This window comes from Lichenostomus cassidix, chromosome 18 (genome assembly GCF_008360975.1).
Source record: "Lichenostomus cassidix isolate B80296 chromosome 18, HeHo_3.0, whole genome shotgun sequence".
Lineage (NCBI taxonomy): Eukaryota > Metazoa > Chordata > Aves > Passeriformes > Meliphagidae > Lichenostomus > Lichenostomus cassidix.
Window position 1 is genome coordinate 6,935,745 of NC_139498.1, and position 276,781 is coordinate 7,212,525.

A 276,781-nucleotide genomic window follows, 5' to 3' on the forward strand; every position below is an offset into this window, starting at 1 on the left:
CCCTCACATCAAGCACCCAGCCCTAGGTTCCCAGGGAGGAATTTGGGAGCTGTTGAGCTCACAGGAGACGTGGCCAGCCCAGAGCAGGGAGCAGTGGGATGGCCAGCTCCAAACCCATCTCTGGCAGGACCCACACTGAGGCCACAGAGCAAGCAGCTACCACGGCCCTGGCTGTGAGCCAGGCAGAGAAAACACCCCCAGCCCCCAAAAGGGCTTCATCCCTCTTCTTTAGGAGCCACAGCCATCATCAGCACAGCCCATGCTCTGCTGTGGAGATGGGCAATGGGGACCTGCTTGCCACACACACCCCTCCAGGGATGTTGCTTTCACTGGATGAACATCTCTGTGCTAAAGTGGCTCTGAAACAGCTGCCTCCTGCCAAGAGGAGGTGGCCTTTGTTACCACACCTCGGGGACAAAACCAGGTGGGGAAAAGGGAGGCTCAGCTTCCCACCCTGGGCTGCCCCAAACAGCTCCAGAGCGCTGTAGGTTGGGATGCTGGGTCTGATGCTCCTCAAAGTGGTTTCTGGCTGTCCCTGATGCTCTCTGGAGTGGAGCCTGGCCTCTGCCAATAGCCCCACCAGGACCCCAAGGTCTGTGGCTTTATCCCTACTCCTTTACTATCCCTGTGTGTCTGCCCCTGGAACAAAACCCACTTATGCTGTCAACCCAGTGCTGGCCAGAGGGATGGGGATGGAGATGGGAGCAGCTCCCACCCCCTCAGCCATCCCTTGCTACAAAGTGTGATAGGGAGGGCAGGATGGGTGGGACAGGGGTGACACTTTTGGCACTTGTTCCAGAGAGAGGGCGCAGCCCGGAGCCCTGAGCTCACAGCAGGGCGGAAGACAGAGAGGGTAAATTAGCAATATCCCAGGGGCTGGGGACCGGGCTGGGGGCAATACCAGGTCTCCTGCCCACCCCTGCCACCCTACTCCCTACCCTGGGGAAAAGCAGCCCCAGGGCCAGGAGCCCACGTGCTGCTCAGGAGGAGAGCAGAGGGAGAGGGAGCTATGAGGGCACCATCACTGCCAGTGCATTAATGGGGACATCCCATGGCATGGGGACAGCCCACGGCAGGGCAGGGCCATGGGCCAGCAAACTTGGGGGGGGGCCGGCCCCCCGTGAAGGTCACCAGCTCATGCACTGAGGATGCCAATCCCACACTCATCCTGTGACCCACACCCCTGAACGCCATCCTCCCGTTGCCCTCACCCACCCACATCCCAGAACCCCCTTGGTGGGGCGACCCTGTCCCATATGCTCCACACACTGCAGGAGAGCAGCCTGGGGGTGTGAGATGAGCGGGGAGGGGGCAGGAAGGGACCCCAGCCCGTCCCTGTTAGGGCTGGAGAAGGGGAAGGTGCTGATGGGGGGCTCCAAAGTGACATGGCTTTCAGCCCCCAAAGAAAAGTCGAGGTTACCGTCTTTTCTTTTGAAAATCAGTCCCGGTACAGCCGAGGGGTGGAGGTGGTGCTGCCCACGATGCCCAGACACCAGGGTCCCTCCGGGTGGGCAGGGGAGTCTGTGTCCCCACCGAGGCTGAGCCCCCACCCGGGCAGGGTGGCCACTGCCTGCTCCAGGTCCCGGGGGCTGGGGGGTGGCAGGGCCAGGTCTGCTACAGCCCCACGTTGTTGTTGGCTGCCTCTGGGCCTGGGGGGAGAAAACAGGGGTTAGGGGCTCCCAAAGCCTGCAGGAGCACTCGGCTCGTTTTTCTGTGGGGGATGCGATTTATTCTCCCAAAATAACGCCCACCTCCCCAGCCCCCCGCTGGGTTTTGGGGGGTGCCTGCACTTACCTCTCCGGGCTGGGGGAGCCCCTTAAAGCCCCGATTTCTCAGGAATGCTGAGGACTAAACGGGAAGCACGGCGCGACCATCGCTGGGTTTAAATCACCCGAATGAAGGGGGCTGCCTGTGCCCCCCTGCCCAGCTAGAGTCCACATGCAGATGCCCAGTGGGGCTGCAGGTCAGGCACGATGTCCCCCTGGGCTGGGCAGTGAGGTGGCTGCCAGCAATGCCACAGCAAGGGGTGACAACCCAGCGCCGACCCCCGGGGGATGAGGCACGAGGTGGGCACAGCTCTGGGGGTCTCATGGTCTCACCTATTCCTCAATGTTAATGGGGCAGGAGTCCGGCACGGCGGCTGCGTGGCAGGAGAGACCAGAAGGCACATGGTGAAGGCGGGAGGCGGCGTGGGGACGTGGGGACATGCACACGAGCAAGCAAACGGGGGGCCTCGGGGGTCTCACCGCCTGCAGACAGGTCTGGGAGGGGCTGGGGAGCTGCTGGGCACGGGCTGAGGGTCCCCATGCATGGAGCCTCCCGGGGTTTCGTGCCAAGGGGGACCGAGGGGTGAACATGCTCGTGGTGCATTAGAAGCTGGGTCCCTGCATGCCTCCTCTGCAGCTGCAGGCTCCCAGTTGAGGCAGCACCCTCCAGCTGGGGCAGGGTGATGGCAGAGCTCGGCCCGTGGCTTGTGTCCCACCACCAAACCCATCAGAGGCTGCCTGGTGCCCTTAGGAAGGGGTGCACCCCTCGGGCAGCTTGGCTGCACCCTCCAGCGAGGTTCAGCCCTGTGCCCAGGGCAGCTCTGAGCCAGAGGGACTGCATGAGAGCATGCCAAGGCCAAGGGCTGAGGTTTTCTCAGAGGGGGAGCAACAAAATCCTGCTGCCTGCTGATTTATGGGAGGTGACAGCTGCCATTTCGACTGGCTTTTCATGGCGAGCTCAGGCTGGAGAGCGAGGCATGTTAAGTCTGCAGATCCCGGAGGGAATGGATAATTAAACAGGACCACATGTACATGCACACGGCAATCCCATTAAGAGCTTGATATTGCCTAAGTCACTGCAGTGCTCCAGAGCAGAGACCCAGCTCTGCTCAGTGCACCCTTGCCAGGCTGCCAAGGAGCAGGGCTGGGGCAGCAGGACATGGTCTGGCCCTGAAGCAGGGTATCAGCCCTGTGCCCACCCACCTCAGCTCCCCCTGGGCGGCTGGAGATGTCTCCCCTGCTGTCAGCAGCTGGCAGACCTGCCCTGGGCAGAGCAGCTCCCAAATCCCACCCTGGTGAAACCCACCCGCCTTGCCCAGCCCACTGCTCACAGCTCGGAGCATCTGCGGCATTAAGCCAGCAAGAGCCCTCGGGGGATTTCAGGTTTTCTCAGCAGCTGCCCAGCCCTCCCACCTTAGTGCCAGCCTTTCTGGCAGATGCCTTTCCCCAGTTTCTCTTTTCAAAGCTGTTTTTGTCACCCCGTCCCTGGCAGAGGCTGTGGCTGGAGGATGCTCTGAGCCCTGGGGACAGACCCTGCAACCCGTGCTCTGCAGGATCCACGGAAGAACACAGATCTATAGGTTTTAATTAAACCTCGTGTCCTAAAATCCCTGGGATGTGGCCTTTTGCCTCCTCCCAAAGCTCTTTCCCACCAGATTGAAATCTGCAGAGATTTCAAAAGAAGCTTTGAGGAACCACATCCTGCGCCTTCGTCCTTTAAGAGAAGGCAAAAATACCATTATCAAATCACAGCATCATGCCACCAGCTTGGAGATTGTCCTAGATGTGGACTCTTGAACACCACAGATCCCAAGGGCCAGTGTACAACTGCCTTCCCTACAAGCAGTGAATGGGGTTGTCACGCGCTGGGTACAAACCCTCAGAAATTTATGAACCAAACAGCCAAAACAAAACCACAAAGTACAGAACACCCCCAGTCTATCTCACCACGAGCCTAAAGGACTGTAAATTGAAAGACACAAAATTGGTTTTAACTCCTTATGATACAGAAGATGACTGTGCCCTAGATGGTTTAAGGGTGCCTGGCATATCCCTCCACAACTGCACCAAAAACCTATAAAATCAACCCTGAACTGGTCAGACTATGAGGTCAAATTGGTTGAAAACCAACAAATATTGCTTAATCCTAGTCCTTAAAGAGATGCAGACCAGTGTTTCTACTATCAGACCAAGATGTTCACCTTCACACACATGCATGGCAAACCACTGATGCAGATGGTTGTGTGGTGAGAGAATGATAGGGGTTTACACGTGAAAGTAATACTTTGAAAGCCCAAGCTGTCTGTTTGGACACAGAACTGTGTCTATTATTTTGAAATGCCTCCTGATAACGACCCTGAATCCATCCCTGTATCCACAGGATAAGGGTGTGTATGTCTAAGAACCTGTTGTGACATCTTAACAGTGGATGACACAAAGATACAGCTTTGTAGTCGCTCCAATCTATTTATTTGTAACTTCACCTATGGAGCAGAGAGTGACTTCAAGCACTCTCTACCAAAAACTGTGCACCAGAACATATGTTAGATGTGTTATATGATGTGTTGTCTCCAATCCTGATTGGAATGAACATTACCCTGGGTAAAAACTGCTGGAACATCCTGATCTACACAAACTGGTACAACAACTCCAAAGAAAACTCAGAAAACAGTGAGCACTGTCCATTACGACAGGGGAAAAACACCTTGTGTCCTACAGTGAGTGAAGAGGGATGGAGAACATCATGTCTGCCATTCCCAGGGGATCACAGAAAGCCCTAAAGCCCCCACTCTGCACCTCCTCTGCCCCCAGTTCCAGCAGGAGGGGCAGCCCCTGCTTTTCCCCACAAATGCTGAGGCTGGATCGCCCCTCTCATGCAGCACAGCTTGTGCTGAGGGCTGCAGCTGCTGGACACATGGACAGGCATGATGGCCAAAGGATGGAGAGGGCAGCCTTAGCTGGGCTCAGCCCTGGGGCCAGATCCTGCACCCCACCCAGGCAGGGGACAAGGGCAGTGCACTCCTCACAGCAGAGCAAGAATTCGACCCTGTGCCAGAGCCATTTGGGCTGCAAAGCTCCCCCTTCCTCATCCTCCCCCTGGCACAACCAAGAGCGATGTGGTCAAGGCTGGCTTTGGCTGGTGCCACAGACAAGGGATGCTTTGCCAGGCCCTCCAGCAAAGCAGAGGTGCTGCTGGGACACCCCCAGCTCCCTCCCCAGCCCCCCCAGGCCGGCAGGGCTCAGCCAGCTGCTGACAGAGGGTGATGGAGGGGACATGGGGCTTTTGTGGCAGGCGCCTGTTCCTCCCCACGAGCCTCAGCCGTGTTTCTCCAGCACAGAAACCAGCAGGAACAGGCGAGGCAGCAGGAGAGGAGGCTTTCCCAAAGGAGCGGGGGGAAGAAAGGATTTCCCCTCCCTCCAGAGGGTTTCACCCACCCTCTTGGCTCTCCAGCACCTGCTGCAGGTCTGAGACCTGCCACAAAGTCAGCTGAAGGGGCAAGGCAGGGGCAGAGTTGCTTTCAGCTTGCCCACAAATGTATTGATGGAGACCCCTTGGAGAGCACTGCCTTGGCTTTTTGGCTTGTTCCTCACTGCAGGGCTGGGCAGGGTCCCCAGCCCACTGCCCCCTGCCACACAGGGGCAAGGGGTCTCCAATACATTTGTCACCTTTGGGCAACTCTGGGCGGGGAAGGGGCACAAGCGTGGGTGAAGAAAACCGTGTTGGCACAGAGCGAACATGAACTTTCACGCAGACGGAGGAGCCTGGGGGGAAGGAAGAAAAAAAAGGGATGGAGAGAGGCTGGGAGGAAATAGAAGTGGAAGGAGGGTGGGGGAGAAAGCATGAAGAAATGGGGGAGATGGATGAATGTTGTGGCTCTGGAGAAAGATGACCTGACCTGACACACCCCATCTCCCTAGCCTTGGAGGAAGAGGAGGATGAGGCAGGCAGCTCCTGCTGTACAGCTGGACTGCCTGAGGATCACATCCCAGTGCAAAATACTCCTGTGCCCACCACAAGTCAGACCAGGCTACAGTTGTGCCACACAATCACCTTTGTGCCACACAACCACCTTCCTGAGGAGAACCTCCTGGGATGCCAGCAGCCCCCTGGCCAAGGGACAGAGCATCCCAGCAAGTCTGCATCTCCCTGGGGACATCCCAGTCTGGACAGGCCACCCTGACCTATGGGTGGTGACATGCCTGGTGCTCAGCCCCACAGAGGGACGGGTGGAAGGGTGCACTGAGGACAACCTGGCAGGGATGGTAGTGGGAATGATGGTGATGGGAGAGGAGGGATGGATGCAAAGGGCTGGGGGGATGCAGGGAAGAGTGGAACTGTCCCCCCCACCCCAAGTTCATGTTCAGCAGACGGCCACTCACCAGGTAAGCAGGCCTCAGAGCACAGTTTATTGTCCAGCGCTTTCACGTGTGCGATGCCCATGTCATTGTTATTGTCACACCTCAGACCGAGGAAAGCGCCTGTCCTCGGGCCTGGAAGGGAGTTAAGGCAGTTAACGCCGCGGCCGGGCTGGGGCTCGACGTCGCCTTTTTAGCACTGGGGGGGTGGGATTTCTGGGGCTTTTCCTCTCCCCTCCCCAGCCTCTTTCAAAGAAAAGAAATGAGATAAAAACGATGCATCTGGGTGGGAGTGGGTGAAGAGTGGACAATAACGCCTGGGCACTCGTTATTGGGCACAGCCCGAGCTGCTCCTTCCCTGGCAGCGGCCGCATCGCAGGGCAGCGGAACAGCTACGATGCGGCGATGGGCACACGCATGAACCCTCCCAGGGTTCAGCCAAACCTTCCCTCTGGCACAGCCAGGCTCTGGTGGCACCCATCACCTCCTGCAGGAGCCTCTCCAGCACCAGTGGTGCAGTGAGAGCTGCGCAGATGCCGGGAGGAGGCAGTAGCTGGATGCGTGGGGCAAAAGAAGCCGTAGCCAAGCTTTTGCAGGGGGGATGGAGGCTTTTGGGGATGAGGGAGGTAATTCTGCTTCTCAGCATCACTTCTACGAGAGATCAGCTCCCAGGTTCTTCCCTGCATCCATCAGATGCAGGTGACTAAACCCCAGGAGGGATGTTCCCAAATAAGCCAGCAGCCCTGCTGAGAACAGGCGCAGGACTGTGTCTGAAGGAGAAAGGCCATCCTGCTCCCAGAGTTGTTGGGATGCCCATGGATGTCCACCACAGCCCCTGGTTGTTCCTATTTGTCATACTTAAATCACCCCACCAGCAAGAGCCTCTCTGCAGGTCAGAGGCCACAATTTGGGTATGGGTGTTCCATGGGTGTTCCTGCTTTCCAGCTTGGCTGAGCATCCAGGTCAGATTGGGAAAGTTTTGGCAAGTTTTTGCTAAAAAGAGACTTGGAAATGTGGGACGGGGCACACTGTGAGCCTCCCTATTGCCCAAAAGCAATCCAGGGTGGTTGGTGGCCAATGGCATGGGGGTGACCACCTCTTTCCTTGGCTACCTGAGCTCAAGGGAGGAGGCAAGAGGAGCCCTCGATGTGCATGTGTTGACTTGCAAAAGCACATTGAGGACTGGCCACAGAAAGTGAGGAAAGCATCCCAACGGGAACAGCTTTGCAGCCCCTTCCTATGGGAATCAGCCCAGACCCTGATTTCTACAGGGGAGAGTTTCAGAGATTTGAGAAAAGACCTCAGTGAGGGAAAACACAGAGAGAGAAGCCTCTTTCCCACTTGGCTCGTTGGAAAAATCAGTGGATCCTGCACACCACCCATCGCCTGCTCCATGTCCCACACTGAGCTCTCTGGGTTCCCCATGGCCAGCTGGTTCCCCCACCCACTGGTGTTCAGCCCACCCGTGGGTGGCCCCACTGTGACAGAGCTTTCCCTGTCTCCAGTGCCCACAGAGTCACCCAGGGCTGTCCCTGATGGCAGCAGGGGAGCTGGGGACAGCCCAGCACCTGCCACTCGTGGTGACAGCGAGCTGAAAGTGAGGGGACAACAATGACCCGGAGCCTTTTACCGTCTTCCTGTGTGGGAGAGGCGTCCTGGTCCTCCAGCACGTCATTGCCCTGTGGCACAGGCAAGAGGCAGCGAGAGTTAGCTGGGGGCTGTACCAGGGGCTGTTCCCAGCTCCCTTTGTCCCTTTGGGGGAACATCCCTGGCCCTGGGGGTTCTGTGGATCAGGACTGTCAGCACAGCCCCACTGCCCCATCCATCCCCAGGGCAGCCCGCAGGGACATGGATGCATGGGCAGCCCCTTCCCCAGGCCAGCCCAAGGGAATGTGGTGCCAGCTGCTCATCTTCCCCTCCATGGGCACAGCTGGGATCCCCCTCTGTGCCAGGTGACACCACAGCTCCCACAGGTGACACTCACAGCTGCTCAGGGTGGTTATGGTTACCTCGGCATCGCGCTCCTCGGCAGAGATGCTGACAAAGTTTAGATCTGGGGACTCCACAGGTGTTGACTGTAGGAGGAGGGTGGGAAAGATGGGAAAAAAACCAAAAAAATAGTCTGTTGCCAGTGGGTTTGGAGGAGGAGTTACATCCCATGGGAAGCTCTCCAACCTGGGCACCATCAACAACCCCCAGTCCCTACCTCTCCATCAGAGGCTGTGACGCTTGCAGCTGCAGGAGAGGGGAGCATATCTCCCTCCTCCTCCTCCTCCTCTTCCTCCTCCGTGCCAGGGGCGATGTAGGAGCCAGACATGGAGGACACGGTGTCAGTGCTGAGCTGGGAGTGCTGGCTCTGGGAGGAGGCCATGGACATGACGGACTGAGCCAGGCTGCTGCTCACGGGCTCTGGGGGAGAGCAGAGGCTCAGGGGGCTGCTGGACCCCCCCACCCACGGGTGGGAGTCACAGCACAGCACTGCTAACTGGGGAGGGGCTAATGAGGAGGAGTGGGGTGCAGAGGAAGGACTGGCAGCTGCCATGGAGATGGGATGGGTGCAAAGCTGCCAGCAGCAGGTCCCCAGGGTTCACAGCCCCCCATTTCTGGGTCTACAGCGCGGCAGAGCAGGCATGATTAGTGTCCCAGCCACCCCCATCTCCCGGTCTGTGGGTGACAAAGCAGAAGTGATGCCCTGGGGCTCCATCCAAAGTCCATGGCAGGGTGAGAAGGGGCCATGCCACCCCTCCTTGCATCCCCCCACAGTGTGACAGCCCTGAGACCACCATGCCACTCCTCTGTCCTGCCAGTGCCTGTGAGCCCCACCGTGCTGTACCTTCTGGGGACGAGATGGTGGAGGACAGGGGTGTCCCAGTGCAGGAGGACTGGTCGATGGCTCCTGATGATGACAGGGTGAGGTTTTCACTCTCCGGCGTCGCACCACATTCCTGGAAGAGGAGCCCAAGGGGAGGATGGGATTGGGGATGTTCAGCATGAATGGACCATCTCCCCCCAGGCATCCTTATGGATGGAGGAAGAGCCAGGAGGGGCAAACCCCAGCCAGTCTCTCTGGTCCCATGCCTCCCCCAAAGCTGCTGCCCCAATCCAGTGCCTCAACTCATCACCAGCATGTTTTGGACAGTGCTCACCTCCTCACGCCGGCCTGGGGATCTCCTCCTGGTGACCCTCAGCTCTGACTCAGTGCATGACTTCTCATCCTCTTCTTCAGGCAGGATGGAGGAGTTCTGCGAGATGGACCTGGCCAAAGGGGCAAAGCAGAGCATTTCACCCCTGCCCACAGCCCCCAGACCCCCTGAGCCCCCCAGACCCCTGTGCCCACCCCAGTACTCACTTGGAGATGCTCTTCTTCAGCTTGAGCCCCGGGGGGCCGCAGTCGGGCAGGCGCTCGAGGGGTGACAGGGCCCTCAGGGGGGGCAGGGGGCCCTCACTGCCGTAGGAGGGCAGGGTCCCCACGCCCGGGGGATCCCCCAGTGCTCGCAGGGGCAGCGCGGCTGGCGACGGGGTCAGTGGCCCATTGAGGGCCTCCAGCAGTGACACCACCTCGTATCCCGGGGGGATGTTCTCTGAGGACTGGGGAGAGGGGGAGATGGCGTGAGGATGCTCCCTGGGCCGTTTTGCTGATCCCCTCACTCCCAGGGGGATCAAGATGCCCAGGGAGAATCCCAAACCCAAAGAATGGACACCTGCAGACACCCACCCAAAAGCCTTTCCTTGGGTTCTTTTTTTTTTTTTTTCCTGCAATACCAACCCTTTGTTTGTCACAGAATCAATTTGCATTAAATAAACAAACCTTGTCCCTCGGAAACACACGGACCCCCAAACCTCCCCACCCAGCTGGAAGAGGCTGGGGTCCCACACTCAGCCAGGCACTGACCGAGTGCTCCTCAGAGTCAGAGGTCTGCGAGGCGATGATGGGGTTGAAGCTGGTGGGCGAGAGGGGGCCCAGCTTCTTCCTCATGGCTCGGATTTGAAGCAAGGCTCGGAAAGCTGCAGCAGCAGGGGAAAAAGGGAGAGGTGAAAACCAGGCACTGAAAGGAGATGCGTCAAAAACAAAAAAAAAGCCACCCCAGTTCCCAAGAGGGACATCCCCACTCTGCCCAGCGGTGCTGCAGGGACTGCAGAACTCAAGGGTGGGAGGTGGCAGCCCGTTCCCAGAGATGGCAAGCAGCCCACCCAAGCTGGCCCGGGCCTTACGCAGCCTGCAGATGGGGCAGTTGTTGGCCTGGTAGCGCAGCGTGTCGGCGCAGGTGTTGCAGAGGCAGAGGTGGCGGCAGGGCAGGATCAGGGTGTCCCTGACGTCCGACAGGCAAACCACACACTCGGCGCTGTTGTCACTCACCTCATCCTCGGCCACCTGCTCAGGGAGGGAACTGCTCAGCCTCAGGGTCCCCAGCCCATGTGGCACAAGGGTGGGTGCTCTAAAATAATGGCTGGGTGCTCCAAGAGGGTCCTGCCTGTGTCCATGGGGTGGCTGCTCTTGAAAAACCCCACTGGGACCTCATTCCTCCCCTCCAGGAGGGTGGGAGGTGAGGCCAGAGGAGACAGAAACCCCAGCTTTTACATTCAGAGAGCAGACTATGAGGCACATCCCATGCCTTGAGCTCCCCATCTAAGCCATCACCCTCCCCAAAGGGACCACAAAGGACAGGAGCAAAAGCTTAATCCTTCATCTTTCTGCCTCCAGCAGCTTCGATTCCAACACAAAGTCTCCCCAGGCATCACCAGCTCTGAGCTGTGCTGCAAACTCTTGCCCTGATCATGTTTTAGTGGCCAGACCTGTGCTAGGGGATGGGCAGAGGGGATGAGGGAAGATCCCCAGGATGCAGGCTGGGGAAGGCAGGCACAGACCTTGGAGTCCTGCGTGTTGTACTTGTTCTCGATGCCGTAGATCTCCTGCAGGAGGTAGCTCACACCATCCACCTGCAATCCCATGGGCAGGGGCTGAGGAGCAGAGACACCTTCCCCAGAACCACTGCAGCTCCCAGCCCCCTCCTTGGGCCAGCCCTTCTCCCCCCAGCATCCAGGGCTTCTCTTTGCATTGATAACCTTGAATTTGCACTCCTTGGGAGGCAGGGGCAAGGCTGGGACATGCCTGGGGCTTTTGGGGCTCCCCAAAACCCCTCAATGCCGTCCCTGCAGGGCGTGCAGGGTGGCTGCCATCACCTCAGGGACATCCCAACACTCACCACTTGTTTCTGCTTGAGGGGCTTCACGCAGAAGGTGCCATCGCTGTGCTGGAGGGAGGAGAGAATGCATGGGTGGGCACCCATGGGTGGCTGTGCTGGAGCACCCACCCACCCTGTGGCTGGCACTGCTCCCTCCTCGCTCCCAACAAGCCCATTTTGCAGGAATTCTGGTTTTTCCCAACAGCCCAGCACCAGGTAATTGTGGGATGTCACACACATTGCAAAGCTGGAGACTTCTTGGAGGAAGGAAGGTGGAGTTGAGCCCAAATACCTCAAAAGTGGGTGCTAAAAATGAGGGAATAGTCCCAAAATTTGAGAAGCAGCCCCAGCCCAGCAGCACCTTCCCGATTCCCAGGAATTCTTGCACCCAGTGGGGTGAAGGGGTAGCAGGGAAGGGTGGCCCAGTTTGGCACTCACCTTCTCAAAGGTGGCCAGCAGCACATGGCAGTGCCCGCTGTGCTCTGCAAGACACAAAGGGACACGTAGGGCTCAGGGGACAATCATGGGGACAGACAGAGCCACGGCAGCAGCAAGGAAAAGCAGGAGGCTCTGCCCAGCTGGCATCACAACGCCAGCAAACTGGGAAAACCCACCCAGCAAGGAATCCCCTCCTCACCCTCTCCTTCATCCACCACTGCCTGCACCACCATGGGATAAACCTCGCGGTCCAGGTCGAAGCCCAGCTGGAGGGAGACAGGAGAGGCTTGGTGAGATGGAGCAGCGACTGAGGCTTCATCCCACCTCCATCCCATGGGATGATGGCAGGGGCGGGGCAGACCCACCTCCTCCTCGCTCCACTCGGAGGGGTCGATGGTGTGGGAGGGCACACAGAACTGCTGGCACACCCCCCGCTTGTAGTGCACCGTCTCGGACTGCAGGCTGTTGTCCCTGGGGATGTAGCTGTCCCATGGAGAGAGGACAGGGTCAGGACACCACAGGTGTCCCCACACTCCTCTTGCTCCCCCCAGATCACAAATGCCAGGTAAATGGGGTGGTCACTCCTCCCCTCCCAGATGCCTCTTGGGGCTGAGGGAAGAAGTGCTGAAAAGGGCTAAAATAATCCACAGGGTAAAATAAACACAGGGCAGCCAACAAAGCACAGAGGGGACAGGGACAACTCCACAGCCAACCTGGAGGTGACTGTGAGGGACAATGATTTCCCCTGGTCTCTGTTCTGACCTGAAGGTAAAAAGAGGGAGCAGGATGGGACAGGGAAGGAGTGAGCAGGGGCTGGCAAGGACCTCATGGTGGCACCTGGATGGAGCTCCCCTCCATCAGCACTGCGTGCAGCTTCCCTGAAGAGGAGAGATGCTCCAGGAGGGAAAATCTCCCTGTCCATCAGCCAGGGACACACACTGGGCTTGGGGGGACACAGGCCAGGCTGGGGGGTGGCACAGGCCAGGCTGGGGGGTGGCACAGGCCAGGCTGGGGTCCCTCACCTTGCCACCCCGTTGTGAAACTCCTCCGTTGCCTGGTAGTAGATGGTTATGGCCACACGGGCGTCCGTGTCGAAGGTGAACTCCACGTTGTAGTGCACCTTGGCTTTGCTCACTTCTTCCCCGGGGGTCTTCACCTCCTCCGAGCACCTGGGGAGCACAGAGGGTCCAGGAGACAGCCCTTGGGGTGCACCAAAAGGGGCTGCTGCCCTCCATCAGGGGACACTGAGGCACACCAGCAGCGCCCGGCATGCCCAAGGTCAGGCCTGCAGGCTGGGAAGTGCCGCAGACAGATTTCAGCCCTAATCGCGAATCTCACGGCCCTGCCGCAATCCCCAGCCTCCCTCCAGCAAAGCCTTCGGAAGGTGGGGGAGGAAGAAGAAGCAAAGCACTTCAAAGGCAGCGCTAAGCTGCTTTAATCCTGCGGCAGTGCCTGTGCTGGCATGCGGGAACCGGGAAGGGAAGGCAGGGCACGTTTGGAGAGCAGTGCCTCATCCCCTCCATCCACCCGTGCTGGAACGGGAGCAGCCAGGAGCTGAGAGCATCCAGGAGCTGGGAGCATCCAGCAGGACCCTCCCTGCCCGGGGCTCAGGGCTGGGCTGCCCAGACTCACTTGACGAGGCGCAGGGTGTCCTTGCGGATATTGATTAAGCTCCTGAGGGTCTTCACGGGTTCCTGAGGAGGTGGAGCAGCGTAAGGGAACTAGGATGAGAGAGACAGCGGTGAAGGCAGACGCACACGGGGGGTTATGGTGGCTGTGGACCCCGCAGTGACCCAGGCCCTGCACCCTGTGGAGGGAATTCGGGTGGTCTGGGCAGCCTGGTGGGTGCTGAGCACCCGCAGCTCCTGCTGGCATTTGGGGAACAGGCAGAGCGATGACAGGGACATCCCTCCACAAACAGCCAGCCCAGGACAGCAGGGACAGTTTCACTGGGGAGGGAGCACACAGAGAGGGGCTGTTCCTTGTCCCTTTGGCTAGAGAGTGAGAGGGACGTGGGGCACAGAGCAGGCAGCTGCTGAGCCATTTTTAAGCTGCTGGATGAGGCTGGGCAGAGGGAGGCTGAAGCTCCCTCCCTGACACAGCCATTCTTCCTGTGCTGGGTGGGATTTGGGTGGTGGGATCCCTGCCAGCCTCATGCCCAGAACAGAGAGCCAACAGGGTGTCTGGGCAGGAGCAGGCAGGTAGCAGCATCCCTCCTCCAAGGTGATATTGTCCTTCCCAGTCCTTCCTGTCCACTTGATAGGGGCTACAGGGGACAGGTGACACAGTGGCACCCAGGGGACATCCTCTCCTTGGCACCACAGCCACCAAAGGAGAATGAGGGCAGTGGGGAAGGGATGCAGGACCCACCTCCCCCCTTCCATCTCCATCTCCAGGTAGGTTGAGCCCCAGGAGGGATCAGCCCTGATTAAGGGCAAGCTGCCACTGCGTGCCAGGGGACAGCCAGAGCCAGGAGGGTGTCAGGTGCCATCAGGGATGGCAGACAGTCAAAGAGCCTCAACTTCTGCCTCTGGAGATGGAATTGTGTCCCATTGTCCCTCAGTGAGGCACCCACTGCACCCCAATACCAAGGGGACAAAACCAAACTGCAGGTGGCACTTGGGGATGTCCTGCAGGGAGCCAGGTACCTGTTTCCCATGTCCCTGGTGCTCTCACATATGGAACAGCCATCATCACCTAACCTGTCCCCAGAGCCATTGTCACCTTCCCTGTCCCCAGAGCCCTGCAGAGCAGGAAGGATGGGACTGGGGGACCCGTGCTGGGCTCAGAGGGACAGGGTGGGACAGGCACTAAAGGCAGATTAAAGCCTAGGCTGGACACAGAGTGGCTGATGGCACCAGAGGCTTTGCAGAAGAATTCCCAGCACACAGTCCCACTGCTCTCATCCCCTCCATGAGGGGAAAAGGGCAGCAGAGTCATTAAACTGCTGTTAACGAACTTTTTAATGAGTCACTAAACGTGCACCTGCAGATCTGAGCACCTGCAGAGTCACCCACTGCAGCTGGAAGGGAGAAAGTGAGAACAGCCTCCAGGCTGGAGCTGAGCCATGTCACGACACGTTGTGCCATGTTGTGATACATCCCCTGCTATTCAAACTAACGCAATCATCCCAAATTGCTCGTTTGCACCTTGCCCAGCCAAAAATACCCAAACCAAGCCTGGCAGGGAGAACACCCATGGGTGCAACCCCCCTCCTGCTGCAGCCCCGGGGGTGGGTGACAGAGGAGGGGAGGAGCAGCCAGGTCCCCTGGTGCCACCCACGGGGTCCGTTGGGCTGGGCAGGATGGGGAAGTGCCGCAGGCAAATCTTGTGCTGCAGAAACCACTTTGGGTTCTTTCACTCCCACGTGTGAAAAGCACTTTTTGGGGGTGGTTGAAATTTTTTTTTTTTTCTTTTTAACTACATTTGACAAGCCAAGTTTTGCATTTCAGAAAGGGGCCATTCAGAGGACTTTTTGCATCTCGTCACTTTAAATCAAGCTGAAACACAACAGAAAAAAAAGGGTAACGGTTGCAGTGAAGTTAAGAATGTCATCCACGTGCCTTTAGCAACATTTGGTTCAGGCCAGCTTCTGTTAGAGTGAAATTAAAACCACCCTCAAAAGTCTGTTCTGGGGTTTTTCTACAAGCAGACCCCAGCAGGTTTGTGTGGGCAGGGAAACCCAGTGGCACATTTCAACAGTACCTGCCTTCCCCTGCGTTCTCTGGGTGCCTCCAGCAGCTTCTCTGCTCCTCAGCCCCTGCATGGTGGCAGCTACTTCAACATGCAACGCCCTTCCCAGCCCCTTGGGAACCTGTTCCCAGCTGGAAAATCCAGATTGTCATGTATCCATGGAGGGGAGAACCTGCACAGCCTCTAGCTGCTCTGCACATCCCTGTGGCAGCAGCACTGCTCATAGCTCAGGTAAAGTGCTCTGCTCACAGAGCACTTGGGACACAGTTTTTCCATGATCTCCTGGCCCTTGATGCTCAAGAAACCCCAAATAAATCCCCCACCAAAAAGAAGAGGCCATCTCCAATGCTTCCAGCCCAACCAGGGCTCTCACAGAAGGCCAGAAGGCAGAAGCATCATGGCCAAGAAGCACCAGGACAGGACTTGGAGGCAGCATTAGAGAGGCCCACGTGTTGCCAGACTTGGACCAGAACCAACACAGGTCCTCCCCAGCTCCTCCCTGAGCCCCCAAAACTGGCCTGACCCAAAAGTCCAACCCCAGAACAACCCCTGGCTCCCCAGGGAGACAGGAGCCTGGTCTCAGCTCTGCAGCCCAGGGCCATCAGTAATTAAACCAGAGCAAGACAATTTAGCTCATGATGCTGCATTAATTCTCTCTGCTGTTTCCAAGCTGTTCCTTTGCCTTCCCTGCTGCTCTGCTGTCGGGGCTGCTGACATGGGAACTGCTCACTGGGCAGTTTAGAGGCTTTTACTGTAATCAAGAGGATTTCTCAACACTCGCTGCTGGAAGAGACCCTGAGTGCTGACTTCTCATTTTCCAGGGAAGCACAGAGGATGGAGAGAAAGGCACTGCTTTTGCCCACCCAGTGTTTATGGGTTTTGGGGGAGTTCCTGGCCTTGACTCTGCTGGGATCCCTGCTCTGGCACAGCCCAGGGCTGGACACTTCCCTGCTGAAGGACTGCACAATGCTGCCAAAATGTTTCTGAAGCCAATTCCAAGGAGGAAACCAGAACCTTGCTGGCAGCAGGCAATGCTCAAGAGCTGGGCCAAAGAACCAGGCAAGTTTATCTCGAATCAACAGAAAGGTTTTGGTGCTAATTGAGTTCTCAACCCGAATTTTTTTAATACTTGACCCCTCCAAGCTCCTCCAGCCAGTGCTGGTGAGCTGTCCCACTGCTGAGAGGCACCTGGACGAGAGGGGGACATCACTCCCATGGCTGAATCCTGCTTCCATTTCCTCCCTTTCCAGAGGCAGCAGGCACAAAAACCATCTCCAGGAGCCTGGGGTGTAGGGACCCCTCTCCAGCCAGCTTCCCTGAGAGCAGCTGGAGCTGGCAGCACCCAGCCCTGCAAAACCCAGCTGTGCTACCAATCTACCCCCTCCTTTTTATTTTTATTTTTTATTTCTTCCCTCTTTTTGCTAGAGCCCAGAGAGTAATTTCATCTGCTCCTGTCCAAGATACTCTATTACCCTGCACCACACCAATGCCTCTGTGCCATACTCCTGTCTGAGATGTGGCTCCTGGATGAGATGGGGAAGGCAAGAGGAAAAGCAGCTCTTGGAGAGGGAATGAGAAAGAATTTGGATTAAATCAGCCCATTCCCCCTCACCATCAGGAGTTAGTCCCCAGTGGAGGACAGGCTGCAGCAGGTCCCCAACCCTTGTATCAGCCACCAGGGAACCCACTCAGCCCACCCCAGGCTGCTTGGCTGGCTCTGCTGTGGAGGGGACAGCCAGCAGCCTTGTCCCACTCACCCCATCACACACACAGCCATTTGGTTGGGAAGGCTGTGCCTGTACCCAGATCCCCCCCAGCCCCCTGTCCCCCAGTACCCACCACCACGGGCCGGTTCCCCAGGAAGTTGAGGTCGCTGTTCTCGCCGAAGAGGTACCCCTCGGGGTGCGTGGAGTCGAACTTCTCTCCGCCCATGATGAAGTGGTTGGCAAAGTAACTCCCTGCGATGAAAACACAGCGAGAGGCTGAGCAGAGGGGGAGGAGGGAGCTCCAGCCGGGCGATGGAGCGGCACGAAGCCACCGGATCGATGGCTCGGAGGTGACTTTGTCGCCAGGGTCACCTTGCTGGGAGCCTTTCTGGTTGAGCTCACTCGCTGAGAGCCCCCGGGCAGGCAGAGGCTGCCAAGAAGCCACACTCCCTGCATCACACCCACTTCAGCATCACAGTCCAAACCTGGGCACACACAGGGGCAAGGCTGGTGCAGGGTGCAGCTATGGCAGCACTGGCCTTGGGGCTGCTCCATCCTGTGGGATTTAACTGTGCCTGCTCCCCTTTCCCTTCCTGTGAGCCCCAGAACACCCTGAGCCACCCAAGGTCACCCTGACCTTCAGCCATCCCCACACTGGCAGGAGCGGCTGGATTGTGGTCTGTGAGGAGGAAGAGGAAGACTGCTCTCCTGGGGCAGCAGAGCAGTGCTAATCCTGGCCATAAACACCAGCCTGTGTCCCGAGGAGGCAGGAGGGGCAGGGGCACAGCCTGACCTGCCAGAGAGCCCTGGAGGAACCAGGCTGGCTCTCACACCCCCAGGGATGCTGCTGGGAAGGGCAGCATGGACCAGACAAAGCCCTCAAAACAAGCAGAGCTGCTCCTGCCCAGAACCTGATGTCACAGACCTCATGTGCCCCCAAGGCAGCGTGTCCACAGCCAGACACTGCCCAGGTTTGCTGCAGCTGCCACCAGGAACGTGGGCAAGGCACAACTGAACTGAGTTTGGTCAGTTCTCAGCCTGCAGCCTTCCCCAGGAAGGCCTCACCTGCAGGAGGGAGGATTTTGGGGCTCATAGACCCTCCAGGTCAGCACCTCCCCCTGCAGAGTGCTCCCCATTGCCCTGATGAACGCTGGGCAATGACCAGTTTCCCTTTTCCCCTGCCAGGGTAAAGCACGAGCCAAAACACCGAAATGTCCCAGCCCTCAGCTGGGAGCAGCCCCCAGGTCAGGCATTTCTCCACCAGAGGAGATTTTCCTCCCAGCCCAGCCAGGAGTCAACTGGTGCCTGGTCCTTGTCCATGAGATCTGGGCTGTGTGGGAAAAGCACATTGTGGCCCAGGAGCTGGCCAGGCAGGAGGGTTGGAACTTAAGATGGGAAAAAAGGGAAAGGGGAAGGTGGACAGGGATGGAGCACCAGTGAGGGGAGAGCAGAAGCATTGGGAGTCAGTTAGACATGGACACAGTGTGCTGCATCCTGACAGCCACAGGAATAGGGCTTATAAAAACCCCAAACCCACCAGCACAGATCCATCTGCACCCACCCCACCCCGGGGACACCTCAAAACCAAACCTTTGGGACCACACATAAAAGAATTCAAGCCTGGGCTGCAGCTCTGCTTGTGGGGACTGAGATCAGAGCTTGCAATCAGCTTCCAGCAGAGGCAGGGACTGGCCAGGGCTGGAGGAGGCTTTAATACTGCACTTAAAAACCAAAACTGAGCCCAAAGCCCAAGGGGAAGAGCAGGGGGGATCTAGGGGGGGCAGGAGGGATGAGTGGGGTCCCACAGCTCTGCCCCAAGGCCCCGTGGCACAGGGATGCCCGGATGCAGTGAGCCCGTTAGCAAACGTCGACCATCAATTATTGATGCCTGCTGCTTTCAGGTCCCATTTTCCATGTACATAATTTATAGGCAGCTCGCCTGGAAGGACTCGGCCACGTGGAAAAAAAAGCCCCAAGAGCAAAGTGCCTTCAGAGCTGCCTGCAACAGCACAGCCAGGGGAGAATGGAGCCATCCAGAGCTTTTCCTGACACTGACTTGGAGGAAGAGCGGGAGATGGCAAAAAAATTATATTTAAGCATGGAGAAAAGCCACCCCAGCACTGGGAAAAACCTGGAAAATGGAACACAGGCTCTCTGTGATTGGCCCAGCCACAGTTTGGTGGGTGCTGGGGGCTCCTGAAGGATGGGCAGAGCAGGTGAGGACCATGCTGCCATCACTGAGTCTCCCTGCCACAGCTTGAGAGCATCCCTGGGTGCTGCAGGCTCCCAGCACATCCCCCAAAGGCTTCAACTCCCTCTTGACAGCAGACAGAACCAGCTCTGTGCTCCCTCCCTGGAAAGGTCCTCCTTGCTGTTAAACAAGAGGCTTGAGTCGTGCCAGGCTTCTCCAGGGAAGCAGCAGCACAGGAAGCCCAGGGCATCGGCAGGAGCTTGTCAGTGACTCCCTGGACAGAGCCAGGTGGCAGAGGAGGGAAGCACCTTCCCAGCCCCAGCCTCCTCATTCTGGGATAATTGCAAATCCAACTACTACTCCGGGAGAAGGGGAGCCTGTCAAGGACAGCCACATCTCGGGAAGGCTGTGCAGAGCGGCTGCTAAAAAGGAGCAACAAACCCAAATTGCCTGAGTTTCCTGGCAAAAAAAAGTGTTTATGTCCAGCACATCTGCTGGCACCAGCTGTGAGCTCCTTTTCCCCATGGGTGCCACCTTGTGCAGGTGAAGAAGGGAGAGGACCCTCGGTGTGCTGTGCCCCTGGCATGCAGTGACACACATCCTGCACTGTCCCTAAAGCCATCTCTGCCCTCCTGGTGCCTGGTACTGCAGCCTCTGGCTCTCCAGCGTTACAGCCTCACTCTCCAAAGCTGCTGAAACAGAAAAGCTCATTCCCAGCTCACCCACACACTCCTGGCGAGGGAAGCACCAGGTCTGCACAGCCTGCGGTCAGCCCGGGTGGCCATGGCAAGGCGCCGGCACAGGGACACCCTGCGGCAGCGGGTGCCAGCACAGGGTGCTGTGGTGAGCTGGTGAAAGGCTCCGGGTGCTCCTGCCCTGGGCAGCCCGTTATTTAATCCCGTGCTCTAAAGCGGGCAGCCAGAGCCAGCCCAGCCGGAGCTGACGCCAAAGCCTGTCCACAGCACTGCTGCGTCAGCCCTCGCCCGCCCTGGCTGTGCCACCACCTGGGGTTGTGCCCCCACGACTGGCAGTGTCGCTGCTGGGTGAATCCCTGTGCTCCTGCCCCCAGCCAGGGTCCTGCTCACAGCCCCACGTGCCCCAGGGGAGTGGTGCCAACCTCAGCCGGGCACAGGGGCTGAAAGCTGGAGACTTGCCCCAAAAGCCATCCCAGCTCCATCTACAGCCCCGGCTAGCTCTCTGTCCCAGTTGCAGCCACTGAAGTAAATCCCAGCCTTTGTTTCAAAAATTATGGCTTAACTCCTCCCATTGACATCCTGCCTGGAGGGGATGGGACCCCCAGGATGGGGACATGCTTAACTGGGACAAGACACAGCTGTCCTGTTCCCGCGGGCTGAGCTGCCTATCCTGAGTGAGCCCACAGCCTAACAGCCAGAGCCACATCCACAGAGAGAGGGAAATGCCCACTGGTCCCATGATATTCCCCTCCAGGAGCACATTTCCAAAGCCAAGGGCTGTTTCCAGGTGGCATTTGAGGCGATTGAAGCGCTGCCGCCACGGAGGAATCGGCTCCGCTGCCCAGCACGTCCTCCCTGGGCTGCCGGCAGCGCTGAAGGCAAATCCCACTCGGATTAAAGACAAACCAGCCATAATCTCCCAGGGCCACCAGCCTGCCCTTGTCCCAGTGCAGATGGCTGTGTCACCTGGGCACCTCCTGCCCCACTCCCCGCGGACCCTGGGCAGCACCAGGACCATCCCAACTCTGACCATACCCCAGAGGTGGGACCAGCCCAGCTGAGCACACCCAGGAGCCCCGGGCTCTCCCTGAAAACCGGAGTTAAGCATCAGCCTGGTGATCCCTGCCAGCTGAGATGAGTTTGGAGGTGCTCAGCTGGGTGTACTTGCACCCTCCACCCCTGAGCACCCAGATATTTCAAAAGCTCCTAAGTAAGACGGGGTCCCGAGGGAAAAACCCGTAATGCATGGAGACACGGTCCCTGCAAAGAGCAATCCCAGGAATGGGGTGGTCCAGCCTGACCTGGCATCAAGGTGACAGAGGCTTTGAAACCACGTAAAAAGGGGAGCTGAGGGAGCCCTGCGGGAGGCCAGGCTGTCAAGGATCAGCCATCTCCAGCCAGCTGTGCAACCTATTTTAGATTAAAGTTGTTTTTTTTTTAAAGGCAACCACAGCTTTTCAGGACACGCGCAGGGTTTGTGTTGGCTGTAATTCTTCCTAAGGAGGTCTTTAGTTGTAATTAGCGAGCAATTTATCACGGCGCTAACGATCCGAGCGTTTACCTTATCCTATTAACTACCAAAATAGTTACCTATTAATAATATTTAGTGCTGCAAGGATCCTGTGCCATCTCCTCACATGCACGCACGGCTCTCCGGGGCATCACCCACCGGTGGTGGGATTTTTGGGGCTCTGAAGCGCTGCCCACCCAAGGACTGGACCCCATCACCCTCCCCAGCGTGCCCCCCTCGGACACCAGCTCGGCGCGGCCCTTGCAGGGAAAAGTGAGGCACAGAGGGGAGGGACGGATTTTCCAAGGTCACGCACAAGGTTTGAGACAGGGCCGGCTTGGGGAGCGGGAGATGCATCACCAGCAAGCCTGGAGGCAGGGAGAGGAGCCGGGAAGGAGAAAGCTCCCCACGGCAGAGGCTGGGGTGCTATGATGGGGCAGAGCCCTGGGAAGGAGGGATCCCCTCCAATCCCTCCCACCCCAGCCTCCCTCATCCTCCCGGGAATTTAAACCCAGGATTTTCCCGAGCAGCCAGCACCGGAGCAACCGGCTATAAAAAGCGCCTCCGGAGCCCGGTGCCGCAGACCACGGCTACAGAAATAATCAGAACAATAATGTCATTAAAGTCGCGTCAACTCAGCCAAGTTTGGGAGCGGGGCTGGGCTGGCAAAGGGGCGCCCGGAGAGGGGTGACCCCCATCCCTCCCGCGCCGCACTCCCCCAGGGTGCCCCGCACCAGACCCAGAATTTAGGGTGCCCCTCTGTGCGTCAGCGTTTGCCTTGGGGTGCGCAGGGTCACCCCCGCCCGGAGCAAGGTCGTGCCCGGTGCCCGCCCGACTCGCTCCCCTCTTCCCTTCCCTTTTGGCAGCACCGGGACGCGGGACTCCCCGGGGGCTCACCGGATTTCGGGGGGTATCTGTAGACGGAATTAGCGGGGATATCCACTTCCTCCACCCCTGCGTTCTGCCGGCTGGTCAGAGCCCCCATGGCCGGGCCGGGGCTCAGCGGGCGGGGGGCGGCGGGGTGTCCTCCCGCCCGGGACCGGGACGGGGGCCGGTACCGGAGCTGGCGGTGGCCCCCGCCCGCAGCATCCTCCGCTCCGCTCTGCGCCGCGCCCGGCGCCGCCTCCGCGGCACCGCGGGGCTGCGACACTCGGGGCGGGGCTGGCATCGGCCGGCACGCCCCGGCCCGCCCCGGCTCGGTCCGGCTCGGCGGTGGCGTGACGGGACGAGATGCTGCCGCTGCCTTCCCGGATCACCCCGCCCCGGTGTCCCCAACCCACCCAGCCAGCGGGGTCCCCGCTCAGGTGCCACTTACCTGTCGCCCTAGGTGGCACACGCGTGGCCACAGTGCCACCCACCCGCCATACCCTGTGTCGCCCAGTTGCCTCCAGTACTGCTCTGTGGTCCTCCTCGCCATCATCTGCCACCCCCAGTCACCCCCAGGGACCTCTGTCCACCCCGGCCCACTCTCCTCCCTTTGACCCCAACCGAGCACGGTCCCTCTTGTCCCTGCACCCCCTGCCACCATCGTGTCCCCTGGGAGAAGGACAAGCCCCCCAAGCCATAGGGGGAAGGAGTCGGTGTAGCTGTTGGGACAAGGGCTGGTTCCCTCCAGCAGCACCCCAGGGCTGCACAGCGCTGCAGAGGGTGCAGGTTAAAGCTCCCTCCATCCTCCCCAGCCTGCCTTCCCAGCTCCGCTCCACACCACCAGCAGCTCCATCCGCTGGCCGCAGCCTCTGGAGAGCTGCCTGTCCGCTCCAGTGCACCCCAACAGATCCCCCAGCTCTCCCAGTGTTAAATTATCGGGAAGCACTGGTCACCTACTCATTTTCCACTTGGAGCTGAAGAGGAAGGATGGACCCTTTGACCGCTCACTCAAACCCGCCGGTGATTAATTAGTCCGGCAGCGCCAGTTAGTGGAGCATCACATGATTTTGATTTGAGTTGATAACACGAGTGCTATAAATATCGAACGGGAGATGTGCAGGGAGGCGGATCAGCTGCCCTGATGTCCTCGGCTACTCAGCGGTGACGAGCAAAGGCCGTCCCTGGGGCTCCCCCCTTTATCCCCTCCCTGCAGAGGGACACATGAATCCTCCTCCCCAACTGCTTCCTACCCACACGGCCCCAAAGGCAGCTGAGAAAAGCCAAAGCAAAGAGCAGCCAGCGGTGGCTTTGTACCGTTTGTCAGCCTGTCACTGTCACACCGGGACCCGTATTGCCAGCAGTGACACCATGCCCATGCTGCTGGATGTCACACCTGGGCTGGGCGCCAGCGGGAGCACCGGCTGAAGGGGAGGATTTAGACTCCATGATCTTAAAGGTCTTTTCCAACCTAAATGGTTCCAGCAGGAGCTGAGGGCAACATCCACACCAAGAGCCTGCTCCAACTCTTAGTGCTGGTGCCCAGCTGGGAGCCCCGAGACCCCAGGGACTGATCCCTGCTCACCCCAACACACATTTTTGTGGCTCCTGTTCTGCACATGGATCATTTAAAAATCCAGCCCAGCCCAGCATTGCTGAGCTGCCAGCCCCGCTGCCCTGCCTCGCTCCAGCCAGCACCGGCAGCGGGAAACGGGGAGAGGGAGCCAGCACGTTTCATTACCGGCACACAGCACACTGCAGGGCTTTAGTGCAGACAATAATTCAAAGTTATCCCCGTGCAGATCCATAACCCGGCAGTCATTACAGGCAGAGCTGCTGCCTGCATGCACGGCTCGTGGTTTTTTTCCCAGCGATTACTGCAGCAGAGGGTTTTGTAGGACAGTGCCGCAGTGGAGCGCGGGAGAGCTGGCAGGAGCTGGGCGACAATACGGCTTCGAGGGCAGGGTCCCTCCCAGCTCTGCCCGCGCATCCCAGCGCACATAAAGCCGGGAGAAACCCCAGGAGGGCTGACCCGGAGGGAGAATCCAGGGAAAACGCAATGTTTAACCCCAAAATGCACGTGCTGCTGGGCAAGATGCAAGTCTGAAGCTCGTGCTGCCCGGCTGTGGGATTTGGGATGTGTGATTGACACGGAGAGTGGATCCTGCTCCTGCCTCCTCGTGCTGAGAGGGAAACTGAGTCACGGGGGAGCACAGCAGTTAAGGTTAAGCAGGAGGGCAAGCAGCTCACCCCTGGCAGAAAATGTCTGTCCATTCCCAGTCCACTCCCAGTTCCCCCAGCAGTCACTGGCACAAACTGGAGCCTCCAGCTCCCCTCCCCATGGGCTGCTCTGCTCCCACAGTGGCAATGGCTGCGGAGGGGGTGACAATTCATTAGTGGCTGCTGAGGGCTGCCATGTCCTTGGCCCCCCAGCTCCTGGCTGGGAAGGTGCTGGGAGCCCACCCTCTGCCCACAGGGGTGACCCAGACCCCCAGGGTCCCAGTAGGAGAGCATCTCAGCATGGAGAGGTGACAGCAAATCCTGCCCCCGCTGCAAATCCTGCCCCAAAAGGGGGTTCATTTTGACGATCTCACTGTCCTGCTCACTTTTTCAAATGTCACCAACACCAATTTGTCACGGCTTTGGGTGCCAAGGGCCCATGAACAGCATTCCCATGGGTTTGCCAGGCAGGCACTACCTGAGGCCAGCTGCTCTCAGCTCAAAGCCACGCTGTGCACACCACTGGGTGGCTTTGGCAAGACATTCTGAGAGCTCTCCAGGGCTGTGTGCATGAGGCAGGTGGGTCCAGGATCCCTGCATCTGGAATTGCTCCTTTCAACACCTCCGCCTGTCTCAGGGCTGGTTTTGCCCCAGGAGGAAAGAGCTACCAAAATCTTACTGAGCAAGCAGGACACTCCATACCCATTGCTGTATTCCAGTGATGGGATCCCACTGAATGTCCCAGGAGGATATCCAGCCTGGGGAAGCACACATTGGCATTGCTTCTCCATTGCATCCCTGCCTGCTGGACCTCACCTCCACGGGACCACCAGGCCCTTGCAGAAGCCTAGTCCTCACTGCTGGGGGCAACCAGCTGGGGACAACTTGCTGCTGCAAGTTTCCATCCCTCTGCCCTGGAGAGCTGGTCACCACTGCCACATCCAAACCTCCAAAGGCTCTTTCCAGATCAACCTCTTTTCACTCTTTGCAAAGTCCATTGTTTATTTGTTTGGGGTTTAAATGCCAATTTTCCCTTTTTAATCAAAACACTTCAAGGCATGAATCACAGCAGTTCCACTTCGTCCCCAAACCTGGTGTGGGGGGAACATGCCAGGGGGAGTTCACCCTTGCAGGCTGAAACTGGAGCTCAGAGTCAGCAGGATTTTAACCATTAACAAAGAATCCCAACTCCACCTCAAACTGGGAGCTGCCCTGAACCCTGTACTCTTTATACGGGAGGGGTATGGGGGTGAACAGAGGTTGGGTCCCTCCTCCTGCCCCCCGACATCTGGTTGGGGTTCCATCTCCGGGGGCAGCAGGGTTCCCAGGAGGGAGGGCAGCACTGGGAGAGCCTTGCTGGGGGAGCCAAGGCACGGGGTTACGGTGGAGCCCCGGTGGGAGTGACCCCCTTTACCAGGGGTGTCCAGAGAGGAGCAGAGTCCCCCCTCTCTATGACCCCCCAACAACGAACCCTTCCTATGGCCCTTCTCACAATGAACCTCCTTAGCTGACCCCCCTCAATGAACCCTCTCAATGAATCCCCTAGCAGCCCCTCTCAGTGAATCCCCCCAGCCCAACCCTCTCAATGAACCCACTCAATGAATCCCCTACCAGCCCCTCTCCATGCAGCCCCCATCCGAACCCCTCCCGCGCCTCCTCAATGAACCTCCTCAATGGACGTGACGTCACCAACGCCTCGCGACAAAACCCTGACGCAGCCAATCAGCGGCCGGTCCGCCCCTTGTCCCTTCCGCCTGGCCCCGCCTCCTCGCTCCCCAGCCAATCGCGGCGCCGCCTGCAGCCAAAACACAGGCGCCGGCCAATGGGGAGGCGCCGGGGCAGCTGGAAGGTTCGAAGCGGGCGGTGGGCGGGGCGCGCGGCGCGGCGGCGGCCAATCAGCGGTCGGGGGCGGGGCCGGCGGCGCCCCCCGGTCCCCCCGGTGAAGCGCGGCGGGCGCGGCGGGCGCGGGGCGCTCCGGGCGGTGCGGGCCGGGCCGGGCCGCCCCGCCATGTCCGTGAACATGGAAGAGCTGCGGCACCAGGTGATGATCAACCAGTTCGTGCTGGCGGCCGGCTGCGCCGCCGACCAGGCCAAGCAGCTGCTGCAGGCGGCACACTGGCAGTTCGAGGTACGGGACGGGCCGCCGCCGGCACGGATCGGGATAACCGCACGCGAACCGGGACGCGCCAGATCGCGATCCGCCGCCCGCCTGCCCGCAGAGCCGCGGGGCGGAAGGCGGTGGGGGTGGGGGCAGGCCGGGCAGCCGCGGCCCACCGGCACGCGTGGCTGGTTTGGGGGTCCTGCCGCCCCCGGCACCCCCCGGGACGGGGGGGCAATCGGCCCCGCGCTCCGCCGGGCTATTTATACCCGGGCCGTAACCCGAGCTGCGGCCCAGCGGCCCGGCCCCTCCCTCCCGCTCCGGGCTGGGGATGGGGTGCCGCTGGGGGGGCAGGGGGGTGCACACGGGGATTGGGGTGTCCCCCCGGCGTGGGGAGCCCCTGTGCGAGTGGGGGACACGATCTGCGCTGGGCAGGGCGGAGGACAGCCCCTGGGCCTGGCGGGGTTGGGGACACCGCTGGATGTCCCCCGGGCGGTGCCCTGGGGATGGGGGCGAGCGGGGGGCTGCGGGGTGAGCCTTGGGGCTCCGTGCTTTCCCTCCCCCTTTGTCTCGAGTGGGCTGCAGCTGACAGCTTGTCCCCACAGACAGCCCTGAGCGCCTTCTTCCAGGAGACCAACATTCCCAGCAGCCACCACCCCCCCCAGATGGTAAGTGGGACCCCCGGCCCCTCCCTCACCCCTGCACCACCCCATCTCCTCCCCAACGCCCCCAGCCCCAAAAACACCTTCATCCCCTTCCCAGCACCGATCAGCCCCCCCTACCCCCCCACCCCTACCAGCACCACCCACCCCAGGACCCCCCCCGGACAAACACCCCCATTTCAGGCCCCCAAGCCCCCCGAGGGGGTGCAGCCCCCAGCCCTCGGAGCTGTCAGCTCCCTGCCAGCCATATTGCTGGGCGCCCGCAGGAACACGCAGCCGGAGAATGTAAACACGAGCTAAAATGTCTGCCAGGAAATAGTTTGTCTCGGCGAGCATCGCGCTGCAACTTGGGCTCTCCGGGCCGGGGGACCGCGGCTGGCTGCCCCTGTCCCCCTCGCCACTTGACCTTGGCCGAGGGCACATCCCCTTGGCCAAAGGGAGGAAGTTGTTCCCCCCCGGCTGTTTTGTTTTGTGTTTCATGAGGTGGTTTTCTTTTTTTTCTTCTCCCTGCCCCCTCCCCGTGTTAAGGGAACTAAGCGGTGCCACGCCTGGGGGAAGGAGAGGATCTGGGTTAAAGCGAATTCTCCCCCTTTTCTCATCCCGTCGGGAATCTCCAGCTCGCCCGGCACTGCCGGCAGCAAGCTCTCTCCTTTCCTCGGAGAAAGTCGTTTTGTCAGCCAGCTCCCACTAAAACCCCTTTTTATTTCAATTCCTCCCCACCCCGCGCGTTTTCCTGCCGCCTCGGGGGGTTTGCAGAGGGTCTGCTGATGGAAAAGCCCCGTTCCGGTGGGAGCAGGGCTGGGAGCAGGCAGGAGCTGCCGGCAGATCCAGGCCCTGCTGGGTTTTCACACCAAAAGCCTTGCCGGGGTAATTCCTGTCGGGCGGCTGCCGGAAGCAGGATGCAAAGCAGGGCTGGTGAAAGCCATCCCAGCCCCATCCCTGTGCCCTCCGGGGCTTAGTGGGACCCACCAGCCATCCCAACCATGACAGGCACCCCATTCCCCCCATCAGCCCAGCACGGAGGGTCTGGAGCTGCTCAGTTCTCCCCTCCCCATCAGCGTTTTCATAACACCGTGTGCTCCACGTGGTGTCAAAATACCTTTTACCTTCTCCCCAGATACTCCTGTTTTGGGGAATTTTTTTTACTGTTTCCTTCCCGTCCCCCCCCTTGCCCCCAGCATCCTGATTTGTGAGTTTGAAATGCCCCACACGGCTCAGGGCAGGGGTGAGATGAGGTACTTGCAGTTTCTATTTCTTTTTCAAGCGTCAGGGAACAAAGCTGTGGGTGCAGCAGTGGTTTGATGTGGGGAGGGCTCTTCCCTGTCACCCCCATCGAGGGGATCCTCCCCACATTCCCCAAATCCCTGCAAATTCCAGACTGTGGGGCCAGGACTCACCAGAGCCGTTTGGGGTGTTGGTGACCGACCCTCTGACAGCTGAGAGCTCACCAAAAGATGTGTTGGAGGAGGATGGCAATTCTTTTTTTCTTTTTTTTTTTTTTTTTAATATTTCAAATTAATCTGGCAAACATCACCCCAAAAGCTCAGGGCTGTGTCCAGCATCATTCCAGGGCTGGCAATTGGGGGGTGTGTGTGTGTGTATGGCCATGGTAGTGGTGGGATTTTTTTCAAAACAGAGCAAATTTAAGGCTTTTGGGGTTTGGGTTTTTTTTTTTCCTTTCAACAAGTATCTTTTCAGATACTGCCAAATTTATACATCAATTTAAAAAGCAAAAGCTGGATTAGCATCACTTCAAGCTGAGCTCTGAAATGAGTTCTGTGGGGGAACATCCCCCATTAACTACGAACCTGTTTGGTGCCAGCCAGGCCATGATTACATTTTTGGGGTGCTCCAGCTCCACAGGCTGATGGGAGCCAGCTGCTGCTTCCCCCAGGCTGGGGGAACACCCCAACTTCAGGGGTCTGGGCCTCCCAGCCAGGGTTTGGCCACTGCTCCTCTGATCCCAAGCATCACTTAGGGTGGCTGGGAGGAGGAATCTGTAAGAGGGGTTTGGGTTTTGTCCTTGCACACACCCCAATCCCCTTTTTAGCACCCCCCCAATACTCAGTTCAGCGAGTTCTTTGCCCCTGAGCCTCAGTGCAGGGCTGGGTCCTCGCTGGTTTATTTTTCCTCTGCTGGGGAGAGTGGCTGGAAAAAGGGCCGAATCCATCACTGTCCGGGTGCTAAATTTAGCCAGGTACCGAGAAGGCAGGGGCTGTACCAGGAACTGGGGGGGCCCTGCTTGCCTTCTGCTCTCTCTGCCATAATGGGGTGTGAAGGGGAAGGGGGTCAGGAAACTGGGTGAAAAGGGGTCCAGGTGGAACCCCACAACCCTGCCCACCTACCATACTGGCTGTGCTGCTCCCCAAACCTGCCTCATCCCACGGGCTTTGAGCCTCCTGGATGGTCCAAAATCTCCTTCCCAAATTCTCTGCAGCCTCTCCCCAGGCAGCCCCCACACCTCTGGGGGAGCCACATAGACCCTTGTGATCCATGAGGGTGATGGGTGTGGGATGTAAGCGATGGGTCTGGCTGTTGTGGGTGGGTTGGCACCCCCAAAATCTGCCATGGCCTAGCTGACAGCCCCATTTCTCCTGTGCCCTGCAGATGTGCACCCCCAGCAACACGCCGGCCACGCCGCCCAACTTCCCGGACGCGCTGGCCATGTTCTCCAAGCTGCGCACCTCGGAGAGCCTGCAGAGCAGCAACAGCCCCATCACCTCCATGGCCTGCTCCCCCCCGGGCAGCTTCAGCCCCTTCTGGGCCTCCTCGCCCCCCAGCCACCAGCCAGCCTGGCTGCCCCCCTCCTCGCCCACCACCCACGGCCTGCACCACCACCTGCACCACCCGCAGCCCTCCTGGCCCCCCACCCCGCCGCCCGCTGCCCCCCCACAGAAAGCCGTGGCCACCATGGATGGGCAGAGATAAGGCTGGGGCTGGCAGGGGGTTGGGGGGGTCCGGGCCGGGGCGTTGGGAGCAGGGGCTCGCCGAGAGACGCACTGGAATGATTTTCTAGGTTTTATTATTATTTTTAAGGTGGGGGGAGCACGTGCTGCCAGGGAGGGCACTGATCTGTGAGAGCCTCTGGCTGCTTTTTACTCTCCCCCCGCCTTTTTTTTTAAATATATAACTATAATATATAAATATATCTAATGTATATAAATCCAGAGAGAAGGAGCAGCAGCGTGGAGGCAGCTGTTGGGTGTCCAGGGGGGTTTCCCTATGGCTCTACCCCCACCCAGCATTCCTACATAAGGGGAGGACAGGAACAACAAAAATCAATGGCTGGAGGTGGCTGTTGGCACCCCAACACGGCCATGGGGACATGGAGCCACTGGACACCCTCCCCAGCTCTGGCTTCCCTGGACACTTGCTGCAGTGCCCAGAGCCAATGCAGCTCTCTGACTCCCGAAATTCAGCCCGGCTTCTTGCACAGACCCCCCTGGACTTGCCCCCAACCCCATCCTCCCTCCCTCGGCACCCCCAGAGCCTGGGGGTTTATCAAGGTGATGTCCCCCTGTCCCTGTGACTGCCCTACGTGGCACTTCCCCAGGCAAAGGGGGGCTGGGGGTTTTTTAGTTTTCAAATCAATGTTGCTTAAAAAAAAAAAAAAAAACAGACAGAAAAACAAACCAAAAAAAAAAGAGAGAAAAAAAGACCCAGCAAAAAAAAAAAAAACAGGTTGAAGGTTTTTTATTAATTTAAAAATAATAAAAATGAAAAAAAAAAATCACTTTTTTAACACCAGCTGTCCCTGCCTTTTCTCTCTGCTGGGAGAGATGTCCCTAGCAGGGCACTGAGAATGGGGTGACCCCACAGTGTCACCGATGGGGACTGGCCCCCCCTGGAGCTGCCCTGAGCCTGTGCTCTGCCTCCACAAACCACCACTGCTGTCCCCAAAGCAGGGGGATCAGTGTGGCCACTGCACTCACACTACAAACAGCTGGGGTAAAACCCCAAAAATGGGAACACAGCAGCTCTGGACATGCCAGGAGGGACAGGGACTTTCAAGGCACAATGGCAAAGCATCCCCCAGGGGTGGGAAGGTCCATGGGATGGCACTAACTCCAAGATAAAAAGCAAAAAAATCCCCCATCAGGGGCTACTCACCCTTTGCAGCAGCACAGAGAGCCCTTGTGGAGGGATGAGGGGCTGGGGGTGTGTTCAGGGGGGCTGGGGGTGTTTATAGGGTGCCTCTGGGTCCTGGGGTCAGCAAATAGGGCAGGGGGATAATGAGCACCAAAGGGGTCAGCCCTGCTGGGCCATATCCTGCAAATGCAATTAGTTCCAAAGGTGTTTGTTTTTAAGCTCCTCAACCCCACCCAGGGGTGCTGGATGGTCCTTTGTTGGCTCTGCTTTGGTGCCTGGTGGTTTGCTCAGTGTTCCCAGTTATTCTACTGGAGGTGGCACTGGGGGGATCCCAGATCCTGCTGTGTCCACCTCAGCACCCTCAAAGCAGGTTTTGAGCCTCTGGTTTTCCCCTGAAAAACCAAACCCACCAGGGAAAACATTCCAGAGGGAAGTCCCTGGGAACTAAGGTGCCTGTGGGGTACAGTAGGGCAGACAGGGATGGAGTCTGTCCCTGTGGAGGGAAGGTTTGGGGACATCCACCAGGAGAGCAGGGTTTTCCCGGGCCAGCCCCCAGGGGAAGTCCCCCATGAGCTCTGGATCCCCCCAGGTGCCTCTGGGGTTCCCCTCAGGGTTTCTCACCCTCCCACTCACCCGAGAGGTGCCACCAGCTTTGTGTCCCCCTGACGTGTGTCATTGCCTGTGTGCAAAGGGACATCCCGGCTCCCTGTGCACACTTCCACAGTTGTGACACCCCAGCTGTGGCACGCGGGGGCTGGGGAAAAGCAACCCCGAGCCTTTGGGGTGGTACAAGGGAAAGGAGGGGACATGTCCCTCTCATGGAGAAAGCGTGGGTTGTGGTGTGTTGGTCAGAGGTGGGAAGCAGAGGGGCTTATTCCTTCCTCTTTCCATCAATGGCAGTGCTGCAAGAGGGACAAGGGGGTGACAGAGGGGATTTCAGCTCACTGATGCTTATCCTGTGGGATGACTCCAAACCAGTAGCTTGGGGTGGGATTTGCTTTTGGCATCAAACTGTGTTCTGCTGCCACCCTTCCCACTGAGGTCCCCATTTCCCCCCTTCTCCAGCAGCAAATGAGCATCCTCCTCCTCCTGCTGCCACCCCAGCCCCCCTTTGGGGCCACAGGCTCCCCTGGCAGGGCACAAGTGATGCTCATGAGGACCAGAGGGCTGACACAGACCCCGGGAGGGGGTTGGACATGAGCTGTTTCAGGATGAGGGATGCTGCCTGCCCCTCCTTGTGCACGAAGGGAAGAACCTGCTCCAAGGCCACTCCACTCAGGAAGCACTCGGGAAGCTGGGCTGCTCATCACCCTTTATTTCTGCAGGCTGGAGTGTCTAGCTCAGTCCGTCTGCGAGCGGCCCCGGTACACAAGCCCGTCACTGCCCACCAGGTCGAAGGCGCCGGGCTGGCAAGGAGGGGATGGCTTGGCTGCCACACTGGGCTGCATGCAGCACCCCCAAGCCAGCCTCCCCACCCAGCTCCTCCTGGGGAAACTGAGGCACAGTTTCCCCACTCGATGCTCAGCATTGCCCTCTCAGCCTGGGTGCTCCCAGCCTGTATCCCCTCCTTCCCCATCCCTACCTTGTTGGGGCTTGGGAGGAGGGACTCCATGGGCTGTATTGGCCACAAGCTGGTGTGTTTGCCACCGCAGTACTTCGGTGAGCCTCGGATATTCATCTCGGATGCAGGGTCCCTGTGGGACAGGGCACAGGGATGCTCAGTGCCCTGCTATGCCTGGGAGGGCTTCAGGGGGTGCTCCTCCTCCTCCAGCTGCTGCAGGAGACCCCTGCCCACCCAGCCCTGCAAGATTTGTCCTTCCCCACAGCCCTAAGAGCTGCCTGTGGCCATGACAGGTCCTGATGCCCTTTGCAGGAGCAGGATTGGCACAGCTGCAGGGCTTGATTTTGGGAACTCCTTTCACAAGAGGAACCAAGTCCCCACCAAGCCTGAGCTCAGGCTGACACCAGACACAGCTCATCACCTGTGCCTTTAGCACCGTTGAGAGAGACCTGGGCTAGATGGGGCAGCACAGGGGGCTTGTCAAACCCCTCTGACCCCAGCTGACCCTCTGCAGCTCCTCTCTGCCCAGACACCTCTGGCCTCCTCCTTCCCCATCCAGGGAAGAGCTCTCCTTGCTGGGACAGGGCTCCTCCACACCCCGGGGAGCAGGGATGGCTCCCCACATCCCTACCTCTGCTCCTGTGTTTGGTGCTTCTTGAGAGCAGCAGGCAGGCGCCCAGAGAGGCCAGGGGATGCCGGTGGCGTGGTCAGGATCTCCAGTTGTCTGAGGAGGGTGACAGGGGCCTCAGGTGGGTGACAGGGGCCAGAGGAGGCAGCCCTGACACTGCAGGGCACTGCCAGCACCCATCTGCCCCTGTCCCACCCCCAATGCACCGGTGCTGGTGCCACTCACCTGCCAAACACCCCTGCAATTGGGGCACAAGATGAGTACTCGGGAGAAGGCAGCTTTAGGACCCTCCTAAAACAAGGAGAAAAGCGCTGGGTGAGCTCCTGGGGGACGCAGCCCTGCCTGTGCAGGCAGAGCATGGTGCTGCAGGGAGTTCCAGCATTTGCAGGGGAATCGTGGGGTCCTGAACCTGGTTTCTCCCCCACCACTCCAGCACAGTCCAACCCACCGGCTGGTTACAAACTAAAGGGGTGTGATGGGGGAATTGGGTTATTTGTAGGGTCCCACCTGGGAAAAATCTCCAGCTCATATTAGACAATGGTGAATCCTCAGAGGGAAGTTCCCAAAACCTGCTCTGTGGGAGTTTCTCCCAGGGGCAGCCCAGTCCCATGGGAATTGGGGCTGGTGGAAAGGTCAAAGTGGGGGGTACCCTGTATCCCTTGCTGGGGTGGGATGCTCTCAGCCAGGGACACAGTGCTGCTGGCACCTCCAAAATGTGGTGGCTGCTCGTGGCTGCCCAGGACATACAGGGATGGGAGGGGGAGGGCACAGGCTCCCACACCCCCATCCCAACTGGACATTGCAGCTGTGTCCTCACTTGGTCAGCACTCAGGACCCCCCTGTGCCCTGTCACAACCTGGCTCTAGCACCGTGTGTCCCAGCCCTGCCCAGGGGATGAGCTGCCATCCCCTGCATTTGTCACCAAAGCCTTTGCACCTACAGTCCTTCTTCTGCTGGGAAAGACTCTATCCTGGGGCTGCCTCCTCCTCGTGCCTCCTTGGGTGTCGATAGCCTGGTGCCAGTGGGAGGAAATCATCATCAGCATCCTCAGGGTTCCATCACTGGATAAATGGATCCAATGCCAGGGCACCACACGGGTCCAGTCGGAGGGAATGGAGCCACAAAGCCATTGCTGTTCCTGTGGAACTCACCTGCTAGTCCCAGCCACGCTCTCAGATGGGATCCAGAGGTTCTGGGATCCTGGTTGGCCTCTTGCTGACTGCATGTGTTGGCAGGGGAGGTGGGTGCCAGGGGCTCCTGGATGCATTCCTGAGGTGGTGAAACTGCCATCTGAACTCTGTTGCTGAGCGTGGGAAGGAACCTGAGCAAGCAGAGCACTGTTTCAGCCCCAGCTTTTGCTCCCAAAACTCCATCCCTTTCCCTCAGGGAAGCTCCCTGTGCCACTGTGAGCTTGGTCTTAAACCAGACCTTGGTCTAAGGGCAGCAAGACAAGGATGCAGACCCCAAAGGAGGGGGTGTCTTGGGGGGAACACTCAGGGGGCTGGGAAGAGCCTCCACCTTGGAGATGGCCGTCTTGGTCTCTTCATCCTTGATCTGTCCCTCAGCAGGTGCATCCGGGTGGCTGGAAAGAGCCTCTGCCTTGGAGATGCCTGTCTTGGTGTCTTCATCCTTGACCTGTCCCACGCCACCCTGTCCCATGTCATTCTGTCCCATGTCACTCCACTGCACATTTCGTCCCGCGTCCTTCCGCCCCGCATTCCATCCCGTGCCCTTCCGTCCCACGCCATTTTTCCCGAGGGAAGCTGGCGGGTTGCTCGCGTCGGCCTGCAGCAAATCCTTCCCTCTGCCCTGCATTTTGCCCTTGGGGTGCAGAGGGCTGCCAGGGCGGCTTCCTGAGTCCCCCTGCGTGCGCCTTTCCGCGAGGGTAACTGGAAGAAGAGATCAGAGGGAGCTCCCCAGGGTCAGGGGAGCCTGGGGAAGCATGGATGGGGGAAAACCCAGCCTGCAGGCCCCCTGCCCAGCCTGCTGTGCCCTCACACCCTCCAGGTCCCTCCCCAGCTGTGCCCAGAGGTACTTTCGTTGCCGATGACAATCAGCCCGGGGTCATCCCACAGGTTTGGGTCTCTGACGCCACCACTCTGCTGCTGCTCTTCTTCAGCCATCATGTCCTTCATAGAGAAGGGAAGGAGGAAGGTGGGCTAGCTGCAACACTGGACTGCATTCAGCATCCCCAAGCCAACCTCTCAACCCAGCTTTTCCTGGGGAAACTGAGGCACAGATAGCCCCCCCCCCCGCAGATGCTCGGCATTGCCCTCCCAGCCTCAGTTCCCTCTCAGCTCCTCTTGAGGCTGAACAGCCCCAGCTCTGTCAGCCTTTCTCCAGGACAGAGATGCTCCAGTCCCCAGACCATCTTTGTGGCTCTCCACAGGACCTGCTCCATGAGCTCCGTGTCTCTCTCATCCCGAGGAGCCCAGAACTGAACACTGCTCCAGGGAAGGCCTCACCAGGGCTGAGCAGAGGGGCAGGATCACCCCCTGACCTGCTGGCAATGCTCTTCCTAACACACCCTGGGACACCAGTGCCCTTCTTGTCCCTCCCTGGGCACAGTGCTGGTCACAGACAGCTCACTGTCCACCAGGACCCCCTGCTCCTTCCCGCAGAGCTGCTTTTCCAGCTGGTGATTCCCAGGCTGTGCTGGTGCCTGGGGTTGTTCCTCCCCAGGTGAAGGACCCTTCACTTGTCTTTGTTGAACTTCAAAATGTTTCTCCCCAGCCCATTCAGCCCTTTGGTCACCTCCATGTCCACGGTTTTAGCCGCTAACCCAGGGGACAGCAAAAACCCAACTGACACCATCTAACACAACAGTGAGGCATTCTTCCCCCTAGCAACGGGATTCAATATTCCAAACCTGCCCCATAACATCCCTCTGCTGTCCCGCAGTCCCAGCCACCACTCCAGAGAGACCTGGAGGGCAGGGAGCCACGGTCCTGCCTGATGCTGAGCAAGGAGGGGCTGTGGTGGGATGTCAATGTACTCTGGCCCCAGGGAGGTACCAGCTCCTGCTGTTTCTCCCACCACCACGAACATGGCGCTTTTCTGAGCAGAAAACATGCTGGGAGCACACGTTAGGCCAGCCAAGGAGCTGCCCTGGCTCTGCCTATGCCAGGTCCTGCTCTCAGTGGGATGCACAGGCAAGAGGAGTCCTGAATAACCTCGGCAGAGGTGCTGGGGTGCTCAGCGGCTGGAGGCTGCAATCCTGCTCCACTGGCAGACCTCAGCCTCCTCCCCTTCCTCCTCCTCCTGGTTTCCTGCCCACCAGGAACTCCTCCAGCACATCCCAGCACACCATATTGCTCACCTCCTCTGGGGCTGGGGAGGGCATCAGCCTCTTTTCCAGCCCTTCTTTTTGGAAGGAAGGCATCAGAACCATCTGAGTAACTGGGGCAGGATGGGATCCAGAGGTCCCATGCCCTGGTGTGTGGGGAGCAGGTACATCCCCTGGGGTGCAGCCACATCCTGCCCTGGAGTAGGCCCTGGGCATGCTCAAGGACTTACCGCCAGGTGGTTATGGAGGTAATCCAGCATATCCTGGAGTGGGGAGAAGACAGGGGCAAGAGTCAGAACACAGGAGCAGGATTTAGAAGGAACACCTGCACGTTAACTCAGCCACAAGACAGAGGGATTCTGGACAGGGCTGTGCCATGTGGCTGTGGCTGTATAGCACAGGTGGATCTTTGTCTCCCTTCCTTCCCAGGACCAGGTTACTTTTTTGATGGCTGTTTAGTTCATAAATGCCTCAGCAGCCCTGGCTGAGGCAGGCAGTGACCTCTACCACCAGCCTGAGCTGCACTCAGTGGTGCCCTTCTGCCCTCCCCAGGGCAGTGCTGGCAGAAGGACAGTGGGGGGCTCCAGGTGGGTTAGCATGAGTGCCCACATTGCACTCTTGGGACATCCCTCCTGCTTATACCTCCTGGTGCCTTTCACACTGGGAGCCTCCAAGGGCTGCAGGGCAGCACAGAGGGGCAGCTCACCGGGTCAAGGGCTTCCTGGAACTTCTGCAAGTCCTCTGTTAGGCGGCACTGCTCTATCTTCATCTCATTGACCTCCTCACGGAGCTCCTGGCAAATAGCTTTGACCTAGGAGAGGGGGATGGTGGGGTGAGCCCCAGGGCAGAGTCTCTGGGGACCAGGTCCTTTGCCCCACTGTGGTTTGCACAGAGCTGGGGGCAGTGCAGGGCCTCGCCAGGCCAGGCTGGCACAGAGTTTGGTCTTCAGCACATCCTCAGCAGCAGCTCCCCAGCAGCACCAGGAGGTGCAGAACCCCAGAGGAGGAGGAAGCTCGGGGGGAGAACCCAGGGCCGGGAAGAGCCTCTACCTCAATGATTTCTTTTTCATTGGTTTCCACTTTCTGCTTTAACTCCTCAAGGAAAGAGGCAGAGAAAGGGCTTTCCTTAGCCCCCTCCAGTGGTTCCCCAGTCTCCTGGACAGACAGATCCCTCAGGCCCAGGTGCAGAAGCATCCCATTCAGGAGGTTGCGCAGTTGCTCGAAGTCGATGGGTTCAGTTTTTGGTGACCCGAGGGCAGCATCCAGCATCTGGCCCAGGGTGTGTGTTTCCATTGCTGCTGACCTGTCCAAAAGCACAGAACTGCCATGAAAAGGAGCCTCTTGTGCTATGGCTCCAGAGAGGAGCAGTAGGATGGGGGGTGGTGGGAGGTGGCAAGAGGTGGTAGAAGGAGGTGGAGGAAGAGGTGCGCAGTTGACAGGCTCCTTCCTCTTCCTCCTTGTTCTGAAGCCTGTGCCACTTGTGTCCCTCTTTACAGTGTGCCCCTGCCCTGGCAAAGAGTGCCCATTGTTACACAGCAGTGGCCCAGCCCTATGTGGAATGTCCCCATTGTCCCCCACTGCTGGCAGTGTCCTAGTTCCAGCAACCAACAGGACGTGCAGAGACCACATGCCACAACACCTCCAGCCTTTACTGCTTTCAGCCCCAGAATTCCTCCAAGAATGGCTCACATTGGGCAGGTGCTGCCCTGGGAGCCCTCACAAGGTGAGCTGAACCTGCCCAGGAGGGCTGTGCCCTGTGGAGAAAGGTGATCCATGTTCTCACACAGCCTGGGGCATTCTGGAACATTACAGGAGACCAACCCCACAGAGGAAGCACCACCAGTTACTCACTTTTTTGAGGTGTCAAAAGCACAACAGTTTTCACTCTCCCTTAGGTGAGGGAATGGTGGAAAGCTGCTGCTGACCCCATTAATACATAGATTTTCAGCACCTCGCTCCAAAGCAAAGAGCCATACCAGCAGGGAAAAGCAGACAAACACAAGTGCTGGGACCTGCAGTCCTGCTCCACTGGCAGACCTCAGCCTCCTCCTCCAGCTTTGCTGCCCACCAGGAAATTCTGCAGCACAGCCCGGCACACCATGCTGCTCACCTCAGGGACTGGAGAGAGGCTGGCAGAAGGAGAATGGGGGGCTGCAGGTGGGTTGGGTTGAGCTCCCACATTCCACTTGGGACACCCTTCCCACTCTTCTCTCCTGGTGCCTTTCACTCTGGGAGCCTCCAAGGGCTGCAGGGCAGGAGCAGCAGGGCAGCACAGAGGGGCAGCTCCCAGGGCACTGGTGGCATCTCACCAAGTCAAGGGACTCCTGGATGGTCCAGATGTCCTCTGCCATGCAGGACTGCTCCACCTTCACGTTGTTGATCTCCTTGTGGAGCTCCTGGCAAAGAGCCCTGACCTAGGAGGGGGGATGGCAGGGTGAGCCTGAGGGCAGGGTCCCTGGGGACCAGGTTCTTTGCCCCACTGTGGTCTGCACAGAGCCAGGGGCAGTGCAGAGCCTGCCCAGGCTGGCACAGGGCATGGCAGGCAGGGCTTCAGTACATCCTCAGCAGCCAAGAAGGGGCAGCAGCTCCCCAGCAGTACGAGGGGGTACAGACCCCAGAGGAGGGGGTGCCTCAGGGGGAGCACCCAGAGGGGCTGGGAAAAGCCTCTACCTCAGCAACGTCTCTTTCACTGGCTTTCACTTTCTTCCATACCTTCTCCATGCCTGATGGGGTGGGAACCACGGGGGCCTCTCACAATTTCCTGCAGTGGTTTGCTGCTCTCCTGAGCAGGGAGATCCCACAAGCCCAGCTGTCCAAGCATCCCACCTGGGAGGTGGTGGCAGGAGGTAGAGCAAGCACAGCCAGCAGGCTCCTTCCTCTTCCATCTCCTCCTCCATCCAGAGCCTGCATGTCTCCCTGTTTACAGCTGCATCCAAGCTCAGTAGTGGAGATGATTTACTGCAGCAGCAACTATAAGGGAAAGCTATGGGGGTACACTGACCACTGCAATTTGAAAGGTAATTTGGAATTAGGCAAACAGATTTTAATGAGAATTTCAACCTTGGTGGCAGCATCTACTTCACTTCTGACCCTACCAACAGTAAAGCCACAGCTTTTGCTTTAACAATACACAGTGCTTTGGTAAACCCCATATACCCAACCCTTGCACTGGGGTTAAATCACCATGGAGTTATATTCAATACAAAACAGAGTATGGGACCAAGAAAATGGGAACAAATGGCAAGCTGTCAATGTTGATGTGTGTGTTGTACAGGAACAACAGGGATTTATTTGCGAAATAACACTACTAATGCCCAAGACATTTGTCTTGGCACTGAACAAAATATTTGTCATTTTTATATCAATCCTGCTGAAATCCTTGAAACTGTGCTTATACACATTGAGGAAGAGCTGTGTGTGTATAAGAACTATATGTGATTCCATACAGACCACACTGCAACAGAAAAAAGCCATCATTCAAACATTTGTGTTTGTAGTTTTTTCCAAAATTAGGGGATTCAACTTCAACTATTCAGTTCTGTCACAACCCATGAATTGCTACAGTCTACCCACACATCCCAGCAAGATTTCCTGCTTACCCCCACTGGAACGAACCTTGCACTGGTGGAAAAATTACTGCAGCACAACAAGCTGTGTTGACTGCTGGAAGGTGTCTGAAGCAATGCACACAGAGCTCTAATCACTGTTGATCACAATACAGAAGAGATACACCATGTCTTGAAAAGAGTGATGAGAAATGGAGAACATCACTGGTGGGATTTTGTTTGGGTGGTCACCTACTGCAACAGGAATTCCAGATCTAACATTGCATCCTGTTGTAATTTTGCTGATTTCTGTCATTTTATGCTTAATGTACTGTAGTGTTCTGGACGTTGGAGTGTTTATATTAGCTAGACTGTCCCACAGACATCCCTGCATACGTAACATTGTTCCATCACATTCAACAGTCTTAAAAATCACAGTATTTAGCTAACCTGATCAAAATTTTCCTTCAGTTTACAACTGGAACATAAAAAATCCCTGTTTATAGGCACAGAGGCAAGAGGTGACCACATGGCCACTCTGGAGCAAGAGAAGTTGTCTTTAGTCACAACTACAGTGGATTCTGGTTGTACATCCCTGCTGCTCTTGAGCTGCACTATGATCTGAGAAATGCTTGTTAGGCCTTGGCCTTGAGAGCAGCACCTGGGCTGAGCAACTCTCAGTCTTATCAGAAACACTGTCTGCTCCCAGGAACTTCTGTGCTGTCTAACAAGCTCCTGTTTTTTAACAAACAGCCTTGGAAACTTATTTTTCTTGCCTGAATAACAACCCAAGTGGAACAACATTTTTGTTATCGAACTTTCAAAGAAAGCTGCTGACCTGAATTTTGGCCAGGATGGAAAAGAATTATGACCACTCCTCAAGGCTCAACCCTTTGCCTGCTGAGAAGATGCAAAGGCATCCAATTTGAGTATTTCTTGGACGTCAAGGGGAATTTTTCCTTGTACAGACTCCTTCAGGTCTGTGTGCAAGTGGGAATACACTATAGCAAATATACTATGAACATTGCTCTCCAAGATTAAGTACATTAGATTCGTAAGTAAATACTTTATGAAATTGTTAAATTGTTTAACTTAAGCAATCAATAGCTTAACAGCTTATGCTGTTAAGTGCTGTTAAACCTTTGGGCCTAAACTGTTGGTCAAGTCTGGGGCTCAGTTTAGCAAGGGGGTCTACTCTGAACCTCGTGACTTACCTTGTGATTCCTTTCTATCCTCGCCCTTTCCCACCCTTACCCTTCCCCCCTCCCCAGCCTCGATGTAGACAATTTGTGGATTGATTTTGGGTTTAGATTGATTTTGAGATCTTAGTTTGCTTTAACCACCAAGTAAATAGTAGAGTGAACCTTGCCAACAGCTTTGTGGAACTTTCATTTCTGTACTAAGCCTGCTTTTGCCAATACCTTTGCTGGTGATTCTTTAAGCAACCTTAAAACATTAATCAGCACAATGGCCCAGGGGACACAGGCACAACCCTCTGCTCAGTGGTTTTGTGATTCCACGGTTTCCACCCAAATACAGCCCAGCAAAAGCAAACCTGAATGGGGCAACAACCCTCAATGAGCCCCAGCCTTACTCCTGGCAGGTCTGACAAGCACTCTGAAAGGGAGAAAACAGCAATACTGCTCACACTTTTAACATTGGTTCCCAGAATGAAGAGCATTGTCCAGAAGTGGCTCAGAAGTGGCTCAGAACAAAGGAGGCACAGACATCTGCAAGGACTCCACAGCTTCAGCTGATCCATTCAATACTTGCAGTATGGAATCATGTTACCCCTCCAGGCCGAGGAGCCAGGCTGTGGTCAGAGTACAGCTGGAATTTGTTCATGGTACTCTGAAAATGCAGGAAAACCCACCAACAGCTTTGAGACCTCATCCAATCCTGCACATCCATCATGGAATTCAGCTTGGATGTTTAATCCATACTGGATACTGAAGGTGGTCCAAGCACTCCATGCTGTGGTCCAGTTGTTTGCCTGGTCTTCAAGGTTTGTCCCGTTCAGGCACTGCTGGCCCCTTGGCACATTTTAGATGTTGGAGTGGAAGACGAGGGTGTAGAATAAGGACAAACAAAACTAAACAATTAAACAATTCCTGTGCTGTTGAAGCAATTGCTTCCAGCAGCTTTTATTTGCCCCTCACATCAGCAGACTAGAAAGCAGTGTAGGTTTTACTGGAGTGTTTGTCTCAAGTGGAAAGATCACAGTTTGGGAGTTTATCCTTGTATCATCCTGCAGACAAAGCCCGCCACATGCATCTTGTGCTGCTTCCTCAAGTGTCCCCTCCACCCAAAAATTAGTATCACTCAAGAAGGGAGTGACCAGCAAGTCCTACTTCCCTGTGGAAGAAGGCTGAAAGCTGCCAAGTGAGCCTTGTTACAGCAACAGCCCCACTGAACAGACACAGCAGCACTTCAGAGGGCACAGGATCCACAGGAAGCACCAAAGCTGAAAAATCTTACACTTTTTATTGCAGGTTCAGTGTTAGTGTTTTGGAGTGCACAGCTGCATTAGAAGCAGATATTGTTCCAACTTCCCTTCCCCAGGAGACTCTGCCACAAACTCATCAGCCCCAGGCAACTCCAAAAATCATGCCTGGTTTTGCAGTGCAGACAAGTGTCCCAGTGAGGACCAAGACCCTCACGTGACTCGTCACTGAAGAGCAACAATGATCCAAAGCTCGCAAAATGAAAAGGCCAACACATTAACTAGCATTGCCTGCTCTGCTGGGACACACACGTGAGCCTGTTCCCAGCTCCCTGACCCAGGGATGGGAGTAGCCCTGCCAATGGGTTGCCCTAAGCTGTCCTTTTGGGATGTTCCGCTAACTTAGTTTTGATGAAAGTCCCTGCTCTGCTGTGCAGGAGAGGAGAGGCCACTGAGCTGGCACAGAGCTGCTGTTGGCTCAGCTCTGCCAGCAGCACAGCCTGAACATTCCCTTCCGTGCTCTGGGGCATGAGACACAGGCAGAAACAACCCCAAAGGCTGCTCTTGCTGCCCACACAGCAATGAGCAGTCTCTGTTCCCTTCTCACAAGCTGACAGCTACTTCTGTTTAGCTTTTCCTTCTGCCCCTACAGGGCAAGAGATAACACACTAAAAAAAAAAAAAAAAATCATTAAAGGAACTTAAAAATTCAACATCACCTCATTTCTCCATCTCTCTTAATTAAGGTGTAATCCTCCCCATTGCCAGTGGCCCTTTCTATTCACTTGTAAAGTGCTGGTCAGGTTGATTTCTTTTCTATTAGATCTCATGGCTCAAGACCCTGAAAACCTCCACACTCCTACAAAAATAAACAGCTGTGTTATGCCTATGTTTTATGGTATTGCCTTTCCATGCAGATTTCCTTCTCTTGTGGAATCCAGGATGGGGACAGGCTCAGCTCTAGTCATCGACAGTGATGTTGCGGAAGAGATAAGCCATGGACTCGCCGTTGTGGATTCGCCGGATGGCTTCTGAGAGGATCAAACTGATATCCACAGTCTTTATCTTGGGGCACTGCAGCTTCTGCACCTCGTGGGGAACAGTGTTGGTCACTACCACCTATGGAGGGCCAGAAAGGACAGGAAGTTGTGCTGCTGAAACATTTGCCCTCCCTGAGCAGGCACCCTGGATTGACTCCAGGAGGGGTGTGTAGCTGCTGTTTCACAGTTCAGGGGGAGAAATCCTTGAGTATTGGGAAAACAGATTAAAATAAATGGTCTCCCCCCCGTGACAGTCTGTTGAGGGGACCAGCATAACTAGCACTCTCCAACAGGCTGCTGGGTCCATGCAGATTACAGGATCTGACAGCTGTTACTAAGGTTTGAAATCCTGTCCTCTTCATGTACCAACAGTCCCTCACCAGCTGGGGGAGAGGGGCTGCACAGTGAGATGGCAGCCACACACCCCCAGCTGCAGGAAGGGAAGTGTCCAGGCAGGATGACTAATACTTGCATTAAGGAGAAAACACACTCAGGGAACCAGATCTGATCCCAGCAAGTATTAATCACACACAGGGTTTTTTTTTTTTTGTTCCAGTGAAGAACCAGCTAACTGAAAGCACCTGATTAAATGAGTAATTCCAGAGATGAGTTACATGCCAAGGGAAGGACATCAATTCAAGAGTTTTGGTGCCTCCAGAGCCAGCCTGTCCTCTGCAGTCCAGAAAGCAGACTCACCTCATCAATGGAGGATTCCTCTATGAGACGGGGGGCATCTGCTGACAGGAGCCCATGAGTAGCCATCACAAAAATCTTGTAGGCTCCACGCTCTTTCAGGATCTCTGCAGCAGCTACAAAGCTTTCCACGTCATCGATGATGTCATCCTGAGAAGAAACAGAAATAACATCAAAACCAGAAGTTTTCAGAGCCTGCAGGGCACGAGTGGATCTGCAAGGTACTGCAGCTTTGGCTGTGCACACAGATGAAAAATAGAATCCCTGTCTACTTCAGCTGCTGGTGAGGACAGCCACGTGCATGACTAATCTGTGAATGCTATTTCCCTAGTTTAATGACCCTTTTGCTAGCATGGAGAACAAATGTTGTGTCTTGGAAACAAATTAGTCCCTGCACATGCACCCACACACAGTTTATCATCAGCAAGGTGTATGTTTTCCTGGGGTAGGAGCTGCATGTTGATTACTCACACTGCAGCACAGCATAGCAAGTGTGAGAAGCTCAAGTGTGAGAAGCTCAGCAAGTTTTTTGTTTGTTTGGGTTTTTTAATACTTCAGGAGGTTTCTCTGCATGTCCTGGATTATTTCATTACTTGCAGATATCTGACACGTGTAGAATCAAGGGAGCAAGGAAATTTTAGGGCTTAAAGAGCTGAAGTGCAAAGGGTTTTCAACAGAAAGTTGAAATAGCCAAAGCCAGCAGCACTACTGGAGAGAAAAGAGTGTCTAACAAACATGTTCCCCCTCCTGTAGCAGCCATCCCTTTGACACTCAGGGGAAGCAAAGATGCTGTGAGAAAGCCACCCCCCCACCTGCTCCCCTCACACTCGTACCACAATGATGGCAATTCTTCCTCCAACATCTCCAACCACAGTTATTGGTGGTTTCTCCTTGGCCATCATCACTATGGAAGAAGGAAAAAAAAAGAGTCCAGGTGAGTCAGGCTTGAGTCAAACCCCAACAGTTCCATCACACCACAGGCTGAACCTTTAAACATCTTATACTGATGCACAGACAGGCTTTACATGATCCTGACACCCACCTGAGTGAGAAACCCTTGTTTAACCATCATTTTCCTCCTCAAATGAGCAACACTGCTGCATAAAGAGGAAATTCTCTGTTTCTGCGGGGATTTTTGTACTGACCTCAGAAACAATTCCAACTCTCTAACAGCCCCCTCTGCAAGGAGAGCTACAAAGCTGCACCTCGTTTACAGGAAAGGTCAGTGACTTTCTTTGTGCTGCAGCACAGGACTTGAAAAAGGGTCCATTCCATGATTGGGAACAACAAATAGGCTTTTCCAAGCAGCACGTCTCAAAGGGCAGGTGCTTTACAAGGTGCAGCTTTTCACCTCTTGAACTCAGTAAATCATCTGCAGGATCAGAGACTTGCATTGTAGCTCACTTGCTTTCTCACATCACCAAACACAGAAGGGTCTTTGAGAGGGTGTAAGAACCTTAACACCATCTGCTCCAGCAAAGAAAGCTTAAGGAAGTTTGCAGAAGCAAATTTGCTGATTATTTTTTAAGTGGATTAATGGAAAAAGCAGGACAAAATCCAGCTGAAACTCAGTTCTACAAGCTCAGTGCAATCAGCAACTAGATCAAAGGATACACTGACAAGCTGTGCTACCTGACACAAAAGTGAAGAGATGTACTGGGGAATAATATCCATTCCCTCCTGATGCTACTTTTGCACTGACTGGGTTCATGCAAAACCACATCCTGCCAAAATTCCAGCAGCATCATAAAAATACCAGAGATCTGAAGCAGGATGCACTGAGAGTGCCCAGATGCAGCACAGCCTTCAGACTCACACCAAACAGCAATCAGTGTCCAGTACAGGCCAGGGACTTGCTGTCCATCTGCCAAACCCCTCATTTGCCACAGGGTGCTGGTAAATCACAGAAACTTCCAGCATGGAAAGGACACTCTGGTGGGCACACACATGTCAATAGGTGACAATCTGGGCTGACCTAACCACTGAAGCCAAGAGGCACAGCCAGCATTTTGAAACACTTACCTGGCCCACCTTCCCACCTCACCCCCCTATTTTATGCTCTCCACAGTGAGTGCAAAGTGTCCTACCAAGGCACTTGGTGCCTCTCCTTTTGTAAGCTGAGGACGTGCCAGAATTCCAGCCACAGAGGCTTCTCAAGAGCCTCAAGGAGTTCAGACACAGCAAGACTTTTCTCCTTTAGGATAATCCACTTCACTGTAATACCTGAGCAGCAGCAGAACACAAGCCATTGCCCACCAGAAAGCCTGTCTGGATATTGACCTCTGCCCTCCTGGGCCAAAAAAGTCTAGCACTGAACTCCCCATCCTGCAGAGCAGGATGATCCAGTACTATTCCCACATCTCATCAGTGCCTCAGAATACTTAGAGTGCAAGCACAGCTGGGTGAATGAGTCACACTGAGGGATATGATGAAAGCAATTATGAGGACCACAGCTTCGAAGATTCCCGTGTAGAGCTGTTCTTCACACACATGACCTACTCCACAGGCTGGTTTTCCATAAACCTACCAAAACTTATAAAAGGTGCCCAGTAATTCTGTTTTGACCAAAGTTGCATCAGTTATTGCCAGGTTTTACAGTTAAACTCGCAGCTATCTTGGACTGAAGAGTTAATAGACAGCTCTTCATGGCACAGATTCCCCAGCCTCCCTTGCATGGTTATTTCTGAGTCTCCTATAAAATGCAAAGTCATGTCTAAATCCTGAAGGAAAAATATTCTTATGAGAAGGAAGATTATTTGTAGTAAACGAAGATTAAGCACCACGAGAGATAAGCAGATCATAAATTTCAATTACAGGCACTACTGACCTGCTTGGATTAGTTATGAGTTTACTATCTAGTCTGGACACTAATAGAGCTCCTGGTGGGAGCTGTGAAGTATCAAAAGGATTCCACCTGGCTGCCATCCCATGCTCCATGTGTATCCACAGATGAGTGCCATCTCTGTTTACAACAGCCAGGTTAGGGGAAATTTTTCTACACAAATGGTGAACAGACCTAGGGAGCTGAAATTCAGCACTATTTTACTCACAGAGACAGGGAGTTTCAGCAAATCGGTATCCTTCTACCCCATGAAGGAAGCAGACACATTCCTTGCTATGCTTAAAGGCTAACATGGCAACCAGCAACATTAGCAGTGCTTTGCATCTCTGTCTGTTTTTTAAAAGCTGTATTTCAATTTTGGTTTATTTTTAAAGAATGGTAGGCAACGTGTCGACCTACCCGGATCTTAAAGAGATGTTCTCCCTTTTCCTTGTTCAATTTTCTCTGCAAAAAAAAGAAAAAAATATTGCAAGCCAAAGATCTACCCACAACCACATCAAATCTCAAGAGAACTGCTCCAAGGTGATGAGAGTCTACACAGGGGTTAGTGCAGCCAGTTTCTTCTTCAAAATCTTTGGACATATCAAGATGTGCAAGTCGGAACTGCTATGGGGAGGTGCCTTGAAAAATGATTCAAATAATAAGGAATATTGTCTTCCCAGACACAAAACCTCTATTTTTGTAGACAGAAGAGGGTAACAGAAATAAGCCACAGTGATACTTTTGCCTGGTGTAACTCCTTGGATCACATACAAGTTTACGTTAAAGAGTTGCTGACGTTTTCTGGAGAGTAAGAAAAGATGCTTGTGGTATCTGTAGCTTCTGGGGAGGGAGGGAATAAAAGAGAAAAAACTAGACCAACCACCATCTTTTATAAAACAAGGATATCAAAGAACACTTTCATTCAGATGTGCATAATACACACCAAAGTACCACATGTTAAAGGCAAGATCATCACTGCCACTAAGAGACAGCAATCCCAGGTGCATAAACATGTTGCTTTAATTAAGTGGTCAAAAACAGGTCAAGAAATACTAAAATAAATTCTGTTTGGAGTTGACAGTGTGCATTAAAGTGACAATAACTGACAAATATAATGCTGCATTTACAACGGAGCCTGTGAGCAAAAGGCTGCTCAAGAATGAACTGTTTTGTGTAGAGACAGCCTTGGAAGGACAGAAAACATCCCTGTGCCCAGCCTAAACACAGGCAAGATGGGGGTAGGGAAGTAGGAACAGGCCTATTGTCCCTCCAGTTTTTCCCCCAAACTCCCTTTGTGGCAGTTTGCTGGGCTCTGGGACTCAAGCAGACCATTAGCTCTCTGCATAAAGTACTGAATTCCAAAGCCACTGAAACGATTTAACAGATGGTGCTCCACTCTTTTTCTCGAGGAAACATGCAAAGAGTCCACATGCATTTGTTAAGGCACAGCCCCGAGCCAGCTGCAAGCTCAGAGACACAAAAGCACACAATCAAAGGGAATAACCTTGGAGTGACGTCCTGTCTCCAAGGCTCTGATTTCAGGGGTTGGAGTGACATGGGCTCTCAGTGCAGCATTTTAAGTGCAATTAGAAGCACCTCTGGCATTTTTCTCTTGTGGCTCCCTACGAATCAGAATATCTCATCAGGCCACACTCACAGGACAATAAATAAGCCATTACACTGCCTAGCACCCATTAATTAGAGGCACATGATCCCTGCTAGAACAGGGAGAGAAGGTGCATGCCAGGACGCAGGAGCCCAGCCAATTCACCAGGAAGCCCATGGAGAATGGCACAAAGCATGAGCCATTGCTCTGGGGCTGCTCCCAGACACAAGTTTCACCTCTCTCCTGACTCTAACATAACTGACTGCAGCCTCAATTGCCGAGTCTGGGATGTTCCACACTGATATGGCTGTAGCTCAGAGTGGGATGCTCCACAAAGAGTCTCAGCCACTCCCCAGGAAGAGCCCCAATCTTCCACCTGCCAGGCTTAGGTTTGGTCTCTGACCCACAGACCGGTTCTGTTTTGGCAATCAGATGATTTTGGGCCAGTTTTGGGGTAAGGAAGCATCTAGTTCTGAGCAGCAGCACGTGTCTGACCTTTCATAAACAACCACACAGCTGAACCCTGCTTCACTCTGCCCTCAGAGCTTTCACCACCAGGAAGGGAGAGTTGAATAAGGGTTTGGAATGATGTGACATTTGAGGTGGGAAGATGCTTTTCAAATGACTGAATTGGATGAGAAAGGAGGCACAGCAGAGAGACAACTACAGACAGTCACAGCATTGCCATCCCAGCTGCACTTTCACCTCTGTCTGGCAAAGACTGTGACACAACCAAGATGCTTTTAGACAGGCATCACCTCAGAATTCTGCACCTCCAGAACCCAGCTCACTCAAAACCAGGTATCTCTCAGGTTAGAAAACTGTAGAGAAAAGCAACTTCTGAGAGTTTTGGACAAGTTTGCCCTACAATCCAGCCCATGACAGAGAGCTGCCAAGCCACAGCTTCACTGTTTTACATTGTGCCTTAGGCATGCAGGCATCTAAGGTCATTGGTCAAGTGCTGAGTTTGTGCAGGAGATAAAATAAGAAAGTGGTGATACACAGCAAATTAGTTTGTGTTTGTTTAGCTGATGACTGAAAATAATTTTTCCATTGGAATCATAACTCAACTGGACAAGGGCACATTTCTGTATGAGCAACCATTTACAGGGTTCTCCAGCAGCACAAGCTCCCACAGCTGAGCTTCTTTGAAGTGACATGGCTGGAAATAAAAACACACTCACATCAATTCCTCTGTAGCAGACAAATGTCAGCTACTGATATTCTGGAGGACACCATCCTTTTCAGAATAGGAGGGGAAGGAGAATGTGAAGAATAACCATGCAAATTCCTGCTTTCTTGGAAGGGCATGAAAAAAACCCCTCATCAGAAGGAGAACCATAAAGTCCCAAACTTCACTGCCAAACCCCACCTGCCCCCTAAGGCCCAAGAGGAGTTTCACCAGCAACAAAAGCATTATTTAACTGATTGTACTCTAGTGAGACACAGCTGGGGTGACGTAAAATGCCTGCAGTCTTACTTGCCTTCCCCTCCATAAGCTACCCACAAACTGGTTGGATGTTCTCCCTAAATTTCCAAAAACGAGATGATTATCAGCAGCCCCAACCACTGCTGGTGTTGCCACACACTGCAGCACACAGCTTTTCCCACAGGCACTTCTCAGCCACCTTCCTGCTCCCAATTCTCTCCTAAAACCACATGCCCAGAAAGTTAAAATCCTCCCAAAAGGGAGCTGGATTTTGATTGTACTGTTATTATTTGACTGCTGCAGGAATACAAGCAATCCTGAGGATGGCATTTCCCAGAACACAAGTTTCCTCTTTTAACTTTGCTCTCTGCTCCCAATCAGCAGCAAGAGCACAGGAAGCAGGTCAACAATGCTCTTGGAGAACCTATTCACCCCAGCCACACAAACCTCAACATCTTGTCAAAACAGACGTTGGAGCATGATCACCTGGGTGCCAAGATTAAGAAAATTTCCAGCAGTAAAAATAGCTGCAGCAGAAGGGAAGACAATAGAGCAGCCTTGCCCTCCCCAGTGGAGCCAGCAGCCTGTCTCAGTGGTTGCTCTCTCCTTACTTGCACTTTTGCATCTCTTTTGTTTCATCAGCTCAATACATTCTGTTGTTGAATACTGTAAAAGCACCAGCTTTATCAATGATTTGTCAGTCTAACACTGGAGCAGGCATAGCCAAGGAGAACAATACTGATGGCTCTTTATGGCCAGAAGGAGTCAAATAAAAACCTTCCCCTGTGACTTCTCCTACTCGCTGAGATCAACCTTTCCATGAAAAAGATTCCACTGGCACAACTGCCTTTAGGTTGGTTACACCTACACAGATAAACCAACTGAAATTTCCCACCAAACCCTTCTCTTTTTTTCCCCCAAAGGTAAGCAGAGAAGCTTGATCTTACATGGCAGCTCCAGGCCAGGATGCACAGTTGCATTTTTGAGCATTGGAGGGGAGTGCCGCCCGTCGTCCATGTCCTGCTCCGTGCACTGAGCCTCTCCATGGATCACTGCCAGCCCCAGCCGCAGCCTCTCAGCGTAAGACTGAGCCCTGCAAGACAACAACAGCCTCTCAGGAAGCTGCTGGGCTGATGCAGCTTCACAGCCCACTACAGCAATTCTCTCCCAGGCCAACAGCAAGCAAAGGCTGCACCTCTGTGGCTGTTTCTCTGCAAGGAACTTCACTGGAAGTGACTCCTCATTCCTCGCTAATATCCCAAAGCCCACTCTAGCCCTTGGCTCCACACAGGGTCTCCTGTGTTCCTCCACAGGCTAAATGCTTTCTGAGATCATCAAGCACTGCTGAAACTCAAGCAGCAAGTCTGACCCCAGGTGAACATTTCACTGAGACCTCCAGAGTTTACTCCCATGGGAGTGGGAATACAAAGTTCAGCTGCCCATCTGCACCACATCCATCCCATTTCCAACCACAAAGGAATTATGACCAGATTGTCAATCCATCGGCCACCCTCCCATAACTTTCCCTTCTATATTTTCCAGGAGGTTAGGTATTTTCCAAGTTACTTTTAATCAGCTAGCAAAGCATCCATTTACCTTTTAGCAGCACCAGGAGATTTGGCTACAATGACTGCATTTCTGTAATCTGGAATCTGGATGTGATAAAAAGTTAGTTAATTAAAGAAAGACCTTCTTGCTGGGCAGTAACTGGTTTGATACATGGCTGAATAATTACACCCACCCTCCTCCTCAGAACCAAATCTTCATTCTGTGACAAGAAACTAGAGAGGCAATGGCACTTGCTTTCAACACCAGAAATTGTGTATTCTGCAAAGGTGGGAATGTTCACTATGTTTAACCCTCCCCATATGGAGAAGCCTTGCTCTCACCATGTGGGAATAAATCATCATCTTTTGCACATGGAGAATAAAGCCTCTGTGCCCTCCTCCCAGCCCTGCTGTGCTCAGCATTCCTACACTCAGCCCAAGACAAAGTCTATCAATAATTCAGAGCAGTCAGAAATCCAGCACAGCACAAAGGGAGAGGGGAGGCAGTTTAACAGGATTTCAGAGGTGATTACAGCAGGAGCATAAGTAGCATCTCTCAAATGGCACTAACTCCACAGAGAGCAAGCTCCTCTACTTGTGCTGAGTTCAATTTCTATCCAGCTACAGTCATCCAGTGTAACATCTTCCCATGAAACACGCAATAGGTATCCCCTAAGAAGTTATTAGCATAAGGATTGACCTAGGCTGACACCACTACCTCACTTAAGTGGAGGTCAAGTGCTGCCTTCATACTAATATGAATTCAGACAAGTCAATATATATATAGAACTAGAGTAACCTCACTTCTTCCTGTATATACTGAAGCAAGAAAGGGGATGCTCTCAGGTTGTCTACTGGAAAGCTGAAGAAGCCTTGGATTTCCTTTTGATGAAGATCCATAGTGATAATGTGTGTTAAACCTAAAGGGGAAAAAAGACAACTTATTGAAAATATTCCCACATGGCTGCAGCTCCTTCAATATCTCCATTTTCCAGCCTGTTTTAGCTATTCCTCAGACTATTATGCCATGCCATAAAATAATCATAAACAGATTAACACAGAAAGTTCCACGGACATAATGAGAAGCAGGCACATAATGCCACAGCACTGGGCTGACACTGTATTTCACTATAACATTTCTAGGCCACTTCCCCAGGCGCAGGTTACAAAGAAACACAAGAAAGCTGAGGAAAATGAATTCTCCCAAGGTGGCTTAAGAGCTCAGCAGCACATGCCCACATCAAACAGGAGAATGGAGGGACAAATGACCTTTGGAATGCCCAGCAGCACCAAGCCTGCTATGCTGCTGCTCCCTGGGACACTCACCTGCCTTGGCAAGCATTGAAGCCAGCAGCTTGCAGACTATGGAGCCCCTCTTCCTCATTTTGCTCTGTTTGCTGTAGGGAAAGTAGGGGATGACCCCAATGATGTTCCTGGCACAGGAAGTCTTCAGTGCATAGGCCATGATCAGCAGCTCCATGACAGCAGTATTCACATCTCTAGGAGATTTGAACACAATTCCAAATATTAGCAGGTGTTTTTCCCATGCATTTCCTTTGCCATTTATACCCAGATCTCCCCCTACTAAAATTCCAAGCAAATAATGCTACATCTTAGGCTAATGTATGCCAGACCCAGACTGCAGCCACACAGCTCCATCCATCATGCCACAACAAATTACAATCAGCTCTTACACATACAGGACATGACGCCAGCACTCAAGAGCTGTGGACTGGAATTTGATTTTATGTTCTAACATAAGGTGTATGATGATTTCCCTCCATCATCAGACAAAAAAAGAGCTTTTTATAAAATTTTCTTTGGAACAAATGTCACTTGATACAATGTATTTTAAAATAAAATAGTGTTTTAAAGAAGCAGCACACATGTGGCTAACACAACTTCATCCACATTGGATTTCTTAGGGTATTTTTCTCTTTAATAGTAAGGCAGGTTATTTTTCCTGCCTTAAGAAATACTGCATTTGGAGCAGCATAAACTCCAGATATGGCACTTTGGTGGACATCAGCATCCCTTTAGTTCCTTAAAACCAACACCAAGAGACACTGTCTGCATCACCACAGACTGACTCAAGAACTTTTGGGAAGTGAAGAACACGTGCTTCAGATGGCAGAGCAGACACTGCTGCAACACAGACCCCCTTGCCTGGGGGGTTTCCAGCACGGACAGCTTCCAGTGACACACCATGTCCCCAGCCTGGTCAGCAGGACAGTGCTGTAGTGGCTCAGCTGTGCAGCCCATGGTGACAGGGCAGGGGCTGACTGGGCCAACTTTCCACACAGCAGCAGAGGAATAAACAGCACAGAGCAGCCTAAAGCTCTGCAGAGCTTTCTGGACATTACCCAGACATTGCTCAGGCCCTGTTTTCCTCCTGAAACAGCCGCCACAGACAGCCTCTCCAACTGCTCAGAGACATGACCCGTGACAAACCTCTGACCATTTCCATTTCCCCATTGCTCTCCCTTCCTTTGGAAATTAACCTCCACTTGTGCCTCTCCTTTTGTGAAACTCTGGGTCTCTGTTGTCCTGCTGGCCCCACCAGCCTGCGCACACAATGCCATTTACACACAAGAAAGCTTTGTTGGCTCTGGAGCACCCAGCCAAGAATTACATAAAACACAGCCCCCTGCCACACGGGACAACGAGCAAACAAAGAACTGTTTCTTCCCTTTGGTGATTTAGCTGTGCCAGTGGGGCTGTGAGAGAAGAAAAAGATGCTACTATCAGTGTCATACAAAAACAAAGTGGTCAAACTGAAGCCTATTTAAAGTTCATCTGAGAAATCCAGTATTTTTCATCATTATTTTTCAACTTAATCTTTGAAAATACTTATCTATTCACATGGAAAGCAGGTAGAAAACAAGACTGAGACTTCAAAAGGCACCAGCAGTCCTGCTGCTGCTGCAGGACACCAGTAGCCATATTGATGAAGTTATTCAAGGAGGAGCCTTCTCCCAGTATTCAAGCAGGATCCCATGCTGGGCTCTGGGAAGCTCCTGCAGACCAGCTGGCACAGGCACTAGGCAGAGGTGGATGTGTCTGTCCCTCCTGCAGGGTTCAGGATGGGTGGGCTGGGGTGGCTTCATGCTGAACCATCACCCTGATCTGTTCCTCTGCAAGGGACACTGACTCCAACCAAGGGCACCAGCTGGGGGAAATTACATTGGTGGGGGAAGCTCAGCCCCAGCATCTCCAAAACACTTACCCAGGGGAGCATCCCAGTCTCCTTGCTGCCCTCCCCACCGCCTGCCTTAAAGCCATGCTCAGTTAGTTACTGCTCGGAGAGCTGAGCCAAGACCTCACACAGGGGCTGGCAGCTCATTACCAGGACACTCAGAGACAGCTCAGCTATCCCCACATCCTCCTTACCACCCCAGAGCCTCCCTTGCTGCTCCTAACCCCTGCCTGGGCCATCCCTGGACAGTCCTGCTCTGGAGGCAGAGCAAACACTTTATGTGACACTGTCCATGATGGACTTTGCAACAATCAGCACCAACACTTAGCATAAAAAGGCTCCTTTTGCCTTTAGGGTATCATCACAAAACCACTAACTCGTTCATTTTTCTAAGCATGAGCTTTTTGATTTTGCCTCACACAAATGCCAGTCCACACAGCAGTCTTGGATGGCACATGTCTTTGTCAGCTTTTTTTTGGTTGTGCTACAGCTTTTAGGACAGAGAGCATGTAAATACTCAGGTCTTTCTGTTCTCTCTGTGCATTCAAGATGCAGACTGTGAATTCACATTGCAGCGTAACAAGGTTGTTTCCTTCTCTACTCCTTTTCTACCAATTCCTAATATTTTCTTTTTAAACCACTACTGGGTGTGCAAGTCCTATTCTTAGATTATTCCACACAGTTGCTGTTTTGAGTCTCCTGAAAAGCTCCCTGAAACCCACAGCAAAATTGAGATGTCCTTGAAGCTGTCCTCTCTAGCAATGCAGCAAGGCACAGCTGCAGTTTAGGAATGAAAGATGACTTGGCTGCACAACACTGGCTCCTCACCTGGAGGGCCTTGAACATTTTGGCTAACAAATACCCATTTCTTGGCCCAAAACACTGAATTCAGTTAATGGAAAAACAAGGGGATCAACAAGTTAGAAGCAAGGGGAGGTTTTCCCCTCCCAAAACCTTTCCTGTCCCTAATGCTGAGTTACCTCTCTCTGAACATTTGATTTGTTTCATGCTTACACAGCTCTCAGTTACAAGTTATTTCAGAGAACTCCCTCAGAAGGGACAACAGAATGGCACCATTCACCCAAAACATAATCCTACAGCAGGGGATTTTCATCTTGCAGAGATTTAGCTGCTCCCTGAGGGAGGAAACACTTGGGGCATCTCTGGAGACAGATGAACCTTAGGAAAATGTTTCTGCCTGCGAGAGGAATTCCAGAACTGAGTAAGCTGTTCTAGTAGTCCTACTGATTTCTTTACAACAGGCCAAGCACTTCACAGAGCAAATGAACTTGAATTCTCAGCGGGGTCTATTTCTTTGGCAAGCAAGGAAAAATCCTGTTTCCAGGGAATCCTGCCACCTGCTTGAGCTCTGCTACTTATTACTTCTTGTGATCTCCAAAATCTGAGCAAAATTTGGTAACTATCAGAGTAGGAATAGCCTTGTTTTTCTAAAAATACAATAGGCATCCTATCAATACCTCATCTCTGAAAACAGCACTTCCCCTACTCACAGCAGGTCAATTTGCAGTTATCATTTATATGTAGGCTCCCTTCCCATCACCCTAGTGTTATCCCATCACTCTTCCTGAGCCAGCAAGGAGCAAGGTTCCTGGGGTTACAGGTGGTTTTCTAGCCCCCTGGTTACTTGCAGCACTTCTTTTACTCCAAGCCTAGAACAGCCCAAATTAAAATCCAAAAAGGCCCACCATCATCAAGAACTGTACAAGCACAGGAGGGAAAACTATGGGCTTCCACCTGAGCTCAGTTTCACATCACTACAGCAAAAGGGAAGAGTAATCCAGCCCGTAATGAAAGCAGCAGCTGCTGTTTGATGCTGCTTGGTAGTTGGAAGGCAGAAGAAATCACCCATCCTGGGATGGAAATGCCAGTCAGAAATCACCAAAAAGCTGAGCCTGAAAGGTCACCAACACACAGACCAGGGAAATTTCACTGGAAGCCATCAGCCACTCCTGTTCTTGCCTCAAATTACACACTCCAGCTATTTGATGGGAAGCATTTCAGTGTTGCAATCAATCCCCTGGGAATGTGAACAGCCTAACACTACATGGGGGCCTTAGATCTAAAAGCAATGACAACACTGCAAGAGTTCCACTGGTTATTGTGCTGGTTAACAGTGAGCAAACCACTGAACAGTCTGTTGATCCAGGTATTCAAAGCACATCCTAGGTGTAAAACCAAGACACAAATGCCTCACCTGGGGATTGTCTGTATGATGAAGATATCCTGTCCCCGGACAGACTCTTTTATTTCAACTCTTGTTTCTGAAAAAGATTGAAAACAGAGTGAGTTTTCTTTCCAAACATCAGGTTGACAGTGACAACACATCATGTTTTAGCAGCAACCTTGGCCCCTGGTCAGGACAGATGAGGACTCGCTCCTTTGCCCTTTGTGCACAGAAATACAGGGATGAGCCAAATGGGTTTTCCAAAGGCTGGTCCTGGATAGAGCTGGCATGACATACCAGTGAGTTAGCTGTATTTACAAAGCAAAAGCAGGCTGAATAGCTGTTTATTTTTCTTAGAATTTAGAATTTTAGAATTTAGAAATTTTTCTTAGAATTTAGAAGACAATTTACCTAACTCTCAATGAGAGATCCTTTTCATGCCTCCATGGAGTGCTGAAAGCTGTCAACAGCACATTCATTAGTGAGCAATTAACCACCCAAGGCAGAACAACCTTCAGTTCTTCCCAGAAGGTAACTCAGCTCTTTTGCACTTTGCTCTTGCACAGCTTACCATGGGATCAGTTCCATGCAGGCTGGAGAGCTCAAGGCAACACCAGCAGCATCCAGTTCAGAACAAGAACTCCCCAGTTTCACTATCAAGGTCAAGACATTTCAACACTGACACAAGCTGGAGGTCTGGGTTTCTGCTGAGCACCACTCCTACAGTCCCTGACTCAAACACAAAAGCTGAGCCCCAAGCAGCTCTGCAAAGCCAAAGCAATGACTTTAGGTTTCCCAGGGTGCCTGCCTTAGCCACTCATTTCCCACACAGTCATGAATCAGAGGGCAGGGATAAGCAAAAGGAGAGAAACAGCTCCTCAGCTATAGAATTCCAAGTCTAATTGCCTGGGCCCTGGCAGTAACCTTCCAGGACTCTGCTGAGAGCAGACTGATTTGCTGTGCAGTGATGAAGAACGACTTCAGACCTCGTAGCAAACAACCTGATTTTAAAACCAACCCCAAAGGGCAGCGAGCTCTCCCTGGCAGGAATGCACCAGCCAGCTCAGCCATAACCACAGCAGCTCACCCACTGTGAGGCCCATTCAGGCTGCAAGGGAAGCAGCACTACCACAATCTTCCACCCCTTCCTCTAGCCTGTAGCAGTTCTCTGGCTCTACTCTTTGTTGCAAACAAGGTAACAGAGGTCTTGAAGCAATAAATGACTCTTGGCCACAGAACTCTGTTGCCCAATATCTTTGTGTTTTAGCCAAGCATTTGAAAATGGACACTTGCAGAGTGTTAACCTGTTTAAAAACAAAAGCAAGCTCCAAGAGGCATTTTCCCCAGCACAGCCCTGAATTTGCACTTTTAAAAGCAAAGGCAGTTGTAAATTCTGTGTGGCAGGGAAGGGCTTAAAGATAGGGATAATTTAAAAGTTCACAAGGCAGACACTGAAAAAGCAGGGCATTGCTTTTAAACCTGGAGATGTTTTGCTCAGCACAGGAGCATAAAAGATTTGGCAGCAGCTAAAACCCAAGGCAGGACTCTAGAGGAAAGTTTGCAGATGGGCAAGCAAACAAGATAACAAGGGAAAACACAGAACACGTTCAATTGCTTTGTCCAAGGTCAGCCATGGAGGTTTAGCACTGCCAGGAGCCACAGTAACATCCCAGCTGAATCACTGTACTTCTTAGACAGGTCTGGTCAATGGAGTTACCCAGCATTTCTAAGATTACCTCAAAACAGTTGCAAAGAGTAGAGATTTCTCTTACCTCCATTGGTTTCCTGGTACACAACAGACTTCCCAAGCTCAGCACCGAGACGCCTGGAGAGAAAGAAAGGATGTTAAAAATGGAGGAATGCAGCAGTTTGTGCTGCAAAGCAGGGACTGGACCACGTTACACACCCCCAAAACACAGCACTGCCCAAGAGGGAGCTGAGTGAGAGAGCCAGGCTGCAGAACTACATGTCCTCCCCTTTTTTGGGGATCTCCTTTCTTCTGTTGTCCCTGAGAGGGCCCTGGGACACACCACTCTGCAGCAGGTGACTGCTGTACCCAAAGAGCCAGTCCCTGTGCAACTGACCGCAGGCTGTGACTCCTGATGGCAAAGGACACCTTGCCAGACTGTGTAATGCCCCCTTGGGTAAGTCTGATGTGCAACTAGAGTTGAATGATTTACTCAGACTCAATTAATGGCACCTGAGTCACTTTTTTTGACTCCCACATCTTTTCCCTTTTTTTCCTCCTTAAACCTTCTTTCTGAAATAACTGATTGAGATTTTAACTTTTTTTTAAAATTTTTTTCAAATTACTCCTTGCTCTTCTCAAATATCAAATCTACAACATTAATCACTACGCAGATTAGTCACCCCCTTTCTAATTTCTTTCTTACAAAACAAAGACTGACTTTGAAGCGCATTTTAAAAGGCTCCAGAATGCAGACTTTTCCCTCAGGTGACAATTCAGTATTTAATTGTACTGACAAGTAATCCATTAGTAAGTACTTAAAGGCATTTGTGCTTTAACCCAGAGCCTCAGCTGTGAGACCCTGCAGCAGTGAGATGCTTGGGTCAAGTGGGATGGAGCAGGGGCAATTCCCTCCTCTCCCAAGATCTGCTCAGTGGTCATGGCCACACAACAGATTAGGAAACAGTTTGTGCCTGAAAAATACCTTTGTCCACCATGCTGATTATGGCAGCAGTTTCCTGTCTGCACTTGTACTGTATTTACCTGGATATGTGCCAAAATTCTGCAGGTCAGGACTAACCCTAAATAAAAAGAGTCCACATCTGCTGCTGGGTTTTTTTTTTTTTTGCTGGTCTACAGCCTTCAGCAGTCAGTCTCTCTCCATCTCCTTACCCACTGGCTCGGCCTTGCACTTCAATTGTCACAAAGATTTGTGTTTTCAGAAGTGAAAGAGCAACACAGGCTGACCCTGGCACGCTTCTGTCCTATCAGCAACTGCTGGGTTCAGCTGTGAGCCAAAGCTGGAGGTCCCAGCTACAAGCTGGCCTGGGGAGTGTGCCTGGGACAGCTGAGATAACAGACACTCGGATGCCACGGGATATGTTTGCTTAGCTAATTCCAAAACACATCTCTGGCACACACACCCTCCCCACCATGTGTCTGGCAGCATGTTTTGCAATGGCTGGGCTGGTGACTAAACTGCCACCTCGAGAGCTGTACGTGCCAGACTGTCACCAGCCCAGCTCGGGTACCAACTGCAGCATCAGCCTGCAGCTGAGTCCAGACAAGTCTCCCAAATCCCTAACTGAGCTCTTCTCAGCCCAGCTGGGTTGGAACTTGCAGCTGCAATGCAAAGGCAACCTCAGTACCTTTGGTATCTTCAAAAAGAGCTGGCAGCTGGTCAAGTAAAGGCAATCCTGGGCACCTCAGGATAGACTCACAGGAGAGGTGAGATTTGCAGGTGGGATCCTGCTGTCCTGATGATGATTGTCTGGCATTTGCAACCACCAAGCTTAGTCCTAATCACTGCTAAGGCATCCAAGTCCAAACAAGCTCAGAGAAACACACACACATACACACACCCCCAAGCAGTGTGGTGGGAAATGTTGAATGACTCACACTTGTTCCTCCACAACTGCACAGCAAGCCTTGCAAGCTCCCTTTGGAGGCACGTGGGCCCTGACTTCACTGCAGACAGCACGTTCCTACCTCAATACTGGGAAAAAAAAAATCTGTTGGACACACTGTGCAAATGCTCTTAGTCAGCCCTGAATCTCATGGCAGGAAGGAAAGCTTCAAAACAAGTCCAGCCAGACTCATCTCAACAAAATACCCCTTTGAAGGTGGCACTTTCAGTGCTAAGTGGTGGCAACAAAACCAGGTTTGTGGTGCCCAAGGGGAAGTGGTCCCACGTTGCACTGGGGGAGATTTAGATTGGATATTAGGAAACATTTCTTCCCTGAAAGAGCTGTCAAGCCTGGAACAGGCTGCCTAGGGAAGTGGTGGAGTCACCATCCTTGGAGGGATTTAAAAGACATGCAGATGAGGCACTTGGGGATGTGGTTTAGTGGTGGCTTTGGCAGAGCTGGGTTAACGGCTGGACTCAAAGATCTCCAGCTCTGATTCCATGATGTAGCCAGCAAGAAGAAACCAGAGTCCAGTGCTCTCCTATTCAGACTGTACAGCAGCAATGCAGTTTCTGCGCTGCTGAAACAAGAAATCAGAAAGGCAAGTTTGCTCCCCCATGGCAAGAGGGACAGACACTGAAACAGTTTGGCTTGGGGCACTAAAAGAGCTCAGCTGTCAAACCTGGGTGCAGGGAGCAGAAAGACAGGACACAGATGCCAGCTTAGAGGAATGAGCAGCTCTGGTCAGACAATAAATCCCAGCTCTGCTCCAACTGTTGACTGCAAGTACACAAGAGCACTGGATATGAGATAAACCTGCCCATGAAAGTCCCAGATCAGCCCTGCCTGCAGTGCTCCAGAGTCCCAGGAGCCTCAGGCACAGCAGGATGCACAGGAAGCTCCCCCAGAGCAGCTGAGGTATGTGCACCCCAGGGGCACACCTTGCACCAAATCCCTTCCTGAAGGCTTCGGTTAGCCAAAGTATCAGCCAGGGAAGGAGTTTGATAAACCTTGACTGAGTCAAGCATAATAAAGAGTGGACTGTTGATGCAACTCCTGCTGTAAAGCACCAAATTCCAGAGGACTTTTATCAAAAGGGATATTTGCATGGAAGTCAAGGGCAGGGCACAGCCTTATCGACCACACAGCCTGGCAGCAGCCACAGAGTTCAAAGATAAATTTCCCCTTCCTATTACCTCTCCCTTGTTTTCTCTTCCATCCCAACTCTTTTCTCTCTAAATCCCCTCCATCCTGAAGCTCCCAATTGGCTGTTGTTGCTTTAGGGGACAGAGGAATTGAACTGACAGCAAGAGCTGTTTTCATCCAGCTTCAGGACTAACAGCATAATCACATGAACCCGGGCTACCACAGTCACTGATCACTCGTCTGCAGACACAGGCAGATCTGCACTGGGACAAAGAAGGTAACCCAGACCACACACCCAGCAGAGATAAAGCTGCTTCTGGGAAAAATAACATTTTAGGTCCTGCAATAAATCACCTCTCCAAGCAAAATGAGCTGCTATCCTTGCACCAGCTCCATCACTAACTCATATCAACTCCTCTGGGGCATGACAGCATTGAAGAGGAAAAAAAACCTCTTTATGGCTTTAAAAATCCTACTCAGAGGAGCTGGCCAGTAAAAATTCCTATTGATCTGGAATCTGTCTGTAAACACTGCCCAGGAAGGATGATCTAACTTTCCGCAGTCTCAAAACATGCCAAGAGGATATTAGGTTGTGAATACAAAAATGTTTATAAAACCTGTCTCCAATTCACATCTAAATGCAAACAGCTCAGGAGTCACCTATAGTTTAATGAGGAAGTGACACACTGCAGTATTTTAGGAAACATTGTGAGGCTGTATCAGATTGTACTTTAAAATGCTCCACTGAAGACTGTCAAAAATCACAAAGGATAGCCAAAGAGACTCCATGTTCAGCTGAATCAAATTTCAAGGGGCAAATGTATTCGCAGTATTTTCTGCCATCAGAGCCTGTTTCAGTGCCACTGAGAAGAGCCTCAGCCCAGGCTGCCTCCTTCTCCTCCTCTGTGACCAGAATTCAAAACATTTGTCAGGTTATCTCCAAAGGGAGCTTCTGGCCAGTTCACAGTACAAACATTCAATTTTAAGAGAAATCTGCATACAAAGCCCTTAATTATGATTATGATTTTATTTTGGCAATATCCTCTTCATTATAAACACTTTCCTTCGTCTCAGCTCTGCAAACTTCCAACTCTCCCAACACCTACAGACTCCAGGAACTTGCACAGGCTCAGAAGGAGCTGGAGCTGAGGGTAGAGGGTCTGTGCTGTGCCTGACCATGGCCAAACCAAGCCACAGCCTGACTTTGAATTGCTTTTCAAACTTTAGCAAACCTTTAAATAAAGATCAGTCATGGTCCAGCCAGCACAATGGCAGCTCTGCAGTGCACTTCCTAATCCCCCAGCACAAGAACAGCCAGGAAAGGGAAAGGGAATGGCAGCTTCCTGAATACAATCTGTTCAGATACCCTCAAAACTATCTGAGCTCTCCTTTACCTCTCTCCATCCACCCAGCATGACTTGATATTTGAAGAACAGTCCCTGCTGCTCATCTGCCACTGGGATCACTTGTTCCAGCCATGCCAGAGCCATGCAAGCCCAACTACTGGCAAATACCAGGCAGATTTTCCTCTACTCATACCAGCCCATTCCTCATGAAGGAATTTCCCCACAAGCCATGCTGGCCAGCACAGAAAGCTCCACACGAACCCATCATGTTCAACCATGTTCTGTGCTCTACCTAAACTGCACAGAGGTGCTCTGACTTCCCTCTGCCACCCTCTCCTGTGCTGGCAAGATGACCTAAAGAGTGTATTTCCTACCAGAAATCCTCCTGCAGCTGAGGGAGGCTGCTGCAAGTCCTCTGAATGTATTGTTTCACCCAAAAGCAGGGCTCACCTCCCACCCAGTCACAGAAAACAGCACCCTGGGTTTAGCATTGTGACCCAGCTTCCTGCAGCCAGGGATCAGAGCACAAATCCCCATGTATTCCCCCCTATTCCACGTTGTTTAGGCTCATGGCAATGCTTTATCTTCAGATCACCAGCATTTTCCACGCTGCAAACTGAGTAAATGTCTGGAATACTCACATCCACAGTTGGCAGTGAGACAGTATCACATCCCACATCACGGAGTTACAGGAGCACTGGGGAGGCATTAGCAAGATTCAAGCACCAATCCCCTCCAACCCAAACACATAAGCAGTGAGTAGAATGTGATATTTGTAGTTTCTGAGCCAAGCACTGCAGTCAGAGGGAGACCTAAATGCATCTCTTGGACTAAAGATCAAAAAGATCTGCTAGACCTCCCTCCCCCCCAGCAGCACACAGGCCCATTAGGGATCAGCACTGGTCACAGAAATTATCTTTCTCCCCTCCAAATGCAGCTTGCAATCAGGTGCCAAGTGTCCTAATTACAGCAGCAGTTTTCTTTCCATCAGGGAAAGAATTTAAAATAAAATAATCATCCCTCTTAATTTATAAGTGAAAAGTAAATACATGGGTTTATTTATGTTTCAGTGGTGCTGAATCTAAAGAGCATCTTCCTTATTTCAGTTTTCACAAGGTATTTGGTTTTCACAGTCCAGCACCATCTCCTCTCCCTTGCAGATACTACCATCAACTTAAGTTCTGAAAACCTAAAGTGAAAGTATGACTGACCATTACTTTCCCAGAACCAGAGAATGCTCAAGGGGAAATGTAAAGATCAGAACTGTGCCAGAACATGATGCTCAGAGCCTGAATCGAAAGCAGCTCTGGAAGTTTTGCAATAAACAAAGTGAGGAGGTAAATCAGGTGCCTGAAAGCTGACACTGTTCCTCTCCAGGTCTGAGATGTTAAAAACTTTGAGCCAGGACTACTGAGGTAGAGATTTTAAATTCATACCTACAGGTAAAGAACACAGCCCAGATAAACAGGTATCTCAAGGGGCCCTACTCCTAATATTGCGTGTTGTTTTAAAGTTCTTTTACTACTTTTACTCAAGGTCATAAAAAAACTTTAAAAAGAACGCACAATATTAGAGGACAGACTCACCCTTGTAAGATTGCTCCAACTCTATTTAAAGGTGCAACTGACCTCCCCAGCAAAGAACAGGCTAGGATGTGAGGCAGGGGGAAAGGCAGCAGCCACGCATCTTTTGCAACCTGAAAGAACAAGGGATGTGTTACACATCAGCTGAAACAGCCCTCGAGCTCCTAAGGGAAGGCAGTGCAAAAGCACTGCACTAGATGCTGAAAATACCTTTAATTTTGGGAGGCTTTTTACTGTGAGCAAATCTGCACTGTGAATGGTTCCAGATTTTGCCCCCACAACAAAGATAAATGTCCTTAAGCCTCAGTTAAGCATCAGCTGTGTATCACAGGGCTGTGCTTGTGCCACCACCAGAGCACCCAACACTGATGGCAGAGCCAAGGGAAAAACCCCACATCACCCCTATTAGAAATTTACTTGGTGAGAGACCAAGGAGGGAGCCAGGAGGTCACTTTGGATCTGGATCTTGTTTCTTTTCCCCCCAGAGCATCCCTGGGATAACAGCAGCACGTCATCCCAGCCAGCGCCGTGGCCTGGGGAAGCCTCTCTGTGTCTCTTCTCATTTCATCTTTAAAAAGAAGGGAGTTATTTTTAAGACAGAGAGCAAGGAATAAGGATTGCCCGTTTGCTCTTTCAGTCCTGAGAACTCGGAGCTTGTCCCCAGGGGAATTCTGCTGTGCAATGTTGATGCAACAGGACAAGCCCTGTAAAACCCTGTCCCATCTGTTGCAGCAAAACTTACTTTTTTATACAGAGAGACGTTAGTTTCAGAGTTCAGTGAAGGGAAAGCGATAAAGAACTGACCAAATATAGCAAGAATACGTGAGACAAAAAACCAAAGTTTTCCACTCGCAAACACAAGGGTCTTCCTCTTAGCCTCACACTCAGAGTCCATCACTATTATCCAACACATACCCCAGCCAAAGAGCCAAGTCAGCTCCGTGAAGATAATCTGTGCTAAGGATTGAACACAGTGTTTATTAAGTGAGCAGGACGAACAGCAAAGTGTTCTTGCAGTTTAAGGTGGCAGCACACCTGTACTTAAGTCATGTTTCCAATTTAAGCACGCCCTTGGAGATGAGAATGGGACAGCAGCTGCCTAGCAAAGATAACAGGGATGCTGTCAGCTGCAGCAGCAAACAGGCAGTGAGACCTTTCAATTTTGGGAGCAGCTGCCTATGAACTGGAGCTGAGAAAGAGCAGAAAGAAAATCCAAATCCTGTTCTAAGGTAACAGCCCGATACACAAACGACCATCCCAGAACAGCCCCTTCAGCTGGGACTGCCCTAATTCGAACAAACTAATTCGACCCAAAAGTTAACTGCTGGGGGAAACTCAGCGCTCTGTGCACCAAGAGCCCCATTTCGGAGGCAGCTGTCACATCCCTCACTCAGCAGGACCCAGCACATCCATCCCGGACAAGACAAGGTCAAACTCTGCCCAAATTGATGGGCTGAAGAAAAAAGGGGCAGACTTTTATCCTGAACTAAACAGCACATGCTGCCCAGCTTTCCTACTCCCCAAAATCCAGGCTGCTCAGAGCAAGGTGCTGTGCCGAGGTGCACACGGACACTCCCTGTGCCCCAGGCACCGAAGCTGCTGGGAAAAACAAGGTCAGGAGCCGGAGAAAGTTTTGAGCATCTCCCAAACACGCTTAAAACGCTTTTCTGAGGTTTGTCCAACCAAGTTTCACCTCCTCCCTCCCCAAAAGCGACAGCCCGTGCAGCACCCCAGCCTTTCCAGCAGTGAAATGGATGTCAGAAGAAGCAGAAAGCGGCGGGTCCTTTCCATCGCTGGCTCAGGCAGAGCTGCCGAAGATCCCCAGGGCAAAACCTCCACAAAGGTGCTCGCAGCAGCCGCCTTGGGAAGGCGAGGGGATGCCAGAAGCTTCTCCAGCCGCTCGGCAGGGCTCCTGGAGCCGGGGAGCGATGGGGGAGAAAGAAACTTAGCAGGGAACTTACTCCGTGATCTTCTTCGCCAGCTCGGTGGAGGCTGCGGTGGAGTTGGCCGAGAAGACCCGGTAGCCACTTCTGGCCGCGTTCATCGCCAAAGAGTCATGCAAGCCCCGTGGAGCTCGAAAGTGAGAAAAAACAGATTTATAAGGCAACAACAGCTTCCGTGGCATCCTTTTCTTTCCTCCCGGCCGCGATCGCCGCCCCTTAAGGGGTGGGGAGGAGGAGGAGGGAAAGGAGGGTGGGGAGCTCTCCGCTACCTATGGACTCGCTGGTCCATTCCTGCGGCAAAGTATGAAAGGGAGGGTGGAAATTATGATCTTTAAAATAAAATGGAGCGGCAGGTGCCTTGGGGAGTGGAGGGGGTGGGCAGGCAGCGGGTAATCCCCACACTCCCCACACCTCCCTCATGCAAGAAGGGAGGGATGACCCCAAAGGGAGTGAGGGTGGCAAGGTGGAGAGGGGCTGCCCTGGCTGAGGGAGGAAGGTTAGGGGGGTTCCTTGTGATGCAGCAGGGCTGGGCCGGGTCTCCGTAGCGGGGCACACTGCCCCTGTGATTGAAGGGTCCCTGAAGGGAACGCTGCCCTCCCGCTCCCCTCACCCAGCCGAGCGAGTTCCGCCGCCCGGCCAGAGCGCCGCTCGCTCCGCCGCCATCTTCTCGGCGGGAAGAACCCACCCCCGCCGCCATCTTAGGTGAGGGCACCGCAGCCCCGCTCACCCCTCACGGCGTCCCCTCCCCGCCTGCCCGAATAGCGCCGGTACCTCGGGAAGAGAGCGGCGGAACTTCCCTCCTCGGGGGATAAACGCGCTTCCCGCTGCCCGAGGGTTACTCACAGCTCGGCCGCCTCCCGCTGCTACCCGGCGGTGCGAGGCACGGGTTGAACGCTGTGGCTGCAGTGCCCGTGCCTAAGATGGCGGCGGGGGAAACGGAAGCGCGGCGGCGGCGCTCTGGCCCCGCTCTGTAGCGGGCGCGCCGGGAGGACCAACCCAGTCCGGCCCAGCCCAGCCCGGCCCGGCCCGGCCCGCAGCTCCCGCGCCTTTCCCGAGGGAACGATCGCTGCCCGGCGCTCCGGTGTCCCTCTGCAATGGGGACAGAGTTCTCGCGGGTACAGCCACTGCATGGCTTAGTTAAACAGGCAAGTTCAGCTCCAACCCATCTGGCAGAGCGCTGGGCTGACCTTTCCGTGCACTGAGTGTGCTTATAGATAACATCTGTAACACCTATAAATTACATCTATTAATGCGTACATTTATTGTTATATAAACAATATGCACATTTTATATGAAAAATACTATACAAAATATTGAATACTGAATACATAATGTACGGTATACATACCGCATAAGATGCATGTCATAAAATGTGTATAGTAATCATATATAATATATGTATTATATGCTATATATTTTATCTGCATGGAATATATATATATATATATCAAGAAATATATAAGGAGGAGGGGAGGGGAAACTTGGCTGAACGTATATATATATATGTATTTACTTTAAAAAAAAATCTATATACAGTATAAATCTCAGCCTTGGCAGCTGGGAAAATGAAGGGAGGTGACAACACTGCTGGGATCCATCCCCTGTGGTCAGGATGGCTCAGAGCACCCCACAAGGCAGCAGAAATGAGGATATATGGCAGAAATTAGATGTCACAGGGAAGGCAAATGGCATTAATTTAATCACCAGCATCACCCCACATCACTCGGTTCACCCTGGAGGAAGAGGTTTCTCCTGGCAGTGCTCTAAGTTGCTGTGCAATATCATTGTCCCTTGGTCTTTGTCCTCCCAGCTGGGAAGCCTGGTGAGCTTCATGCAGGACATGGAGGAGGTTCCCTTCCATGATCCAGTGGCTCTCTGGCTGCTCCAGCTGTGGTGCCTCCAGCAGTGAGTCCCTGTCACAGACATTTGGTGCTCAGCTGGGAGCTGCAGCACTGCCTTCAGCTCCCTTGCACTGACACTTCATTAAAGGTTGTCTCTCTCCAACATCCTCGATGAAAACGAGACAATTGTCATGTCCTCTCTGGACGCCCAAGCACCAGCATGGAGAGTTTTGTCTCCCTCAATCATGCCTGGTGGTGCCTTACCTGTCCCTGCAGTTCCAGCCCCACATCTCCCTCCTGACATGCCTCTTGCAGGTCCTCCTGTGCCTGGTCAGAGCAGGGGCTATTCCAGCTCTGCTCTAGGGGCTGTTCCAGCTCAACTCCCACATTCTGGTTCATTCCCCTCAAGGCGAGGCAAGAGCTGACAGCATCAGCTGCCCGAGTTCACTCTGAGGAGGCAGCACAGCCAGGGGTTGGATTTGGATCAGGCCTCCAGGCTGGCATCATCCTGGGATGAATCCACAGCATCCATGTGCCAGGCAGCCCAGACACCCATCCTGGGCACCCTGACCCCTTCCTGGGCACCCTGACCCCAGGCTGAGGGCAGTCACAGCACCCACGGTACGGCCAGTCACTCCTCACAGCTTGCTGGCTTTGTCCTTCAAAAAATCTGGGGGGAACCAGATTGTTTTTGTGATGTAGGGAGCTGGCTGCTTCCTGAAGTCCCTCCTGCACCCACCAGAGAAATGGCAGTTCCCAGGCAAGCAGGGACATCCTGCTGCAGGGACACCCAAGCAGGGGGGACATACCCCAAGGGTGGGAAGGGAACCCTGGCACTGCAGGAGCCATGGCACATCCCTCTGCAGAGCACTCAGCTTGCCACCAACTCCGTCCCAGAGACCTGCTGCTGCCCTCCTCTATAAAGCCCTTCCCTGCCTGGAATCAGGCCTGCAGAGAAGGAAGAGCTGTTTATCCCCTTCAGCACAGCTGCCCAGGGATGATGCTGTGGCCTCTGAATGCCCTCAGCCTCTGCTTTGCCCTCTGGGTTCCCCAGCACCCTCCTCCTGTCACCATTCCTGCTGTCCCGTGGGGTGCTCCGAGCCACAGGGAATGGATCCCACCTCCCTGCCCTTTTCCCAGCTGCTGATGCTGAGATGCCACAAGTCTGTATGTTCTGCTGCAGGGCAGCCCCCAGCACAGCACAAGGTGTGCACACCTTGGAGGGGCTGGGTGTCCCAAAACCACCCATTCTGTGCTCCTGAAGCTCCCCCTCGGTTGAATCATCAGCTTCATCCCTGCGGGGAGAGGCCAAAGCCTCGCAGGGGTGGCCCTGTGAGTCCCACCGGGATTGCTGTCGAAGCTGCAGGGTTGGGATCAGCCCCGGGAAGGGTGGCGGGCAGAGATCACGGTGTTATCACTGCCACAACCAGCCTTTCTCCTGGAAAGGGGAGCCACTCTGATTTCTCTGTGGGCTGAAGGTCACGCTCGGTTTTACAGCCAGGCAAAGGAGAAGAAAGGAGCAATTCTGTTTACTTAGGGAGTCATTAATATCCAGCTCCTGGCATGTACAGAGGCAGCAGGAACCTCCCCCACAGCGCAGCAGAGATCGAGGCTGTGCAGCCCTTTATTATTCCATTATCAGGCAGGCAGGATTAGGAGGGCGGGTCAGGGAACAGTGCCGGCTTTGAGCAGGTTTAGCTCCTTTCCTAAGGCTTTTCCCGGCTCAGCCTCACTCTCTGGACTCGACTCACTTATTCTCTGCGTGAAGGGGTTTGAGCAATGCTGGGGGGAAGGTGGGCAGGGGGTCATGGAGCTTTAATAGCCCAGCAGGCAAAACCTGGGAGGTTTCTTTAGCAGGAACTCGTTTCCTAAGTTGAATTTCAGTGACCAGGGAGGGCAGTTCCTCAGCTCCGCCAAGTCCTGCATTGCTCCCCAGGGAAAACCAGGCCTCAGCACTGCTTTGGGGCAGTTCTGTGCTCAGGACAACCCGGTGCTGGGGCGGGACAGCCATTCCAGGCAGCTTCCTGCAGAGCTGGACGAGGTTTTGCTCTTTATTCTTACCCAAGTTTCTCCCTGGAGCCCGGGTGGGGTGGCCGGATCCCAGCCCGGCAAGGAAGGAGGAGTCGTGGGAACTAAGGCAGCAAATCCTCCTTCTTCTTTCCCAGGCCAGGGATGGGGTCTGCGATGGGATGCTGTGTCCCCCGTAAGTAATTCCACTCTGGGAATGCTGCCCGCAGGCATCGAGCATCGCAGCAGGGATTACCCCCGGGTCGGGATGGAGCCTCCCAGCCCAGCCCCAGCCAGGTGGTTCTCATTGCAGCCTCTGACTCACCTCCCAAAAATTCCTGCGCTCACATCATGGCAGGAAACCGCTACCGGGAAGTGGTGAAAACCCTGGACGGCCTGAAATTCGGCTTCCCCCAGCGAGGGGGAGACCAAACGGCAGACTTTGGTCTCAGTCCCTCTGACGCCAGGGCTTGTCATCGGGGGGACGTCTCGGCAAGCGAGTGGTGTGTGTGTGTGGCTCCTCCAGACTCAGCAGCTTTTTGTCTGGCGTTTGGGAGTGTTTTCCCTGAGGAGGCCTGAGCTCAGAAATATTTTTAAGCAAATCATCAGCTGGGAGGAATGAGCTCAGCTCGTCGGCATTTTTCAGGGCTTCCCGGTGAGCCCTGTGCTCCTGGGCTGTGCCGGCAGCTGCTGACATCTCAGCGGAGGGTTAGCTCTGGGGAGCAGCCCCCAACTAGTTGCAGAGTGTGGCTGTGATTTAGGACCTGCCACAAAAAACCCCAGCTCCTTGGAGGCTGAGAATCCTCCCTGGGCCTCGAGAGAAGCTGGATTTTGGGGGAAAACCTTCAACCCCCGGGGTCATGGAGGCAGGGAGATGGTGCAGCCACTTTCCCCAGTTCTGCAGCAAATCGGTGGCAGCCTGATGTCCTAGCTGTGTCCTGTGTCCTAGCTTAGGTGGGATGTGATCCCACTCTGCTCCAGGAGATCTCTGTTAGCTCTGTCCCCTCCTGGCCTGTGCTGGTCCCCTGTGTCAGCACCAACCCCCCGGCTGAGAGGGGCTGGGTCTGCATGGAAACAGCTCCATCCCCGCACCGGCCGCTCCCGCAGGAGCTGCCTGGAAAGTTCCCACTGCTGCAGTCGGTGCCTGTCCCCCTGCCAAGCCTGCAGCCCTGCCAGCCCCGATGCAGCGCCAGCCGCGCTATTTCTGGCTCCACCTTGAGACATGTACCTTCAGCAGTGGGAACGATGCTAAAAGAGATGGATCCGGGAGGAGTGCATCCCCCGCCCGCTCCCGTCCCCGGGTGGCTGCCGGCGGGCGCGGCAGAGCAGGCAGGGATGTGGAGGAGCTGTGTGTCTCGGAGGGGAACGCTGCAGCTCATTTTGCAGCAGAGCCACGTCCTCTGCACGCCTCCTCCAGGGCTGTGATGTGGCAGTGGGACCCTGAAATCCGGGCCTGCTCTGGCACTGAGAGCCCCAGGTCTCTGCTGCAGCCCCCGGGGGCACGGAGGGTTATGGAAGGGTTGGGAATGCCCCAGGCTGTGTGCTTTCTTCCCCCAGGATGACTCCCTGTGGGGATCAGCTCCTGGAGCAGCTGGGGGCAGGAGCAGGAGGAGCCCAGGCCAGAGGGAGCTGAGGGAGGCTATTGCCACATTTAACCCTTGGCTTCTTGCACAACTCAAGACAAACCTTATCTGCTGCTTCTACCTCAGTTTCCCCAAACTCAGGGCACACGCCACCTTCCCCAGAGATGCCAGGACACGGTGCTTCACATGTACAAACCTTCACCCCCAAATGATGTCTTCAGAGTCTGGGATACCCTGGGATCCTCCCAGGACAGAAGCTGGAGGGATGTTTCTCTTGAAGGGAGACTGGTGGTCATTGCTGGACCAGACAACTGCTCCACAGTAGTCCACTTCCTCCTTTGCAATGAGGAAGGAGGTGCGGGGACTCTCCTCGGGCTGTCCCCCTGGCACGCCAGCTCCGTGCCACATCCCCACGTCCCATCCCGGCACTTCCCTCCCACACACACGGCCGAGCAGCGCCGCGCGGGCGGGAATGGAGCTGATCAGGACAAACCCGACCGGCAGACGCCTGCCCACAGCCCGGGAGCTGCTGAGCGCCCTTTGGGCCGCTGGTGGGGTCCTTGTTAAGGCTCTCATAATTAAGATAGCCCCAAACGACTGGTTATCAGCACGGGGAAGGAAGTGATCCCACTTCCACGTTAGACATCACATCTGGAGGCAAAGAAGTGGTGTCCGTGTGGGACTGGGTTCAATCAGCCTGTGGCTGTGGAGAGCAAAGGGACCTGCCTGGGGCTGGTGGTGGCCACCTGGCTGGCCACGGCAGAGAGTGGGCATCCAAAGGTGGCACAGCATCAGGCCAGGCTTGTGTGAAGATCAGCACTGAGATGGAGAAGTCCTGGCTGTGTGTCCCCTGCCATCACAGAAGCCAAGCTTGCACCAGTACCATTCCCCATCTGAGAAAAACCTGGCTGCAGCCCCATCATTTCCCTGCCCTTGGCATCCCCGCCATGGGCAGCCCTTCCCTAACCCTTCCTGCTCCCACTGCTGGCCTTGACACCTTGCAATGAAGCTGCTCTTAACCCCACTCTCAGCCCCTTTCCCGACAGCACGAGCATGGCCAGCAGAGCCTGGACAGGCATTCCACTCCTATTTAAAGCACAGGCTGGCAGGACGAAGGGGCATCCCTGTGGCACAGGCCTGCAGACGGATGTAGCATGGTGAGGACAGAGCCCAAAGCAGCCTCATCGTCCCATGGCACCTGCCGGCAGCAATGGGACAGCTGCTCTCACATCCTCCCAGCACGACTCATGCCTTCCTGAGCGGAAATTGGGAGCGGGTTAGTCATCGAGAAGGGTGAGGGGCAGGTCAGGACGCTGCACTCCCCGGCATCCAGCTATTTCCTCCCATGACACCTTGCTGAGGAACCTCGGGGCTGTTTACAAACGCTGGACTGTGTCATGGCAGCGGCCGGGGAAGCGACTGAGCCCCAGTCTCACCCAGAATCAGCTGCGAGTGCTGCAGTTCCCAAGCCAAAAGCATCAGGGCACGGAGTAGGTTTTGCCCCTCTGAGCATCCCTTTGTACCCACGGCGCCCAGGGAAGTCTTTTCCATTGCGATGCTCCAAATCACAGCACCTCACTTCTCCCCTTAGGTCACCTCTGGGAAAACAAGACTCAAACATGTTATCTGCCCAGCTGGTCATCCCAGGCCTTTCCTGCAATTTCTTGGCCAGTTCCAGAAGGTTTAAGCAGGGACAGCTAATTAAACTGCCCTAAGTGTGAGGAGTGGTGCCTCCCTGAGGTGCAAGCTCAAGGTTAGGGCAGAGCTACATCCATGGGGAATTGGCTGGCAAAAAAAATCCTTGTCGGGCTGGGCCAGACCCCTTGGAGCCCAGTGGTCCCTTGGGAGGGTGAGGTCAGTCCCGTTGCCAGCAAAAACTGCTGTCAATGATTTTTACCAGCTGCCGTGAACACAGAGCAGCTCCCAGCCTTGCTGGCACCCTCCAGGCAGGTCCCCTGGGCTCTGTCCCCAGAGCTCTGTGCCCCATGGTGGCGTTCACAGCACAGCCCACCTCCCTCCACGGGGCTCCATGCCCATGGCACCCTCCAATCCTCAGGGATACCTGATGGCGAGCCACTAGTAATGGGTAGGACATCATCCCTCTCCATCCTCCCCCCTGGAAGTGTCCCCCGCCGGCTGCCCACTGTCCTCAGCCCTCACCATGCCTCGACTTCTCCAGGCCCCCGCTCCGCTTCTCTCGTGCTTGGAGAGACGCAGAAATGGTGTTAAAATGCTGTTCAGTCCAACGTGGGGGCTCCAGGGACCCCTGCCAGCGCCTATCCGTGCCTGGATGGAAATGATGTCCAGGAACTGGGGCGGGGGTGGCTGCCCGGTGCTCCGCCGCCCTTCTCCCGGCGTGACCGTGGGTCTGTTCCCTGCCATCCCCAGCACCGTGGGAGCACCCACGCCAGACACCCACCCCGGCAGCGCAGAACCACCCGCGGCAAACCCACGGCGTCGCTTTCCCCCGCCCGTCTGCAGAGCCGGTTCCCCCCGGAGCGCTGCCCGGAGCGCGGGGCGGCGCTTAGGGAAACTGAGGCAGCTGCCGGGGGGTGTGGGGGTGCCGGAGCAGCCCCGGGACCGGCCCCCCTCGGCGAGGGAAGAGGTGGCCGGGGGGGTGGGTGGGTTAAATTTTTATGAATGGGGCCGCCCCGCCTGCCATCGCCGGGCGTCAGCAGCGAGCGGCGGCGGGCGGCGCTCCCCGGTGCCTCCCGCTCCGCTCCGCGCCCGCTTCGCCGATGGCCGCCGGCCGCCGCGCTCCCCCGGAGCCCGGCGGGGGCCCGGTGCTTCTTCAAGGCATCTTCGGCGCGGGGCCGGCCCCCGGTGCCGCCGCCTGCTCGCTGTCCCTGACGGCCCGGGAGCTGCAGGTGCGGCGTGCCGGCGGCTGCTCGGGCGGCTCGGCCGGTCCCGACGCCGCGCTCCGCCTGGCCGACTGCGTGGGCTCGGCCGCCTTCCCCGCGGCCGCGGCCGCCGCCTGCTTCTCGCTGGTGTGTTACCCGCTGCGGGGGCCGCGCTGGGGGCCGCCCGCCCGGCAGCGCCTGGAGCGGACCTTCCGCGTCTCCCGGGGTCCCGACGCCGAGGGCAACCTGCGCATCGCCCAGGCCTGGAGCCGCCGCATCCGCGAGCTCGCCGTGCCCGCCGTGCCCGCGCAGGACGGTGAGTGCCGAGCGCCCCCCGCGCCCGCCCGGGATCGCTGCCCGCGGGGCTCGCTCCGCCGGGGCCGGGCGGGGGTCGGGGTCGCGGTCGGGGTCGCTCCGCCGCCCGGCCCCACGCGGGACGGCTGTGCCCGAGCGGCGCGCGCTGAGCGGTGTGGCGTTCCGCGGGCACCGGGGGGACGCAGACGGAAGGTGACACTCGGCCCCGGGGGGTCACTCGGACCCCCGCACCCCCACCCCCCCCACCGCCGAGTCTGAATGGGACAGGGACATCCCCACGCACAGCCCCGAGCCGGGATTGGTGGTTTCTCCCCCTTTGTTTGAAGGGGCAGCAGGGACGTGGTCACACCGTGGGGGCCCTTTGCACCCCCCGCATCGCTGCCGTTCGATAACTCCAAAGCTCCAAAGGGCAGCATGATCCAAGGAAAAAAAAGTAATCATTGCTGACGCAGGCAGGACGGGAGCCAGGCACTGTCCCCAGCAGGTCCCATCCATCACTTGGGATTTGGGGACAGGCAAATCCCCCCAGGACCCCCGGGTCTAGCAGGATCTCAGAGCCGCCTGGAGGGGTTTGTGTTTCTGATCCCTCTCCCCTCGGGAGCTGTCAGTGTCTGGAACGGGAGGGTCTGGCTCGGGGGCTATGTCCCCCAGCTCCCGCAGGCAGGGCAGGGCATGCTGGCAGATAGTTGAACATCTGAGCAGAGATTCAATTATATGCACTACTTCATTTATTTGGCTGTCCAGTCGCTCTGATCAGACTTGGAAATTAAGAGGCATGCGGTTAGAGGGATCCTGTCAAATCGCATTTAGCCCAGCTCTTCCTTGCTTGGATTTTAAAATGCAGCTCTTTTTTTTACATGACCCGCAGCTACAAAACAACTTTCTGTTTGTCTTCCTAAAGAATTACAGAAAAACCCAGTGGAATGGGGTGAGGGTAGAACCAGTTCCCCAGCTCTATTTCCAGCCTGAACTCTGCAGCTGGAAGTCTCCAAGTGCTTTTCCACCCTCGCCCTGTGAGCAGGCGGTGCGAGGGTGCCGGGGCAGGAGCAGCTCATTGCCCTGGGGGAGCCGGGGGAAGGAGGATGGGAGAAGGCAGCACAGAATTTTGCAGTCACTTTTCTCGCTGAGGGCCAAGCAGGATTTGCAAACCTCCTCCCTCAGTTTGGGACAGAGCTAAAAATGCTCCTTGTCACACCCTGGGCTCGCACGTGCCGGCAGAGAGGCCTGTGCAGGACTGATAAGGCCATGCTGGGAAGCTGGGGGGGAGTCCCTGCAGAGAGTCCTGCCACCCTGTCCCACGTGGGACATGGGGAGCCACCAGCGATCCCATTCTGGTATCATCTCAGCTCCAGCCAGCATCCTCTGGGATGAAAGCCCTGCAGAATGCTGCAGCAGGGATGAAACTTCCCCCTCCTCGTTTCACCCCAAGGGATAAGCAGAAAGTCCCCAGCAGCTGAGAACCCCAAAGCTGGGGCTGCCTGTGGTGGGCAGGGACATGTCCCACACTGTATCCAGGAGGGAACAAACTGCCCCCAGGGCTTGTGTCCCGACAGGAAAATCCAACCCCAGGAAGCTCAGGCCCAGCCTTGTGCCAGCCTGGCACGCTTGCTCCTTGTGCCCAGAGAGTTTCCAGAAGGATGCAGGGATGCAGTGGAGTGGCTTAGGCTGCAGACAGCAGAGCTGTGGCACTGTGGTCCCAGCCTGATCATGGCCAGGACATGTCACATGGGGGGGATGTGGGCAGAGGGAGTGGAGCAGAGTTTGTGGACTGGCAGCAGCTGGAGCCCCTTCCTCCTGCTGACTCAGATTCTGCTCTACTCAGCATTTGAGGCTGAGAGTGACCACACTGTGCTGGGAAGTGGAATCTTGCTGGGATGCCAGGGGCTGGCCGGTGTTGTGCAACAGGAAGGGTTGGATGGGTCAGGATGCTGCTGAAATCTGTCTCCCTGTGCATCACCACTGCTGGGCTCCAGCTCTGATCCAGCACCCTCCAGTTCCACCACAGGGCTGAGCCTGGTGCTGCTGGTGTCACCAGTCCCACACTGGGATCACTCCTGTCACTGCTCACAGCCTGGTACCAGCAATCTGTCCCTTGTGAGGGAGTCATGGCATCCCTCTGTGCCCTGAGCAGGGTTTACCTTCCTCCTTCAGCCAAGGAGCTGATCCTTGGGGTCCCAGCCTTTCCCTGCTGCCCAGGGGAGGCCATGGGCAGCACCCACAGGTCTGGGCAGGGTTTTTAGGCAAGACTCAGCTGCAGCCCTGTGTGTGTGAGAAACGATGTGCCTGGTTAACATTACGGGGTTAAAAACTGCATTTAGGCTTTTTGCTCTTGCCTTTCAATCTCCAGGGCTAGAGAGGGGAAGAAGAGAGAAAAGCCCCCCATTATTTACCACCAGCAGCTGAGGCCTAAACCCAAACCCTGTGTATGGGCTTGTCTGCATTTGCTTGCAGGGGATTTAGTGCCTGTGGGGACCAGGGAAACTCTGAAGGGCTGGGATTAGGGTCAGCCCAACCCGGGGGTTGCTTTGTTATCCTTGACCCGAGCTGGAGTGGCCTCTGCTCAGCGTGCTTCACTGCTGTCCCCGAGGGCAGCTGGTCCCCTCATGTCTGCAGCCCACTGATAAGGGGCCAGGAGGGTGGGGGGCAGCCAGTGGCTCCCCCCTGGCCCTGAGCAGCAGTGGGGACAACCAGCTTGGAGCCAGCCTGAAGCCAGTGCCCAGAGCCAGGCACAGCCCTGGGGCTCTCACAGGCACATCTTTATTGTGGACTTGGTGGCAGGTCCCAAGCAAGTGGCAAGGGGACAAGGAGGTGTCCTGGAGGGTGACAGCCCCACTGGGTCATCCATGGGACCAGGAAATAGTCGTGGTGGGGATGAAATCAGCAGGGCTCTGTGTGCTCCCAGGGCTGGCATATGGGCATGGAGATGGGATGCTCCAGTCCTACCTCCCCACAGGCAGCCTGTGGAGCTTGTGGCCATGGCTGGTGTGATGCCGGGTGTCACCCAGGGGAGGTGACACCCGTGGTGACCTCCATGGCCCCAGACTCACCTCTTCCCACTGCTGTCCCCACTGCAGGAGGGGTTTAGCTGTAAAACCCCAGCTGGTGTTCAAACAGCTCAAATCACCCCATGTCTACAGATGAGGGGAGGCCGTGTGGACACCCCCAGCCCCACCAGGGCTGAGAGGGGATTCCCAGCCCAGGACAATGCTGGGAAAGGCCTCTGCTGTCCTGACTCAGCAGCTCTTCCTGCTGAGTCAGCGGATGCAGCCTCACACTGGGCCCAAATTCTGCATTGGACATCCCCCAACCCCCTGGGCCCAGGTCACAGCTCAGGGGGCCCAGAGCTGGTGGGGACACCCTCAGCCACCCCAAAACTGGCTTCACCCTGCAGGGCCAGGGATCTCCAGAGGCACTGCAGGAGCCTGGGGCTGCTGCCCTCCCTCCCTTCAGGGACTGGGGTGCCCAGCAGCACCCGGGGGTCCTGCCCTCCTCCTCCTCTCTGTGCCTCCCTCGCAGGGCAGCTCAGTGGGCTCTCCCTGTCCCCCTGCATGGGGACCACTGGGCTTGGGGAAGGAGAGGTTGGAAGCAACTGGGGAGGCAGAGGGTTGGGACCCCTGCCAGGCTTGTAATTACAGCCCGGCCGAGGCCCCTGCAGGCGAAACCTGAGCCCCGTGGGGAGCAGGGGAAGCAGGAGCGTCAGTCTGCCGGCACAACTGCGTGTCCTGGCCCCGCTCCAGCTGGGGGGATGTGGGGAATTGGGACCTGCAGTTCTCATCCCCCACTCTGGTCTGGCTGCACTGTGGGGTGCTGTGAGGCTCCATCCTGGATGTGAAACATCTCTGCTGATTGCGAGGGAGCTCAAGATGAGTCCCTGCAGGCCCCCATGTGCTGTCTGTGCCACCTCCTCAGCATTCCCAGCAGGGACCCTCCATCCCTGCTCATCCCCCTGCAGCCTCTGGGATGCAGCTCAGGGATCTTGTGGGGATGGGGGAGGGCCAGTTCCCTTTTCGGCTTTGGAAAATGCTGCCCTGGCTAGCAAAGCCCTCGCAGGGCAGGGCCATGATGCAGAGCCCTGAGCCCCCTGTCCCTCCCCCCAGGTGACAGCTATGGGGTGCTGCCCAGGCCCTGCCATGCCCTGGTGCTGCTGAACCCTCAGAGTGGCTCTGGCCGTGCCCTCGATGACTTCCAGGCAGTGGTGCAGCCCATGCTGGCCGAGGCTGACATCGCCACCACCGTCTTCGTCACTGGTGAGTCCATAAGTCCTCCTCGTCCCTTCCCTGGGATCCATCCTGGGCACTGCCATGTGGGGACAGGCTCCTCCAAGGGCCTGTGACTCTCTGCATCATCTCAGCTCCAGGTCCTGCAGGATTGTTGCACTCAAGGAGTGACTGCCTCACCTCCTGCATCCCTGGCTGGTGTCACCATCTGGGGCTGGGGTCACTGTCTGGGGGTGGCAGCAGGCAGGGCAGAGGGATGGAGGGTAATGCTCAAATCTCTCCACTTTCCTTGGCAGAGAGACCCAACCATGCTCACGAGAAGGTGCGAGATGAGGACCTGTCGCAGTGGGACACGTTGGTGGTCATGTCTGGGGATGGGCTGCTCTTCGAGGTGAGGGGCACCATGGGGCTGGGCAGAGCTGGGAGAAGGGGGTGCCTGGGGCAGGAGCCAGGCTCTGAGTCACAAAATCAGGCAGGGAATGGCAAAGGAGAGGTGGCACCAAGCTTGGGGCAAAGCAGCCATGGCCTCTGTCCTGCCCTGGGCAGGGTCACTGTGGGCTCTGCTCCCCCAGGCTGGGCAGGGGCTGCTGGGTTCCTTGGGTACCAGAGGCTCGTTCATCCCTGCAGGTGGTGAATGGGCTCATGGAGCGTCCAGACTGGAAGGAAGCCATGAAGAAGCCGCTGTGCATCCTGCCGGGAGGCTCTGGGAACGCCCTGGCTGCCTCCATCAACTACTATGCAGGGTGAGTCCCAGCCCTGTGGGACACCCGCTGCCCCCTGCAATGGCCAGCACCTGGGGCTGCACTGGAACCAGGTGGAGCAGGAGGAAAGAGAAAGGCTGTGTGGAGCTCTACCTAAGGGAAGGGTGCTGGGATGCCCAGGGGTGCCTGCCAGGCTCCTCACTCCCCACAGGCTGGTGCAGCACAGCCCCAGTTTGGGAGCAAGGGATGTCATCCCTACTTCTCCAGCTCCCTTTTTCCTCTTTGGGCTCAGAGACTAGTAAAGCTCTAACCCAAAGGATCCACCCCAGGCACAGCCAATCCTGCTCTATGGGGGCACCAGGATTGCCCCACCTCGGTTCCCTCTGTCAGGAACTGGTTTATCCTTCCCACCCCCAGCAAAAACATTCCCAGCAGCTGTTTCTCAGGGACACTGTCACCCAGCTGGGACATGTCCCAACCCTGACACAAGGCTGAGGTTTGCAGGTGGATGCTGGGACAGCAGGAAGGGTCCTGAGCTCCAAACTCACCCTCTGCACCCCTCACAGCTACGACCACGTCGCCAAGAAGAAGCTGCTGACGAACTGCACCTTCATCCTGTGCAAGGGGCTGTACACGCAGATGGACCTGGTGTCGCTGAGCACGGCCTCGGGCAAGCGCTTCTTCTCCTTCCTGGGCTTCGGCTGGGGCTTCATCTCAGACGTGGACATCGACAGCGAGAAGTACCGCTGGCTGGGCAGCGCCCGCTTCACCCTGGGCACCCTGCAGTGCCTGGCCAAGCTCAGGGTGTACCAGGGCCGCCTGTCCTACCTGCCCGTGGCCCCCGAGCAGGGCACCGCCCCGGCAGCCCGGGACCCCCACGCTGTCACCAACGGCCACATCCCGCAGCCAGCAGGGACAGAAGCGCCCGGCTCTCTGCCCCCCGACTCGCTGCTGGCGCCGCTGGGCCAGCCCGTGCCGGCAAACTGGACCGTAGTCCCCGAGGAGGAGTTTGTCCTGGTCTATGCCATCTACCAGTCCCACCTGGGCACCAACCTGCTGATGGCACCGGCGGCCCGGCTGCACGACGGCTGCATCCACCTCTTCTACATGAAGGCTGGCATCAGCCGCGTGACGCTGCTGAAGCTCTTCCTGGCCATGTCCAGGGGGACCCACCTGGACTTGAACTGTCCCCACCTGTGCTACGTCCCCGTCCGGGCTTTCCGCCTGGAGCCGCGGGTGGCCGCGGGCATCATGACAGTGGATGGGGAGGCGCTGGCCTGCGAGCCCGTGCAGGGCCAGGTGCATGGCCGCCTCTGCCGCGTCCTCAGCGGCTCCTGAGCTCCACCATACCCTCCCTGCGGCGCTGAGCTGCCGGCACGGCCCGGCGCGAGGGTGGCAGAGCCTTCCTCCCACTCAGGAACCCCTTCCTTCCATAGCAATAGGTGTCTTGGGGGGCGTGGGGCTCATCCCCTCGCTTGTCCCCACGCTTAGCTTTACCCCCCCCTTGGAGCAGCCACCGGTGCTGTCCCAAAAATGAGCCACAAGCCCCGTCAGGTACTCGGTGCCGGCGAAATGCCAGCGTGTTTTATCCTGGTACGAGGTCCCGGCCCCAGGCGGCTGCGCCGGCACAGCCCCGTCCCCTCCCCGGCTCGGACGCACACGGTGGCATTGCTGTGTCCCCGCCCCGGAGCCAGTGCCACCCCCCCAGGGAGGGTCAGGACCAATAGATCTAATACAATAAACCGACTTTTTTAAGAATGTTTCTACCCAAAGCTTCCTGTAGAAGCGGAGTTCATTCTTGTGAGAAATGCGAAATAAATATCTAGCATTTGCAAAAAAATCCCCCCCCGGGTTTTGACTCCGAGCTCACGGCTGCTGCCAGGGGCAGAGCTCACCCACGGCTGGCCACACGGACAGCAGAGCCCTTTGCTCCCTAACATCCTGGGGCCAGGAGCAGCACGGAGCAAGGGGAGATGCTCCCAGGGGAGATGCTGAGGACAAAGGACATGCTGAGGATGAAGGACATGGGGCACTGCTGCCACCACCCATCTCCATTTTTGGGGTGCAGCAATGCCTCCCTGCTCAGCCTCATGCTAGGACTGATCGAATTCAGGGAGCACAGCCCTGCAGACACTTGGGGACATCTTGGGGGAAGTTCAGTGCCTCTGAGGGACAGCAGGGAAGGGCTCATGGAAGAGGTTCAAGGAGGGGGTCGTTGGAGCTGAGGGGTTTGGCTTTCTGCCGGCAGCAGGGGCCCTTTGGGGGGCACATCCATCCCTTTTCTCGGGCAGTGCAGGGCCAGCTGGAGCCCTCCTACAGGTCCCTGCCCTGGGGCTTGCCTGGGGGGGATTACTCAGCCTCTTTGGTATAAAATCGCAGTAATTAAACCTCATTTTCAGCGCTCAAGTACAAAGCAGAAGAGTAAACAGTGGTGGCTGTTTGCATTTATTCAACTGCAAACTATGCAATTAGGATAGCAGATCCGGGAAAGAAGAGCACGATTGTCCTTCCCCCATGGCCTCACTTGCTCATGGAGAGCAGCCCAGTTCCCGAGCCAGCAGGGCAGGCAGCAGCTGGGAACCACCTCCCAAAATAAAGTTATTTCCCCCGTGGCGTCGGGCCAGGTGTAAAAACAGGCTGAGCAATAACTCTCTAACCCTGCTGAGCTGCTGCAGGGAGAGCCCAGGGCAGGGGATGCGTGGGGATGTCTGTCAAGGGACGCGGCTCAGCAGAGCGGAGCCGTTCAGGCTCACAGCGCCTGAAAGGCTCCCTGCAGGCTCCTCCCGGCATGGCTGTGTGGCTCTCAGCAGCAGGTTGGCCGGGATCGCCCTTGCCCTCCCTTTGCCGGGTTGTGCTGCGCATCTCTGCCATCACCCATCTGCTCCCAAACCTGTGGGACGGCAGCACAGGGCTCTTCCCGGGGAGCCCCTCGGGCCCGGGGGCTGTGAACAGCTCCAGCACGGTCCTGAGTCCCAGCACAGCGAGACACTGCCCGTGTGGTGCCCCTCGAGCTGCTCCTGAGGCTGAGGAGGGCCAGGGAGGGCCTGCAGGGGGACAAAACAGGAGTCAGGACTCCAGACTCCACCAGCACCGCAGCAGCTCGGGCACGGCTGGGTCCAACCTCCTCCATCACACACTTACCTGCATGCTGAGGTGAGGGGCTGTGCAGGGCAGTTCCAGGGGTCTGCCTAACCTGACAGGCTGGGGAGCTGCAAAGGGTTTGTTTTCTTTGCCCCAAGTCTGACCCATGATCGCTGGGGCCACCCGCAGCAGTGCTGGGGCACACTGAGCCACACGTGAGCACCAGGCCCCAGCAAGGACCACAGAAAACTGAAAAACCCAGCCTGACAGATGCCCTCTGTAAATCAGGGGCTTGGGGAGCTGATTATAGGGAGCCACAGGGGCAGCACTCTCCCTGCCAGACCTGCCTGGATCCCTCTGGACTCACCGACCTTGGCTTCAGCCAGCAGGACCCTATCCAGCCCCGAGGCTGGCACAGGGATGAGCCGGAGAGGGGCAAGTGCCAGAAGCATGGCAGGGGGTGGTAGGGGAAAAGAAAGAGACAACTCACAGGACTACTCACAGAGGCAAAATTTAATGGCAAGTCATCTTCCCTCCTTTATTACACCTTGGTTAGCCAAACAAAAAAAAAAAAATCTGCAGGTAAAAAAAGTTTTAATGGTCACACAGCACTTTATACATATATCGTAAGCAACCAAGCATCCACATCTGCACGTGAACAACACACCTCTAAGCATGGCCTCAATAGTCAGGTTTTTTTTTTTTAATTCATTAAATACTGTACAGAATCAAGGCTACAAACTGATTTTGTAATGCTTCTTCCCCATCCCCAGCACTTAAAACAGTTACAGGCTGCTCTCATTTGTACATCACACAGTCGTGTAGCCAGTTTTAAGGCTAACAATATGCATCATGCTTTGGCTTTTTTTGTGTGTTTTTAATTTTTTTTTTTAAGGTTTTAGCCTTTTAAATTTTGTTACCCTTAAATATTACATACATACACAAAAAATTACATAGCTGCAGTGTGCTCACCACCAACCTCATCACCCAGGAGCTTCACATTATCAAAAGCTTTAGAAAATTTGTAAACCTCTGTGCACGCTTGGGTTTGGGACAGCTGCAGAGAGCGAGCAGCGCCGGGGAGAGCAGTGTCCCCTTCCAGAAGGCCAACAGACACCTCCTCGGAGGGAGCCCAGCCTGTGCAAAAGCTCTTGACTCGGATCTGAGACTTTTTGGGCAAAGGGGAGGACGTGGTGCCTGCCTGACCCCTGCCCTGTGAGATGAGAGCTGCAGAGTGGAGGGGAAAGGGGGAACCCTACAGCTCCTCCATCCCCAGACGGTTTCTCCCTCCCTCCCTGTCCTGTGGGGCTAAGGGCAGCCACAGCCTGGCTCTGGGGACAGAGGGTGTCTGTCTGTGGATCACCAGCCGTGGTTTTGCCTGCAATCAGCCTCTCTGCCTGTTGTTCCCCTGCCCTGGAGCAGTGGCCTCACCCTTGCCCCTGCTTGCCCCCAGCCCTCCAAGACACTCCCGTGCTCTGCTCAAAGGGATCCATTCACTCCCGACACAGCCATGGTTACAGCTGCAGCTCACACTGCCTTTCCCGGGGCTCCCAGCACCTCTGCACCCCAAACTGGGATCTGCTGGACAGGGGGGGCTCCTGGAGCAGGGCTGGAGCTGCTGCACAGATGATCCACCCACAGAGCAGCGTCTGGAGAGCTCTGCAGCTCAGGTCTTCATCACAGCCAAGCCCTGCATCCTCCGCAGCACCAGCAGGACGTGTTTTCCATGGGGACACGAGAAGGGCTTTGTGCAGCATCACAGGGGCAGCAGGACAGCACAGGGAGCTGGAGGGGGCAGATTGGGGCTGGTGGGTGCAGCCCCTGGGGTTTCTGGGAGCAAAAAGCACCGCGCCAACGTGCTGGGATTCTCCCGCTGCTCTCCATCACTAACCGCAGCTGTACTGAGCAAGAGCAAAAGCTAGAGAGCTTTGGCTCCATCCTTACCTCTGGCAGAGCCATCTGCTCAGCTCGACTCCTCCCGGGGAAGCCTGGCACCACTGTCTCCTGTGCAGCTGGAAGGGCTGACGGACTCTCCCTGACAGACTGTGCTCCCCATGGATGCTACATGGGTGCCTCTCCCATGCCTGAGCAGTGGGCAAAGGCAGCAGGGCTGGAGTGTGACCACCCAGCTCCACAAGTGAAGGTAAAGTGTGTGCAGACAGGACCAGAGGCCTTGGGAAGGGGTCTTGACCAAGGGACTCTGGCAGGTCACTCTCTTCAAAGTGCTCACGGTCACCAGCTCAGGCTGTGGAACTGCCCTGCCAGGTGTTTCCCAGAGCACCCAGCAGCACCGTGGTTGGGATTAGGGACTGGAGGTGCTGTGCCCACAGAGCTGCTGGCCACAGCCAAGCCACCATGGGAAACAGCTGGAAGGGAAGGAGCTGATAACAAACAGCCCAAAGCAGCGCTGCTGTGACAGCGCAGAACAGGCACAAGCTGTTGCTGCTATACAACAGGGCCTCGCCATGACATGACTTCCCTGGGGTGACCCTGGCTCCAACGGCTCTGGAACACCCGTGTACAGCTGGGTGAGGGAGCAGCAGCCATGCCAGATTCATCCAGATCTACAACAGGCCCCAGGATCACTCACTGCTCCCTGCCCGGGTGAGGCCGGGATCCAGGGTGGGTGTAGTGCTGTGTGACAGCCGGGATGGCTGGGAACAAAAGACACGGATACCTAAGCAAGTAACGAGGGCAGAACCCCAAATCCCATGTATTTCTAGAAGACAGGCATGCATGGTGGGGAAAGGGAAATTTGCCTCACTCTGGAGAAAAAGAAGTGGGGATTGCTAGACTTGCCTCCAGGAGAGCGACCTGGAAGTTGCAGAACTGGATGGAAAGTCTGCAGCGCTCCCAGGGCAGCACAAGTGCCAGAGCAAAGCTCTGACTCTGCCTACCAATCCCAACTGGAAGAACCTTGTAGCTATGGGTGAACAACTAAGACTAGAGCAACTCTGTATGGTGTAGACAACTCCAATGCAAACACAATCCAATGTCTAAGTACAGATAAGCTGGGGTAGACTTCATAGAACCCATGGGAACGCCGAGAAAAATAAAAGACTGGGAGGGCATTGCCCTTCATTTCCAGAAACTACAGTAATCCCTTCTCCTGGCTGGAACCCCACCAGAACAAACTGCTGGGTGTAGCGCTGGGTGGGAAGAGTCCTTGTGTGGAAAGGTGCCCCAAGATGAAAGTGCAGAGGGAACGTGGCTGCAAGACTGCTTCTGTGCAGGTCTCAAATCTTACCATTGCAGGGTCAAACTTGCAAGAAGAGCACGTACATGGGACAGGGGGAAGAAAGAGGGGTTGGGGGTAAAGAGTTATTCATGCTTAAACAACCTTTCCTCAGAGGAGCAATCAGGCCTACCACCTTCTTTGGAACAAACCAAGCTGAGGAAGAAAAGCTGGAAGGAGAAGTAAGTCAGTTGATTGGTAACAGCATTTGCCAATTTACTTTCTGCTGCTTTCCCTTCTCCCCTGCACCTGCCTGTCCCTGACCTGATGGTTTATTTGTCCTCTGTCCACTCTGGGATGTTGGCCCCTGCTAAGGCAGCCCGGTACTGCTGCAAGACACCGCGGATGCTTTTAATGAACCCCTTGGACAAAGGGAAGAGGGGAAACCCAATATCAGGGTAACCGCTCTTCTCCGGCAGGAAACTCCTGTAGCTCTTTCTCCTTTTCTTTGGTTTCACACTGGGCTGCGAGGCAGAGTCCTGGGCAGCCTTCCCCTCGTCCGTTCGGTCTCTGGCCAGGTCCCCCCTGGCTTGGCCTGTGCTCTCCGAGTCTGAGTACTGTTGGAGATCGCCGGCGTTGGGCGTCGTGCTCGGGAACTCCGACTCGTCCAGCTCCTCCTTGCCGTCCAGCGCCGAGTCGGACAGTTCGGCGGCCGCCCCCTGCTCCGGGCCGTACTCCGCCAGCGCCGCCGCCGTGTCCCCGGGGCTCTCGGCCAGGCTGCCGCCGGCGCCCAGCAGGGAGCCAGAATCGGCCCCGTTGGCCTGTTCGTGGCTGCGCTCCACCAGCTCGTTGGTCTCCAGCCAGGACTCGATGCGGGACACCAGGCGCCAGCCGTTGCAGCGGAAATGCTCCCGGATCTCGTGCTCGAAGACCTCCACGGGCCGGCGCAGCAGCTGCATCATGGACTGCACCACGCGGATCAGCGTCATCTCGTTGTAGCAGCGGCTGTTCTCGTAGCCCTCCTGCAGCCCCCGGTCGCTGTCAAAGCCTGCCTCGTTGTAGTAGGGCTCGTTCACCAGGATGAGACCTGCCGGGAGAACGGGACACCGAGGGGTTAAGGGAGGAATGCCAGTAATCGCCATGCCCTGCCAACTGATTCCTGCCAAGGTGGTCAAGATCAAGGGGCAAGAACAGGCCAGGCTGAACACCCAGAACCTGCAGGATGTGAAGGACTGGTGTTGCAAGGGGAGCAATGTGTGACGTGGTGGGGACCTCAGACACTACAGGGAGTGGCATCCAAGTTCCTTGGCTGGCAGGGACAGCCCTCTGCCAGCACAATGCACAGGGCACAAAACAGTAGAGGAGGTCAAAAGGGCAGGAAGGGAGAGGTTTCACAGCTCCTTTCACTTCCCTCCTGCAAAAAACCCCACAAACAAAACCAAAGCTTTTATTTTCCTCCTCCTGTTAATCAGAACAAAGGCCAGACTATAGCAACAGGCTTTGAGCTGGCCATGTTCTGCCCTATCCAGCAAAGCCCTATCAGACAGTGCAGTTCTGGGACACAGAAGACTAAGAAGTCTTTACACCAAGATTTCTCCTGCTTGCTTCTAGTCTAATGAAATTACAGGTATGTAGCAATAGCCCCAGCACTGCCAGGCTGCTGGCATTCTGCCACAAGCTGCATTAGAGCTGGGGAGATCATGAGTCTCTCAAAACCCAGGCAGCAGGAGAGGAGATTTTCCCCTAACACCAAGTTGCTCCAGTAAAACATTCAGTATTTCATTTTCTAAATTTGGATCCCTGGCTTTGTGAATGAGAAAAGGCTTTTATTGTAGTGTCCTTCCCCCACAGGAGGATACAGGTGGACTGTGGGAGTTCAGAGGAGCAGGAGTTGCAGGAACCCTTGCCCTTTGTCAAAGGTTTCTCATCACATGCCTGGGCTCCCTGCACAGAAAGCTGTCCATTAGGAAGTTATGTGATTTTGTCTGTCTGCTCCCAAACTGGATAGGGCAGAGTAAAACCCCATGGCAGGAAGCCCTGGGGCTCGTCTAGGCACACCCCTGATTATTCTCTGCTTTGGTAGGAGCATAAACACCAGCATCACGTGCAAAACATGCCCCATGTAGGATGGGCGGGTGACTCAGTAGGGATAAAAAAAAATCCTGCAAACGAGGCCCAGTTTAGCAACTTCAACTAACTTTGGTAACTGGCTGAGGACAGGGTGGTTCACCTTTGTCAGCTCAGAGTAACAAGCAGACAACTCTGTGCTTGGCTGCTGCAGTGAGAAGAAGGGAAAGCATTGTGTCAGAGCCCTGGGATGCAGCCAGAACTCTGGGCACGAGGAGAAAAGCTGGCACCTGCTTCCACTGCTCAAGTGGAGAGATAAGGACACTGCTGTGTCCAGCAAGGTGAGAGCAAAAGGCAGCACTAACACAACTGGGGTGGCAGATCCCAACTGCGTGGCCCCCATAAGTCAACACCCCTTCCTCCCTCTGCCTTTTCCTGTCCCACTGGCTTGGCAGGTGCATTTACCTTGGATGGAGATGAGTACTTGAAGGAGACTGGATTTACTGGTCCACCTTTCTGTCCCCTGAAATGCACACACAAATGTGTTAAAGGGCCGAAGCACCATCAGTTTGCCCTGTGACAACTGTCAGATGAAGTGAAGCCCCAGTTTCTCTGCATTCCTGTTGCTGACATCCTGTGGCTCACAGCAGGAACAAGGAACTGACTCCACAAGCACATGACGTGCTGCTGTCCCATCCCAACAACACATCTCTCCGTTATTTTTTTACTAGCACCACACCCCCTCAGGCCAGTTCTGTCTGGAACAGTGTAACCCAACACACCAGCCGTGGGTTCCAACCCCTCCCCAGCTGCCCTGTCCTGCTTAAAAGATATTTTCCTGGCTCTGCTTATTCCAAGTCTCCAGTTGGACTTTGTACCATGCTACATGATTTGTCCACAGTGTGGAAGACAGGAACCTAAACCATGGGATACACCCCATGCTGGTGTTGGCCTCTCTGCTATGGCTGGTCTGACTAGGGGCTTCTCATTAAGGAAATACATTTGAGCCAAATACAGACCCAGGAAAAATCAAACTACAGCAGTTATCTGCTCCAGACACCTAAAACTGAGCCCAAAGCCCAAGCCACCCCCAGCTCAAGCACCACCTGAGAGCAGAAGTCACCCAGGTCTGGTAGGAAGTGACTTGCTCCAAAAGCAGCCCAGCACAACCCCTGACCCCACAGGCAGGTGGATGATGGCATTACCTTGCCTATCCAGGTCCCCAGGAGGCTGACACACACTTTGCCATTGTCGTACAGGTTGGGATTCAGTCTCCCACTGCACTGGGAGAGGTAGCGGAAGAGAGGAGGGACAGCAGGGTAGATGTTGGGGAGCTGGATGTCGAAGAGGAAGAGGCCATCTTCGTAGGGTGTGCGTGTGGGCCCTTTGATAAGTGCTGAGAAGAGATCCTGTGGGGAGAGGCAGGAGGTCAGGCACTGGGAAACACCCTCTTACCCTGGCAGGGCTGCGCTGACACAGAGGAAGAGCAGGGATGTGATTGACTCAGCCCTCGCAAGTGTCAGCTCAACCAGCACATCTCAGGGCACCTTCCTCTGCCACAAGTCACACCCTGGGAGCAGAGTGACCCTTTGGATCTGAAGCAGGGCTTCAAGAATGGCCAAATATCCCAAATTTGCTCCCTGCTGGCACAGCCCCTTGCTGGCCGCCCAGCTGTCTTCCCTCTCAGCAGCCAGAACAGGCTCCCTGCAATCAGCAGCTCCTTGTCTGCCACCCTGACTCAGGGAATGCAAAAGCAGCAAAAGCAGCCATTTTGGGTAATTACAGCCCTGTTTCACATGCTGCACACATTCCTGCAGCTCTAATGCAAAGGATTAGGGCTAAGCAGGGAATTCCAGAGACAGGGATCCGGATGCTGAGTCCAGCACTACCACAGAGGCATCTGAGAGCAGGCACTTGCCATTCGATCCTCGAAGGTTTTCACCATGATGCCATCGGGCAGGGAGGTGGCCAGCAGAGCCATCTCTTTCCTCACGGTGCTAAAGAACTTCTTGGCTTCTGGGGGCTGGAACTCCATTTTCTTGAAGGCATGAGAATCTGTGGAGCATGGAAGAGAATGGGTTTAACAGCCTGCCTTTGGAAACTGCCACAAGTTCCTCATGAAGGCAAATCTACCCATGTGTAATATGCATCATGTGGAAGAGAGGAGTTAACTTGCTTTGGGGCTGAGCCAGGAAGCAGGAGAGATTATTTCCCACACAGTACAGCAGCCACAACCTGCATCTCCTGTTCTCACTGTGCCACACAACACTGTCCCTGTGCCCCAGCAAGGAGCTTTGTCCCACAGCTGGGACAATCCCACAGGGCAACGGCTGTTTCTCTGCCAAACCTAAGCACAGCTCCCCATTTTCCCTTGCCACACCTGCAGCTTCACAACAGTTTGGCCACCTTTCCCTCCCAGGTCTGGCCTGGCTGGTTTGTGAGCACCTTGAGCTCCACTGTCACCAGTGTTCTACATAGCCAGATGCTCATTTTTATTTCTGGCCATTAACAGTGGTGCCAGTGAATAAGGACATTCATTCACCAAGGACACCTGGCAACAGAACACCAGCTGTTCCTGCTCTGCTTCTCAACCAGTTCAGCCCTGAAAAAAATGCCTGAACAAACCCTGCAACTTGCAAGGAAGTGTCTGCAGTGGAAAGCAGCTGATCTCCACACTAGTTACCACCCTGGGAAAGAGGGAAGCACACTTCTGAGGCTTGGGAAGGTACAGGAGTGCCCTAGAGATGCCATCTAAAAGCCATGCTTAGGTCCCAGAATACACTGTGCTACAGAAGTTGGCTTAATTTCTCCTCTCCAGTTAATGAGCTGTGAAAAGGTCTAACAAGAGAGAATACAGAATCCAAAAGGTCTGAGGCAAAGGTTTTGGATAAAGAAACACTACAGCACAGCAGCAAAGGACAGAGTACTGACACTCACCTGGAGCATACTCCAACACAGAGAACACTTCTCCCTTGGCACTGGTGAAAGTGACTCCAGGCTTGCCTCCACTCTGCTGGCAGAGCACTGGTGTCTCACTGGGCCACTCTGACCTCACTGGTGTCTGTGCCTCTGATTTTTCTTCCTTCTTCTCGATCTCTACCATGGCTTCCATTTTTTCCTCCTCAGCAATAGCTACATTATCCAAGGTCTTCTTTAGATTTTCCTGCAGCTTTTTAATATCATCCAAGAACTTCTTCTCCCGAGTGGGTTTTTCCAGTTCCACAGTTGGGGAGGTGGGAGAGCCAGTCAGCAGCTGCTCCACAGTCATATTTTTCAGGCTTTCCAAGATCTTGATGGCCTCCTTCAGTTCCCGGAAGCTCTTCGGGGCTCCATCCTTGCCAGCTTTCTCTGTAGCAAGATCTGCAACAGCCATAGCCACAGCTCCCTGGACTTGTTCTTCTACTTTTTTCACCTCCTCTGCTGCTGGTTCCTCAGGCTCAAAGTCCTCAATTTTTGGGTGGTCATCCTCCATGAGGCCATTGTCTGTCTCCCAGCTGTCACTTTCATCCTCCCACTCCGAGGATGCCCCGCTGGTGCTGCCGTCGACAGAATCGTAGTCAGACTCTTCAATTTCTGATTCAATATTGTACAAGTGCTAAAGGAGAGGAGAGTTACAAGAGACTTAGGCTGAAGCACAATTTTAGTTGTTTTTCAAAGCAAGTAATGAAAAAGGAGTTTCCATCTGGGATTGGTTGGGCTGTTTCAACCCATTCCATCTATACTGGCACAGATTATGAAACCACACAGCCCCATACTCCATTTTTTTTCAACTATGGCATTGGGGGTAAAACTAGGGCAAGTTCTAGGTGTCTGGGATCCAGCCCTGGAGAGCAGGCAGGTGCCCCACAGTTACCTGGATGCCCCAGGGTTTCAGAACACAGAGCTCAGAAGGTATTTGGTATGATGTGAGGAGTTGGTATTTCTGGTCCTGCTTCTACACCAGCAACTGTGTTGGCACAGAGCCCTGGTTTGGCTGCCTCCACACTCCGTCCTTCCACAGAGACAATGCTGGAACCAGGAACACATTCCCACAGCAGCTTTCCTCTCCTGTGGCACACAAAACTTGCCAACAGAGCCTTGCTAGGCTGCTTTAGCTGTTATATGTGGCTACTGCTTAAAATTCAGCTGGGACAATGAAGCCTCACCCAAGTTGCTGAATAAGCTCTTACATAAAATGTTCTCTTCCCTCTCACTACTGGAAGCTGAACACATCCCCACTCCATCCAGCCTCACCTCCTACAACCTACTTCTGCACATGCTACATCTCAGGAGGTCTCTCTGCAGAGATTTACAGACCTCCTCCAGCTATGAGCACCAACACAACCAGGGGAGCAAGAACATCTTTACAGGACTGTGTTTGCAGTTACAAGATGGGAGCATCTTATCCACAAGCTTCTGACACTTGAGTGACAGCCCAAGAATCCTCTTAATCTTGCAAGATATGACCCCAGAGGCTAAAACCCATGGACACTCAGTCATCTTGTCAAAGCCTTCAACTGAACCAGCATTGTTGAGCCAGTCCTGTGCCACAGGAAACAGGCAGGCAACAGAGGTTAGTTGGGTTTAACACAAGTGACTGCAGGCAGGAAAAGCCATCAAAACTGACTGCCCTCAAAGCTAATCCAAATCTGAGTTGGAAAGTTAATTAGCCAGTTATGCCATTTTTATTTTTAGAGCTGTGAAAAAGCACCCAGACAGCTCGTCTCTGGGCACATGGTCAGGCATTGATAAATCATAGTTTTACCAACTGATAATTCATGCTCCTGACATTTCCCCAACTCCCATAATTACGCAGACGAGCAGAATCGAAGGGACTGGCGTGACACAGCAGGAGCTGCTGCAGAGCCCTGGCACCGCAGTGTGAGAACAGCCCTTTGTGGAGCACGCATCAGACCTCTGATTGTGCCTCTGATCCAAGCACATGTGACAACAGGGGGAAGGGAGACAGCAGCCTGCTTTGTACGCCCCAGTCCACTGCCATAGTGCAGGCATTGACTATTCTACTGTAATTAATGCAGAGCTGCTTGGTTTAAAAAGGAATCTTGCTCAAGTACTTTGTACTCGCAAAGGCATCTCTGCAGTGGAGGCAGTGGTTGCTCTGCCAGTGACAGAATGGGACCCTACAGATGCAGGTTGTCTTGTATCTTCAGGCTGTCTGCCTTCATTCCAGGCAACAAGGAGAGAAGACATGGGATGAAACTGTATGGGGAATAGCTAGTATGAGTACAAGACAGTACAACAAAAGCCTTAAAAGAATCCAAGACAAATCAGCAGGGTGCAGTGGATTAACAGTGTGGCTGTACCTGTATTTTTCAGCTTGCACTCAACCCTTTTCCCTCCCTACCCTGGGATAAGATTTGAGTCTGATCCCTAGGTTAGTCAAGGTGACAATTTGTGGCTTTGGCTCAACTTCTGAGGAGTTTCTTTAGCCAAAAACCCCACTATGGTGCCGTTTCACAAGAGAGACAGAACACGCAATCGTCTTTTGTGCCATGGTTGGGCAATGCACTAACCCAGGCTCCACTCAGAACAGATCATCCCTGAGCTCTGCAAAGCACCAGGTGCTGCAGGCCAGGAGCAGGGCTGGGGGCAGAGCTGGGAGCATGCAGTGTACTTGTGAAGGCAAAAGAGTCTGCCCAGGTTTTCCTAATCACTGGAGCAAGTGATTTCCTAATCACTGGCGAGCAGTTGTGACCAACTAGTTGCCCAGACCTCCTGACAAAAGGATTTTTCTGTGCTAACAGAATGGGAAGCAACCCTATCACATGGGAATGCACCAATCAACAGAGCAAGATTGCCTTACCCAGTGCATCTCCCTACATACAGGATTTAAATCAAAGTCTTGTTACTCTGCTAAGAATTGTGGAGATATTGGGAACTGGAAAAGGACCTCACCTGAGGCAGAATGATAGTCTTGGAATTGTCAGCCCACACCACTTCCACCTTACTGCTGACATCCACTCGAGCCACCTGTCCAACCGAAGGCTGTGGAGACAAGAGTGCTTGGTCAGTCCCTTTTCTTCCTCAGGCACTTCAGTGCAGAGCAGGAATGATTTGAGAAACACAATCCCCAGCTGCAGAACCACCTAGAGCAACGCTCGCATCCTACATACAGAGACCACACAACTCTGCCATGGAGGTGGGGAAAACTTCCCTCCACAAGGAGCAGGAGGGCTGGTCTGGCAGGAGATGCTGATCTCTGACAGAACCAGTGGCCTTTCAGTGCCAGCAAGAGACAGGCCCTTCATGGAATGGGGGTGCCCTCTAGTGGGGTGCCCTCAGCCCCCCCAGCACCCAGCACCAGGGGCTCCCCAGAGAGCACAGGCATGAACAGACAAGTCACAGTCATGCAGGGTGTGCAGGCAAGGAGCACCTTGCCCTGCAGCAGGTTATTTAGGTCAGCTGAGCAGGCTGGAATGTGTTTCATGCTGTAAGAGCCACAGTACACCTTCTAACACTTTTTTTAGGGCAGCAGGCTGAAAAAGCTGGAGGTCTCCCTAGGGGTGTTTCCTAGCAAAGGGTGTATCCTCTACAATACAAATTGGTCCTTCTTCCCCCTCCAGGAGATCCATCAGCTCAACAAAATTAACATGTACATAGCTCAGATGAAAACAAGAACCCCAGTCTTCTGTTGCCAAGCGAAACCAAGTGGTTTAATGACAAATCCACCTTCACAGTTGCCCACAGAATATCCTTTTATTACAAGTTGCTCTGAAATCCTAAGCAAGAGTTTTATGAAAAGCCCTCAGGCATATGTTCAGTTCTTGTCTCAGCTTTACTCTTGCTCTGCTGCAGACTGTCATCAAGGTCAAAGGATTTCAAGGTTACATCTCCACCAGACAGAGATCTGATGTGTTACTCACGACAGCAGGGGACGCTGATACAAAATCAGGAAGCTAGGGAGCTTAGGATGCCTGTGTGAGGCTTAAGGCCCTCCTATCAACTTTTCAACTTTTGTCTCCACCAATACTCGGTGACAATGTGGTCACTCAGTGTGCCCAGGACCCACCTCGTCCTCCTTGGCCGTGGCTCCGTCGGAATTGCCGATGCGGATGACGATGTCGGTGGTGCGGAAGCGAAAGTCGGGGTGATCGGCGATGTCGTACACACTCACATCCTCCTCCTCCCCGATCAGCTGCACCAAGACACAGCGCAACACATCAGCCCCAGGAGGCTGCACTGACCTCCAAGCACACCTGCAGCACTTCAAACCACTTTGTGTTTTATTTTGTCTCTTTTCGGCTGCTCCAACAGCCTGCAAGAGGCTGCTGCTGGCCCTTTTTGTAACCTCATCCTGTAGCATGCCAGTCAAGGTACACCAGCGAAAGGAAGCAGATATTCTGGCTCATCTGCTCACCCTCACCTTTAGCTCAGGTTCCACATCACCATGACAAGGAGACGTGCAAGCACAGTGTTTTATTCCCTTCTCAACACCCAGATTTCTCAAAGCAGTTCACTGGGGCCCAAAGGGTGAGAGTTTACTTTTGAAACAGCCAAAGGCAACAGGAAGTATATGACAAAAAACTTGTCATTTAATGGCAAACATCTTTCCTTTGATTTCTCCTGGAGAAAGAGAGCTAGAAGCTCACAAATTCTGAGAAATAAGTGGAACACAACCCCAGGCCAGACTCATGTTCTGCTTCTGGATGTGAAAGGCCCTGCTCAGTTATGACAATGTGATCTGGCAGCCTAAGACAGAAAGCAATGTCGAGTCTCCCTCATCTCCAACTAGGCTGCAGTCTATCAAGACTCTGGAAAATACAGCATCCCTACAACCCTACAAATACAAAAAAAAAGGCACTAGGCTGACTATGGGCAATAATATCTGACAGAGGCAAGCACAACAATGTACAATAGATTGATCTTCTATGAAGTAGGCAAAGACATGGGAAGGAAAAATTCTTATAGTGAACTCAAAAAATCAATTGTCTGTGACAACTTCAGCAAAAATCTTCACCCACACCAGAACCTGGTGTTACCATGGGATGTAAATTATCTGCCTGGTCTTTGCTGCCTCACAGGCATCTACAAATATGAAGCAACATCACCTTTAGTCAAGTCTCCCAAGCCCAAAAGCATATTGCTGTTCCCTCAAGGACACACAATCAATGCAGAGCTGATTCACAGGCTTATCTGTGTTTATTTGTGAGGCTTGTGTTATTTTGTGGCTGCTTTCTCTTAGCTGGTTGCAGCAGGCATTGGCTCCTGCACTTACCTCCACATCATCTCCACTAGGTTTCAGCTTGAACCACTTCACCACGCAGGTACGGCCGATGTGGTCCCCAGACTGCACCACTCCATACAACCCAGGATCCTGGGAGCTCTGAGCTTTAGGTCACAATGATAGGGGAGAAAACAGACAAATTAGGCAAAGGAGCACAGATTTTGCTCAGTGACTGAGGCTGTCAGCTCCCAGGCTCTCATGGCTGAAGCCTTCCATTTGTGAATGGCATGAGGAAAAACAGTTCTTCCTACACATCGAGAATTGTTGCCAGACTAGAATGGTAGAGCTGGAGCTGATGGGTAACTTTAGTTTCCACAGACTGTGTGTAACCCAGAAGACCAGTCAGGCTATTACTCATTGGAAATGGCCAGGCTAAACAGCCTCTGTTTATGCTAAGCCAGCTTTCCTGCTTCCCAACCTGAGTGTCTTCTGCTTCCCCACTGCTGAGGGTCTATCCCTGCTAGAAAAGGAGCTGAGAGCCAGATGGCAGCATCTGTATTTCATATTCAAAAGCTGTAAGTCTCCTTGAACTTGTCCCATGACCCTCACTAGTATCACCAACTGGTTTGGTGAAGAAAAGGGATTCAAGAGGATGCCTCTGGATCCCAAAGCTGTCCACGAAAAAATGGGAGGGTCATGATAGACATAACACAGAGAAAGCAGCCTGAGGTGAGCTGTTTGTTTCTCCCCTTACTCTGTGAGAGAGTTCAGAGCTGTTGGCCCTTTCAAGTTTGGCCACCCCTGCTGGGCAGAAATACTGAAAATCTTGGTTTGCCTCTTTGGCATTTATTCCTTCCACATCCTTCCTGTTACATACTTTGGTATGTAAATAATGCTTCTCTGCTGCCATTCCTGCCAAGTCAGCTGAACCACTGCTGTCCCCGTCAGGTGCCCACCTCAACTGAGCACCAACAGCTACAGAGCACATTAGGGCATCCAGACTGAACAATACTTTGCAATTAACAACATTGTTTGGACACCCAATACCTCTTTTGTCCACCACAAAATCGCCGGGGCAGAACTCGTTGTTGTCCAGATGATGGACAGGGATGAGCTCGTTGGAGCGGATGTTTGTCTCCACGGTGCCATCCTGCCACATCACGTCAGCTGAAGTCATCGTGGTCACCACTTCCACAGCAACCCTGCCAACACAAAGGCAACCAGTTACCAAAGGGAACATCAGGGATCAAGATGGATCTCAGCAACACAAAGGCAGATGGATCAGCAGGCTGGAAAGCAAGTCAGGAAACCCCATGTGGACCTCATGGAAGCAGCTACAGAGCAGGCTTTGTTTGGATGGGTTCTCCATCCCTGCAGATGTTACACTGCTGAAGGAGGACTGGCTTTCCAGGGAGCTCCTGCTGAGCTCACTTTTATTCCTAGTGAGGCAAATTAACATTTACCAGCACCCACTTTCTGACCCTGAAAGAAGCATGACAGAAGCTTCAAATAGTTTGAAATTTGAGATCTTCTCCATTGGAGAACCTTACAGCCTGACAGCTCTGAGGAGTCTTTGAAACTAGAAGAACACAGGACTGGAAAGATAAATCATCACAGCCCTTCCAAAGAGAAAAAAAACCAAAACAGAACAAAAAGAGGAAACACGTTGAATGTGAGTAAAGTAAAAGGATTTTGTTTAAAAGAGAAAAGTGTCCTTCCCAGCTGTTCAAACACATCCATGTGTCTCTACAGCTCGGGAATTAAACCCAAACATGCCACAATGGACCACATGCTGGTTCTCTGCTGTGGGGCTTGACAGAGATGCTTGAGGAGGCAAAGTGCTTGGGGCATGAGGGACAGCCTGGCTGGACACTCCTCTATGAGCCCTCCACTAATTTCATCTCTCCTACAGCACACAACAAACAAATCCCATGCTGACTTTAAATCTTCCCTTTACTTTGCTGGCCAGGCCTTCCTGAATACCACAAGTGCTGGATTTATGTTGGTTTCAAGTCAAATCAGAAAGAAGATACAATCGGCAAATACAGCTGTTTGCCCCCAGCCCTGTTTCTGTGTCAGAGAAATATTTTTAAGTGGAAACAAGATGAAGTTTTTAGTAGGGCCAGCACTCAACAGCAGAAATTATCAGAGGTCTATCACAGGCCAAGTGTGTGTGTGTGTGACACACCAACAAGATGGTTTCTGGGGGACACAGGACATGTGCAGCTGAGGATGGGACTGGAAGGGCTGAGCAAGGAAATGAGGCAGTCTTGTCAGCAGCAGTGTACATGGCTTCAAACAAAAACCAAGACTTGATGTTAAAAATCCCTGTACACCCTCTCTAAAAGATATCCAGCAGTCTGTGTGCTGCTCAGAGAGCTGCAGCAGGTCACTCACTGATGGCAAAGCCACATGCCCAGCTGGCCCCTGCAGCCAGAGCTGCCCTGGAGCTGACACATCACATGTGGTGACCAAGTGCAGGCAGCCCAAGCACTCGGCACTTCTCAGCAATGCCTGGCAGAACATCTCTGATGGCCTCAGCACCTCAGAGGAATATTCAACAGCACTGACCCCTCACACTGAGCTGTACCCAGCTGCCACAGGCACCCATCACAGCATCAGCTGGGGGCTCTCAGTCTGTGCTGAAAAAGCCTCTATTTCCTATTATTTGTGGCATGGTCATCACTGCATCTCCTTGTACAGAGCTGCCCAGATCCGGCACTGGAATTTCCTGGGGCTGCCACATGGATTTCTCCCAAATGCCTGTATGGTGCAGGGAGCCACCAGGTGCTCAGGCTAAGCTCTCCTTAGCAAAACCTTCAGTAAAACAGAGACACTCAACGGGGGAGTGAGACATGAAATGAGAATCTGTTCCCAGAACTCTATCACACACTCCCATTTTTTTCTCTCACTGGGATACTGCTCTGCTGGGCTTTGTGACCTTCAAATCTAGTTTCTCCAGAACCCACAAGGACTACAGGAACCACTCCCCTTGCACACAGGTAAAGCTAAATACCTACACAAAATGGGAATGAAGTTCATGACATTCTCAAACTGACAGATCCCTTGAATATGGATAATGTCACTTCCCTGGGGGAATTCTCACATGTCCTCTTGCACCAGTTAATGCAGGATCCATACACAACTAAGTAGCCCAGGGAAGCCAGCAGATGGGCAGATCAGCTGTCAGATGTCCTTGCATCCCATGAAAATAGTTTAAACATTCCTAAGTTAAAGGCAAAAGCTGCTGAGATCTAGTTTTATCTAGAAACGGGCAGATACAGTGCTCCCTCCACCAAGCTACTGAAATAAATTTCTCCAAGGCTCTCAAGGAGAGAGTGCAATTTGTGCATTAAAAAACCCTAATATTAAAAAGTATACTGCTGGCCAAAGTTGCAGATCTCTGCAGAGCAGGATAAGGATAACAGAGACCACAGCAGAGTTACCTCCTGCTAGCCCAGAGCTCCATGCTGCTCTGGAGACAGCTCTCTAGGATAAGCTGTCCATTCCTAGCATGATCTCTGCTCAGCCTCTCTGCAGAAGCTGCCAATAAGGTAAACCAATTAGTGTCATGTTTAAGCTGTGTGATCTTTATTCACCTCTTTCCCTGCACACAGAGTCTAGCACAGCACAGATATGCTGTTGATGCCCTGAGGCACAGCTGAAATGGAATAGCATCAGTGTCATGTCACGTGGCCCCAGTTTCACCAGAAGCTGGACTCAGACCAAGCTGATTCCACACAGGCCACTGCACAGTCATCACAAGATAATCACTGTCATATACTACCAAGTGGTGTCCAAACTCACCATCACCTTGCACCAGAGCTCAGGTGCTGCTTGACACCTGAGCACTTGGGTAAGGGAGATTTTGGCAATTACATGTGGGTGTGGAAGTCCAGCTCACCTGTCTCCTGGCTTAAACTCTCGGGAAACCTTAGTCTTCTTCTTCTTGTGCTTCCGCTTCAAGTTTTTGATGGAAAGAGGGATGCTCTTCTTGCGGCAGGTGCCGCTGCCACTCTGGGACGAGGCAGTGGAGCTAGCAGAGGAGGTGACAGAACTGGTGTCATCAGTGTCATCAGCTGCTTCATCATCAGCATCCTGCTCCATGGACTGAAGCCGATAGTCAGGCAGCGCTTCATCTTTCAGGAGAAAGGGAGGTTGCTGCTGCTGCTGCTGCCGTGCTGCTGCTCCTTTCTCCTTCCCTGTTTCTTCAGGCTGCTCCTCCTTTCTCTCCCCAGGACTTGGTGCACCGTTGGAAGAGTCCTCCAGCTCACACTTGGATTCAGGCTTAACTTCTTCTGATTTTTGGTCAGCAGCTGCAGCAGACTCTTTGTCAGGGGTTTCACCAGCACCCTGAGACTCTGGGGAGCATGACATGATCTTCACAATCTGCTTCTTCAGCAGCCGCCTCACCTGTGGAGAGCAGACAGGTGGGTCAGACCTGTGCCTAGACACTCAGCAGGCTGCCAGCCAGCCTGGGGAATGCTCAGCTTTGTGCAGGGACAAACAGCACCCATGGGGCTCTGCACATTTCACCTGCACCAGAGTACTCTGCACACCAGCATCTCACACTGCTCTGCTCAGCAGCAGCACTGCATTGGCCCAAGCAAAGCGAGCCTTGCTCCTTTAGGTTATTTTAAGCATGTTTTGAACTTTTTTCATTATGAAAGGTCACAAGAAGTTGCACAAATTAATCTCTGTAACAGACACAGCTATGCAGGGAGGTCACCATCCACACTGATGACATCCTGTTATTCTAGGAACACCGTGGCTCTCCAGCCAGCAGGTACAGATCATAGCATGACTCACTTGGCCTAGGAAGCAAAAACAACTTCCTTGTCTCACTGTAGCAAGGATTTCACTGAACATTTCAGGTCCAGGAGATTGCTAATGAAAATAACATGTTTTTAAGTCCCAGCTATCAGAGCACACTTGACTCCTGCAAGGTGACACCTCTGAGCTGAGGCCCTGTTCATGCTCTCTCAAGGTGTTAGCTGCATGCTTCACCCAGGGCAGTCAGACTGCTCCACAAGGTGACTTCCCTGCTGGCAACAACATGCCATTACTCTTCACAACCACTTCAGGAGTCACATTTCAGACCACATGACTACCAGGAAGATCTCTGCTTTAAAAGCCACAGTGACCAGAAGTGCTTAGAGAAGTCAACACCTCCCTCGACCCCTCAACTCACCTTTTTGGCAACTGATCCTTCACCCAGGACACAGTTCCTCTCGGGGCATTCACAGGTGATTTTTGCAGGTTCCACTTTGTCTGGGAACACGTAGAGGCACCTTTCCCCAAGCTGCCTTTGGGCATGGTCAAAGCACCCCAGACGCTTTACCCTGGCAGAACAGGAGAGCCATGAGCACAGTACAGAGCAGGAACAGAAGCCAGCAGTGCCCAGGGCCTTCAGAAGGCTGGCATGGCCTCACACCAACAGCACTGCTCAGGGATGGCAGAACAGGACACCAAATCATTTCCAAGCACATAGTTCTAAAGGAGAAGCAGGCATCTCACCAGGGACTGGGTGGGGATACAAACGGTTTGGGTGGGATACAAGTCACTCTCTCTGTAGCTCCCCCCTTCCCCCCAGAGAGAGCTCCCAAGAGACATTTGGGGTTTTTTGCTGTCACTTGAGAGCTGCTCCCCTCCTGCACATGAGCTCCAGGCAGACTGACAGTGCTGTTGTTCATCTGACTCGTCTTTTGAGCTTTCCCAGCCCATTCTGGCAGCTGCAGCCTGCAGAGGGCACCAGTTACTGCTTCAGCACCAGCCTGGGCTGCAGCCACACCCCTGATCCCCACCCAACCCCACCCCTGACACACACGGAGATGCAGCCTGCTCCGGACAGGAGAGAAAGAACAAGGGAAGAAGGTGTGTGCCATCACTTGTCAGCTGGAAGGAACTCGGAGAGCATTAGTGGGATGATTGCCCTCATGTTGGTAATTCAAGTGTCTGCTAAATTAATTTGGAATTTGTTCTCTCACATTTTTGAAGCTCTGGGATACACAGGCATGCAACATGGGGAAAAAACCCACTAAACCAGCAGCAGATTGTGTGTAATCCCTTGGTAGGAATGTCACCTACAGTTTGTGCAGGGCCTGGGTGCTGGGAGTGAAAAGGGAGTTTCAAGGAATCTCACCTGGACAGCTTGTCTTGGCTGATTATCGAGGGAGGAGGGCTCACACTGTCAGTACCTCCAGGACAGAAGCTTTTAGTGATCCAGGTAACCTTTAGTTCCACCACTTGTACCTACAATGTAATGATAGAAAAGGCAATTTTATTGTTTCAGAGATTTTCCCACACCAGTGTCTCAGACCCAAAAGTTTACGCACAGGAAAGTGGCAAACCTATTTTTATCATTTAATATGGGCAAGTGCAGTTCCACCACATCCAAGACAACTACAGTGCTCCCATAGCCTGACTCTTGACAACACAGAGATTCTACAGCTTTTAACTTCAAGAGAAGACAAGTGGCTTGGGAAGGAAGCTGTCGTACATACAAATCAGCAGTCCAAAGTCACAAAGAGATATGCTAATGGCCTTGGAGCTGCTCCTTCTTTAAGCAAAGACTCAGCAATATTTCTCCCTTTTTGGACAGCATGCAACATTAAGTTTCAATAGAAGATGTGCTCCTATTGCCCTAATGATCAGCAGCACTGCCCTCTAAGTGTACTGACACGTGGTCACTTCACAGGGTGCCAGCAAGGACCCTTGCTAGGATGCTCCAAAGTCCTGTCAGTCCTCAAGGAGAAATTTGTCACCTCAGAACACCACAGCCTCAGTGCATTTGCTCTTGGGAGGTTACCATGGCAAGCTGACTCTGCTCCAAAGAGCCAGCCAGGGACCACGCTGGGCAGAAGGTGGCCATGTGTCAGGGTGTCAGTCCTTACCTCTTCCACCACCACTCTGAACTTGCTCTTTGTGCTCAGAACAGGCTTCACACCCGAGAGCCACTGCACACTGGAGAAGACTTTAGATGGCCCAATGAGGACTTGTCCAGGATAAAAGCCATACGAATCATCAAAGAAGAGACCCTGTGGGGGAAAGGGAGGAGGTAAAAACAGCATAAAGGACTCTTAAGATTTAATATTCCAGCATTTCGCTTCTGTCTTTTGCGATCTGTAAAATTAACTATAAAGGTAAAGTCTGCAAGATGCCCATCTCCTGTAGCTCATCCTCTCATGAAGGCAACCCAGCAGTTCCTATAGCAACCTGCTCTGTCACACATCCAAACAGGACCAGGACTCTGTGCAAGAGAAGCAAAGGTACTTGCAAGAAACAAAAGATGCATATTTCCACACAGAAGATCTCAGTAACAAGGTAGCCAAGGTCAGCCGGGCAAGGACATTATCTCTCTTCCATGCTCTAATTCAAGCCCCTGCAGCTTTCAGAGCCAGAGGATGTGTCCCATCACTCCTCTGCTTGTCAAATTAAGTGTGTAAGTTTTATTCATGTCTTAGGTGGATTAGTTAATATGACAGTTCTTTGAAAACAAAAACAGGACAGTAAACACAACAATTGCTTTCCTGGAGCTCTTTCCCACTGATACTGAGATTCAGAGTGTGGGGGCGGACAGAGCAGTTTAGGGTAGATAAAATACTGAGCACAAAACTGCATCGAGTCTTGTAATTTGTCAGAAGGGATAAGAGCAGTGTGACACGATCAGGTAAACATCTAACACACAGCAATTCTGAGCACAGGATGAAGAGTAACACTGGAGGCAGCCTGTGATTCAGACCAAACTGTGACTCCCCCGAGGATTACGTACATTTTAAAGGCAGTCTGACTCAAAACAAGCCATTTCAAAATTGGGTAACCAGAACCTGAATGTTGCTACAACATCTATTTAGCAAGCAGAAAACATACTGCACAACCCAAAATAGCAGAGACTGAGGTATTGGAGAATATCAAGCTACAGACCACTTCTTTTCTGTACAGAACCAGAAAACCACAACAGCAACTCCTATTGAACCGATATTCCATTTACTCTTCAACAAGCTGGCATCAAGTTTTAGCAGAAGTGCAGTTTTAGATCAAAGGGACCTTTGCTTTGAAGGCTGGGAAGGATAAGAGCTCAATGCTTTGCTAGCTCCTAAGACTCACACGTCATCCTCTGTCATCTCCCAACACTGCTGCCAGGAGTGCAGCAAGGCCCGTTGGAAAAACAAGCAAGCTGTCAACAGCCTTTGAAGGTGAGAGAGGTTAGATCACATCATACAGCAAACTGTTTCAGCCAAAAGCCAGCAAAACCTTCCCTGCCACGTGATTTGGAAAATGCCAGTATGGTGGCAGGTCTCCATTCAAAGAACACCATGGACTACAGTAACAAGAGACATTATTTTACATGACCTGGGAACCTGCTTCTAGCAGAACACCTGTTAAATAAAATGCTTTTTTCCAGAAGAGGAACAGTTTTTGAAAGCAGTAAATGGAGTAAAAACCTTTTGAAGCATGTGCAGATAGAAGGAGCAGTGAGTGAACTGCCTTGACACCAGCCATCTGACAGCATGTTACAGTAGTTGTTTACAAAGAAACCAGCTGGATGTATTAATTGTAATACCTCCTCAAAACCTGCTCATTGCTAACATTACTTCTGCACTGTTACTGTTAAGTCAAGTGAGAGTAGGATTTATTAATTTTTAGGATTAAAAAATGCCTATGAATTTTGCCTTCTCCCTCCCTCCTGCACAAAAGGTTTCCAAGAAAAAGCTGATCAAAAGGACACTCAGGAGAGGCAGCAGCTCACCGAGTCACTGACGTGGGGACAAACGTCATACAGCTTGGCTCCATCTTCCGTGCTCATGGAACACCTGGAAGGCAGACAGGAGACACAGGGTCACATTTCCAGAGCCACCCACCCCAAAAACAAACAGCACCCAAGGAACTGACACTGCCTGAGGACATCTGGCTGTACATCCCAGGGGTGTATCACTGAGCTTTCATTGTCCAGAGAAAAACTGGTTATGGACAAGCTGTAAAAGCATTAAAGGTATCTAAAGGTCCCATTCAGCATGTAAAAAACAAGCTAAGTAACAGGCTGGGTGCTGGACAACATCTGTCTACTGCAAAGGTCCCATTTGTTATTCACACCATGATGGGACCTAAAGGCAATTTGGGCATATTTTCTTCAGTAATAGCTTCATTTCCAGAGTGAGCTCTGGTGGGATTTCAAATGATTCATTAGGGAAGAGGTTTTGCAGTTACCCCATTTTACACAGCTGTAGGAGCTGGTACAAGATTCTAAGCAAGGTTTTAAATTGCACCAGTAAGTGCAGGCATTACAGATAGTCATGTCAGGCTATTTTTCACTCCCAGTTTAACATACACCTAAGAACCTTGCAGCCTGGGTTAATTGCACACTAACACAGTCAAACTCTCAGATGCATCCACCAATCATCTGCTGCAGCTATTGCATTACTCACTTCTCTTCGACAGACTCAGAGCTGGCTGCAGGACTGTGGATTTGATTGTTGTGTTTCAAACATCAATGTCAACACTCAATTTACAAGACAGATGGGTTTTTCCCCAGCTGCCAGGCCCATACGCCTCTTGGCCCTCCACTGGTTCCTTCCTTCCCTTGCATCAATAAAAGAGTTTGTTGGATAAGCCAGGCCTCAGTAACAGAGTGAATATAGTGAATTCGTAAGGGTTAGCACACAAATCACTGTCTCATGCAAGAGGATCAGAATTCAGATCCTTCTGCTGGCTTTGAAGAAATTTCACTGGATATTTCTCTCAATATCTCTGGTTAAATCTTCCTCTAGACCTTACATTGTGTTTTAATTTGTAAAAAAAAAAAAAAAAAAAAATCAGTGAAAAAGTAAAGCTGTTCAATCTTGGGCTGTTTTTTCATCTTTGATAAAAACCACTAGCCTGCAAGTTTCCACAATTTCACAGACCCTTTTTTAAGGTAAGAATTCTCCCTGTGGCTATGTGAAGTTATGCTCTCTCACTGAGACATAGTCTGGAACAACCACCCATCTCAAACCTGCATTTACAGAGGAGAAGCACAGTTTAAAGACCAATGTGCTTTAGTTCTGGAGCACTGATCTGCTGGGATTGAAAAAAAATTGTCACCTTTAAGACTACAGCTTTTCCAGAAGGTTGTCAATGAATCTCAAATGTTTTCAGAGAAAGATGTATTTTCTTGCTCTACATCTAAAGATTATGCAAGCAGATAACTTATCACTATGTAAATGAAGCCCAAACTGTTTCTTTTTCTCATAAAACAGATCAGGATTGTGGAAGCCAGGGGGGACAGTCTTCCACTGGAAAGAGAGAAGTACCTGGCTCCATTGGACAGCTTAAGGATGACCTGGTTCTTCAAATCATAGACCTTGCCCAGCCAGCAGTCATAGGCTATGTAGTCACCATACATGAAAGGCTGTGATGAAAACAGGAAACAAAACCTTATAAATATCAATTGTTGTAGCTGGAGCCAATTTTTATCACTAAGCCTAATTTTTCATCCCAGAGGAGCTCGTGTCCTACTGTCTTCCTGCAGGTTGTGACTTGGGATGAATTACGACATTCCTGCTCTTCACCCCAAAATAATCTTTATCTCAGAGGAAAAAGAACGATGACATCCTGCCCCACCTGGTCTCTGGAAATCACCTACCCACTCAAGAGAGAACCAAATGTGTTTGAGGCTGCTCCAGCTCAACAGAAATATGCTTGACTCATCTCAGCATTTCTGTAGTCTGCTTAAACCGCAGTGGTGCAGCTCAGCAGCTCTGGGCCACAGCCACAGGCTGCCCCAGTCAAGCTGCCACACCATCCTTCCACACTCAGTGCAGGAGTTCTCACACAATTTAATGTCAGTCTGGCCCTTCAAGACAATTTGGTCTCAGCAATGTGATCAGAAACACAGAACAGATGGGGAGATGAGGAGATGCTGCATCATCTCCCAGGGAGGTTGCTTGCAGCAAGTCTAAAATAAAACCAAACTGCAGATGCATCCTGCACAACATGGATGCTTTGCCTTCTAGAGTGACTTGAAGTGCAGCAGCATCCCTCCAAAGCACCAAGCCCTGGCTCCCATGTGTATTTTGGCTGTGTTCTCACCCAGATATGCTGCAGGTCTTTGCTGTTGACAGGGTAGAGGATGCAGTTGGTTCCCACCAGCTTCACAGCACACTCAATGTTGACGTCAATTACAGTTCCACACTGACTGTCCTGAAAACACAAGAGGGAAAAAGGGTTTGTTACCTGAGGAAGGTCCTATATACAAATGTATGTGTTTTGTGTGCAAGCTCTAAGTGCAGAGACAAACTTTAAGACTAAACCCCCTCTTACCCTTTGGGCCCTTGCTCTGCAGGGACATTTCACATGACACTATGAGAGCTCAGAAGGTGAGATCTCTATTACAGACCTGTAGTCTTTTCTTCTCAGTTAGAATCTGAAATGGCTGCTAAGACAGAGACTCCTGCACCTGGTCAAATAAAATCATGCTGTATCAGGTGATTAGTATTTACTTGCTTTAAAATCTGCCTGGCTCCCTGGTCTGTTCAACTGAGTGAATCCCTGCAGCTCCACAGGACCATCCTGTAGCTAATGCCCTGAATCAGCAAAGGCAGGGGTAGATCAGCAACAAAACAGAAAATTTTTAAAGCTGTTGTGACCTTATCTCACATAATTTTGCAGGCCAATATAAATGGTCTTTATTTTCTGCCATACTGAAAAAAAATCTGGCACCTTTGGTCAAATGTCAAGGTTTGCAGCCAGATAATTTATAATTAGTATAATTATAAGATGGTTTGTCATTATCTCCCTCACTTTTAAACAAAGTTTTAATCTTTTTTGTCCCCAAGAATAGCAGGCATGCTGTTAGGAGCCTTCTGGGGGCAGCTTGGCAGGGAGCACACAATGTGCACGTTGCTCACACATATGGTGGAGGTCTGCAAGGAAGGACTGCTAACCCAAACACTGTCAGAGGCAGCAGCTGCCCTGGCCTCCTGACAGCTGGGACAATCGATATTCTTACTTATTAAAGACCACAAGTCCATTACCAAAGCTGACTGAGGGCCAGCATGACAAATGCCCTGGTATGAGCTGCCCTTATCTCAAACATCAAGGTCTCTGCTCCAGCAGGACTTGAGCACAACACTCAAAGGGCTTACATCCTGCAAGAAGTGGATTTGTTTGCTCAGTTCTTTTCTTTCAACCACGGGAAATGTTTAGTCAAGGCTTTCACTCAGAGCCCCAGGCAGCCCTTGTGGGAGTTCAGGAGTTTGCTGGTGCTCAACTCAGTCTCATCTTGAGGACTGCCAGTTGGAGCAGACAGTCCAGGGTAATTCCTGGACAGATTGCTCAGCCCTTTTGGCTGGCTTGCTTTCCACTTGCCTGCTGCAAGTCCTCTCCTCACTCCACACCAGCCCAGTACTCCACAGCCCCAAGGCAGTGGGATCAGGAGAGTGGGACCTGCCACAGGCAGAGCTGTGCCAGGAGAGCCAGGCTGGCAGACCCCAAAGCAGCAGGGGCTCATTCCCTCCAGCTGCTCCACATATCACTCCCATTCCTTTCCAGAAGGGCAAAGGGAGCTTTTCCCAGCTTCAGCTCCCTCACAACAGACTGCAGCCAAGCTTGTTGCCTGCACAGGCTGCCAGGAAAGAGCCCAGCAGAGCTGTACCATAACTCTCACCTGAAAAGGGTTGGCCAGAACTACACTGGCTTCACAACAGCTGCTGCCAGCACAATTTGAGCTGTGGGATGAGTGAGGCCTGCTCAGAAGTGACACCTGCTCAACCAACCCACAGCTTCTGCAGGCTACAGCACAGCCACCTGCCCTGCTTTTCCTCCAGAGTAAACTAAAATAAGTATACCCACACCATCCTCTGGCTGTGCTTTGCAGTTCAGGCACTGTGCTTTAGACTGTTTGTTAGTAAGAACTGAAAAACCCTCAAGAAAAATTCCTTGCCCTACACTGTGCATTTCAGAATTATTTTTTCCTTTATCAGCAGCCAACGTGACAGCAGCTCTGAGACATGATACAATCCAACACCTGTGATTTCTGTGGATCATATTATCTAAACCCCTTTAATGGATAGTGAAAGAATAGCAAGCAATAAAACCAGGACTGGAGCAACTGATGTACTCCAACACCCTCTGCCTGTTCTCTGAGTTTCCCCATGGAGAAGGTACCTGCACCACCCCTGAAGGTGCCTCCCACCTAACACAGTTGGGTGCTATTACTCATAGGCAAGAGCCCCAGGTTTAGCTCAGCTTGCTTCTCCTTCCAGTTGTAAAATGCTCAAGCAAGTACAGAGCCCAGTCTGGGGTTAAGAAAGCAGAGATCAATGTTGTGAGCAGCCCCAGGACCTACAGGGCTGTTGAGTCACAGCTCTCCTCCCTCACCTGCCACTGAACCTCCCCCTTAATTATGAGTTTATTTATTTCACTGTCACATGAAACATTAGCCTGCGACAAGGGAGGCAGATTTGCAGGCTGAGGGGTTCTGCTGAATCACTCTGAGGTTACAGCAGTGCTCAGCAGTGCAGTCCCACAGAGAGACATCGCCAACTTGCCTCATCTTCCAGGGCAGGTCCACAGGCAGGCACAGCTCAAACACACCCATCCTTTCATTAGCTGATCCCATTAGAGGAAGGGCCAAAGAAGAGGGGCTGACATTTCACAGCTCTGTTATGAAAATCAATTTCCATCAACCCCAACAGCAGAAGTGGAAAAGGGAGGTGACTTAGCTGCCTTAGGAGAGCTGATGGGTTCAAGCCCCACTCACTGCACAATTAAGTGCACTCCCTGGACCTTCTTCCTGCTTTTTTCTGGTACCCTAACATCATGCACCACACTGGAGTTGCTGAATATTTAAGCAGTGAATGGATTCCTCCCCCACCAGAGACAAAGCTTTAAGGCAGACCAGCAAACTCCACTCCATAAAACACAGCCTTCACTCCTGTAACTTCTACCTCCCATCCTTCTACTCTTTCCCTTAGCACTCTCTTTTCTAATCAGAGGATCTTTACACCACCCTTCTTCCTTTGTTTAAAAGGGACAGCATAGCCCAGCATCCTTTGAAGCTACAAGATCCAGCTGTCTGACAGATTACAGACCTACTTCTTATCTTTTCCTCAAATTAGCATATCACCTGCAAATGTGAACTCTGCCTCTTTTCCTGCTTCTCATCCAGCTGGATTAGACTTTCAGGCCCAACTGCATTCAGTGGAAATGATCTTATTTTATGCATTTCCCCCTGAAGCAGTCTTTCCCCACACTCAGTGCTCGATGAGAAGCACATGGATTTGAGTCAGCTCTCCTCTCTTGAGGAACAGAGGATTTCGAGTCCTTCCCGCTCAAGGTTAAAACAAGCCCTAAGAGAGTGTGCTGAATACAGAGTAAGTTCCACATTCTCCATTTGCCAGGCCAACTGGCGCAGGGCAACCATCCCACATCCTGGGATTTGGCAGGCTGACACTTGCAGGTTTTCTATTTTAAATGCTCCTGTAATTTTTGGAATACCTCTGGTTAGCAAGTGAAGGTTTTCTTTGGGATAAAAGGGATTTATTGTTTAATTTACCACTAACATTTAAAACTTTTGAGCCATAAGTCATCCTCAGATTTGTTATGCTTTTTAATAGAGAGAAGAAATTGAGTTATAATCTCACCATTCCATCAATTAAAAAAAAAAGAAAAAGTTATTGGCCACTACTACAAAGGGTCAAGCAAATGCCATGATTTAAACATGCAAACAGACAAAAATGAATGTGTAAGACATCTGCAGGGTACATACCTACCAAAACATGTGCAGCAAGCCAGGGGAGCTAATTTCTGCTCAAATGAGTATGGAAATTGCAAACAAAAGCAGCACATCCATGTTTGCCAAGAGGAGAACAACCTGCTGTCCTGAAAGCTTAAAATGACTTTAAGAAGCTCTGGATAACAAACAGTTGAGAGATAGGACTCAAAGCATCCCCCTGAGTGAGAAGAATATACTGAAGGCTCCAGCTGTGCCAGGTACAGCACTGTGAACAGCTGATAATTCCATTTTCTACCTGTTCATTGTTTCCAATTGGAACTCTTTCATAAAGCAGCCGTTTTAGAAAAATATGTTGACTTCAAATTTCTATTTCAAACAACCATTACATTTCTTAAGGAGGTATTTTGTTTCAGCAATTTTCAAATTATCATTTAAGCCTTTTCATTCCTTTCTTTCGTTGGAATATTTTGTGAAAAAGGGGCAGGCTTACTTTTATTAATTGACAAAAAAGGCTCTTTTTAAAAAAAACCAAAACCCAAACAGGCCACCCAAGTCAGAGAATAGCCTTCTCTATCTCTGCACCAGGCTGCACACCATGTGGTGTAACTGCAGCAGTTAGTGGCCAGCTGCTTCCTTCATCACAGCCTTGGTAGCCACACTGCTGGAAGCAAGTCAAGAGAAGATAGAGGCAAGCACATGGCAGGGCCATATGGCTCAGGGTTAGAGGTTAGCTCTGAGCCACAGCAAGAAACTGCCAGCCTTGCTGAGCTCCTAAAGAGAGCACATCCCATCTGATCATCGATACTCAACAAGCTCCCCAGTATTCCTCACATAAAAACCAAATCCACACATCTCTGATAGGCACAAATGCCATACAACTAGAAGGGTGGCTGGGACATAGAATAGTACCCAGAATGAGCAAAGAGAACAATTATCAGCTGCTGTTTAAGAACTAGCTTGCTTTCTGTCAACCTAGCTGTGTTGGATGCTCCAGCAGTGCTGGGGTTTGCTCTGTTTCTGGGAGAAGTTGGAAAAGATGCTGCTTACTGTAGACTGAAAAGTCTCCCTGAAAATATTCCCTCCAAATTTTCTACCAGAGCACACAGAGAAGCAAAGGCAAGCAGCAGAAATAGGATCTGCCTCCACGCCAACCTCCCTGTTAGGTCTGGGAGAGCAAGTTCACAGTCCCCATATCTCAGAATAGATTAATTTAAAACTTTAAGAATGGCAGGGTGAACAGCCTTCTTGTCTCATTCCCACATTACCAGGCCTGCTTGCCCAGACCTTTGCAGATACTCAACGGTAGAGAGGCAGCCTTAGCAAAGTTCCATTTTCACTGGATGCAGCTAAGTCTATCCAACACACTAAAAATAGAACATGCTCAAAGCATTACTGTCCAGTTCCATTCAGGCAATTTGGCAAGTCCTAGAAATCCATGCAGCAGTATCACAATCAGAAAGGGACAAAGAAAAAAAAAAAGAGCACTTACACTGGAGCTCATATGTCTGACCACATCTCGAGGGACTACTGAGCGATCTTCAAGCTTCAGCTAAGGAGAGAAAGAGAGATTGGCTTTAGTGACCCCAGATGATACTCAGTCAGAAAGAACATGACAAATACAAATGCACAACATCCCAACCCTCCAGACTGAGGAGGATTTCAGCGGAGGATGCTGAGGCACTTCCATACACAGAGTTAATCCCCTTGGCACATTTGCAAAATCCAGTTGACAGGTCTGAAATCAGCAACCAGGGGATCCATCCACGACTGTGCTCTAAGTCAGCAGACACATCAAAAAGGGTGCAGGCATTGACTCATGCATCCCCTCAAGTCTCCCTCTCCTCTTCCTCTGCCTGCACCACGCATCATTTCCTACCCACATCCAGTCTATGTAGTAGAGAAGACGGAAGACACATGAAGTAGCACATCACACCACAGTTCTGTGTCTCATCCTGCATACTTCTCACCCAAGATAGCCCCAAGTATCTGTGGAAAGCCTGTTTGGCCTGAGACACATAAAGTAAGGTCCTGTAGAGTAAGAAGTCTTGGTTGGCAGGGGAATAGGTGACAAATCCACTGCAGCAAGCATTTGTCTTGAAAAAAAAGGAAAAGAAATGGCTGTTTCTGCATTAAGAAGCTCTCAGGTCCATGCAGGTAACAAAACATCAATAAGATCATGGATAAAGTCAAAGCACTGCTCATTCCAGCTCCTGCTAAAGCACTTGCTGGCAAGAGCTTGTTCTGGCAACAAAGGACGTGGCTGGACCATCCTTACATACCCTACAGCAGCTCACATAGACCTGTGGGCACCAGGAGTGGAAAGAGACTGTATCACTTGATGAGTCTCCAGTGATTAACCAAGTGATGCCCTTCCAAAAGTGTCCCTTCATCCAGCTGTTTCAGTGACCTCAAGACTACCTGCAGGCTATTTCATTAAGTGTTTTCAACAAGCTTAAAATTACAAAATGCAGCTGCCATCAAATACACTAAAACACTGCATGTGGGATAATGTCCTAAGGGAGGCCACAAGGCTGAACTCCAATTTCAGGCTTGCTCAGCCTCCCAGTAACTCAGCTAAAGTCTCCCTCTGCTGAACAGGAAGAAGCCTCATCTGCATTTCAGTGGTCCAGAAGTTATCTGCATTGGTACATCCCTCTGAGCCCTGCAAAAAGACTAATTACACACCCCCTGCTCTGGGATGTGCCACATGAATGCACCATGAGGGACAGAGCCTCTTTCACATCTCACTTTCAGATGTCACTGCTGCTGCATTCCTTGCTTTTCCTTGTTCATCCCCAGCCTGAAATCCACTGTGCTTTGTCAGCATTTCACCCTAACTTGCTCCCTGGCTTAGAGCCTGCCTTACTAAATTAGACAAATCTATAATCCAAGAGCAGGATCCGGAATCAAACCAAAGGACCTGAGTGTTTATCATCTTCTTGATTGCATGCTTCAGTAAGAGAGGAAGAGACCCAGCCAGCCAGGCTTTTAGACCCAACTTCTAGAGTCAGAACCACACCACAGTGGGAAACCTGAAGCCCACAGCCCATTTCCAGATTGTAGAAGTGTTTTCATTGCCTCCCACATCCCACTGGGATATATAAATAGACAATTTTTATGCTGCTTTCTAAAATTATTTGTTGAAGTAAGTATAGGCAGCCTTTTCACATCCAGAATCAGGCTGCAACATTCACATTCCAGTAAGTACTCAAGCGTGAGCAGCAGTCTGGGTATTGTAACTGAAGTTCTCTCACAGCAGAGCTCCAAGTGTATGATCATACTTTCATTTCAACATGCATTAGGGCTTAAATTGATGCATTATGTTTCAACACATCACTCAGCCATACTTCTCTGTTCCCTATGATGCAGCCTCTGAAGAACACAGACCAACAAGATGATTCGATGTTACCTGGCAGCAGCAATATCTCTGGATTAGTCAATGCTGGTAAATCACAGAAGCTGTAAATCAGCAGCATTCCCATTTTGTGATCCTTCCTCAAGAATATAATGATACAAATTCTTCCCTAAGCAAAGCATAAAACCTTCTCGGCAGGGGGACTATATCTAACCTATTTTCAGGTGTCTTGGTTTTTAAAGGCAAGACAACTATTTTCAGCTTTGTGTGCCAGACCCACCTGTCTCAGTTGCAAGGAAAAGCAAGCCAAGGAGTAGGCAGAATGCCAGCATCATCAACAAATACTTCACAGGTCTGTCAAGTAAAAAAATACTGTCTAAACCCACAAGATACCTGACCAGAGGAAGCTGGAATGGCTGCTGATGAACACAATAGTTCAGTCACAGTAATTCCTCCTGTCCTCTGTTACACCCAGAGTGATGTGATCATCAACTGATGGACAGCCCCTTCCCTCAGCACTGAGGGAATTCTGTTGCAGAAGCACTTTTAAAATAGATCCTCACAGCTCAGTTGCTATATTTACCTCTATGAAAGTCAGTATTAACATGGCTGGGTTTATGTTCTAGCCACGTGCCTTGGTTAAAGCCCCAAGAATGAGAAATAGCACTTTCCCAGAGATGCTGTGTGGAGTCCTGTGCTTCTGTATGCCAAGCTAAGCTCCCTCCTCAAATGCAAGATGTGTTTTGTGCTGTCTTTTTAAAAAATAAATTCACTATTATGAATGTTAAATAAAAATATCAAGACACTCATCACTGCACACACATTTTACCCTGATGAAAAAGGATGACACAGCCAGCCTGGGGTCAGTGATGTCCATTAGGGCCTTGACTGCAAAAAGAAGTGGCAGAATAGCTCTGGCACCTATTTATTTCCTTTGCTATTCAGATCTTCTCTTGGTGCTCAGCACTGAATCAGTGCCTGAGCTCCACAGCAAATTTACTCATCAAAAGGCAGCAACTGCAATCTGGAGAACACCTGATAATTCACCAGGGCTGATGATGCTCTCAAACCACACACAGCAGGAGGGATACACAAATTCTGATTTTCTGCATAGAGAACAAGCACCAACAGGATCATGTTCCCCTCCTCATCTAAGTCATCTCACCTCAAATGAAATAAGGGAGCCATCAGGGCTCACACCTGGAACTGGCCAGACATTTCCACTCATTAAGCCATGGGAGCTTACTGCTTTCAAACATTTGCCTAATTTCTTATTACAAACTTGTCATTTGAAACAAGATCTTTGTGGTTTGGGTTTTGTTTGTCTAAATTAACAGCAGAGGTTGAGAGAGATGTGTGTGACAGAAAACTGGATCCTCACTGTAGCATACCATTTGGCAGTGAGGTGTAAACATCCCTGGGCAGGGGTGGGCTAAACTCCCACTGTAACTCTCTGGGTTTAACCTCTCAGCTCCACTGAACAAATGCAAGATGTGGTGCCAATTTTCCTCTCCAACAACTCCCTCCTGACAAGGGCTCAAAACCAGAGCAATTACTCTGATGATCTGGACTAGCCACTGATGCCAAGTATTGACAGGTAAACAGGCAACAATCACTTCTGAAGTTTAGTTGCAAATAATATAGGAGTTGCTGAGACTGATATATGGACAATTAGCCCTCATTAGTGTGTATAAAAACAAACTGAGTACTGGAGATACTCAGCAGTGGCATAAATCCCTGGTCACTCTCTGCATACCTAAAGCAGAGCTTTTGCCACATCCTCTACCTCCAACACAATCACTGTGGTGACAACATCACTTTCTATTCCAGACACATTCCAAGTTTTATCCTCCAAAACAAGAGCTCTGGAAATAAGCTCATACGGATGGAGGAGAAAAAGCAGCACACACACACTGCTAACTGCTTATAAAAATCAGAACACAAGGCACCACTAAAAAAAAAATAAAAATAAATGGAGGAAAGCACAATGCTGGAGATGAAACTGTACATTGACCTGAACTGCTGTATGATGGCTGAGATGTTTATCTAACTGAGTGAGAAGTGAATTACCTATCATGGAAACTACTTCTGCCTCTTGAGTTAAACAAGGACTTGGCCAGCAGTGGCCACTGCCACAAGGGCAGTGAAGCCACCCTGTGACCTGCACAGACCTGTCACTGCTGCTCAGTCTGGACTACTTGTCCTCACTGGTCCCAGCATGCCTCTCACAGATTTTGTGTAACTGATCTCACTTAAAGCACTGTTCCCAGGCTCTGCCCTACAACTGTAAACAAAAAAAAGAGTAAAAAATTAGAAATTACTTGCAATATTGTGAAGCCTGCTTTGAGTTTTCTCAATGGGACTAAGAAAGAAAGAGTGAAGGGAAAAAATAACAATGCCTTTTGAATGTATTACCATTCTAAGGCCTCCTTTTTAGTCAAGCCAAGGTTTTATTCACAGAAAATATGTCACACTTGTCTTTTTGGGGCAATGGATAAACATTGTGATGGAGGAGAGATGAACTAGGACAATGAGTTCTGTCCAACAACAACAGTTAGAACTTTAGACTCACGTGTATCAAAGTTTTTTTAAGCTGCACTAGAGGCTTCTCCTGGCAAATCAATATCTGAATCTCTTCTGGAGTTAAAAATTAATCCCTTCGCTGGGACATCCCTTCAGGTCACCAACTCTGACTGCCAGTGTCCTACAATCCCCACATTAGCATTTTGATTACGAAAAGAAAACACCTACTCGAGAGCTTGGAAGTTGCTATGGAAACTTGTAACATCAGTGCTCAGGAGATGAAGAAAACCCACAGAGTAAGAGCAAAGCACAGGGAAAGGAACTACTGCAGCAACAGGTTATAAGGTACCACAGAGTTCTCCAAAGCCTAGTACAGAGCCAGTTAATCACCAGTTAAAGCTAAATCCAAGTGCCTGGTTCTAGGAAAAGTTAAAACCTTGCTTCACTGAGCTGAAAGAAAGGCTCCTTGGAGGTATTTTAAAAGACCTGGATGGCCTCTCAGCACCTGAAATAGGACAGGATGTACCACATTTCCCATGCCTGGTTCCTAAACCTGAAAGCAAATCCTCTTCTCCAGTCCTGAAGCTGTGACTTGGAAACCTGCACCAGATGCATTGGTTTGTGACTGGGACCACTGCAGGGCTCTAATTGAGGTTAAAAGGAAAATTCATTACTACATGAAGCAACTCCTGGCCATCAGCAGCTCCAAACCCAGGCACCAGGAGAAAATAAAACAGCTGCAGAGCTGCCTTGGTGCTGGAATGGCTGTGGGGTGGTTGCTCATGTAAGTGTGCAGGAGGAAGCACAGCAGGCAGAAGCCAACCCAACTCAGCATCCCTCAATTTTAATTTTTTTTTTTTAACTCTAAGGTCTGATTACACACGAAATTCACTTCAGCTAAAACAGCAGTGTAGCAATCAACTCAACACAAGCTGTTTTTATTTTAAATCTAGATGAGGTGTCTAAAAAAGCAAGTCAGCTGCCAAATATAGCACAGATACACCAAGTTAGATGACAAAGGTTCAAAAATTCAGTGACCCAGAAGATCTGAAGCCAAGATATTTTAATATCATTCCAGTATCAACACATTACCAGTGGCATCACATATTCCTCTTGGAAAAATATGTTCCCCATCCAAAGTTCACTTCCTGTGAAACACTTCTGTTACATTGATCAGATTGCGTTGCACATGAGCAGTTGTAAAAAGCAGGAGGAGAGATGACAAAGCAAGAGCAGAGAATCCCCTGGAAGCTCAGATTTAATTCACACAGTGACATTTGAAGTGGCACATGTTGCTTCAGTTCTAACTGGAGGTTTCCAACCATGCTGGGCTTTTATGGCAAAGAAAGATGGGAGAATGGGACAGAGGACAGGCTACTAGAAACTTAAGACTCCTGAGAACTAAAATTCCACTACCCAGAAGAGCTGAACAATGAGCTACACAATACAGAGGGTTTTAAAAACAACCCTTGAGGGATGCAGCTGCAAAACTATGGAAACAAATCTTCTGCACTGATTGGTACAAAATTTCTGCCCATGACATCTCCTAGCTACTCCTACATGGCAGGCATAAGTAGTCTGTGGCTCTTCCAGACAAAAAATTCAAAATCTGTTTGAGACAGGAGGTTGTGGAGACTTCTGGGCTTCTTACAGAAGAACTACACCCTTCAGGGGGCAAGGTTTAAGCTTCTGCCAGCTCAAGTATTCAATGTTAGAGTGGTAGGTGGCTTCCAAGACCACCACAGAACAGAGCTGGCCACTGCTCTGCCACATAAAATAATGCCTTTAGATCATAGAATCACCATCACAGAATGGGTTGGGCTGGAAGGGACCTCAAAGACTATCTCATTACAACCTCCTGCCATGGGCAGGGACAACTTCCACTATCCCAGCTGCTCCTAGCACTGTCCAACCTGGCCTTGAACACACCCAGGGATGGGACAGCCACAGCTTCTCTGAGCAACCTAGAGATATATGGAGATTTTTAGCCATTTTACTTTAGCATCACTCGGCATTTTCGTAGTATCATGATACTGCTTGTCATCTGAAAGCACTCAAAGAATCACAAAAGGAGAAAATATTTGAGAGTTACTCAGGAATTGCATCAGGAGATTAAAAGAATTGTTCAAGGTGACTAATATGACTTGGATTGAGCTAACTCTCAAAAACCTTGAGTGACTCAGGAATACAGAATTTCTATTGGTTTGGAAGGACAGTGAGCAAGATCTTTGTTTCCTCTATTCTGTGCAAGAGTCCAAAAGCTTGTTCGTGAGGCTGCTTTGGGCAGCAAAACACCCTTCTGTGAAAGGTCAGGTTGATGATTAACTTCAGGTGCTGGAAGGAGAGATCAGGGGTAGGCAGGAGGGGTGCTAAAATGCTCCCCTGATCTGAAAGAAATGCTTTAAAACACTTCACAGAGGCTAAGATGAAACCAAGACAGCTTTGCATCGCAGCAGCTCTACCTGCAGGCAGTCACCTGATCACACATTACAATTCTTTTGTTCATGCAACCAGCAGCTCTGAATCTGTCAATCATCCAACATTCAGCATATCCACAGCTGCACAAACTGAGAGTCAACACTAAGCCAACCCCAAGCACTGCCTGTTACCTGCAAACTACTGTGGATTAATTGTACAGTTTGGGCATAATATTATTTTCAGAAAACAAGAAAAAGGCATGGCCTAAAGCAGAATTTTCTAATTAGCTCACAAAGATCCCATCAGTGGTAGGGATGAACACAGCAATTTCCAGCCCCAGGCCAGCACACACTGCTCTAAAACACACTTGCCTCCCAGCAGCTGAATGTCTACAAAACTCTAAACCCCCCATACTAAGGGAACATGATTTTTTATCTAATTACACACAAATTGTATCTGCAGCTATCAGAGCCAGGCAGCACTTGCCATCATGCAAAGAGTCACTGAGCAAACCCCAGGCACGTGAGTTTGTGGAAGGCAGCAGAGAAGAGAAGCCTCTGCAACACCCACAGGAGACCAGGCAACCTGAAAAATGAGAACTGGCTCCACATCACTATTCACTTTTGACACTGCTAGAGTGCAGGGAAGGTTTGTAACACAGGCAGCTTAAAAATCCAGCTGTGTCATTAGTTCTGATAATCTCCCAATGCTGCGAAGCTTCCCTGGGGACCTGCAGCTCTCGTAAGACAAAGTGACAGCTCTGTAATTTGTCTTTATGACATATTATGGAGACACAGAAACCTGAAGTCACTCAGTTGAGTCCCTTCCAGCTTCAGCCTGAAGCTTCCTGAGTCTCCCCTATTTTCACATCTACCTGCAATGTACTTGTAGCTACTTTTGTTCCTGTCTACATTTCTGACCATCCAACCTATTGTTTTTTATTTTTATTCTCCACGTTATTTTTGGGTAATGAAGTTTTTTTGGTGGCAGTACAAAACTCCTTCCACAGCAAAGTTCTGGTCCTTCAGTCACAGCCAAACAATGCAGGATCTTCCCCTCATCCCAGCAAACATCACCTTTGAGCCTCCTGGCAGAAAGACACTGAAAGTTTCTACTTTTTCAAGAGGTGGAAATTTGGTTAAAAATTCTGAACAAATCACTGGATGAAACAGAAGTTCAGTTTAATTAAAATGTGGGTAAATGCTGTGCTTTGTAGCAGAGGAACCCAGCTTTAAGAAATCTTCTGCTAAGCAAAAGTAAATCTTTTACTTGGATTTCCCTTGTCCAAGAAGTATTATTTATTTTACTGGCAACAAATCACTTCTGTGGCTCTGCATGTTTACATGACATTTTGGAAAAGACTACAACACAGATTCCCTGGCCCAGTGAACACACCACTGTGAAAACAAAGTACAAGGCAGTAATTCAAGGGAAGGAAGATAAAACAACAGGAAGGTTACTGGGTTATTATTTAAAGGAAAAGAAGCAGCTCTGGGAGCATTTCCCAGAAGAGAGAATGTGGCTGGGAGAGAGGAAGATTATGGAAGTAGACAAGTAAAGCTGCATAACCAACAGCCACTCTCAGCTCTTCAGTATCCTCAGCCTCACTTTTCTGTCTGGTGTGTAAATGCTGAACACCACCTCAATCCCACATGTGCCAGCCTGGGTTAGAGGCCTGAAAATGGCATAAAGCAGCAAAGACAATCTGGTACCCAAAGAAAAACATTACAGAAAACTTTGACTTTATCCAACCTTGTCATCAAGTGCTATTTGTTCAAATAGTACATTCCATATACTCACTCCCATCAACCAATAACCAGGACTTTCATCTAGGAACACAATCAAATTTTGTGTGTAAAAGGGTTTAGAAAACCTTAGAGGAAATAAAAATATGAAGAAAAATAATTCAGAAAGCATGAACATAATGATGCTCAGCATAAAGATATGGAAGGGAAAAATTTAAAAGTGTATGGTTATGACTAGGAAATATGTAAAGATCTTTCAAGAGAAGATTTAGTGACTAGGAAGTCATTTAGAGTCCTAAGGGGAAATCTTTCAAAGATGTCCCCAGTTACAGGATTTAATTTAAATGTTGGATTTTAGTTCTTAGCAGCAGTTCATAGTAAAAAAATTATCTCCCTTCTCAGTGTTTACAGCTCTTGCCTCATGTACTCAGTCTTCTGGGTACAGCAGTTCTGGGAGCATCAATTATTAAACAGAAAAGACAAAAGGATCATCTCCAGGTGCAATGTCCCAAGAGCATGGATTATTACAGGACACCCCCTCCTATCTTCTTACAGTAAAATGGCTGATTGAAAGCAATACTCTCCTGCCACCTCTGCTTAAGAATTTGAGGAAAGCCTGACCAAGAGCAGTGCTCCAGCACCAGATGGCACTGTTACCTGAGGAAAACCACGGGAGACTGGAGTTACAGGCACAGGAGAAGCTGCTCGGGAGCAGTAAGCAGCAAAGTGGACAGCATTTTGCCTACACATCAGCCAACACTTCTTGCAGACAGGCTGCCTCAGCAAAGCCTCACCCAAAGTACAGATCAGAGTCAGCAATCTCCAGGAAGAAAACTGCTGTCAGGAGTCCAGCAGCTCCACAGACACCCAAGCCCAGCGGGTCAAGAGATGTCCAGTTCCAACAGGAGCTGAAGAATGGCTGCAGAGGCCCTGCTGAACAGCTGACCAGGCAGGTGAAAGCAATGCCTGTACTGCTCTTTTGGCTGCATCTGCTAAAGTCCAGGGGAGATGCATTTGACTGCTAGAGGAGATTCCCCTGAGGAACAGCTCACCCGGATGCTGACACCATCCAGTGTGACAGGACTAAGAGAAGCTCATTTCAGCCACCAGCCTGGATTCCCAGGATTCCCAACAGCCCAGTGTTTTAACTTGCCAATTAAGCTGTGATCCTCCTTGTGTGCAAAAATATTCTGTTCAGTAGCTCTTTTATTTACCTGAAGCAAAAGAATTCATCAAATTGTTGCCTTGGGAGGGAGATGACAGTTATTATGCAACAGGTTTTCCAGGTTCTTGCTGGATGTGGATGGATGGGGATGCCATCTGGACAGCATCAGTGGCACAGAAATTAGTCACTGGCCACTCTGAGCTGCATTTGGGGCACACTGCCAGGTCTGGAGGGAAGAGTGGGGCTGCTCAGATGTCCATCTGCCTTTCCAGAGGATAAAAAGGATGCTGTGAGGAAATCTGTGTGACTGTTGCTGGCCAATTCATTCCCAAGGCACAACAGGCATACCTCAACCTTTCTACATCTTTGGGAATAGGAGTAAAGAGAGTATCCATAAAAAATATTCCTTTGCTCCATTCCTGGAGCAAACCAGGGTGGGCTCTTTTGTTGAGCCAAACTGGACTCTGCTGGGTTGGTGGTAACTCTGTGCTAGGGCACAAAGCATCCTCCCTCCCCTTGCAATCAGGTCAGCAGAGCGCAGTAGAAACTCCCTATTAGCCCAGAGCAAAATATCCACCTTGCAAAAACTGCCAGGGAAAAACAAGAGGGACACATATCAACAGAAAATCACCGTGTCTGCTTTCCAGCTGGTTAGCTCATTTGCTGCTGCTGTGAATACAAACCAGCCATTTAAATTAGCTTCTAATTGTTCACAATTATTCAGACACAGCATAACCTGCAAGCACGAAGACGTCAGGCAAGTAGGAGAGAAAGAATGGTTTCAGATGCCTTAACAAGATTCACATATTCATGCCTTGCAAGTCTCACAGCCTGCCATCTCCAGCAACGCTGTCTCTCTCACAGACCCCCCAGATGTACATGGCATTGCAGAGGAAGGAGATAATCCATGGGTGTTTCTACGCTTCAGGTTTCTACTCTTACTCCCATTTTTGGACTGGTTCAAAAATTAAACCAATAATATTTTGGTCTACCCCAGTCGTTCACAGTCTCTGCACACACAGGCAGTTTGAGCAACACTATTTATAAAGCTGCTTAAAATTCTGGACACAGCCGGAGCTCTTTGATAGGATGTCAGCCATGCGACACCCGAACGTAGGAGGTTGACACAGGATGGTTAGTGTAATACAGCCCACTCTCCTTTCCCTTTCTTTCACCCAGAGCCTCCACTACCACCCTCACAGGAGTCCCTTCCCCCACAGACAGCAATGTTTCACAATTGCTGTAATTTTCTCTCCTAGGAAAGAGGGAAGATATTAGCGTGTTATCCTTAAATCCCTAGTGTGCCTGTTTTAGTTTTCATATGAGACCCAATGCAAGTCCAGCCTGCAGGTCAAATTACTTCAGGGGACTGAATCCAGATATATCTTAAAGAAAAAATTCTGCCACATTCAGCCCTGTTTGGACCCAGAGGCTGAGCACTGCCACAGAGCCAAAATACTCTTCTAGGTCTAGGAACTTCAGCAGATTTAATAAACTTGAGTAAGATTATTTTATCAAGTACAGAATCTCCTAGAGGAGACAAAATAACCCTGAAAAGCAATGTATAAATAGCTGTAGCTGAAAGCACAGCAAATGCTGTGTCATGCCACATTCCCAAGTCAATCCCAGGCAGCGGGTGCATGGAGCTGCCCAGCCTCCCTTGTACCTTCTGTGAGTTTCATGCCTGCTCTGGAATCAGAGCATCCCCCTGGAGAAATATTCCTGGTTGATCTCACATGCAGAACACACTCCCCAAACACACTGCAGTGCCTCAGTGCTCTGTTACATAGGAGGAATGCTGCACGGACAGACAGGCTGCCTGGAGCCCGAGGAGAAGAGGGAGGGCAGTGGATTCCAGAGGCAGACCAGGATCTGGCTAGCTTAGCTGAGAACTACAGGATGCTAGGGCTGGCCTTGGGGGCAGTTTCCACAGCCAGGGATTAAGAGCAGTCTGGGGACACTCAGATTTATCTGACAAGGAAAGCAATGGTGCTGTCTCCTTGTGGGGACACAGCCAGGGCAGAGGTCTGGGGTCACCTCGCTCCCTCCTGGCACAGAGCGAAGGCAAACACTGCTTTAAGAGGTACAATGGCCAATGCTTGCTCCAAGGCAGAGCAAGCATTCTGCAAAGGCTTCCTGTTAAATAACACGCCTTCTGAGCCAGCTGTATCCACAGCTTAAATCAAACATTGCTTAAAAAAAACAATCAAAGCCCTTATATTCAGTTGAAGTAACCTCTGGAAGGCTAGAGAGAATCCACCTAAATTCAGGGGCAGTGTGGGTACCCCGTGCATGCATTTATTTCTGATAAACAGCAAAGCCACTCCCCCAGCTCACACTGCAGAAGAGTGTGTGAATGCTACTGGGACAATGCAGCACAATTGCATCATTGCCCAAAAACCTCAGCTGCATTTTCTATTCACTGAAAGAGTTTCAATTATCCCCCCCATACATAAATGCTGTATTGGCCCCTACTGAATCCATACACCAAGCTACAGAAGCCCAGTTATTTCACGACTGGATTTCTGCAACCCCTGCACTGTGACATCCCTTTTTGTGAGGGGTGGATCCACCACCTGTGGAATGGCTGGGGGAAGACTAAAACATCTCCCAGCCACAGCAGGTTTAATTCACTGCCTCCTGTTTATGCACCCTAAAATACCAAAGCAAGCAACCTTCAATTCCTTTCAATAAATCTGAGAAAATCTCAACAAGAACTGCTGACAGTTATGATACAATAGGGACAGAAATATGGAAGTCCTGCCAAGTCTGACTTAATACCCCTGGAGCAAAGCCTTGTTTCTCCTCCCTTGCACAGGTAAGTCTACTGGACTGACTTTTTCTTCCTTCCCAACTCAGCCAGGGCAGAAAGCTTTCAATACTGTTTTTAAAACTCATCAATATCATCATACATGTATCATTTTGCCTTCGGGTGTTTTCCTGGCTGACTTCTAAACAATTTACTGTAACTCTCCAGATTTCTGCCAGCAGCCTGAGACTACCCAGCATTTAGTTGCCCAGCAGAACATCCAACATCTGCATGGGAACACCACTCTCCTCTCCACATTACTCTGCAGGTTCTGTTATTCAGCAGCATATTTGATGTGACAATAATTCAAGGTTATGGCTCGGGGAATCTTCTTTTCTCCCCATCTCCTCCTTGGGAACTAAGCAACCAAACAGCAGATCTAGAGATGGCTCACAGAACTCACTGAGCCCGTGGTGTAGATAAACACCTACAGCAATGGCACAGGAACCACAGGAGCAATCAAGCCAGATGTTCGCTGTTTTTGTACAATGTACGCACAGTTCCCATTCTAAACCTGCTTGAAGGTAAATTATTAAGTTCTCCTTTGCACAGCTTTTAAGGGCAAAATCCTTTCTACCTGCATTAATCCTTGCCAGCATGTTTTTCCCCCTGACATAACATACAGACAACTCCTGCAGGAATACATCTTTATGCTCCTCTGCTCCTCACAGGCTCTACAGCCCAACAGCTATAGAGCAATCACAAATTACTGGGAAAAAATATTTCCCAGGATACTCAAATCCAGTTTTCAAGGAAGGCTCATGTGTTTAGGAGACCCAGCATCTGAAGAGTCCCCAGGGGAGTAACATACTTCTAGACCAACCAGGAAGCTGTAAAATATTCCATTTTTAACGAGACAAGTGTTTCTGAGAGACCTGGAACTGCCCCTTGACTAAAAACATTTCTGAAAGGTCACCTCTTACAGGCAAGCAAGGGGAGATTGACTGTTGGCAAAACATACCTCAGAGCTGACTATTTCCTCATAAATGTCAAAGACTAAAGCCTCAGAGTTTTCCAAACTGGGGTTTAAAACTGTTTTAAGTGACGCTTTGCTGCATCCTTCACTTTGCATATAGATCAGGAAGCTGCTCTTAGCAGGAAAACCTCTTCAGTCTCTTCTTGGCCCAATGTGAGAAATACCACATAGTAACATCACCTGTGAGGTATTCCAATGCAGAGCTGGTTAGAAAAGATACACTGAGTGATGTCATGTTTGAACTGGAAACTTTATAAAATGTTTCACACTTAAAAAGTGCATTTGCTCCCCTCTAGTCTGTCCCACCCCTCTTTCACACGTGCTGGCTCAGCCTAAGGTCTGAGATGAGCCAAGGTGTTTCATCTAAAGCACCTTCACTGCCTCTGTGGACTCTCTCAGGTGTAATCTGACTGGATGTAAGCAGTTCTGCTGAGGATGCCCTTAGAGGCATAAGTGCTCACTCCAGATAGCACGAGCAAAAAGCAGTAAAAGCCTGTTTGCCCAAAGTCAGCAGTTCTGCCTCCAAATGGACACATGGCCAGGCAGTGAGAGGCTGTTTTTTCCCCTCTAAAAAACCCATCCAGAGCACCTTTCAGAGCAGAAAGGCACCAGATCCTACCAGATGTGTTATGGAGTCTTGCACTGTACCTGTGCTAACAGCAAGTCTCTTAACCAAGAAGAAAAAACACTAAGGACAAATGATAAAGCTAATTGATTACAAAGCCACTGATCCCCATCCCTGTGGTGGCTTGACTCCAAGTGCACGCTTTGTACATTTGGATGCCTTTGCATATACACATTGAACAATAAAAACAGTCTGGTGAACAACTAATCAATAGTCTCCTCTGCAAAATAAATTTTACCTTAAACTAAGTCAGTTATCCTTGACAGGGAGCTCTATATTTCCTGGAACTGTAATTCACTTGATGCCTACTTCCTAAAATTACTTTTTTGGAGGATATATTGCCATGCACATATACAGAGATAAGTGGGTATTTTGCTTTAACACCAGACTCTGTTATGTGCCATATACATAACACGTTCTTTGCTTTAATGACTTCAGCTATAAGAGGGATTTCAGCTCATCACAACCCCAGTGAAACACTGAGCCATAAACACAGGTAGAGCAGATTTGCAAAGACTATGAAAACACTCTTGGAAGATGACAGAGGGCTCTGCTCCCCTGACAGCTGGAGCAGTGCTCGGTTCTCTTCTTCTTCCCAAAAAACAGAGGCTAACAGAATTCTGCCTTTACCCTGCACTACCAAAATGCCACAGTGAGGACTGTCCTGAAAACCCTTGAAACAGGGACAAAGCTGCAGGCCTGTGACTGAGGAAAGGAATGACTGGACAGCAGATTTCAGAGTTGCTGAAAAGTCACATGGCATCAACTGAACAGCATTAGCACAACCGTAAGCAGAACTGCTCCGAGGTGCTGAGCCCCAGCCACGTTCTGGGAAGGATCCATGGGTTGATAAGCCTTAGGCTGCATTATATGGCCTGTCATTCCTAATTAAAGACACAAACTAAGTTCCTCCTTAAAACTGCCCCTGCTCATTAATTGCCACTGTACACTACTCAGATGTGGCAGGCTCCTGAGCAGGACATGTAACCTCCAGCAGCAACTTGAACCAAGTCACACGAGGCACTGCCAGGACACTCCTATGCTTACAACAGTGATTTTTACTTGAAAAGGGTTGCTCAGCTTTGCAGGCATATGCAAGGTACTGTGCCATGAGGCACTGAAATGCAGCAGCACTGGGGTTGAACATGGTACCTATAAAAAACCAGGTGCACTGTTAAACTGGGGACAATAATACACCAAGAAAATGGCACTTCTCCATGCAAAGGTGAACACCTGCATATACTCAAGTATCTACTCATGTACTCAAGATATTGTCAAGATTAAAAAGTATGTTGAGCATACAGAAAAAGCCACAAAAGGCACACTTTTGCTAGTAATATGAAATGACCCACTGTGATCTTAGCACAAAATCCAGAAAGAACTTGATGCAATAGAATCCTTAGTGAAAAGTACTCAACAATGAACATCTGCATAACAACCACCAGGCTGAGGCTTGCTGCTGCCAGGCATTAATCTTCCTGTTAGAATTTCTTGGGGGATACAGCCCTTCCCTTATCAGGTGGGCATTAGGTGGTCCTCTGCATGTTGCAACACACACCTTTGCAACAGAGTCAAGCAGTGACCTCCTTCTCCACACACAGCCAGCTTCCATTCCACTTAATTCCTCCATTTGGATTCATTTCTCATTACCCTGGAGCTCTGTGCCTGGCTCAGACTGCCACGGATGCAATGTTACCTTTATCCTATCAGGTACTTAATGGGGCCTCAAACCTCACTGCTCTCCTTTACCCTGGCCTTGGGCACTGACACCTGAGAATTATGATTTGGACAGGGAAAACATGGCACACAGGAGGATGAACTGGTCAGGATGCCAACACTAAAGCTTTAAGGATTGTATGCTTCATGGCATTTAGTATGGCTGAAGCTGCTGTTTAATTAGTGTTGTTTAATGAGTCATATTAAATAGCACATATATAAGAACAGGTTTTTTATTAGTGCAAGGACCTTACTGGATTATTGTGGTGAAATGCTGCCACTACAATGGAGTCTTTTTTCATTTTATATACTTAACCATGACCTACATTCCTATGCTCAAAGGAGCCCCATCTCCAGAGGGAATGTGCCTCTTTAATCAGCTCCAGCATTTTTTCAGGGTTCAGCAGGGATGGATGGAGTGGCCTCATGTCTCTTCAGATAACACAGCTCACAGAAGCTCCAGGAGAGAGTGGTAAAAAAGCCATCAGATTCAAACAACAGCAGGCAGTACCTGCAGCCTGATTTATGGGCACTCTCTGCTCCAGAGAGCACTGGGATTGATGAACACCAAAGCCTCCTCATGCCCCCAGTGAGCCTGGCCAGCTGCTTTACCTTCTTGGACAAGGGCTTGGACAAGGAGAAACTGCAGTCAAGATCAGATGTGAGTAGGAAGACAAATTCAGGAGGAAGCTTTGGGGCACTCAGCAACCTCAACTCTTGTGTCCACAGGAAAGGAGCCTGTGAGGCATGAGTGAAGAGAACAGAGAAAAGCAGACTCAAGGACTACATTAAAATACAAAAGACCTCACATGTAAGGATTACACTCAACCCTTGTTTCCCACAAGGTTTGGAAAATTCAGACTGGTTCCAAGCTACAGCCTCTACCCTCTACTAATGCAGAGCTAGCAAAAACCACAACTCCCGAAAAACACACTCCCAACCCACCCTAAGAAAGTCCCCAAGAAACCAAAAATGAACCACAGAAAGTTCAAAAGAGAAGGAATTTCTGTAAAGCTGCTCTGGGGCAGTGTATCCAGGGAGCCAGGCCCATCCCTCAGGGCTGCAGCCTGAGCTGCTCAGAGCTTCTCCACAGCACACCAGGGACATGGACACAGTCTGTCAGCAGGGCATCAGGGACAACAGCTCACACTGAGGTCATCAGGAATGCATCATCAGGAATGTCATCAGGAACTGAGAAAAGGTGCAAAAAGCATTGACAGAGTAACACACCTCACTGCCACAGCCTTTGGAAAACATGTTTGAGCAGTGCACTCTCTTCATCAGGATGTGCTTTGGATCTAATGTTTTTCAATCCCCTATCAATTTTAGACATTTAAAAACCCAACAGTTTTTACAGGCTGAACCTCATCATTTTTCTGCCCTCTCCATCACCAGCAGCAGTACAGGTCCCTGATCCCTCTGAAGGCTGCTTGCTTCATGGATGCAGAACAGGATACGCCCAGTGCTGCAAAGCACAACACCACTGACAGCAGTAAAAATAACTCCTGCCTTGGTACACACTAAGCAGTTAAGAGCAGGAGATGTACAGAGAATGTGCATACAATAAGCTGTCACAAAACAAGGATTATGTTGCACAGAAATAGGTCTCAGATTTAAACAGATATGAGATCACCAGGGGTGGGGTAAGAAAACCACAGATGAAGAAAATCCCACGATTTTTCCTTTTGTTCGTATCACTCCAAACAGAACAAACTAAGGAGAGATCAGGCTTAAAGTTCCTTGTAATTGGAAGGAAACAAGTACATCCCTCTCCCTTTTTATGCTACCAACTCCTTCCTTTTTCCAGGCAGCTCTTCTGAGACTGGGAAGTGTCAGTGAAAAGTACTTTGCACTAAGGCAGTGGCTGGGCAGGTCTGGCAGCCAGATCACATCCAAAACCAGGCTCCCTACGGCAGGACAGACCTGAGTCTCTCTCTGCAGCAGGACCCAGCACCACAGGCACCATTTCTACTCCATCCACCCCCTCACTGCAGCACCAGCACTTCTCAGGTTCCTGGTGCTGTTCAGCATTGCACCTTCTCTCAAACTACTCCATCCTGTGTGCCAAGCTAGGGGAAATTAAACAAAGCTCCCAAACCCAGCTGTGGGCAAGCAGGCACCCTCACTATGTACCACATACACCATGTTCCAGCCCCAAATTCAGAGCTATTCCTAGCTTTCAGTCTGGTCAGCAACCCAGGCTGAGGTAGACGGTAACACAAAAATGTAAATTACTAAAAATAATTCACACAGAGGTTTGGTACACACTTGTCCATCAGTGCTTGAGTCTGCCACCACAGCCAAGCTCCAGATCCTCTTCAGAATTACACTGCCACCACAATGCCATCACCCACAGGCACCTGCACTAAAATCCTCCTTGACTGTCAGAAGCAGGGCAACACAGGGATAACTTCCACGGGCTTTGGGTGCCAAAGCTCTCCAGCCAGGTGCTCAGAAGCCTCTAAGCACTTCAGTGTTAAAGCATGAAAGTGTCATGCACTTTTTGAACAGGAACAGCCCAAAGATTGGAGGTCTGCCTGAAATCAAAGCCTGTAGTACAAAAGTCCCAAATCTATTTCAAAGACATTAGCAAAGACATTTTTGATGTAGTAGCTTTAAAAAAAATGAAAACAAAGTTTAAAAAGAAGCTGCATCTCACATATTAAGTATAAGTCATGACTGGTAGAGCTCATCTCGGAAAGTGATTGTAATAATGGCAACGTGCAATTGAATCCTGCTTTTCTTCTACCACGTACCCATCTAAGACCCTTCCATAAAGTTCAAGAAACACTCCAGGGCTGAATGGATGGATCAAGATATAGTGTAATTTTCCTCTTGCAGGAACCCTCAGTGTCAGAAGTGTAGTCCCACAACAACACTGCAGAGACAGCATGTGATGGATAAATATTCCAGTGGGGAAGTCACCATGGCTCACTCTTTCAGAGGACAATTATAAAAAGAGAATTGTGGAGATACTTAACACCCTGCCAAAAAGCAGACTGCCAGATGTTACCAACTGTCTGGGCACTCAGACAACACTTCTGTTCATAATAATAGAGAAAAAATAACCCCTTGTGATGTGCACAAAAGTAGGGAACTGAAAAAGTATAGAGTTTCCTGGAAAAAAAAAATCACTTATGGTGGAGGAATAGGGTGGGATAAAAACAATACATACCTATCAGTGTGACACTTTAACAACAGCAGCTTTTGTGAATGGAGCACTGAGATGATTCAAGGAAATATTAGAGTTTCAAAACACTTCAAGAGCAGCTCTGATCGATATCTATCTCACCATTACAACATCTCTTGGCAGAGACACACACGTTTCAATACATCCGACAAAGACAATGCCTCTCTCTGCTCTGAGACACACACTCAACACATCACTCAGATTTCACCCAAGTGACATTTCAGTAGCACCTGCCCCCAGTGAAAACAGCTATTTATAGCAAGGTGGGTGTTGAGAAGGGTGATTTCACCCATCATTTGAGGCCTAGGTGTAAATCACAGACTGCATGTTGTCATTTCTGATTAAAAGCTCTTCCGGGTCTCTAATGAAGATTTGCCACTTTGCTAAATCACGCTGTGGCTGAGTGTGGCAGGCACCTTGTTTGCCTGAAAACACAAGATAAAGGCACTGTTTGGATGAGACTAAGCTTAAGCAGCAGCACTAGGTATGCACACAGTACATACTAACCTTGCAATGTTTCTCCCAGAGCCTCATTTCCATACGAGAACAGAAGAAACATCCTTTGTTTTACTCTTCTTCAGAACACAGACAATCCTGCTTCGTTTTATACACCCTAAAGCAATTTAGTGGGGAGGGGAAAAAACCCGCCCTTTTAGCTCAGCCGCCAGCGTTGTTCACTAGCAGGAAAACCTAAAAGCTCAGCTCAACATCACTCCTCAGTTCAGATACAACACTCCCAGGCTAGAAGGTCATAATTAACCAATTAAGCGTTTTTAGAATATCTAGGGATCTTTTTCTGATGAAACTGGAAAATTGAGAGGGCTAATGGATGCCTTGCTAGCCATCCAGAGCAGAGTAGGGACCATTCTCAAGAGCAATGAACATGCTATTACCCTGAATAACTTAATTCCCAGAGAACAATGAAAATAGCAAAGATAAGGGGTGTGAAGAGAAAGGGTCTTTGAGTCTCTCCAGGTGTGGGGAGAAAACTAAACCTAATCAAAGGGCATGAACACCTCGGGGCCTCTGAAGCAGCCAAATGACATCAAAACCAAAGAGAGCTATGGAAAAACAACCTGCTGTAACAACAAACTTTTGTGTACAGTAGCATTACCTGATCCTCTTACAGCACTGCAGGAACCAGCTGAGCCAAGAGCCCAGCTAGCAAATACTTAAGAACTGCAATTTGGTGTCTTTTCTACCATGCTCAGTAGCATACACAGGTTGGACAACGATGCTCTGAATGTCATTTTGCCTCTAATCCTTGATCTTTTGTTTTAAGGCTTTATTCAAGTGTTGCCAGCACTGCAGGTCAGAGGCAGGCAACCTGAACTGTGCTAAAGCTGGGCTAAGTTAGCAGCACTAACAAGAACAACTGGCATTTCATAAAGGTTCCTTAGGCTGCTTTCCAAAACAAGTATCATGGACTCCCCAGCTCCTGGGGTGTTCAGTTCACTGCCACTATCACCAATTCTTCCAGCACCAAAAGAAATGGAAAGGAGTCACACAGAAGAGCTCTAAGATAGCTCATAAATGCTTTTACAGAATGATCCAAACAATACTAAGCAGTCAAAGATCCCAGTTCTGGAAAAGAAGAACTCTCCACCCTGAGTTTACTGCCCCCTCAGCAGTACAAGAGCAAAACAGACATTCGGAGAACAGGTACAGGAGCACAGAGATGGGAATCTACCCTCCAAACACCACCTTTAAAGCTGATTTTTCAGTCCCTTCATTTCTCATCACAGCTCTTCTGACAGCAAGCACTTATCACTGCCAGATTAGAAGAGATTATCACAAGAGAAAGTTAAGGTTCTTGTCAGTCACCAGAACAGTAAAGTGCACTCAGCAGTTACTATCAGAGGTAAGATGGGTGATGAGACCTCTCTACCCAACTGACCACGGCCAAGGTCAAACACAGTTTGTCAGGTTGGGTTTCCAATAATCTTCACAACCACTAAAGGAAAAAAAATAGCTTTTGTAGCTCCCTGTTTGCAGTGCTCAGCCTAGAGCGAGTATGGCAGCTTTGGGAGCTCTCAGATAAGAGCATTTCCTCCGCAGAGCTGCCCTGCACTGCACGGCTGTACATATGCTAATCAGAGACTGCTGGAGCTCAGGAGAAAGCAACTGCGTGGGGCACAAACAAAAGAAACCAAAGCATCCCTGTGAGGGAGACATTAGGTGTGAATACATGTGGTGTGTTTGCACTCAATGCCGATTAAACAGCAGAATACACAGAATTAGTGCAGCACACACTCGGGCTGCGTTCACCACAGTAACATAAGATGAAATTCAAATCACAATTATTTTAACCTTTGTGCACAAGCAGATATATTTCAAATATCTATGGAGGACAATTTGGTACTAAATTACGTTACTGAGAATAGAAAAAAAATATAGACAGCACAATTAAGAGGAAGTCAGGAATTTAGCTTGGATTTCTTCCAAAGTTCAAAGTGTCAACACTGAAAAAAACCAGAAAGGCTCCTCTGACTAAAGAGTTTACACATGCACTGCAGTGACCAGAGCAATTACCATATTGGTGATATTTATTTCCCATAAATTAATTTTTCTTTAAGCTCCTCCACAGAACAAGAAATACAAGAGTAGATCACATAATACTCCTGTGAAATACAAAGAATGCTTGATATGGGAATTGCAGAGTTTTCATCTAACACTTGGGCTCAGGAAAGAATCATTACCAGCATTCAACAAGGTACTCGAAGCTGATCAGGGCAGCCAGAGCCAACTCTAATAAAGGTGTGGACAAGGACTGCAGGAATAGTGGGAAAAGTGTCTCTGGGAAGGAAGTTAGTGATATACAGTCTGAGGGTGAAAAGGGAAAAAAATAATTGTGCTTCACCACATAACAGAACATTTACAAAGACAAGCAGCTATTTTGGAGCCAAATTTGCTTTTTACTAGAAGAGATGGGTGTAAACTGTTTGCATGTTTATGCTAGAAATTACAACTTTTCTCATCCAGACTGGGACAGGTTCTTAATTCAAGGAATCAAAGCAAAGAGTTAACTCTTTAACAGAACTTCTCAGAGACACAGAGCAGGCTGCTCCTGCAGTGATGCCCTCAGCAGCACCAGCCTGGAGCTGCTCACAGGGAGTTCATGCCCAGCACACATTTTGTTACAATAAAGTCACCCCACACTTTGCTTTATCATTACAGGGCAGATTTCATTTGTGAACCAAATGACAATTTTCTCTGTCATGTACCAGCACAATCCCCACCACAACACAAACAGAGGAAGTTTCTGGCCCCAGAGTCAAAAGCACCAATAAGCCGAATCAGCTATGGAGATCAGATGTTGTGGGTGAAAAAGTAGTTACAGAGCCAATGACACACTCTGGATCTGCTTGTCCAATTTTAACACAAAGTGAGATCCCACAACATTGATGTTAGAATGATAAAAATATTTGTTAATGAACTAAAAACACCATCCTGAGGTTTTTTCCTAATCTAAGCAGCCAGGAATGCTGGTGTTTCCTGTACAGTGTCACCTTCCCTGCTGTGGCATTCCACAGGGTGCTCTCGTCTTTCTTGTATTTCAGGAATGTACAGAGATGCACAGTCGAGGAAGTTCTGTGATTATGTGCTGCTGCAACTAGGAAGAGCTTCCCAAGCTCTTTGGAACACACTTGAAACGTTGGCCAGACTACCCCATACAGGAAGCAAATGAATCATCCACATCTGCAGGCTTTAAGCAGCAAAAAGCACAAAAAGCAAGTTTTAAAGGAAGAATGGAAATTCCTCCTTCTTCCTTACTCCCAACTTCTGTTTTAAACTGAACCCATGAACAATTCACTAAGACAAGGCTGTACCACAGCATGGGAAACCAGAGCAACTTCAATAACCTATAGCACAGGGACAGAGGAAAGACTTCTGACAGAAGTCCCATGTGCTGAGGACGAAACAAATCTGAAGAGGCGGTTCATGATGTATCATTTCCAGCCAGTTATCCAACTGTGTAGTAACTCTAAATTTAGAAAATGTGGCTATTTTGTCTCAAGACTAATGTTGTTTCAAGGAACTTGGACTCTGAGGCTGAACAGAAGCATAAATGTTACTTGCAATAGTCATGAGAATTATTCATTTGGATTAGATACATGACCCACCTTCCAAGAGGAAAAAAACCAACTTTTATCTTCAAAAGCAGACAGAAGGGCAAAACCAATGGACAAGAAGGGCCTTGCTGGAAATCCCATCAACTCTCAAGGAATATATTAAGCAATATATGCTTAATGCTGCAAATGCTGAAAAGCATGTATAAAAATATATGCTCCAAATGCTGAAAAGCAAAGACATGAAGGCATAGAACAGAAGCAGCACTGAACACTTGGGATGGGCAGCAGCCCCTTGAGCTGCTGAGACCTCTGACCCCTCACCAGCAGCAAGTAAAGCAGAATGGCCATTTCAGTGCAAACGGGATGAAGAAAAATGCAAAGGCTTCTTGGTGATCAGTGCTACTCAAGCTCCAACTGTTTCAGCATAGCTGCTGCCAACAATTTCACTGAGGACTGAGATCTAGGACCAGTTCTTTAACAACAGCTCTTGAGCCAAGAGGTTTGAAACACCCACTTGATTCTAGAAACAACACTATGAACTAAGTCCAATTAATCCAGGCTGCTGTTCACTGACCACACTTCTGACCCAGCCTTGCAAAACCCCCCAGCTCTTTAGATTTACACCTAAACTACTAAAATGCTGGGTTACTCAGTTTAGCTCCTCACACAAATAAAACCAAACAAAACTTGAGTTACTCAATACGAAGTGGTGAGTTCCCAAGCATCCCATTTCACACATATGCCAAATAACCCATGTATCGTGGCTCTGCCTGAGAGTAATTTTCCCAGACAAATCTCTACCTGTAACTTCAACGAAGAATGTCAAAAAGTTTTTCACTGAGCAGACAGCTCATGCTCTCCAGCTCTGGAAATGGTCAAATAGAGAAGGTACTGAGCACACACCAGGAAAACACCACCTGGCAGCCCTAATGATGTCTGTCTTACCCAGAGTCACCTGAGGGGAGAGTTTTTGTCACCTTTCCAACACCCACTGCCACATCAGAGCCCAGGAAATGCTTTGAAGATGAAAAGTGCTACTTATTTGCTAAGTATCCTTTATCAGCAGAAAAGCAGCACCGTTTCTTACAACCAAATGATTCAGACGCAAAGTTCTTTTATACTCAAAGAAGTTCTATCCTGTCAAAAGTAGGTAAAAAATAAATCAGTCATGATGGAACTAATTCCAGCTCATAGTATTAGTGTATTTTACTAAGCAGAAGATTCATCATCCACTGACAAATGACAACTGTACCCAGTCACTTCCACAGGAATGAGGTACCAGAACTCCCAGCTCTGGGCTAAGAAAAATAGTTAAAAGCCTTAAGCTCCTCATCTTTTGAGCTGGTGATTAAATAGCCCTCTTCACTTGTCTGTCTCCAAACCCCTCCCTCACAAGCAGAAAAGCTAAAGGCTTTACAGGCAGCAGCAAGAAGAAACCACTGAGACTGTGTCTGATGTGTGCTGAATACAGAACCACACGGTACCACTGCTGCAGTTTTATTGTACAAAACCAATCCTGCTTAATGGACCAAGGGCATGGCTGTGCAGTTTCTCTTCAACTCAAGAGGCTGTAACCAGAGGCTGTGAAGTGATACCACTGCAAATGCAAGCTGAGTGTGGTTTCCTTGTTCCTAATGTACTCCTGTGAATTTAATTTTTCCTGGCCTGGAAGCTACAGTAAAATACCAAGTGCTCCTGTCCTCTCCTGGCCTGCTCTGCTGCCAGTCCTTGGTCTCACCTCCTGCCAACAGCCTTCACACTGCCCATTCTCTCACACAGACACCAGCAGCACCAGCTGTTAAGCAAAGAAACAAAGGTCGTGATTTTACAGACAATGGCAAAAACATGGAAAAAACCCACCTTTGCAATCCCAAAGATGCTACCTACCTAGAGCATCCAACACACATGAGCAGGAAACTGGTTGTTCAAGCCCTTTGAAAAACTGGACAGATTATTTATGGTGTAGCTTGATGTGTCCCACTTTCAAGATCTCAGCATATGTGTATAAAAAGCATTTTGTATCTTGGTTTCCACCTTGTATATCCCAGCAACCTTATAGCCCATGCCAGCAGCTAACACAGCAAGCAAATCCAAAAACCCACCAAAACTAGAGGCCCATTAAGACACTGGTCTAAGATACCACTTCCACACATTAACTATTCATTTCTTAAATTTTACACCAGCAGGTCAGCAGGTGCATGGCACACACTCTAATCTCACAGCATAGAGGCATTAATGCTATTTACCTTAAGTCTTCCCAGTAACCTGAACTGAACTTCAACTCCCTGCAGTCAGAGCTTCTCTGGTACAATCTACTGACGGAGAAAACTGAACAAAGCATAAAAGTGATGTCATTTCTTTAAAAAGGAATCCAAAACATGTACAGAGGTACAGATTTCTTAGTCTTCAAATCTGACCACTCTCAACCCATGGTTTTTGCCTTGATCTACAGGTCGTTCTGAGAGAGGAAGAAATTCCATCTGCAGGTGCTTATTGGATCTATTTTGCCTTTAAGTTGCTCTAAACCCTAATACAATTAAGGGCAGAAAACAAAGATAACATCACCTGTACTTCCCCTTACCTCTCCTACACATGCACACATCCAACACACTGTTATCAATCCACATCCACCACCACTATGTTTGTTTATATCAGCACCCCATGCTGAAGATTTAAGCCCAGTAAATGTTCATTTCCTCTTGTGTCTCTTCCACGGGTCCAAGTGCTCCCAAAGGCTGGGGAAGAAAGCACAGCAGACACACGACTCCATACCTTTCCTTTGGCCAGATGTGCAGTCATACACAAAAAAGAGGTAAGAATAACCCTGAAATGCACAGTAAGATATTTTCTATCCAGAAATGCATCCAAGTCTATAAGACACCAACTGCACCAAGCTGTTGTGTGCTCTGTACCATCCTCTGAAATTCAGTCAGCACAGACCAGAAACAGGCTAAAAAGACACCTGCCAGCTTGAAACTCAGGCAACTCTGAAAGTGCTGCAGCTATTACAGTGACCAGCAATCCCTACTACCTTTACTGTCAAAACCACAACGCTGCTCATAGTATTTGATGGTTTTAATCAGCCCTTACAATCATTACCACTGTAACCCCTCAAAAGTCTCCTGCCCTTCACAGAAACATTTAACATGCAGAGAGAAAAAATCTCATCCATTAAAGGGAAACCCCCAAGTCCCACGACATTGTCATTAAGAAAAACTCACTTTTGTTCAACTTCACAAATTCAAGTTAGAATGTTTTTGATTCAGACATAAACATGCACACTTCTATTTAGCAGCCTAAAACCAAGTGGAAAAAAACCCAAACACTACCATGGAGCCTCCCTTTCCTAGGAGTTAGCACTCTCATACCTTGTCACAGGTCTAAAGGTCTCAGGAGTGGGACACACCAGCTACACAACATAGAGCCTGAGCTGAGTCACAGATCAAGTACTACAGAGCACCACACAAAATGCAGAAGCCAAGCCATCATCTCATCTCCCAGTTCCAGGAAAGTCAGGACTGCCAACCCCAAAAGCAAGTGCAAAGATTTCAGCTCTAATTATCAGCTGTGCTTTAGGACAACCTAAACACAGGTCCCTTTGGGCAAAGACCCTGCACGTGGTGGGAAGTAACAGCAGAATGGAAAAAATGAGCCAGGGTTTCCCTAAGTAGCATTTTGTAAGGTGTCATCACCTTCTGAGCCTTTGAAATCCCCCAAGTAATTAAACAGTCAAAGGAGAAGAGGCTTTTAGCTTTCCAAACACCAATTATTTCCCACACCAACACAGATGTTGAACATTAAAAATAATGTCTTCCCTCTGAAGAGAGCAGAGTAGCTCAGGTCAGCTGCCATAGGCAAGTAAGACCTTGTCCCAAAAAGCATCTGTCAAAGCTGCTGCTATTTAACTTCAATAAAGAATCTTCAGCCAAGAAAGAAACTTTATAAAATTGCCTGAAGTCCCTTTTTTGCAAAAGTCTTCACTGGAGTTGCATTGCATCAGCAAATAAAATCTTGTATGAGAAAGCTGCAGCAAAATGTCTCACCCACACAGGTATTTCAGAGCCTGTCAAGGGCACTGATTGATTGATTCCTTCTAAAGCTTTTAGTGCACATTAGTTTGTTTACTAATCCTAAAAGCATTACTAATTTAGTTTGGGGTTTTTTTAAGCTATAGTAGCACACTGGAAGGGAGCACACCTTGAAAGAGAGCGCATCACAAACACTGCTTGCTTGAGGACAGGCTTCATCCATTTTAAAAATAACACTCCTGTCTACATTTGGAATAATTATAATAAATGGCTTAGCCCAGATGGCCACTTTCAACTCCTGAATTACCAATTCACTCTGCACACAGTACACAAAGCAGTAACAGTGTACAATATTTAGTACTCCTGAGACTTCCACACTGTGAATTGTGCCGGATTCCACTTTTGCAGTAAAATATTAATGACGATCCCCAAGTCTATATCACAAGAGCCAAACAAATCAAAGTAAAACGGGGAATTGACCCAAGGGTACCTAACCTTGCAATGGATACTAACAGGATGGAAAGGTCACACAGTAATTGGTTCCATTTTATGCAGAACTGCAAAAATTCCAGTAAGCCTTTTCTCTTCTGTAACAGCTACAAACATCAGGTGGTTTCAGAGAACCCCCCTGGGAGACGAACTGAAATGTCAGATGCAAGAAGAGGGTTAGATACAGCTTCCTCATGCAGTAAAACCCACTATTAATAGTTTATGGGCATGGAATTTGTGTGCTGCAACAGAACCAGAGCCTGGCACTGTGGCCAGCATTTCCTCACAGCTCCTGAACAGGATCCTGCTATGCCTCTTCACCTGCCCCAATGTACCCACACTGCATCACTGCACTTCCTGATGGCCAACATCTTGCCAGGTTTGAAGATGGAACATTTTTAAGGCTGTTTTCATCCCTCAGCTGTAAACAGGTTCCAGAAAGGCACATGCTGGTGGGCTGGGATCCCAGCAGTGAGGCTCAGAGTGGCTGTGAAGGCAGGAAAACACAGACCTTGAGCATCTTCAGAAACTTCTCCTGTGACCTTGTATCAGATCCATGACCCAATATCTGAGGTCAAGAAATTATAGCAGCAAAGGGTGGAAAAGAACAGAAGGTCTGTGTGGGATGAAGTAGAGCTGAATTCATATAGAGCCTTTTAGAGATAACATCAGATAATTTCCAGGTAATGAGTTTGTCAACCACTGGATTAAGCCTGAGGAATCCTGATAGTTTGTATCTATTTCCAAAGTGAAATCAGGTAAAAGTCATCCAAACTAAGTCCTATTCTGGACCTTATGAAAAAGGTTGCTACAAACTTCTTAAAAGTTGCACCTTGACTCTTAGGGCAAACCTGGGGTGCTGCAGTGGTCCCTATACACACATCAATCTGCCAGTGTATCACAGCATCACAAAACCCTTGCTCCCAGAGGCAAGCACAAGGAACTCAAGAGGCCTGGCTGGCTGAAGGCCTTCAGATAAGGTGCTGAAACACAACACCCGCACTTTCCATTTCCCCCAGCTGCACTAGAGGCCTAGCTGCCTTGCCCAGGCTTTGTGAAAATGAAAGGTGGCACAGAGCTCTGAGGCTTTCAGGGGTGAGGCAGGAGGAAGGGAAGCAGCATTTTAAAATACCCAGAGCCTGACTAATACCTAATATGTTCAAGCATTTCCATAAAGTTCCCAAAGGCAGCTCAAGTGTGCAGCAGGAATGCTGAACTACAGATGAGAAATCCTGAAATTAAAATTCAGCTGGATCCCAAGTGCTCCTGATAATTTGCTAGAAAAAGCATCAGGTGTTCACACCAGTTCACAGTACTGCCAAACCTGCCTTCCAAATTACATCCAGAGATATGGCTTTAGCCAGCCAGAGGAACTGTTCTGCAGATATGGTGGGTCAGCCAAGACATGGATGGCAAATACATTTGGAAAGGGAAGCTTTCTCCTTCCTGGTCTGCTTGGGTTTTACAATACTCAACAACAGTGCTTTCCCAGTGTTTTAAATGGATGATATGGCCAGGGAGGGCAGGAATGGAGCACTTGAAGCCAGAGGGTAAGAAATCCTGGCTCTTCTTTTATTCACATCGTTGTTGTCATACTGCTAACGGCCATCAACAGGGGAACCAAAGACAGGAATGTGCTCAGATATACAATTACTGAAGGAGCTCGTGGGGCTTTGCACCAACTGCTAAGCTCTCTTTCAAGAGAAAATTTCTATCACTGATTAAAATTAGTAATTGTGTGCCTGGGTTTAAGTAGTCTTCTGCCTACCATTCCCAACAGGAAGTGCTGAACTTCTAGAAGCAACAGCAAAAATGATCAGACAACCTACAGGAAAAAAAAACCCAAACTGTCCAAGAAAAGATGGGAAAGCTCAAGGATTATAACTGGGTACAGAAAGTTGCTTTTGACCTTTGCACTGGAAGCCAAAGGCGCTGTTTCACTGGACTCAAGATTCCCAACTTTATTTCTCCCTCTGTTACACCACTTGCTCTATCCAATACACACACCAGGATTCTTAGATCCTGTAGCACCTGAGAAACAGGAGGCAGACAGGCACCCAGCCTTCCACATGGAAGCAGTATCTGATACACAAAATAGGCACACAAAAGCCCTGGCCTCAAGAGCACCTTTACCTTCTGCCCATTTCAGAGTTAAGGGAAATAAAAGGAAATAAAAGAGTGCAACAAGCACCCTCTGGATTCCATGGCTTAGCTGTGACCAGAACAGGTTAATGTTTTAAGGACATCAAACAAGAACCTCACAGCCAAAGATGCTAGAGAGTCAGTCACAGCCAAAACATGTACCTGTTAGTAACAGCACCAAAAAGCCAACAAACTTCAGATGCAGGATAACCATGTAATGGCTATGGTTTGTACCCCTCCCTGCATGGAAAAGCATGTCAGGCTTACCTGGCTGGTTCTCACACCTCAGTGGAACCCAAAAGGGGCAGGGTCAGTAGATAGCTAAAAAGCCTAGTTAAAACCACAAAACTGTGATCAGTCCCACTGGGTGTTTCCCGTGGTGTCAGGTTTGTTTTCAGCAATCCCGAGCTGCACTGCAGACTGTACACAATGCCTCTCAATTTGGTTAGTGGGCAGCTTTTCAAACGAAAAAAAAACCAAAATCAATAGAAGTACACCTAAATTTCTCAAGCACTCAGGAAACCTCTCCCCAGGGTCCATTACCCGAGTGGTAAAGGCACCTACACCAGAGCAGCACCACCAAAAGGAAAGACAGATGGACTGTTTATTTACATAACTGTCTGATTTCTGATCCTCCCCAGTCCAGCTTTTTCTAACACTGCAATGGGTGCAGTTACCAAGTGACTGAAGTCAGAGCTAACATTTCTGGGTTTGGGAACCCAAAAGCAACAACTAAATCCATGTTTACTCACCCAAATGGAGGTGGGCTTTGTTTAGATGCTGAAAACCAAACTCAACTTGGGACAAATTTTTGCTGCAACAACACACAGATTTTACTGGAAGGCTGCAGTGACTGAATCATAGAGTTTTTTCAGAGAAAAGAGGCTTGTTTTTTTTTAAGGTAGAAATACATCACGTGGCAATATTTTTTCAGAATACCTGTTTTCATTTTCCTTATCTCCAAGCAGTCACGTGGGCTAATGACACTACCACCTAAATTTAGCTCATTCTGTAGCACTGGCAATCCTAGCGATGCCTTTAGGACTGCAACACACCTTTCTTCCTCTCAGTCTCCCCTCTCTCCTGCAGTGTGCGGGGCCATTTCTGAAACAGCAAAGCAGACGGCTCTCCAGAAGCCTCCTGCTTCCCACTGCCAGCCCAGAGGAGCAGGGGGACCCTGCAGGGACAGTGCAGGCGCCCGTTCTGCTCGGTGCAACGCCCATCCCTGGCAGCCCCTTTGTGCTCTATTACAGTACCCCCCTCGCCCGCTTTTGTCTCTGAACTGTCAGTCAGCCTGGGCTAAAACCCCAGCCAGACCAACTTTGGGAAGTGGGAATATTCCACCGCAGACCTACACCTCGTGCCTCGTCAAATGTAATTAGGAGGCCCCAGATTTACGTGTGCTTCATTAGCAAGGGGTAAACGCTCACGTAAACAAGGGCAGATCCAAACCGTGGTTGTTTCCTGCTGAAATCCTTATCCATGGGAGGTTTCCCTGCTCGGCTGCTGACTCCCCTAGAACAGGCGATGACGACACTGTGCAATAAAGGCTGAGACACTGGCCCTCAACTCCAGCAAGTAAGAGATGCCTGGAAGTTCGCTCAAATCACCTTCACAGGCACTCTTCTCATGCCATCAAGCCCCAGCGCCTCAGCAGAGCAGCCTTACTCTGCCACCAGCGCAAGGCAGCAGCAGCATCCATGCTGGGCTGCCAGAAGGAGCGTGATGAAGGGAAGGAACGGGCTTTCACCCTCTGGAGGACACCGTCCCCCTTCCCTCGCTGCACGGGCGGGCAAGGACGGGCGCCACGGGGGACAAGGGGCAGCGACCTCCTGCTCGAGAGCCTCCAGCGCACCCGAGCCCGCAGCCCCGCAGGCCGAGCAGGCCCTGCCCCGGGAGGCCTCCGAGGCGGCGCCCCGAGCTCGCAACCGGCGCCAGCCCCCCGGGAGGGACCCGAGCCCGTGCGGGCCGCGGGCAGCCCCCCGCCCCGGTTACCTTGGTCTCCTTGACGTGCTGCTTGATGCCCTCGGGGTACCACTGCACCCGCACGTAGCCCCGCCGCAGCGGGCTGGCGCGGCCCTCCTCCCCGCCGCCGCCGCCGGGGCCTCCCGACTCGGAGCCGCCCGAGCTGGCGGCGCCGCCGGCCGCGGCCCCGCGCCCGCCCTCCTCAGAGTCCTCCTCCGAGTCCTCGCCGTGGATGAGGCGCACCAGGCCGAAGCGCACCGAGCCGCGGTAGCGGCCCGACACCAGGTCGTGCGAGAAGAGGAGGCGCTGGGAGCCGCCCGGCGGGGCGGAGAGGGGCAGCGCGGCGGGGGGAGCCGGGGGTGCCGGTGCCGGCGGTGCCGGTGCCCCCTCCTCGGGCTGTTCCGCCATGGCGCCGGTGAGCGGGAGCGCGCGGCCGGCAGGAGGGGGAGGGCAGGGGAGGGGCGGCAAGTAACGGCCCGGGGGCGGGGCCAGGGGGACACGCCCACCGCGGGGATAGGCCACGCCCATAGCGGCGGGGAGGGCGGGGCCGGGGCGGGGCCGGGGGGCGCTGCGTCACCGGCCGGGGCGGGGTGGGGGATTGCATCGTCCTCTGGTCCCCGGGAGCGGGGGGATTGCATCAGCGTCCCCAGGGATGGGGGGATTGTATCCTCTTCCCCAGGGATGGGGGGCTGCATCGTCTTTTCATCCCCAGGGATGGGGGGATGCATCGTCCTCTGATCCCCAGGGATGCGAGACTTGCATCGTCGTCCCCAGGGACGGGGTGGCTTCAGCGTCCTTTCATCCCCAGGGATGGGGGCTGCATCCTCCTCTGATCCTCAGGGACGGGAGGGGCTAGACTGCATCCTCCTCTGAACCCCAGGGATGGGGTGGATACACTGCATCCCCCTCTGATCCTCAGGGATGGGGTCTGCACTGCATCATCCCCAGGTTGGGGGGGGAGGCTGTATCATCATCCCCAAGGATGGGGGGGCTGCACTGCATCCTCCTCTGATCCTCAGGGATGGGGGGCTCTGCTGCATCATCCCATGGACCCCAGGAATGGGGGGGGGGGAGACTGCATTGCATCGTCCCCAGGGATGGATGAGCCTGCACTGCACCATCCCCTTATCCCCAGGGATGGGAGGGTTGCACTGCATCATCTCTGAGCCCCAGTGATGAAGGGGACACTACACTGCATCATCCCCCAGTTCTCAGTCACTGGGGGCTGCACTGCATCATCTCCCACTGCAGGTGATGAGGGCTGTGCTGTTTACACATCCCTCTCCTGGGCTCAGGTGGGGCTCCATCCAGGCACTGGGCACTGCTCGATGCTGGGAGCTGCTCTCCAGCTGACATCAAAGCCTGGTCTTGCTTTTCATGGCTCCTAGAAGCCCTCATTAGGCTGTGCAAATGAGCCAAATATTTGGCTTCATTGACTCTAAAGATTTTTTCCATCTGTCTGCAGAGATTTTGTAAATAGCGAAGTTTTTCTGAGCAGGTCCTGCTGCTCTGGCAGGCAAAGGACTAAAGGAATCCAAAATAGCCTTCACTGCCTGTCTTTTACCACAACATATCCTGCCTCTTCTCTCCCTAGATCTCCCTGCCTGTGCAGCATTGGCTTGAATATCAAGAAAATGCCTGAAATCCTCACCCTAATTTGTTCTTTTGCAGAAAAGACCCCAGGAGCAGCAGAGCAGTGTTTTCCCTCTTGCCCTCTCCCTCCCAGACTGCTCTGCCTTGGCTGGATCAACCAGCTGGCTATCAGTCCACCTTCCAAGGGTTCTCCTTTCAGGAAAACAGCCAGGATAAAGGTCTGCCCCATGCTCACCTCCTAAATTCTGGAACCCTGCTGGGATTGTCCAGTCTTGCAAATGGCTCTAAAGCCCTGGGGAGCTGCAGAGAAGAGGCTAGGGCAGGCAGTGTGTAGGTGATGGGTGCACTGGGAGCTCTACCCAGCTCCTCACTAGCCCCAGGTGTGGGATAATGGGGCAGCAGGATGCTCCAAGTGATGGAAAAGTAAAAACTATCCCTGTCCTGCCCCCAAATTAGGGAGCTCCAGGCAGTGAAGCATCCCAGTCCCTGTCTTCTCCCAGGCCAACCCAGCCTCCACTCCAGCATTTAATCACTCCCTGCAGCATCATTTTAATCAGAAAGGCAGCATGCTGATGTGATTCCTTGCTGGAGCATTTCTTGGCTTCAACCCCAGGGATAAGAAACAGAGCAGAGCTAAAAGGGACCATTGGGTGGCTGAATAGCTGCAATACCCCTAGGGAAAGGCAGTTTAAATATCCAGTCAGTGCCATGTGGGTTTACAGCTGTTTCTAGGGATGTGTTCCTAGGAATACAGACCCACATGCCCTGACCTCTGGAAAGTGGATGGGTGTAGGGTTGAAGGGCAGCATTCAGAGCTTCTAGAGCACAGGAGTGCCTCTGGCATGAGGATTTCACCCTCTGACCATTGCTGTGCTGGAGGAGGGAGCATGACACATCTCCCCAAGGCATTCATCCAGCACACCTGGAGCTGTGGACGAGGTACCAACCCCTCTCCCTCCCTAGCCAGGAAGAACTGTGCCTTTGAGAGGGCAGAATCAGGCCTTTGAGTAGGATAGAAGGTGCCCTTTGACTTCATTTAAACTGATGCCATGTTCTTCTTGAGGTTTCAAAGCAGGGCTGTATCCGGCACAGTGATGCTCCTCATCATCCCCTTAATGTACATTGCAGCAGCCACTAATAAAATATAGATACAGTAATGGGCACAACTGTGTGTGGAGATGGAAATGGTCCCTCTTCAGGGCAATTACGTGCTGAAGAGCAGTGGTGGGGTTTCAGGTAGCCACAAATAGCCATGAAAACAATCATATTATACTCCTGGCTGGGCTCACGGCAGGGGGATTATAATGGGGACAAGTCAGGGCTGTTTGCTCGTTAGCAGGAGCTGAGCTGGGTGTGTTTTTGCACTCTGATCCCAGCTGGAGGTCTGATGTGCTTCCATCAGGAAGTGGCACTGAAGGAGGACTGATTGCTTTTTCAGGACACAACGGCCCAAGGGCCAGGCTGCCACAATACTGAGGTTTTACAGTACCTGGGTGTCAAAATGAGCATCTCCTGTTCAACATCACCATTCATTTCTCCACTGAGAGACCTCTGCAATTCACACCACCCTGTAAAACACTCAAGACTTCTGCAAAGTGACACATGTCAAGCAGCTTCCCTGCCCAGTTTAGGGACAATTCTTGCTGGTAAGGCTGCTTTGGGAAGCGATGGCCTTTACTCTGCAGGAGAACATCCTCCCTGCATGCAAGCTGTCCGTGTGATCTAACCACCTTATGGCACTTCGGTTAGATCACCAGCATCTCCCTGCTGAGACACTGCTGCCCAGAGGGCATGTCAGAGTGCCTGGAGGGTGCCAGAATACCCAGAGGGTGCCAAGATGCCCAGCAGGTGCTGGGATACCCACGATACCCTTTATCTCCCAGTAGAAAAGCAAGCCCTGTCCTTGCTCTTTGGTTGTCTCACAGGGCATCTTTGCACAGGTCTTGCAGGGTTTCAAGGGCAGGAGCTGGGATGCCCACAGCGTGCTGGGGTGCTGCCAAGTGCTGGGGATACCCACAGGCTACCAGGAGGCACGGCAGTTGCCAAGGATGCCAGCAGGGTACCAGCATGTCTGCTGGGCGTTGGGAATCTCTGCCAGGCTCTGCCATGTCCACAGGGTACTGGAATGACCGCTGGGTGCCGGGATGTCCGCTGGGGATTCCCGCAGAGTGCCCAAGGGCACCGCGATGCCCGGAGGATGGTAGGCGCTCCCAGGGTACCGCGATGCCCTCCCGGTGCCGGTGCCGGGCTGCGGCGGGGCTCTGGTGCCACCTCGTGGGCTGTCGCCTCCCGGCGGCTCCGCTCTGGCGGGAGGAGCGGGTGACACCGGCCTGTGGCTCCCCCGGGGCTGCCGCTGGGCTCTGTCCGCCGGGCTGGGGGCTCCGCGCTCAGGTGAGCTTTCCACTCCGCTCCGCTCCTCTCTACAACCCCTCCTTGCCCAGCCCTCCCGGTATTTCCCTCTTTTGCTGCTTCGCAGAGGCACAGTCCCTGTCCCTTCCCTGCTGGGAAAAGCTGGTGTCTTCAGCAAAGATCTTTCAGAGCAGCTCGTGTCACAGGGAATGCCTCCAGACCCTCCCGCGGGGATGGCTGGGGGTTTATCTTCATAATCACGCAGACAAACAGCTCAGCAGGAATCCCTGTGTCCCGATTAACATCAGGGAACAGAAATATGAGCAAGTGATGCAGCATATGGCAATCCTTAATGCCATCTCTGTGAGCCCAGAAAGCCTCCAGGGGCTGGGTGGGCAGGGAATGAGATGGTCTTTGAGATCCCTTCCAACACCAGCCGTTCTATGATCCTGTAGGAATCGTGATTACCCAGCCCTTCCCTCTTTGCTTGCTGCCCTGACTAAACACTGCTGGGTCTCTTACAAATCGCACAGAGCAGCATCACCTTGACCATGAACAACTCGATGTGAGCACAATCCTCCTTTGCTCCCTCCTCTTACCCTCCTTGCTGAGACCAAGACCTCACAACTCCTCTGATGGGGTTGGTCCAGGCTCAGCGTTGCCCTCCAGGATTTTTTTTTCCCCGTGGGTGGCATCTGGTCCCCAGCCATCTCCAGGGGTCCCCCTGGCTCCCAGCAGCAATGTGCCAAGGTTGGGAATGGACCAAAGGCAGGAGAGCTCTTGTAAGCAGCAGGATGTCCCAACAACAATTGCCAGACTGCTGGAATCTCCTCTTCCCGAAGCCAAACTGGCTCCAAACTGCCTGGAGGTCTAGGACTGGAGGACAGGGCTGCCTCTGCTAACCCCCTTCCCACCTGTCCAGCCCTCTCCTCCCAGAGAAGCTCCTGCAGTCCCCATGACCCCCTTCCTCCCAGGGACTGTGTCACGAGTGGCTGTGACCTAGTTACAAACCCCAGATGACAAAAGGAAGGAGAGGAGGTTAATCACCAGCAGTGCTGTGCTCCAGGCAGGGCACAGAAGAGGTCCTGGCACCCCATCTCCTGCTTTTGGCTGAGGTTGCCATGGCCAAGCACACGTGGGTGAAAGTGTCTCCCAAACTTGTTTGTTTTCTTTTCTCAAAGGCAGAGGAATAGCAAGATGCACCAGCCTTGCAAAGGCACATGTTTATCTACTGCAGGTCAAAGCCAGAGTTCAAAATCTGTTTGCCCTAACCATGGCTGAGAACCCAAATAAGCTGGAAAGTAGCATCCTTTCATCCTTTCTGCCCTCCCCAAGCTCCCTGAGAGTGTCTGAGGAGAGAATCAGTCCTGCCACTGATGAGCCAAAGGAAATATGCCAGAGGAAAGTAATATACATGTATATTTGCAAGTTATTAATTTTATATTTATATATACATACACATTTCAGGGAACAGAGCAGAACCAACCCCTCCAGGGCCTGTTTAGAGCCTGGGGTTGAGGGGTGGCCACCCTCCATAGGAGCCCTGAACTGCTTTTTAGAAAGAGCAACAAGCCGGCAGGTTCCTAAAACCACAATGTCCTGCTCCAGAGGAGAGGCTGGAAGCACACTGGCTTTCAGGAGCTGCTGGTGAATTAAAACCCCTCCTGGCAGCATGAGAGGGAGCACTGGGGGATAGAAGCAGCAGGTAGGCAGCCTGGCAAGTGCTGAGAATACTGAGTATATCCAAAGAGCCACATCCTGCTGGGAAGTTACTGCAACACCAGCACGAGTGAGGAAAAGGGAGGAGATGAGGGAGAAGGAAATCAGAGCACATCGCTGACCTTGCAGCGATGCCAAACTGCAGAGCCCTGCTGTCAGGTCATTGCCAGGAGAAAATCATCACCCTCTTGGAAATGTGGGTCCCCACGGCTAAGGTGCTAAACAGGGATGAAAGCAGCGTCCAGCTTGGGAATTATGTAATTACGTGAGTCTGAGAGAGAAAGCTCTGCCATGGCGTCACACAGGGAAGGATCCCGATGCCATCCGAATCCCGTGATGGCAGACCCTGCCCCAAAGCCGGGGCTGCAGACACCACCAGCAGCTTAATCCGCAGAGCGCCGGGATAATGGGGCACGGCAGGGCTGGAGACACAGCTCGGAGCAGCTGAGGAGCCCCTGAGCTGCGTGTGCAAGGCTTCATTCCCAAGCCCTGGCAGAGAGGGGGCCGAATCGTGATTCATCTGCCTCCCACATGTCGCCCCTCGCTGCAAATCCTACCCGGAGATAATTGCTGTCTTCCTGAGTGGTACTCCAACAGAGGGACCAGCCCGGCTGCGGGGCCGCAGCGACAGCTCGGGGCTCTTTGAAGATGCTGAGAGAGCTGCTAAATATGCAAATCTCGGCACACTGCTGTGGCTCTCATTTAATGGAGTTGTTGACCCTCTGCAGCTGTGTGGGAGCAGTAAGAGACAGACCCAGCTAAAACTGTGGAATGCAGCATCCCTGCTTGACTATTCCAGCCACGGGCCAACCTCTGCTCTGCGGGCTGTTTTAATGGCTTCGAGTTGCTCTGAAATGCCATTTCTGAAGAGCAGAAAGCAGCTGGGTCATATTTCTGTTTTGATTCCATGAAGAAACTTAAAAGAGAGAGATGAGGGTGTAGCTCCAGGTCACTTTGCCCACGGCTGGAAGCTACAGCAAATGTCTCCAGTGGAGCAAAGCCAGCTCTACCTCCTGCTCCAGGTTTCTTTCAGGGCTGCATCTGGTTCCCAATGATAATGATGATGCCAACATCATGCTCACACCTGGGATAATCTCCCTTTTATTACACGTGTCCTGATGGGAACAAACATTGCCGGTTCTGCCTGTCCAGTTTCTTATGTAACAGCTCCCAGAGACCAAGGGCTGTGTGGGGCAGAGATGATTGGTTTTTGGAATGAGCTCCTTGGGGAAGAAACCTTAGGTCTGACCCTGCATCTTCCAGTGAAGCAGATGATTACCCTAAGAAACTCCCCACTGCTAGAGCCCAAGCAATGACCGTGCCTGGCACAACCAGCATCCTCCCCATCGTTCCCCAAAGAAAGCTCATCCACTCTGGGCAGGGCTACCTTCAGCTTCCTAGGGGCTCCTGATGCTGATGGAGAGGTCTGGATCATGCTCAGGACAGTGCTCCCCTTCCTGGATAAGTCCCCTACTCTCCCTGCCCAGCCAGCAGAGCAGACTAGAGCAATCAGCTAAATGCTTTATCCCTCAGCAGCCAGTCACACCAGGGAAAAAAAAAAAAAAAAAAAAAAAAAAAAAAAAAGCCTGAAGTGATCCTTTTGCTGGCCTGTCACCTTAAAGCCTCTCACCTCTCCCTGTCTTTCATCAGAGATCTAAACTCCTTAGGATGTCATCACGTGCTCCATAAATAACAAATATATATAAGCAGGGGCTGTGGAGGATGCAGCAGACAGAGAAAGGGAGGCAAAACACCAGATCCTCCTCTCCTGCCAGCGCTGAGACAGCACCCCCGGAGCCAGGTGGGCAGGGAGCAGCACGGGGTCCTTGGCTGGTAAGCACCCACATTCCTGTCACATCCCGGGGGTACTGACAGCCTTGGGGACACATGGTGGCCTCCTGACCCCTGTGACTTGCCTCGGTATCCCAGGATGGGGGAATTCCCCAGCGGTGGGGGGAGGTTGGGGCATGGAGCTTGGCTTGCTGGAAAGTGGTTTTGGTGCAGGGAAGGATGTGAGTCTCATCCCAGCCCACAACTCACCCCTACACCTCCAACATGTGCCACCAAAACCCAGCTGTAGGGACTCTTCCCACTGAAACCCTCCAAGTTCTGGGTGTGGGAAGAACTTGAGCTCTTTTGCATGGAGTATTTAACTTTAAAACTGGGTGAATAACTCCTTACTATCTACTGACTTAAAAAATCCAGCTCCAAAACCCAGGCAGACAATTAATAACTTAGTAAAAGGTGCTGCCAGAGGGGTGCTGTGCACTTGCCTGTTTATTTACATGTGAGCATCTCTCTGGACCACAGGGATGATCTGATTTCTGGTGCACAAACACAGGGCAGGGAAAATTTACAGAGCAAGCTCTTGGTTCACTGCTGCAACCCACAAACATAGTGGGCTCATCTCAGACAGGTCTGGCAAGGAGTCACAGCACAAAATTCAGCCTGGGGTATAAGTTACTTGACCAAATACAGGGGGCTTGGTTGGAGCATCAGAAGACAGATAGAGAATTTTCCTCATCACTGTTTCTCACTTACTCTGGGACTTGGGCAGAGTTTCCTTCACCTCTGCAGGCTGGATGCTTCCCATGGTACCCCCATGGTTGTCTCCAGGAATAGGGAGCACTGCTGGTTCCTCTGTGCTCTGTGGGCTCTATGCATTCCCTCCCCCTCCCCAGAAGACCTTCGACTCTGCAGGGAGCAGAGAAGAAAAGCAAGAAGTTCATTTTCAGAAAACAAACACAAATATATCAGCCCTCCAGCTGTATAATCTGGGTTGCTAGGAATAACATGCTGGAGGGGAAAAATACAAGGAAAACAAGCAGACAGCAACCCTTCCCCATCACTGACTACTGCTGCAGGGTGTTGCTGGTTGGGGTCTCAGGAAATTACTGAAAACAGCTAGAGGGACCTGATTGCCCTTTCCCAGTTATCTCTAATGGGAATGAGGCAGCCACTTAAACAAGAGGTTTTGAACCCCTGAGCTCTGTGGATGTCCTTGTGGAGACTTCCTATGACTCAGTTGTTTCCAGCCTTCATATGCTGTGGGATAAAGCCTTGTGAGCACTGAATGGTGGCTGCTGGAGAGCAAACACCCCCGAGGAGCCTGGGCTGGTGGGAAGTGTCCCCTCTCACTGCAGGGGGCTGAACTAGGTGACCATTAACAGTCCCTTCCAACCCAAACCATTCTACGATTCCACAATCCAACCCTGTAATTCCCATGGCAGCTGAAATGTTGGCCCTGCCTGAGGCCATATTCAGCTGACCTCTCTGCCCTGCCATCCCTGCACAGCCATCCCAGGCCTGATCCAGCAGCATCTCCCCAGCAGCATCCCCAGAACTCACCCCAGGCACTCAGAACCCCCAGGATCAAACCACCACTGCATTTTCTAGGTCCCCCAAGCTTACCCTCTTGCCTGCTCTGGGATTTATTCATGCAGATGAGCCCCTAATCCAATTAGTAGGACGAGGAGTTCCAGAAGATTGGATAACAAGCTCTACAAACACTCCCCCTCTCTCCCAGCACCCCACTCTCCCCTCCAGCTCACCCCATTTTACTTCCCTCTTGCAGGAGTATGAACCACCCATTCCCAGCACCATTCAGTCAGTCCTTGTTGACTGGAATGAACAGTGGGAATGCTAAATAATTCCCCTGCCAGGGAAACTCCCTCTCCCTGATGGATTTGATCCCTTAGATACACACCCACAGCCAAACCAGCGATTCATTGAAAATAAATCCCAAGACCACCCTGTCCCCCCTTAGATGGGATAAGACTGGCATTTTAAGCATCCAGCCCTTGGCATTTCAGGATGGAAAATTCCCAGCTTGCTCTGGTTGTGCCCTGTGCAATGTTTATGCTGGTAATGCTTTTGTTTCCATAAATCCTATTAGCTGGAGGCAAGCCTATAATTAGCAGGGAAAGCCGGCACCTCTGAAACAATAATCAAAAAATGACCTGGCTTTGCTCAGGCTTTGCTGCAAATTGCTTGAATATTGGTCTGAGTTTGGATGGATGGTTGGATGGATGGCTCTGATAGCTATTCCCACTATTTCTGTCTGCGGGATGCATGTGCTTAGTGAAGTTATTCACTCAGTTTGTGGTTCTCTCTGGGTTTGTTAACTCGGTTCACTCACACGTGAAAGCAGAAGCAGATTGAAGCCACAGGCTCTGAACCAGGTCAAGGGATTTGTCTGGGCTGTGCAGGATGGGTGCTGCCAGATGACCTCGGGTACTGGTGACCCTTTTGTGTGACAGGTGGAATGGCCTGGCCTGGGCTGTGTCTGGTGGGATCATGCTACCCAAAGCTCCTGGGGCAGGGGGCAAAGCCTGGGGACACCTCATCAGGAAGGACACTCGAGGCTCTCAGCCTTGGTCACCCACTCAATCCTGCCAAGGACCCACATCTGTGAGCATGGACACGACCTAAGAGCCAATGGAGGTTAAGCTGTGTCACTTACCTGCTGAGTGAGTCAGAGAGGGAAGTAAATCCTGTCAGCCCGTGCTGTCTGGAGGAGGTGGCTCTGGCTGCCTGATGTGTGTCCATGTCAGGACACCTCTGTGGCCTGGCTGACCTCTCACTCCAGCAGAGCAGTGCTGTTCCACAAACGCCAGAGCATCACAGGGAGTTTTCACACAGATAGATGCTTATTTTACAGCTCTTGGCTTCCTGCAGCCACACCCCACCCTGCCTGTCCCCAGGGCAGCAGCTGGACTTGCCCCAGGTCTCTCCTGCCTGTCCCACTGCCTGGTGCTGCCATGAACTGGGAGATGTTGGGCAGGATGCTCAGCCCCACCCCTGCTCCAGCTCTAACAGCCCCAGCCCTTCTCCCTGCTCTGTCCCACCACCTGATCACCTGATCACCGGTCCCCCTGGTTCCTAGGGTTTGCTCAGCTCACAGCTGGTGCCTCCTGTGTTCCCCAGCTCACAGCGAGGGCAGCTGGGGTTACCGTGGGTGGATATTTGCTGTACACACACACAACTATAGGAAAAGGGGGACAAGCAGCCTAATCCTGTCTGTGATCAACAGATATTTCCTGTGGTGAAGAGTGCTGGAAGAGCTTGGCTGGAATAAAGGGTGTGGGAGCCGGCAGAGGCTGCCCCGAGCAGAGGGAGCGGTGGGAAACCAGGCAGGAGGAGGAGGAGGAGGAAGCAGAGGAGGAGGATGTCGGCGCTCAGCGCGTTGCCCTTCCTGAAGCCAGTCCACCTGCGCTCGCCCCGCAGCTCGCCCGGGGGCCAGCGGCGGCACACACTGCCCGCCAGCGAGTTCCGCTGCCTCAGCCCCGAGGATGCCGTCAGCGTGTTCGAGATCGAGAGGGAAGGTAAAAAGGGTCTGGGCGGGGTCCTGCCTGGTGGAATTAGCTGGAGATGATCCTTTCTGTCACCAGTCCCCTGTGCTCCTTTGTGTGACCTCCGGCCAGGCCACCGTGGGCTTCCCAACAAGGTGGGGAGCTGTGGGTAATGAGGGGGAGAACCGTGGCCCCAGCTCACCCTGGGGTGGGGATGGTGGGAGTGATGCTGAGTAGGACCAGGTGAGTGAGGAGCAGCTATCCCCAAACAGCCCTGTGAGAGCCAGTGATAGGATAGGAGAGGGGGAAGAGGGAGGAAGGACACCATGCTCTGCCTCCTAGTGCTCAGATGCACTGAGATGCCACCCAGGCAACCTTCCCCTGTTCCCTCGACCCTAGCTAGCTTCCCTCATCCAGCCCATTTCTGCCTCCTCACCAAGGGCAGGGGCAGATGGGGAGATGCCAGGAGGGAGAGTTCAGTTTAGCACCCGCTGCTGGAGCTGTGGAATCAGTAGAGTGAGGAGCTGGTCACTGGGCCACGGGGGAGCAAAGCTGCTCTGTGGAACCATCCATGTCCTTCAGGACTCCTTTAGACCTAGCAGGCAGCAGGACACATGCCACCTCTCCCCATCACATCCCACTTTCCCTCCCCCACATCCGTGCTGGGAGTTTTTCTAGGGTCGGGTGTCCTTTGTCTCTCTCACTGTTCTCACCACCATCCCCCTCCAGCCTTTATCTCGGTCTCTGGGGACTGTCCCCTGCACCTGGATGAGATCCGCCACTTTCTGAACCTGTGCCCGGAGCTGTCCCTCGGCTGGTTTGAGGAAGGGCGGCTCGTGGCGTTCATCATCGGCTCCCTCTGGGACCAGGAGAGGCTCAGCCAGGTATCACTCAGTCCTTCCCACCCTGTGCACTGGGAGAGGTCCTGCCTGAGCTTGGGGACCGGGAGAAGCTCCCTGAGGCTAATCACCAAATCTTCTCCCAGGACTAACTGCTACAGGGCCGCTCTGGTGGAAATGAACCTTCTCATTAATTAATTCTAACGGTGCTGTTAAAAATATGCCAAGTAATTCCCCTCAACATTCATTTTAAAATGAAAAATGAGGAGGATTCCCTCCGAGGATGATGGGGGGAGAGCATGGGCAATGTTCATCGAGGTGGGGAATAAGACAGAAGCAGGATGGGACTCCCTCAATCTCTCTAACCCCCGTTCCCCCCTCGCAGGCAGCGCTGACCCTGCACAAGCCGCAGGGCTCGGCTGTCCACATCCACGTGCTGGCCGTGCACCGCACCGTCCGGCAGCAGGGCAAGGGCTCCATCCTGATGTGGAGGTACCTGCAGTACCTGCGCTGCCTGCCCTTCGCCCGCCGCGCCCTGCTCATGTGCGAGCATTTCCTCGTGCCCTTCTACCAGAAGTGCGGCTTCGAGGCGCTGGGGCCCTGCGAGGTGACGGTGGGCGAGTTAGCCTTCGTGGAGATGCAGCACCCGGTGCGGGGTCACGCCTTCATGCGCAGGAACAGCGGCTGCTGAGCCCCTCTGCTCTGGGCTGCCTGCAGGGATGAGGGGCTGCAGCCTCTCTCCATCCCCACCGCTGCGATCCAGCTTCCCTGGCTGGTCCCGGCTACAGCTATTCCCTCTGCCACATCTGCCTTCCAGCCACATCAGCCTGGCCCCACCCCATCCCTGCAGGGCTGGGGACAGAAATTCCTGCCTGGTCCTGTGGGAAGCACCAAATCCCTGGGCTGTGCTGCAGGTCTGGGTGGGCTGCAGGACCCTGGGATGGAAAGGCTTTGCCCTGGAATGGCTGGGGGCTCTGCTGGTTTGAGGGCATTTCCACTCTCTGTGGCTTGCTGAGACACTCAGCAGAGCCCCTCAAACATGCCCCAGCCTGGCACCCCCTCCCACCACCACCAGTCACCACACCATGGCCAAGCCCTCCCTAAGCAGTCCTCAGACCAGGCAGGGGTTCTGGCAGCCACCCCCCTGCCCACAGACACCTTTCCAGACCCCTTGGAGCACATTCCCAGCCCACAGCCACCCACAGGGAGCCAGTCCAAACCATTTGGTCCTCTCCAGACCCACAAGTGGCCCAGGACAAGCCTTCTGCAAACACCTCGGGTTGCTGGAAAGCAGTAAATAAAGTGATTTTCTACACAGCCTATGTGTGTTCCCACCCTGATCTGACCATGACCTCACCACAATGGACAGAGGGAGAGCAGCAGCTGGTGCAGGGGGAGCAATCCAGCACCCCTGGGGCACCTCAGCCTCAAGGGAGAAAGAGCAAATCCAGCCTTGGGTCATTCAGTGAAGGGTGGGATAAGGGCAGGGGTGACTCTGTCCTCAGGCAGGATCAGAAGTCCCATGGATCCAGATGTTAGGCTTGTCCTTGTCCTTGACACCCTCCAAACCCTGTCCTCTCCCAGGGAGGGGGTTGAGGGGCACATGAGGGCACCAGCTCCACCTTGTCCTCCCTCCCTGCCACAACCACTGTCACCAAAACAACAAAAACCCCCCAAAAATGCTGCATACCCCACGCCCAAGAAGGGAGAAGAGGCCTTGTGCATCTCATTAAATACAGGTAGAAATTTATTAAGGGGGGAAAAAACCCACAGCTTTAAAAAAAAGTATCAAAAAGAGACAAATGAGGTGAAGTGTCTGTCTTTGGCTGGAGCAGCAACTGGAGGGACAGAGCAGGACTGACAACTGGCCCAGGTTGGAGGGAGGGATGCAGGGACTGATGAAGGTGCCACAGGCTCCTGGGCTGACCCAGCAAAGACTTGTGAGAGGGAGCCAAGCTCCCAGTCCTTGAATATTCATCCCAGGACATCCTGACTGGGGGATTCCACCTGCCCCCATTTAAAAGGTGCCTCCAGCACCACAGCTCAGGGGAGAGACAGCCTGGCACCAGCCTGGGTCCAAACCAGCCCAGAGGGGTCACCTGGACCCCAGGAAGGACCTGCCTTCTGGCCACGGCTGGTGGGAGGGAAGGAGGGGGACATACTGGGGACAGCAGCCCATGGCTAGGGGCAGGTGGGATGTGCAGCCTTGGAAAGAGGGACAGTGAGTGCCCCATCCTGCACTTCTCCATCTGAGCAGCACCTCTGGAGGGAGGGAGGGAGGGAGGGAGGGAGGGAGGGAGGGACACCTGGGTCTCCACACTTTGAAGAAGGGGAAAACAGCAGGGACTCAAGGCAGAAAGTGGGAGCACCAACAGCTTCTTGAGAGGTCTGTGGGCTCCAGGAGCAGCCACGTGAGCCCCCCAGGGGGTTTTCCTCTGTGTCTGCCTCCCACCATGGCACTACAAATGCAGTCCTTGCCACTCCTCCACTTCCAAACAGAGAATTTCACTGAAATAAGAGAAAGAGAAGCTCCCCCATCCTGAGTCCTGCCTCTCCATCCAGTGAGGAGCCAGGTGGGAAGGCACAAGCCTCCCTGGGGGCCTCTGGGGTAACAGGACTGAAAAATATCTTTGAAGCTCAGCTCTGAATGTCTTGGAGCCACAACAGAGACTCTGGAGAGCCCAAAATGGGGAAACCCTGGGCCTAAAGAGCTGTGGATAAAAAAAAGGTGCCCCTGCAAAAAGGGGGTTGTGTTCACAGTATGAGCTGCAGTGCCCCAGGGCACCAAGGTGGGACAGGGCCCCAGGCAGGCAGGGGCACAGGCTGGGGACTTCAGCAGCTTCACCCCAGGGCTGGGAGTCCAGCCTGGGCGTGGATGCACCAAAATCTTTTATCCCTCAGCCCTTTCCCCACACAGGCAGCAGCCAGAGTTGGTCCCCAAACCAGTTATGGCTTTCCAGCACCAGGAGGGAGCCCCAGAGTGGTGCTAGGCAGGGCTGGCACCCTGGCACTGAGCTGGGGGTACTCCAAACCCACCATCCCTGAGGACAGAGCCACGCCCAGGGTCTACCCCACCCCAGAGCAGCCACCACCATCTCCCACAGCCTGGGGAGTTCCCACCCTATGGACAACATCCCATCCCAGCCCCATCCCTGCCAGCAGGGTCAGTGCAGCACCTGCTCCAGCTCGTACTTCTCGCAGAACTTGCTGGTGAAGGGCAGGCAGGTGAGGTACTCCACCCAGCGCCAGTTCACGGGGCACACGTAGAGCCACACCACCAGCGAGGCGAAGAGCCCCACGAAGACCAGCAGGGACACGATGATCATGGCCCGCTTGCGGTACTTGTCCACCGTGCCGAAGGTGATGTAGGGCAGGAAGGCGAAGGACAGCAGCAGGCCGCTGAGGAAGCCGAAGAGGTGAGCGATGTTGTCGATCCAGGGCAGGAGGCCGCAGATGAAGAGGAAGAGGACGATGCCGAAGAGGTTGAGGAAGGCTTTCCAGGGTTTCTCCAGCACCTGCCAGCTCTGGAAGAGCTCCACGAAGAGGCAGGCCAGCAAGCCAAACTGGGAGCCGGCAGGGCCCACCTGCAGGGATGGGGGATGTCAGGGTGTGACACTGTGTCACCCCAGGCACACCCCATGTCCCCAGGGATCATCTCTTCCCCTGGGAAAGTGTATTTGGCTCCTGCATCCCTGTGCAGGATCCTGTGTGGGGCTCAGGTGTGAGGGCCCTGGCATGGGAGGATGAGGAGGGGAGCACAGTGGTGCTGTTTTGGCAGAGCTGACACTTTCTGTGACTCAGCAGCCAGACAGCTCACTCCCTCCCAGACCACAGCCCCATCCTGGCACACCCCTGGGGGGATTATGCCCTTGGCATGATCTCATTTAAAGCCCGAGAGGGTTTGGCTGGCAGCAGATTAGCCATCTGCCTGCCTGGGGACCCTGCACGCTCACGGACACGTGGTGACATGTGACACACATGGCATGTGCCAACACCACACGTGTGGCAGGGACACCCTCTCCCCCCTCTCCCTGCTGCAAAGCCTGCCAGAGGTGAGAATCCGTGCTCCAGCCCCTTCCCCAAACCTCTGCCAGGACAGGGATGAGGAGGGGTGTCCTTTGGTCCCTGGGGAGCTGGCTAGCTTTGGGACAGAGCCCCCCAACCCTCACCTCTGCCCTGTAGGGCAGGAAGATGGCACTGGCCAGGTTGCCTGTGATGCCACTGAGGATGAAGATGATGGAGATGCGATGCCAGCCCGCCAGCTTCTCCAGGTCCTGCAGCACTGTCATCTGGAACGTCACTGACACCAGGCAGTGGATGATGCTGGGGGAGAAACCCTGTGTGAGAGACTCTTGCACACCCACTGTCCCAGGTCACAAAACACCCTCCACTGATTGCAGTGCCACTGCAGTCTGGGGGTGCCCTTCCCTCTTCCCTCCCACCCCATCCCAGTGACACTCCAGTCCCCAGTTCCCCCATCCCTGGGGGCTGTGGCTCACCCGGCATGCAGGAACAGGGACAGCCACAGGCGGTAGAACTGGTCAGGGACCTCTGGGTTGAGGAAGGGCAGGAGCCCACAGACCTCGTCCAGGCAGTGCACCTGCAAAGGCAGCAAAGGGGTTGGGAGTCCCCCGAGGCACAGGGAGCAAAGGATGGGTCACAGGGACGTGTTGCTAGTGGTGCTGTGTGCCAGCTGTGAGGCAGCTCTGGATGGTGTAGGGCACTCACTTTGTCCAGATGCTGGAAAAGGAGCAGCTAAGCATCCCCAGTCCCCCAGGAGATGCTGAAGAGCTCTTTTCCTGCCTGGAATGTGCCTTTCTCAAGGACACCAATGCTGCCCAGGGGAGGCTGGCTCAAGCCCTACATTTCTTCCTGCCTCACACCAGCAAGGTGGGCACAGTGGCAGAAGCCCAGCCAACAGCTGGGCAAATCCCTGCACTTTGCATCACCCCTAATCATACCCATCCCAACCCTGCCCCATTTACGGAGGGACACTCTAAAGACCTTCAGCATGAGCCCCACATCCCACATGCCCTGCCATGCCTCCCTGGCCCTCTCACCTGCGAGCAGAGCGTTGCCTCCTCGTGGAAATAGCCGTGCATGAAGTCGCAGTACTCCCGTGTGGTGATCTCGCAGCTGGCAGAGGGCAGGAGGGCACTTGCTGGGGGCAGGGCACACTCAGGACACCCCTGAGCATCCCCCTCTGCTCCCAGCCTGCTGCCACTGTGCTTCCCACCCCACAAGGCTCCCTCCCTGTTCCCCCACGCATAGCTCTGAGCACTGATGGGACAACACGAGGCAGGTGGGCAAAGAGGGGAGCCAAGCTGGGTGTCCCTTTGCCAGGACCCACCTGCCCTTGGTGCCGATGCAGCAGGGCCTACCCTTGATCTCGCAGTCCAGGTGGGCAAAGCCCGTGTGGTTGGTTTTAGTCTCGTAGGTGCAGATCTAGAAGCAGGAGGGAGAGGAGCCCTGGTCAGGGCCTGGCCCCAGGCTGTCCCTGCAGCCCCTGCCCAGTTCATTGCTGCTGCCACCATGGAGTCACCAGCTGATGGTGGCACTGGACTCTTACCGGCCACTTGGTGATGTCATCTGGCCACACATGGGGTGGGTTGGATGCTGGCTCCTCACATGTCCTGGGAGGAGTAATGGAGTGAGTCAGGTTGGTCCTCTCAACATATTGCTTTACAGACCAGTAACTCCCTTAGGCACAGACAGCTCTGGGACCTGCCCCTTTCCCTATCTTGGGAAGGATCCTGCCCACCAACAGATGTCCTACAACACCCACAGCAGCTCCTTCTCCACTTGAACCCCACAGCACTCACACCTATTGCACAACCCCACCGAGCCCCATGGATGTCCCATCCCAGCAGGACAGGGACCAGCATGACACAGTGGCATCACCCACTGCTGCCTGTGTTTAGGACAGGCCTTGCCCCAGTTTCCCCACTGATTCCCTCTTTATCACTCTCCTAAAGTATGCAAAAGCCCTCCATCCCCTCAGACAGGAGGATTCAAGGCATCCAAGCTGGAAAGGCAGCCCCAGGACGCAGTCGGGTGACCAGGCCACCTCCAGCTGTCACTCCTACCTGGGGTCCTGGTGACACACAGCCCCCGAGGTCCTCTTCTCTCCCGAGCCCATGGCTGGCGCGTTGCTGCCTGGCCACTTGATGAATGTTGCCAGTGTCTCCTGCAGGGAGCATGGAGAGACTGAGGATACTGCAGGGAATGCATGGCTGTGACCCCACATGCATCCTTCCCTGGTGCAGTGCAGGGCTGAGATGTTTTTCCCCTTTTCCCCAGGGATCCTCAGCCCTCCCTGGTGCCCGCAGCAGGTGCACACACCGAGCAGTCCTGGGGCAGGGTCTGGATGCAGCCGGAGTTGTCGTTCTGGACGCAGCAGCCGGAGCCACGCTCCCTGTCCCGCTCGCGCTGGATCAGCCGCTCCACCTGCTGATCCTTCCGGATGCACGGGGAGAACTTGGCTCCCAGGTGGATCAGGTCGATCTGGGAGGGAGATGCCAGTCAAGGGGATGGTCTGTCTAAACAACTTCCTTCCCTCCTCTCTGGGAAGAGCTCAGCAGGGGCAGGGGTTCTCCACAGGAAACAGACAGAGGTCTCTGTCATCCCGATGGAGGGAAGGCAGGTGGGAAGGGGATTGGGCCTCTTCTGACTATCCCACTGTGATGCCATGTGTCCCAGTGTGATGGGGGCCTGGGACTGCAGGCTGGAATGAGGTGGGAAAGCTCTCCCTTCCTGAGGACAAGATAACCTCAGAAAACCCTCTCAGCTCAGGGCGGGGGGAGCAGAGGGTAGAGCCTGAGACCAGGGGTCTGGCAGGGTCCTCACCGAGCTTGGCCCGATCCAGAAGTTTTCCTGCTGGATGTACTTGACGCTCTCGTAGACACCCTTGTTCCTCAGCACCTGCCAAGAGAGCCCAGAGTCAGCTCCCACTGAGGGTTTGGGTGCTGTGGGGTTGCACCCCCATCTCCCTCTACTCAAGAGGGGCTGAGCAGCCCCTTCATCCCAAGGGATGGACTGCTGGGTCCCACCAGCAAGGCGGGAGGGAGAGCAGCTCTGCTCCCACCACTCATTCCACTGCAACACACTGCTGCTCATCCCCCCCATCCAGGCTATTTTATGGAGCCTCTCAAACACAGGAGCCCCTCAAGATGCACCCAGTCCTCACAGGGAGCATGACAGCATGGGACACTGGTGGTCCCAGTGTCCCCAGAAAGGTGGCTCCTAAACTTACTAACTCTGTCGTCACGTGCTGGGCGAAGCCAATGGGGGCGATGCCATAGGTCCCAATGACCAGCAGGGTGATGAGGATGTGGACAAAGGTGATCCAGTACGTGAAATACGGCCTGTGGGGGACAGCACCCAAGATTGGAGCAGCTCAAGGATGGCTGGGCAAAGGGACACTGCAGTCCCCAAGCCCTGATCCCAGAGCAGCGAGGGAGGACACATCTGAGTCAGGGTGTCCTGTGCCATCGGTGCCCCTCACCGGTGGCTGTCGGTGATCTCCAGCTGGGACTGCACGATGCTGCTCAGGCTGCGTCGGTAGGTCCTGTTCAGCCACTTGCCCACCACCCCCAGCCCGTAGTAGCGTTTCTTGCGGTCGAAGGCGAAGTGCTTCACTTTGGACGCGATGCGCCTGCCCCGCCGTGGAGCCGGGCCAGCCCCGCCGGACACTGAGGTGAGCCGGACACCCTCCCGCCTGCAGAGAGAGAAGACCCATCACACCTGCCACAAGGGGCCAGCTGAGAAAAACTCCACAACCCTGAGGAGCCCTGAGATGAGGCTCTGAGCACCTCCTGGGTCCATCCCCGCAGGAGTATGCTGGAAGTGCCTGCAGCAGGGATGGACAGGGACATCGTCCTGCCTGCAGCAGGGATGGACAGGGACATTGTCCTGCCTGCAGTAGGGCACCTGGGCAGCCTCACGGGCAACACCTGCTGAGGACTGGTACTCACGGGGTGGGCTGCTCCACCTCAGGGGACACTCTGGCATCGTCCCCCACCTGGTGCATGCGTAAGTACGTGGCTGACAGAGGTGGGGACTCAAAGACGTCATCGGGCATGGAGTACGTCTCGTCGTGCATGTCCATCTGCACAGAGATTCATGTCCTTGGATATTTGTGACAGGTCAGAAGCCTCCCCCTGACCCAGCATCCCCCTGGCCAGAGGGAGAGGGTGATTGATCTGCAATGACATCCCACTAAAGGCCCGACACAGGGGGTGAAATATGCCCATGATGGTGACATCATTGCATGCCACACCCAAGGGCCATCACCGAGTCGGGGGCACAGCAGCCACCGATGCCTCTGTCACTGCTGGGTGAAGTGGCAACACAGGGGTCCTTGTGAGAGCCCTGCTCCACACCCAGCCCCCTGTGCAGGGCACTGGCACCCCCCTGCTCCAGCAGCCAGCATGGTATGTCGCTTGCCTTACTGAAGAAGGACGAGTCCAGGGTGTCAGCAGCATCCACTATGTCCTCATCCATGAAGCTGGGGTACAGGAAGCTCCTCTTGCTCCTCTGCTTGGGAGCCAGCGGCTCCAGGGCAGAGCGTCCCTTTGGCAGGGCAAGCAAGCAAAGGTAAGCAACAAGAAGCCCCTCAGTTTTTGCAGCACTAAGGGTTTGTCAGAGCTTCCCTCCCCAAAGCCAAGTGGCAAGGATTTAATCCAAATCAGCCCCCATATCCCCTCGTGTGGGGAGGAACTGGCAGCAGATGCTGCCCTTAGCTCCTCAGAGTCACAGCCATATTAGGCAGCATGACAAGTGACCTCTGAATCTGTCTGCTCTCAGACCCACAAATCTGTCCCCAAGGCTTGCCCAGGGCTCCTCAGGAGCAAGAAAATTGCTGGACAAGCTTCCTTGTTCCTCAACAATGCAACCCAGAAGTGTTTTTTTTTTCTCAGATTGTCCAATTTTCACCAAAACTTCTACTTTTAACTAGAGCTCCCATTAAAAACACCCATCTGCCCCCTCAAACCCACCCTGGAGAGACAGCAGATCCCATGCAAAGCAAACAGCCAAGAAGCAAAGGTGGGTGAAGGACAGAACTGAAACTTGGCTCAGGTAGATGATGGCCCTCACACTCCCAAAACTCACACGGAGAAGGGCTGCAGCCGCCTTGAAGCTCATGTGGGCGACAGACTCCCTCTTCCTGCGCGGCAGGCGGCCGTAGCCCGAGCGGATGCTGTTGAAGGACGCCAAGGAGACAACGCCGGGGGTGAGCGGGGGCAGGACGTGGTGGGGCGTGTGGGGACGGTCAGTCTCATCGGGGTGGCGGAAGGGACGGCCTCTGGCCAGCGGGTCCACGATCTGGAGGAAGGATGAGGTGTCAGTGCCGAGAGGGCAGAGCTGGGAGCGAGACCCCCCAGCCCTGAGCTCTACCTTGGGCATCTTGGCAGGTTTGGGCGACTCGGTGCCTTGGAAGGAGGGCACCTCCTGGCTGGGCAGCTCCATGTCGCGATAGGCAGGCTTCAGCTTGCCGTACCTCATGCTGCAGTGCTGCAGGCTCTTGCGCTGCCACTGCTGCCGCTTGCCCTCCCAGTCGCTGCTGACGCCGAACCACTGCGCCGTGCCCCTGACACACGGGGGGCACACTTGTCACACGGTTGGTCCCCCGACCCCATTGCCACCATTCCACCCAGGCATCCCCTCTGGTTGGGGTGCCTCAGCCCAGCCTGCAGCAGAGCAGTTTCGACTTGGCTACAGGGCAGAGGGAAGTGGATAAAGTGATTCTTGCATTCCCTTCTGACACACAACTCTCCAACCCCATCCCAAGCCTTCTGCCAGCACCCACAATGTCCTGCCATGGTCCCCTCCCAGTGACCCAGCCACGGCTGGAGCCCACCCTGCCCTCACTTGCGGATGCTCTGGGACAGGGAAGTCTGCCGGCGGAAGCCAGGCCGGCGCTCCAGGCGAGGCTCCTGCAGGCTCTTGCTCTTGCGGTAGATGGGGACCTTGGAGGGCTGCAAGGCAGAGCAGGGCATTAGGGACAGGGTGGCACCTGGCAGCCCCCAAGCCCAGCGTGGGACAGGCACAGCTGTGTCACTCACCTCCTTGCGGGTGCCATCCTCCTCCGCCTCCCGGGGGGGAATGACGATGGAGAGGTTGGGGGGCTTCTTGCTCTGCAGGCGGCTGCTGCTGGAGCGGCTGCCCCCGTTCTTGTCCCCGGCTGACATCTCGGGCCGGTGGTGGTTGGCAGGCTGGGAGAGTGCAGGGAGTCAGCCAGAGGGGGAGAAAGATTCCCCTCAGTTCAGCTGTGTGTGAGGAAAGGCTGAGTCCCTGCAGAAGGTGGGCATCACCCGTGGGATGTCACCAGACTGAGCCTCCTGTGTCACTGGCCGTGCTGGTGAGACTTTGCCACCATGAGCCCAGCTGCTGCATCCCAAAACCTGCATCTCATCTCTGAATTTGGGTGGACAGGAAGGCTTTCATCACCCACTCACTCCCAGTCCCCCAGGGTCACCAACACCACTCCTTCACCTGCTGGGAGCAGGGCAGGGATGGCAGCAGTGACCAGGCCAGAGCATCCCTGTCCATCCCAGCACGTGCCTGTGAGTCACACAGCTTTCACAGCCCGCCAGGATGAGCCTGACCACATGCCTTGGAAACATGGGGGATCCCTGCAAGCCCTGGCCAGGCTCATGGCTCACAGCTGCAGTGCATGGGGACACCAGTCCTGCCAGTTGGCACAGTGAGGGAGCCAAGGGGGGAACACAGACATGGCAGGGGTGTCTCCAGAAAGCTCCTCTTGCCTGGACAGAGTGGGAAGGGAGGGGACAAATCCAAGCAGGAAACACACAAAGCCTGGAAACACCTGATCCACATCCCCACATGCAGCACAGCTCCCACGTGGACACACCATGTGTTGGGGTGTCCCATGGGAAGGGAGATGCAGGACATTCCCCTCTGGCACGTGCACCAGGCTGGGAGACTGAATCCTCCCTGGCAGCATGTGCAAGAAGGGGGAAGCTTAACAGCCAAGAGGTGGCTAATTCCTCATGAAATCTCCTCCCAAGGGTCCCTGCAGCCAGCTCTGCCAGACAGGACTTTGCAGGGAAAGTAATTCCATCCGAGTGCAAGAGAACAAGTCCCAGATCCTATTAGGGACTATGAGGACAATCAAAAGGGAGGCACAGCCTTCTCCACTCTCTTGCCATCCTAGGGATCAGCTTCATGGGGATGCAGGAGGCCAGAACCAGGGAGGGGAAAGCCTGGAGTCAGCAGCACTAGCTGGCACTGCTGCCCTCCATCAGCTCCTGGGCCATTATGATAGCCTTCTGCTCCTGCATTAAAACAGGTTCTGGGCTCCCTCTCCAGCACCAAAGCTGGGAGCAACCAATTCCCAAATTTCCGCTGTCTGAGCACTGGCTGAGTCCCCAGCAGGGTCTCCTTACCTCATAAGAGTGACAGAGATCCTGTGCAGTGATGGCAAACACCCACAGCAGCCTCGCTCTGCTTCCGTCCTTCACACACGGGAGCCCCGGGGCAGAGCTGAATTCCTCCTGCAGGGAGAGGCTGCAATGAAAAACCACACATGGGAAGGTGGGAAAGGGCTGCAGGAGCATCCTGGGAGAGGGAGAGCTGAGCTCAGTGCTCCCTGGACCTTGGGGACAGGGATGTAGGTGTCTGGCCACCAGGGTCATGGATCAGCCACAGGCACAGGGCAGCAGGAGGAGGAAAAGCCCCCATTTGCAGCATGGGGCAGGCAGGGAGTTTTCCCTTACTGCTGCCAGGCAAAGCTCTGGGGAAGCAAGACACCCAGGAAGAGCAGGCACAGCACCCAAGTGCCTCGCCGGGTATTTCATAGCTGCTAAACTGGGAGAGTGCCAGCCCCAGCAAGCAAAACTTTCCGTCCCACTGCTGAGCTGGAGACTCTGTTTGTTTTCCTCCCAGGGCAGCCAGCAATGAGCCTGAGATGCCAGCTGCTCTGGAGAGCTGGGAATGGGAACACGCTGGGGTCAGAGCAATCCTCAGGACACCCTCATCCTTCTCCAGCTCTGGAGAATGGCTCTGGGTGGTGAGAGCCAGCACAGCCAGAAGCACAGAAATTGGAGCGAAACTCTTACACAGCCCCACTCTTACACCCCTATCCCAAAATCCCACCTCCAACTGCTCCCATCACACTCCAGACAGCCCCAGATCTCCGTGCTTCCCAGCAAAGCAGCTTTGCAGCACGTTGAAAATCCTGCTCTCTCTCCCCACCAGCTCCCCACGCAGGGGGGTGGCAGCTGGACCAGCTTCCCCCGAGGTGACGCAGTCCCGGGGAGCTGGCACAGCCCGGCGGGCACCTGCTGTCCGGTCACGGTCACGCGGCGCGGCCGGAGCGCTTGTCACGGCTCTGTGCGTCGGCACATTTGGCATGGAGCAGGAGAGGGAGGAGGGCAGCAACCCCAAGGGCTCAAGGCTCCTTTGCCACGCGGGCTGGGGGCAGCAGCCACCCCCGAGCACAGATCCTGAGCTGCCACTAGAAGCCTTACCCCGTGCCAGGCGGAGAAATCCCCAGGGACAGTGCTGGGAAGGTGTTTTCCGGCTCACCACGTGTTTGGTGCTGGCGCCTGAGCCCTCTGGAGCTGGCGTGCTCAGCGTGGGAATGGGCCAGACGGCGCCTCCATGCAGAGCCAGCCTGCCACAAGAGCTTGGATCCCAGGTCCCTGTCACCCCCCTAGCCCCTGTCACCCACCCTGTGCCACCAGGAGAACAGGTCCTTGCCTGGCAGCCCTGGCATGAGCTGCCCCACAGGGCACAGCTCAGCTCTGGGTCCCCAGGGAGCCTCAGCCCAGTCCCTGGACACTCAGGGTGGACGTGGTGGTTTTGTCTTGGGGACAGAAAAGGGAAGTGAGAGGCGACATGCAGAGCTGACGTGGGGGGACGGCTAAGTGAATGCCCTGTTGCAGTGACAAGGCGTGTGACAGCAGTGGGGGTGACAGACATGGGACTCAGCAGTCACAAACACATCCTGAGCTAGGTAGGAGCTGTGCTTTGGGCTGGGAAAAGAGTCCTGGGGACAGCAACGTGTCACTTCAGGCTAGAAAAATCTCCATGCACTGTGGATGCTGCCATCACTGACCCACAGGGAGTGACCAATGGGCAGGGCGTGGAGGGATGGTCACCTGGTCTGGTTGATAAGAAGAGATCCCCCACTATCACCATCTCCCCTCCCAAAGCTCTTGACCACTGAAGGTCACCAAAGCCTGACATGCAGCAGTGAGGGACACAGCCTGTGCTCCAACAGCAGGAGAGGGCTGAAGGCACCTTCCTCTCCTAGGAGGGCAGCTGTGTTGGGCTCACTGAGGGGCAACTGGGATGAGGTTTGAGCTTTCAACCAGAAAAGGCACAAGGAAGGTGACCAGGGCTGGCTCCCAGCTCCGGGGTGAATCACAACAAGCACTGACCAGGGAAGCACACCCAAGGAAGAAAGTGATGGAAAAAGTGATGTGGTTCATCCAAGGCGTCACTGCAGGACACGCTGGGATGGTCCAAGCAACACAAAGGGACCATCAGCAATGCCAAGCGAGCACAGCTGGGACAGCTGAGCACAGCCACTGTACAAGACAGCAGAGACAACCCTGCAGAGCAGCCCTGGCTGGAAGGGGATGTATGCAGTGGGTTTGTGGGTGCTTGGAGAAGGATTGGGATCTCTCTCCCCAAGCTTGTTGGCACTGGGGGAAGGTGCATTACTGCAACAACAGTGTCAGGCTGGCAGAGAAAGCAGCTCTGAGCCACCCAAGGGTGCAGGGCAGGGAGTGGGAGCCCCACAAGCACCTGTTATACCCACCACCCTGAGCATGATGAGCCCCAGCACTTCTCCTCCATCTCCACAGGGCAGTGAGAAAGGAGTCAGCAAAGCCACAGAGCCCCCAGACACCCCTGCAGCCTCTGCTGGCACCCAGGAGCCCATCAGGCAGAGCTGCTGCTCATAAATGATTCAGGAGCACGTTAAAGACCTCTCTCAAGGCTGGAGCCACGTTAAGAGGTGCTCCCAGTTATTAAGAGCTCTGGATAGGAAACTCAATTGGTGCAACTGCTCTGAACATCGAGCTGCTGTGGACTCACACCCTAGCAGAGGATCCTGAGCAGCTGCCCAGCACCTTCCCCACTTCTGCATCCTTTCAAAAAGCTTCTTACTATTTTCTAGTCTCAAGTTTCAGATCTGGAGAGAAGCAGCTGAGCACAAACAGCTCTTGAAATAAAAACATATTATTTGGGGGGGGGAAAAGAAAAACACTCCATTTTTTCCCCACGTGTCCCAACCCGTCCACAATGGAACTGGTTGGCAAAACTGAGAGGTGCAGGGTTTCACTCTGAGTCTCAAGAGAGGCCCTGTGTGTTTCAGAGGGTATTTTAGCTGCCTTGTCCCTTCTCCCTGAGCCACATGGTCAGCATGGACACCCTCAGGGGCTTAAATCCACATCTCCATGATGGCTGGGGTGGGAATACGGGGTACAGATGAGTGCTGGGATCCCATCTGGCTCCTAGGGCATGCAGGCAGCCAGCACACACCTCACCCACGCCACCATTAGAACATCCTCTCCCATTTTCCTCCGTCGGGCAGGACGTTGGGCAATGGCAGCAGGTTTGCTGAGCTGGGAACACGGCACGCCCCAGGAGGAAGGAAAGCGGCCGGGGAGATAGAGCGTGGCGGGAGGGGGTGCGCTGGACACGCTGATAAAGGCTGAGCCCTGCCTGCGGGGAGGGACATGGGGACACGGGGACACTGAGTGAGCGGGGCCACTCGCACCATCGCACACGGCAGCCCAGGCTGGAGTGCAGGGAATGTGGCCCCAGACTCCTCATCAGTCCTGGGTGACGCCAGCCCTATCGGCACGGAGAGGGAAGGATTTGCCTGCAGTGGCTGGGAGAGGGCGGAAAGAGCCATGTGGAGGATTTCCCACATCCCAGGCACAGCCCTTTTCCCACTCTGGTTAATTTTTGCCAGTGCAACAACCCCCACCCACCCCAGCAGAGCAAGTGCTGGCACCCAAGGGCTTCCCAAGCCACTGGGGTGGGTGGCGAGTCCCAGTGGGCTGGGGTCCCTCTGTGCCCCTGGCCACCCACCCCACATCTCCCCACTTCCATGGGGTCCATGCGCCCTCACAGCAACACCAACAACAACCCCAACCAGGCAGCACTGCACAAACCCACTCTACTTCCCTCGGCGGAGACACACCAGGGCGGTGGGTGCTGCTGGAGGAGCTGTGGCTGCACAAGAGACCCCCAGCCCACTGGTCCCTTCCTCAGGCTGGAGCCCAAGCCAAGTGAGGAATGTGCACGTGGAGATTTTGAGTCACCCCAAAGCTTCAGGGAGAGCAAAGGGCCAAAGTCTCCACTGGGAGCTCCATGGGTGAACCTGCAGAGGGGTCAGCTGCTCCCCTGGCAGGGTCACAGCACACTCCAGACACAAGGAAAGCTCTTTTTCTTTTTTCCCCAGCCTACCAGGATTGATTTAACTTGTTTTTTTCTAAGAACTGATTAATTACTCAGATCTACTCTGATTCCTCATTAGCTTGGCTTAAACACAAAGTGCACAGACATGATGGTGCAAGTGCTCCAGCTCTGGCTGCACCTTCTGGAAGGGACTGAAGGGTCTCAGGTCGGTATTAACCCGAGGGAAGGGGACAGCCTGCCTGCAGGCTATGTGCCTGCCATCCCCATGCTGCAGGTCATTGCTGAGTTCACTCTCACTTCCCTCCTCGAAGCAAGATTTCATGTGAGAGGTCAGTGGGGCTGGAGGAGACACTTCTCCCTCTGGTTCTTCTGAACACTCATTTTGCCAGCAGCTCCTGGTGCCAGGGCTCTGGCTGGGCTTGCAGACTTCCCCTGTCCCCTATTGCCTGTGTCAGAGCACACCAGAGCAGCACAGAGCTGGCAGAAATGGCCCATATTTACAGAGGGTTACCCTGCTGTGAGCTCTGACCATCCCCAGGCAGTGTGGGATGCAGCAGTGGGAGGTGGTGCTCAGCCCTGTGCAGGAATTCAGCTCATCCCAGGGACAAGATGAGCCCTGGGCTGGCAGCAGGACGAGCCCCCTTGGCTGCAGCTCCCTATCTCTGGGAACAGACTCCTTATCTCAACACAGCCATTCCAAGGCTTGTACAAAGTGCTGCTCTCCCATGCAAACGGGGAGCCCTGGGTGGACACCAGCAGCCTCCTCCTTTCCCATTCCAGGGCCAGCAGCTCCCTGAGGAGAGGGTAAAAGGGCCTCGTGGTGTCCCTTTGGGCTGTGGATGGTGACACTCTGCTGGCAGGGGGTTGTCCCCACAGGCTGGCCCCAGGACAAACGGGGGAAGCTGCTCCTGCCCACCCCTCCCTCCTCCAAAGCAGCAGCAGCAGCAGAGCGTGGGTGGGCCACTCCTTGGCTTCCTTCCTTTCACTCCTGGTTGCCCGGAGGCCTGAAGCACCCAGACCTGCACCCTGCAGAGGGAAGCCCGATGGGGAGCAGCTCATCCCCATCCAAGACAGTACAAGCTGGGCACAGGGAATCCTACACTCATCTGTACCTATGGAATGTGATGCTCTTCCCACCACAGCATCACCATGGACCTGTGCCAGCCAGGCACTTTGCAGCCTCTCAGCTGCCAAGAGCTGGAGATGGGGGTCTCCCCAACCATCTTCATCCTCCTCCTGCCTGCTATCCCATCCCTGGGATTCTACACCCACGCAGCCCAGCACAGGGGCTGGAGATGCTGATTTTTAAGGAGCCACCTCCATGTCCTCCCCAGGAGCACTTGGACTGGGTGAAGTCACCATGTACATGAGGTCACTGGTTATGGGATCACCCTTGGAAAAGCCATATGCCAGCAGCACAGTGCCAACCCCAGCAAGACTTCCCTGCTCATTCCATGGAGGAGCTGAGGCCGGGCAGGACATGCCAATGCCAAGCACTGGGAATTCACCCTGGCTGCCCACGGGCACAACGTGCAACCTTGGGGCTCACACTGAATGGGAGGTCACTCCCAGCCCTGCCCTGGTGCTCCTGCAGGCCAGCAAATTATAGGAATAACCACATCAGATCCCAGATCCCAGCACAAGCTGCAGCATGACACATAGGGAGTGAAACCAGCCCCATGGTATGGGAGGGGGCACTGGCACATTGGCAATCTTGGTGGGGCAGCAGCCACATCTCTTTGCCCTGAGTGGGTTTGTCAGACCACAGGAATACATCAGGAATTATTATTTTTAAGCAATAAATCAATAAAACACAAACCAACAGAGGCTGATCAAAGGAGCACTTGCAGATTGGAGGGATGGTCCTGTGGGATGGCTGGAAGGCAGGAGCATCCACTGAGTGACCACCACCCACCTGAGTGGGTCCCCACAGGGCTGGACATCCATCACAGAGACCACGTGTCTTCCACAACACTGGATTTCTTCCTCCCATCCAATGTCAGCAGCCTGGGAAAAGGCCAAGGAGCATCCCTGGGCACTGCCCTGCTCCCTCCTGCCCTGCGTCCCACAGCAGTGAGTGGGTTGGTTTGCACCTGCACTGCCCCCTCTCAGAGCATGACCACAGCTTCAATCTTGTTCCTGTGGCTGCACGAACTGCCCCCGCGGTGACAAGCTGTGGTTTCACTGGACACCTTTGTGCTTTCTGACTCATTTCTGGCATTTCACAAGTGGGGAAACTGAGGAACCACAATGCAGTAAGGCTCCCTGCCTCCCCACCCCGCTGCTGCTCCACAGGCAGGGAGCTGGCTCTGTCTCCATCCAAGTCCAGCTCTCCCAGTTTTAAGTTCCTGGAGGACAAGGGTGGAGGGGGAAGCCCTCACATGCAAACCCCAGAAATATTTGCTCCTCTGCCCTCCCAGAGCAGTTACTTGGGGGTTGCTCCTGCACCCCACAACACTCACCCTCAGAGTGCAGGTCCCCAAGGATGAGGGGGACACAAAGGTCCTGTGTGGTGGGCAAAGAGAGGGTTGGGTATATCTGGGGCCACGCAGCAGATGGCCATTCCCAAGGCATCCTCCCAGGGTCCATTCTTCACCCTAAATGCCTCATTAAGAGATCAACCACTAAACAACTGCTTTTTTGTTAGTTTGTTGGTTTGGGTTTTTTTTAAGAAATGGGGATTAGGCAGGGAAAAAGGGGTACCAGTGCCAAGGGTTTCCTTCATACTTGCCAGCACACACAGAGCTTTCCATGCTGACTTAGAGACCAGGAAATGACCATAACTCAAAGCACTGCATGCTCCCAAAAGACCACAACTCCTGGATCCCTGTAATTAAAAGGGACTGTGCCCACCCCCGCTGGGGGCTGGTTGTGTTATCAGACATTTCATGGCCCGGCAGGACAGCGGAAACCAAAAGTCATTAAGTAAAAAGCTCCTCAAGAGGAGGACAGTTCATGATCCCATCACTTGTGAGCTCACAGAGAGTTAAGTAATTAATTTTCAGCCTGCACTAATTGACTCCTTCAGTGCTAAGTCCCTGACAGCACCAAACCCATGCTTGCTCCTCCAGGTCAGGTCCCTGCAGAGCTCCCAAAGCCCATGGGAAATGTGGAAATGCCTCACAAGCCCCATGTCGGTCTGGGCAGCTCTGCAACCCCTCCACCAGCTGGCTCTCCATCACCTGTCTCCTACTTTCTCTGCTAATGAGCACTGTTCTGATTCCTGGCTCATCCCAAGGGCTGTTTTTAGCTCAAGAACAACCTAAGGGAAGGAATAAAGATGTATTTGGGGGATCCCTCCGCTTCACTGTAAGAGCTAAAAAGGAGCAGCATCCAAGAACAAAACAGACCCAGAGAACAGCCACGTGCTCGTCTTTCATCCCAGCCCAGCCAGACACAGCCCAAATTCCCCAGGTCCCCCAGTGCATTCCCCCAGTGAGTGATCCAGCAGTGAGTGCATTCCCCCAGAGGTGACCCAGCCAGTCCCTTCCCCACCAAATTCACACCCCCATGCTCTGCATCCCCAGCTCCAAGCTGCTCTCCCAGCATCCACAGGAATCTATTGTTCCTGCAGCCCGGCTCTGACAATGCTGCTCTCGCACACTGAGCATTCACAGAGCATCTGAGAGCAACACCAGGCTCGGCCCCCTCTTGCAGAATTTACATCAGGGCTCTGCTGTGGTGTCAAACCCCACTCTGTGGTTTGCCCTTTCTCACTCCGGGGCTTGTAGCACTCCAGGTGCCCCAGTGCAGCTGCAGCAGTGCCAGAGAACCCCCACGACAGGGAAGTGATAGACAGGCATCTGCTTTATAGCAAACAGGGGTGGCAGAAGCTGCCTCCAAACGAGCCAGCAGCAAAAGGTGATCACCCCATTAATTGCAAAGGAGCTGGGAAGGGCAGAGCCCAGGTGCAGCAGCTGGGAGCCCAGGGAGCCACATGTGAAGGCAGTGCTGACTGGGGTAGCACAGGCAGAGGCAACTCTGGTTTCTCCCACGCTCAGTTGCTGTTGAACCCTCCAGCTCATTTTGGAGGTGGGACAATTCCAAGCTGGTTATTATTTTCCTCTTGGGAAAAAGGCAGGAGCCAAAGGTTGCTGCTTCAGAGGGCACAGTGGAGTGACCTGAGTGGGCAGCACTTCCCTGCTCAGGGGATCCCTGCGACTGTGGTGGGGTGCACTCCCCAATGCTCCAACTGGGCTGGAGGCTGTGAGCCCAGGACAGCAGCAACATGATGAGTTCACCCTGGAAATCCCCAGGAGCAGCCATCCAGGGACTGGGAATGTGCAAGCAGGAGAATGTCCTGGCTCCTCATGGCGAGAAGGATGACGCCACGCTGGGGAGGAAGGCGGACACTTCCTCTTGCCACAGGGACCCAGCGGTGACAAAGCAGCCTCTCAGGTCCCCTTCCCCCAGAAGAATGTGGGCATGGGGAGCTGAGCGAGAGCTGCAGGGGCTCAGATCACCCTGGGCACCACAATCTGGCTGTGGGAAACCTGGAGGGCCAACCTCTGCCCAGTCCTGCTGGCCTAGCAGCAAGGCAGGGCAGGATGGGGTAGAGCCTCACCCCTCTGTCCCAAACCTGGAGGACCAACAGCAAAAATCCAGCTGACAAACATCCACGCACAGCACCCCTCTGCTCCCGGCGGGATGTACACACGGACGGAAGACGACCCGACCCTCTGCTCTGCAGGGGTTTTGTTCGCCTGCGAAGGGCTGGTGGCAGCACTCGCCACTCCAGGCAGCACGTGCGAGCTTCCCAGAGTCCTTAAGCAAACCTCAAACCAGCTACAACAACAAAGCCCCGGCGGGCGGGAGGATGCTCGGGGTCAGGGATTCAGCCCCCTCCGCTGTCCACCTGCCCTCGCCGGCGGCGCCGAGGCTGCAGCCGCTCCTGCTCGCCCGGGGAGGGGGAAAACCAGCAAACACAAACAAAAACCGCCCGCCCGCCTGGTTATCGGGCCATCGGCGCCAGAAAGTAGGTTAGAGCTTTCCTCCGTGCCTCGGCCAGGGAGCGGGGAGGGTTTTCCCTCTGGCCGGGTCGCCCCGCCGGGACACGAACCCACTTCCCCCTGTGATGGAGAGGAGGAGGAGGAGAAGGAAGAGCTCGGCCCCCGCCATCCGTCCGGGCGCCGGGCAGGGCGCAGGGCACAGCCCCGAGCAGGGGATCCGCGCCGCGCCTCCCGCCCCGCAAAGGGTCCGAGGGGAGCAGGGGCAGCGGCCAGCCAGCCCCGCGGGGCCGAGCCGAGCCGAGCCGAGCCGGGCCGGGCGGGAGGCGCGGGGCGGAGGAGGAAGCTGGCGGGACGCGGCGCTCACAAAGCAGCAACAACCCGGGCGGTCGCGGAGCGAAGCGGCGGGACCCCCGCCCCGCTCTGCTCCCCTGCTCGGCCCGCTCACCTGGGCGCGGTGCGGGTCCCGCCGCCACTCCCGGTGCCGGTGCCGGTCCCGCGGCAGCGCCGCCGCCTCCACCTGGGCCGGGCGGGGCTGGGGGCGTGGCCGAGGGCGGGGTTTGGTGTGGGCGTGGCTGTGTGGGCGTGGTGCGGGGGCGTGTCTGGGGGCGGGGTCTCTGCCCGGCAGCCCCACGCGTGGGATTCCCGGTGTCCCGCCGCTCATCGACCCCATCCGTGGGGAGTCTCCCGTGGGGGATGAGCCCCCGAGGCCGCCCCGGCCTTCTGCCCCGCGGCACCGGGAGCTGGGAACCGGCACGGCCGGTACCGGCACTGCCAAGCCCGGGCGCCGCTAAGACCTGGCACTGTCAGCACTGGGCGCTATCGGGACCAGCCACTATAAGGACTGGTCACTATCAGGACTGGCCGCTGTTAGGACCGGACACTATTAGGACCAGTCACCACTGGGATGGGTCAGTATTAAGACTGGCCACTGTTAGGACCAGTTACTATTAAGGCTAGTCACCATTAGGAATGGTCATTACTATGAACGGTCACTATTGGGACTGGTCAGTATAAGAACTGGTCACTATTAGGACCAGCATCAGGTCACTACTAGGACAGGTCATATTAGGACTGGTCAGTATTAGGACTGCTCACTGTTAGGATCAGCCACTCTTAGGACTGACCACTATTAGGAACAGCCACTATTACGACCAGTCACCATCAGCACTGCTCACTACAAGATCTGGTCAGTATTAAGGCTGGTCATTATTAGGACCAGCCACTAGTGTAACTGGTCACCATTAGGACTCTAAGGCATGGCCCCCTGACCCCAGTTCCAAGCAGTAGGCACCCCGGAGTGCCAGGCAGTGTGGCAAGCACGGCACAGGCTGGCACAGCCCCGAGGGCTCCACAGGCCCAGGCATGTCCCTCTGGCTGGGCAGGATGATGTGTGGCAGGGCCGGGGCAGTGGGCAGTGGCCACAGGGCTGGTCCTGTTGGCTTTCACAGCCTGACTCATCCTGGGACTGGCTGAGCTGAGCCGCCCAGGAGCTGCACCTGCTCCATCACCATCAGCACTGGGTTGTTCTTCCACAAGAGCCTCACATTCAGCTCCCCTCCACCCCTGTGGAGGAGGTTCGGTGCTGGCAGGATGTGGGGACTGAAGAGAGACCTTTGCAGATGAGGTTTGGCATGGCTCTATTGCTGAGGGGTCTGTACAGGACAATACGTCCTGGATTTTGCCACTAAATAAATTCTTAATTCACAATTCACTGCAGGTCCCAGGTGAGCACCAGCTGAATTTACAGCCAGGACCAGGCAGGACCAGGAATTTCATGCCTTGCTATCCAAAACTACAATTTTCCTCTTACCTGCATACCCACTGCGCTAAACCTGACTTTGTGTGGTGCAGCTCAGGTTCAGCTTGGATTCTCTGATGCCTTATTAGAGCTGTGAGCTCGTCAGCCCTCCACCTTCCACGGCTTCATGCTCAGCAAATCCCCTCCCGGTTCCTGGTAAAGAAAAGGGCGGAGGAAGCTTTCGGTTCCTGCCGGCTCCTTTGAAGCTGTGGTTGGAGGCGGGTGGAGGAGGCAGAGCCCGGCAGGTGCCAGGGTGGGTGTCTGGGCACAGGCAGCACGACGCGGGCTGTGCTCCCTGCCCGTGACTCAGGGGTGAGCAAAGGGTGAGGTGCAGGTGGCAAGCAGCGACCTGTGCCAAGGTGCCAGGCACTGACTTCTCCCTGCATTTGGGGAGGGACAGAGCAACTTTTGGGTGGGATAAACAACAGCTGGCAAAAACTATCACTGCCGTGGCCCTGCCTGCATCCTGCTCCAAGCTTGTGTCCTGCAGGATCTGTCTATCCATGGGCTGGCAAAGCCCACAGAGGGGGAGAGAGGAGGGTGACTGCTACCTGTGCCAACCCTGCTGAGCATTGGGCAATAAGGAAGCAAAAGAAATGACCAAAGAAACCCCAAGGCAGCAACGGCAGAGTGTTGCGTCACTGCTGAGGTGATGCTGTGCAGAGCACTTCCCTCTGTGGAGCAAACGGCCCCACAGCCTGGCCAGAAATGTCCTGGCTGCTGTGTATCCCAAGGAAAGCAGGGACACAGTACTGTGTACCCTGGTGCTGGGAGACTGTCCTGTGCAGAGTGCTGGAGGCCCCCAGAGTGATGTGCTAAGCCCAGGGCTGGGACATCTCAGCAAAAGACATTTGTCCCTGTTATGCCATGAAACCCTCCAGGGTGGGATCTGTCCCCAGCAGCCTGGAGCTGGCAGGGTCCTGCTGCTCACTGCCCTCCCAAGGCTGGGAGATGGCTGCTGTCAGGGCAGGTCCTGTGTCTGGACATGAAAGAGCATTGCAGGAGATCTGAGCAGCATCAGGCTTCTCTAGAAATCACAGCAGGGAAGGTTTCAGGGGATTTTAAAGAGGGTTTTCAGGGGCAAACTCAGCCCCACTTCCCTTGGCCTTGGTACCCTGTAGCAGCAGATGAGCTTTACATTCCCTTCCAACCCAAACCATTCTGTGATAATTCAGGTATGTTGGAAGAAGGCATTTGCTCCCATGGCAGCTGCAGTTTTGCTTCCCAAGGGTGCTGGTGAACCAACCCGGGTGCCAGTGGGGCTGTGACATGTGGCATCAACCCTGTTGTCCTGTTTTGGGAGAGCTGGTAGAGCCTGGAGGTTCCTGTTCCCTGTGGAAAAGGAGATCTGCATCCTGTGGGTTTGACCTTCCCCCTCACCAGACACCTCCGGCCCCGGAGGAGGTGGAAAAGGTCAGTGTTTGTGGGATATTCTGGATCTGGATGGAGCTGGGGCAATGGCATTTTGGAGATTCCCCACCTGCAGAGAAACTCCAGGAGCTTGGGATCAGCTCCAGTGATTTTCAGAGGAAGGGTCACAAGGAGGATTGAGACAAAACATTGTAGTTTTCACAGCCTCAGAGTTTTTGTGTTGTAAAAACTCCACATTCCCATTCCAACGCTGCAGCCCAAGATTTTCTAGTCTGACTGCTTCCTAAAGTGTCAGGTTCTCCAAGATTGTTTTCCCACTGGTGGCTCTTTACTAGTCCCCCACATGGATGTGAGACACCCCTGGTTGTCTTTAGTTGCTCCCACACACAGGCAGATGGGTTTGTTTGTGTCCCACGGCCCCTCTGGACACCTGTCCCCCACACCCCCTCATCCCCTGGTCTCTCGGGACACAACCTGGGGGAAAACCTGCATGGAGGGGACACATCTCACCCCATCCCTCACCCCTGGCTTGGACATCCCTTGTCCCGCTCCCACGCTGTCACACCTCCCTCAGGGTTCCGAAATGCGTGTCCCTGCTGCCACCACGCCACCAGTCCCTCTGGAAGCCCCTGCAGGGGCCGTGCCAGCTCCCGGTCCCGCAGTCGGATGTGCGGCGCTGCTGTTCCCGCAGCGAACGGCAGAGGCCAGGCCGTGGCCGCTCTCCGAGAGGGATGGAAGCTGTTCCAGCAGCAGCAGGGGATGCTCAGCCTCTGCCATCGCTCAGCGCTCCCTTCCCTCTCACCTCCTTCCCACCGGTGCCACGCCGGGTGTCACAGCTGTCACCCCTGCCCAGTCCCTGAGGACACGAGGAACCTTGGGGACCGAATGGCTCTTGGTGCTTCAAGCAAAGACAGGAGAAGTTTTTCCTGCCAGGCAAAGTGGGAGCTCAGGTCTGGTTCTGGGAGGGCAGAGCACATGGAAAAGCCCCTCTGAGGTTTTCCCACCGGCACCTCAGAGTTGGTGGCCGTGGTGCCACCCGGCTGTGTGGCAGATGGAGCTTGTGGTGTCATCCTCACCTGCCTGTCCCTGCTGCTGCCCTGCCTCAGCCACCGAGGGGTTGGGACATCGCCAGCACCCACTGCCCACCCATGCCATGCTCTGCCACTGCCCCATGCCCTAGTGCCCCAGCAGGCACAGGGATGCTCCTGCTCACCCCAAGGTCACCCCCTGGGAAATTCGGGGACACCAGTCAGAGCCACTGTTACCCTCAGATCCTGACTGAGCAACCTTAGGCACACAGGCCACTCCAGACACAGGTATTAGTGGGAAAATTTGTATATTTACTCCTTTCAAGGGCTGTTTCCTCCTGCCCTCTGGCCCTTGCTCCTCAGCCAGCCTGAAATGGAAAAATATTAAAAAATAAAACAATATCAAATGTAATCAAAGGCAGGCTGGTGGGAGTTTGTCTTCTGGGGTTTCCTCTTCTTTTATTGCTTTCCCAAATAATAAACATTCGGGAGGAGTGATTTAGTGGCGCAGGAAAGGGCAGGAGGCTGGGAGCTGCCTGCTCCCTCAACTCAGCATGTTCTGTGATTCTGTGAAATAGCCTAGGATGGTCCAGCCTTGGGAGTTTTCCTTCCAGTGGCTGCCCAGCCAGATGACAAGGCTGGGAATAGCTTGGCTTGATGGGAACCTGCTTAACCCCCGGCTCTGGGGCTCAATCAGGGGGACAGGGGTTGGGACAGGGTTTGGGGCAGAGGATGCTGCCCTGGGGCGAGGAGGGATGGAAGTAGGCGAGTTCACAGCGGCGCGGAGGAAGCGCTGACCTTTGAGAAGCGATCTCCCTCGCCCACTGCTATTTATCCAGCGTTCCCAGGGGCTCCTTGTGCCGAGCCTGCCGGTGTGCCGAGCTCGGTGGATCCACGGCTGGCGGAGCAGAGGCTGCAGCGCGGTGTTTACCTGCTTTCACCTCCGGAGAGGTTCCCCGCCTGCCGCCGGCGCCGAGCCAAGCTGCATCCAGCAACCCGGCTGAGTGGGAAGCAGAGCTCCATCAGCCCCAAACGCTCTTGACCACCAGGCCAGGGGGTTTTCAATATCCCAGGGGAGATGGGAGCTTGGCAGAGAGCAAGGCTGGGCTGCCAAAATAGGCACTTCCCCTGTGCATCGTTATCAGCCCCTCCATCTCTGCTGGAGCCCCTTGTCTCCATAGTCATCCCAGTATCTGTAGGCACAACACCTCTGCAGACACCCCAGCCCTGCAGGTAACCCTTCCTCCCATCACCCCAAACCTTCTGATCCCAAAGTGAACCATGGCACAGGGAGGTTTTCATGTCTCACTGACTCCCTACTCAGCCACCACCACAAAGATTATTTAAAAATCAAGTTCCCAAAGCTGACAGTGCCATTTCCAGGATCTGCTCCCTGCCTTTTGCACCCTCTTGTCACCTCCCGACCTGCTGCAGATGTCACCCAGTGCCCTGGTAGATGCAGGCCAAGGATTACATTATATGTAAGCTGATATAAAATATACAAAAATATATTAAATCCTGAGTATAATCATAATTTGCTGGCTGCAGAGCCCCGAGTGGTGGGCAGCTCTTGGCAGACAGATGGGGCATAGGCTTTCCTAAGTTCAAAATAAATGAATTCACCTGCCCATGCACTGCTGGGCTTTGTGTCCAGCCAATCCTCTACCAAGAAAACAATGAAAATAGGTGAAAGTATTTGTGTTTATTTACTTAACTATCTAAAGAAAGTACAAGAAAACCACACTATTACTTAGAAAAGTATCCTCAAACCAAATCCCTCTGCTATATAAATATAAACCATAGCAATGTGGCAGAGCCTGACGATTATTTTATTTCAAGATCCGCTTGGAACTTCAGCCTCAAAACAACAGCGTCTATGGGGCAGTTTCCTAAAGCTTTCTCTTAAAGCAAATATATTTGTCAATTAATTCAAAGGATTTGGAATAAACAGCAGTAGAAGTCCCACCTGGCTGGGGTTGAGAATCCCCCCAGCAGCAGTCCTTGGGTGATCTCTTGATGTTTAATGTGAGACGGGGATATTCAGTGGAAATGTTGTATTTTGGTGGTTTGTTCCCCTAGCAGAGGGCAGTGGGTGCTCATCGGTGATGGGGTGGGGTGTCCCCCCAGGCCAGCGGGGGCTCCTGTCCCTCACGGTGCCACCTCTCGGGGTTGGGGTGTCTGTGAGCACCTCGGTGCCTTTGGTGCTGCTTCCTCCGCCTGCACCGGGGGTCCTGAGGGTGATCGGGCTGGGCTGGGGGCTGCGGGCCGTGACCCCCACCCCGGCTGTGTCCCCAGCACCGTGGGGTCACCTCCTGCATGTGGGGAAAGCGTGGCTTCACAATCCTCTCCCCTCCCTGGCATCCCAGCCTTTCGCTGCCGGAACCCTCTCCTCCTCCCGGTCCTCTCCCCATCCTCCCTCTGCTCCCGGCTTTGCTCTCTCTCTCTCTCTCTCTCTCAAGAGTGCTTGGGAGAAGAGAAACCTGGCTGTAAATTAACCAGGAGGATTTTTCAGTCTGAGATGTGCACTTCCCCCCCTCCACCCCCCCCGCAGCGCTGTTATTTCATCTCGGCTGCCAAACTCCCGGGAATTAATCCCGGCCGGCGCTGACAGCGTTTACATTCAGCGCTGCTCAGATAAACCATATCAGCCGGCGCAGCTGAAGAGGAGCCGGGCGCGGAAGGAAGGGCTGGCTCCTGCTCAGTGTCAGCCCCACTGAGCCGCAAGGATATTTTCCTGCTTTGTCTCGTCTCCCTGGGGGCTTTGCTCGGAGCAGGGAGCCACCAAAACCCCAGCACTGCTGATGGTGGCCATGGCAGGGTTGGTACAGCAAAGCCTGGAGCTCCTGGCTCTTATCCTGGTGCTGATAATGGAGAGGAAGAAGGGATGTGTCCTTCAGGCTGGTGGGAATCTGCAAGCTCTGTCTCCCAAGGCCTCTCACCCCGTGCCACCCCTCACCCATGGGAGCCCTTCTTACTGCCAGCTCCCGTGGGATGGGGTTTAACAGGAATTTCAATGGCCATATTAAAAACTGCAGGGCAGTTATTGCATTTTTTTTTTAATCTCCCTCTTGCCGTTGTATTTCTGCCTGTCCCTCACAGTGACCTCCTGGCTGTCCCCTCGGCTGTCACCAGGTGCCAGCAGGATACAGACACACGGTGCTGATGTGTCACCTCTGGTTCCCCACCAGCACTGGGATGGTGGAGCCATCATTCATTCCCCCAGCTGGCGGCAGGCACTGGGCAGGAGCAATGGACCCTGTGGCCAGTGGTGTGGATGGAGGGGCTTTCCCGGGGCTGGAGCACGGAAAGTGGACTAGGAGCACACCCTGCACCATGCCCTAGCTACCAAATTCCCCTTTGCCTCCATCTCCCAGCCCATAAAACACCACTAGGGCCACCAAGGTGGTTTCTCAGAGCTGGATTTCCACCAGGTCCGTTGGGTGAAGGGTGTCCTCTGGAGAGCAGCACCCCCAGGCTGGGACACTCAGAAGGCATGTGGGTTTAACACTCCATGAGCCCAGAGCAGCCAGACAGTGTGAGCCCATTATCCCAGCCCCTGGGCCAGTTTTCCAGTGTGGTGTGAGCCTCAGCCTCCCACCCTGCCTCCCTTTCCAGCAGCACTTGCAGAGCACTGGCATGGCCACAGGGTCCAGGTCACGGCGTGATCGTCACAGCCACCCTGACGTGACAGGATCTGGGGGTAAATATTAGTATGAAGTGAAGGGCTGTGTACATATTTTCTCCCTGCAAGGTAATGCTGAAATTCCCTGCTCCTTTTCAACAAGCTGTTGGAAAAAACAGCCCCGTTTTAGCACCCTCTGGCCACTGCTGGCCCTGGCTACTCTCAGCTCAGCATGCAAAGGTCTGAGAGCTTTGGGTCCTCACTGCAGCCTCCCCACTCCAGAGCTGAGTCCTTTTGCTTGTGGTTTCCCAGCTGATGTTTCCCATCTGTAGCAGAGCAGTGTGCAGGCTTTGCTGACTGTTCACTTCTGCCTGGCAGTGTGTACAGGATGTGGCAGAGACTCTGAGGATGGCTTATTAATCACATTAACACCACCAAGTGGTTTTTTACCCCACAAGAAAAGACACAGCAGAGAAGACAGATTGAACCAGGCAGTTATTCTCCCCATATGAGCAGGGCTCTGGATCCCTTCTCTGTGGTTGTGGCTGGGTGGGCTTGGTTTGGTGAAGCTGAAGGGAAAGAAAAAGGTTCCCCTTGCCTTGCCACCCGTTGTGGCTTGGGGACTCCAGAGTAGCTTAAGTGCCTGCCCATGCCAAAACTACACCACTCAGCTGCTGTCTTTTCCAACATGCAGGGCTGGAAAACATCATTGTTGCCCTCAGCCCAACAGGAGACAAGTTGGCCCCAGGCTCCTCAAGACCCTGAGCAGCCTCCAAGGCATTGATCTTTGCCCTCCTCCCTCTCAGAATTGTCCCACTCCAGCCTCAGTCCTAAACTGGGATTGCCCCCCTTGAAATTGCTTGTGGCCAGGTGCTGGTATTTTATAACACTCTGGTGGGATGGGTTTTGCCATCCCTGAAAGTACGTTCTGTCCTTGGAGTAAAGAGGAGCACAATAAACAGGATTGCTTGAAATTTTTTTTCCAAGCCTTGCATCCTGCGGAAATGGGGCTTATGGGACCATAGGATGAGTCTGTCTGTTTGTCCATCCTTCCTCTGCCAGCAACTTTGGAAAGGTTGGCCAGTGTCAACTGAATTTGAGAGGGCCTGTTTTGCAGACAAAAGAACTGGAAGACCCATGGGGGGAAACCACAAAGTGACCCAACCCTGCTGGGACACATCCCACTGCAACATGATCCAGCCTCAGCGAGAGGCACAGGAGGAGCCACCAGGGACTGAGACGTGGAAAACTGGGCTTCTGCTGCTCAGGGAGCTGTTTGTTATTTTTACAGGCTGGGAACAGTCTCACAGTCCTTGGTGGTCGAGGTTGCTGCATGTTGTGGCCATCAGCAAGCTTTTTGGGCTGGCAAAGGCACAGGAATAGCTCCTGATGGAGGGAGAGCCCCTGCAGGTTTGAACAACATATCTGGAAGCCAAGCAAAGAGCCTGGAGGAGGAGCAAACCTCCCCCTGCCCACCAAAGTGCATTGCTAAGATGCTTCCAGCCATCTCTACCACCCTTGGTGGGCACATCCCCTCCCTTTGCTGCTGCTTCCCAGCCAAAAAGCTCCTTCACAGCAAGCAGGAAGCCCCAAACCCATCTGGCCATGGGGCAGCCCCCCAACACCCCCTCACCTTGCATTCACCCCATCAGAAAGAAACCAAGCCGAGCCGGAGGGGTTTGATCGATTTATCCACTGAAGATACAAGTTTCGGTTTAATAACACCATTTTGTCCGGTTACAAACATACTAAAAACCTACAAAAAGAAAAACGAGTTACACCCATATACACGGAACGCAGGTATAAAACCAGCACGGAAGCGCCGAGGAACACGAACATGAACAGGATCCGCAGCAGGGACAGGAAAGACACGGAGTTACATCAGACCACGCCAGCTCATGTCTGCGGGTCACGCCGGGACTGGTTCAGACATACTAACGATTAGAGACAACTTCAGCTATGGAAAATAATTAGCGCCGCAGCCTGGCGGAGAGGTCAGACCCAGGCGGGTGGTTTTGTCCCTCCCTTTCCCGAAGTTGGTCCCAGGTTAGCGCGTGGGTTTCCCTTTTATCCCTCGGTCTGGCATCCATTGTGCTGGCAGCCCTCGCTCTGACATCCCCACACCAGCTTCCCTACAGCCAGGGGCAGGGAGGGCTGAGCTCTGGTGCCAGAGTCCAGCCAGGTGACATCTGGTCCCCACTGAAGTCACTGGGCACCCCCAAGAGAGTGGGGAGACACTGTGACCCTTTCCCTGGGACAGAGTGGCAGAGATGTGAGAGGACTCCCCTGGGAGAGCTCACGGCTCGGCTGCCTTGGGGATTTGTCACCCCCAAGAGAAGATGAGGTTGGTGGCACAAGGCCCTGTAAGGGTTCTGGTGGTGCTGGAGGGTCTCTCTGACTGGGTGCCTGCAGAGCTAAACCTGCCAGGAATGTTGGCCACAGGAGGGGGAGACAGGCTGGGTGGGATCTGTGCCCCATCCCAACCCAATTCTTCCCATTCCCTCCAGCACTCAACTCCCTCTGACCAAATGTTGAGCTTCAGAGGAAGGGACAGGAGTTGGTTGATATGAGCAGGTGTTGCCAAAAAAAGGCAGGATGAGGTGCTCAAGGGGGACCCTGCAACAGGGACACAGAATTCCCCCTCACTCAGCATTTCTCTACCTCTGGCAGGGGACACAAAGGCTATCCCACCTGGATCACAGCTCCAAGCCCAGCCCTGATGATAATGCCAAGGTGCTGGCGGGGGCTGAGGGACACAGGGATCCTCCACAGGACAGGAGAGAAACCAGCCAGACCCGAAAGTGTGCTGGAATGATGTCCAAAGCCCCAGCTTCTCATCTGTGAATTTAGGGGAAAAGACTTTGCGAGTTGGTCCCTGCCTGCCACCACTGAGGAGAGCAAAGCTCAGCCCAAAGTGCCCTCAGCTCAACCTAAGTGTGCCAGGGAGTGAAAGGTCATGACCCAGAGAGCAAGACCTGAACAAAACAGGGATAAAGGGACCCCCAGTTGGCTGTGATGGGATCAGGAGGGAGCAATGGGCTGGCAGTGACAGGGAATGGCTGTGCATGGATGTGTGTGCTGGAGAGCCATGCACAGAGCCAGGACACGACCCCCCTTTCTGCTCTTCCACATGGCATTTATCAGCCCTGTCACTCTGGAATGGTTCTTTTCCCTTATTCTGTTGATTTTCATCTCTCCCCAGATGAGAATGTTCCTGGATTTGAGCAATGCCTCCTCAGCTGCGGGCGGCAAAGAGGAGGCGTTCGCTTTATCTCCATCTCCTCCCCTCCCGAGCTCTGCCCCAGCTGCCCTCCTGCTTCATGTTACTTCCTACGAAGCTGATAAAAATAAACATGTTTTTGTTTGCATCTATTGGACTGGCCTGCGATTTGGCTGATGGGGAGGGCTCCTCGAGGGACAGCAGCTGCACACATCTGGATCTGCTTTAGGAAAATGTTCCTGGAAAAAAACCCCCAAGCCCAGCACAAGCACACGTGGGCGCATGAGGCCATGGGTCAGCTTTTTCTAGGGATGTAAAAAAAGAAAGGAGAAACCAAATGCTGCTTAAAGGGGAGGTGGGGGGACCTCCCTGCTGCTCCCCAAAAGCCAAGGCACGCGGGTAGGTTGGGTGTGAACATGGAGCATTTCCAGCCACTCCAAAGTGGCTTCTCTGCAAACTGGGAGCCCAGTTTTGGTCGTGGGAAGGGAGGGGAAGGGTTTGCACTGCAAAAATAAAACTTCCACCTGGAGATTATTAACCTCAAAGGTTAATGTGCAAATTTTGTCTAAAGATGAAAAATCCCTGTACGGAAACACCCCTGGCCCAGCATCCGCAGAGCACAGGGAGTACACGAACTCATCAGAAAAATGTGCTGCTGGCCTCAAGGTCCTGGCAGGAGTCAGTGAAGCCGTGCTCGTGAGAGTCCCGTGATGTGCACACACACACACAAATATCATCTAACAGTCTTGATCCAAGTGATTCCTCTCCAGTCCTGCACTGGAGGGAAGTCAATGCCTGAACAGGTTTTCCCCATCAATCCCCCAGGCAGCAGCAGCAGCCGCTTGAGGGATGCCTTTGCTGACACACGAGGGATGAGCAGCCAGTGTGACACTCCAGCAGGAGCTGGAGGCAGTGGCTGTTGGCACCTTCACCAGTGCAGGCTGGTGGGCTGAATTTTGGGGGTGCTGACTGGGACAGCCCACCCACCCCATGAGCAAAGCAGCATCACTTGTCACCCTGTGCCTGTCCCTTCCTTTGCAACCCCCTGTACCCTGCACACTGCCATGCCAAGGACAGCCCTGCCCTGAGCTGTTGTTGCCACTCAGCTCCCCATGGATGCCCAGGACGTGCCATTGCTCCTCTCCATAAGATTCAACGTGGGATGTAGGAAGGAAAGAACTGCAAGGCCAGAGTGCCTGTAGTGACATTATTGGAGTCCTGGGGCAATTTTAGGACTAACCCTCACCCTGGGGCTCTGCAGGAAGGTGAGCGAGTGCTGGGAAATGCAGCCAAGAGGTTCAGAGCCCTCTCTAAATCCTGCTTTGCCCAGAGCCAGGGCAGTGGGTGATGGCACAAACTCCTCTGACAGAGCCCTCCAAGGAGGAGCACATTCACCCAACCACACCTGCCCTGCTGCTTTGAACAGCAATCCTGGGGTTGCTTCCCAGCCGTGGGCTGTGCCAAAATCTTGGAGTGATGGAATGGGCAGGACTGTGGTCTGGGGCATTGCCCCTCTGGATGGGTTCTCACAGATCCCTTGGGGAAACCTGCTGTTATGGAGGGAAGGGGGAAAAACCTACTGAGAGGTTTTCTGGGAGCAGGAACAGGGTGTTGGCTGTCACCCCCTCAGCTGTGCCACGGGGTTGGATCACAGGAGACCCTTGGCATGGAAGGAAAACGCCAGAAGCAGGAATAAACCCTGCTCCTAGGGATGATTAAAAGCGCAGGTGAGCAAAGCAGGAGTTTCTATCTGTCTGTTGCAGAGCAGGGAGGGCAGCCTGGCAGAGTGACCACTGCCCCCTCCAGCAGTGTCCCCACAGTGGGGGGATGTCCCCAAGGTGGCTGTGGGGATCCCAGTTGGAACCGTGGGCTTGTTGCCTGTCCAGCTGGCATCCAGGAGAGGAGCTGGTGTCTCTCAGGAAGCTGCCAGCTCTCCAGGACAGCAGTGGAGCGAGGCCAGAGGAAATCTCAGAAGGGAACCCTCCTCCTACTTCAACAGATAACTTTGCCCTTAATGCTAGAGCTCTAAAAATAGCAGAGGCCTTTAGGGAAGTATTGGATGGCGAGGATTCCAAAGGTTCCCAGCACATCTGACATTTCATCCTCAATCCTTTGCCAATCAGTTCCCAGAAATCCTATAAATCCAACCACATGTGGGCAGGAGGCAACAGGGCTGCTCCTCCTCCCTTTTTTGTTACTGCAGGGGAAACGGAGGCACAAACCAGGCAGACTCACCCGGAGATTCAGGAGGGAGGGATGAGGGCTCCAAGCCCTACAGCCACGGTTTGATGGGTTTGGGAGAAGCCTTTGTCAGGCACAGGCAGGAGCACTGCTGTCCCCGGGGAGGGACACAGCTCCTGCGTGGACTGATTCCTACCAGGCACTTTGTTTGGAGGAGCCCAGTTTCACCAAGAGGGCAGGAACATGCTCTATACAAGGTATACATTAATTTTAACAGAGAAGGGACCTTTCCTCACACCCAGAAATCCCTCCTGATATGCCCATGTCATCTTTCCCCCTCCCGATCACAGCCTGAACCCCTTTTCTCACTGAGAGGGCAGAGCTGGACAGACAGACCTACGCTCACCAGCTGCCAGGGCAGTGGCACATCATGTGCCACCCCAGCCCATCCTCAGGGAGCTGAAGGGCAGTGGGTGGACTCAGCAGCTCCCTACATATGGCACAGGAATCCCACCTACACACCATGCTCCGAGCCACGAGGAGAGGCAGCCCAAAGGCATCCCCCTCCTTCCTTCTCTCTCAGGCTGTGGGAGCATTTCTCTCCAGCCTCAGGAGGGATTGCAGCAGCCAGCCAAGGACAGGGACTGTGGGTGACAGGAGAGGTGAGGGCTGCTGCCCACCTGCAGCACAGGGTGAGGGTCACCCAGAGTGACTCTGGCTGCCAGCCCTGCCACCCTGCCAGGTGATACAGAAAGTGCAAAGCAAAGCATTCTCGGTGCCAGCCGGGGGTCTCCATATGTGCCCCCAAAAGCCAGGTTTACCCAGGGGCTTCCCTTGGAAAATGAGGGTTGTGTTGCTCGTCGGTGAACAGGGCAGCAGCACTTGTGCAAGGGACTTTGAGATGGTGCAGGTGAGGTGCAGGATTTGGGAGGTGGTGATGGACAGGCCAGGACAAGATGATGGAGCCAACAACCAACGCTCTCCCCTCGCCCTCTGCATCCCCTTCCAGCGTCCCCTGCAACTGCTTCACCCCAACCCACCCACACCCTTCATGGTTCTGTGGTTTTTTGGCTTATTTAGTTTGTTTTTAAACCCCGTGGAGATCAAATTGTGACTTGGCAGCTGACAGAGCTGGCCCTACCGGGCTCCCCAGACTGAGCAATGATCTTGAGAAGAGACCAGAGTGAAGTCCTGGGGTGAGCAAAGCCCTCCCTGCCCCTCTGGTGGCCCCCTGGGCGCTCACAGGGTGGCAGTGGGGTACTGAGCCCAGCCCACCTCCTTGTAGGCTGCTGTCACATGGGTGTAGATGAGGGTCTTCATCTTGGTCCAGGCTCCGTGTGCCTCCGGGGTGAAGTCATTGGGGTATTCCTCAGCAATGACCTCCAGCATGACACCAGTGAGTTTCTGAGGGGAGGCAGATAGAGAGAAAGGGGTTAGTAACACTCCAGGGAGCTGCTCACTGCACGTTTAGCTTTTTCTGACATAAACAACTGGATCCTGTTGCTCTGCAGGGCACACAGATGTCCTGGAGGTCTGGTGACACCCCTGGGAGGGGACAGGGCAGGTAAGCATCAGGGCAGAGACTCAGGTATGAGAGGGAGCTGCTTGCAGGTTGAAGCAACTCCCCAGTCTGGGCACCTCAGATTATTTACAGAATCATAAATGTTCCGAGTTGGAAGAGGCTCGTAAGGATCATCAAGTCCAACTCTTAAGTGAATATCCACATGGGGATCAAACCTGTGATCATGCTGTCATTAGCTCTAACAAGCTAATCAGCCAACTGATTTAGTCCCTGCTGTCATAATTCCTAAAACAGGGACACACAGCCACAACTATGCTGCAGGACCTGCAAGCAAGACACAGTGAGGTGGGTTTCCCCAGTCAGGAGGAATTTTCCCTTCTCTGACACTGGCTGTGTGTGGGAACGATGTCTCCATGGGACAGTGGGGAGCAGCCCCCACATCCAGCCAAAGACAGGCAGCACCATCTCACCACAGCTCCTGCTCTCCCACCCTCTTCCTAAAACATCCCAAAGATTATTTTCCTCCTCTCCTTTACCTTAAAGTAGATGGGCTCCACTTTGTGCTTGAGGGCGTGGGCCTTGCCCACCAGGGCCAGGACAGAGGACACCTTTTCAGAGTCGTTGAGGTTCTCCACCACAGTGTTGATGGCCCCCATGACCCTCCGGGCATGCTTGCGCAGCTGCAAGCTCCTCTCCATCTCCAGCGGGTCCTCCATGTGCTTGAACTGGCTGAAGTACTGCTTGGCCGAGGGGAAGTTCACAAAAAACCTTCCAGAAAGAGGAGACACGAAATGCCATCAGGAAAGGGAGAGCAGGCTGAGGGGTTAAAGCAAAGCACAGGGGGATGGAGATGCTGGAAGGCACCCCCTGAGTCTCACACAGCCAAGGCTGATTTTCCTATCGAATTCCCCAGGAGCTGCAGCATTCAGCTGTCTAAAAACCAGCAGGTTGATGCCTTTCTCCCAACCCCCATCTGCTACAAGGGCATCACAGCTGGATACTCATCTACAAAGCAGAGGCAAGGCTGAGTTCTTGATGCCCAGAGATGCCACCCAGGCATGCCAGATGCTGGATATGTGCCCACTTACATCAAAACATCACCTCCTGCCTCAGAGGGCTGGAGATGAGCATGAAAACCTCCCTTAATGCCATCCAGCCTCTCCCTGCCCCTCTTCCTCAGTCCCACAGCAGCTTCCTGGCCCCATGGGTTTTATTTCTGCATTGCCACCCAGAACAGTCTCCCCTTGTCAAGGTTGCTCCCACCTTTCATGGGTCAGCCCCACCAGTACTTAAGCCCTGAGCTGATGTCACTGCTCATCTGTGACAATTCCCCCAGCACAAGGATACTCCAAACATTCACCAGCCCCTCTGGGGGAAGTCTGGGGACCCTCTTTTCTGAAGGATTAAATCGACCCCCATGAAATGCTGCCAAAAGAAATGAAGTTGTGGTCACAGCTGATGTGTTGAGGTGGAGGGCTGGAGGAAGCAGGGAGTTGAAGGGCACAAGGTGACAGAGTGCAGGGCTGGAGCCACGGATGCCAACACCACCCATGCCAGCATTGCAGCTGGGGCTGACACTTGAGTCACATTAACCACCCCCTTCCACCTGATTTATGCAGGAGAGAGCCACGTCAGTGTTTGCTCTCTGCTTTCCCCCAGCTCCCTCCCTCCTGCGGGGCTCTCCCTGGCTCCTGGACTGGTGAAGGATGCTCAGGAGGTGGCAGAGTGCTCCCAGACTGTCCTCCACCATCCCTGGCTCCAGACAGACTGCCTCCTCCCCTCCCTTCCCAGGCCCCATCCCAAACCACGGGAACCTGAACCCATCCCTCTCTTTCTCCAACCATCACCACACTTCTCTCCAGAGCCAGGTGGGATTCTCTTCCACACTCACCACCCCATGAATAATCACAATATTGAGTACCAGGCTCCTTTACCATTTTGTTATCCTCCTTTTCCCCCCCTCCCTTCCTTCCCCCGCTCCCTTGGCTTGTGAAAGCTTGGGGGCATTGCCAAGGAAGCGGCGTGAAGCAGTGCCTGGAGTGCACCACCACTTCTGTTGCTTCCCAAGGCATCTGGGATTCATCAGATGGCCCAAAATAGGTTTTGGAGGTGTGAAGAGTGTGCAGCGGAAAGGGTGGGGGAGGAAGGAAGGTGGAAGGGGGAGACAAGGTGTTGCTTTTAAAACCCAGAGGGGACCCGTGACAAAACTCCTCTTGCTGTTGTGCAGCCTCCTCCCCCTGGCACAGCTCCTCCTGACACATCTGGTCCCTGTCGGGAGAAATCATTCCCAGGCCTGGCTGTCTCCAGCTCCTGCCACCACAGAGATGCTCAGTCCTTCAGCTTGGAGCTGGGGTTGGAGCTGGCCAGGGTGCATGGATAACATCATCCCCAGGATTTAAGACTTCTGTCCTAGGCATTTCCCCACACGAGGGCAAATGTTCCACTCTGGTTAAATGGGACCATTTTTTCCAACTGGGCTCAGCATCCCCCTGCCCCTATCCTACCCCATCCCATCCCATCCCATCCCATCCCATCCCATCCCATCCCATCCCATCCCATCCCATCCCATCCCTCCCCACCTCTATTCAAGCTGTTGCAGCTCCAGCCACCCACCAAAGCCCTCCAGGTCCAACAGGGATCACCCTGCTGGGGTCAGAGTTAAGGGTTTTACCATCCCTGCTGGTGGACCTTTTTCCCTAACAGGCATCCCCCCAGGCACTGGGAGCAAGAGATGTCACTGGAAGTGGGACCTGCTGCTGCTGCCTCTGAACCCCAAACCATGGGAAACTCCCTGGAAAGCTTTATTTGATCTCAGCTGAAGGACAGAATGTTCTGAATACATGGGAAATGTGTTGAGAAAAATTCCTGGTCTGAGCCAGAAAGGGAATAGCAAGGGGAGACTGCCCTGTGCATCACCAGGAATTACAGTGTGTCTCCACCAAGAGAAGGGCCAAAAGGAGACCCTGGGACCATCACTTCCACCCCTCACCGCTTTTGGCCAGATATTCTAGGAGCAAGGGCTGGTTAAACCCCCAAAGTACCCCAGCCTGGGGGAGACCAGACCAACGAAGGCTCCAAATACTTTGTTTCCAACCTTTCCCTGCTTTGCACACCCTCAAGCTGCTGCCCCCACAGCAGCTTTCCCAAGGGATCTGCCATCAGGACAGCAGCAGTGCTGGGGGATGTAAAACCAGCAAACACTCAGCTCAGCTGCTCAGTCCTGCATCTGCTGGATTTCTTTGGTGGAGAGCTGGAACAGAGGACCCTAAACCCTCTGCTACAAACAAATCCATGGATGGACAGAGACCTTCAGCCACCTCTCCTTGGAGAGAAACAGGCGCCTGCAGCAAGAGCTGCCTGGAGCAAATATTTGAGCTGTCAAACCACAAAGAAGAGGGAAGGAGGCTCACTCAGTGGTAGTTGTTAATAAACAGAGAAGATTAATTTAACACAAAGGTTAAATATAACCAGAGGAAAGGAGAAGGAAAAAAAAGAAGAAGAAATAAAATAACTTCAACAATAGTGAGTTAGAAGAGGTGTCAGATGGGGTTTTTCCATCTACAGATAATTCAGAGAGTTCAAACCTCTCAAGCTCTGGAATTTTTCTGTATCATTATGCGTGTGTGTGTGTGTGTGTGGTTTGGGCTCTTTTTCTCCGTCAGAGTCATTAAAAGATGATATTTACCATTGCATATCACACAAAATGATGATTGATAGGAACCAGATGCCTGCATACCGATCTCATTAAATTTCTTTTTAAGCGATTCCATTCTGCACCCGCTAATTTGTACTCTGCCAGCTACATCTGGACCCAGCGGACAGGATGTCAGGATTGCTTTTCCTCTCTCTTTTGCCCTTATAACAACTTTAAGGACACAGCCATTCCCAGTAGCAGAGCCAAAGGAAATAATTAAGGTGCAAACCCACTGCAGTTACTGGAAACCTGTTTTCTGTTAGGGAGGAGTGGTGTCTCCTCCATCTCCCTCACCTTCCTCCCTCTCCCCAGAGCATGCAGAGCAAACCCTGCATGGAGCAAATCTCCAAGACCAGCCACCTCCTTCCCTCCCCAGCTGGAAAGAGGACACCTAGATGCTGCTTGGTCCCCACAAGCACCTAAATCCTTGATACTTCACTTACCCTGTTTGCAAACTGGGGAGATGAAAATGCTCATGAGCCCTCAGATCTGCTGGGAGAGTTCAGCTGAACCCCCAGCCAGCACTTGGAGACTGCTTTTTACTAGATTTCCACAGATCCATTTAGGTTGGAAGAGACCTTTCAGATCGCCAAGTCCAACTCTTAACCCAGCACTGCCAAGCCCACTGCTAAAACATGTCCCCAAGTGCCACATCTACACATCTCTTCAATCCCTCCAGGGTTGGTGACTCAACCTACCGATGCTTTCATGTTTTCTCTCGCCTCGTCCCTCTACGTGGGAGAAACTCTAAGGCAGCCTGGAGCCTCTCGGCATCCCTTTTCAAACCTCTCCTTCCAGCTCCTCTCCGCTCGGGTGCCCACAAAGCAGCTGATAATGGGTAGGCAGGTGGTGTGTGATGCTGCTATTTATTATGCTGAGGGCTGCCTCACTGCTTCTCCTGCACGTTCCCCCTGCTCCTCCTGGCCACCTGTAGGCCCTCACCCCCTTTTCAGGCTGGGGAAAGGCTGCTGGGTGCTGCCTGGGAGCTTACAGCTCCCAGCCCAAGGTGGGAAAGGTCTCAGCTGTGGGAATGGCACAGCTCAGCAAAACAGAAAACCTAAGGAAAGAAAAAGGCAAACCTGAGGAGTAAGAAGAGGATGGTGCCTGCCTGATGCTGTGTGCTCTGTCTGAAAGCTCATGGACAGGTGGAGATGGTGGTGGGTCTCCAGCTCTGTCATGGGAGGGCTGGAGGGAAAAGGGCCAAGCCCCCCATCCACACACTAATGCTAAATTCACCTTCTACAGCTGAGAAGATGTGTGGCTGGCCTTCCTCCAGGTGAAGCCCACATCCTGCTGCAAAGCCTTGAGAGCAGAATGCATTACAACATTGAACCATGCTCAGAGGCTGTAATGCTCCACTGCCCAAGGCAGAGGCACCAGGACACCCCAGTGAGGCTGGGAGTGAACCCAGCAGCAAATACGCCACCAAGTACATTTGGACATGAACAAGCAACCCCCAAAGTCATGTCCTGCTCACTTCTGTGTGCACAGCTCACACCTCCAAGTCCTCATTGCTGTTGTTTTCCCCTACCACATATGTGGATTCTGCCCAAAGCCTCCTGGCTGCATGGATGAACCTTTAGGGTAGGGGTAAGGACAGCTTTCACCAGATGAGTGAATTAACAGTGCCAAAGTGGCTTTCCCACGTGTCTCCAGATTCCTACCTCCCTTGGAGCTGGAAGAAAACCCCTGGCTGGGTAGGGAGCTGGGTAACACACATTCACAAGGATGTAGTCCATGTCTCACCACAGAACCTGAGTCTTGCCCATGTCCACCACCACCTCCACCATCCAATGATTTCCAGCCGCCCCGGCTCAGCGTTGCCAGTGCCTGGCCAGGATCGCCAGCCAGCCTGCTCTCTGCGTTCCCCAGGCACCCTGAACGCCTGCCAGCCTGGCCAGGGCTGTCCTGACATTTCGCTGCCGTTAATGAGCCCTGAAGCTCCGCAGGCGGGCGCTCGCCGAGCCGTGTCGGGGCGCGGTCCCGCTCCGCAGCAGCAGCATCATTAACGGGCCTGGCTGGCAGAGCAGAGACTTGGCCCCTGCCGCCGCCTCTGGGGAGGGATTGGCACGGCTGGTACCCACACATCCTCAGCCACAGCCAGGGAAACTGTCCGGGGAAACTGCTTGCCCTCTGTGCCTTTCCTTGCCCTGGTCACGGATGTCCTTGGAGCTCTCAGGGTGTTCACTGGGATATTCCTACCCCCATGTGGCCTGCAAGGGCAGCACTGGGGTAGGGGACGTGGGAAAGGCTCTTTTTGTGACATTCCAAGAGGTGCTGGCAGCCCCAAGGTCGTGGCTGGTGCGGGATGTGCCACAGGAATCCCCACACATGGCCTTGGCCATGAAGAAGCCACGAGGGCTGTGATCAGTGAGACAATGCAGCCATAGAGAAGTGGCTGTTTGGGGACTGAGTTTATTAAACCCTCACTCACCCCTTCAGCGCTCATGGAGGGGCTGTTGGGCTGGAAAATGTCCCTCATGCATGCCCATGTCAGCAGAGCAGAGCCCTGCTGCTCTCTGGCTCTCCTCATCCCCAGGAAAATTATCTCCCCAGCATGACCACAATGATTCCTGAGCATGGGATAAGCCATGGGACAAGGACATTGTTGTTGGTCTTTTCACTGGGCCCATTTCAAAGAGACATATTCCATCTCTCTGAGCCACTTTGCCCTGAAATGTGTCCTTCATCAGCCAGGAAAGGAGCCTTTCCCTATGGCCGCCTCCGCAAAACACATGTTGGCTTTGGGGGTAGCTGCAAAATCACTTCTTTAAATGCCATTTTTGGGTAGATTCAACCCATACTTTTTCGATTCAGCTGGAAAAAAAAAGCTTTTCTGCATTGCCAGACTCATTACTCAGATTTTTTGCTATTTTAACCTAGAACTCACAATAACGTCTGGCATCCAAGGAGTGCTTTCATATTTTAAAGCTCTTTGCAAACTGTCTGAATCCAGGTGTGTTTGCTCAGACTAAGCAGCTGTCAGAATCCAGGGACCTGATCCTGCATTGGCAAACCTTTCGCTTCCCCTCCTACACCTCTTGAAGGGGAAAGAGCACATCAGGAGTGATGGAGAAGGTGTAAATTTGGAAAGCTGATAGGTCTGAAGTGCAGATGGAGGGAACAGCGATGGAGAAGCCCCGTGGTGGCAGAGCCAGGTTGCGTTGCCTGCGCTTGGCAAGGCATTAACATTTGTTGTAGATTTTCCCGGGATCTAATAGAAGCTATCCCTGTGTTTTATCCCCCGATGGGATCCATAAAGTTTTGTGGTCCCACATCTGTGGCTGCAGTACGTGTGTGTGGGTGTGGGAGCGAGAGCGTGCCTCGACCAGGACAGGCTGTGGTTTTAGCCCTGCAGTCCTGGGCTTAGTCGGGGTCTGCAAAGGGTCCCAATCCCCCACTGATGCTCACCCCTGGGTGCTCTCAGCCCCTGTGTACCTGTGGGGTGGGCAGTGGGAGGGCTGAGCCACCCCTGGGTGTTTGCATCCCCCAGCCCAGTCTCACAGTATTGCCAATAGACCATTGAAAGGGACAAAGGGGACCTTGGGGAGGGATGGCCACAGGCTCAAGGGGCTCAGGCACTGCACAGCGAGGGCTGATGCAGGTTCTGAAGGTTCCCCTGGCACACCTGGGCTCCCTGCTGAGAGCACTATGGTGAGCTAGGGTTCAAAAAGTACTGATTCCTAAATAACAGATGGGGAAACTGAGAAGCAGCAATGAGCCTGAGGGCATGGAAAGGCTACAGAAAAGCTTCAGCCTAGGGCTCCCAGCTGGCCCACTTGGGAACCATCCAGACCCAGATGAGCAGCTCCATCTCCAGCCTCAGCTCCAGCTCCAGCCCCAGCTCCATCTCCAGCCCCAGCTCCAGCAAGGGTTAAGGCAGCTGTGAGATGGAGCCTGCAGAGGCCCCTGAGCTCCCGAGGAGGAAGATGAGCGTGGCGAGGAGCCTGTGCTTCCTCCGGGGCGAGGCTCCCCACCGAGGAAATTGTCAATTAGTGACATAGTTTTAACCACAGAGCACAGATTCCCAGGATCCAGTGGCTGTTCAGCCGTAGTCCCCATTATTCGTGTTTGTGTCCCCTGGGATCCCAGAGCCGTGCCAGATCAGGGACCCATCGTGCTGGGGCAGGACCCCAGGGGTTTGCTGTGGGTCAAGCATCAGCAGGAGCCACAGGGGAAGGGGACACCGTGCCCAGCTCTGTGCCTCAGTTTCCCCATCTGCAAACCATGGAAAAGCTGGGTGGGATGCTGGGATGCAGAGGGAGCAGACTGGGTTCCTGCAGGGTGGCAGCACTGCAGACCCCCCATCACTGCCTTGTGGGGGGCATTGCTGCCTCCCTGCCTCCATCCTTGAGGCACAGGATCAGGCCCCAGACTCATTTCAGAAGTGCTGCAATCCCCCAGCCCTTCCAATGGGGAAAAGTAATTCCGTGCCCTCAGCAGCTCTGAAGGGATGGAGAGGGGATGGAGCATCTGCCACCAGACACAACCCTGGTCATAACCCCCACAACAGTAGTGCTGACAGATTTACCTGCTCTAACCACTCTGCCCCTGAGGGCTGCACCAAAGAGGGGTCCACAGCCATGCATCCCCTTCCCTCTCCCTGACCACACCTGTACAAACCCCTTTGTGCCTCAGTTTCCCTAGCAAGGAGAGCAGGAGCACCAGCCGGGCAATGAAGCTGACTGGCACAGCTCCATTCCCCAGCACGTTGTGCAAGTGTCCACCCAAAATGTGCCGGGCTGGTCACCCCGCACCGACCCCACCAGCGGCCGCCCACTGCCCCCTCCCCAGCCCCGACCTCTGGAGCTGCTGAATCATGTCTCGGGCAGTGGCTGCTGCCGGCCCGGGCTCCCGGCGGCCTCCACGCATGACCCACTTCTGCTGCCGGCTGGGAACGCGGCTGGGAGAGGAGCAGCAGCCGCCGGAGCTCCCAGCCCTGGCCAGGGCTGCCCTGCTTCTGCCAGCACGTGCTTCCCCAGGGAGCTCCGGTGCGGCTCTGGGCTCACGGCTGGGCTCGGGGCAGCAGCACAAAGCCCTCTCCAGGGACAGGGATGGTGACCAGGGACAGCTGTGACATGAGGGTGCAGGAGGGTGTGCTGCTGGAGGGGATGGGAGCTCTCCCAAATTGCATTACTATCCCCAGGGACAGGCACTGAAAGGCCAGACCTCATTTGAAGCATTCCAGAGAAGCTCTGGCTGAGGGAGCAGTTGTGGGTTTAGCTGGGATGTGCCAGGGCTTGTGCCATGACTAAGGGTAAAAAGGCTTCCAAGAAGGCAGGGTTCACCCTAGCAGGCAGTTCTGTCCTGCCTGTTGTCACAGCAGGAGAAAACCTTCACCACAGTTCTGCAACTCTGCCTGGATGAAAAAAAAACAAACAACAAACTGGACCAAAAACTTCTGCTGGGAAAGTTTGAGTTGGGACCAGAGCTCGGCTGCACAGTCCCCACTGCCACATCTCAATGCCCCTCACACCCAACCCTGCTCCAAACCCCATGTGGGCTCCAAAAGCAATGAGCTGCCCCGGGTGAATCCCCCATGGCAGTTTCATGAGTCCCTCAGTGCCAGCCATGGGCACAGAGCCACCCTCCCTGTGCCCATGGGCAGTGGGCACCTGGCAGTGCTGGCTAATGTGGCCATGGCATGGCCTGGGTGCTGGGCAAGGGCTGACCATGCATGGCTGGTGGCCAAGCCCCGAGCTGAACCTCCTGGGATGGTGCTGAGTGGATTTATGTGCCCTCCAGATCTCTGCCATTTGTGCTCCAGACCCAGCCCAGGTAGGTTTGGTGTCCCCAGCCATGGAGCTGTCACACCTCCTGACTGCCCTGGCTGGCTACACTGAGTGGGGCCATGGGAGAATGGGCTCAGCAATTTGCTGGCTCTGAGAGAAGGAAATGTTTGTGAAGGAGGTGGAGAGGGTGCTCAAATGTCATTCTGGAATCTGCAAAGGGGTCTTGGTAAGAAAATCCCATTGCAGTGCTGGCAGCGAGCCTGGAGGGGAACTGGCTCTGCTTGTTGGCATGGCCAGGGAGGCTCTGTGCCCTGCAGACCCCGTGGGCTCAGGGCTTTAGCTCAGTCTATTGGAAAACTTTCAGATGATTATTAGCAAACAGCACATCCACCCCAGGGGCTCCCTGAGCACCCACAGTCCCCTGCTGCACAAGCAAAATGGGAAGGACACAACCCAGTCTCGGGTCTCCTAGTTGGGGTTCCTGGTGTTTGGTCCAGGTGGGAGTCTGACCAGGGACATCCCAGCATGACAGACCCCAGGGGTGAGTGGTCTCACTCTCTGGACAGCATCCCTGCTGTTAGCCAATAGGTCATTGTGGGCACCTCACCTGCCCCTCTCCTTGTTCTGCCCGTCCTCCCATCCCCTCTTAAAAATAAGGATAACGGCCTGTTGGCGCCAGACCCCACTGATACCCCAAACTCCCAGTGCCACTGGCACCCTGTGGGATTTCTACTTAGCCCTACCCCGGGGTGCCAGGACACGGTCACACTCGCAGACAGCACAAGAACCCCCACCTGCCTCTGCTCCCCACCTCCAGAGCATCTCCCCTGCTCTGGTTTCAGGGGCAGAAACAGGGCTTTGAGCTGCCGGCTGCTCTGCACAGCCCCACTGCCACCGGGAGATGCTGCACACCCCTCTCCCGGGGCTGCTGGCTCCCCACTGCCCCCCTCTCCCTCCTGTGCCCCCCACAGCCCCCTTCCACCGCCAACTTCAGCGCTCTCTTTCCCGCCGACGCTGCCGCCGGAGGGACAGATGGTGCCCTCGGAGACACACCTGCTTGGGTTTTATCTTGGCTCCCAACTTGCATTATTTCACCCGCCAGCCTGCTAGGTCCCCGTGCCATCCGCACGCAGCTCCCTGCGGGGGCCAAAAACCCCCAACCCACCCAAACCCGGGGCTGAGCTCCCCCTGGCTCCGCCGCCCCCCCAGCCCCGGCCGCAGGTTAAGGTGACCTTTGCATAGAAGCAGCTTCCCCCAAAGTCCCCGGCAAGGCTGGCCCCGCTCCCCCCGCTGCCACCACCCGGCTCTAAGGTGTGGGAATCCGAGGAGCGCTGCGAAACCCTCCCTGCTCCCAGGCAGCAAATGCACCCAGCCAGCTCCCCACTCGCTGTCATTCATCTCCACTCAGTTCTATATATTGTTCTGCCTCTTTCTCGGCTATAAAGAGATTCAGTTGGATTTGCTGCTTCCTTTTTTTTGATTTGTTTTTTAAATACCTGATGAGTATGGAGACCCCAACGTCCTCGCAGTTTGCATATACTCTGCTCCATATCTCTTGAATAACCTTTTTTTCTGCGTCTGAAATCTCTTCACTTCTTTCCCATCTCTCAATCTCCATTTCTCCCTGGACTTTCTCCATGAAAAACAGCCGGCAGGATCCTCCGGGAAGCCAGGAGGAGATAAAGAGAGATGTGTGTGAGCGGGTATATCCTGCGAGAGGAGACAAGGTGTTTGCTCGGCGGCTCTGCGACGTGTGGATGTGGATGTGTGTGTGTGTGTGTGTGTGTGAGTGCAGCTGCCTGTCGGCGTGTTTGGATATGGAATTTAAAAAATATCCCGGAGGAATGATGCGTGCGATTAGATTTGAGATCTCCTAGTGCTGTCCATGGCTGTAGTTAGCTTCAGCTCGCCTCGGATGTGTGTGGCTGACTGATGAGGAACTGCCTAAAAGTAAAATATTCAAAGGCATTGCAAGACCAGCCTCTTCACCAATGTGTGAACGTGAGCTCACTTTCTCCCTCTCTCCTCCTCTCTCCCACTCCTCCCTCCCTCCTTTCCTTTTTTTTTTTTTTCCTCCCCGAAAGGGAGGGATGAGGGAGATGTTCTGGGCAACATCAGGACGGTGCTGGCGGGGGGAGGTAGGGCTGGAAGTTTTTTTTTCCAGATCTTTGTAAACAGCACAGAAGAAATTCAGAACCCAGAGTGCTGAGTTAAAGTTAGCCCAGCCGCTGGCTGTGCAGAGTTCTGCCCTGGCTCTCCTCTTTGGGCTCCCCGATTTTGCAGGAGGTGGTGTGAAAGGACACACCTTGTTCACCTCCAATTCTTGGGCTGCACAGAGAATTGGGTGGAGAGGGAAGCATGAGGGAACCCCACAGCGAGAATCTGTCTGTCCCCCAAAAGAGACCATGGTCTGTCCCATGAGGACATTTTAATGCCGACAATTTGCTCTCCTTTCTTGCGGCAGGACCCGGCTGACAGGGATCCAGAGTTCAGGCGCTCGTGAAATGAAGGTATTTATTGTCATTCTGCGATCACATCGCTCCTGGCAGCGCCTTGGCAGGGAACACCTCCACTCCAGGCTTCCCGCCGCCTCCGTGGGTGTGCTTTTGGGGCTGCTTTTCACCCAAACGCCGTTCCCAGCTCCCTGACAATCCGGCGTGTTAAACCCACAGCGCGGTCCATTTGCACCGAGAGCAGGAAAATCCTAGGGAGCCTTGTAATAACCGCGAGTCCCCCAGAGGGGGATCAGAGACCAGCGAAGCAGCGGATGTGCCCCACAGCCTCCCGCACCCTGCCAGGGCAGACGGGCAGACAGACAGACAGACAGACGGACAGAAGGGCTGCGGGTGCTGCTCTGACAGCCTGGGGGGTGGCCGAGCCCCTCGAGGGGCTGGAGATTTGTTATTGCAGAGCTGTCGAGGCTTTTTGCTGTATTTCTCCTCCAAACCAGCCTTGGCCACCTCCCCATCGGCAGCCGCCAGACTGGTGGTGTCAGCAGATTTGCTCTTGCGGAGCTAATGGGAGCTGGTGGAGAACATGCTGCCCGCAGATCTCCCGCTGTGGGTCCCCCAGTGAATACGTGATGGGACAGACTGGGAGCCCCAAGCATCCATGAAACCCTCAGCTCGGGTACAAAGCTCAGCTGTGAGCTGCTGAACCCCCCAGTGTGACAACAGAGCAGTGTGGCCAACCCGACCTGACCAGAGGTCAGGAGTCTCTCAATAATACCACTGCCAGCTGCTGAATCATCAGATTTTCACCAAGTTTGGATGATTTGCCTTCTGCCCGTTAGCCACTGGGATGAGCAGCCATGAGCCCCAGCTCAAACATTAACTACAATGTCCCCAGGTGGTCACAGGGCAGCAGAGAAACCCCTCTGGACTGGAGATGGCACAGCCAAGCTGATGACCTTCCCTTGACATGCAGGGGAAGAGGTGCTTTAGACTTAGCTTAAACCCAGAGCAAAACCCAGCTTAAACCCAGAGCAAAACTGCAATGCAGTGCAAGCACTTTCAAAAAGGGGGGAAATCCAATTCTGACCAATATGAACACTGGGGTGATAATCTGGGTGGAGTGTTGGTTATTACTTGCTGTGTGTTTAAAGAAAAGGAAATCTTCAAAGCCTTTGTACTTGGTGTTCTAGTCCACCCTGGGCTCACAGCCTGGAACCTGGTTAGTGGGTCAAGCAGATGCCTTTCCTCACCAGGAGTTGAAGGGTCTGAGCTCCATTTAGAAAGGTTAAAACATTATTAGAAAATATTAGAAAATAATAGAAAATAATAGAAAATATTAGAAAATAATAGAAAAGCTTTTCCATATCTCTTCCTCCCTCTCTGGGCTCATCCCGTCTGGCCCTGGCAGGAGCCCAGCCCTGTTCCCAGGTGCTGCAAACAGGAGATGGGAAGTAAAGATTGGTGATCCTCCACTGCCTCAAAATCCCAAACGATCCCAACAGCCCTGCATTTCTGCATCTGGTCCCAGACGTGGGACATAAATCAAGGGCAGGAGTGCAGGCACATGCTGTCACGTGCCTGCCACCCGTTTCCATGGTTTCCCATGACTGTTGCTCTCAAGGGCTTGGGGTTAGGAGGCGACTTGCTCCAGAAAGAGAAAGATGCTGTGTTGACACCATTGCTGCCTGCTGTCCCAGAGGGGAGCTCAGCACAGTGCCTGCTGCTCAGATAGGGCACTCCAGGGCCATGGGGCTCAGGCAGGGGACAGAGAACTTGGTCCCCATGGCCAGTGTGGACACAGATGGGGTCAGCCTGTTTCATCTGTATTGAAGAAATCACTCCATCTCTCTCACATGCTGATTCAACACCCTGATCCCTCTCCCCTCACCAGCTGAGCATCACAGCCCTCCTGCTTTCCTCCTCCTTCCTGTGAGCCTGTTCTCATGATGGGGTGACACTGTGGTGCCCTGTCCCTGCTGAGCCTGAGCCTGCTTCTCCCAGATCTTCTGCACAGCAGGAGGAGATCAAGTCCTTGTTCAAGCCATCCTCCATCCCGGCTGCAGAAAGTGAGGATGAGTTTCCAGGCCCTCCAAGCCTCTGCTTGTGGAATATCATGTTCCTGAAGGGTCTGTACCTACCTGCAGACAGCTTCTCCCACTCCTCCTGTGCCCTCCCACACTGTCTCTCCTCCTCCCGTGCGCTGGGTGCAATGAGAAATGTACTTGGCTCCTAATCCTTGAGTGGGAGGTGAAGGCAAAAAAACCCAAGACTTCGGTTCCACAGCATGTGGGATGTGGATGATGGCAGATCCCCACCTTTGACTTCTCCACCGTCTCTGGGGTGAAGTGTGACACCCCAAATCCAGACCTTTGGGGCTGAGTCCACCCTTCCTGGAGCATGGGGACAATGTTGATATTTGGTTCCTGGAGAATAACAGGTCGCTTCTTGTGTCCCTTGCGATGTCAACTCCCTGTGACCTTCTGACAGACACCATCACTTGGGGTTGTCCCAGGAAGACACCACATGAGCTACAGCAGGGAGTGCTTTGAGAAGGAGCTGCAGGAGCTGCCCCAAGGCGTTGGTGCCAGTGGGATTCCAGGGGTGCAGCCAGAACCCTTTCTCCAGACCCTCAGGACCCCAGCCTGGCCAGCACAGGAGCAGTCCTGGGATCCTGAGTAAGGTAAGGCTGAAGACACCAATGTGATGCATGTCGGGTTGGATGTTCCTCCTCCATTCTCCTCCCAGAGCCACTCTAGGTCACTGCAGTATCTGACCTTGAGATATTGGACTTGTCACCCTGACCTTTGCTGAAGCAAAGCCTCTGGTTGCCAGCCCAGCTCACCCAACAATGCCCTCAGCATGCCAGGCCTCTCTCTCTCCTTTCCTAGTCCAGCCCTGCTGCCAGCTGCAAAGTCCTGGCCTGAAAAGGAATAACAAGACTTTAAGAAATGGCTTTGCAGTGCTGCTACCCAGGGAGGGAAGGATTTAGCCTAAAGCCTGTATAAATGCTCTCTGCTTATTGCAGGTTTCCTTCCTGCAGCTTCTCTGATCCCAGGAGACCTGTGTGCAATCCTGATGCTCCAGCTCTGTGCTGGCAGTGCTCTGGGAGCCATGTCTGCTGGATGGGGCTGGAGGACAACATTCCAGGGGGTTAAAAGGGGCTGCAGCCAGCAGGATCCCCCAGATCCAGCTGGGGTTGCACTGCTGCCTGAATCTCCATCCCAAGGAGGGGTGATCCCAGTTTAATCACACAGTCATTATCCACATTGCTGGAAGGCTTGGTCACCAATTTACTCGGAAAGACCTGAAGTACTGAGAAACTGGGATTTCCCCAGTTCAATGTCTTCAGCTTGGCTGGGAAGAGCTGTGCCAGGAAGTGACAATACAGGCAGCAGGAAGGTGTGGGATGCTGGGGACTGGGGGAGCAGCAGCACTGAGGGGATGTCTGGGAGGGGAGTCTGTGATGAAGACCCTTGGCAGCAGCAGCAGGCAGAGGGGAGGCTGTGGGTTTGATGGGGACAGCACAACCTCCCCGTGACCTTAAAATTTACGCCAGCTTTTCCATCTTCCTCACCAAAAAATCCCTACCAACCCACACAATCTAAAAACCCCCAAGGATTAGGAAATCCAGGGGAATAGGAGGAGAGGAGTCCTGGGAGTGGGGCTGATGCTGCCCAGGGCTCTGAGTCAGGACAGGGCAGGGCAGGCCAGGGCAGGGTGAGAAGCTGCCAAGACAACCCTGGAGAACACTTCCAACCCAGACCAACCTGTTCCTGGACTGGGAATATTGCAAAAACTCCATATCCCACATTGGGATTTGAGGAAACTAAAACCTTGTGATGCAACTGGGAGAGATGAAGCAAGAGCCACTCAGGAAGCAGATGACAGATCCAGCACCATGGGGCTTCTTGGACAAGGCATTAGCCAGCTGGTAAGCTTCCCCAAATCCTGAAGAGCCTCTGGTGTCACCACCTTCCCCTTCACCCCCTGTGCCCAGCTCTCCCCTGGGGAGCACAGCCCCTGTGACAGCCAGACTCTTCAGTGGCAAGCAAGGGTGACAGGGTTATTGGGAAACAAGTCGACACTTCCAAACTGATTCTCTTTGCTGCTCTTTTCCTTCCTGAAGCTGGTCTGAGCATGGCAGGGGTTGCTCAGGAAAGCCAGTAAGCTAATATATTCATGTCATCTCCCATTTGGTGCCAGGACAAGAAGTAAACACCGTCAGGGACTTCGCTCCGGTTCAAAGACAAGCCCTGATTCTTATTCTGATCACATTATCCATGGTCCTTGTACAGCTTCATTGATTCATATCTTAAAAAGAAAAGCCTTCAAAACCCATTAAGTCTGCCCTGTCATTCCAGCCCTGCTCTCAAGGGCCAGGGCAAGAAGCATTAACTAATCTGCTCACATTACCTTGCCTTTGAACCGAGCACCTCTCAGCATCAATCAAGAGTGTTTGGAAGTGATACATTCCCGCGTGGGGCTAGTTTTGGCTGCCAAGGTCACCCAACGACCTCAGTGCCGAAGTCAATTGATTCCAGAAGAGGTGTTTTGTGATGCAGAGGTCACCCAGGGGAGAGCAGGGAGCAGAACTTAGGCATTTCCCCCTGCACTGGGCTCCTTTTGGCACTCGGGGGGCACCCAGGGCTTGTGCCTACAGGGGGATGTTCGAGCAGCCCAAGTGATGGTGCTCTGTTTGGTTATGGAGGGTTGTAGAGTTATAAACAAGTCCCTGAAGGAGATATCTCCAGGCCTCAGGCAGCATCTGGGGTGCAAGAACGGGGACTTTGCTGGTGTCAGCCTGCCTGGGTCTTGGCAAGGGGAGAAGAGTTTACAAGCAGCAATGTCCTCGCAGGGATTGCGAAAGCCAGGCTGCCGATTGCCAGGGAAAAGAAGGTCCTTCCAGCCTCTTGGGCTTCGGTTCAGCCAGAAGCCTCTGTTTGTTTGGCTCCAATGACTTCCCAACATACCGGACTGTGCTCCTGGGGGCTCAGCGTGCTCCGGGGCGGCTGGCTGGGACACGGGGCTTGGCCACCCCACGCGCTCCCCACTGCCTTGCGTAAGGCAGCTCCGCGCCCTCCGGCCGGCCTGACTTACACTCAGGAAGGAATTATTCACTCTTGACCCCATCTGGCTGCAGGACACACTTGGGATGTTTCTTCCACCACTCTCACAAAGGTTTCCCATCCTGCCGGTGCCAGTACCGAGGCCAGATCCATGCCCTTTGCTCCCATCCGACCCCCAAGTTCAGGAACAGGACTGTTTACTGCATAGCCTTAGAGGAATTTGGTTTTACTGACATTTCAAGAGCTGCCTGTTGTTTTCAAGGCTTGGAGTACTTTGAGAGGACGTGTCGACCAGGAAGGGATTAATCACAGCTGTCCCAGGCCCCTGCTGTGGATGGATTTAGGGGGCATCTGGCTGGATGGGGATGGAAAGCCAGGCTTCCTGGAAAGCTCAGGTTTGCTTTCTTTCAGATCCAACCACTCACTGAACCCAGACCCATCTAGGTTGGCTTGGATTTGGTTCTGGTTTCAAAACACTTTTGCAGGAGGAAGCTGTTTGCTGTCTGAGTTATGGGAATGCCCAGCTTGGGGCTTTTCTCAGCTGCCCTGCTGAGGCCAATGTCCATCCCACATCCCAGTCTGTCTCATGTCCCGGAGCCAAAGTGGAGTCAGAGCATGGGGAGAACCCTCTGGGTTGTGTGCACAGCCCCAAATGGAGACACACCCCAACTTTGGTGAGCACCAGTGTTAGATTCCCAAGGTTTTCGTCGGATCAGAGCCCACTGCCACCGTGTCCATGTGGGGCAGGCAGTGCTGGGAGATGGGGACAGAGAGCATTCACTGTAGGGACTTCATGGCAAAACCCCACAGGCAGTGCCTGCAGCTTCCTGCTTCTCTAGCTTGGCACGATCACCACCAAGAAACTCCACGTGTGTCCACACATCTGCATGGCACACACGGCTTTTTTCCTCCCCCTGTCCCTCTTGCAGAGGTGCTTTCTCAGTTGTTTTCTTTAACCTAAACCCACAAAATCACTCCAGAACACGTTCTGCTTCCCAAAGGGCTGAGCTGGGACAAGGTGTGTGAAGGTGATTCACTGCCTGTGGAGCTTAGAGAGGAGGGAAAGGCTTCCCTGGCAAGGGAAAGGAGATCTGGGGGAGAGTATAGAGACAGAGCAGCTCTGTGGGGAAAGGTGTGTGTGCTGCTGAGCCATGGGAGAGCAGGGAGGAGGAGGCAAACCCAGCCCGGGTGAGGGAAGGATGCAGACAAGGTCTTGGGATCAGCTGGCTGAGATGAGTCCACAGGGAATTACGAGCAGGTCTGAGCCTGTCAGATTACTGGAGCCAGGAAGGGGGGAGCAGGTTGAGGCAGGACTGGCAGGAGGAGGGATGGAGGAGCTGGAGGGAGAGAGAGGAGCAGAGGGAAGGTGGGCAAAGAGGGGAGGGAAGCATACAGGGAAGGAGGGAGCAGAGGGGAGTACCCAGCCCTGGTGGTGTGGGGCTGGTGGGGCAGGAGGACAGACTGGGGGTGCCATGGGGTGGACGAGGTGAGAACTGGCCTGGTCCATGACACATCACCCCCAGCACCCACCTGGTCAAGGTGCAGGGCTGGGAGCAGCCAGGGCCAGGGCATTAAATGCTCATGGGGTCACAGACCAGCTCCGGGGCTCCCTCCCATCCAGAGGTCAGAGGGCAGTGTCCTCATTTGCTGCCTCTTAATTATATCTGATCCTGCCTTAATTCCTCCTAAAGCCTTCCCTGAGAGCTTTCAGGTTGCTGCTGGGGAGAGGTGCCCATGAGCTGGGGTGGCAGGCGAGCCAGGCACGGGTGACAGCCCTGGGCTGAGCAGTGCCTCCGGGAGGGATGTGAAGGGCTGAGGGCACTGGTGGTGATGGAGGAAGCGCCATGTGCACCACCATCCTGATCCTGGGTCCACTGGTCCTCCTGCTGCGGCGCCGCTTCTGCAACAAAGTCGAACCGTACGTTCTCTTCCATCTCTCTCCCGTCCCCTCAGGGTCCTGGGGCTGGGGACAGGAGGGTGAGGGGTGGTCCTGGGGTGGAGGATCTCACTCCTCAAACTGTGTCTTATTCGTGGAGATATTTGCATTCCTTCTGGGTTTGGCTGTCTGTGTGACAGCAGGAGATACTCCCTTGAGCTGGGCAGGGGGGAGCCTTCTGTGATGAGCTGTCACCTCCTCTCTGATGCACCAGCACCAGTTAAGGAGGAAATGCAGGACTGGTCCTCCCATCCCTGCAAAGGGCCAGAGGTGAACCACTGGGATGCTTTTTCATGCACCAATCCAGGTGTTTCCCCAATGGAGCAGTCCAGCACCAGCAGCCTGGCTGTCTGGCTGTCTTCATACAGCTTGGGAGGAGATTGAGCAGTGATCTCAGATGTGGGGACATCACCAGGCTGCCATTGACGTCCAGCTGGTGTAAAACAGCCCTGGGGAGGTCCTGCTCCATCCCCGAGGTTCTGGGAGGTCGGATGAGTGTCTGGGTACATGGAATGCTTGAGAAAATCAGCTAAATGTTGGCTCTGAGAAGAGCCAGCAGCCACCACCCCGCACCCTGTTGCGCTGTGCTCCGTGTTCGCACACACGCTCACGCTCATCCTGGCTCCAAGGCGATGGCAGGGAGCAGATGGGAAGGGACTTGCTGCAGTCCCACACCGAGGCAATGACAAAGCTGCGACAGGAGGGCAGGGTCACCTCCTGCTCGGTGCATCCCCGCTGCGCCACGGGCACGGTGCCGGCGGCTGCGGCTTCCACTACCTGCAGCTCCCCGTGCCTTTTGGGAGGGAGTTTTGCTCCTGTTCAGCTTGGCTTCGGCTCGGTGGCAGTGGGGCCACATTCGTGGCAAGCCCGAGCATCACCCTCACTCGCTGTGGCTCACACCAGGCTCAGCTCGAGGAGGTTTCCTCTGGAGACACACAAATCTATTTACCGGTGGAGACTGGAGACATCTGAAAGTGGGGAGGTCAAATTGGCACTTAATGAGCCGATTAAGCCAGGGGAGGGAGAAACAAGACTCAAAGCAGCGAAGGCATCTCCTGGCCTCTGTGTCCCCGGCTGTCCCTGTGCTACCTGCAGCATTGGCTGAATTAAACACTCATTAAGTGTCTGAGCAAGCGTGCTGCCGAGGTGGGGCTGTCCCTGGGCAGAGGGTACAGGGGTGACAGGCAAGGCTGGCAGCCTGCAGCTCCATCCCTTGGGAAGCTGCAGGTATGTGGCTGGTGGACAAATCACTTGAAATGATAGCACCAGAGCTGACAGCCCAGTGTCCCAGCCCTGGACAGGCAGATCCAGCTGCAGCACTAGTCCTGCCCAGGGCAGCAGCGTGCAGGGTCAGCTTCTTAGGAGCAAGCAGAGAAATAAAGCACAAATCCATGCATGAGGAGATAGGAAGGAGCCTGGAGCTGAAAAAGCTGAGACTGGGGGGGATGTGGTGCTGCCCTGGCTGACTCCACTGAAGGCAAGATCAACACTCCCTCCACCACATCTAAATGGCGCTTGTAGTCTGGTTCAGTCCTTTCACCCAGCTGGCTTCATCACCACCACTACCACCATCATCATCATCATCATCACCATCAACATGTGGTGGTCAGACAGCCACACAGCATGGGAAGAGAATGCAGCACCAGCAGCAAAAAGCTGAAATTAGCACAAGGGCTCCCCATCACAGCATGGACCTGGGAGCATGAGGGAGACTTGAAGCTGTTTGGCCAGGAAAAACTTCCTCCAAGCCCTGCTGCAACCTTCAGACAGGCATCTGGACTGGATGCAGACACCAGACCATAGAGAAGCCTTGTATTCCTAGACTGGTTTTTTAGTGATTAATTGCTCTCACCATTAAAGACCAGTGGCTATTAACAGCTTTTCTACTCGATCTATTTTGGACATCCATCTACTTGCCTTGCTCTGTGCTGGCATAAATCAGAGCCGTTCCACTGACAGCTTTATACCAGGAGAGATTCTGTTTCCAGCCTTCCATGTCCTGGAAAAGAAATGCAGCAGAAGCAAGAGAAAAATGTGTTGCTGGCAGGGACTGGGGAGAAGTGGTACAGGAGACCAAGGCACTGTGGACCTGGTGAAGACCAGGAACAGACCTGAGGCACCAGAGCCCCAGTGCTGTGTTGATCCAACTGGATTTTGGCCAACCAGAGGACCAGGCTTAGGCAGGTCAGGCACCAGGACCCCATACAGCAACAAAGACCAGGATTTTCCACATGGGCACTGCTCTGGATGGCTGCTGGATTAAAGATATCCCTGAGGAACAGCACACGGGAAGAAAAAGTCAGGAGCCCACATGTTCCACGGGATAAACCTGGCTCGGTGCAGGATCAACCCTCTGCCTCTGACGTCCCCCTGTGCGAAGCAGGGCATGTGTCCTGGGCAAAGGACACAAATGAACAGCACAGGCAAGATCAGATTATGTGAAATCCCCTGCTCACTTGACCTCCTTCACGTCCCTGTCTTCTATTTATATACCTTGAGGCTGCCAGGAATGGCACAGGTTGTCCTTGGCCCACCCTCACAGAGCTGGGGGGTTCAGCCATGGGATTAGTGTTGGCCACTGGAGCTGGCTGCCACCACCTCAGACAGAGATGTTTGAAGGGAATCCTCCCAACATCCTGACTGTGGGGTCTGCTATCCCCACCCCTCGCTGGAGTTGAAAAGCAAACAGGAACATTACCCTGGGCTAACCTGCTGGAAGAGACAGGAAGGTCAAGAGGGACTCCTTGGGCTCCAGTGCTTGGATTTCCTCAACAAGCAGTGATTTATTCTTTGTTTTATGTGATATTTAACGAGTAGGTCCTGGCTGGGGGCCAGGGCTGGCTATGGATGTCTGCTCTGTTTGCCTTTCTCACGTTCTTCCCCTGCAGTCTCTTCCTGGCAGGAGCTGCTCCCTGCCTGCTCCTGGCTTTGGGGAGGTGGAGATGCTGCTGGCATGGAAGGTGGGGTTTGGTCTTGGTGCTGGTCCAGCATGGGGGGATGCAAGGCACACTCAGGGGAGTACAGATCACACAAAGGAGCCTGCTGGGAAGAGCCAGGTGTGTGAGATGTCCTCCCTGGAGAGCTCTTGGAGAGGAATCAGGCTTGGTGGGGCAGTGCTGGACTGTGGCAAAGCAAAGGAGGTACTTCGAGAAGAGAAACGTGGATTTGCTTTACTGCTGTTTTCTCAGCTCCCTCACAACAGGCTGGATGGGAATCCCCTGGGACCCAGAGGGGTTATTTTTCCTGGGATTAGGAGCCAGGGTGGCAGAGAGAGGGAGTGTTTAGTGCCTGTGCTGATCTCCCCCAGGAGAGCACCCTCATGGTACTGCTGTGAGGGAAGAACAGTCCTTCTGCACCTCAGGCTGGGGAAAACAGAGCCAGCAGCTTGGCATCATCTCGATTAACCTTCCAGCTCATTTCCCCCTGGGAAGCAGGACGTGACCTCCTCATTTCCAGTGCCCAGGCACTGCTGGCAGCCTGGTGGCACACAGCTCTGCTTCTCCAGGCTGGAGCAATCAGCGCGCAGCAGGCAGGCACAGACAAGTGTCAGCTGAATTTCTGGACGACTTTAAATACATTAGCAAGGCCACAAACACAGCCCCACAGAGCTGCAGGCACAGGAGAGCCGATAAATAACCCCCAAACCCACCAGCAAGAAGACACCCCTCCTCTTTCCACAGCAGACAGGGCTCAGCGTCGCTTTCCCCCCATATCTGCACAGCAGCTGAGCACATCCCCTCTCTCCCTTGCTGTTTTCAATCCAGAACCAGAAGGGTCAATTCTGTGCCATTTCTGTGGAGTCATTATCCTGTCGGTTATATAAATGTCTGGGCATGCACAAAAGGCAGTGCTGATACAGTGGCTCTGACACCAACTCTCTCCAACACCTGCTTTTCAGCTGGAGAGAGAGCTGAGCACAAGAACATCTCGAGAGCTGTCACACAGAAGGCTGCTGTCTTTCAAGCTGAATGGAGGTCTAAATAGCTCTCACTTCTGCTTTAGAATCTCATTTCTAAATGCAATTAATACTGGCACATGCATAATGAGAGACTGACGAGTGAGTACAGACTCCGGCAATAAAGAAGCCAGCCCCAAGTGCTATGTAAATATTACAAATCCTCACTAGGAGCTGACCTGGGGAAGACAGCTTTCTGATGATTAAACCCCAGTGACAATACGACTGCATTCCTACATCTGTCACAATACTACCTGCTGATACATAATGAGCCACGCTAAAAGAACTTGCTCTTGCTGCTCTTCAATGCAGATAAAATGTCTATTTGTAGAAAGGAATTAATCTCTTCTTCAAAATCAGGAACCTTAGTGTCCTTGGTAACAACATACCAGTGACTCAGAGAGTGTCTCTGGCTTTTCCTTTTGATTTTGGAGTGAGTTACTGAAAGTGACCCCAAATTCTAGCATTGCAAAAGAGCACAAGTGGAAAAGCCTCCATACCTGGAGGTATGGACAGGTTTTTCGCACCTTTCTGGTCTCTGCAGGGCTGCTTTGACAGCTTAAGCAGGTCCCTGGACTTGTTTCAGCCACAATCCCTATGATGAGACAAGCTCTGTCCCGAGATCTAGTCCCCAACCCACTGAGTACAAATTCCTTTTCACTGTGGGGTCTAACCAGGCAGAGAACAGTCAGAAGAGCAAGGGCACAGTCACAGGGTGAAGCTGCTCCCTCTTTTGCCTGGTTTCCCCAGCAGTAAGTGCTGTGTGCTCACTCTGTGTGTGTGTCCATGCCTGCTCCCCAGATGGCTTTCAAGCCTGCTGGCTTATTTCAGCCAAGTTCAGCAGGGCATGGAGGTTCAAAGACATCCAGCCCCTACCAGGTAGCGAAGAGGCAAAGCCATGAGCACCAGTGTGGCAGAGAGATGCAGGAAAGTGCTGCTGGCAGATCCCCTGGTCCCTCTGAGGGCTGTGCTTGGGCATGGCCTGCTCCTCCAGCCCTCTCCAGGCTGGCTGAGATCTGTGCTGAACAGGCAAAGCCACTCTAAAGCACCCAGGGGCCATATCTGCTTTCTATGAATGTCAGTGGGAAGCAACCACTGCTGGAAGTTGCTCACTGACCCAGTTCCACAGCCCAGGGGAAGCATGGGCCGTGATGCAGGGACAGCTGCTTGGAGAGTGGGTGATGGAAGACTTGCATGATTTATTTATTTCCTGGGAAATAGAAGAGAAGAAGAAAGGAATTGTTGGATAAAATCAGCATATTCCAGGCTAAACTGTGCTGCAGCAATTCCTTGTGGGGCTGGAGCTGAGCTGCTTGGTCCCCTGTAAGGGACCTTCATCCTGGCTGCTGCACAAGGAGGGGGACATGGGGAAAAGGAGGGGTTGCTGTTATTACTGAGGGCTCTGCTCTTCAGTGCAAAAATGCCCTTTTCTGGAGCAAGTTATCACTTCCCTTTCGGCAGGGGCTGCAATCAGCACTGCTGCCCACAGCTCACCCCATCTCCTCTGTCCCCAGGCACTCCGAGGGAGAGGAAGAGATCGGGAGAGAAGCTGGCTCTGACCGTCACACCACATGACAGCATTCAGAACAAAGGTGGGATGCAGCAGTTGTCTGGGGTGGTCCAGCTTTGAGGAAATTGTGGGAAGAAAGTGCTGGTTTGGGGCAAAAATCCTGGTTGTCACCTTCAAGCCTTTTAATGATTTTTTTTTTTGTGTTTTACCTAGGATTTATAGGTTTTCCTACCTACTGGTGAGGCTGTGACATCTCAAGTACAGTGTCTTGCTCTGAAGAAAGGAAATTAAAACCTAGAATGGCTAGGTTGGAAGGGAAAACCCCATTTTCCCATTGCTTTCAATAGCATTTCAGTCCCCAGGTGAGAGCACACCCAGCCCTTTCTCGGTGACCTCCCACCCTGGACACCAGGAGCATCTCATAGAGACAGAAAAGCCACCAGAGCCAGTGGTGATCCAGCTGGGATGGGGTGCAGGGGGTGCAGGTTCTCCAAAGATGTGGATACCACATCCCTGGAAGTAGGTGGGATGGGTTGGATGGGGCTTTGAGGGAATCTTTGGGTGAGGGGACACTGGCCTGGGCTGTGGGGGAAAATTGAGGCCAGGGTCATCTTTCCTTATTCCCCACCCCGGGCACCTCAGGGTGCCCTGCCTTCCCTTTGGCAGATCCCCCAAGGCTTCTAACCTCATCTGTCCCAGCTCTCCATGAACAACTAACCACAATTAACCAATTAACCACAATTAACCAATTAACCACAATTAACCAATTAACCACGACTCCTTCTCCTCCTGCAGCTCCCCTGTGCCCAGCACCGAGCACACCCCAGCCTCGACACCTGCCGAAACCCTCTGCAAAACAACCCACGACAGCAACAAACCCACACCACCCAGCTGCCCTCCCACAGCTCAGGGAGGACCAGGCTGTGGGTTAAATGCTGGTGCAGGAAGGAGATTTGCCTGGCTAAAGCTGAGCCTTGGGCTGTGCCAGCAGTGGACACGGAGCAATTGGGGGTTCTGCTCCCGGCTCTGTGGTTCTCACGTGCTCTGCAGCTTTCCCATGGATATAAATCCATTAATAAAAGATCAGTTTGCAGACACAGCTCGCTGTAGATGACGGCATTAGAGGCACATCAGTTTCTCCTAAGCACCAGTCTCATGCTGGGTTTATTTGGTCCATTTGTGGCAGGGGGAGAGTTGCTTTCGGCGTTCAGAGTTTTCTCGTGTCTGGGAGAAGTAGCGGGGTGAGATGTATTTTTGGCTCTATTTAGCCACAAAAATTTGGGTTTAGAATAAAGAGAACTATTCCTGTTTGCTGCCAAACTGAGGCAGACGATTTCTTGTGCAAGCCTTCATTTGTTTGAGGACTCAGTGTCCTGTTGTAAAAATAAATGCTCTGTTGGGAAAAGTCTATCGGGATGTGCTGATCATTGGGAGTGGTGGGCTCACAATCAGCTTCAACATAACTGGAAAAGCACTTCCCAAAGCTTTTGCAAATAGATATTAGACAGAAAGAGACAGGTCTCTAGTTTTTTGGTGAGGCAAGTAGTCACAAGCTGAATCCCTTTCGTGGGCACAGTTGCACTGACCTCACCACAGCTGGCATGAATTTTCGGTGCCAAATAAACCCTATTTGCACCCAAACCAGGCTGTTTGCTCCTTCTGAGAGGCAACCATCTCTGACAGCCACAGGAATGGGGGAAGGAGAGAGGCTGATGGTGGGGAAGAAGCCTGGAATGTGGCTCCTGCCCAGGATTTTCCTGGCTGATGTCAACACCCTCTCCCCATCCTGGGGCTGTAGGGTCACCTCCCTACCTTGGAGGTAAGGCCAGACATGTGGACAGGAGCTTCCAGCAGCTTGGTTCTCCCCAGTGAGGATTTCACAAATGTCTATGGAGTTTTCCTAATAGGTTTTTTCCCTGGAATTTTTTTTAATTAAGCTTCTTCAACCTCAACTGACGTTAAATATTTTTTCTTTTCCTTCTTTTTAGCAAAAGAAGTATTATGATCAGGAGGAATAAAACTGGTTTTACCGGGAGCTGGCTTCATTTTATAGCAGATTAAAAGTAAGGCAGAGGGTCAATAATGCCAGGAAGGGGGGCCAGGGGATGAGTACAATGCTGTGCTGAAGGCAGCACAGAAGAGACTGCAAGCTGAAAAGACAAAAGCTCACCAGGATTGAACCTCAAAAGCAGAATCAGCTCCTCAGATTACATGAATCCCCTGGATTCCCCTGACATGCTGGTATTGCTGTAGAATGGCTTTTATGTATTGATTTAAGGGAAAGCAAAGGTTGAGGTCTTAGCTGCAGAGGTGCTGCTCAGTCTGGGTGGGCAGAAATGAAGAAGGAGGATCTGCAAGGTCAGAAATGGGATGGAGAGGAGCCCCAATAATGATGGAGCTATGAGACCCCAAAGATTAGGAGCAGAGCCTGGCTGAGGGGAGCCCACTGAAGCCCTGAGCTGCAGGGTTAGCCCAGGCACAGTCATCCTGGGCTTAGCAAAAATCCAGATTTCAGTATGGATCTTTCCATCAATAACTCCGACCTTTCCCCATCTGGACCAGCACTCAAAAACTCCCAGAAAGGACAACATGGGGCCAGATGGAAATGGTGTCTGCAAATGTCACAGTGCTGCCAGGGATGGGGTCACTGCCCTGCAAACCTGGGTGTGCAAACAGCGTTTGCTAAATCAGCTGCAGGGCAGTGCTGTAGATTTGGGGGATAAAGGTTCCCTGAGCCATGGAAAGGCCAGCTCTCCGCCTGGGGATCTCTGAGAGGGTGGATTTCGTGAGAAATGTGCTTTATTTACTCAGGCAGCCACAGCCAGCAGCTGAGCTCAGAGAGGGTGAGTCTGCCTGTCGCCAGAGGCTGTGCAAGGCTTGCTGGCCATGGCGAGGTGTTTGCTGTTTGCACGGAGATTCGGGATGGTCCCGCAAGGAATTCATTTAATTCGTTCATTGTGTCCTCTCTGCTGGCCAAAACCACCCTCCACTGCATGAGAAACACATGGTGTTGGGGTGGTGGCAGCCCTCACGGGTCAGGCATGGTGTCACCAGCAGCTCTCTGAGGGATGCTGATGGATATTGTCACCCTGCTGTGGTCACCCTGTCGTGGTCACACTGCTGTGGTCACCCTGTCGTGTTAACCCTGCTGTGATCCCACTGAGGAGAGGCTGTTTGTTTGAGGAGGAAGGAAGGATTGTGACATCTCTCCTCTACTTCTTTCCATCTCTGTCCCCATGAAAACAGAGTTTGGGAAAAACCAAAACGGGAAATGAAATGCTGAGTGGGCTGCTGAGGTGGTGTGGGACCCACAGTCCCATGCAGCCTGAAGGAGGGAGTGAAGCTGTGGGGCCTTGCTGGGCTGAGCTCCCCGGGGTTTATCTGACTGTCTGTTTTCATCATTTCTCTCTGAGAAGGGAAGTGGACCACACAGCAGCAGAGAGTCCTGGAAATCTGTGAGGGAGACTGTTCCCAGCACCCTTCCCTCTGCTGTCACCCCTGGATGCAGTTGGCTATGGAGGATGTATGGCTCTGTGTTGCTCCAACTCAGTGAGATAATGCCTCAGAATGAAATTCCTTCCCATTTAAATTCCCAATCACAGCCAGCATGTGCACTTTCCCAGCTCTGACCCTCCTGTCTCAGTCACACACGTGGTCTCCCTGACTGACCAAGTGGACCAGGACTGGGGTCACCCCATCCTGACTGGCCTGTCTGCTCCATCCCCTCCACATCAGACACTGCTGTCTCTCCTCTGCTCCCACTTCTGAGGCATCCTAAAGGCTGTGTGTGGCCTATAACTTTTCCTTTTCTCAAAAAAAAAAAAAAAAAAGAAAGAAAAAATCAACCAAAAAACTACAATAGAAGCAAGAAGAGGAAATTGCATTGAGTTTCTCGACTATCTCATGGAACAAAAATGCTTCATAAGGCTGTTGAGGGAAAGAGAGGGTCAAATGTCCCTCATTAATGCTGATTTACTAAGAGGGCTGGGAAGTGGAAGGGGGAGACAGTCCAGCTGCCTGTCTCAGTGCACAAGGGTCCTGGTCTGGGATGCAGGCTGGGATGGGAGGGCTGGATCCCCAATATCAGATCGGGGTGCTGGGTTAGCAGGAGAAGGTACAGGGTGGTACAGGCCGCTGTGCATCCACACCAGCCTGCCTGCACCCCAGGGCAGACCTGGCCTGTGCTAGAACAGCTCCCTCAGCTCGTCTGCAGTTTGGAAATTTCATGGCTTTCTGAAGAAAAGAGCAGAAGTTGAGTCTATTCAACCCAATTAAAACTCCAGAGGAAGTGCAGAGAGGCAGGATGTAATTACCCGTGCTGGAATCCCAGTTCGGAACAGGAGGCAGAGCTCTCCGGATCAAATTAATCCCTGGTGTAACTCTGCCGAAGTTACACCAGGGCTATAATTGGCCTGAAACATTTTAACTATCTCATTTAATGTTATTCATGCTCTGCTGGAGATGAGAATGTTTATCCTAAATGAGGGACTCTAATGCTCTGTAGCAATAATAGAGTGTGAGGCTTATGTGGTTTCTCATTTACAAGGATGCTGGGGAGGCCAGATTGCCACAGAAGATGCAGCAAGTCTGGATTCCCCAAATCTTCAGCGACTTCCAAGGCTCCTATGGTGGCTGGTTGTGCCATTGTCCTTTCTCCAGTGTGCCCATTCTCCATCTCTTGGAGATGTTTGGGGTGTGCAGCCCACAGCCAGCCTGGGGCAGGAGATGCAAAGTGGTATGAGAGGGAATGGAAAGCACTGAGGGAGGCCTTCCAAGATAAAAGCCTCGATAAATCAGCAGCAGTGAGATTTCCCAGAGACAGACTTTCCTTCCTGTGATGCTAAAGGAGGGGATTTCCATCAAATGGGGGTTGGTTCCCTGAGTCACTGTGGGGAAGCAGCCCCAGGGTTCTGCAGGAGGAGCAGGGTCAGTGCTGAGGTACCTCAGCAAGGCATGGAGCAGCACAGGACACCCCACAGACAGTGCTGGACAGTGCCAGCCATGGTTATCCACCAGGATGATCCCAGGACAATTTGAGCTCCAACACCAGGAGAGACCTGAGCAGGTACAACTCGCTGTGGGCTCTACACCATGATCACCAGGCGTTTGGAGATTGCCATTATCTGTCTTAAAATCACACTTCCAGTCCCCAGGCTGCTTTTAAGCCAGACCCCTGCTCTTTCCCTCTGCTCTCTTGCCAGTGGAAACCGCAGGAAAGTCAGATCTGTTTGTTCCAAAGCAATTTTTTAATGCCCTGTAGCTTAGAGTCTCAAACATTGCAATTCATTCCTGCTCCTCTCTGCTCCTCAGAGGATATAGATCCTTCTTTTGATACTTCCTCACTCTTTGTATATGTTACCCTAGTTTTAATTTTCAGGGCTTCCAGACTGTTTTTCACTGTGCTGAGCTTTCAAGTTGCTTCTTTCAAACTTTCTCCAGCCATGCACTCTCAGAGTCTAAATAGCTTTGATTATTCCCAGATGTTTTTGGTTTGTTAACCCCAGAATAGTATTGTGTAACAGCTTGGAAAGAAGACTGGCAGCAGGGGTCCTGGGTTCTCTTTCCTGGTTCACCAAATCACTCCCCAAGCAGAACAGCTATGGGATTTAACCTACAGAAAGAATGTCATTAGCAGCAACAGGACTGAAGGTGGCTGAAATGCTCTTGCTGACAAAGATAACCCTCTGAAGGCACTGCTCATTTTCTTCACTCAGTGTCTCCTTGTTCTCCGTGCTGAGATTTCCAAGCAGGATGACACACTGGGCAGCAAACCTGCAGGGAAGCCTTTGGGCAGGCATTCCTGAGGCTGCCAGGCTGCACTGAATGGAAAATTGCTCAACTCCAGGCCAGGCTGGACTCAGGCTGTGGCCATCCCTGCCCGCCAGCCACCCAGCTCTGCTCTGCTCTGCTGGAATGACCAAGTTTTCCTTGGCCTGGGAGGATGAGTACGTATGTCCTGACAGGCCAGAGAGTTGGGAGTGAGGAGTTCTACACAACTGGCTGCCCTTCTAACAAACCTCTGCAGCCCTCCTGACCCCAGCAACCCTGCAGCTCCCATGTTTGAGCCATTGCATTGCTAAACACTCATAAAAAACATCCCCATTCCCATCAGAAGGGAGCCAGGGTGTATCCGATCTGGCAGGAGCTGTGATTCCTCTCAACCATCCATAAATCTTCCCCAGGTCACCCCAATTCCTGATATTTCTTGGTGCCTCCACCCACTCTGCTGGATCCTTGCACTTCCCTTGCTCAGCTCAGCAAAGCCCAAGGTTTCTGGGAGGGATGTGAATCCATCCCATGGCATCTGCCTCCTATAGGAGGAGGACCATACCTAGGCAGGGCAAGGAACAACGGAGAAAGAGGAAAACAAGAAGGGAAAAAGAATAAAAGTATCAAGAGAGAGTATTTTTTTAGCAGAGGGAAAAGCTGAGGGACAAACCAACCTGCCCTGCACCTCCCCATGACAGTGGTGTGCTACCCAGCCTTGCTACAAGCTGGGAAAGCAGGTGACAAGCCAAACCACCACCATTCAGCCCTTGGACAGCCAAATTGACCCTCTGCAGGAAGACCCTGCCCCAAGGAAGACATCCATTCCCCTACCTGGGGCACAGAATGTCTCAAAAACCCAGCCCCACCACAGCTGGGCACATTTTGTGCTGAGCAGATGTGCCTCAGGCCAGCCCTGTGCTAGCTGGACCAGTGCTGCACCCAGAGCTGCTCAGGAGAGCAGGGAGGAGGCACAGGGAGGAGGATCAGCAAGACAAGCTGTGAGTGAAGAGTGTCAGTGCTTGGAAAGCGCAACCAATTTGCTTTTAGTACAGTTCATGCCTCTCCAACAGTGCCTAGAATAACAAATTCCTTCCACCCTCCAAGCCTGAATGCTGGAGGAAGCTGCTGAGAAACTTAATTGATTAGCTGGATGCGTGCACAGAAAAAAATTGCTCAGCATCAAGGAAATCACTGTCTTGACAGTTAATGCAGACACTGGTGGAAGATTAGGAAGACCAGCTGCAGCTTTTTATCACACAACCCCTTCTTTTAGTCTGGGAACAAGGCGAGATCTGTTTTGATGGGACAACTTGTTTTGCTGTGGTGCTGGGGGGCTGGAGCACCAGGGCTGTGCCCCACACTGTGCCCACCACCCACCCAGGGCTCGCTGGCCCCATTACCAGTCCTGGTACCTTCAGGGCAAGGAGACAAGTTTTGGGCTCCTCTCATACCCATTCTCCAGCCCCAAATGTTCCTATCAACCCTGGCAGCCTCTGAGCAGCAGGAGGAGATGCCCTGAGAGCAATTTCAGCATCCAGGGTGCACTGGACAGAGCTGAGCACACTGGAGGAGCTGTTTCCAGATGCCTCAGGGCATCCTCTCCAGCCCTTGCAGAACATTTCCCCCTGTCCCAGCCCCTGCCCAGGCTTTCTGCTTTGCTCTCAGCATCTCCAGCTCTGCCCTGCCTGCCACAAGGTCACCACCTGCGATTCTGTCACCACACAGGATTGCTTTCTCCATTTGGCAAAAGAAAACAGGAAGCCAAAGGCCCTCAGGGGCTGTGAACTTGCCTGTCATGTTCTCTGACAGTACCAAAACCTTTTGCTGCTTGTGTTTTTCCCAAACTGTCTCTGCCTGTCACACCCCTTGTTTAAACCTCTGATCCTGAAAGCTTTCCTGAGCCTTCTGCAAAACAAATGGAGAGAGCATGGTCTGCTCTCCACAGGGATCAGACACCACCTCAAAAGCAATGAGACTGACGGTGTCAGAGCTCCCCAGAGCAGGAACAGGCAGAGCCAAGTGTGCATGCCTGTGCTTCAGGGCTGCCAGAGGTGGGAGGAAGCAGTCTGCTTCCTCCTCTCCCTCAAGCTACTCAGCTCCTGAGCTATTTGGCTCAGGGAAGGATGAAAGGGGAATGAAAGGGCTTGGCCCTCCTGTTTGCTCTCTGCTGAGCAGAACTGCTCTCCTGTCCCCTGTTTCCCCTATTGCTACTAGTTGACCTGAGCAGCCTGGAGGAATTTCAGTCACGGTACATTCCTAGCACAGCATCGGTTTTCTGGAGGAAAAAGGGAACATCTGCCAAGAAACAAATCTTCCCCCGATGCCTGGCACTTCTCAAGGGTGGAACAAAACTTCTTGAAACCCCTAGGGGGAAAACCAGCAGATCTCAGCAGCAGCAAACCCCATCCCACTCCAGCCCATCCTCTCGGGGGATTGTGCAGCATGAGGGGGCTCAGACAGAGACTGATGAACATCGTGATCTCATCCAGACTGCACCACTGGGAGAGCTTTGAGTCAAAGAGGGGGTGAGGAGAGATCTGATCTCGAGCTGAAGGCAGTGCTGTGGGGAACAGTGCACTCTGGCTGAACCCCCCAGCACCCAAATCCAACTGTGCCCAGTGTCCTCCTGCCTGCCCAGGCCTGTTGTCACTGCTGTGACTGGGCATGTAGATGGTGCTGATATGGAACATGGTATGTTCACACATGGCTTGCTGTGAAAGAGTTTTTGAGGCTTGTCAGGGCTAAGAGAAGTTTGTCCCCAAGTGCTGTGAGGAAGTGTGGTGCTGTCAGAGTCAGACTGGCAAGGAGGGAAGTACAAGGGCTTGCCTGGGCTGAGCATGGATTGCACATGAAGGTATCTCTGTCCATGGGGCTTCTGTGTGCTTGAATAACAGAGCTCCAGGTGAACATAACCCCTTTCCTCATGAGGGTTAATATCCTTCCCAGTTATTAACCAACTGTGGGACAGAGCATGCAAGAATCTCCCTGCCAAGCTCACCAGCTCCTTCACAGATTGTGGTGGTTTGGCAGGGTTGGGAGCAGGGAGATAGTCAGAAATAGGCAAAAGAGAATTGAGGAAAGTGTTTCTGGAGGCCTGGAGCCTGCTGAGACACACAAGCAGCCTCAGAGCACATGGCTTCTTGCCCCTTTCAGCTGAAGGAACAGCACTTGCTCTGTATTCGCTCACATCTTGAATGTGATAGATAGAATAAGGACAGAAATATTGGCAAGCCAGTTCCTTGGAGGGCTTATGCCAGCTGACACCTGCATCTTGCTGATAACAGGGTTCCACCCTCAGTCGTGGTGCAGAAGGCAGCCTTCAGACAATATGAAGGCAATATGTTTTTCTTGTTCACCCTGACTGAGACTGAGGCTTATCTTGAAATCATCCACAGCAATTAGTGCTCAGTCTGACAGAAATGGGTCTGATGGAGGTTCAGCTTCACCTTCTCAGTGTTCCTTTTAGCAGGATGTGCAGGAACAGGCTCAGCCAGCAGCACCTCTGGTTCACTGAAGCCAGGGCAGTTTCTCTGACCACGAGGATTTTTAGGCATGAAGCATGTCGAGTTCACAGCTAGGACAGGTGCAGCGCTGATTGCTAAAGCCTAAGGCAGCAACACCAGGCTAGCCCCACTTAAGATGCATTAAGGTTTTCTGTGAAGGTGACATGAAGTTCACATTGCAACACGCATCACCTCCCTGCTCACTGAGATTCCCAGGAGATTGCCAGGAATGCTTTGGAGTGACTGGAGCTACTGACTGCAGGCAAGTCGTGGCAGAGCTTTAACTTGTAACCTGGAGATGACAGAGAAGCCCAGGCCTTGAAAAATCAAGAATTCCTTTGTGATCCATGCTTTCAGGCCAGGTTTACACAGCAAGCCAGTCCCAGCAAGCCTAGGCTGCAGCTTCTCCTTCTGTTTCTTGGCTAGCCCAGGCCGTTCTGCTACAACAACACAAGCAAAGTCCACTGTCACAAACACCATCTGCTGAAGAGGAGGAAGGTTTCACACTGTGTCAGTCTCTTTTATCTCAGTGTAGGCTCTGCACAGGAGCTGGCTGAAGTTAGAAAAGCAAAGGAGACCCCACAACAGCTTTTCCTGGTGCTGTCTGTGGGCAGTTACAGATTTGAGTAGAAGAGGACTCCAGGGAGGCAGGACAGCACACAGGCAGCTGGTCCATCACATCACTCTTCAGGCTTTGGATGAAAATAGCATCAGCATTTCCCCCCCTCCCTAAACTACATGAAGTCTCAGGCAACAGGAGCAGCCCTGCTCAGGAGCTAAGCCAGCCCAGCTGAGCTCAGTCTTTCTGGTTTGGATCAGGTCACTCCAGAAACAGAAGCAGCAAGAGCCAGGCTGGGACTGGCTGTATGAAGAACCACCATTTAGATCTTTCCCCCATGTCTACAGAGTCACACACACCTCGGTAGGACTGGAGTCAGCTTCTTCAGTCACCCAACTTGAGCTTCTCTGGAAGCAGCATCTTCAGATCACACCCCAGCACCATTGTCAGACTGAATAGCTGAGGCAGGAACAGAATTCTAGAGGCTGTAGAAGAAATGCAGCTGATTAGAGCAGGTTTCTATAGCCCTACAGGTTGCACACACTGGACAAAGCAACTTAGACCAGAGAGCAGCCACCCAGCCTGGGACGCTGAGGTGCTCTCTACCCCACAGCTTGGCATGGGGCTGAGCAGGATTGGACCAGAAGGACACCAAGGCAAAGACAAGACTGAGCAGGAGCAGAGCAGGTAGGACTGGGCAAGAAACAAGCCCTGACTTGGGGCTGGGGACAAGTTGAGACCTTGGGCAAGTTGGTGAGGAGTACAGTCCTCCTCTGCTCCCCAGGGACCTAGTTCTGATATGTCTTCCTCATGGATTAACATCTTTTTCCCAGCCCAAAATCTCCCTCATGCTGGGCAGGATGGTCTCTGTCCCCTGAGAGCCCACCCAGATGATGGTCCTGCTCCAGGACTGATGCTCCAGGGTGTGGGATCTGGGACTCAGGGCATCAGATCAGCCTGGAGGCTGCAGAGCACCCACGGATCTCCAGCAGCCAGCAATGTCCAGTGCTCCTCATCAATTCCCTCTCAGCCTGGAGCCAAACCAGGATGCATCTCCAGCTCTTCAACAGCAAAAAGCTGAATTAGTGGAAGTCATGGTGTGTGGCTAGCACAGTTTTTCCCATGGGAAGCTTTCTTGTGTTTTTGTAAATAAAGATAAAGTTTGGATGTTTTGGAACAGTGTCCCAGAACTTGGACAGTGCAGGCCTGGCCAATCAGGCCTGGGGGAAGGCTTCTGACTGACCAATCTGGGTGACTTTTGAGAACTCTATAAATGTGATGAAATCAAAACAATAAAGGTCATTCCTTCTTGCCACCGAGAACCGATGCATTCATTACTCTGCTAGCTGCTCAACAGCGACAATGGTGCCAGCTGTGTATTTCAACAGGAATTACATAGGCTGTGGTAATGCAGCAGGTGCTGGCAGTGCTGCTGAGACAGATGAGGAAGGAAGGGCAATGGGCTGGGAACTGGGAGAGGTGCTCAGGAAAGAGAGGAGCTCCTGATTCCTGCCCCTCTCACATGTGGGAAAGGTACCCCAGCAGTCAGCCAGCCCACAGTACACTTCTCCTTTGAGCTTCCTGGCTCCTGCTGAGCTTTGACCACCATAAATCCTAGGTCTGGGAAAGGCAAACATCACTGGGAGAGAGCACTCCCAGCCACTGACTCCTAGCAGAGGTGCCCTGGCCATGAACTGGGATCCAATGGCACGAGGCACTGACCAACCACAGACATCAAAGGTGGTGCCCACGCCAAACTGCAGCCTCTTGGAAGAAGATGTTTGGGAAGTGATTAGGAATTTGGAGCCTCCCAAACTGGGCTAGCAGCTGGATCCTCTGGATGAATAAAACCCTGCCAAAAATTAAGATCTGTTTCTGCAAAGCTGAAACAGCAAACTTGTTTGTCTTTCCTCCTTCCCCTCACAACCACGTTGTTTTAAACATTTACAGAGACCTTTATACTGTTTAAATAATGGTTGGGGTGGAGAGGGGTTGTTTCCAGGGTTTTTTTGCCAGCTGCTCCAAGTCAACAGCACTTCACATGCAACTTCTGGAAAGCCAGGTGCTCTGGTTTGTGACAGCACCACCCACGCTGCCCTGGCTCCCTCTGCCCCACCTTGCCTGCCCCATGATCCCCCAAATCCTCAGTCATGCCCCCTTCCAGTAGAAGGGGTTACCCTGAGATCAGCAGTTCCTCCCTCTGCAGGGTGCTGGCTGGTTTGGGGGATAAAGGGGTTCACATCCAGCTCTCCACACACCCCACAACCCCCCAGCAGCACTTCCCAGGCTGCAGAGCTCACACACCGGTGCCAGGCAGCCACGGTGGGGCTTTCTCCCCCTGACCTTGAGAGGAGAGGAGGAGGAGGAGGAGGATGCCGGAGCAGCTGAGCGCTGCCATCCCCGAGCACCAGCGCTACGGAAGATTAGCCATCTCCCATTAGCGGAGAGTGCTCTCCCGCCCACCTCCTTCAGCAGCGAGGAGATGACAGCTGAGCCGAGAGAGGAGAGCACTCGAGATGAGAGATGGATGGAGACAGACCGACCTTGCTGCAAGAGCAGCGCAGCGCTGTGGTGCTAGCTCGATCAGAGAGAAAGGCATGTGAGCCTCTCCCTTGCAGGCACATCTCCGGGAATCTGGGGCTTGTGTTGGGCTGATTGAGTTTTATTTGCAACCTGTGGGGAAAGGGAGTGAGAGAGGCTGTCCAGGAGAGCTGGAGGCTTTCTGCAGGATGTTTGGACTGAGGGAAAGGACAGAGAATAAGTAGGAGACACGCTGTGGAAGCAGGATGTGGGATGGAGAAAATGTTTATACAGTCCAACTCAGGCTAATCCACGGGAGGCTTTAGAGACCATAAAAGCCATCTGCAAGTGGATAGATCACATTCTGGAGGAAAACAATGGTTTAAAACAACACTACCCTCTTTGATCTGCTCTGAAGAGATCACACTTGTGAGCCTGAAGACAAGGGGAGGATAAGTAGATCCATAAGTTCTGCCTGCAGTAGGGTGGGTACGAAGGGCCACTTATGGTCTCTTCCTGCACAAGATCTTGGGGACACCAAACAAGAGTACCAGGAGCCAGACAGAGAGCAAACAAAAGAAAGGAAGCTGGTTCCCCTCTTCCCCACTGGAGGGAATGGCTGTCACAGATTCACAGGGGGCTGGGCAAAGCTACTGAAATCTCCATTTCAGAGAACAGCCACCAGCAGGGGTGGTAAACTGACCTCTAGCTCTCAAAATTTGCACCCCCCCAAATGGCTGGTGGCTGGGAAGGTGCTGGGAGATGTAATCACAGTGCTCCTGCTTTCCCAAGGCATTCATTTTGGACATCTCTTGGAAGAATGACCTGAGTCTGGGTGGCCCTTGGTGTGATGCCCTGCAGCAGGGCTGCTTCAAGCAGATGCCACTGGGAAACTGTTCTCAACAAACCTTTTCACAGGCAGCAGGAGGAATAACCTCTGGCCTTTAACCAGCTGCCCTCTGTCATCTTGAAAAGCCTTGGTTTACCTTCAGACTTGGTCAAATTAGCCATTTGGCCTGCTTTCCCTGCACAAGGGCGAGAAAAATTACCCACAAGGTCCTGAAATAACATGACCTTTCGTCATTTAAATATGTTCATTCCCATTAAGCAATGAAAGCAGCAGAGATGCTATTCTCAAAAGTGCCTCAAAACAATTATCTCCTTCCTCTGGAATAAATGACGGGAAGCAAGAGGTGAGCCGGAGATATGGCATTTGCAATTCTCCATTTTCCATCTGCAGCAGGAAGAAATGTTGATTTGCATTGTGCTCTGACACAACTGCTTGACCTCGGTGCAGCTTATGCTAATTTCTTGCAAGTAAATGCTTATTTGCTCCGTGCATGCCCAGAATATTTCTGATATCTGAGCCTGATAGATGAAATATTGCTCCTAGGACAGTGCAGATTGGGATGACTGAACCAATGGCTGGTTGGCTGAGAAATCCAAGCAAACAGAAACAAAAAGAGGGTCTGAGAAGTTTTCCATTAATATTACCTGGGTATTTTTATACCAACTCACTCCTTTCTGCTTACCATGCTGGAATCACTCAGGCTGACACAGAAAATAGAGAGAGAGTCCATCTCTTTGCCCAAATCAAGGACAACTCTCTTCTCCTTGCTCATCTAACTTGACAGAAAATCTCTCTCCTGGTCTCAGTTGCTTTACAGGGTTAAGGTTTTCCTGCTACCTTTGGATACATTTGTGTAGCTGTACACATCTCCTATCTCTGGGTATGCTCAGAGGGGATATATTTTAATTAAACATACTCATCCATGAAGAAGCTGGATTCCTGCTGCTACTGTTCAACAAATGCATCCGTCTGGCCCCGGGATTTATCTGTACACTCACTGCCACTGGAACATTTTGTGTGTGCTCCCTGTTCCCGTTGCTCCTTGAAGGAACAGAGCTGGGAATGCAATCTGGCTCCCTCTGATGAGATGGTCACTGTGCCTGGCTGGGACACAGACCTGGAGGATCACAAGTGCTGATCAGCTCATCTCCATCCCATTGACACCATTTCCTCAAGGTCCATTCTGTGATGCACTTGAAGACAATACCTTCAGATTGGCTTTGTTGCACTGTGTCCAAAACTCAGCTGAGAAAAGGGGGAAGAAGCAGGAGGAGCAGCTGGGTGGCTGGAGCTGCCATTTCTTCTGCACCATCAGGAGAAAGGGGAACATTTCCTCTTCTCAGCCTGCAGAATCCATCCCAGAAAAGCCATCCCTTCATTGCACAGATATTCTGGAAGCACAAAGCTCTTGTTATTCAGTGCACAGGCCTCCAGTTACAGCAGAGCATCCCTGAGCCTGCTGAAGTTCTACATAAGCACACGAGACATGCTGAGGAGGAACTGGCTTAGGTTTAAACGTGTAGTTAATATTAAATGAAGGCTTAAGAGCTTTGCTGCCAGGAGCAGGGAAGGATGTTTTGTTTGCAGCGTGCCTTGTCCTGTGTGGGAAGACATTGCTTGTCTGCTGCTGAGCTCCAAAGAGCCTTCCTGCCGTTTCAGGGGGACTGATTTGAAGCAACAGACAGCAGGATCAAGGACCTTGTGGCAGGGTGGTTTTTTTAATAGTACAGATATTTTTTCTCAAAAGCGTGGCACCTGAAATGCCAGCAAGCAATCTCCAGCTTTACCCCAAGGGACTGTTTTTTGTTGGGCACCCAGAATTTCTGACAGAGACAAGCATCAATCCCTGCACAGCAGCATCTCCTTGTGCTCTGTACACTGAAGCCTGGCAGGGGGCTGGCTCTGCCAGGGGGGAACTGGCTTTTTTAGGGGTTCAAATAACCTGTTTGCTTCCCCCTGCTCATATGTCAAAGATAACCACCATAGGGCATCTCTGAACACCCAGAGGTTTTGTTTCTCCAGGCTTTGTGGAGCCCTGTCTGCAGGGTGGGAGCAGGGCAGGCAGAGGGGGAAATCAGGAGGAAATCAAATTATTGTCAATAAGCATGGAGAGTTTCTCCCTCGAGGGATTTACAGGCAGCTAAGAGAAGAAATGGGTGGAAAACTGAAATAGGATCTTGTCCTTCAGTCTGAGCATGGGATCAAAGCCCAGCTGAAGGTAGAGTGGTTCTGTCATTGATTTCTGCTTGTTTTTCCATCCTTCCCTCCTCTGCCAGATATTCTGCCCATTCTTCTGCTATCTGCCCTAAGGGTAACCAAACACCTCACAGCTTGGCCCAAATTTCTTTGGAGAGGGTAAATCTGTGGCTTTGCAGGACAGATACTGATGTCTCATATGATTTGTGGGAGGAAGAAATCCCCTCCAGATCCTCTGCAGGGAAGCTGGGAGCAGCCCACAAGAGTTCACATGGGGCTCTAAATGCCTTTTTCAAAGCTTTTCTCACTTGCTCAACCTTTCAGAGACTGGAGCAAGAAAATACCATAACAGATGGAGATTGGCCACAGGAAATCTATCCCAATTATGTCCAAATTGCCCTTGGGATCTGCACTGCAGCTGCCTGGGGAAGGAGAGTATGTTCAGACAGAACCTTCCAGACCAGGCTGTAACTTCCTTCACATCTCGGGAGGTTCGCAGACCTTCAGAAAATCCACCACATCCTGCTGACCTCGGGCGGCTCTGCCTGCTCCTGCAGCTCCCGGCGAAGGTTCCGTGCCGGAGATCTGCGGGACATGGTCGCCCTCTAAAGGGAAGAGCTCAGAAAACTCCGTGGATTCCCATACAGGTGAAGTTGCAGAGAATTTGGAAAGCGTGGGCATGGGCGAGGCGCTGACTATCCCTCTTCACCCAGAGTCTTTGTTCTGACTCCAAGAGATCCTGGGAAACATTATCCATGCGCCGCAACCGTGAATAATTTGGGACAGTCGGCTGCACGCTTAGCTCATGCTGTTTTCCTGAGCTTTTAATTGTTGGCTCCATTCATTACTTGGTACCTGGCAGAGCTTATCCTTTTATAGGCACACACAGACTCTGTGGGCTGAGCTGCTTCCACCCAAAAATCGAGACAGTGGCAAATCCCTCAGCACGTCCAAGTGATGCCTTCTCTCCTTCCAGGATCTGGACTCTGCACAAAGGGGATTTTAGTTGTTTTATTTTTTAAAACTTGCCTCCCTTGGGGACTTAAAGGGCTAATTCTAGTTGAATTAGATGGGTTATATTTGCTTGTTTAGGAAGCTAAAGGCAGCCAGGCAGATTGCCTGCCAAATCTTCATGGAGCAAAGGCTGCTTCAACGAAAGCTGTGTTAATTACTGTGTTCTGCACCAGCATCCACCTCCCTACAGGCCAAACACTCATTCCACAGCCTCCTGTGAGGCACCAAGGCTCTCCTGTCCTCATGCCAGAGCCCAGAACTCTCTGCAGGCTGCTCTTCCCAGGCTTCTGCCCATCCTGCCAGGACAGCATTCAGGCTTTCTGCATCTGCAGAGGGCCGGGGAATACCTCACAGTGTTCCAAAATAAGCAGCTTATTTTGGGCATGTTGGCATCTCCCCACAGCCTTGTTGCACATTTTTTATTTTAAAGCTTCCTGCAGCCTGTTGTCTTCTTAAGAGAAACTTTAAGAAACAACATGGACCATTCTGGAGAGCAAGGGGAATGTGGGAATCTGGCAACTTTCCATGAGCACACCTGTGATCCAAATGCTCCGAGGGAATGCCAATCCCAAACACTTCAGGGCTGACACTGGGTTGTCATCTGTACTCAGACTTGGCTGCTTTCAGGTTTAAGTTTTTTGCCTTTCCATTCCCATTCACTGAAGCTTTTTAACTCAAGGATGGATAAAACTTTGAAGCAAGAAAGTTGGTATTAGCAGTTCTGATTTTTCCTCCCCTTGGTTCTGTCTGCACTTTGTTAACGTTCATATAGACTTCATATACAAAATAAATAGGATCATATATGGTTTTATATATAAGTTATAGTTTCATTTATTGTTTCATGTATAAGCTAAATAAGATCCTATGGATTTCATGTCAGGTTTTAACAGCGAAGGAAAATCTTAGCACATCCTGGAAGACTGCATATTCAAAGAGCAGCACATACATTTAGTAACTAATCTCTGACTAATCCCCAGTCTCCAGCTAATTAGCCCCTTCCTCCATGAGATAATGCTTGTTCAACCCTTTGAAGTATTTAGCGTGCTAAGCACAATCACACAGGTCTCTCGAGCGAACAGGGGAGGTGAAGAATTATTAAATAATTAATAAATGCCTTTAATGAGCGGGATGGGAGTGGCAGGGGCACTGAATAGCCCTGCCGGACGGAACTACGCTTCCCGGCAGCCCCCGCGCCCCTGGTGGCTGGACTACAGTTCCCATGAGCCCTCGCGGAGCAGGACTACAGTTCCCATGAGCACCCGCGGCCCCCCTTTCCCTCCCCGCCTCTGGAGCAGCATGGCGTCGGAGCTGCGTGTGGTGAGTGGGCCCGGCTGCCATCGGCCGCCATCCGCGGGCACGGCGGCCCCTCGGGGCGTGGGGATGGCGGGAGAGTGTGCGGGGAACTCCAGCGCACCGCCGGGACCGCCCGCAGGGCTGCGGCGAGGGCTCGAGGACTGCATGGAGGAGGCGTGATGGTGGCCCGTGTCCCCGCCATGGTGGTTGGGGGGAGCAAGGCCGGGGGCGCTCGTCCCGCAGGCTCCGGCCCTGCTGTGACGGGGCTGCGCCAGGTGCAGGGGACTGGCCCGAGCAAGGCTTGGCGCTCAGCGTTTCACTCCGCTAGTGCAGATTCTTCCCCAGCAGCGCCTGGGGGAGAGCGTTTCGTGGGCAGCGGGTGCGGCTCAGCCGGGGCGCTGCTGTCCCCGGGCACCCCGAGGCGGGGGAGAGCCACCTGTACCCGCAGGTGTCAGTGCCACCCGAGTGAGGAGCGCCACAGCCACGAGGGCAAGAGCTGATTGGCGATTTGGGGTGCTCCTGCACACTTCAGCTGCTCTGGAAGCTGAGCTAGTGATGATATTATCCCTGTCTGAAATCTGTCTTTCCTCTGTGGAAGCGTAACTCTGAGGCTCAGTGTTGGAGACACAAAGGTAAAGGAATGATTAGTTACCTCAACTAACTCTGCTCCGTTCCTCAGTTTCAGGGCACAGCACCCTGTCGAGAAGGGGTAAGAACGCTATCCTGGCTGGGGAGCTGATTTCTCCTCCGGACTGACAGTGCACCTGCACAATGGTGAGAAACAGCAGCATCTGGCTTTGCATAGTCTGGTTTTTCTCCTCTTGGTGGGTTGTGGAAGAAAAACTCACTCTGCTGTATCAAATGATATCCTCCTGCATCCCCGGCGCTCCTGGGATGGAATACAAGAGCCCAACGGCTTGATGAGTGTAATTAAGCTAATCAAGGCTGTAGCTTTGTCACAGCTGCCACCCGGGTGTGCTGTCCTTTGCTGTCATGAGCACAAGCTGAAAGGCAGCACGGAATGAATGGGTGTTTTGCTGGTGTTGGTGCCCAACAGAGCACCTGCTTTTCAGCGTGGTCAGAGATGAGCCAGAGCAGAAGGATTAGAGGTAGGAGGGATTGGATGACAGGCCATTATGGAGACACTTGACACAGCTCATCTCATAACTGTGTCTGTCACAGAAATAGACCTAGTGACAGAGTAATTGCTCTCTTTGCCTGCCTGAAGGTGCCCTGGGACAGTTTGAAACTTGCACCAGGTTGCTGGGGGTGGGGAGGTGCAGCTCATCTGCTCCAAAGGGTCATCCTGGGAAGGACACACCCTGAGGAGTCCTTCACCTGAGGGGATGTGGCTCTTCCAGGCCTGATGAATGCATTTCTCAAGATAAATCCACAGACAAATTACACCCTGGATGGATGGGTTATTCTTGTGTGCAAGGAATGAGTTGGATTGAGAGGTTTCTGGGGGATGATGAGGAGAATGTCAGGTTGAAGCAGCTTAAAAGGGTCCAAACCGCCAACGTCTCAAAGCTGGTGTATTTTTTTTTTCCTAAGCAAGGATTTTAATAGCATCCACCTCCCAAAGTTTCTTGTCTGTGAATGAGACAGCCCCCTGGCAAACAGGCTCCTTTGTGTCTTGAGAGATGGGTTTCTGCTCTGCTAAGTTGGTGAGAGAAAAATTGTGTGTCTCTGCATGGAGAATTTCTGTCTTTAATTCTTGCTCTGTGATCCAGTGCTGGGTTTTTTTCAGGAGAGGTGAGGAAAAGAGGGCAAACTGTACTTAAAGTAATTCTGCTAACAGTTTTCATTGCAACTTGCATTTAGGAGGAGATGGCCCTGCAAAATCCTGGGGCTGCTGTTACCTAAAGGCAGCTTTTGCAGGAGGGCAGCTGCTATGTTGGGCTTCAGGCTGGTAAGAGAATTCTTAAATTCTTCAGTATTGTGTGTTGTTTGCTTTTAATTCATTAACTGTATGCCAGATTGAGTCACCTGCTGAGCCTAATCTCTGAAGGTTTACCAGGAAAAATCCCAGGGTGAACAACTGGGTGTCTGTGTACAGAGTGTGGTTTTGGGGAACATGAGGGGTTTGTGTAGCCAAGGGTGGGACAGACTGAGCCTGTGATGTGCTGTTATCCCTGTCTGACACTCCTTGAGGAGGAAAATGTCCACTGAGGCTCAGGTACTTCCCTTAGTGGGTGCCCTGCCCCTTACAAAGAATCCACAGGCATAAGTGACAGGATTTGTCCCCTGTCCTGCCACCCTGTGATGTGTGACAGCAGCCAAGTGCAGTCTCAGGCCCAGCCCTGCCACAGCTGCAGAGCTGCTGTTGTCATAGCACAGTTTAGAGCTGTAAAGAGCTTTCAAGTTCCTTGTGCAAACAGTGACAGGTTGAAGGGCAGATAAGAAATGCGTTTTTTATCTTGCTTGATGTACAGTCACTGAGCACACAGGCTGGAACAGCACTTTGTCTCGGGCAGCTGACAGCTGCCTTCTGCTAAATGATTTTACAGTTTATTGAGCAGAATTTGGCTTTGTTTGCAGAAGGTCAATAGCAGCTTCTGACAGGCCGCCTGGCAGAGCTGGTGACAGGGAACGTCAGGAATCAAGGTTGGTGTGTGAAAGGGGAGGGAATGGCACCACAAATCAGGCAGATTGGGTGCTCTGACAGCACAGCTGTCTTCCAGGCAGGATCAGGCACTGGGGAAAGCACCCAGAGCTTTTGGTTTCCAAGGTGTAACAGGGAAAAGAAAGTGGAGAGGCAGCCTGATGATAAATGGGAAAAGTAGAAGTTACTTGGTGCTTTGAGACCAGAGGGGCAGGAATTGTTTCCAAACAGAGGTTTTTAGGAAAGCCATTACAGACTTGCATTGTGGTGTCTCCCAGCTCTAGAAGCAGCAGAAGGAAGATTGTTCTGGACTGAATGTGAAAAATTACCACTGATTTGTCATTTGAAATGGCTACCTGGCTCCTCCTCACTGCTCAGTGGGTGCTGCAGCCACACCATGGGTAAGTGACCATTAAAACCAAAAAGGATTTGGTTACTAATGCCATTGGCTTGGGTTGGGAGCAAGGTTTTGTCTCCTGAGACCTATACTCCAGATCAAGTAATGCAAATCAGGAACTTTACAGCTGCTTTGATGCTTTTTTTCTTTTTTTTCCCACCAGGACCTGAGCTACAGGTGGCTGGAGGAAAAAGTGATTCCCTGCTTTCTTCTGTTGCAGAATAAAATAAGTTGTGGAAAATCTTAAGAGTTGAAGCTGTTTTTTATTTGGTTATTTTGTAAAGGTTACAGAAACGGTTTTGTGCAGGTAGGAAGGATTTTGGATTAAAACACCTCCTGGAATGGCAGTTGTGAACTTACCTTTCATAGTAGATGCGTTATCAGGTTTGCCTTCATAGCAATCTTGGTAACACACAGACTTCAGTGTCTGCAGAGGCTGAAGGTTGAAGTAATTCATGGCAGCAGTGTGACAAAACTAACTAAAGGCTAAGGTCTGCTTGAGAGTGCAGCCATGGTGTTCCTGGTTGCTTACCATGGCTGGTAAGTCCTTAAAACCGAGTTAACTCCAGCCCCAGGCTCCACCCTTGGCTGGGAACTTCCCTTTTTGAGAGGGGAAAGGAAGGTGCACAGTGTAGTTCCTGCTGCGGTGCCTGTGAACTTGGGTGATTCCAGGCAAGATGCAGCACCATGACAGTACTTCCCTGCTCTTCCTGAGTGTCAGGGTGCTGCTGATGTCACCTGAGAGCTGGTTTGAGGAGGTTTAGGAGGAGCTTGGCCAGGGGATGAGAGGATCAGGCTCCTTCGTGTCACAAAAGAGGTTTTGCTGAGTGTTTGGGAACACAAAACAGGCCTGACAGGCTGCTGTGGTACCAGTGTAAGGTGGCTCTGATGGGAACAAAGGTTAACTTGAGACGTGGGAACACAAGATGGGCCCCAAGCTAGAGATTACATCTGGAACAGGCTTGGAGCCTACCCTGCCGTCTGTGAACCGGCTGGAAGCAGCCTGCAGGGAGCTTCAGGGGGTTTGGAGGTTCCCTGGCTCAGGGCCAGGGTATCTTTTGCCATCTCTGTACAGCAGCCTCGTGCAGCAAATACCATTCCAAGTGGAAAAGGGCTGTGCTTAGAACTAAGAGCTCTCTCAGTCTGATTTAAACCTGTCTGTATCTCATCTGCCTCTGGAGCTGTTCCCCAGCTGAAGTCTCTGCTCCATGTTACTGCTCCTCTGCTGTGGGAGGCAGGGGGGTCTCACCCCACCCAGATCATCAAAACAACAGAAACAGGCATTAAGGAAAACAATCATTCAACATTTATGTAATTACACAAAGTGGGAAAGTGTCTTGGATTACATTGATGTGTCTCCACCCTCTAGCCCCCACCAGCTGGAGGAGCCTCCCCAGGTGGGTCTCCCTGAGCAGTGGTGATGTGTTAGGGACAGCTGAAGGCTTCAGGACCCTCCTCTCCCTTGGGGTTTTGGGACGGAAGTTAGTGATGATCACTTTGACCCACCTGGTGTGGGGCTGCCTCTAAAGGGTACCACACAGTCCGTGTGCAAGAAAAGCCCAACAAACCCAGTGCCACACACACATGGCTGAGGCCAGTGTCAGTTCCAGGCTGCTCAGAGCCTGGACGTGTTCCTTGTGTCCTCACTGAGCTGCTGTGATCCTCCTTGTAGCTGATGGCTTTTAAGCCCCTTGTCAGAAAAGGCCAGACCTTGAGAGGGGGACAGTGACAGGGCCCACTGTGTGTCTGTCCCACTGTCTGGGCCACTGACCAGGGAGGAAAACACATCCTTCTGGAATGTGGCACACATCCACACGTGTGGGAGCTGGGGCTTTCAGCAGTCTGGGAAGGAGGTGTTCTCCAACCGTGCCAGCTCCTGTCTCCTGGTCTCCAGTGCAAGGATTTATCCTGCCTGCTGTGGTCCCACTGTGGTGATGAGCATTTAAGGTGAAGGCTGTTACCCAGCATCCTCTTCCAGCATCACCCTGCCCCTCCTGTGCTCCACAGGGGCCACTGCTGCCCCACAGCTGTGTCTGTGGGGCTGGCAGCTCACAGCCACGTGCTGTGGCACTTCTGGGTGCCCCAAAAGCCACGTTCAATCACACTGATCCCCAAGGAAATGCAGCATTTCTCCACCAGCTTCAGCTTCCCTGTTACCCTCACATCACTGCTGGCTGTGTTGCAGTGGCTCTGCTCCATGGGCTGGCTGGCCAGCTGGGAAGAGCCCTCAGGAGGGAGAAGGTGACCCTCAGGAAATAGGAGAAGAGCCACAGGAGTCCTTGGACTTGCCCCTGTGGGCGACCTGCCGGCCTCAGCGCTGGTACAGGGTGATGATCCCTGCTCTGTGCAGGCTCCTCCACAGTGCTGCCTCCAGCATCATGTCATGGTTGGCATAAAACACCAGAGGTTTCTTCTCCACCTCGTAGTAGTGGTCTGAGAACTGCTCGTAGTTGGCTGTGATGAACCCATAGGCACTGACCTGTGGGGAGGGAGATGGGGCAGGCAAAGGATGGGGTTAAGGCTTCACCTCAGGTGGTCTGTCACCACCAACACTCCCTTCAGGGACAGGGGACATGTAGGACAGTCACCAGGACACATTGGAGCCCCACAGCAGCCAAAGGGGGACCCCTTTGTCCCCAGGAGGATGGTGGCCCTGTGGCCCTTACCTGGTCACAGGTGTGCAGTGCAGTGAGGAGCATGAGGGCACCAGTGCTGGGCATGTAGAGAGAGCCATACTGGGTGTTCAGGAGCTCTGAGCGCAGGAACCTGGCAGGGACACAGAGGATGGAGAGGCTCAGGGCTGGCACAGACCTGCAGCCCCCAGACCCACACCCACCCAGTCCTCTCCAGTGAAACCAGTGCCCAGTAAGGCAGGAGCACAGAGTGAAACACAAGGCTCAGGTGGGTTCTCTGATGGCTTCTCTAAGGCTGAGCTCATTTGCTCAGAGGTTGGTAAAAGGCCAAATGGGCTTTTACTGTTTTTACTCTGGTGTTTGGAACAACCTCAAGCCAGGTACCTTTCATGAAAGGCAGGAGAAGACCTTCCCCTTGGGCCCTACCTTTGCTCCTGTTAGACTGGGACAAAACATAATTTGTTTTGGGGAATGGGAGCAAGGGGAGCACAGGGAGGTGTAGGAGGGGATGTGAGCTATGCTGCAGTGCGCAGCAATGGCAAGGGAGAGATGCCTGCAGACAGCAGGGCAGGGGTGGTTCCAGTGTCTGGGCAAGACTGGGGCTGCATTTTGGTACTGGGCAGCCCCTGCTCTGAACTGGAGCAAGCAGAGGAGGGAGGGAGGTGGTCTGAGCCCAGCCTGGAGCAGAGCAAGACAGCAGCCACAGTCCTCATCACCCTCACCTTGCTGTCAGATAGTGCAAGAAGTCAGGATGCAGCAGCTTGAACTTCTCTGGAGATGCCTCTGGTCCAAAATACTTCTGTGGCCTGCAGCAGGGCAAGGAGAAGGGCAGAGCTGTCACAGGAGTCCTGGAACTCCTTAGGGTTCATCCCAATAGGGACAGACATGGGGTGAGGACAGGTAAGTCATGCCTGCATCACCAGGGGTGCTGGGGGATCTTGGGGAGCTACTCACTCATCCCCCTTGTCGGATCCCTCGGGCACTGGGCTGCCCTGGATGGCTGATTTCAGCATGACATAGTCACGGACATCCGAGGGGATGAAGATGTACTTCAGGTCCTGCAGCAGGAGCACAAACACGGCACTTGGAGGGGGTTTAAGGGTATTGCCCATGCCAGCAGGCAAAGACTGAGCGCTCCAAGATGGGGAGAAGCAAGCCTGAAGGGACGATTTGGGATCACCTCCCCAAAAAGCCCTCATGGTCTCACCTTGCCCTGGGGGATGTGGGTGAAGCCATACTCCTCGTAGGCGATGAGGGAGTTCTTCATGGTGTTCACCGTGAAGCCATAGAAGGACACCTTAGTCCCCACATCCTCCTCGAAGCCTCTGATCACAGCCCCGTTGATCCTGCAGGGAAAGCAAGGCACACATGTCCAGATCTGCACCTCCCCAGCACCCACAGCCCCATCCTGCCTGCAGCTCATCCTCACCTGAACACCAGGTCGTGGCTGTCGATGGCCTTGCCCTGCCGCGAGCCGTTGAGGATGCCACCGTTGCCCACCACGGCACAGCGGACACAGCCCCCGGGGAAGGTGGCTCTGTCAAAGAGGTGCCTGTTGGCCGAGGTGTTGAGGAGCTGGAGGGTGCTGCCCACCACTGGAATGGAGCAGGATGGGACTGGTCAGTGGGGAAAAGGTGTGTGTCCTGTGAGTACATGCAACAGTGTGCACAGAGCTTGTAGAGCACAGCCAGGAGCAGCACACAAGAAAATTCACACCAGCCCCGTGCAGGAGAGTGGTCTGCAGGTGGGAAATGGGGACACCAGACGGTGCCTCCACTCCCAGCCTGGTGGCACCTCCTTGTATCTCCCCGTGTTCCCAACCCTGCTACAAACAGCCACCCAAGGCTGTGCAAGGCACAGGGATGCATCTGGACATCTCCAGCCCCAGCCCTGGGGTGGCCACGTGCTGCCTGTGCTGGCCACGTCCCCTCCTGACAATGTCTCCTTGCAACTGCCACTGGTTTGCTCCCCCTTGCTGTTCCCAGCACTTCCCAGGCCAGGGATTGAAGCTGGCGGCTGCCGGGGAGAACAGAGAGTGGGTTTGGGGTGGGAAGGGAAACAATCTCCAGGCACAACAATGGAGAGGGTTGTCTGAGCTCCTCCGGCCCCAGTTAATAATCACGGACACACTGGAGCTTTTATTCAGGGAAAATGTCACAAGATGCAGCCAGGAGCATTTGCAAAGCCATGCCCTCCACCCTGTGCCCTGGGAGGGGGGGTGGAAAGAGATGAAGGTCCCTGGCTCCTCTGCAGGGCTCCTCTGCCTATCCCACATCTCCAGTCCCTTCTGCTGGGCTCCCCAAGCTGCCCCACGTCCCAGCTGGGTCTGTACCTGCGAGGGACAAGCCCTTCCAGCCATAGGGGACGTGTCGTGTCTTCAGCCTGTTCCAGGTCTCCAGGGTGAAGTGCTGGTCCCACATCAGCACGGGGCTGTCAAAGCTGAAGATCTCCCGAAACTTGGGGTCTGCCTTTGCTCTGGCCATCACTGATCTGAGGCAGGAACTGGGCTGGGAGGGAGGAAGGAGGATCCCTGCTCAGTCTCCTGCCTGAGTCTGCCTTCCCTGTGACCTCCACCCCACAGCAGGCATGAAGGGAGGACAAACCCAGGGACAGAAATGCTCCTTGTCCATCACATGTTCTGCAGGGTCACCCAGGCAGGGCACTGCCTCATGCCCTGCTTTACTGCTGCAGAGCTGCCTTTGGCACCCAGCTTGGCAAGGCTGAGACAACCAGGGCTTAGATTGTGAAAGATTCAGCACCTTCAGGTGTGGGCAGTTAAGGGGCTCTGCTCTATAGAACAGAACAGGAACAGGAACAGTTCCCCCCAGAGCCTGGCTTCATCCATGAGTCTCCAGCCCAGGAGTCAGAGGGTTGGAGGGAGTGGGTGCTGCTGGCTCCAGCCTCCACACTGGGGCATGGCAGCAGGGAGGCCAGGGAAGAACAACTTGATGGACAAGGCCAATCCTCTCTAAAACCCTTCCAGAGGATGCTGCTGCTCCTCAGCCTCCCCACACAGCCCTTCAACCAACACAACCCAGCACGGAGAGGCAGCCTGGACATTACTGTGCTGTGCCAAGGATTACCTGCTTTCTGCTGGGCTCTGGTTCCTCCAGTTCAGCAGAGGGCTTGAAGGAATTCCCGCTGGGATGGGGGAAACATATGCCACAGTTAAAAATCCATCACTTTGGCACTGGGGAACACCACAGTGGGCAGGGGGCTCCCAGCTCCTACCAGGATGGCTGAGCATCTTCCCTCCTTACCTCTCCGAGCTGTCTCCAAGAGCCCACCTTTGGCTGCCAACTCCACGTGGTGTCCCTGAGGGAGCCAGGATCAGCGGCTCTGGCTGCAGGAGGCTGGGAGAAAACAGCAAGGGCTCAGCTGGGAAGGTGACAATGAGCACCCCGACTGTGAGAGCCACGAGGCAGGACTGTGACCCCTCCATATGCCTCCCCTTCACTGCTGCCTGCACCTACCCACCCTGGTCTGCAAGTGGAGGGAAGTGGATTTGCAAAATACAGGGTTTGTGCAGCCACAAACCTGGTGGGTGCCACTTCCAGGACTCCCACATACCAAGAACCACACCCAACCCAGCCTGCAGCCTTGGGGGAATCCTGCTGAGACATCCCTGGCTCTTCCCCCCATCCCTGAGTCTGAGGATTGGGCTGGGAAAAGCAGGACCGGCCAGCAGGACACATTTGGTTGTTATACTGGAGAAGCAATCAGCAATTTAGGTCTGGAGGCTCTTGGGGTGTGTGGGGGGCATGAGACCCCCTCTGCCATGCAGACAGCTGGGGCATGCCCTGATCCTTCATTAGCAGCAGGGGCTGCCCATCCCAAACAATTTGGGGTGCCCTGAGCCCCACGGGGCCAGGCTGAGCTGACCCAGTGCCATTGGGGCACTGGGGCTGGGGCTGGGCAGGGTCACAGCCTGGCAGGCAGGAGGTGGGAGCCCACCGGAGGGGAACAGGCTCCCATTCATCCCCACACAGAAAGGCCCTTCAGAGCCCCCCGGCCCCGCCGCCAGCCCGGCCGGCAGGTGCTGCAGCCAGAAGGGAGGTATTGTGGAGGAGACAAGGGCTCCTTGTCATGGGATCTGTGCCTGGGAGCTTGGGGACAGGTAGAGGCAGGTGGGGAGTGGAGCTTTGCCTCCCCCTGGCCCCTGCTGGCGCGACACTGCCTGGCACAGGGCACAGCAGGAGTTGGGTTTCTGTCCCTGCCACGGCCCCTGCCAACACCGACAGCACCCACAGCGCTGGCTGGGAGGGGACCCAGACCCCTTTGCCATCCAAACCCCACTCTGTGCCACTCTAGGGGCACGGCAGGACATGGGGGCACAGCCCAGCACTCTGTCTGAGGTCTGGCTCTGGGGCTGGAGCATCTCCCTAGGCATGAATGAAAAGGCAGTGCTGAGCTGGCTTTAGTCCCAGCACCTTCCTTGCACCATGCCAGCACTGCAGGCTCCAGGCAGGGGATGCTGAGGGTGCAGGAGGCTGAGCCCCAACAGGACCAGGGCAGCTTTTAAATCAAGAATGTGCATCTTGCCGTGGTATCCCATGGGATGTCAGGTTCCCAGCAGAAGCAGAGCCCTGTGAAGCCCTCACCACTCCAAACACAGTCCAGGGATCAACACAGTGCAGCCCCCATCAGCTCACCCCTGAGGCTCACGCTGAGCAGGCAGAGACAGGAGGGAGGAAAAATTCCCAATAGGGTCTCATGGAGAGGAAGAGCTGCAGTTTTCTGCAGAGCCTTTCTGGTGTTACCCCAGAGCACCCAGCTAATCCCAGCCTGAACAAACTTGCCCATTCCCTTGGCTTGTGTGTGGCAGTGCAGGGTCTGCACACAGCACAGGCAAGGCCAGCAAAGCTCTGCATCAGACCTGGTGGTTCCACTGGAAGCTGCTCTTTCAGCCCAGGGACCCACAGCACACCCTGCAGAGCAGAGCTCTCCCACACAAGTGCCCCACAGCCAGCAGCTCTGGATGCTGCAGCCCCAGTGAAGTGCCCTGGGGTGCAGAGAGCTGACCCCAGAGAGCTGCCCAGCCCCACTTGCTGCCTCCATCTCACAATGCAGGTGATCCCCAGCCCATGTGCCTCACCAGCAAAGCTTATCAACACCTCCACCACCCAACGGATGGACCAGGGACTGGGGAAACCTCCCTGCTCCAACCCCAGAGCTGTCTGATCTGGCTCCTGCAAAGCACTGAACTCCCTGTGTACAAGGCCCCTGGGTTGGCCTCCCACTCATTTTCTAGCCACAGAGGTGCAGCCCCCCACCAAACCCTGAGAGCATTGTCCTCACCTGCCGTGTCCAGGCTTGAGCTGCATCCAAACAGCTTTCCCCAGCCCCACCACCTCCCTCCTTCTCCTCCCAGCCCTTCCCATCAGGTTCACAAGCCCCAGCTGCACATCTCTGCCCACCCAGCCCCTCCCCAGCTCTCCAAGCTCTCCTGCTCTTGTTTCTTCCCCTCCCCTTCCCTGGCTCACCCCAGTGGCTACAGGGCAAGGCAAAGCCCTGGGCAGTGGCAGTGGGAGGGTGCTGTACTTTCTGGGATGCTGTGGGAGCTCCAGAGGGCTCAGCCTGGCTGTGCCCAGAATGCAGGGAGGTGGGCACAGGCACCTGGCAGGTTGGCTCCTGCTGACCTTCCATGGGAGCTGGACCTCACCTCCACCCATGGCCGGACGCAGTGGGTGACACCTGCTCATTGTTCCAGGGCTTGTGCCGAGCTGATAAATCAGTGCCAGCACCTCCCTGCACTTGCTTGCCAGCTGCGGGTGCTGGAGCCAGTCCCCAGCATTGCTGCTGCCCAAACCCTGCCTGGAAGGGTGTGGGGCTGCTGGCCCCCCACCAGAGAGTGGCCCGGCGGCATGACAGGGAGCCAAGGACTTTGACGTCACCCGCCAGGATGTGGTGAAGCACCTCGTGCTGCTTGGTTGACTCAGAAGATGACAACCCTGCCCGGGACCGAGCGATGCACAATGGGGCTGTGGGGAGGAGTGGCTGTGGCTGCCTGGGCACCGGTGGTGGCAGCAGAGCCAGCCAAGCCTGGGTGCACTCCCTCACCATCGTGACATTCACAAATATGATGTTTCTGGTCTGTAGCCATCCCTCATTTCCGGAAGATAACACTGTGTATGAGTGTTGTGAGCACACACTTCAGCCTTATCTTCAGCAAATACTCCCAGGGCTCCACAGAGACATGTGAGGGAACCAAAACAGCAACAAGAACTTTCTCTTGCTCTATCTCACCAAGAAGGGCTGAGCTCCAGAAAATATCTTTCCGTGGTGCAGGGCTGGAGTGGCACAGGGAGGCTGGCAGAGCTCCGTGCTCATCCCATCTGCCCCAATAATAAAGTCACGAGTGGAGCCAGCAGCTCACCAATGGAGTTTGGGAGAGATGGACGGGCAGGGAGTGAGACAGGGCTGTGCCCAGCTGAACCCCAGGCGTTCTGAGGATTTGCCTCCCTCCATCCTTGCATGGCTGGCTCTGCAGGGACCAAGGCATTTTGCCCATTTCCATAAGCCCACCAGTTTTGTGCTGAGCTGGAGGGGGACTCGGCATTGTTGTGATCTGGTTCTAGGGTGATCTGGCTGCAGCAGCCACTATCCATCCGAAGATCAGCTTCCTCCTGACTCCCTTTGTCCCCCTGTAGCTCTGCATGGAGACACCACTCACACAAACCTGTGAAACTGAATCACCTGCACCCACAGGAGGACCCTGACCCTGCTGGCCTCGCTGGCAGAGGGGGAAGGGAGTGCTCTGAGATAGCACCCGAGCAGTGTGAAGCGCCATTTATCCCAGTTCCAGCTCCAGACTCAGCCCTGCATCCAGCGGCAGGGCAGCACCCATTCCTCCAGGGACACAGCTCCACCTGGACGAGCTGCACTCATGGGGTGCCATGTTTGTAAATGCAGCAAATCAGAGCCACCAGCAGCGCTCTGGTTTGGGTTTAGCTTTAGGGGTTGAATTAAAGCCAAGAGGAGAGTCCAGGAGGGCATGGGAGCACAGGTCAGCTCCACATCACCTCACCCTGGGCCCCTCTCTGGGGCTGGACAAGCTGACCCTTGGTCCCATTGGTCAAGGGGTCAGAGCCTGGGCTGGCTCTCCAAGGAAGGTGACCTCGGCCTGCGCCAGGTCCAGGCAGGGTCAGACAGTGACAGCCTGATGTGGTGGTGAGAACCTGCTCCCTGCTTCCATCTCGTGCCTTTCCTGCACACCCTCAGCTGGGCCACAGACCCAGTGCCAGGGCATGGCTGGTTTCCATTCCCAGCTCCAGCGTGGTCCTTGGGGATGTTCTGCTGCCCTCACGGGCCCCAGTGCCCCCTTCTTTGTGGGGAGCTGCCCCCCACCCCAGCTGTGAGTGCCCCGCACGGTCCCGGGAGCGCTGGCTGCAGCACCGCTGCACGGCGAGGCTGGAAACAGCCAGACCCTGCTCGGCTGCTGCCGAGACTCCTGATCCACCAGCCTGGCAGGAGAGGGGATCTCCGCCTTGGGCAGGATGGCATCAGGCGAGGAGAGATCCCGGCTGGGGGAGAGAGAAGGTCTGAACCTCAGGGCAGCCCAGCCGGCTGCACCCCCGGCAAATCGCGCTGCAGATCTCACCCTGCGCGCAGGATCGGCTCTGGTCCCGCAGCACTCCCCATTCCCGGGCAGCACCCAGGCAGCTGGGCTCTGTCACACCCGTGGCACCCAGGAGCGCCCAGAAGGAGGTGAGGGACACCCACAGCGCTCTCCTGGCACGGCACCTGATGCTCGCAGGGAACAGGGCATCTGGTCCCGCAGCCCAAGCGCTGTGCAGGTTCCCTGCCCCTGCCCCCTCAGCCGCTCTCCGCAGGGCTCCGTGGGGCACCCAGCAGCCCCGCTTGGCACGGGCGAGGCTCGGGAAGGGGCTTCGGGAGGTTTGGAGGGTGCAGGGAAGGCAGACGAAGGGGGAGTTGCGAATTGCTGGAGTTTGGAAGACGCTGCAGCCCTGAGAGTTCGCGAGCGGTGGGGGCAATCCGGGGATCCAGGAGGGTAGTCAGGGGATGCGGGACTGGGGCAGCTGCCTGTGCAATGGGGGGCTCGGTGCAGCTCCCTGGGGGTCACACCTCCCCAGGACAATCAGGCGGCTCCGATCCTGCAGCAGCCCGGCGGGAACACGCGGCGGCTCCGGGCGGCAGCTGAAGCGGGTTTGATCCTAACCTCAGCCGTCCCTGGACTCAGCAATGGTTTGTTTGCACTGTGATGGGCTGAACCCACGCGGGGACACCCTAGAGACCCCCATGGCTCTGGGGTCCCGCTCTGGGCAGCCCTGGGCTCGGCTGGTGGCCAGCTGCCCAGGACTCCTCAGAGCGCGGGCAGAGCCTGCTGCGAGCACGTTTTCAAACCGGCCAACAGCCGGGGGCAGAGCTGGGATAACCCACCCTAAGTGACCCACACCGGCACCCCGATTCCCCCTCCCCATCCCACTGCACGGCACCTCACGCTGGATTTGCACATCCCTGCCTACCACCCGCCTCCCCATCCCCGTCCCCCCTCACCTGGCTATGATCCTCTGGCTGGTGGGAGCCTCCACCGTAGCGTAGTAGTGACTGTAGAGGAGCAGGGAAGATGTTAAACCTGCCAGGAGCAGAAGGCAGAGCCTTTTCCAGTGCGGGGACCCCATCGCGGGCACTTCAGCTGCGGGAGCCGCGCAGGCGAGCCAAGCGGGGCAGCAGCCCCGGGAACCAAACTTCCCTGCCCCTCTCCTGTCGCAGCCCGGTGGGCAAGGACACCCCCGTGGTGGCTCCGTCCTGCCCCGGTGCCCAGCTGCACTTGGGAACAGGCTGGGATATTCCTCCGGAGCGGTGGGAGGGAGGGTGTGAGCCGGAGGGAGGAGGCACCAGGCTGACTGGTTCAGACTTGCTGGGGAAAAAAGCACTTTTGAGCTGCTTTTTTTCTCCGAGCTGGAGATTAAACATTTACCCAGACCAGAAGCGAATTGCGAATTTCTTTTTCTTTTTTTTTTCTTTTTTCTTTTTTTTTTTTTTCTCTTTTTTATGCCACCCACCCACAGCTCACAAACAGGGTTTCCCTTTCTGTAACTTTCTTATCCGGCTCAAACACGTGCGTTCGCCGCCGGCTGCACCCACACGGACACCCGGCGGCCCCGCTGCTCCTGCGGGTTAGTTTGTGCTTATCAGAAACTGGAGGCTCTAAAGTCGAGATGAACTCTCACCTCGGGGTGCCCGATAGCAGCACCGTGTCGCGGTCACCCGCAGCCAGCCGGTGAACCCACCAGGAGGGAACAAATGTGGGGGGAAAGGGGAGAAGGAGGGGCAAAGGTGGGGTGCTGCCTGTAGGGAGAAGCGGGGACACTCATGGGTTGCTGTCCCCGGGTCCCTAGCCACGTTCTGGCTCAACAGATCGCTCATCCACAATTGTGTTTGCAGCAAACAAAATGTTCGGTGCTTCGTGGTGAGTTCGACAAAGAGTTTGGGTTGGGGGGAAACGAAAAACAGGTTTGGGAAGAAATTTGCACGAATTATTTTGGTATTTTCGGAGAGGGTGTGCTCCAATTTCTTTTTCGAAAGAGTATCTCGGTGTTATTTTAGTTCAGCTCCGAGAGAACCAGCCTGTGAACTAAAGGATGTGCATACCAAAATGTTTGTTGCAGCGGGGGAAGGGATTCGGCAGGCAAACAAGCCTTTTCGGTTGAACCGAAGGGATTTTGGGGAGTTGGATTTTTAGGAAGTCACCAGACTCGGGGAGCAGTGTGATGCTGAGCCCTGCTCCACCCTAACCCGGTGCCCGTGGCTCCCTGAGTGCTCCCATTTTGTTCCAGGATGTCACCCACCTCCAGCCCCTCCACAAATTTCATTATTTAACCCCAAAACCCGGGGCCAAACCCCATCCCTGTTCCTGAGTCCCACTGAGCACCCCAAGGCCAGTGTACTCACAGCTGCATTTTCCACAACACTCCTTTATCCCCTCAGATCCAACCACTCCTCACTTCCTTTCCAGCCTGCCCAGACATGTTTGCAGCGATGCTTCTTGTTCAAAGGAAGATAAAAGCAAAACCCATTTTAACAGGAGTTTGCTTCAATCTCCACTTGCTTCCATTACCACAGATCCCTCCATTGCCAGCCCTGGTCCTCTGGGAATTTTGGCTGGGTGGGGATGGCACTGCAGTGGCATCCACAGTGTGCCCAGGCTGCGGTGTGAACACTGGGGCAGGTCTGTGCCTGAGGCTGGCAGTGGTGTCACCACTGGCCTCATCCCACTGGGAGAGAGGGCACAGGACCTGGGACACCACAAAGGGATGGTGGCCAGGCTGACTTTAAAGAAAACTTGCAGGGAACCCTCCTTGCTGTTGCAGGAAGGTTGGCTGGGCACGGGTTGGCACAGGGAAGGAGAGAACAGGCAAGAAGCTGGAAGAATAGGACAGACCATCACCACTTGGACACACAGGGATGAAATTGAGCCTAAATAAATCTCAGCTGGAGCTAAAGCCACAAAAGGACAGGCAGGAGGAGGGAGTCACACGTACCCCAGTGGCAAAAAGGAGCTCAGAGAAATGGGGGTATGTTGATGGAAGGATTTGATGGTTTTTGCCTTTATCACTAAAGGCTGCTCCCAGTCTGGAAGACTCAGAGTCAGCAGAGCAGGGCTGAGAGCCTGGGGTCCTGCTCAGAGGTCCCCCAGCCAGGAGCTGTGTCCACTGTGCCTCAGGGTCTGCCTGGTTTGCTCTGACCTGCTGGATTTTCTCCCTGCAATCCGGTGCCTTGGCTCACATGCTCTTGACTCTGGCCTTCGTTAACCACAGCTAATTATTACCAACTGCTCGTGTAAGTCACAAGGGACATAGTGAGGCTTGGCTGCAGATGGATGACCAATGGTCCAGAGGAAGCGACCTGGGGGAAGTCAGGAATTTGCCATTTGGAAACATTTATGGCCCAATCATGCAAATGCCGGTGGAGTGGCAGCTTCAAGGGCTGGAGGAGCTGGTTTCTTCACATCTCTCTGTTTCCATGATATATGGTTTTCTACTGGTGGTTTTATTTTCAGCGGGGTGAAAATGAGATGCACAGTTCTTCATCTGCTCTACTTGTTTTGTGCTACAATGCATTTTGGACTATGCCCCAAAATTAAGTGGTGCTGAATTTAGAAGTTAAATAAGTGTGAAAAACGTTTTAGGATGGTAGTTGCCAAATAAAGATTAGGAAAAGAACATAAAAGAAATTACAATGAAAACCAGCAAGTATCATTTTTAGCCTGGGCTTTTTATTCCAGTGATTACTTCTTGGAAACAGAACCCAATCCCTCCCCATGGCTAGGGAGCATGAGAGGAGAATAAACACATTTTACACCAGCTGGCTGCTGGCCACAGGTTGGTGGAGGAAAATCTCATGGTCTTTGCCGTGATGAACTGCGCAGGTGGGAGAATGATATCTCCAAAAATCTCCCGGAGGATTTATACATCCAAATTCATTCAGCACGGGTCAGAGGTACATTTTAAAAAGTGCCAAAAATCTGCTCACAGAGCCCATCCCCGAAAGGCAGAGCGGAGCCGCCGGAGCGGGTGGCTGTGTCACCCCCTGGAGAACGCAGGGCCATATGGCTGCCTGCGGAGGCACGGCCATGGCAGCATGAAAAATTCATCAGCAGATGTCCCGGGAGGCTGACGCACAGCCCCTGCCCGGTGGGGCGGGGAGGGCAGCGGGAGCAGCTCGGCCACAGCTCCTCTCGCCAGGCTGCCTGCCGAGGGAAACGGGGTCAGGCAGAGCGCCGGCTGGGGATGCTCCCTGGCACTCTCTGCTCGGATTTGTGTTGGATTTGTAGGTGTTGTCACAACCAAAGTCACGGGGAGTGACCACACACAGGATGCCTGGAGATGGGGGTGACTAGAGATGCTCAGGGCTGGGCTGTGCCCTTCTGCCATGCCCACAGCCCCACACTGCAGGTGGGGAAAGGGGCTTGGGGATGTAGCTGTGCAGCAAAACTGACCTGGTTTGCCCTGCTCAGAGAAGGGCAACGAAACTGGTGGAGGGTCTGGAGCACAAATCTCATGAGGAGAGGCTGAGGGAGCTGGGGTTGTTTAGCCTGGAGGAGACGAGCTGCAGGGGTGACCTCTACAACTCCCTGACAGGAGGGTGTAGCCAGCTGGGGATTGGCCTCTTCTCCCTGACAACCAGTGATAGGATGAGAGGACATGGCCTTAAGCTGTGCCAGGGGAGGTTTAGGTTAGACATTAGGAGGAATTTCTTCACAGAAGGGGTTGTCAGGCATTGGAATGGGCTGCCCAGGGAGGCGCTGGGGTCACTGTCCCTGGAGATGTTTAAGGACAGCCTGCATGTGGCACTCAGTGCCATGGTCTGGGTGACACAGTGGTGTTCAGTCAAAGGTTGGAACTGATGACCTCAGAGGCCTTTTCCACCCAAACTGATTCTGTGTTTCTGTGGTCTTTGTGCCAGTATGGCAGGATGTGGCCCAGCAGGGAAGTACACCCTATAGTCCCTTCCTGCTCTTCCCCAAAGCAGGAAGGTCTGGGGAAGAGCCATGGGCTGAGGAGGCAGGTTGGGAGCTCACGAGCAGTGGCAGCATGTGGCTTAGGCTGGCCCATGTTGGCTCACTCCCCATGGCCCTGCTGGCCCCACCCAGCTCTCATTGCAGGTGCCTGTGCTTGGCAGAGCCCTTGGTCAGCCCTGGACCGCTGACCAGGGCCCAGATAAGCCAAACACACAGTTCAAAGGCCATCCCCTCTCCATGGCATGAGGCAATCTGGGAGGCTCTGGGCTATGCTCTGCAGGGGTGCTGAGCTGGGCAACACCTCTGAGAAATTAGGGTGACAATGCAAGCCACTGCTTTCCCCCTTCTTGCTGGCTCTGGACCAGGCAGAGAAGATGAGGGCTGATCCTGCTCTGCTCCTAGCAGGGCAGCCAGTCCCTGAGGTCTGCTCAAAGCCACATGTCCATGGGCTCAGGCCAGGCTCTGTCCCCAGAACTGGGGAGAGGGGACAACATGTGGGTGGGTGAGCCAGCCCCTTGTCCACCCACCTGTGTGGTCCCATGTCACACTGCATGGCTGCCATGGGAGGGATGGAGGGAGCCTTGGGATGTCTTCAGGACCCAGAAAGAGTTTTTCCAGAATTTACCACCCAAAGGGCTGGGCTAGGCCAAGCTGGGAAAGCCCTGCAAGCACCCAAGGTCCTGTTGCTCCACCTGGCAGAGGAGTCCTGCTGCACCCCCTGGAGCTATTTGCCTGCAGGGCCCTGCTCCAGCACCTGGAGGTGAGGGCTCCTGGCAGGTGAGCTGGTGCTTTTTGCACAACAAAGCCTTGGGCTGCTCCTTTATCTTATTCTCCCTCCCCTATTATCAATAGTTTTTCTGGTCCGACTGGATTTACCTGCTACCACATCCCCAAGAAAGGGAGAAGGTCCACACAGCAGAGGTGAGGAGGGGGAACCCCCCACCTTCTGCACCCAAGGCCTGCCCCAAACCCTCTCAGCAACAGAGGAACAGAAATAGCACCTGGTAAGTCCCCAGCACAGAGCTTTTTGTGTGCTTTTTGGAGCAGCACATACCTATATCCCACAGAATCCAATCAGCCACAGCAGCTTGAGAGTAACACATCCAGAGGAAGCACCTCCATGCTGAAAAGTTGGGCACTGGTTTCCAGCTCTGGCTGCTCTGTGCCTCAGTTTCTCACCTGGGAAGGCAAGAGGCAGTGTTGAGGTGCCACCATGGCACAAGGCTGCCTTGGAGCTGTGTGTGGCACACCCAGTGTTCCCTCCTGGCTGGGTTTGGTGTTGGCTGCCACCTCTAGCAGGTACCTCAACCCCCAGAACACAGTGCACAGCCCACCTTGTCCCTGCTCCTGGTGAGACCAAAGCCAGAAAGGCTCCAGAGAGCAGGGCTGGACTGAGCAGGAGCAGGGATGAGATGGGCTCTGCACCACTTCCTTGTCCCCAAGGTACATCCCTGTCCCCCAGCAAGTCCATACCTGCTTCCTCCTGCCTCATCCCCAGTCTCTGCTTCTGCTAGACAGGTGAGCAGTCAGACTGAAAGAGGGAAGAAAAATATTTGAAGCCCTACCAGGAAGGTGACACCATGAGAGCTTCTGGGTGACAAGTAGTTTTGGTTTCTGCAATCTGGCAGGGAATATTTAGAGGCTGTTAACTCTTGGGGAGTCCCAGCAGGAGTTTGGCACAGCTGTAATAACAGTTCAAGGTACTCACCAAGAGCTTTTGAAAAAAGCAGGGCTGACATAACAGGAGCTTCTGGACACGCTGAGGCACAGTGGTGTATTTATCCCCCAAATCAAACATCTCTGTTTAAATCCTGCAGCCCCCAGAGCTCCTGGCTGGCAGTGGGGAATCCACTGGTCGCTGGCACTGGGTATTGTGTCCGTGCAGTAGGAGGAGTCGCTGTGTCTGAGCATCCCTCAGGATGTCAGACCTGATCCCACCATCAGCCCCCTGCTTGTGCTGCCTTCAGCTCCATGCCATGCTGCAGGAGCAGAGGCCACAGCTCTGCACACACCTTGTGGCTGTGAAGTACCAAACCGCTGCTCCACGTGTCCCTCCCCAGCCCAGGGAGCCCCTGGGCCATGAACTGTGGGCAGCTGGAGGGCTGTGCACAGTACCTGGACACAGTGCCAGATCGGGATGTGCCAGACCCAGCACAGGTCCCTGAACAGGAGCTGCCACCTGGTGGCACAGGGACAATCTTGCTGTCCTGCCAGCCACGGAGACCTGGCAGATCTCCATGATTTTGGGGTGGCCCTGCACCATGGCACTAGCTCTGCCCAGTGGCACTGAGCAGGCTGGGGCTACTCTGGCACAGCCTGGCAGTGCTACTTTCACCCTGGGACACTCACCCAGCTGGGAGCTTGCCCAGTCCTGAATCCTGCCTCTTGCCTAGGGTGCTCCAGCTGTAGCTGCTCTCCACAGGCTTCATTCCATTAGTTTGTGCCAGGCTGGAAGTTGGCTGGAAAATGCCATCTCCCACCTCGCTCAACTCCTGTGGCCACTCCAGACCTGATGCCACAAGATCAGGTGGCTCTAGTGAGGCACAGCTGGACTTGTGCTCCAGGGGATGTGTGCTGCTGTGCCACACCTCAGCCAGCCCACAGTGGGGTGGGATGCCTTGGGACAGGGGGGACAGGAGCAAAGGGAGGAGGGGAGGGGGACTATCAAGTCAGAGTTGCTTTCCTGGGATCAGATAGGATGTGGCTTTGAGCTTGCTGGGAAACTCCAGATCACAGCACAGGCCCTTCTCCAGCCAAGATTATCCCTGATAACATCAAATTTTGCCAGCTGTGTTGAGGAAAAAGCCTGGAGGGAACATGCTCTGCTGGTGGAGAAAGCCTCCTGGGAAGTTTCCTTCCTTTGACTCTGGGAAGCCTCGGGGAGAAGTGTGGGCTGGGGGCTGCCAGCCCCTCCCCAAAGCCTCCTCACCCACTGGGGAATCCTTGCTCAGTGGGACTCTGCCCCTTCCTGCTTCCCAGAGGAGAGGGAAACAAAAGAGGAGGAGGGGGAAGGGAAAGGTCTGAGAGAAACTTCTTCCAACTTCTCTGGAAGAGAAAAGCCCTATTCAGGCAGGAAGAATACCCGGTGGAGCTGGTCACTAGGCAACCCTCAGCAATGTGGTGTGGCCTGAGGGACAGGAAAGGAACAAAACTGCCTCACTGCCCACCCACAGCCCATCAGGGAGAGCCTGCAGGGTCTGGGGACAGGGGACATCAGCCGTGCACAGCCACCACGAGGGGCTGAGACACCCAGCAGGTCCAGAGCTCCTGCGTGCAGGAGTTTCTCCAGAGGGTGACCAGCCTCCATCAGGCTTCCCTGTTTGCTGCTCAGGAAGGATTTCTGGTCTGCTCCAAAGCCTGTGGCTCTGTATGGACCTGATGTTCCCACAGGGCTACATCATTCCCAACAGCGACACAGTGCATTTTGGACAACTCCCTGCTCCCTTGGACACTGCAGGCTTGTGTGGGCAGAGCAGCCAGGCACAGGCTACATCCTCTCCAGAGAAGATGAATTCTGCATTTAGATTCTCAGTGTGGGGGGTTGTCCTTCACAAACAAGCTCAGTGAGACATGAGAAACTGCCTGGCCTCTCTGCAGCACAAGGCAAAAGGGACAAAGGAAATCAAGCCTGACAAACCCTGCTGACAGTCCCAGCTGAAATGCCTTCCTTGGAGCCCAGAGAGTCCCTGGAGACGCTGCTGCCCCCAACAAAAATACTGCAGAAATGCAAAAACACTCACAACCAAAGCAGGTCCAGTGAGTGTGCAGCTGGTTAACCCCAGGGAGATGCACTGCACCTGCTGGGAGGTACACTGGAGGTGGCTTTTTGCCTGCATGGTGCCCTGGGGGAAACATCCAGCCCTTCATGCATTTGCCTTGAACATCTGATATACCTGGAGAGCAGTTGCTGGGACAAGGACAAACTCACCAGGTGTTCACTCACTTGCTCAGGGAGGTGTTTGGCCAGCGCTGATCCCTGTCCTGTAGCAGCAAGGTGAACAGCTGGGGGATGCTCAGTGGTGTCCACACAAGTTGCAGAGTTTCCCCAGGTGGAGGTAGTGTCATTATCCTTCAGTCCTGCCCTTTCCTGGCTTTGTCACCTAATGTATCTCAGCTTTTAAAGCATCAGCTCTGGGCGCACTGAATAACCACAACCCACAGGGCTGCAATGAAAGAGCAGCTTGGCCAAAGTAGTGCCATTTATTTTGCTTTCCAGGAGGCCAGCACACCCAGGTTTGCTGGCTGCAGCTGGGCCCCTCTCAGCACCATGGGGGACAGGCACTTCAGCCAGCAGCAAGGACACATAGCAGCCATTCCTGCACCTGGAGAGCTCCCACCTCCTCTGGCAAGAGGACAAACACAGTGCTCTGGGCACAGCTGGGATCCAAGCATGACAAAGTCCAGCCATGCAGGGACTTGGCACATCAGGTCCATGCCACAAAATTCACATTTTGTGCAGCCAGGGGAGCCCTGGAGCAAGAGACACCAGGTACAGCAGGTCTGTCTCTGCATGGAGAGCAGTTTACCTGCCCTTGAGTTGATGGCAATGCTCCTTTGGAAGTGTCACAACAAGGCCACACTGGGGAGCAGAAGAGCAGCTCATTCTCTCTCATCTTAGTCACCTGGAAGTGTCCAGTCCATCCTTTTTATCTGCAGGGAGCAGAGAGACAGCAGAGTTCCCAGAAATTAAGTCAACCTGAGAGAGAATCCATGTGTCCACCTCCATCCATTCCAGCTCCTCAGGGAAGTTGTTTAGACAATATCAAATATTGTTTAAACAATAGTTGTTTAGCAATACCCCAAATGGGTATTGCTAATGGAGAGGATCCACCTAGAAGTATCCCCAGCCTGAGGAACACCTCCTTGCAAAGAGAGAGAACCTTGATTAAATAAAGGACACTGGACTGTATCCATCCTGGATTCTGCTCTCCTAATCCCCACACCTACAACAACCAGCAAGAGTCCTGCAGCACAGCCAGACAGGACTTTGTTGGCACACTGCATTTTCTTGTTGATCTTTGGGTCTGCAGCATTCACCCATTTGTTGAGGTGCTGTGAAATAACAGAGGTGCTGAAGGAGGGAAATGTCTTTGTGGAGATGAAATGTGCCTGGCAGTCCAGAGCTAACCTTGGCTCTGGTGGTCCTCTTCTCTTTCCAGTGAGGTGCTGTTGAGATTTCCCAAGCAATGGCTCACACCGTCAGGATCTCTGGTAAAGCTTCATGATATTCTCATCATGAAGCCTTTTCCACACCTGCTTCTCCAGGAGGAAGTCGTGGTTAACGTAGAAAACCAGACGTTTGCGGTCCTTGTCGTAGTAGTGATCCGAGTACTTCTCGTGCCCCTCTGTGATGTAGCCATAGGCATTGACCTGGGAAAGATGCAGAGCTCAGTGGGCAGGGCTACCAGGGATGGAGGGAACAGGTGAAACAGCTCCCAAACAGGGAGTGAGCACACGACAGAGATGCCACTGGGGGCTCCTCTGGTGACCCTGCATGAATGTCCAGAAGGACCAGACTGGGAGCACTGGCTGTGGAGATCCTGCTGTCCCCTCATTGCCCCCGCAGGAGATCATATGCTCCAGGTCACAGCAGGCTTCACCACCTCTATGGGAGCTATTTTGGGGTTGCTTCTCATCTTCAATCTGCTCACAGCTGACATGAGCCCATATACTCTCCAGGCTGATAGTAGCCACCCCTGCTCTCCTCTGTCCCCTATTCCCACTTCCAGCCAGTTCTGGGTGCAAGAATCACCTTGCCCTTACCTGGTCACAGAGATGGAGGGCAGTCAGCAGCAGGAAGGCCCCTGTTGTGGGTCTGTACAGCCTCCAGTAGCGCTTTTCCAGGCTTTTAGATTTTAAAAACCTGCAGCAGGAGAGAAGAAAGCACTGAGCAGTTGCTGGGTGTGGTGTTTCAAGCAAGACACACCTTGTCCCCCTGTGGCCCATGTGGCATCTTCCCTCCTTGCAGCACCTTGGGACCACATGAGGCATTTCAGAGAAGCCACAAGTAGCCCAGAACTCTCCATCACCTGCACTGCAACCTCAGCCCAGCTCTGCCTCAGCTTTGTGGAAATGGTAGGCCTTGAGGCAGTGGGGATAAAGAGGGGATAGATTAAAGTATCTTGTAGGTTAAAGCTCACTACTCTTAAATCTGTGCTCTGTCCTTTGCCTTGGGGTGCAGAAATGGCTTTGAAGCTCCCTGGTATATCCTGCTCCCCATCCACATCCAGGAGTGAAACAAGACATAGGGAAGGTGCAGAGGAGCATCACAAAACCTGCCAGGAGCTGTTAGGAAAGTAGGAGTAAACACTGGGAAAAAATAGCATGGAGTCCTCTTGGCCTTGGAAAGGACCCAAGTCAGAGGGGGGACGGCAGAGCAGGCAGGGAGTGCTGGCCATCTGGCTTTTAGGGAAGGCAGCAGCTCTCAAGGAGACTGAAGGGTAAAGGCAGCCAAAGCAGGACACAACAGGAGCTCCTGTTCCTACATCTCTTGGTCACGTGTGGCCCACACTGGGCAGATCTCACAGTGACAGTGGCCAGCAGGCTTGTGGAAAGGGCTGGAGAGCCACAGAAGAGCAGCAGCTGGGCCAGGCAAAGGGGATGCTGAAGAAGGGCCTATTGTGCTTGAGGGCACAGCCAGCTTCCTGAGTCTAGAAGGAATCTCTGGAGAGATCTGTTACAGAGCCTTCCTCCAAGGTGTTTAGCAATGGGCAACATGAAAGGCAGGTCCTAAACTAGAGATCACCTATTCTGGCACTTTAGCAACACACTTCCTACACCTGAAGTTGCAATTGGCCCTGGACCTCCTGTGGATGCAGAAAGCCAAACTGTCTGATGGCTGCTGCTTCTCCAGCTCACAGATTCTGGATGTTTACCCACTGCTACCATCCCACTGCAGCACCACAGAGTTCCAGCTGAGCTCACACTGCTGAAGCTTATCCCCAGGCTGCTGGTGGCTGAACTGTGGTTACAAAGGAAGGGGCTGGGAGGAGAGGCCAGAGACAGATAGGGATAGTGCTGGCCAGGAAAAATAAGCCCATTAGGGCACACAGCTCACCTGTTTTTCATATATCTGATGAAATCAGGGTGAACCACCAGGTATTTGTCCATTGTGAAATCTTTATCGAATTTTTGCCGGGGCTTCTGCCTAAGGGAACAGGGAGACTCAGGACAAATTCCCACACCTCATCCCAGCTGGAAAGGATCAGTCCTGATGCACTTGGTGGTAAGAGAAGAACCACAAACACTGTGAAGATATTCTGCAACACTTCTCAGATTATGACAAAGCCTCCATAGCCTGTGTGCATTGCAGAGGAAGAGATCAGGGAGGAGAGGCAACAACAGGAGACAGGAATATAAAAAGCATGTGTTTGTATAGGCAAAAATTGGTAAGACCAGTCCTTCATCCATGAGCAGGCTGCATCAGACCAGCCAGCAGCATGTGTTCACCCCCAAAAGCCACAAAGCTTTCTCCAAACTCTGGCCACACATCACTGAAATCAGCTACCTCTGGGAAGGAGCTGTATTGGCCATAGCAGAGCTCAGAGCTGAGGAGCAAATGAGATACTTCTCCAAGCAAGTGTGCCAGGAGAGGGAGGCTTTACCCAGCCTGGGCCTCTGCAGGGCTGAGCATTGTGGAGAGGGAAAAGGCACAACAAAGAGATCCTCACTGGAGGGGTGGAGGGGGCTATAGCTTGTTTTACCCGCTGAGGTTCGAGAATCCTTTCCTGATGTCCTTGTTGAACAGAAGAGCCTTTAGCCACTCATAGTCTCTTGCTCCCTCCAGGAAGTGAATGTACCTGACATGCTGAGGAAACAAGTGAGCATTAGTGAACAGCACTTCAAAACAAAATGCAAGCAGACATCTCTGCTCACTGAGTTTCTTGGACACACATCATCGGTCTGCAGCTCTCAACTAGCCCACAGTGGCAGAATGGAGATCACATCTGATGTGCAGCTCCTTCTACAGGCCAAAAAGCTGGGGTGAGGCTGACACAACCTGCCACTGCAAACACTCCCTCTGAGCCAAGGCAGTGCACGTTCCCTCACTGAGGGTAATGCTAAAGGGCTGGCTTGGCCCCTTTGCTCCTCACGGCAAGAGCAGAACTGAAGGCCACAGACAAAGAGCATCCTGTCAAAGCTGTGCATGCACACAGCAGGGACCTCACTTACTTTTTCCTGTGGGATGCTGCTGAACCCTCTGTGTCCCAAGAGCTGAAGAGAGGAAACCAGGGAGTAGGCTGTGAATCCATAAAAGGAGGTTTTTGTTCCCACATCTTTTTCGTAACCCTTGATAACAGCCCCGCTCACCCTGACCAAGGAAATCAAACAGAGGAGCAGAGTTAGGTGACCACTGAAACCCCTCACATCCATGTTCCCAACAGCAAAAGAGGAAGGGAGGACTAGGCCCATTCTGATTGGCATCTTGATCTGCAGGAGAGCCCCTGCTGTGGAGATGGCTCTTTACGGCTCATTTGTGAACATAGGCGTTGGATGTCTAGTAGCTTTCCAATTACTTTTGGACTTTTTAATCTCCTGCCATCAGTCATTTTGGCACTTGGGAATGAGTGGAATACTTGAAGAGATGAAGTGATGCAGCCACAATAAGCTAGCTGTGCATGTCCTGAGAAGGAAGCCTGCCTTACCTGAAGACATAGTCATGAGAGTCAATCTCCTGGCCCATCCCAGAGTTATTCAATATTCCTCCATTCCCCACGACAGCACAGCTGATGCATGTGGGCACACTGCTGTCATGGTTGGCCAGGAGCAGCTGCTGGTGGGGATTTGGGGGCAGCAGGGATATGACCTCCTTCACCACTGTGAAGCAAACACAGTGGAGAGTTATCAAAAGCCTTTGGGATGGACACAGCGAAACCACCAAAGCTTCCACCATGAGATCCACCTAGACTGACGCCTTTGATGGGGAGATGCTGCAAACCTCCAGCTATTCAGCATCAGGTTCCTGTTGGGAGTCTGAAGGTCCCATCCTGACAGGCCCTGAGGGACTCACATGAGTAGTTCAGGTCCATGAAGCCATAGGGGGGTGCAAAATGCTCCAGGCGGTGCCATTCACTGTCACTGAAGTGTCTCTTGTCTATGAAGAGTGTGATGTTGGGCAGGAAAAGATCCCGCAGCCAGTCAGACTGGGCAGCTCTGGCCCTCACTGATTCAGGGCAGGTCTTGAAAAACAAAAAGGAAATAATAATGGCTGATGAGCAGAGAGGTGATAAACCTGAGTGCCTTGTGTGCCTGTGTGTGACAGGACCAGAAAGAAACACAAAAACTCTCAGTGGTACCTCATCCATTCCCCTCAGCATCCCCATCACCAGGAACATGAAGCACAGTTCCTGCACAACATCCATAAACAGCTGGCAAAAAGTCACCTACAAGGGAGCCAGGATGACTCCAAGTCTCTGAGACTTTCTTCTTCAAAACAACAGGCCTGTGATGCTTAAATATTTTACTGGCTTTGGGCCTCCTCGGTTGATGCAAATTAGCATCTCTAATAGGTCTAACCTAAGTGTACCAAATAAGGCTATAAGCATTAAGAATATGCTATAATAATATATCTATGCTATAATAAGCAGTCCCTGCTAGCAACATACCCCACAGGGTCCTAAAAGTGCACCTGAGGAAACACTGAGGCACATATGAAATCAGATCACCGTTGCCACTCCCTTTAAGGGTAAGAAAAAATGTGCAACAACTTGTTCAATGTCATAAATCAATCAGTGAAACATGCAGCTGAGAAGGGAATCCAAGCCAGCTCATCCTACAAGAGGGGTCTCACTGCAGCTGGCAAGATGAGGCTGTGTGTGCAGAAGGAAAGCAAACAGCTCCACTACACTGACTTTTCTGCTGAGGCAATTTGGATTCTGCTTTCTTAGACACCTTCCCCAAACACCTACTGAAAGACAAAATAGGAAACCAAGTGGACCCAGCTCAAATCCCCAGTAATGGCTGCATTTCCAAAACCTTTCTGAGTGCTCCATGGCTGAGCTGGGCTCTCTGCAATGGATGAGGATGACAACCCTGTCACAGCCTGAGGACAGAGCCTTCATTCTGGCTGTCACCACAGGAGAGCACTGGGAACATCATTGAGAAGGGTTTCATGGTGGCATCATTTCATTCACAGCACATTTCATGTCCAGAAATAAGGACATTTCCCTCCCTGCTCAAGCAGGTACTGTCCAAGGCTTGGTACTTTTTGTGCCTCCACAGGTAAATTGGATCAATATCAGAGGACCTAGGGAAAACTGATTATGGAGGAAATTAAGGAGGGGGGAGTGCTTCTAGTCACTCCCTCTCTCTGCAGAATTACAGATCAGATTTGGGAGTGAAACACAACATGTGAGAAGGTGACCCACCTGTTTCAAGTCTTCCAGCAACAGGGGTGCCAGGGAAAATGGCTCTGGGTTAGCTTTACAAAAAGTTACCAGCAAAGGATGGGGGACAGAGACAGTATGGGACACCACAACCTGTCCCATCTGCTTGCTGAGAACTTTGCTGTAGTTTACTACTTTCCTGAAGGCCCTGTTCCTGGACACTAGTAATTATGAGACATTCAAATTTACTTAACCTGAGTCTTCATATGAATGCAGATGTTGTAGATAGAGCTCTTCCTGTCTGGGTCCCACCAGCATCTGCATATACCAACGAGTGACCTACCAGCTCTGAAATCATCTCGACTGCAAAGGGCACACATGCCCAGGGGCCAGCATACAAGGAGGTCAATGGGGAGGCACCATTCTTGATGACCATCCACACCTACCGAGGGTGGGGAGGAGTTATCCAGCAGGTATTCATCCTCAAAATCCCAGTGTGGCTCAGATGTGAAGTTAGCAGCGCTCAGTTTCATCTTTTGTGCCACTGCAGTAGCCTGAGGGACAGGTCTTACTGTTTTCCTTGAAGCAGGAGGCTCTGTGGGTTTTGTTTGGTCTTTGGCTGTGCTGCTCTCATGCACTCCCTTCACCCCAGAGGATGGTTTCACTGTTGCCTTGTCCTTGCCTCCTTCCTCCCTGGGAAGTGGTTTCACTGTTGTTTTTTCCTTGGCTTCTTCCCCCCGTGGAGTTGGTCTCACTGTTGTTTTCCCCTGGTTTCCCTGAACCATAGGGGTGGTTTTCACTGTTGTCTTTTTGATTCCCTCCAGCTCGGGTGGTGGTATCACAGCCATGTTCTCCTTGGCTTCCTTTACCCTGGTAACTGGTTTCATTGTTTCCTTCTGCTCCTCCTTTCCTTTCAATCTTGCTATCTTCTCCACCGCACCTTGTTTGAGTTTTGTGATGTGTCCTCCCAAAGTCACCCTTAAAAATCTCCTGAAGTTCCCTTTATCAGAACAGTTTAAACCCTGTTGCTCTTGAGTGTCCACTTGTTGTGTCTCTGGGGCATGTTGGAAAATGTTCAATTTCCTGAATGCAATCAAAGAAAAAACAGACACATTACACACACTTTCCACTCAGCACTGAACACCCTCCAGCCCATTTCCAGTGCTCTTGACTCTGAGCCTCTCTCTGTGCTTTAGAGCAATTTCATTTAGAACGTTGCCAAAGTGTTATTCAACTTCCTACACCATTCTAGCCTGAATACTGCTTATCTCCCCACTAAGCAAATCCCAGAGGCACACACTCCTCTCCTCAGCACTTGGCACATGAAACATTCACACTGGCAGGAACAGCCAACCAGTAGAGCCCAGCTTTGCCATGCACTGGGCAGGCCCCCTGGCAATGTCCCCAGAGCACTGCAGGGTTGGTTTGGAGATCCTGGGCTCAGGACGTGGCACACGCCATGGAGGCACCATCTGCCTCTCTCCTCTGCCAGCAGAGCCCTGTGCTTCAGCAACAGAGCAGGAAGATCTTCCAGAATTCAGCAAGGGAAGTCTAAGAAGAAGGGAAACTTTACCCTACATCACCTCTTGAGCTTTTGGGGCCACAGGGCACATTTTCCTCTCCTCCTCCCCCTTAGTCAGGTAATGCAAGGGCATCACACAGCACTCACCAGGCCCTCCAGTTTGAAGGCAAATACTTTGAAGCTATTAAAATGCAAAACCTCTACATTTTTAGCACTTGCCTCTGATGTTGCAGCTGCCCTGTTGCCTGATTCAGAGGCACAGGCAGGTACAAGGTTATCACAGGAGGACACATCTGCCAACAGCAGAAGAGCCACCTGCAACAAGACTGGGCTGAAACCCAGCAGAAAAAAATCAAAGCCGAAATGGTGAGTTTTTGTCCTAAACATTCTCTCTTCTCTGCACATGGCTGGAGGGTGGAACAGGAAAAAGGAAGGTGAACAATTTCTGCAGCTGAGCTTTTATGTACAGCAAACCTTTTCAGGATAAACCAGCATGGCTGTGGCAGTCTGATTCCACACTCCTGTTCAGCCTTTGCATGACGCACACGTTTCGGAATGCTGTGGATTGCTTCCGAAGTGATAAATGGGAAAAAAACACTTCTGCAGATAACAGGCTGCAGATAGCAGCTCAGTTGCTGCTGAAATTTGATGAATGTCATACCACTCTGAAAGTGTTCAGGAAATTACCAACTAGGGAGGCTTTTAAAAATCATTTCGTATCAGATAAATACATGAACCTTTGCAAAGCTGAAAAAGAGAGGCTGTAGCAAATGGCCTATCAGCTCTCCCTCTCTCATAATCATTAGCCAGTTTCAACCAAGTGTGCAGCATGTGCTTTCTATCATAGTGCTTCATATATAAACTTGTGTTACTGTTTACTGCCCAATAGGAGGAAAGATTTTATATGGACACCCTAAATAAAGAGAAATTTGCTAAGGCAGCTCAGGCAGATCTGACATCTCTTGGTGAATTTCTGTTGTATTTTTAAAATTATGTTTAAAACTTTGAAAGTAAAGGGCAGAGAATAAATGAAACAGGACAGGATGAGAAACCATCCCCCCCTGTAGGCTTTCCCTGTGCCTTGTCTCAAAAAGAAGATTCCACCCCACTCTATTACACTTTAACTTCAAAATGTGTAATAATGCTGTGCCAGAGACCAAAGTGGAAAACTGAGGGCTTTTCATATCCCAAACTTGCTCCCTGCAGTCAGGCCCACATGGCCAGGCACTCTTGCCTACACAGGATCTTGCTTTCCTGACCAGCATTTTAAATCCAGACAAATGGTCAAAGCAGCTCAGTGAATTTCAGGCTCTAAAGTCCAGCTGGCAAACAACTGCAGCAGCTCAATGACATTTACTGTCATTTTCCTCCCCTTTTACAAAGCCCAAGGACAAATAGAGGAAAAAGCCATGAAAATGCTGCTTTGTGTATTCTACGTGACACACAAGGTACAGAAATAGAACTGCCACACAGACAATCACACACAGCTCTTATCTTGTTGTGTTTTACTTGAGTTTAAATACAGGCATTTCCATTCTCTGAAACTACAGCAGAAGGAAATGGCTTCAAGCAGCTGGACATGGAGAGCCACTTCTTGTCCCAGCTCTGCCACTGATGGGCTCTGGGATCAAGAACAAGTCACTTCACTTCTCTACACCTCCTCGTCCTCTCCTTTCCCTCCCTTGTGCAGATTCCAGCCTCCAAGGTGATAGCTGTCCTCAAAGTTTGGTCTCAAGCTGCCAGAGCTGAGCTGAACCTAAGTCAGCTCCAGAAGAGATGCAGATGTTCCCAGCCTCACTCCTCCTGCCTGCCCCCACAGCACCAGCCCAGCCATCCAGCTGAGAACCAAACCAACCAAGCCAAGCCAGACAAACTCACTGGGAGAGCTGGGACCAGGTGAGAGTGGTGGGGAGAGTGAAGCGTGGTGGTTCCTCTGCAGAGCATCAACACATGCACAAGCTATACCTGTGGTGGGAAAGACTCAGGTGTCTGCAGGGCTCATGCAAGGAGCAGTGCTCCCTGCCAGTAATGCTGCAATTCCCTCCACTGCAATTCCCTCCACACCCATTCCTGTAGGATTTACTTGACCATTTGTATTATATATATAATATCTACATGAAATTGGTGTCCCAGTATGCAGCATATTTGAGTTAGGAATTAGCTGCTTAACTTGCTATAAATTCAAAGGCATCCCACCAAATTCATTGTCCAGCAATGCAATCTGAATTAGGGCTAAATAAGGTCCTTCTGGGAGCCAACAGGAAAAGCAAATACTATGTAGTGCCAAAGTATGAAAACAGGTAGGATTAGTGAAGCAAAAGCTGCTTTAGACAGCTGCAAAAGGGAGCCCTGGAAAATAGTGAGACAAGAGAAGCAGGTTTTTGACAGTGCATCTTCCAACACTGTGCTCTGCTAAAGTAAAGTGGTCACCTAACTCAGATCAGAAGTGCAAGTTCCAGGGTAAAAAAGACAGAGAGACAGAGAGAGTGAGCACAAGCACCCTAACCAGACAGTGCATGCCATGAAGGAACAGGTCCCTTACCTGAAAATCCTTGTCTTCACCAAGTCAAACAAGGAGCTGGAATTGTACACGAAGAGGCAAAACTGTGTTAAAACAATGAGGCAAATCAGAGCTTTGGCAATTTTAGGGAGCCTTATCCTGGAGCACTGCATGGCGAGACACCCGTGAGTGTCAGAGGTGCTGCTGCTGCTGCCCAGGGGCACTGCCAGGCACTGCCTCACCAAGGTGTGGGGAAGGACTGGGCTGGTCTTCCCTCTGCATTTCCCTATAACAACATGCACACCGTGTCTCCCAGCATTCCCAGACACTCTGCACACAGATCCAATTTCTGGGGCAAGCCGTCACTTTCCAGTGTCCCAGTCTACCACCAGAAGCTCATTTAACAAAGAGTGGGGAAAGGAACAATTTTTACTGAAAACAATGGAAGTTTCCTGTGTTTGCCTTAATGAGTTTGGTCTGTCCTAAAAAAGGAAACTCTGTATCTCTAATCTTGTGGAAGCATCACTAGGAGCACATGGGAATTACAGAAGTCGCCGCAGTTACAATCCAAGAACCTTTGATACCACCCCCTGCCCAAAATTTGAGACATATCCATAAACATATATTCTTCATGCAGTAACTGCTTGCAGCTCCAGTCCAGAAGCAATCTTTGTCCCCCAAAAGCTGATGGCTAGATACACATCCATTTTACCTTGTGGATGCTTTGAAAGAAATCAAAGCAAAAGTTGGTGCAAATTTACTACAGAAAAGAGGAGTTTGTGTTATTAAAATTCCAAGTCAATGTGAAATCAGTCTTTGCCAGCCAGAGTACATCACCCCACTGGCAGACAGAAAGATTTGCAGAGATGGATACCACAGCCTGATTTTTATCTCTGCCAGAGATGTAGTTTTACAGCAAAAGGTGATTTTAGCTTTTTAAGTTGTTAGATACTAAACCTGACAGTTCAAGGGGAGATGGGCATATTGCTTCTTATGTATAGGCTGCTTTTGCACAGCTTTTATAAAAAAATGGAGCTCAGATATAAAAAAAGCTTTTGCTGACAGTATCTCAAATCTCAGAAGCACTCACACTGTTACTGAATACCCAGAGAACTGAAGGTGCCTGTTTTATGTCACAGGAAAACCAGTCAACAGGTTTCACAACGACAAGACTTTTTTTTGTTAATAGAGTCCCAAAGGGAAATTCTGGAGGCAGGAAACATTTTCCTTCAACCTCCTCCATGCAACATTACTGCAAAACCAAGAGCCACACGGGATAGCAAAATTCCTGCAAACAGAAAAATATGGATTTCTTGGCTTTTATGGAACTGCGCTGATGACTGTGGAGAACTCGTCTGTAGCACTCTCTGTTCAGGAAGGATTGTGCTTGGGGGGATTTCCAAATCTCTGGCAAGCACATTAGCCAAAAGCAGGCTTGCTATGTAAAACACAGCTTTTCACCTTCTTGGTGTAAGAAAAGAAAACCTAAACCCCCCTGTCAGAGTAGTGACTTTCACTTCCTCAGAGCATCATTTCATCATCATCCACCCCCACTGCTGAGATCAGTCTGTCAGAACCGAGGCACCAGGCTGGTTTGCTCAAACATGAGGTCAGATTGGGAAATGGGGATGTGTTGGAACACTCCAGGGATTACCTGGTGAAAACTGAGGCCAAGAGCAGAGCTGGTCCCTTACAAAGCTACATAAGAAGTAAGATTCTTGGTGTACACAGGGCTCCCAGCCCACAGGTAGGGAAATACAAAGCAAAGACTGCACTTAGCACACGGCTTGGCCTCTCAAGGGCCACAGCATCCTTTTGCAAATGCATGTTTCTCTGCAGTCCTACCTGCAACCCCAGGAGATGCTGCTTCTAAAATGGTGTAGAGACTCCAAGCCCAGCACTACTGGTGTGTCCAGTTACCAACATCAGTGCCCACAGTGAAGTTCTTCCATTCTTCAGTACTGTAAAAACAAGATGACATTTTTTGAAGGAAATTGCACCTGGGATCATCAAGTGAAGATGGTTATCTGTCAGCCCTTTTTGATCTCCAACAGTCCATTTAATTCCACACCCACTCAATTACATCCTTAATTACATCCTGGACATATAAAAGGCAGATTTGTCTGTTTAGTTTTTTTTCTTTTTATTCACAAACTTGATTGTCATTAGATCATACACTGTGTGTTGAGTGTGTCAGCTGGCATTTGAACTATCCCATTAACTCATCTGTGTGCACATTCTTCACGGGGCTGGGTATCAAATTTTCTTTATTTGCCTGTGCCTTGTGTGCTTTCCACTCTCCCATGTCTGTGATCTACAGAACAGAATATCCCAAGATGTGCATTAAGAACAGAACTGTTCTACAATTGATCCGGCTTTGCTGCAGGATAAACTTGTCTTTCAGTGATGGCTACAACCTACCAAAACCAGTATTTGTCTGGAAGCTAGTGGAATAAAACTGCTAAAGAAGCTGGGGGTGTTTGGACATGTTCACATTGTTATTTGATAATACAAGAACTGAGTTATAGGTGGGGGAGAAAAAGAGTGACATTGTCTGCAGCATGTAACTGCTCAGTGGTCATGCCTGGGGGCTAGCAAAGGCTTGGCTTGGCAAGCTTAGGTTCTTGTTTTCCTCTCCCTGTTCAGCAATCATCTTCAGAAGCAAATGCTTTCAGGCTGGGAATCTGTGGGGGGAAGAAATTACAAAAGCAAACTCTGCACAGCTGTTTAAAGTCTTGCTTTCTCCAAATAAAACTGATAGCCCAGAAACTGCCAAGCTTGCCATAATTCCATACTCACTGGCCATTTTCTAGCTAGTCCCTTCCCTTTTGCACCAAACCTTCTCTCAAAACCTGAATAAGCAGCCAGAGACAACAGCATTTGTTGAGGCAAAGCCCCTGGATCTTCTACAGTGGCACTTTCAAGAATACCCAGAATTCTGTCACAGAGCAAAGCCCCAGAAAACTGTGCCAGGAGTGAGGGAATAGCTTAGTGAGCCAACTGCTCTGTGCTCTCCTTGGGCTGAAATGCCCTGAGAGGAAGCACACAGTGGTTTTGATGGTGGAATGAGCAAGCAGCTGCTCAGTGTCCACACAGCAGAGCCACAGAGATTGCAAACCCTGTCATGTTTTCATCAGTGTTGATTTGTGTGTTTGGTGTCCAGCCCCACCCAGCTCATGCCCCTGAAAAGAAACTGCCATGGATCTGTGTTGTGACAGCAGATGACAGGGGGCCAACCTAGAATATTTCCCCCTCTCCCACAGGGTAATGGGACCCTGGGCAGGTTCCTCCAGGCAGTGCCCACACACCATGGAATATCCTTACCTGGAGCAGTCACTGGGAGATGGGGTGTAAGTGCTCTGAATCTGGTCCTATTACAGCCTCTGGTTGCTGGAACTTGTTTTAGTTCTTTCCACAGGCACAGTGAGGATTCAGCTATTGAGCTGTTCCTTGTGACCACAGCTCTGGGTGGTAATTAACCTCTCTGAACAGAGTGGAGCAGACCAAGTCTGCCATCACACAGCCCTTCTGCTCCTCGAGCTCTTCACATTCATCTCATCCCACTGAAATGCTCTGCTCCCAGCATTCCTTCCTCAGACACACAATACTGAGAAGACTGATGAGCCTCTTCATTTGAGAGAATTTAAAAAACCACAGAAAAATACACTCCCAGCAACAATGGCTGGAAGCGTCAGCTGGAGTTACACAGACTGGAAAGAACCAGGGATCCTTTATCCAAATGCCTCCCTCAGCAGCCTTTTGTCTGTGCCATCCCAGCAGGAAGCCTAACACATCACCCCAGAGCTGACAGACAGAGAGACAAACTGACACCACTTCAGGGCTAAGATGGGTTGTGGAGTTTTTTTCCCCCCCTTTAAAACTTGTTTTACGGAAAGGAAGAAAAAATTCTGTTCCTTGACTGGGAATCTCTCAGAGAGCTGGTCCCCCAAGGAGCAGGGCAGCACTGCAGACAGGTGAAGAGGTAATTTATTAAACTCATGGCTAGCTGGCATCCCATCAGAAAAGCAGCCTCTCCAGGTCCTGTCCCTGACAGCTGCCAGGAACAGGAGCATTCCAGGACTCTCCACTGCTCCAGAGAAAGGAACAGAATAATCACAAGGCCCAAATTCCTCTCCATACCCCTGGCAAAAAAAAATGCAGGCATATTATCTCAGCATGTCACATCTGGCAGCAAAATTCAGGCCCTGCACAGGTGTGAATTACAGAATCGCATCTCTGTGGGCATCTACTAATTTTACAGCCAGAAGTGAAATATTTCTTGGTAAAGGTCTTTCTCATACTCTTCCCACTAACTTAACATCAGAAGCCATCACTCTTGACATCTCTGGCAGGACAAATGTGCCATTTGGCATCCTTTGGGGTGAAAAATGCTGCAGGGAATGCAAGACGTAAGCCTGTTTCTTAAGTGGTATAAATCATCCTGTTCTTGTCTTACACTTGGGAAAATGTGGCCTCATAGTGCTTTCCTCTCTGTTCCTGACTGACAGAAGCATCAGAGAAAAGCAGTCACATTTTTAGCTGCAAGAGTACGACAGCCACAGGGTCCTGTGAGGAGCTGCTGGAAATCAGGTGCTTCTCTTCCCTTCTCTTCCTTTTGTGTATTGTCTTCTCTGTAACAGTTTCTTGTCGTCCTTTATTTAGATAAATACCTGGTGCTACTTATCTCCATCCCCCTCCTGTTAATTTGACAGATTTTGTTAGCCATGGAGAAAAGGGAATTTTTTTGCCATGCCAGATGCACACCACCTATCAACATACTTGGAAATTCCCAGGCAAAGTAATTGCTGGGCAGGACAGCAGCACTGTGCTATTGTAGTGGAAATGTGAGACCCTTGTGCTCAGGAAGGACCATACATTCTTGATTCCCTGGGACCTCTTTAGCATCTGTTTAATCCGGGTTTGTCTCAAAGATTCCAGGAAGGACACCTCTGTTGCAGTCTCAGCCAGAGCCAAGAGGATGAGCCAGCCTGTTTCTACTAATGATGTGCAATGAAATCCATCATCTCCTCCGTGAGTTGTACTGCCAGAAGATGTGCCATGGAGGAGTCAGGCAGGACACACACTGAGTGTGTTTGTTCCCAGCTCTGCAGCTTGCACCTCAAGCCTTGTGTCCCCACTTGCAGTTATCAAAGGAGAATGATCAGGCCTACAACAGAAACAGCCTAAGCTGTGCTGTTTATGATGTCAAATTTGCCCAGCCCTTGTATTAATCTCTGTCAACCTGCAGCTATCAACCCCTGGGTCCTGTCTATCTTTCAGTGCCTGAGGTTTCCCTCCCTCTCCCTAATCAATCTCCACCACCATATCACACTCTGCTGATCCCCTTTGCTTCACTCCACCCAGCAGCTTGCTCAATATCTGAGTGCATATTTACCCCTTGATATTGTAACCGTAAGTAAACACAAGCTCAGTTAACTAAAATAACATCTTAAATGCATAAAACAACAAAGAGCAGAAGACATATTGTTCTGTATTAAAATGGGAACTATGAAAAATTATTCTGCTGGTTATTTAACTACGTGTGCTAACATATGGTGAAGTGCTCTGAGAATCACAGAGAAATTACAAGTCCTTGGGTTTACTAACTTTGTGTAATTTACCCTGAAGCACTTGCAAGTTACCTTACTGTGGGTCCTTCAGTAGATGCTGAAAGACAGTGAGGAAGATGAGGAGCCATTCTACAGCACTACACACTTTTTCAGACAGAAGGTCTCTGAAATAAACAGAAAGGAGACAGAGCAGTAAAGGAAGTTAATCACATCAGAATTTAACTAGGATGATGCCAACAGCTCTGCTTTTGCCCAAAACTACATGGGTATCTTTTTGCTTTCAGCTTTATCTGTCAGCTTTTATTTTTTGTGGCTCCACCACAACATCCTCAGAGCCCTGCTAGCTTAAGCCACCAGGCTCCAGCAGCCCACAAGTCAAAGGTAGGTTATTTATTTTGCCACCCTCAAAATATTTCACCATTGTTCAGGAGACCAAACTATTAAAAAGACATTGGTATGTCAAGTACCCGACAAACACATTGAAATAACTGCACTGTTTCATGGATGGAAGTTCATATACAATTTGATTTGAGAATTAGCTTTATCTCACATCTACAAAATGCACATTTGTCTCTTCCTCTCTGAAGAAATAGGTGGCATCTTACTTGAGGAATTTCCCATGATTTGCTATCTAATGTAACCAGGAAAAAAATTTCCTCTCTTGTCATGTGGTTAGTCTTTGGGTTTTGTGTTATCCTGTGAAACAATTAGTTGTCTAGGGACTGCAGCTAATTGAAAGTCAGTTTTCTTAGAAGGCCACTTCCCTGAGTTTACTGTTCCCTGTAGAATGCTGTATTCAACCAGCCTTGTGCTTCTCTAAATACCACAATTTGACAAGCTCTGGCCTTACAGCTTCAAGTAAACCAGAAATTTCCATTTATCAGCGCATGCTTCATTTAAAAGGACTTGGTGCTCACCAGGGTTTCCTGCAGGCCAAACTGAGACCCATTCATGCCTTCAGACACTTGGTCACCTTCCTATTAATCTGGTTTGACCCAAAGCAGAGCCCAGGTGATCTAATTTTGTTTCAACACTGCAACTGGCAAGTGGAATTGATACCTGCAGAAGAGATGAGCAGAACTGGCAAGCACATCACCCTTACACCATCCCTTCCTACATGCACTTAAACATGCCTGTAAATAACCACACTAAGTGACTGAGGAGCACACTCTCTGTACCCCAGCCAGCTTTCTCCAAAAGTAGGTACACATGGCTAATTTTGTCCTATTTTGTGCTCACAAAGAAAGAAAAAGATCTCCTGTCTTCTGGTAGGTTTGTTCAGAGAAAGAAAGAAGGTTTGTGCAAGGGGTCTTGGATAACACCACCTGCAGATGACCCCAAGGTTGCTGGGACAGAACCCTGCCATTACCATCACCACATGCTCTCCCACCTCAGGACAACCTGGTGGATCAGTCCTGGGCTCCTAGATCTGCCCTAGGTCTGTGCTCCCACAGACATTGACACAGTCACTTTTCCTCAGCTGAATCAGCCACCATGAGTGCAGAAAGCAGGAAAAAGCCCACAGCATTTTGAGGCTCTCTGACTCATTTCTTGTTGCAAAAAGGTGAGCAGGGACATCAGCCCCCTGATCATGGGCTTGTCAGTACAAATATTACTGAAGTGTCATGCACGATGGAGATCACTCCTGGGTGCAGTATATCCGTGTACAAACAAGGATAATCCACCCTTTAGGAGGAACCCTTTGCCACAAAAGGCCATAGGAGGAGCTGGCTGGCTTGCAAAGACAGACTTTAGTCATGGAGGAACCTCAAACATTTTAAGAACAGGCTGCTCCAGTGTGACCCCAGTGTGATCCCAGTGTGACCCCACGCTGAGGGTCACAAGTCCTACCAGGAAACCTGCTCCAGCATGGGCTCCTCTCTCCACAGCTCTGCAGGTCTCTGCCAGGATCCTGCTCCAGCTCAGGCTTCCCCCAAGTTCACAACCTTCTCTCAGGCATCCACCTGCTCCAGTGTGGGTTCCTGCAGGGGCTGCAGGTGGATCTCTACACCCACATTAACCTCCATGGGCTGCAGGGCCACAGCTGTTTCACCATGCTCTGCACCACGGGCTGCAGGGGAATCTCACTCTGGTGCCTGGAGCACCTCCTGCCCCTCCTTCTCCACTGACCTTGGTGTCTGCAGAGTTGTTTCTCCCACATATTCTGATCCCTCTCTTCTCTGACTGCAATTACCTCAGTGCAATAACTTTTTATTCCTTCTTAGATATGTTATCACAGAGGTGTTACTGCCAGCACTGATTGGTTGGCACTGGACAGCAGCAGATCCATCCTGGAGCCAGCTGGTTTTGGCTCTGCTGGACATGGAGGAAACTTCTGGCAGCTTCTCACAGAAGCCACCCCTGTAGCCACAGGGGTTACACAAACCCAACAGAACCCACAAGGATCATCAAGTGCAACTCCTGACCCTGCACAGGATAGCTCCAAAAATCCTGCCCTGTGCCTGAAATCATTGTCCAAACACTGCTTGAGCTCTGGCAGCCTGGGGCCATGACCACTGCCCTGAGGAGCCCACTTCCCATGTCAGCTATGCTGTCAGCAGTTTTGAAAAAGCAAAGGAGGTGTATAAGACAGAATGCAATTTCCTCAGGAAATTTAGGGAACCATCCCATCAACCCACTCACAGCACTGCCAATTTAACAGTGCCACTGCAGGGCTATTGAAACTGTCATGGTCCACACAAAAAATGAGGCCAAACACTCTTGGCTGTTCATGGGCAGTTTGAAAATAGGTAGAAGATAACCCTCCCACTAAAAACAAGTATTCAGAATGCCTCTGCTCCTATCTCAAGGTCGCAGGTTTCACACACAGTGGCACTCCCCTTCTTCACTAAGGTCATGCAGCTCTTTCCTGCCCCAAGGACAGCAGATGAGGCACAGGAATCCTTTACCACAGGACAAAAACACAACCCACAGAGGAGAAAGAATTGGCAAACCCAACTTAACATTTTCATGTAGTGCTGCCTGAAATAGAAATCTTCTTGCTCATGCCAAAAGTCAAACTTCACCACTACAAAGTTGGTTTAAGTGTGTGGGTGTGAAAATTTCAGCATGGTCTGTGCAGAGGAAAGCTGGGGTTTCTATTTTCTCCATTCAGTTTCTGCTGGTCTTTCTACTGGTGCTTTGCAGATAACACTCTGCGTAGTTCATCCACAGGCTTCACATCACAGTGGAAAAACAAACAGAGTGAAGAGCGTGGAAGAGGAACAGACAATATCTACTCAGACCCTCCAAAACTGAAGTATGCAAGCACACAGAGAGGAGATCTTCTGACAAAGAGCCAAAACAAACAGAAAGTTCAGAAATCAGCCGGTGTGAATCTCCCTCCCAGCCACTCAGACCACATTTTGGAAGTATCCAGAAACTGTAAGTCTTCAATTTTAGCTCTAACTTTTTGTAAAGAGTCAGATGCTAGGACAAGCCTGGGCAGTCAGTCATTCCATCTCCTTGCAAATCTGTTTCCCCAGGCAGTCTGGTTTATCCCTCCAGTCACACCTTCACTAAGTCCCTCTTCCCTCCAAAGGTCAATCATCTCCATTAGCTGTTGGGCTATGTTTCTCTTCCAAAGAGAAACAGATGGATATTTCAGTGATCCTTGCTGACACGAAAGAACTGGTTCTACATAAACAGTGGCAGCTAAAGGGAATTCAGGGTGACAGGAGGGATTAAAAAGACCTTTTGCTTCAGTGGGGAACTACTACTGTGTTCAAACAGGTCACAGTAAGATGAGAATTTAAAGCCTGAATCTGCTGCTGTTATTCGTCTGAAGTCAGGACTTGTTTCACATATGAACCACTGACATCTCAGAGTCAGACACTCCTGCTGACCTCTGCTTTCGCCATGATAGGAGCAATCAGTCTCCAGATGCTGTTGTCACACCCTGCACACATCCCAGACACCTTAGCTCTTGCTTAACTCCCCACAACTCCTGCAGGGACCTGGGACTGATGCAAGCCTGGCCAGGGACACCAGACACAGCTCTGAACTGAACCAGAGCTGTCACACAGGGGGTTCTACCTGTACCCCATGGACTTGCAGTGGTCGTCAGAAACAGCTACTGCCAGCAGGCTACTGCTTTCTCTGAGAAATTCTGATCTGCTACCAAAATTTGGGGTATCTGCAAACAGAAAGAAGCTGACAGCCCATCCTCTGCTGCTGGAAGGCACTATGAAGTCAAAGAAGCCCCTTCCAGGAGAGTTACTGAACCAGTGGGACCATCTTACTAGAAATGAAACACTTTCACCACTCCTTTACCACCCTCCTATTTCCATAAAACTAGCATCTTGAATTAATTTGTATGTCCATCAATTATCAGCAGTGGAACTGGAACAAACTGAGTCATAGGCAGTTGCAAACATTTTTTTTTAATACCACACAGGCTACCGGATTTCTTTCTAAGAGGGTTATAACAGTGTTGACAAGGAAGACAAATGACAGGCAATGATCCACAACGTCCTCTTCTCTGGAAAGATTGTATATCTTTATGACAGAGCTACAAAACTAAACAGTAAAGTTCCAAGACCATTAGAACAAGGTCACACACATTACAGTAGGAAATACCTATTTCAGATCTTATCTGGAGCTATGAAGGCAAACAACTTTCAAACACCAAAGTCCTGGTCTCTGGGATGGCAGCTTCCTTCACACTGAAGTTTAATCAAGGCTGAAAATGAGCTTTTTTTCCTGTGACTCCAAGCCAGCTCAGCACACTCCCTGAGCCAACTAATACACATCCCCCAGGCGAAACAGAGCTTAACCCTTGGGAGCTGGGGGATTGAGGGAAGTTTTAAATGAGAGGTTAAAAAGAAA

At 52.8% G+C, this 276,781-nt stretch overlaps 11 protein-coding genes, 3 long non-coding RNA genes and 1 other non-coding gene across 36 annotated transcripts; 6 read left to right on the plus strand and 9 right to left on the minus strand.

The window, feature by feature from the left end:
• Positions 1-1,404: 1,404 nt before the first annotated feature.
• Positions 1,405-22,682, minus strand: RNF157 (ring finger protein 157). Of its 5 annotated transcripts, none has more exons than XM_085077831.1 (21): positions 22,436-22,682; positions 17,276-17,394; positions 13,376-13,437; positions 12,766-12,912; positions 12,109-12,226; positions 11,943-12,009; positions 11,744-11,787; positions 11,327-11,374; positions 10,989-11,060; positions 10,335-10,494; positions 10,015-10,127; positions 9,472-9,710; positions 9,269-9,377; positions 8,956-9,067; positions 8,329-8,531; positions 8,132-8,197; positions 7,753-7,801; positions 6,147-6,257; positions 5,433-5,528; positions 2,100-2,140; positions 1,405-1,649 (listed from the first exon to the last, which is right to left on the minus strand). In XM_085077831.1, exons 1-20 carry the CDS (start codon positions 22,521-22,523, stop codon positions 2,100-2,102), a joined length of 2,064 nt encoding a protein of 687 aa, XP_084933957.1. In that variant the 5' UTR covers positions 22,524-22,682; the 3' UTR covers positions 1,405-1,649. The 5 variants fall into 5 exon arrangements, with proteins under 5 accessions (XP_084933957.1, XP_084933956.1, XP_084933958.1 ...); XM_085077830.1 differs by having other exon boundaries at positions 13,376-13,464; XM_085077832.1 differs by lacking the exon at positions 5,433-5,528 and having other exon boundaries at positions 13,376-13,464; positions 22,436-22,681.
• A 3,847-nt stretch (positions 22,683-26,529) lies between these two features.
• Positions 26,530-31,124, plus strand: UBALD2 (UBA like domain containing 2). The gene is made up of 3 exons (XM_085077843.1): positions 26,530-26,750; positions 27,326-27,388; positions 29,990-31,124. Exons 1-3 carry the CDS (start codon positions 26,631-26,633, stop codon positions 30,308-30,310), a joined length of 504 nt encoding a protein of 167 aa, XP_084933969.1. The 5' UTR covers positions 26,530-26,630; the 3' UTR covers positions 30,311-31,124.
• A 1,317-nt stretch (positions 31,125-32,441) lies between these two features.
• Positions 32,442-38,574, minus strand: LOC146429610 (uncharacterized). 3 transcript variants are annotated; one of them, XM_085077836.1, is made up of 11 exons: positions 37,996-38,574; positions 37,653-37,757; positions 37,177-37,209; positions 35,696-35,789; positions 35,260-35,549; positions 34,812-34,981; positions 34,601-34,672; positions 33,886-33,951; positions 33,664-33,756; positions 33,054-33,165; positions 32,442-32,877 (listed from the first exon to the last, which is right to left on the minus strand). In XM_085077836.1, exons 1-11 carry the CDS (start codon positions 38,572-38,574, stop codon positions 32,812-32,814), a joined length of 1,680 nt encoding a protein of 559 aa, XP_084933962.1. In that variant the 3' UTR covers positions 32,442-32,811. The 3 variants fall into 3 exon arrangements, 2 of the variants coding, with proteins under 2 accessions (XP_084933962.1, XP_084933961.1); XM_085077835.1 differs by having other exon boundaries at positions 35,179-35,549; XR_014855609.1 differs by lacking the exons at positions 32,442-32,877; positions 33,054-33,165 and having other exon boundaries at positions 33,716-33,756; positions 34,597-34,672; positions 35,179-35,549.
• A 424-nt stretch (positions 38,575-38,998) lies between these two features.
• On the plus strand, positions 38,999-41,240 carry LOC146429611 (uncharacterized). The gene is made up of 3 exons (XR_014855610.1): positions 38,999-39,102; positions 39,847-39,962; positions 40,443-41,240. It is a non-coding gene; the product is annotated as an uncharacterized LOC146429611 (long non-coding RNA).
• A 1,350-nt stretch (positions 41,241-42,590) lies between these two features.
• Positions 42,591-67,977, minus strand: PRPSAP1 (phosphoribosyl pyrophosphate synthetase associated protein 1). 5 transcript variants are annotated; one of them, XM_085077839.1, is made up of 11 exons: positions 67,836-67,977; positions 67,083-67,194; positions 59,225-59,277; positions 57,483-57,549; positions 53,398-53,570; positions 52,876-52,991; positions 52,121-52,176; positions 51,472-51,617; positions 45,499-45,569; positions 44,669-44,815; positions 42,591-44,051 (listed from the first exon to the last, which is right to left on the minus strand). In XM_085077839.1, the coding sequence occupies exons 2-11, from the start codon at positions 67,163-67,165 to the stop codon at positions 43,893-43,895; spliced, it is 1,071 nt and encodes a 356-aa protein (XP_084933965.1). In that variant the 5' UTR covers positions 67,166-67,194; positions 67,836-67,977; the 3' UTR covers positions 42,591-43,892. The 5 variants fall into 5 exon arrangements, with proteins under 5 accessions (XP_084933965.1, XP_084933967.1, XP_084933963.1 ...); XM_085077841.1 differs by lacking the exon at positions 67,836-67,977 and adding an exon at positions 67,675-67,746; XM_085077837.1 differs by lacking the exon at positions 67,836-67,977 and adding an exon at positions 67,334-67,661.
• Positions 67,978-75,108: 7,131 nt separating this feature from the next.
• Positions 75,109-82,408, plus strand: SPHK1 (sphingosine kinase 1). Its single transcript, XM_085077844.1, has 5 exons — positions 75,109-75,651; positions 79,748-79,897; positions 80,164-80,258; positions 80,495-80,610; positions 81,135-82,408. The coding sequence occupies exons 1-5, from the start codon at positions 75,132-75,134 to the stop codon at positions 81,904-81,906; spliced, it is 1,653 nt and encodes a 550-aa protein (XP_084933970.1). The 5' UTR covers positions 75,109-75,131; the 3' UTR covers positions 81,907-82,408.
• A 1,736-nt stretch (positions 82,409-84,144) lies between these two features.
• Positions 84,145-145,443, minus strand: UBE2O (ubiquitin conjugating enzyme E2 O). The gene is made up of 18 exons (XM_085077845.1): positions 145,018-145,443; positions 113,258-113,317; positions 108,123-108,233; positions 107,345-107,442; positions 105,805-105,868; positions 103,949-104,092; positions 103,198-103,307; positions 102,247-102,397; positions 100,960-101,468; positions 98,103-98,257; positions 97,107-97,219; positions 95,901-96,026; positions 94,787-94,876; positions 91,829-92,486; positions 90,810-90,946; positions 90,097-90,300; positions 89,357-89,414; positions 84,145-87,911 (listed from the first exon to the last, which is right to left on the minus strand). Exons 1-18 carry the CDS (start codon positions 145,393-145,395, stop codon positions 87,157-87,159), a joined length of 3,921 nt encoding a protein of 1,306 aa, XP_084933971.1. The 5' UTR covers positions 145,396-145,443; the 3' UTR covers positions 84,145-87,156.
• LOC146429615 (uncharacterized) lies at positions 136,800-139,238 on the minus strand. Its single transcript, XR_014855521.1, has 4 exons — positions 138,945-139,238; positions 138,610-138,691; positions 138,251-138,305; positions 136,800-138,158 (listed from the first exon to the last, which is right to left on the minus strand). It is a non-coding gene; the product is annotated as an uncharacterized LOC146429615 (long non-coding RNA).
• A 3,865-nt stretch (positions 145,444-149,308) lies between the features above and the next one.
• Positions 149,309-158,085, plus strand: AANAT (aralkylamine N-acetyltransferase). 2 transcript variants are annotated; one of them, XM_085077846.1, is made up of 4 exons: positions 149,309-152,481; positions 155,681-155,972; positions 156,669-156,823; positions 157,164-158,085. In XM_085077846.1, exons 2-4 carry the CDS (start codon positions 155,816-155,818, stop codon positions 157,467-157,469), a joined length of 618 nt encoding a protein of 205 aa, XP_084933972.1. In that variant the 5' UTR covers positions 149,309-152,481; positions 155,681-155,815; the 3' UTR covers positions 157,470-158,085. The 2 variants fall into 2 exon arrangements, with proteins under 2 accessions (XP_084933972.1, XP_084933973.1); XM_085077847.1 differs by lacking the exon at positions 149,309-152,481 and having other exon boundaries at positions 155,470-155,972.
• A 417-nt stretch (positions 158,086-158,502) lies between these two features.
• Positions 158,503-177,676, minus strand: RHBDF2 (rhomboid 5 homolog 2). 4 transcript variants are annotated; one of them, XM_085077851.1, is made up of 19 exons: positions 177,572-177,676; positions 168,187-168,294; positions 166,843-167,071; positions 166,649-166,755; positions 166,175-166,367; positions 165,890-166,102; positions 165,224-165,349; positions 164,752-164,885; positions 164,283-164,495; positions 164,031-164,142; positions 163,625-163,699; positions 163,121-163,282; positions 162,865-162,965; positions 162,348-162,411; positions 162,129-162,223; positions 161,839-161,914; positions 161,278-161,378; positions 160,948-161,101; positions 158,503-160,362 (listed from the first exon to the last, which is right to left on the minus strand). In XM_085077851.1, exons 3-19 carry the CDS (start codon positions 166,966-166,968, stop codon positions 159,943-159,945), a joined length of 2,472 nt encoding a protein of 823 aa, XP_084933977.1. In that variant the 5' UTR covers positions 166,969-167,071; positions 168,187-168,294; positions 177,572-177,676; the 3' UTR covers positions 158,503-159,942. The 4 variants fall into 4 exon arrangements, with proteins under 4 accessions (XP_084933977.1, XP_084933975.1, XP_084933976.1 ...); XM_085077849.1 differs by having other exon boundaries at positions 166,843-166,992; positions 177,572-177,670; XM_085077850.1 differs by lacking the exon at positions 177,572-177,676 and adding an exon at positions 169,270-169,426 and having other exon boundaries at positions 166,843-166,992.
• Positions 177,677-186,616: 8,940 nt separating this feature from the next.
• On the minus strand, positions 186,617-203,319 carry CYGB (cytoglobin). Its single transcript, XM_085077853.1, has 3 exons — positions 202,791-203,319; positions 192,405-192,636; positions 186,617-191,750 (listed from the first exon to the last, which is right to left on the minus strand). The coding sequence occupies exons 1-3, from the start codon at positions 202,931-202,933 to the stop codon at positions 191,586-191,588; spliced, it is 540 nt and encodes a 179-aa protein (XP_084933979.1). The 5' UTR covers positions 202,934-203,319; the 3' UTR covers positions 186,617-191,585.
• Positions 203,320-233,827: 30,508 nt separating this feature from the next.
• On the plus strand, positions 233,828-237,167 carry LOC146429619 (uncharacterized). Of its 4 annotated transcripts, XR_014855622.1 has the most exons (6): positions 233,828-233,942; positions 234,598-234,692; positions 235,743-235,830; positions 236,460-236,525; positions 236,802-236,924; positions 237,084-237,167. It is a non-coding gene; the product is annotated as an uncharacterized LOC146429619 (long non-coding RNA). The 4 variants fall into 4 exon arrangements; XR_014855620.1 differs by having other exon boundaries at positions 236,460-236,924; XR_014855619.1 differs by having other exon boundaries at positions 235,743-236,924.
• Positions 236,029-236,097, plus strand: LOC146429620 (small nucleolar RNA R38). The gene has a single exon (XR_014855687.1). It is a non-coding gene; the product is annotated as a small nucleolar RNA R38 (small nucleolar RNA).
• A 1,036-nt stretch (positions 237,168-238,203) lies between the features above and the next one.
• Positions 238,204-248,656, minus strand: ST6GALNAC2 (ST6 N-acetylgalactosaminide alpha-2,6-sialyltransferase 2). The gene is made up of 10 exons (XM_085077873.1): positions 248,071-248,656; positions 242,814-242,906; positions 242,637-242,694; positions 241,886-242,060; positions 240,983-241,148; positions 240,761-240,899; positions 240,508-240,611; positions 240,276-240,359; positions 239,587-239,686; positions 238,204-239,399 (listed from the first exon to the last, which is right to left on the minus strand). The coding sequence occupies exons 1-10, from the start codon at positions 248,193-248,195 to the stop codon at positions 239,232-239,234; spliced, it is 1,212 nt and encodes a 403-aa protein (XP_084933999.1). The 5' UTR covers positions 248,196-248,656; the 3' UTR covers positions 238,204-239,231.
• Positions 248,657-256,201: 7,545 nt separating this feature from the next.
• On the minus strand, positions 256,202-274,023 carry ST6GALNAC1 (ST6 N-acetylgalactosaminide alpha-2,6-sialyltransferase 1). 5 transcript variants are annotated; one of them, XM_085077869.1, is made up of 12 exons: positions 273,806-274,023; positions 272,027-272,118; positions 268,230-268,345; positions 266,427-266,488; positions 262,809-263,445; positions 261,048-261,216; positions 260,683-260,854; positions 260,210-260,348; positions 259,741-259,844; positions 259,095-259,184; positions 257,801-257,900; positions 257,166-257,407 (listed from the first exon to the last, which is right to left on the minus strand). In XM_085077869.1, the coding sequence occupies exons 5-12, from the start codon at positions 263,247-263,249 to the stop codon at positions 257,237-257,239; spliced, it is 1,386 nt and encodes a 461-aa protein (XP_084933995.1). In that variant the 5' UTR covers positions 263,250-263,445; positions 266,427-266,488; positions 268,230-268,345; positions 272,027-272,118; positions 273,806-274,023; the 3' UTR covers positions 257,166-257,236. The 5 variants fall into 5 exon arrangements, 3 of the variants coding, with proteins under 3 accessions (XP_084933998.1, XP_084933995.1, XP_084933996.1); XM_085077870.1 differs by lacking the exons at positions 272,027-272,118; positions 273,806-274,023 and adding an exon at positions 269,709-270,344; XR_014855617.1 differs by lacking the exons at positions 268,230-268,345; positions 272,027-272,118; positions 273,806-274,023 and adding an exon at positions 256,202-256,687 and having other exon boundaries at positions 266,427-266,770.
• Between the last annotated feature and the right edge of the window lie 2,758 nt (positions 274,024-276,781).

Excerpts from the sequence above, each read along its gene's own strand:
- RNF157 (XM_085077830.1), bottom strand. The coding sequence starts at position 22,523 with ATGGGGGCTCTGACCAGCCGGCAGAACGCAGGGGTGGAGGAAGTGGAT. Across the intron at positions 9,711-10,014 it reads CTGACTCTGAGGAGCACTCG|TCCTCAGAGAACATCCCCCC; the intron begins GTCAGTGCCTGG and ends CCCTCTCCCCAG. Across the intron at positions 8,198-8,328 it reads TCACAGCCTCTGATGGAGAG|TCAACACCTGTGGAGTCCCC; the intron begins GTAGGGACTGGG and ends CTCCTCCTACAG.
- UBALD2 (XM_085077843.1), top strand. The coding sequence starts at position 26,631 with ATGTCCGTGAACATGGAAGAGCTGCGGCACCAGGTGATGATCAACCAG. Across the intron at positions 26,751-27,325 it reads CGGCACACTGGCAGTTCGAG|ACAGCCCTGAGCGCCTTCTT; the intron begins GTACGGGACGGG and ends TTGTCCCCACAG. Across the intron at positions 27,389-29,989 it reads GCCACCACCCCCCCCAGATG|ATGTGCACCCCCAGCAACAC; the intron begins GTAAGTGGGACC and ends TGTGCCCTGCAG.
- LOC146429610 (XM_085077835.1), bottom strand. The coding sequence starts at position 38,574 with ATGTGGTCTCTGCACGTCCTGTTGGTTGCTGGAACTAGGACACTGCCA. Across the intron at positions 34,673-34,811 it reads AGCGTGGCTGGGACTAGCAG|GCTATCGACACCCAAGGAGG; the intron begins GTGAGTTCCACA and ends CACTGGCACCAG. Across the intron at positions 33,952-34,600 it reads TTCCCAGCAGAAGAAGGACT|GAGGGTCCTAAAGCTGCCTT; the intron begins GTAGGTGCAAAG and ends TCCTTGTTTTAG.
- PRPSAP1 (XM_085077837.1), bottom strand. The coding sequence starts at position 67,484 with ATGAGGGAGGTGTGGGGAGTGTGGGGATTACCCGCTGCCTGCCCACCC. Across the intron at positions 67,195-67,333 it reads ATGGACCAGCGAGTCCATAG|CTCCACGGGGCTTGCATGAC; the intron begins GTAGCGGAGAGC and ends CTCACTTTCGAG. Across the intron at positions 51,618-52,120 it reads TCTCCTGGTGCTGCTAAAAG|GGCTCAGTCTTACGCTGAGA; the intron begins GTAAATGGATGC and ends GTTGTCTTGCAG.
- SPHK1 (XM_085077844.1), top strand. The coding sequence starts at position 75,132 with ATGAATGGGGCCGCCCCGCCTGCCATCGCCGGGCGTCAGCAGCGAGCG. Across the intron at positions 75,652-79,747 it reads CGCCGTGCCCGCGCAGGACG|GTGACAGCTATGGGGTGCTG; the intron begins GTGAGTGCCGAG and ends CCCTCCCCCCAG. Across the intron at positions 79,898-80,163 it reads CACCACCGTCTTCGTCACTG|AGAGACCCAACCATGCTCAC; the intron begins GTGAGTCCATAA and ends TTTCCTTGGCAG.
- UBE2O (XM_085077845.1), bottom strand. The coding sequence starts at position 145,395 with ATGGCGGAACAGCCCGAGGAGGGGGCACCGGCACCGCCGGCACCGGCA. Across the intron at positions 101,469-102,246 it reads AAGGATCAGTTGCCAAAAAG|GTGAGGCGGCTGCTGAAGAA; the intron begins GTGAGTTGAGGG and ends TGCTCTCCACAG. Across the intron at positions 94,877-95,900 it reads CCACGGCCAAGGAGGACGAG|CCTTCGGTTGGACAGGTGGC; the intron begins GTGGGTCCTGGG and ends TTGTCTCCACAG.
- AANAT (XM_085077846.1), top strand. The coding sequence starts at position 155,816 with ATGTCGGCGCTCAGCGCGTTGCCCTTCCTGAAGCCAGTCCACCTGCGC. Across the intron at positions 155,973-156,668 it reads GTTCGAGATCGAGAGGGAAG|CCTTTATCTCGGTCTCTGGG; the intron begins GTAAAAAGGGTC and ends ATCCCCCTCCAG. Across the intron at positions 156,824-157,163 it reads ACCAGGAGAGGCTCAGCCAG|GCAGCGCTGACCCTGCACAA; the intron begins GTATCACTCAGT and ends CCCCCCTCGCAG.
- RHBDF2 (XM_085077851.1), bottom strand. The coding sequence starts at position 166,968 with ATGTCAGCCGGGGACAAGAACGGGGGCAGCCGCTCCAGCAGCAGCCGC. Across the intron at positions 166,756-166,842 it reads AGGATGGCACCCGCAAGGAG|CCCTCCAAGGTCCCCATCTA; the intron begins GTGAGTGACACA and ends TCTGCCTTGCAG. Across the intron at positions 162,966-163,120 it reads CCCTGCCCCAGGACTGCTCG|GAGACACTGGCAACATTCAT; the intron begins GTGTGTGCACCT and ends TGCTCCCTGCAG.
- CYGB (XM_085077853.1), bottom strand. The coding sequence starts at position 202,933 with ATGGAGAAAGTCCAGGGAGAAATGGAGATTGAGAGATGGGAAAGAAGT. Across the intron at positions 192,637-202,790 it reads GGGGTCTCCATACTCATCAG|GTTTTTTGTGAACTTCCCCT; the intron begins GTATTTAAAAAA and ends TCTTTCTGGAAG. Across the intron at positions 191,751-192,404 it reads TGGAGCCCATCTACTTTAAG|AAACTCACTGGTGTCATGCT; the intron begins GTAAAGGAGAGG and ends GCCTCCCCTCAG.
- ST6GALNAC2 (XM_085077873.1), bottom strand. The coding sequence starts at position 248,195 with ATGGGGTCCCCGCACTGGAAAAGGCTCTGCCTTCTGCTCCTGGCAGGT. Across the intron at positions 241,149-241,885 it reads GAAGGGCTTGTCCCTCGCAG|TGGTGGGCAGCACCCTCCAG; the intron begins GTACAGACCCAG and ends GCTCCATTCCAG. Across the intron at positions 240,900-240,982 it reads AGCCACGACCTGGTGTTCAG|GATCAACGGGGCTGTGATCA; the intron begins GTGAGGATGAGC and ends CTTTCCCTGCAG.
- ST6GALNAC1 (XM_085077872.1), bottom strand. The coding sequence starts at position 266,557 with ATGCAGTGCTCCAGGATAAGGCTCCCTAAAATTGCCAAAGCTCTGATT. Across the intron at positions 261,217-262,808 it reads ATAACTCCTCCCCACCCTCG|ACCTGCCCTGAATCAGTGAG; the intron begins GTAGGTGTGGAT and ends TTGTTTTTCAAG. Across the intron at positions 260,349-260,682 it reads TCTCATGACTATGTCTTCAG|GGTGAGCGGGGCTGTTATCA; the intron begins GTAAGGCAGGCT and ends TTCCTTGGTCAG.